Here is a 268,438-nt window from a genome sequence, read left to right as displayed (position 1 = left end):
AGTTAAGATCATCTCTACTTTGGTGGGCGAACAAGGACAACTTGCGCAAGGGCCTACCCTTCCAGCAACCAGTCCCACAGATACATCCATCTTTGTTTATGTGAGCTCACCAACCTATCTCCAAACCCAGGGTACTTGGACAAAACTTGAAGCAACATTTCAAATCAATTTCCTGGAACTTCGAGCTATACGTTATGTGCTGCATGCATTCAAGGACTGCCTTTCACACAAGATTGTTCTGATCCAAACGGACAACACAGTAGCCATGTGGTACCTCAACAAACGGGGAGGTACAGGCTTGCATCTCCTTTGTCGAGAAGCAGCACAGATTTGGGACTGGGCCCTGACACACTCAATGTTTCTCCGGGCCACTTATCTGACAGGCATTCACAACATAGTGGCAGATCGACTCAGTCGTCAGTTCCAACCTCACGAATGGTCCCTGGATCCCTTAGTAGCAACCAGAATATTTCAACGTTGGGGGCAACCAACAATTGACCTCTTTGCGTCACGCCTGAATCACAAAGTGGACAAATTCTGCGCTCTGCACAGACAGAATCACCAGCCAGCCAAGGATGCCTTTGCTCGCCCTTGGAACTCAGGCCTTCTACACTTGTATCCTCCAATACCGCTCATAACCAAAACTCTAGTGAAGCTACAACAGGACAAGGGGCCTCGACAAGTATGGTTTCCCATACTTCTAGACCTCTCGATCAGACAACCAATTCGCCTGGGTGTAGCTCCCACTCTCATAACTCAGGATCAGGGTCAGTTGCGCCATCCCAACCTTCAATCCCTATCCCTGACAGCATGGATGTTGAAAGCTTGATTTTACAACCACCCAATCTTTTAACCAATGTATCTCAAGTGCTTATAGCTTCACGTAAACCTTCAACACGAAAGAATTATTCTTCGAAATGGAAAAGGTTTACTTTGTGGTGCATGCAAAAGAGTATTGACCCTTTCTCCTGCCCCACAACTTCTCTACTAGTCTACTTATGCCATCTTTCGGATTCTGGTCTCCAGACATCATCTATAAGAGTACATTTAAGTGCAATCTCAGCTTACCATAACAAGATGGGAGATGCCCCAATATCCATACATCCTCTTGGCAGTAGATTTATGAGAGGTTTAATTCACCTTAAACCACCAATTTGGCCACCTGTCACAGAATGGGACCTGAGTCTGGGCTTAATAAGACTCATGCGTTCTCGTTTTGAACCCATGACCTCCTGTGATCTTAAATTTCTCACATGGAAGACTATCTTCCTCAAAGCCATTATATCGGCTAGAAGTTAGTGAGTTACAAGCACTTGTCATGTACTCCCCTATACAAAATTCCTACATGAGTGGTTCTCCATACACATCCAAAATTCCTCCCCAAGGTAGTTATGGAATTCCACTTGAACCAATCCATATTTTTACCCACATTTTTTCCAAGACCTCATTCTCACCAAGGAGAAAGGGCCTTACATACCTTGGACTGTAAGCGTGCGCTAGCATATTACTTAGACCGCACTGCAGTCCACAGGAAATCCACTCAACTCTGTTTCTTATGAGCCAAACAAACTGGGAAAAGCAGTGGGTAAACATACTCTCTCCAATTGGCTAGCAGATTGCATACAGTTTTGCTATGAAAAAGCAGGCCTTCCTCTCCAAGGACGAGTAAAGGTGCATTCAGTAAGAGCAGTGTCAACCTCAGTAGCACACTATTGTTCAGTGCCAATTCTTGACATATGTAAAGCAGCAACATGGAGTTATCTTCACACCTTTGCAGCTCATTACTTTTTGGACAAAGAAGGATGACAAGATTCAGCTTACGGACAATCTGTCTTAAAGAACTTGTTTCCAGTATAATCCCAACTCCTTCTACATCCAACCTGCTGTGATCTTTGGCTGCCTCATTTTCACTAACAATACTTCAGTGTTGCTTCACTACAAAATGACTCAGCCTCTAGCTTGCTAATCACCCATATGTGAGGACTAGCATCCTACTTGTCCTGGGATAAAGCAAAATTGCTTACCTTGTAATAGGGTTATCCCAGGACAGCAGGATGTAGTCCTTACGAAACCCACCCGCCACCCCACGGAGTTGGGTCCGATACGTTTTATTTTATTTTTTGCTAAAGCTTATTGCTATATATGAGACTGAAGGGAGACCCCTGTGGCTGAGAATATCATGTCATGCTCAATGGGCTCAGAGTGCCAGTCAAACGTTCCTAGAAACTTTGACAGAAAGTTTTCCACAATAGGGCTCCATCAATGATGTCACCCATATGTGAGGACTACATCCTGCTGTCCTGGGATAACACCTATTACAAGGTAAGCAATTTTGCTTTATGAGATTGGAGGACCCTGTGTGGTCATGTGGATAGTGGCATGCTGGGCATGCTCAGTGTGCCAGTCAAAGTTCTAGAAACTGACAAATGTTTTCCATGCTGGGCTCCATCTGATGATGATACCAATGGGTGAGGACTAACATCCTGCTGTCCTAGGAGAACACCTGTTACAGGTACACAACTCTGCTTTATCAACCGGCTCACCTTTATCTACTTGTTTGTTTGCATCTTCAAAAAAAAATAATCTAAAAGATCGGTAAGGGAAGACCTCCTTTTGCTAAAACCATGTTGACTCTTCCCCATTAAGCCATGTCTGTCTCTATGGCCAGTGATTTTGTCTTTAAGGATAGATTCTACCATTTTGCCTGGCTCCAATGTCAGGCTCACCGGCCACAGATCAACATTGAAGCCCTTTTTAAAAAATCGGCATCAAATTGGCACCTTCCAGTCTTCAGGCATCATGGATGTTTTAAATGATAGGGTACAGATTACTAATAACAGGTTAGCAATATCCTGTTTTAGTCCTTTTAGAACTCTGGGATGGATGCCATCTGGTCCTGATGATTTGTCAAGTTGATTAATTGCATCCTCCATTGTCATAGATGTTTTAGTTGTCAGGTTTTCCACCATTAAAAAAATGTTTCAGATATGGATATGTTCCCAAAATCCTCCTCCTTAAACACCAAGGCAAACAATTCAATTTTTCTGCTATTTCCTCGTCTTCCGTGAGCACCCCTTTCCCCCCTTTTTCTAGTGACTCAACTGACTCCCTTGCAAGCTTTTTGCTTCAAATGTACTTGACAAAGTTTTTATTATTAGTTTTTGCCTTCGCTGGCAAGCTTTTTCTCAAAACCTCTTGTGGCCTATCTCCTGTTTTACATCTAATTTGCCACTGCTTATGCTCTTGCTTATTTTCATCATTTGGGTTTGCTTTCTGCCAAAGTTGTTGTTTTATTTCTTTTGGAACAAATTAAGAACCAACTGCATCTTTTTTGGAAATATAGCAAAACATTTAGGTAGTTTCCTGAGTTTTCAAGGTTTAATGCACTTTAGATGGAAAACATTGCTGGGTATTTTTGGAACATGCTCAAGCTCTCTGCTTTGCTGAAGATGCCACAACTTCTATTGTCAGCTTCATTGTCCTTTACTGAAACTAGCGCTGTAACAGAATAGTCATGGTTATGGGTGCTGTTGTACTTTTTAATGAATTTCTCAAATCATGCAAAACACAGAATCCTTACACAGAAATGCTCATAATGTAACGATAAGCAAGTCTCAACTACCTGAAACAGAAAAAATTTCAAATACAAAAATACAGCAAAGGAGAAAAGTGTAATTATAAAGAAAAGTAAAATGGAAAAAATGATCAAATTGTCCTCCAGTTAAACTCACTTAATGAACAGTGAAACACTCCTATAATGGATGCAAAACAACCTCGGCACGATTCTGAAACAACAGTAGGAGAGTTATGTGATGATGGAACCAATTTATTCTGCAACAACTTCTCCATATGAGATGGATTCCAAAATAAGTATGGGTTTTTCCAATCAGCTTCAACAAATATTTACATGGAAAGTAACCAAGAATTGAGCTCCCAAGGAAATAACATGCTAAGTTAAAGAAAAAAAAGGGATAAAGGGCAAGCCTGTCAGCTGCCCCGCCACAAATCAAATGGTTCTGATTGTGCAGGGTGACTGGGCTGGAACCCTGGAATAACAAATATACCACTTGTAGGAAGTATCTCTCAAATCCCAAAGCTTCTAGAGTGCTAAAACTAAACATTCAAGCCATTCATTTTAATTAGTATATTATGTACTAGCTGAAACCTGTTGAAATTTCCCATAGGTACCTAGTCCCTGTCCTCCCCATTCCATTTCATGCTTGTTAGCCAACACACTTCTTTCTCTTCTTAGCCCAGCTACCGCACACTCTGCCCCCCCCCCCCCCCGCCCAGACCCAACACACACTGAACCCCTGACTAACCTGATTCCAGTTCTCCTATCCCCCTTCCACAGCCTGACCTGAGCATATTCTGACCCCCTCTCCTATCAACTCTGCCAACAGTATGGTGCCCCTCCCCCCCCAATTCAATTCCAGCACCCTCTGTCCTCTCTCTCCCAGCCCACCTCGCCCAAGCACTCTTCCCCCACCCCCCCACACCTACTCATCTGACTCCATGCTGCTGCCACATTGCTCACTATTGCAGGCTAGCCTTGCAGTCCGGTGCATCCTGTTAGTGACAGGAGTGATGGGTCTGTGGTGGGGGAGTGCCTGAGAGCACATGCACCCCAATGCCCACCGAGCATACCTCTGCATCTATGCTGGCCAATGGCTGGTGGAGTGTACATAGGCACTCCACCCGTTCCCAACAGACAGATACCATCTGGTCTGCCTAAATGCGGTATATAACATGATTTATTTTATTTATTTAAGACTTTTATATACCGACATTCATATGCATATCACATCAGTTAACAATGAACAGGTGCTGATGTATTGCTTTACAGACTTCTCCACATCTCCTATGCACATCGTCCTATAGAAGGCACATGCTGCCATATCCAATGGAAAGTCCATTCCAACTTGCATAATTGGTCCATGGCCTTTCTGGGTGGTGTTTGTGGAAGCAACAGGGTGGAGGCTGTGTGTGGCATGGAGGCTAAGTGTGTATAGATGGTTAGTGGGGAGGGAAGCAAAGATGTATGCATAGCTGTTGGGGTAGTTAAGGGAGTGTGTGTGTGTGTGTGTGACTGGGGTTTATATGGGTGGCTGGGTGTCCATCAGTGGCTTCAGGGATATGGGGTGTACATGGCTGAGGTGAAGAAAGGGGGATAGATAGATCAGGTATGGATTAATTGGTATGGAAGTTGGGTGAGTGGCGGGGGAGGTGTTGGATTGTGTATGGGTAGCTGGGGTGGGTGCATGTATGTAGGAATGGCTGGCGGATGTGTAAGAGGATATGTCTAGCTATTGGGACAGGTTTCCATGGCTTGGGAACCTATGAGGGGGTGTGGGGCCAATGTGAGTCGCTGGGGAGGTGGTGGTGGTGGGTGTGAGTATAGCTAGCGCAGGTGGGAGTGATTGAGGTAGTATAAATGATTATGCTTGGGTAGTTAGTGTGGGTTGGGATGGCTAAGGAGTATTATAGAAGGATGAGTGTGTGCAGGGCTGGAGCATGTGGGTTGCTGTGATGGGATAGAGGGGTGGGGTATGGAGGCTGTGTGAGTGGATTGGATGGTGTTGGTGAGGGGGTGTGTGTAGATTACTGGAGTGGCTGTGTATGGGCAACTACTACTATTAAGCATTTTTATAGCACTACTTGACAGAGGCAACATTATATAAAAACACATATGAGACTGTCCTTGTTCATTAGAGCTTACAATCAAAACAATATAGAGCAAAACAGACTGAGAGCTTCATTTATTAAGAAAATGATTAACAATAATGCTATGAGCTGGATAATATTTAAAGTAGCCTAAACAAACATGGGTTGTTAGACTTGATTTGATTGAGACCAGAGAGGGAGCATGACAAACCAACTCAGCATATTCCAGGCGTGTAGTGCTGCAAGCTATGGAGGATGGGTGGTGATAGTGTGTGTGTGTGTGTGTATGAAGGACTGGGAGACTGTGGGTTGGTGTGAGGGCACAGATGTGTCGGGAGTGGATTAATTGGCAGTATGGAGATTGTGTGAGTGGCTGGGGTGGTGTTTGTGAGTGTATAGCTGGAATAGATGCTGGTATGGAGGGTGTGTGCAGGTAAGTGGGTATGCATGGGTAGCTGGGTTGGGTTTGGATTTTTGGGAGGTGTGGAGATAGTTACTAGGACAGGTCTGGATGACTGGAGAGTGTATGCATGTATAGAGAGCTGGAGGAACATATTCTGTCCCCATTATATATATATACTGCATTATGGCATTTTGTTTGCTCCACACTCTGATGGGCCCTCCATTTCCTCTTTCCTAGATCTGAATGTAATATGTATACTGTGGCCTTCCCATTTGCCTCCGTCCTTGTATAGCAGCACTCACCTCTATCCTGGGTTGTGAGGATGTCCGCAGCGCTTATGTCTTTCAGCTGTTCTAGGTTGGAACTGCAGCAGCTTGCCTGCTATGCCGCATTGGAGCTCCAGGTATAGCAAAGCATATACTTAGCAGCGTATGGAGTTTGCAAGATGGCTGGAGACACCAGTAAGTTGCTGGTGTGCATATGTGACCCCCACCAGCCATTTTTCTGCCGATTGAGGATCCTATGGAGGGATGGAAATTACAGTAGTTAGGTACCGCAGTGAGTGACTGGTGCTATGTGTATATGCACCCTACCAGTCTCCAGAAGACAGCTCTGAGGAAGGTTTCTGGTCATTATAATGAGCTTAGCTTGCTGGCTGGATGCTACGTCCCTGAATCAATGTCACACCATTCCCAGTGTAAAAAGCAAACAAACTGTAAACTATTGCAAACTTCATAGTGAGAAACATATCAGTATCTAACTTACTAAATTCAATTTACCTCATTAACATTATGGATTTCAATATGTAATATGGTAATCTGTCCTGTACTCCTTGTCTGGGTAGGATGAAATTTAAATACTTTGAAATAAAAATATGTACTGCAAGGTATTTTCTAGATTAAACCTGCAGACTTCCCAGTTCTATTCCTCTTTATCTTTTAAGACCCCGTGGATACATTTTTACAACCTCTGTAATTCAAATCATATCCCAATTTATGATGCCTATTACATCCTGCATTTTTAAACCCCTGCCTCCAAATTCTCCAGTGAGGCCATGATCATTAAGAAAGCATAACGTTTGAAGGCCAGAGATGTGTTGACTAATGGTTGCACATAAAGTTGCTACTGCATGTGTTTGCATTTCCCAGAAATTATCTGGAAGGCATTAAACTTTGCAAGTAAACCAATTGGGCCTTCTTTTTTTTTTAAAGTTAAATTTACATATATGGTAGTTCTTAATCCCCCAACAGTCATGAACTCATGAATTTCATTATCACATGCACAAGGTATATAGCATTTCTTCTGAGGATGTCCACATTATTTAGGATGCACTGTATCTCTTTGGAATTCTTTAATGGTCTTCATTTCCTGTGTAGGTAAAAGGCCGAGCCTGTATAAGGGCTGAGCCCCCATTAAGATAGTCACTTTTAGGTTAGTGCACATGTTCTTACACCTCTTATATGCAAAAACATGCTACCATAGACTATCTCTGTTATGTCATACTCCTCATATCTTCATCTTTATATTTCTATTAAAACCATATTCACATTTAATTAAGGTCAGTCCAATGGTTCAGTGACAGTGCCATGTATTGCTATATAGAAGGTTTCCAGTTTGATTCCTGGATCCAGCCTTCTGCACACTTTGGTCAACTGAGCATGGAGATGCTGAGAAGCAGCATTTGCAGTCTCTGGGGAGGGAGGGAACAAACAGATTGTGTCAGCTTCTGTTCAATTAGAAATTTATTGAAATGTACAATTTGAGCAGGGTTGCCTAAACATTTATAGAGTGAGAGAGAGACCTTTGGATTATGCAGCATAGAAATGCTTTTAAATACTGTGCAATAAACACATCACCTAAGTACTAACTCTTAACTGCAGTTGCCTATGTAAGTATGGTAATGGCTATGCAAATAAAGTATAATGAGTTGAATATGCACTCTGCTAGTATGCATTAAAAATAGGAGTTGTGATATATTTATCATGTGAAATTTGTCATAAGAATTATTTGAAACCTAAATCTTGACATTGATAGAAAATGGGATAGAAAACGTCCCACCCCTGACAGGATAACTTGTTTCATTAATTTAGAGATTCTGGTTCTGCTCTGTCTGTAGCAGCAGAAGAGACTGAGAACGAGGGGAAAGAGCCCAGAAGGTCAAGCAAGAGGGGAAAAGAGGCCTCAGCATTCTCCCTTGGAAAAGGGAGCATGCAGGCAGCACAGAGCTTGGATTTGTATGCCCTAACCTTCTCTACTAAGCCTATTGGTTAATAAAAATAAAGGATAATAAACCTTTACTCAAAAATAGAAAAGCCAAAGAAATAAGTTTAATACAGGAGAATTTACAAATAATGAAGGGGGCGGAGGGAGTCATGGCTTGGTGATAAGTCATGTTAACCTAGTTTACATATAACCTTCCCCAAAATGTTCTTTTTTTTGTGAAATTTAGCTGCTAGACAGGGATAAAAGTCATACAAATCTAATATATAGTACAGGGGTGGCCAACTCCAGTCCTGAAGAGCCATAAACAGGTCTGGTTTTCAGGATATCCACAAGGAGATTTGCTTGCACGTCCTCCATCGTATGCAAATATATCTTGTGCATATTCATTGTGGATATCCTGAAAACCAGGCCTGTTTATAGCTCTTGTAACCTGGAATTGTAAATCCGGTCCTAGAGTGCCACAAATGGGTAACGTTTTCAGGATATCAACACTAAGTCTGAGCTATAGTTGCATGCACTGTCTCCATTGTATGCAAAATACCTGATGCAAATTGTGGATATCCTGCAAACTAGACCTATTTGTGGTACTGCATGATCAGAGTTGCCTATGCCTGGTTTAGAAAACTATGTACAGACATTGGGTATATTGTCAGGAACTGCTGTTACAGAAAATGAAATACACAAGTTTCAAAGGAAGGAAATAGCGATCATTCATCATTGCTGTCTGTCTTAGGGTCCCCAATAGCGTGCATGGTAGACCCTCCTGCAGAGACATTATGGTCAGGAAGAAACTCCAACAATTAACTAAATCTAGGGAGGTAGCTTATAGTTTTTGTGAAAGATCCATTCTTTCTTCTATAATGAAATCATAACATTGTTGATTCACATGAGTCATTTCTAGTTTATGAATTCTGATGTCTTGCTGCAAATTTGTGGAGTGTGTGGGATGTAAACTTTTACATAAATAAGATAACGTTTGGGACTTCCATGGGCATGGGTCATTTTATTTATTTATTTGCATTTGATGATCTGTTTTTTTTTTTTTTTAAGGTAGGCCTATATCTTCCATTGATACCAATGTTTCCCCCGAAGGTTCTGCAGATAACCAGAAATCTGAATCAGGATTGTTTGCACCTATGTGACATTTTGGTTTAAATACTTCATGTATTGTCATGGATGTATTTCTCCATTCTTCAGAGTCCACTTTTCACTGTATTCCTCATCTGAATCCGTCCATGGAGGATCTCAAGTTTCAAGAGGGGGTCCAAAGACTGTTGACTGGGGTTTCAGAGATGGTACTGAAAGGATATCAAATGAAGGGAATGATCACAAGGTGCTGGATAGAGCCTTGAGCCAGAGGAATTCTTCATCCGCAGACCTTCCTAGACCTCCATCCTCCATCTTCAGCTTGAACTCAATGTAGGTGTAGGACAAAGACCTTTACTTCATAGCCCTCAGCTTCTTCATATTTTTCCTCCAACTCAATAGGAGAGGAAGGCATGATATATCCAGCATGTTCTAGATGCATCCAGATAAAAAGGATGGTTTGATAGTTTCGCTGGCCTGAGCACTTGGATCTGTGAAAAGGACAGGAATAACACATAAGTTTGGATGTCCCACCACATAGAGGCAATTAGCTGTTTGTCTTGATGGTAAATATTGTCATATGAAGGAGTAGAGTAGTTTGAGGTCAATATTCAATAAGCCAGCCAGCAGTGATTTAGGCTGTTAGAACAGGTACAAAAAATGAGTGAAATTTTTAAATAAATTTGAACTTACCCTACTAAATCTAAATATCCAGTAATATGTGGACAGAAAAGTTATCTTGTTAAACTGTTAGCATACATGAATATCTGTCCGACTGGATAACTGAATATGCTGTTTAGCCGGTTGTTGCAGAATAGGCAGTTAGATATGAATTTAGCATCTGTGTAGATACATTACATTTAACCAGCTATATTTGAATGCAATCACATTTAGTTAGGTTAAATAGGATTTAATCAGTTATGTTACTAAATGTAAGTTATGCCTCACAGGATAATGTGCCCTTTATGGGCAAACAAAACTGTAAGAAAAAATTGCACCATGGAACTGAGACCCAAACGTTTCCCAGGCTGAGAAGGATTGCTTCATCAAGATGGTTCTAGCTCAGGAGGATCTCTTGTATCCCTCTGGAAAGAGCAGAAGGAATATAAAGAGGTGGATGATTACTGGTCCCCCATCCTCTGGGCATTAAACTGGTAATCATCAAACCATTGTTTGGGTACCTAATGTCTATCATGGGGGAGGCTGGTTGCCAGTTGTAGGCAGGTAGAAGTCCAGATTCTAAATTGGATTTTGGGGAGGACAATTTTCAGTGATTTTACCCTGGTAACGAAGCAGTTATGCCAGTGAAATGGGGGCCTAAAAATAGCCCTTTCCCTCTATGGTAAACCTACAGCATAATTCTTTTGATCTGCTTTGAAAAGTGCCAGGGCTGGGGGCATGGCATGGTTTAAGCCATGAGGAGTTTCCCCCAAATATGCTTGTCAGCCCATGAGGACAATGTCCCAACGGACGTTCAGATCCTGAGCAGGGTTTTAAAAATAGTCCCCTAAACCTTCAGCTGGAGTTCAGAGTGACTAAGATGGTAATGGCAATAGCATTACCTGAAAGGCAGTGTGGGGCTCCTAAGCCACTGCACGCTCACAGATCTACAGCTACTCAGTGCCTTACATGCATGCCAGAGCTGCAGGCATGGACTGGGAGTATGCATTTGGTCATATTGGTCCCCAGACCAAACATGGGATAAAAGGGCGGAAGGTGAGGTCTGGGGGAGGGGGAAGAGATGGAGGAAGTAGGATTGGCTGGCAGGGCAGCTTCAGAGTAGGGAGCAACTGCAAGGGAGGTGAGGTTCATAGGAAAATAAGTTTGGAGTGGGGATGAGGATTCTGTGCAATGTTCAATTGTGTTAGTAAAGAAGGATTGTGAACCATAACACTGTATTTCTTAAAGGAACTTTGAGACATGCCAAGACTTAGAGGACCTAAGAGCAAATTTAGGCCTAATGGGCAATGTGGAGCAGACTTATTTCAGCAGTTCAGAGTAGAAGTCCAAGCTCCATGGGGTAAGTGTTAATATGTTACAGTGCTCCTGTTTATATTTTGGGTCCAATTTTGAAAACCTGTAGGTATATTGCAGCAGGGACAAAGTACGCAGGTTAAAATAATTTCAAAATCAATGTGATGACCATGGTTGGCTGGATCCACCCTCTCCAACCCCTATTCCATCCCTTTTTGGCTTTAGGTAACTGTAGTGTACCATCCTGTCCTACTGCATGCATACATTTGACAGTAGCAAGAGAGGGTATTTTCAGCAAGCTTTTTTTCCAGGGGTAAACAGCTATTTACCCATGGGAATAGTTTGGAAACAATACTTATAGCTTATAATTATCATGTAAAGGTTGTCAATTGGCTGTGAAAACTTCCTTTAATGCTAGGCCTTTAAACCCATATACATTAGGGTCTGTTTTGGCAGGGAAATCATGGCTCCGCATCCTAAAAGCTATCATGTATTTTAGCATCTGCTCTTTGTATGGGGATGCTGGGGGTTCTAGATGTGTAACTACTAAGTCTATAAGCCAATGCAAAAAGCTGAGCATTAAAACTGTGTAGTGAAATTCAAGGCACAGTTTCTTAATGCCCAAGCTATTTTTTGAAACTCCTGATGCAGTAAGCTAATAGTATGCTAATGCATTGGGAGCTAAAAAAAATTGTGCTCAAACCGGAAATTTGTGTGCAAAGAAAAGGCTTTGCATAAAGCAACGCACAAAATGAATGTGGAGTACAGAGCACACATATGCAGCACAAAGTTGAGAAAAGAAAATATGCAGAAATACTGTTTTTAGTTTTGCTCACTTGTCCGTTTATATGAGCGGCAGCGCAGGCTTGTCCTACCGCTGCCAAGGAAAATGGGCCAGGTCCGGGACCCGGGCATTGGGGGTGAGTGAAGCCGGCCGAGAAGTGCAACAAAAGCTTGAATAGTGGTCGAATATATGGCAGCTGGGATTCAATGCCAAGAAGTGCAGAGTCATTCATTTGGGGTGTGGTAATCCAAAGGAGTTGAATGTGATTGGGGGGGGGGGGGGGGGGGGGGGGGGGAAGGGGTGAAGGGATGTTGTGCACAGAGCAAAATAGGGACCTTGGGGTGATAGTGTCTAGGGATCTAAAGATGGTGGATTTTGTACAAAATATTGACCATAATTCACTCTATTAAATAGCCCTAATTCATCCTGGCTATGTTCTGTTTTGAGAATATACAAACCTTCTAGAGAGCTTCAATCCTCAAATATGAACCTTTTGGACGTGCCTTCAGTCAGATTAGCAAGATTAAATGTTACCTGTCGTAGAGCTTTTTCTGTAGCTGGGCCTATACATTGGAATGCTCTACCAAATGCCCTATGCCAAATTTCAAATACTAAGGAATTTAAAAAATCATTAAAAACATACTTTAGAGAAGCATTTAGAATTACTGAATAAAAGATTAAGTAGATCCATTTTCTTTTATTATGTTATGATATTTTTAATTTTCCATCTTTATGTTTTGTTATATTTAAAGTTAATTTTATTTTATTTTAATATCTTTTAGGATAAAGATATTTAGTAATATTGATAGTGATAAGTTACTATGTAATTTTTATTCATACTTTTTATTTTATTTTTATTTTTTCTTTTACTTTATGAAAGAATAGTATTTATTATTTTGCTCATTATTGTAAACCATTTTTGTTAAAATCTAATTTGCTAAAGACGGTATATAAAAAGTCTTAAATAAATAAATGTGAAGAATGCCAGAAGAATGCTGGGCTGTATAAGGCGAGAGGTATAACCAGTAAGAAAAAAGGAGGTGATAATCTCCTTGTACAGGTCCTTGGTGAGGCCTCATCTGGAGTATTGTGCTTTGGAGATTGTATCTCAAAAGCAACAGAGACAGGATGGAGTTGGTCCAGAACAGGGTGACAAAAATGGTGGGGGAGAATTCATCAAATGACTTATGAGGAGAGGTTGAAAAACCTAAATATGTATACCCTGGAGGAGAGGAGGTGCAGGGGAGAGATATGATACAGACCTTCAGGTACCTGAAAGATTTTAATGATGCACAATTGATAAACCACCTCCATTGAACAGAAATCAGTAGAACTAAGGGTCAAGAAATGAAACTCCAGGGAGGATGACTCAGAACCAACCTTAGGAAATATTTCTTCATGGAGAATGTGGTGGATGCCTGGAATGCCCTTCCAGAGAAGGTGGTGAAAGCCCAAATGGTGAAAACCTTAAAGGGGCATGGGATAAACACTGTGGATCCCTAAGGCTAGAGGATGGAAATGAGGAAAAGAGTGCATGGGGTAACATGCTGGTGCGGTAGTTACTATTCTTTTTTTTTTTAATATTTTTTATTGGGCTTTAGACAAGAAATACATGTTGCATCAACAGTTGGGAACACATAACATGACCATCAAGATACAGTTAATGCATGGATATCATTTGAACCATCTAGTGATGACGTGCTGAGTCTGCATGTTCATTTGCCATTGTGGGTTCCATTTATTTATTTTATTTATTTATTTATTTAGAATTTTTCTATACCGACATTCTTGATAAAAATATCAAATCATATTGGTTTCCATTGAAACAGACCAGTCGCAGCTATGGCGTTACATTGAAACAAGTCGTCAAATCATTAAATAGCAGGTGAATATAGAAAAAAAATAATAATTATAAATAAGCAATTATTTGTAAATATGCGCACACAGGCGTGCACATGTTTTAAAATCGGGGGTTGGCGCACGCAAGGGGGTGCACAATTGTGCAGCTTGCGTGGGCTGAGCCCACGCCGAGCCGAACTGCCTTCCCCCGTTCCCTACCCCCCTGACCCACCTTCCCTTCCCCTATCTCCCCTGCCCTTTCCCCCCTACCTTTTTCTTCGTTTTTTTGTTTTAAAACTTACTTCAGCCCTCAGCTGAAGTAAGTTGCGCATGCTGGACGACTGCCAATGTGCGATCCCTGGCACAGTGGTAAATGGGCGCTGTGCCGGGAGCCTCTGACCCTGCCCCTCCCCCACGGACTTCCCTGCCCCTTTTTGCAAGCCCCAGGACTTAAAGTGTCCCGGGGCTTTACGCGCGTCGCCGGGCCTTTTGAAAATAGGCCCAGCGCGCGTAACCTTTTGAAAATCCGCCCCTAAGTATGGTGGTGACTTATAAGGTGCGGCGATGCTACCATTAAGGGGGAGACCTGTATGGTACAGCTGATACTACAATAAGCTTGCTGGGCAGACTGGATGGACTGTTTGGTCCTTTCTGCCGTCATTTCTATGTTTCAGTATAGTAACTTTTTCAGAAGGAATGTGCTGAGTTAGAAGATTTTTCAGTTTATTCCTATGGTGAACCTTGATTTAGTTATAGTATATTTTTTTTCACCTTTTTAGGTTATTTTATTTTTGGATAATGTTGTAATTTATATACTAACAATCCATTTCCCAAAGTGATAATAATTCTGGTACAGCATCACAGTTTTTAGTCTCTCTAAGTCTAAATATAACATTTAATTTCAGCTTGTCTTCTATCCTAGACTATTTAAATGACCCATGACCTCTGCTTTATCTTGTGTTATGACAGCAAATATTAAATCTTAACTGTGCTTTCTCTAAATGATCCTTTTATATTAAAAGCAAAGACATCAGAAATGATGATTGCATATGTAATGCATTAACAAAGCCAGAATTGACTTTAATTATTAGAAATTTTCTGAATATGTTTATGCCTTTTTATTTCTATAATAGTCTCTTCTTCTTGAATATTGTTTTTCAACTAACCATAAGTGTCTGATAAAAATCAATCAGGGTCTTATCTAAATCATACTATTGTACCAGCCCTTATTGAAAGTTTAATCATCCCCTTGTAGGACACTAGCTGATTAATTAGTAAATTCACCTGTAAATTTAAAGTACTCTAATTCCAACACCATTAGTATCCTAAACTTAAATAGCAGATGAATTAGTAAATACTCCTGTAAATTTAAAGATTCTGATTCCAACTCCTTAGTATCCTAAACTTAACTAGAAACTCAATAAAACCAAGATGAAGGCAGCAGCTCAGCAGCGAGAGGGGGGATTTCCAGTCTTTTGCATTGAGTGTCACATGTATGATTTTTTACCCACCGGTGAGAGATTGTATGTGTGCACTCGGTGCAAAGAGCTCCTGGCTCTCAGGGAACGAGTCCGATCTCTGGAGGCTAGAGTAGCAGACTTGGAGGAGCTGAGGCAGACAGAGAGATACATTGATGAGACCTTCAGGGACATAGTAGCCAAGTCCCAAATCCAGTCTGGCAGCCCCAGTGCTGCCTTGGATCAGAAAGGTCTCCCAGTAGGAGAACATTGCCCTGGTGTAGCAGGAAGTGATCCTGTAGCAAGGACCTGCTCTCCAGGTGATGTATTGTCCTCTCGCACTGAGGACAAGTCTCCCAGGGCTACTGCCCAAGAGGGAAGGGTTAGGCTGGCCATCATAGTTGGTGATTCAATTATTAGAAATGAAGATAGCAGGGTGGCTGGTGAACATGAGGACTGCCTGGTAACTTGCCTGCCTGGTGTGAAGGCAGCAGACCTCACGCGTCACCTAGATAGGATTATGGACAGTTCTGGGGAGGAACCGGTTGTCATGGTACATTTGGGCACCAATGACATAGGAAAATGTGGGAGAGAGGTTCTGGAAGCCAAATTTAGGATTTTAGGTAGAAAGCTGAAATACAGAACCTCCAGGGTAGCATTCTCTGAAATGCTTCCTGTTCCACATGCAGGTCCCCAGAGGCAGGCAGAGCTCCAGAGTTTCAATGCGTGGATGAGACAATAGTGCAGGGAAGAGGGATTCAATTTTGTAAGGAATTGGCGAAAGATTTGGGGAAGGGGAGACTTTTCCGAAAGGGTGGGCTCCACCTTAACCAGAGTGGAACCAAGCTGCTGGCACTAACTTTCAAAAAGGAGATAGTACAGCGTTTAAACTAGAACAAGGGGGAAAGCAGACAGTCACTCAGCAGTGCATTGTTCGGAGCAATGTATCCTTGAAGGATACTAATGAAACAGGAGAGTTAGGGCATCCCAACAGAGAGGTTCCAGTAAAAGCAAACATAGTCCATTTGCCTATATGTAAAAAATCACCGAAGCTAATGATTTCCAAATTATCCCTAACAATTGAAAAGCAGGTTGTTAATACAACCTGCTTTTCAACAAACAACACACTTTGAAATGTCTGTATGCCAATGCCAGAAGTCTAAGAAGTAAGATGGGAGAGTTAGAGTGTATAGTAGCAAATGATGAGATTGACATAATTGGCATCACAGAGACTTGGTGGAAGGAGGGTAACCAATGAGACAGTGCTATATCAGGGTACAAATTATATTGCAATGATAGGGAGGATCAACTTGGTGGGGGTGTGACACTTTGTCCGGGAGGTTATAGAGTCCAACAGGATAAAGATCATACAAGAGACTAAATGCTCAGTAGAATCTATATGGATAGAAATCCCATGTATGTTGGGTAAGAGTATAGTGATAGGAGTATTCAACCATCCACCTGGACAAAATGATCAGACAGATGATGAAATGCTAAGAGAAATCAGGGAAGCTAATCAATTTGGCAGTGCAATAATAATTTCAATTACCCCAATTTTGACTGGGTAAATGTAACATCAGGACTTGCTAGAGACATAAAGTTCCTGGTTGTAATAAATGACTGCTTCATGGAGCAATTGGTTCAGGAACCAACAAGAGAGGGAGCTATTTTAGATTTAATTCTTAGTGGAACACAGGATTTGGTGAGAGAGGAAACGGTGGTGGGGCCACTTGGCAAATTTAAACTTGATCAAATTTAAACTAATAACTGGAAGGGGGACAATAAGTAAATCTGCAGCTCTAACACTAAACTTTCAAAAGGGAAACTTTGTTAAAATGAGGAAAATAGTTAGAAAAAAACTGAAAGGTGCAGTTGCAAAGGTTAAAAGTGTTCAACAGGCATGGACATTGTTTAAAAATACAATCCTAGAGGTGCAGTCCAGATGTATTCCACACATTAAGAAAGGTGGAAGGAATGCAAAATGATTACCGTCATTTTTAAAAGGTGGGGTGAAAGAGGCTATTTTAGCCAAAAAAAAATACTTCAAAAATTGGAAGAAGGATCCATCTGAAGAAAATAGGATAAAACATAAGCATTGTCAAGTTAAGTGTAAAACATTGATAAGGCAGGTGAAGAGAGAATTTGAAATGAAGTTGGCCATGGAGGCAAAAACTCATAATAAAAACTTTTAAAAATATATCCAAAGCAAGAAACCTGTGAGGGAGGTGATTGGACCATTAGATGACCGAGGGGGTAAAGGGGCTCTTAGGGAAGATAAGGCCATTGCAGAAAGACTAAATGAATTATTTGCTTCCGTGTTTTCTAATGAGGATGTTGGGGAGATACCAGTTCCGGAGATGGTTTTCAGGGGTGATGAGTCAGACGAACTGAACCAAATCACTGTGAACCGGGAAAATGTGGTAAGCCTGGTTGATAAACTAAAGAGTAGCAAATCACCTGGACTGGATGATATGCATCCTAGGGTACTAAAGGAACTAAAAAATGAAATTTCTGATCTATTAATTAAAGTTCATTAAAATCATCCATTGTACCTGAAGACTAGAGGGTGGCCAATGTAACCCCAATATTTAAAAAGGGCTCCAGGGGTGATCCGGGTAACTATAGACCAGTGAGCCAGCCTTCAGTGCCGGGAAAAATAGTGGAAACTATTATAAAGATCAAAATCGTAGAGCCTATATTAGAAAGACTTGGTTTAATGGAACAAAGTCAACATGGAGTTACCCAAGGGAAGTCTTGCCTAACAAATCTGCTTCATTTTTTTTGAAGGGGTTAATAAAATGTGGATAAAGGTGAACCAGTAGATCTAGTATATTTGGATTTTCAGAAGGTGTTTGACAAAGTTGCTCATGAGAGACTTCTAAGAAAACTAAAAAATCATGGGATAGGAGACTATGACCTTTCGTGGATTACAAACTGGTTAAAAGACAGGAAACAGAGAGTAGGATTAAATGGTCAACTTTCTCAATGGAAAAGGGTAAACAGTGGAGTGCCTCAGGGATCTGTACTTTGACTGGTGCTTTTCTGGAATACGACGAGGTTATCAAATTTGCGGACAATACAAAATTATTCAGAGTGGTTAAATCACAAGCGGATTGTAATACATTACAGGAGGACCTTGCAAGACTGGAAGTTTGGGCATCCAAATGGCAGATGAAATTTAATGTGGACAAGTGCAAAGTGTTGCAATAGGGGAAAATAACCCTTGCTGTAGTTACATGATGTTAGGTTCCATATTAAGAACTACCAGCCAGGAAAAAGATCTAGGCATCATAGTGGATAATACTTTAAAATAGTCAGCTCAGTATGCTGCAGCAGTCAAAAAAGAAAACAGAATGTTAGGAATTATTAGGAAGGGAATGGTTAATAAATCGGAAAATGTCAATGCCTCTGTATTGCTCCATGGTGAGGCCGCACCTTGAATACTTTGTACAATTCTGGTTGCCGCATCTCAAAAAAGATATAGTTGTAATGGAGAAGGTACAGAGAAGGGCAACCAAAATGATAAAGGGGATGGAACAGCTCCCCTATGAGGAAAAGGCTTTAGAGGGGTAGGGCTGTTCAGCTTGGAGAAGAGATGGCTGAGGGGGAATATGATAGAGGTCTTTAAGATCATGAGAAGTCTTGAACGAGTAGATGTGAATTGGTTATTTATACTTTCGGATAATAGAAGGACTAGGGGGCATTCCATGAAGTTAGCAAGTAGCACATTTAAGACTAATCGGAGAAAATTCTTTTTCACTCAACGCACAATTAAGCTCTGAAATATTTGCCAGAGGATGTGGTTAGTGCAGTTAGTGTAGCTGGGTTCAAAAAAGGTTTGGATAAGTTCTTGAAGGAGAAGTCCATTAACTGCTATTAATCAGATTTACTTAGGGAATAGCCACTGCTATTAATTGCATCAGTGGCATGGTATCTTCTTGATGTTTGGGTAATTGCCAGGTTCTTGTGGTCTGGTTTGGCCTCTGTTGGAAACAGGATACTGGGTTTGATGGACCCTTGGTCTGACCCAGCATGGTAATTTCTTAAGTTCTTAATTAAGGAACATACTTTTCCTGCTATGGAAAACTCATAAAGTTAAACAAAGAGTCTGGAAAAAAAAAACAAAACCTTGCATGCACAAGGATGAATCCAGCTCTTCAGTGCCCCTAGACACAGGAGCTGGTGATGGGAAAGAGCCCCACGTCGAAAGATTCAGGAGTAGCAGTGTACCCCACAGTGAAAGGGGGGTGCATCTTCCTCTTCCTTCCTGATGGCACTTTCTCACAAGTACTGCCCAACCTGAGCTGCAGCATAAGACCAGCATTCTTGACATTTTTGTCTTGACTGACTCCTCTCTAGTGAGTGTAGGGTGCGAGAGTTGGTTGGGTGCTAGGATATATATTTTAAATATTTTTATTTATTTTGAATTCTTATATACCGACATTCCTGCATAATATACAGATCACACCGGTTTACAGTACAACAAAAACAGTCGCGGGTGGGCGTTACATTGAAACAATGAGTCTAAGAGAATAGGAACATAAAACTTCGAGGAAAACATTTTGGGAGAACCATTAAACATTAGAGCATTAAACATTAAATATTAAATATTAATAATGAACCTTAGCTTAAGAGCATAACAGTGTTAATGCGTTTTTATTTTTATTGCTTATGACTTGAACTGAATTGATTTTTGAACTGCATATATATGTTTAAATTGTATCTTTTATATGTTTTACTTTATTTGTATTTATGAGATTGTAAATCACTCTGGGTTGACCTATAGGACTAGGAGGGTGGAATATATAAATTCAAAGATTAGATTAAAGGCAGAGGAGTGAGCCATGAGTGAGTCTATTTTATAATGCTGTGAATGTTGTCAGCCAGCAAGCCCCTGCACCTTTAAAAGGGTGGGTCTGATGAGATGCTGCTGCTCAGGCTGAACGGTACTAGTGAGAAAGTACTGCTAGGATGGAGAAGAAGAAGGAACTGCTCCTTTAACTGTAGCATCCTTACGCAGATGTCTAATCTGCCTATTTGGAAAACTGGACCTGTGCATCCATCTTCAGTTTTTTTGTTTTGATTTTTTTCAAAAATGGAAAAACATCCACTATTGCTTTTTTTTTTTTTTTTTTGCTGTTCGCTGTTGTCTTTCTTTTGTTCTCTTTGAATTGCTTTTGCTGTGTTAAGTCAAGCCATAATACTCTTACATCTATCAGAAAGACTTATAGATAATCCCACAAGATGAGAAATGTCTAAAACAATTTAATACATCTGCATCCCCAGGATCTTCCGTAGCATAACTCTACAGTCTGTCAGAGAAACTTTTAACAGGTTTCCCTCTCCCCAGAAACAATTCACAAAAGCAATATAGCCACTGTCACTTCAAACAAATATCTTTAGCTGGCTGGTATTTTTTTTCTGTTTCATGGGATCCACTCTCACTCTTTTTTACATTTTTAAGAATAACATAGTTCCCTTATTAATGTGCATACATCAATAGAAATTATTTTCAACATTTTTTTTGTTTCATTTTTTTCTAGGATTTATATTTCATACTTCACTCCTGTCCTATGAAACATTTGTTAATTACTCACATTTCAAGAGATTTGCAGTCACAACTCATTTCTTACCTATATATATATTTTTACTGTCACTTATGTCTTGCATAATTTCTTCAGCCGCCTACATACTATTACTATTATTTATTTATTTATTTATACTTTTTATATACTGACATTCTTACATTAAAATGCAAATCATACCGGTTTACATAAAACAGAAAAAGCAGGAAAAAATATTTCCATAGTCAAATACAGAGAACATTTATAATAAAATTGTTAACAAATGCATAAGATTTATTAGATGTACTTTGCCTACAAAACCATATTTGTTACACTTTATAAGATGAAAGTGTAAGAGATACAATAGCAGAAGATCATTCTCAACCAGACAGTAAGAGGTTAACTCATCTCCTGATTTAAAGAAATCCTAAATGGGGAAGAGGGTGAGGGAGTGAGAGTGGAATTGGGAAAAAGAAAAATGGCTGTCATCCTTTTGCTTCTCCTTTTTTTTTTTTAAAAATTTTACAGCATGTATGTACCAAACCTGTTTTTTAACATTCATCTTGTAGATTTAATCAACTTTCCTTTGGTAATGCTTTTTTTTTTTTTTTACATAGGGAAATTAATTTTAAAAAATGGCATGGGCCTTCCGTTGCTCCTACCATGTGACAGAGGCCGACCAATGGCACCGGTATGCCCTGTCACATGGTAAGGGCAAAGAGTCATGGCAGCATTTTGATTACTGGCAGCCAATGGCCCAAGAGGAGATTGCTCCCAGGACCCCACTGGACCACCAGGGACTTTCGGCAAGCTTTTTTTGGGGGGGTCAGGCAAGTCTTGGGGGGTCAGGAGGGTGGGGGTTTGCAATTAATTAAATTTGAAGGGTTGGGGTGGGTTTGGGTTTTTTTTATATGCCCTTTCTCCCACCCCCCCACCCCCCCAAAAAAACCGATAGGTAAACCACACAAAATTTCATGGCTTTTCCTTTCATTTTGTCAGCCCCCCCGAAATGCAACGAAATAGGAAATATCGTCTTTAATTCCTATTTCATTGCAAACGAATGCACATCCCTAGTAAATATTCTTCAGACATAGAATCAACTATCTGTAAAGAAGTTGGAAACCACATTGCTTCTCAAGGTGCTTTTTGGATACAAAAGACTGTGACTATTATTATTGCTGTTTACAGAGAAGGAAAAAGGGCTTGTACGTGGATTAATGCAAAAGGGCCTTAAGGTTATCCCTCCTCCCACAGGGAGCCCTGGAACTCAGAAGGGAAATTTCCACCCCAACTGCTAACAAAGTTAAATGTAACCAAACTACCTATAGCAAATCGTAATATCACCATGCTACTTATAGTAAAGTTAAATCTCAATTTATATACCTGTTAACTAATATGACCCCCATTCTAAGAAGTTATAATTTATATTTATATCTGTTGTTATATATGTTATGACATTCACTGTTTTATGTTATGAAATTCGCTGTAACAAGTTGTTTTATCTGTAAACCGGAGTGAAGGCCTGTACCAAACTTCGGTGTATAAAAACACACAAATAAAATAAAAATAAATAAATGATAGGCATGGTGAAAATGAGAGAAAGTGAGAGCAGTTAGGGTACATTTCTTCTATGTGTCCCAGGGTACAGTCTGAGGAATCCGTTCTACCCAGGGGTTACACATAGTTAAATTTATACCAAGTCTTTCTTTGAGTATACCTGCCCTTTATTATAGGAAATTGTGAGGAAAAAATAAATTTGTTTCTTGGTTTTTCTTATAGATATTTCATATAGTTTTAAAGTTTTTTGTTTTTTTTCAGATCTGTGCAATTAAACTTTATCTGTGTCCCAGCGCTGCAGATCAGAATCGTTTCTGCTTAAGGTCTGAATGTTGCTAGTACGGTCCTGGCATAGGTTCATCTAATCCAATTGGAGAGTATTGTAGTTTTACAAATATTAAAAGGTGAATTTTAAAAGCAATAAGTGTGCCAAAACCGGGAGATGGACGCACATGTATTGCTTATTCATGGCCACCCGATTTTATAAACTGGCCACATACGTGCACAAGTACCGATGCGTGAATATCTCGCATCAAGGAAAAAAGGGGCGGAATGTTGTCAGGGCATGGGCATTCCCGGGCAGTGCCAAGAGATATGCACATATGTAGCTATGTGCCTGGGTACACGTCCAGGTCCCTTTCAGTGCAAAGTTACTTCTATTTCTAGCCATCTATGAAGTGCTTGAGGGGTCTGGGTTAACTGGAGGCAGTGAAGACGAAAGAACTAGGGGGATCTTCAGAACCTAGCTATAGACTGGGCAAACTGGTGGATGAACTGCTATGGAAGTGCTCACTTCCTGCTATGGAAGTGCACACTTAAAATAAGGAGCACACATACACACGCCTGGCCTGTTTTATAACGTGTGCGTACCCAAGTGCAGGACATAAAATTGCAGTGCATCTGGCTGCACACGTTTTAAAGTTACCATGTAAGAGTTTAATGCTCTGGTAGCATAAATATTTGAAACTATGTTGATGATACCTGTTTTACAGGCTGACAATAATAAATGATTATTTGTTTTATTAAAAGAATTATTTTTTTTTCATGCATGTCTAGTTCTATTTCAATCTCTTCTTATTTTTTTTTTAGGAATTCTTCCTGACTGACTCTGAGGACTCCTAGGAACTTTGCTCTGTGCATTTCATTCTTTCCAGTTTGTTTAACTTGCATTACATAAGCCTCATGCTGTGTGTTGGTGAATTCTTTTCTGTTCTTAAAACCTTTTCAGGGGACTATAACTCTTACCTTATGCTTTCCTTGGTGGCAGTCATAATCCCGAAGGTTTTTCAAATATGAATTACAGTTGTAATCATCTTGCCATCTCCTTCCTCAGATCGCCATTCACTTACCTCTGTTAGTGTGACGCCCATCCCTGCATTCGCTGTCCCGCTGTGTGGCTTCCAGGCAGCAGTCAGTCGTGGCATTCAGCGGCTCCTGTTCTTTGTACTATTAGAGATCAAATGCTAGCTTCACTACTCCTGAGATCTTGCTGGAGATTACGGTCCATCTTTCCAAGTGTTCTGCTAAGTTTTCACAATAGTTTTGTATACCTTTATGTAGGCCCGTTCATTCTCTCTCTTTTTATAGGCTCTGCGCCCTAGACCGCTATTATGATCTACACCCAGATGGTGACAGTAATACATGTATTTCAGTGGTAACGTCATCCTGGATTTTCTTCTCACTAGCCAGCACTACTGGCTGACTGTATACAAGCTTGTGCTATTTTAGTGCTTCTCAGTCCTTTCTAGTGCTTTGCCCTTTTCTAGGCAAATAACCTTTGAGTCAACTTTGTCTCTGTGTTTTTACATCTCTCTTGTGGTTTTTCTTTTGTAAGCAGGGCTCTTTCTTATGGCAGTATGAGCATATTTGTTTCCCTTCACGTTTGGCACAACATTGTGACTACCATCAAGTGCTCCTTTTTAGGGAACCCTTCCTTGTCTTACTTACACCTCTGCTTTCTCATCCATTTTGCCTCCTCTTTGTGGAAGGTTCCTGTCTCTCAGATTCCTCGGAACCCCTTGTGGCATCCTATGCTATTTATTCCCCACATGGTGTGGCTGGGGTGTCTCGCTTCCTTCCTGGTCTTACAGCGCTGGTTGCTGCGCCCTTTACCCTCACTTGACCTTGCAGCCTGTTCTGCCTTCAGCTGGCTCCCTGACTGAGAATGTAGTTTTGTTTTATGCTTCTTTACAAGCCCTCTTTCTCTCCTTATAAGTGGCGATTATTAAGTATGCTGCTCACACTTCTCTGGATATGTTTGATACCCAAGGACAGGCCCTCTTTGATACTCTGGCTGCCAATGCTGCTCCAGGCATGAACTTCCCTTGGTTTTCGTCACAGATTCTAGAGCATGCCTCTCTTTTCCCTTCTCTCCATACAGAAAGAAGCTAAGGAACATCTGGCCTCCTGGTAACCCCATGGATGCAGTATCTCACCATGAGGCCTATGGACTGGTCCCTACTCACCTCCTTGTTGCTCATTCCTCTCTGCACTTTTTTCTTGCTCGATTGGCTCACCAAGTGTTCACAAAATGGGGGTGGAAGACGGGGTGACTTATGACATTCAAAAATAATTTTGGCCAAATAGAGACCCTGTTACAGAGTAAGGTTGCTAAAAGATATAGTACATAATTTGGGTAAAAGATTACAGATTGTGCACTTTCACTTTTTTATCACTTCCTAGGGCCATATATGAAATTGCAAATGTACTTTATAGAAATGCCACAAATCATGCAAAATAAATATTTATTGACAATGATGGCGCCGGCCATCCAGTACTCCCTCCATGTGACAGGGGCCGGCCAATGGCACGGATACCCTGTCACATGGTAAGGGCAAAGGCCATCGGTGCCATTTTTATTAGTGTCAGCCGACGGCCCGAGAGCGGGAGATCGCTCCCGGGACCCCCACTGGACCACCAGGTACCTATAAAATGTTTTTTGGGGGGGGGGGTCGGGAGGGTGGGAGAAGCAAAGGGATTTGTTTTAAAGGGTTGGGTGGGTTTTTTGTTTATTGGCTCGGGCGCAGCTGATAAACAAAACCGCGATCGGGCCCGATGGAAAAAAAACCCACATGTGAATCGGAACCGAAATCTGAACCGATTCCGGTTCCGATTTACATCTCTAGATATTAGGTGCCCTAGGAAAAACTTGCAGCCTTCCACCCCCACCTCATCACACCTTCCCACATACAATTAAAAATTATGCATTTATAATAGATTTTGCATGAAAATGGACATTCAATCACAGACTTCTGAGATAAAAATATCACTTACAATATGTATATTATATTTACATGCACTGCTGTGGTGGCAACCAGAAAACACTGCAAAAAAGCAAGGGACGCTTGGAACCCATATGGTATTAGGTATTAGGGATATGCATTTGTTTGCAATGAAATAGGAAATAGAGATGATATTTTTTATTTCGTTGCGTTTCCGGGGGGGCAACGAAACAATAAGAAAACCCACAAAATTTTGTCTGGTTTTCTTATCATATTTTTTGGGGGAAAGAAAGGACACATTAAGACAACCTCCCCCTCAAATCCACCCCAACCTTTCAAATTTAATTAATTATGACCCCCCCCAAGACTTACCGAAAGTCCCTGGTGGTCCAGCGGGGTCCCGGGAGTGATCTCCCCCTCTCGGGCCGTCAGCTGCCAATAATCAAAATAGTGCCAATGGCCCTTTGCCCTTACCATGTGACAGAGGCTATCGGTGCCATTGGTCGGCTCCTGTCTCATGGTAGGAGCAATGGATGGCCATTGCTGCTCTGTCGGAGGATCGCTTGCCAGCTGGCTGCCAGTGCGCACATGTTATAAAATCTGGCGTATATGTGTGCACGCGCGCTTCTTTTAAAATCTACCCCTTACTTTATAAAATGTGTTTAAGGGCACAAGCACGTTCCTTTTAAAATTTACCCGAGAGAGAATAAAATATTAGGAAATACTGGAGGAAGTGGGTGAAAAGCTAAAAAAAAAAATATAAAGTCAATAAAAGGGATTGGCACCAATTGTCATTTCCTGTTCGCAAAAGGAGCCCTTTCCTAGCGTATAGCCAGATGGACTCAGAACAAGTGGGTATAGTGTGCTCGTGCTAGCAGTTGGAGATGGATCTGACGTCAGCACGGGTACATATACCCCCACAGGAAGTGAAGCAACTCAGTAATTTCCGTCTCCAAAGCAGTTTGGAGCTCCTGCATGCTCGCTGAGCGTGTTTTCCAAATCTACTTTCCACTTTTGACTTACTACATTTCTACGAAGATACAGATGACGAGCCCCGCACTCCTGCGGTGATACCCTCGGGTCCCTCCCCCAGTTGAGTTTCCCGAGGTGATTTCCGCGATCCCTCGGAGGTTTAGGCCTCGGTCCGGTGGCCGAATCGCGGCAGGGATCTAGCCTCCAAGTGAGAAGGGCTTGGGCCTGGCTGAGAGGCGCCTCGGTCCCGACGTGGACTTCGACCCGAGCATGATGAGTTCGGCGGCTTAGAGGCAGCGGGTGCATTTCCTCGAGCACGGCGGTGAAGGTATTTCCCCTCTCCCCCCACAGCCGGAGACCGCCCGGGTTACAGCCGGGAAGCACCGAAGATCAGGTAAGGCGTACATCTCTTACTTTTGGTCTCCGAGGTACGAGGATCGGCGGCGTTGCCGGTAGACGACACGCCGTGGAGGTCGCCATTTTGTCAGCCTTGTTAAGGTATTGAGCGCCCAGGATAGGCGCCTGTGGAGGGGCGCACAACGTAGCAAATACATTACTAAGCGTATGTTTTTGTGCGCATATTGTATATTATCGAGCGTATAGTGCTGTACGCATAATTTGAGCGCATACTGTATATTTGAGCGCATATCGTATGTTATTGAGCGCTTATAGCTGAACGCATATTTTAAGCGCATGCTGTATATTATTGGGCGCATAGTGCTGAACGCATATTCTTGAGTGCATATGTTATATTTGAGCGCATATTGGATATTATTGAACGCATACTGCTGCACGCATATTCTTGAGCGCATATTGTATATTGAGCGCATATTGTATATTGAGCGCATATTGTATGTTATTTGAACGCATAGTGCTGAACGCATATTCTTGAGCGCATGTTGTATATTTGAACGCATATTGTATATTATTAAGCGCATATTATTGGTATAAGCCGGCGCCCTGCATTCGCAAGATGCGATGGAACACTCGAACGCCCCGGCGTTTCCAGGGGCGGCGCCTCCTGATTCCGGCGTGAAAGCTCTTGGCCTATGCTCAGCGTGCCAGCTTAGAGCCACGCAGAGCCCTTCTGGAAAGCCTGGGATGGGTAGTCAACCTAAGCAAGAGTTGCCTACAGCCTTCCCAATCACTGGAATACCTGGGAGTCCAGTTCGACACCCAGGCAGACAAAGTCAGCCTCACTACCAAGAGGAGGTTAAAACTCCAGACGGGTCTACGGTCCTTGATGGGAGCCAGCCGGCCCATAGCTTGGGACTATCTGCAGGTTCTCGGTCTCATGGCATCCACCCTGGAAGTGGTACCCTGGGTAAGGGCCCATATGAGACCACTACAACGCTCCCTCCTCTCTCGATGGAGCCCTCACTTCCGAAATTACTCCATGCATCTACCTCTACCAGCCAGACTGCGGACCCAGCTACGGTGGTGGTTGCAGTCCGACCACACGAGCAGGGGGTCGAAGATGTCCTCCCCCACGTGGACTCTGCTCATCACAGATGCCAGCCTGAGCGGATGGGGAGCACTGCGAAGAGCTTACCGCCCAAGGACGGTGGAACAGAGAAGAGTCGGGGTGGAACATCAACCGCCTAGAGGCACGGGCAGTCCAATTAGCCTGCCTGCGATTTGCTCACAGATTGAAGAACAGAGCAGTCAGAGTGATGTCCGACAACGCCACCACGGTGGCATACATCAACCGACAAGGCAGAACCAGAAGCCAACAGGTGTCACTAGAGATATCCCCGCTGATGGCTTGGGCAGAGGCGAATCTCCAGGACATCTCCGCCGTCCACATTGCCGGAAGAGACAACACTGCGGCCGACTTCCTCAGCAGGGAAAGCCTAAATCCGGGAGAGTGGCAGCTGTCCCCCACAGCCTTCCAGATGATCGTGGATCAGTGGGGGATTCCGGACATGGACCTATTAGCAGACAGGTCCAATGCTCAAGTACCCAGATACTTCAGCCGCAAGCGAGATCCGTTCTCTCACGGGATCGACGCCCTGGTTCAGCCATGGCCTCCAGGGACTCTGCTATATGCCTTTCCTCCGTGGCCCCTGCTGGGCGCCCTGCTTCACAAGAATCAGAGACACAGAGGCCTAGTTCTTCTAGTGGCACCAGACTGGCCCAGAAGACCTTGGTACGCGGACATGAGAAGACTACTGGCAGGGGAGCCCCTTCCCCTGCCTCCTCTCAGGGACCTGCTTCGTCAAGGTCCCATCCACCACGAGGATCCGGCTCAATTCTCTCTTACGGTCTGGCCATTGAGAGGGCTAGACTGAGGAAAAGAGGTTACTCGGAGCCGGTGATAGATACACTCCTCCGAGCTCGCAAGTTTTCCACATCCCTCACCTACATAAGGATCTGGAGAGTATTTGAAGCCTGGTGCGACACTCATGGCACCAATCCACATGCGACCACAATCCCTATTGTTCTGGATTTCCTACAGGATGGGCTTCAGAAGGGTCTCTCCCTAAGCTCCATCAAGGTTCAGGTGGCTGCGCTGTCTTGCTACGGTCCCAGGAGGGATGGCAAGACCATTGCCACGCACCCAGATGTTTCACGCTTCGTGAAAGGAGTCAAGCACATTCGTCCGCCACTGAAGTGGCCAGTGCCCCTGTGGAACCTCAACATAATTTTGGATTTCCTCGCAGGATCCACCTTCAGACCCCTTCGGGGCCTGTCTCTCCGTTCGTTAACTTTGAAGATGGTGTTCTTGCTTGCAGTGTGTTCCGCACGCCGCATCTCAGAGCTACAAGCGCTGTCCTGCCGTGATCCCTTTCTCAGAAACACTCCAGAGGCTATCCATCTTCGCACGGTTCCCTCTTTCTTACCTAAAGTAGGCTCACAATTTCACCTCAATCAAACCATATCTTTGCCAACCACGGCGGGTTTGAAGAAATCAGAAGAAGGGTGTTTGCTACGCCATCTCGACATCGGCAGATTGCTGCCCCGATACCTGGAAAAGACAGAAGCAGTACGGAAGACAGACCATCTGTTCGTCCTTCACAGCGGGAAGAAGAAAGGAGAAGCGGCCTCTCGGCCCACCATAGCCCGCTGGATCAAAGAAGTTATCAGAGCGGCCTACGTAGAGGCCGGAAAGTCACCACCTTTACAGGTCAAGACTCATTCTACCAGAGCGCAAGCAGCATCTTGGGCAGAATCTAGGATGCTGTCGCCCGCAGAAATATGTAAGGCGGCGATGTGGTCCTCCCTCCATACCTTTTCCAGATTTTACCGTCTGGATGTCCAGGCCAGGGAGGACACAGCATTTGCGAGGGCAGTCCTACGCGGTCCTCAGGCAGCCTCCCGCCCAGTCCGGGAGTAAAGCTTTTGTACATCCCACTTGTTCTGAGTCCATCTGGCTACACGCTAGGAAATGTTGAGATTACTTACCTGATAATCTCCTTTTCCTTAGTGTAGACAGATGGACTCAGCATCCCGCCTGGCTGCCGGTGTACATGGGTTTCACCAATTCAAGGTAAGCCATGTCATTTTCTTACATAAGAGCGTGCACTCTGCCAGGTGTCGATGCCTTCCGGTTGGAAATGCTGGCGGTCTCCAGCTACTATCAATCGGTCAGGGGAATCCTGTTTCACTAATTCATTGATCGGTCAGTACACATATATCCATAACAGCTTTTGCAAGGAAGATTACTGAGTTGCTTCAATTCCTGTGGGGGGTATATGTACCCGTGCTGACGTCAGATCCGTCTCCAACTGCTAGCACGAGCACACTATACCCACTTGTTCTGAGTCCATCTGTCTACACTAAGGAAAAGGAGATTACTTACCTGATAATCTCAACATTTTTAAGGTCAGTGGTCCTCTGTACCGATTCCTCCAGGAGAACATTTAATGGTTATGGACTATGTCCAAATTAAAGTAATTTAAAAGAAAAATTTCAATTCAAACCACAACTTTTCTTTTTCTTATTTTATTGTGAAAGATATCAAAAGAGAACCGGTGGCAAACCTTAAAGCTGTTCTGAATCTCCAAGAATTTTACAAATAGTTATAAAAATCATATATTTCTTTGAATACAGATCAAAACCAATTAAGATGATGCAATGCCCTTATGTATTTCCTTAGTTGTACAAATTCACCATATTACACAGTAGACAATGTTATGTTGGAGACGCCGTCGAGAAACACAAGCACGGTGCTTTTTAACTTAAGCATTGGATGTATGAGTAAACTATTAATGAAACACTGGAACAGTGCTGGCAGTGTTGGCGGCATTTTAAAATAGATTGCGAGATTAATAGAAAAGAGAGATCGAAACACCACGACTCCTTTTATTAAGTTTTTATTTGCATACAAATAACTTTTGAAAAATAAGCTTAATATGTCCTATGACCCTATGTTTATAACGTAGACAGGGTCTTGAACAGACCGATCTATACTCCATCATTGAGTGGACTATATGTCTTTATATGATGGTCATACAAATTGCTTTTATAACATAACATTGTCTACTGTGTAATATGATGAATTTGTATAACTGAGTTTCTCACTGATTATTCACCTAAAAGTTTTTCTATCCACTTAGGTATTTCCTTGCATCATATTACAATGTTCAGTTGCTATGCCCCTAACCAGTCATGGGTCCGCTGTACCATTCCCAGCCCAATCATCTATTTATTTCCTAATTTACATCACAATGCCATAGCATGCCTCACTACCAATCACCTTATTTCTTAAGGCCATATATCCCTTATCAGCTGTCTTAGGCCTTAAGGTCATGTATCCTTTATACCTCCATTTTTTAGAAGGCATCATGTGATTCTTTTCTTCATCTGAACTTAAAACATGTTTTTCATCCATCCAAAACAGGAAGCTTTGCAGTTTTGTTCTAGCTAGTCTCCTGGTGCAAATCTAAAATTGCCCTAGATTCCAGACAGCATGATTGCAATATTATATCATAAGACAGTAGCATTTAGAGACAGCATTCTTAGCCTAATTTATAAACTTTTTCCACCGTGGCACTCATCTAGCTAGCCTAATTAGAGATCCAAGAATCTCAGAGCTCCCAAATTAAGGACCATCATGAGTGTGCAATTATCTGGTTTGTAAAATCTGCGGTTGTGCTGGGACATTAACATGTTGACTGTAATCCACTGAGACTGGTGGATCAGCGGATTAGAAATTGTGGAAGTAAAAAATAAATAAATAAAAAATAACTTAGAACACTGAAAATCTGAGAGGATCATTCCATTTTATAAATGAGATGCATTGCACAGAAAATAAGATAATTTCAGACATAAGAGAACATTGTTTCATTTGAATTTATTTCAAGAAGAGATGTTATTTCTATTAATATGAAATTATTTTATTGACAATATATGATACAACATAGAGGTTATTTCATCTAGGACTATTATTTATTTTCATCATTTTTTCAGAATCGTTCCATCTAATCTACTATTAACATTATTTGGTTTGAATCGTTCCCTTGAAGAAGCCACGATGTTGTGGTGTAACAAGAGGCACTGGTCAGGTTAATACTAACAGGTTAGAACTAATATGGGATGGATTCAGTTTAGTGTTAATATTTGTGTCGGTTTGACAGTCACTGTTACTGTTACAGGTTTATACTTTCTAAATGTATGTAAAATCATGGCAGTATTCTATTGACGATATGATGAATATTTAGTGGATCTATGTTAGTAAGCATATATTTTTAAATATGTGAGAGTGTGATTATGAATGCACAATTTTATTGGTATGATTGATTACCTCCCTCATGTATGAGGTAATGTTTTGGATTCTGAGTCTTTTTGAAACTGTTGTTGTTCGATACAATGATTTAATAAAAATATTTAGTGATCAACATTGTTGAGTACATTGGTTTTGTATGTTAGACATATGATAATAATACTTGTATTAATATGATTGAGGGGGTGTGGGGCCTTACAACAATACGTATGCAAAAGACTAACCCATTCGGAGACATTGCCCAATGAAGAACCATTATAAGGACAATAAATCTACACAGTAAACAAAAGTTTCTACGTTTCTATACATCTAGTTCAAATGAATATTTTACAGTGCAGCGTGCGTAAACTTTCACTGTTTTTTAGGATCCTGTACCACCTACGTAGAGGGACTTTACACCCAAGAAAACCCAGTATGACAAATCTTTTCTGACATGTAGAACTCCTTTATGCTGATAATTTATATCCTTGATAGAAATCTGAATTTGTCCCTGTGCACAATCTAAGAGGTCAGTATGAATCTGGTCCTATGCAGTGTTAGTTTTCAGATTTGGAACATATTTTTCTTGCATATGCAAGAGGTCCTATGAAGTGAATGTGTCAGACTATCAGGTGAGGATGCTGAGAGTAAAACTGTGACTTACCCTTTGCTTTATGAATTTTAAAGTTTTAACAGTAATGGATAATTGCCAGGTTCGGCCTCTGTTGGAAACAGGATGCTGGGCTTGATGGACCCTTGGTCTGTCCCAGCAAGGCAATTTCTTATGTTCTTATGATTTTTTATTTATTTATTAAAGTACTAGCGGTACCCGGCCACGCGTTGCAGTGGCAGAGTCAGGTTCTTTACCCTCCCTCCCCCTTCCCCTTGTTCATTTACCTCAGTCACTCATCCTCCTCCCCCTTGGTCACTCACCCCCCCTTCCCTCCCCTGTCCCCACTCCAACTCTCTCCCCTCACACTCACCTCTCCCCTCATTCTCCCTCCCCTGACACTCACCTCCCCCCTCATTCTCCCTCCCCTCACTGTCACCTCCCCCCGCCTACTGCCTACCCTTCAGATCAGAAAACCTTTGTCTTTCTATTTCTGTGGGAAACCCCCAACCCTTTAAATCAAATAATAACCCTCCACCCTCCTGCCCCCTCCCAAGACCTAGGAAATTAAAATTGTTGGTGCTACATGTGGTCTGTCCCTGGGCGTCTGTGCGCGTTATGTAGCCAAATAGGGGCGTGCCTAACCAAATTTGCACTTCCAAATTTGTTTTGTGGTCTGGGGAGGGCTATTTTGGTGCATTCCTGAGATCGTGCAAGTTTAGTGTATGTATTTGTGTGTGAACCTCCCCCTTCCCCCAAAAAACAACCCTATGAGAAAAGTTCTCTTAAACTAACCACTCCACACTCTCCTGCCCCCCCTCCCCCAGCCCTGCGAAAAACAGTAACCCACCCCCCTGCCCCCCCCAGAGTTGCTGAATGAATGAAACCTGCCCCCCCTGTGACCCCTCCCCAAGATGTTTGCAATAAATTCATTACCACCCCCCACCCTCCAGACCCCCCGAGACCTGATAAAAATGTCAGTCGGTGGAGCAGGCGTTCAGGAGCGGTCCGGGAGCGATGTATTGGCGTTGGTCCGTCGGCTGCGAGCACTGAAACGGGTTCCGATGGCCCTTTGCCCTTACTATGTCAGTGGGGTGGAGCAATGGCAGCGGTAGGTCCTCTGACATAGTAAGGGCAAAGGTCCTCCGGCTGCCAGTCCTGAAAATGACGCCGGGGGGCCCTCGCCCTTACTATGTCACATGGGCTACTGCCGCCATTGGTGTCCCCCGAGTGGCATAGTAAGGGAAAGGGCCATCGGCGCCATGTTGATTGCTGGCAGCCGACGGCCGTAGTGCAGGAGATGTGTCCCGGACCGGTCCTGGCCCCCCGCTGGAGCCTCCCGGACATCTGTTAGGTTTTGTGTGTGTTGTGAGGGCCTGAGACGTAAATAAATTTGGCAAGTGTGTGTGGGGGGTGTGAGGAGGGTGGTTTTGTGTGTGTTGGGAGGCTGTGGGAAGTAAATCAATTTGGCATGTGTGTGGGGGGTGTGAGGAGGGTGGTGGGTGTATTTTATCTGTAAAGGAAATAGTTATCTTCCGGCGAAAAAAGTGCGCAAATGTGTTAAAATAGAAGTGAAACGTGGACCTGGACTGGCGAAATGATTAGTGTAGCGTGTGTTAGTGTAAGGTGTAACAGATGGCGCTTACGTCCAGCAGATGTCGCTGTTTTCTGGAAAAAATTTTAAACCTATTTTACCTGTCACAGGTGTGACATATCTGTAATGTAAGTACAGAAGAACCTTCCTGTATGCGAAATGAAGGTTGTGTCCAAATTTGAAAGCAATTGGTTCAGTGGTTTCTGAGATTGGCGATTTTGTCCAAACTATTTAACATTTTCATTTATATAGATTTTATATACCGTTGTTCCATGTGATCACAATGGTTTACAAAGTAGCATTCAAAGTTATAACTCTACAAACAAACCAACTAAGAAAGAAAGATTGGTTACAGGGGTGGTAATCATAGCAGGCATTACTATCTATCAAGTTAAATTTTCTAGCACATATTAAGATTGATCTAGTTTATATAGCAAAGTGTAGTGGTTATTAAGACGAAATGATAGTTTTCACATCATAGTCAGTGGGTTGTTTTGAGAATCTCACATTCTCACATTTGATTTATTCTTCATTATTCACTGTTTATCTTTTGTCCTTCTTGTTTTTGTGGTTCCATGTATTTTAATGTTTTTAAGTTAAGTTATATGCATTTTTGAATGGTCAAGTTTTTATTTCACATTTAAATCTCTGCCTGGTAAAATACTTATGTCTCAGGCAGAGAATTCCAGAGCTTTGGGCCCACTGTGGGAAAACACTCAGGGCCAGATTTTAAAACTTATGCACGGGCATAGATTTGTGCGCGCAACCCGGTGCTCACAAATCTACGCTCGATTTTATAACATGTGCGCGCTGCCTCTGTGCTGGAGGACTTGAAACTGCCCCTGGCCCACCCCCGGCCTGCTGTCACGCCCCTGGCACCGTCCCGATCCGCTGTCACACCCTCGACCCTGGCCCTGATCCGCCCATTTTCGAAAGCCCCAGGACATACGCGCATCCCGGGGCTTGCGCACGCCAGCGAGCCTATGCAAAATAGGCTCAGCACGCGCAGGGGCAGATTTTCTCGGGTTACGTGCATAACCTTTGAAAATCTGCCCCTCAATCTCTTATTTGTGTCAGATTTGTGCTCCATATTGTGGGAATAGTCAGTAGTCCTTTATTTTGAGATCTTTGTGTTTGCTGAGGATTGTAAGGTTGTAGTGTCACTCTTAACAAGCTGGTGTTATTGGCACGAATAATGTTGAATATTAACGTTAATACTTTATGCCCTTTCAAATGGGCAAGATTCCATCGGTCACACTGGCATGTCGGTCAGAGCCGCTCTCTTCTCCACAACGTCTTACCCTTCCCACTTACTCACTCATATCCTCTTCCCTCTTCCTTCCGTCCCTCTCATCTTCCCTTTCCTTCCCCTCTCACTTCATTCCACAACCCCTTCCCTCTCCCTCAGCCCTCCTCCACTCCCTCTTTTTCTCTTCTCCAGAACGTCTTACCCTTCCCACTTCTCACTCATATCCTCTTCCCTTTTCCTTCCATCTCCTCTCATCTTCCCTTTCCTTCCCCTCTCCACCTCATCCACAACCCCTTCCCTCTCCCTCAGCCCTCTTCCACGCCCTCTTTTTCTCTTCTCCAGAACGTCTTACCCTTCCCACTTCTCACTCATATCCTCTTCCCTTTTCCTTCCATCCCCTCTCATTTTCCCTTTCCTTCTCATCTCCTCTCATCTTCCCTTCCCTTCCCCTCCCACCTCCTCCACTCTCTTTTTCTCTTCTTCAGGGCCGGCTGTACCCTGCTGAAACTGTGGGATGCAGAGGGTGAGGGGCGCAGCTATGGGGACCTGCCTCTCTCCGTACCTCCCTCCCTGTTTACTGTGGCTTCTCACTGCTGTCTCTCTAGCCGTTATGCCCATTAAAACGGGTAAGATTTGCTGTGCTCTGGCCATCCCAACTCCCTCCCCCCTTCCCTGGCGGCGGAGAGATGGACTCAGGTTGTTGTTGGTCCGACCTCCTCCTCCCCCCCTCTCCTAGCACCTCGAAAGGGTGGCGGCGGTGGTGGCAGGAGCTGCAGCGACAGCTGAGGAGGGTCTGGCAAGGTGGCATCAACGCAACACGTTGGTGAGAGATGTCTTCCGCACATGCGTGGCCCCTCGGTGAGAGCTACAGAGCAGCTCTCTACTGTGCATTTGTGGCACGTCTGTCCCAGCTCCCTTATAGGTATGATTCTGGATTGTAATGGTAATCAATGCAATGACATCAGCGAGGGTATAATGTGATCATATTTCATGGTTCCTAATAATATTTGTGCTGTAGCATTTAGTAATAGTTGTAGTGGTTTTAAATAGCTTGCTGGAAGACCTAGGTTTGAGAAGATTAGAGTTTGCAATACAGTGCTGAGGTCCGCTAAAGTTAATAGTGGTTTCAACCATTGTAGTGTACGCAACATGGCGTAACCTGTCTTAATAAATTTACTGATGTGCATTTTCATTGTGAGGTTCTCATCTAGATGTACATCTAAATCCCATACTTGATTTGAGGGATTAATTTGAAAATTACCCAGGGCAGGTGGTTTAACTATTGATGAGTTTCAACTCAGTCAAATGATTTCAGACTTTTTAGGGTTTAAAGTTAATTTAAGTTGTGAAAATTATTATTGTATTGCTTTCATATAGGCAGAGAGTAACAAAGCTGTATTTTCAAATGATCTGGAGAGTGGGATGTAAAACTGTATGTCGTCAGCATACATGGAGAAAGATATTCCTAGATTCATCAGTAATTTACACAGTGGGAGCATGTAAACATTGAACAGTGTTGCTGAGAGGGCTGAGTCTTGAGGGACACATGCTTCACACTGGAAAGTATCAGATATATTGTTGTCTAGTTTGACTTGGAATGTTCTGTTAGATAGAAATGAAGAGAAACATCTGAGAACCTTGCCGTTGATCCCAATGTTTTTCATCTGATGTCATAACAGGCTATGGTCCACAGTGTCAAAAGTGGCCATTATGTCAGTTAGCACAAGCTAATAAGATTTATCTGTATCAAGTCCTAGTAAGACCGAGTCCATTAATGAGAAGAGTAATATCTCGGTTGAGTGATGTTTCCTAAATCCAAATTCATTTGCAGAAAGAATATTTTGATCTTCCAGGTGATTTACAAGCTGGGATAACACTGCTTTCTCAAGAACTTTTGTGAGAAAAGACAAATTGGATATTGGACTATAGTTGTCCCATTTGTCCCATTTGGGTGAATAGCCAAATCATTACTAAAATTAAACTTGCTAATTTCCAGGTTCCATACTCTGTCAAACATGGACCATTTAACTCTGCCATTAGAATCTTCAGGTGCTTTTGTTGGAGAACAGATAGGAAATTGTGTTTGTAACTTATTGATTTTGTCTAGGAATGCGATGGCATATTCATTGCAAGCAGCCTTTGTGAAGTTGTAGTTTCTTGAGATGGAAGATGTCAGGTCTTTAATTAAATTTTTAACAACCTCAAAGAGCAGTTTAGAATTAAATATAGCATAGTAATCTTTTTTTTTTGCTTTATTGGTTAGTGTACAGTAATTTGTAGGGAAAGATTTATATTTTCTTAGGGATTCAGCAGATGGGCATTTCTGCCATTGTTTCTCTAATTTTCTAAGGTTCTGTTTAGTGTTTCTTAATTCATCATTGTACCCAGGGCTTATTTTGTTTGGAGTTTGAATATGGAAATGTGAGGGAAATATTTGGAACCTGAATATGGAAATGTGAGGGAAATTTATGATTTTATTAGTATCTTTTTATATTAATTTTTTTCAGATAGGAACTAATAGAAACACACAAACTTCATAATTATTGAGCTTACTTTATTTTTATAAAATGTACACATTTAATTACAGAAACACAATACAGCAAATTTCAGGTGTACATGTATTGTACTACTCTTATTCCTACACTGGTGATAGCAGAGCAACCTTCAGCATGCCTCTCACATCCCATCTCTACACCAGAATAGATACCTGATTTAGTTTTGCAAAATAAAGTTTGCAGCATACTTGCTACACCAGTAGCCTCTATTCATTCTTTTATTGTGCATAAATCTTACAAGAAGATTGGCAACCCTCCAGTACCCTTCCTGTCATCATAGTGTTTGCTTATAGTCATTGGAAGTAATGTGGTAGAGTAATTTTAACAGTGTTTTTATATTACGGGAAGCACACACCACCTTAGTGTGTCAGTATACCCTCAGTAGCTTCAGCTTGTTCAGCAGTTAGAGCAAAGAAGCTTCTTAAACTGGCCTTTTAATCTTTTTGGTTGTTTCATTCAAGAGAAAATAATTTCTTGAACTTTGTGAAAATCCTTCCTACTTAGACAGTTTTACCATTATATATTTGAAAATTTGGCGTGAGGAATATGGGCATTAGATTTGAATCTAGCATTAGTTGGGAGTCTCATTCCGCTTTTTGGAAACTTAAATTGGTTAGAAAGCTCCAGCTGCTCCTTAATTTGAATGCTATTAAGTCAGTGACTCATACCCTGGTTACACCACATCTAGAATCCTGCAATGGCCTATGTGTGGGCCTCCCAGTGCGGCTCACTCAGAGGATTCAGGTAGTTGGAATACTGCTGCTATGGTGACATCTGGCTGTTTGAGAGGGTTTCTACTACCTTGGTTCCATGTGATCTGCATTGGCTTCCGGTGGAGGCAAGGCATGATTTAAACTTTTAATGTTGACATTTTGAGATTTCAGAGGATATAGCCCAGCCTATTTGAAGGACAAGTTGGAACAGTATCACCCAAAATGACCATCAAGGTGTGTTCATCATTCCCTTTTTTAAGGAGATGGGGAGGCTCCATTTATGAACTGAGTCATCTTAGTAGTGGCTCCTTCACTGTGGGACTTGCTACTTGTGAAAATTAGATTGGAAATCTCTACATTGATTATGCCATAGAAAATGAGGAAGCAGGCAAGGCTGTCTAGCGTTGATGGTTTTACTACATACAGACAGTACTGATATGAGACTTGGACAGTGAATTTAAATGAAAGTTCGAAAGGACGTTTACCTCTCTATGCTTTTTTTTTTACTTTTTATGGAAAAAGAGGATTTAGTATTCATGAAATGTATCATCCTGGAATCTTAAATTCTCTGTTTATTCATAGAACAGTTATTGTACTGGTGGCAGCAGCAGGTCAAGTGCATCACACTACCCTGCTAATGTGCCTAAGCCCTGCTCTGGAGGAAGGAGGTTGTCTAAGGGTGAGAGAGTAACTCAATCTCCATGTCTGTGCAATCTTTAGCCTTTCTGCTGAGACTGCCAACCATGGAGCCAAATTATAATAGTGACATTTGAGCTATATTTGCTTTTCCACTAAAACTCTTTTTTTATGCCCTCTTTGGTGAAGTAATGGATACAGGCTTTTAAAACACAAATATGGTGTAAACTATACAATTCTATTTGCCTATATACAACTCCATTGACTTTCACAGAGTGGACTGCAGGTTGCTCACAAGCTTCCACAGAAATTAGCCAATTTTTGGCTGACTGACCTACATATTCTTTTATTTTTCTTCACAGAAAATTCCTTACTTCCTTTAAATTGTTGTATAGAAAGTTTTGCTAGCAGTTCAAGTATCTAATATGGATAGCTGCTTCTTACTTATATACAATGTGGGGCGGATTTTCAAAGGGTTATGCGCGTAACCCCAAGAATCCGCTCCTACGCGCGCCGAGCCTATGTTGCATAGTCCCAGCGATGCGCTCAAGCCCCGGGATGCGCAATGTGGGGTGTGGGCGGGGCAGGGGCGGGGCCGGAGCCTCCAGGCACAACGGCCACTTGCCGCTGTGCCCGGGATCGCAGGCCAGCCGGCGGTGCGCAACCTATGCCTGCCCAGAGGCAGGCGCAACTTATAAGACAAAGATTAGGTGGGGGGTTTAGGTAGGGCTGGGGGGTGGGTTAGGTGGGGGAAGGGAGGGGAAGGTGGGGGGGGGGGGGGGCGGAAGGAAAGTTCCTTCCGAGGCCGCTCTGATTTTGGAGCGGCCTCATAATGTTATAAAATCGGGCCTCGGAATGTTATACAATCTGGTATAGATTTGTGCGTGCTCGGTTGCGCGCACAAATCTACGCCTGCGCGTAAATTTTAAAATCTGGCCCTGTATGAATAATAATAATAATGGGAGATTTCAATTGCCCTAATATTGACTGAATAAATGTCTCACAAGGACATGCAGGGAGGTAACGTTTCTAGATGCCATGAATGATTGCTTCATGGAGCATCTGATCCTGGAGTTAATGAAAGTGAGGAGGGGGAGGGAAGCTACTTCTAGTTCTCAGTGGAATGCAAGGGATAAATGGTGGTGGAACTATTTGGTTATAATAATCATAATTCAATCATTTTGAGATAATCACTGGAAGGAGATTAAGAAATACAACTATTGCAATAACACATAACTTTAAAAAAGGGAAACTATGATAAAATCTGGAAATTAGAAGGAAACTAAAAAAGAAGCAGTTACAAAAGTTAAAGCCAAAAAGGCATCCTTTGAAAAACATGGAAAACAGAACCTAATTAGGAAAATAAGGCACATAAGCACTGGCAAATTATATGTCCAATATTAATAAAGCAGGTCGAGAGAGGATTTGAAGAGAGACTTGCCAAAGAGGTATAAGCCACTAATAATAATTTTCAAGTACATTAAAAACAAGAAACATGCACGGTAGTCAGCTGGGCTGTTGGATGACAGGGGGTAACAGGAATACTCAGGGAGGAGATGGCCATAGCAGAAAAGCTAAATGAATTCTTTGCTTTGGTCTTTACTATGGAAGATGTTGGGGAGAAACCTGTGTAGGTATAACATCTCAACCATTACCCGTATAGATAATGATTGAGAATAATTGAATTGGTGTGAATCTGGAAGGGTCTGAGTGTCGCGCTTTGAACCATGTGGTTCTAAGTGCACCAATCAGACCCTGGCAAGAGAGGATGTAGGATGTGCCTGAGCAACTGCCACTCCTGTCATCATCCTGCTGGTGGCTATGAGTTAAGGGATTGGGAGGGGGTGTGAGGGAGAATCTGTCCTACTTCCACCAGCCTCTTTCTAACTGCTTCGGTTGTGTCTTCAGCACATGGTTGAATGGACTGGGGGTAGCCGGGGTGGGGGGGGGGAGGAAGGAGTGAATGGACCATTAACCAATGGATAAGGTGGCCCTGTTTTTCAAGACGAAGTTTGAGATTAAATGTATCGACTTATAAACAAGTATTTTCGGTATATCAATGAAGTCTGCCACTGTACCTGAAAATTGGAGGGTACCCAATATGGCATCAGTTTTTGGAAGGAGCTCCAAGGGTATTACAGGAAACTACAGACCAGTGGGCCTGACCTTGCTGCCAATGAAAATCGTAAAGGTTATGGTTCAAAGCAAAATTACTGGGCATATGGACAGACATGACTTAATGCGAAAGAGCCAACATAGTTTTGGCAAAGACAAGTCATGCCTTGCTAATCTATTAGAATTTTTTGGGGTTATAAACAATGTTCCCTCTAATTTTTCTTGGGATGTGTTCAAATGTACATTACTATTGTGCATATAATTTTGGTATGTGAATGGTTGTGGGGTGGAGATTTGGAGTCCCCATCCCACTTCCTTTCCAGTTATATAAATACCAATATAGGTAAACAAAACTATTTTGTGTAAAATGTATTGGAGCAGAGTCCACCTGGAGAAATCTCGGACAGGCAAAAAGTAAATAGTCTTGAAAAACGCATTAACCTAACACAGTAACTCAATACAATGATTATATACCACATTGTGCTTTTTTAAATATACAAAATAATAGCAGCCTATCATTTTCTCACCCTTTCCTCAGTGCTCACTCTAATTCTGTATTTTAAATCTGCTACCAGTTAGCTTCAAATTTAATAAAGTTTTTTTTTTCAGTCAACAGATGAGTTCAGGAATTTGTTGCCAGAACATATATGATCCAATACAAAACATGTGACGAGGGATGAAACAAGCCAATAATTAAGGACAAGAATGAATTTTCACAGATATAAAATTACACATTACAAAAAAGATCAGAAAATAGCTAAGTAGGTGACCATTTCCCAAAGGAAAATCCCCAGGCAAGCATCCCAAATTCTTAAAAAAAAAAGAAAAAAAAAAAAAAGAAAGTGTTTTTCTCCAAGTTCCCTTCCTCTCCCTGACTATCCCCCTACTTTCCCCACTCCCTGGACATTCATAGTCACCTACAAACCTGTTCCCCTATTGATCTTTAAGTTACCAAAGGAAACTGCTTAGGAGTTTGCAGCCTACATGCAGCTCAGCCATTGCTGATCCAAGCATGAGATAAATAAATGTGAGATGCACTCTCCATTTTAGATTTTTTTTTTCTTAAAGACGATTGAGTTGTGCACATGAAATGAAGAGCAACTAGGGTTGAAGCTCTGATGATTGGCATCAGATGATTCACAAATTTCAAAATTGTCCTAATTTAACCTTTTTGTGTCTGTTACCATTTCTCAAAGAAAATATATTATTATGTTATTATTATATGGTCCAACCAGTCTACCCAGCAAGTTTATCAGGGTAGTAGTAAACCACTCCTTTAACAGCCTCACAATCAGGAGACTTAAGGGAGCTCTAGGAGTACACAAGAACATTTCAAATTAAGAAGATCACATTGCTGTGACACAAACACACTAAAGCACATTGGCTTGCTCCATCTACAAAAAGGTTATTAACAGGTTGTAAAGAAATATTATCAAATGTGGCCCTGATCAAAGAAACTTTTTCAGAGGAGTATGTTGCAAATTTGTCAGATAAATTTAATCCAGGATGCGGAATAGGCATACTGTTGGAGGTTGCATTTGGGGTAATAACTTGTTTAATAGAATTAAATAATTCTCTAGGATTATTGAGTTGGATGGATAATTTAGAATAAAGGTAAGACTTTTTTTTAGCCATAATGGAGGATTGATAATGTGATAGTAAAGAGCAATAATTATAAGTAAGTTAACATCAGTCCTTCTCACTGATCTCTCTTGAAATTACGGTCATAAGTGAACAAAGGGGCATTTTTGGTTCTCTTTTAAAGAAAGTTTTCTTGGGTGCAAGTTTATCTAGAATATCATTCAGAGAAGAGTCCCAAAGGGTTAATAACCCATTGGGAGATTCAACAGATGGATTGTCCAATAATAGAATAAACTGCATAATTAAATCATCGGGGTTGATGAAACCTTTTTCAGATATTGTAGAAGGAGGATTGTGGTTAATGGTATTATCCTGAGACATATAGGGGTAGATTTTAAGACCTGCGCGCGTGCAGGTACGCCCGTGTGTACTAGTGCACCTTGTGCGCGCCGACACCCGTAGGTTTCCCCTGTTCCCTCCCAGGCTGCTCCGAAATCAGAGCGGCCTGGAAGGGAACTTCCCTTCCCCCTAACCTAACCTTCCCTCCCCTTCCCCTAACCTGACCATATCTAATGAATGAACTGCTCTATGGGTGGGAACAGAAATGATCTGTTTCAACCCTCATGCAGTCATTGCGGTGAGAGAGACTTCAGTAGCATGGGTTGGATATGGTATATTAATATGGAGGTTAAAGTCACCCAAAATTACAGTTTTAGCAAGGTCTTTATTTGTGTTGAAAAGCAACTCAATAAGGGGAGAAGAGTTATCAGAGAGTAAACCAGGAAGACAGTAAACTAGACATACAGTATGCACAAGATGGTCAATTTTAATAGTAAGACTTCATAGTGGGGTAGGGCAACAAGATCAATTTTAGAAAGATTGAGGTGATTTTTACCTGTTCCACTCCACTCATTATTTTATAGACTTCTATCATAGCTCCCCCGGTTTTTTCTCCAAACTGAAGAGCCCTAATTACTTTAGCTATTCTTCATAGGGAATCATTCCATCCCCTTTATTATTTTGGTCACCCTTCTTTGTACCTTCTCAAATTCCGCTATATCTTTTTTGAAATGCAGTGGCCAGAATTGCACACAGTACTGGAGGTGTGGTCACACCATGAAGTAATAGAGAGGCATTATGATATTTTCTGTTTATTCTCCATTTCTTTCCTAATAATTCCTAGCATTCTATTTGTTTTTTTGGCCTTTACTGCACACTGAGCAGAGGATTTCACCACCCAGGAAACCCAGTCACCACCCAGGAAATGGATCTAGCATCAAGTGATGCTAGATCCATTTCCTGGGTGGTGACTCCAAATGTCGAACCTTGCATTATATAGCTATAATTTGGGTTGCTCTTCCCTACATGCATCACTTTGACTTGTCCACATTAAATGTCATTTGCCATTTGATGCCCAGTCTCCCAGTGTACTCTTACAATTTCTCACAATCCTTATCTGATTTTGAATAATTTTGTATCATCAGCAAATCTGATCACTTCACTCGTTGTTCCCATCTCTAGGTAATTTATAAATATGTTTAAAAAACAGTGCTCCCAGTACAGATCCCTGAGGCACTCCATTATTCACTTTTCTTCAGTGAGAAAATTGACTGTTTAGCACAATTCTCTGTTTTCTACCTATTAATTAGGTCTCAAAGCACAATAGGACATTGCCTGCTATGCCAGGTCTTTATAATTTCCTCAAGTCTCTCATCAGGTACTTTGTCAAATGCTTTCTGAAAATCCAGAAACACTATATCAAGGCAAGTAACCAAAGCTAAAATCCAAATCCAATGACAGTGGTGACTAGCATGGTCTTATGAAATCCTGTTTCCACCACTCTCTCTCTCTCTCCCTCTCACATATCCCACACCAAGTTCGCTCTCTCTCTCTCTCTCTCTCAAACCCCCCCACCCTGTTCCACCTGCCTCTTCCACGAAAAACTGTAAAAATGTGTTTAGCAGTCCTAAAGTGCTGCTTTCCTGGATATATTTGCAATCCAATCAAATTCCTATTTAATTTAATACAAAATACTTTATAAAAAGGTTACTATATTTAACTTTTAGGCATGCTTGTCAATTAAACTCATTACAGACCTGCTGCTTTTCTGCTGCCTTCTTTAACTCATGTGCAGGAGCAGGGGCCAACTGTGCGCGCAGTTTCCTTTTTTTTTTTTTTAATTTTAATGACTTGCTTTTCAAAATTCAAACTCAAGGAGAGTTACAAATCCAGGTACAGTCGGTAGGGTCGGTCGGCTCAAGTTTCATACGGGGGAAGCAGGAAGAAGAAAGATGCGTGCGTAGTAAATGAGTAGGACCCATCTGAGAAAAAGAATGAGCTGCCTGGAAGTAGACTAACTCTGGTGAAAGCCACCAGTTTATTTATTGAGAAATACTAGAGAGTAGCATAAAAATCTTGTAAGTCAGCTGAAGAAAAAGAAAAAAAAAATCTTGCTAAGAATTTTTGGAGCTAAATTATAGGAAAGCTGATAATTTCTAACCCTTTTTAAGGCAGGGATTCTCATTGGTCAGTCATTCATTTCTGTACACTGCAGCCTGGTATTAAATGAACATATTTAATGCTTAAGCAGTCTCACAACTAATCCTGTGATATGAGGTACAGGATGGCTATGCATTTTCTTCTATATGTCTTGTGCATTTGACCCCCTCCATTGTAAGTGCTGATGTATTGCATCATGTAAATCTGGCAGGACAAAAGCTAAACTCTAGACCGGTTACAAAACGGGGAATTTCTTCAACAATTATACATTTTCACCACTGAAGAGGTTTGCCTGGAAGTGATTAGAACAGATTTATCTTGCAATAATGATACCATTGTATAATGTTAACCCTTCAGAATCTGCAGATTTTCAGCATCCTATGCACTTCAAACTGTTTTGCCACTTGAAAAATCCTGTGTACAGGTGCCAAAGGATTAAGCAAGACTCATACAAGTAAGTAAAGATTTTTATATTAAGAAAAATTCTATTTTGCAATACAAATTAGTAGGATTTCTACTGAACAGATACTAATCAAACTGGGAGTCTTTTTGGAGGGCATGTTTTGCATGTAATTGCAACATTTTTTAGCTGATACATATTAGAAATAGAAATCAGATAATATAAATATGATAAAGGAAGTACAATTTCTTTGTAACCATGAAATCCAGGTGTCTAGGTACTAGAGAAACATTTATAGTGTTGGGATTATATTTATTTAGAAATCAGTAACAAAAAAGGAGATGTAGAGCTCTTTGTTGGATTCAACCTTCTGCATTATGCCATGCCAGGTTCTATTTTTAAGGGATATGTTTGGGTGACCTTTATTTTGTGAAATCTAGAATTATGCAAAAGATGATGCAGAGGTGAACATCTTGTGGGACAGAACTGAATGTCCCCCTCCCCCCCCCTCAAGATACCCAGAATTTTTTTTTTTTATAGCGTGGAAACAAATAGGATGGGTAGATAGAAAATCAACACTTTTCTGGAACTTTGTATTTTGATATTTTAGGAAACCCCAAAAGGAAAGGGCACTGTTAAAAGGATGCAGGTTATTTTATTCTATAACTACACAATACAAAATTTTGTTTGCTTCCTTAGCACTAGTGGAGGGGTCCTTTCTGAGTGGGAAATGAATGAAAGTTAGTTTCTTGGCCCTGGTCTCTAGTTTATATCCAGGATCAGTTGCTCATCTGGATTCAATACTCATTTGTTAATTCATTCAAACAATTAAGAAGTGAAAAGCTGCTTAATGTTCAATGTGTTTACAACAGATTTTTGTGATGCATTTTCTTAGCACATCCCATGTGGTCTGACTGTATCAAATTAACTTCTAAATCCTGTAGAGTCAACAATTCTTTTCCCAGAGTATTCACCCTAGTGCTTTCATGCAAGCTATCGGTTCCACTTTTTACCTCATACACAAATAAAAACTATGTTAAATCCCCTTATGCTTTTCAGTTATTCTATATAGCAACACAGGGACTGATTAAAACTTTCTGTGCAGTCAACACATCTCATTTTCAGCTCATTCTTTATGGCATATAAAACTGAGGTACCAAGTCATTTTATCAGCCAAGCAAATAGCTTAAATCAGACCCATAGTGATCCGAATGAGAAAAGACATTTTCTCATCATTTTTTTTACTTGTGCATGTAATCAATGCTTGGAAATTCTGCTGCTTATATAAGTTCAATAATTTATCAGCCCCCCAGAAAAGTCCATTTTATTCTTAAAATCCTGAACCTAAGCTGCCAAAGCTTCAATTACATATCTATCTCTACCTGCAGAATGATTGTCAGGGCAATACTGATCTTCCTAGCCAAGGTCTCCCTATAGGCAGCACAGTTCACCCCTGTAGAGGCAGCCATTTTCCCTCCTAAAAGCCTCATAACATAGCTCCTTGGGTTTGTTACCACAATGGAAATGGCACATTATTGGCCTCTGTAATTGTGAACTTTTTTTTTTTTCCAAACATTCATAAAATTGCATTTGGTTTCTAGTTTTTCATTAGCACAATTTCTCTGATAGCTTCAAATCTAATCCAACGTCTTGATTGAAGCGTCAGATTCCTATGACTCTGTGAATTGTGCTGCACACAACCTCACTGATTTGTGACAGGTATGCAAGGAAGAAGGTGATTTAAGTATTTTATGCATCTACCCAAAAGTGCTAAAGACAGAGTGAGGAGAAGGTCAGATGGACACTATTTACTATAATGGAGTCCCTGTTTTCCCTTCTGGAGGTTACTACCTGCAGTAAGTGCAACTCTACTTATATGGTGAGCTAGAATTTCTAAGTAACTATCTTTCTGAATATATTGAGGTTTCAATAAAAAATGTTGGCAGGGCCTTTGAAGAAAATGTCACAGACTCAATTGGCAGGGTCAGCAAAAGAGGCTTTAGATTTCCAAAGACCTATGCAGCAGTACTAAGGGAACTATACTATGGGAGCAGGAAGAGGGACTCTTCCATGTGAATAACCATGCTTTTGGGCTGGCTTTCTAATTAAACAAAGCTTAATTGCATATTATAGGAGTCAGTGTAAAGTCGATCCATCTCCTTATGACAAAGGTGGTAAATCCAGCTTTCAGTAGTTTTGTAGAATAACTGAAATTGTTCATTAAATTGTAAAGCTAACTCAATGTGTTAAATCACATTTTCAAACAGTTGCATGGAGCGCATGATGTTTTCATCCTGTGAAAAAAACAAAGCAAAACAAATACAAAAGTTTAGTTAGAAATTCTGCAATAAAAAAAGTTACATATTTACAACAAAGTCTGAATTTAACACCCAGAATTTAGTTTTAAAGGCATTCCATCTGAACATTATACACAGTTTCTGAAGTAAGTTTCAAATTCAGATGGAGTCCATTTCAAATAGAGTCCTTTAGAACCTTAGCTCTCCGATTCAGAGAAACACCAAAACCTCAGTTAGTCATCTGTTAGGGTAAGAAACCATTCAAATTTCTAACCAAAAATGACAAAAAAAACCCCCCCAACCCCTTTGGACAGCATCTCAGTTTCTTAGACATAGTTGATGAGCCGAAAATAAAATTGAATTAACAAAGGAAAGTTTCCTTTTATTTGAAATCTCCCCTGTTTAAAGATACACATAGCTAGAATAACATCAGATAGAAACAATAGAAAAAGAGAAAGGAAAATAATGTTCTTGAACCATTTTTTAAAAAAATATTTTCTGTGCCCAATATTCAGAGTTATCATCATGGCTATGCTGGTGAATATCTCTGTATTAGCGCTACATAGCCGGATAAGTTAATTGGATAACTTATCCAGATATAACTTAACTGGATAAATCCAAATATTGACATTTATCCAGATAAGTTATCTGGCTAAGAAGTGCCGGCCCATTGCCTGCTCACTGCATATCCGGCTATTACTTAAGCCAGATAAGAGGCAGCTGTTGAACACTGCTGGATGTTCAATGACTATCATATTGGCCTCTCTACTGTTTCCATTATTTTTTTTCAAACATAAGGCACAATGGAATTTTTTAAAATAAAGTCCTTGAATCACATAAGAAATTTTGTGATCTTCATGCCTTTTTCCACACAGGTAGGCTATCTTAACTGAATCAACAAAGTCCATATTTCAACTGGAAATGGAAATAAAGTCCAGATGGATAGCTTTAGGATGCAGCTCTCTTTACACCTGTTACATTCGCAGGTCCGCAGGCTATTCCCACAGACTGCTGCTCTCACCTCCCGGCTGGCCGACACAATGACCCCGAACATGGCAGCACACCACCAACATACGAGGCAGGACACTGCTGACAAACCCCTGCATGGTGCACCCCCTTACATTTAAAGGGACTGAGGCGGGAAATCACCTGTAGCCCTTCTTGATGATGTTAGCGGCAGAGCAGGGCCTCAGCAACAGGCCTCCCTGCTCCAGCAGTAGTGCATGTTGCTCCAGTGTCCTGCCTCTTGTTCCAGCATTCCTGTCTTCAGCCCACTGTCCTTGTCTTCAGTTCTTCAGCCCAGTGTCCTTGTCTTCAGTTCTTCAGCTCAGAGTCTTTGCCTTCTCATCTTCAGTTCTTCAGCATCTCCCTAATTGCCCGTCTGTTCTTCTCATCTTCCTTCCCTCCCTATCCGTCCCACCATTCCCTTTGGACGGATAACTGGTATTGACCTCAGCTTGCTTCTGGAAATGCTTGACCTTTGCCTGCCACTGACCACTGCCTGACCTTGGTTATGCTAGTCCTCTGACTGTCCCTGACTCCTGCCTGCCACCGGATATGCTGATCTTCACCTAACCCAACCCAGTCAACTCAACGGATCTTTCCACCAACAGCAGATGCCCCCATCTAAGACCTGCCGGCCCTGGCACCCAAAACCTCAGCTCGAGGGGAGCATGGGCTGGTAAAAACAAAGCTCCAGCTGGACCTCTGCTTTGTCCGTGACTGCCTGCCAATGGTGGAGACCTGCAGGACTCTTCCCTGTAGACTGCATCAACTCTTTTGCCCTAAGGGTCCATGAATGCAACAACACTATCCATCCAGCAACAGACTCCTCTTTGATCTTCAGTAGTCATACAGATTTCAGGGCTCTGGATCACAGAACAAGACACTCCTTGGACGGTGATTCTTGACCAGCACTACTCTGAATAAAATTTCAGAGGATAACAGCACTTGCAAAAAATCTTAAAACTTAAACAAAATAAAGGACAAAAAATAGAGACATAGAGAAATCCTTGGGTATAGTCCCTTTGTATGGAAGTCCTTTGCAAAAGAATCAAGATCTAACTATTTAATCCTCCAATAGCCATGATGCTCTCCTACATCATATAATATCCTCTCCTTGATGATTTATATAACATATTACCCATGTTACTGTTATAGATGCTCCCTATATCAAACATTATCTATTGTTGTTATTATTATTTTTGTTTTTATCCATGTTACTGTTATTATCTATGTTACTGTTCCAGATGTTCCCTGTATCAAACAAAAGGAAAGGCTTGACTTCCTGCACCATTAAGTTGTATGTAAACCGATGTGATATGCAAATCGAACACTGGTATATAAAAACAAATAGAACACACTGGAAATTGAAATAATTTAATCAGAACACAGTTCAGCTCACAGATCATTGTACTTGTGCAATTCTTCAGAGGTTACACCATTTTGGGCTATGCTGTTCAGAGTCAGAAACAGAAAATCAGCTGGAAAATGTGGAGCAGCATTACTACAGAAAACTCCATTCTCGGTACCTATGCACATTCTTTGTTTATTGTTTTAGTACAGCAGCTTAGCACAAACCTGTATCATGGAGGTCTCCCCAAATCCAGAAAGGCCATATAGCAGCAGATAGAACAGCTTATCTTTTCTAAAGAACAACTGCATTGGATTCAGAATTAGGGGTGTGCATTCGTTTGCAACGTATTGGTAATCCGCAACATATATGCCATATTTGTTGTATTCGTGGGGGTCGCGAAACGTATGGCGAACCCCCACGAATACAATGTATCACTAACGAATAAACCCCCACCCTCCTGACCCTCCCAAGACTTGCCAAAAGTCCCTGGTGGTCCAGTGAGGATCCTGGAGCGATTTCCTGCACTCGGGCTGTCGGCTGCTGGTATTCAAAATGGCGCCGATAGCCTTTGCCCTTACTATGAAACAGGGGCTACTGGTGCCATTGGTCAGCCCCTGTCACATGGTAGGAGCACAAGATGGCGCTGGCCATCCATTGCTCCTACCATGTGACAGGGGCCGACTAATGGCACTGGTAGCCCCTGACACATAGTAAGGGCAAAGACTATCGGCGCCTTTTGAATATCAGCAGCCGACGACCCAAGTGCAGGAGATCGCTCCAGGAACCCCGCTGGACCACCAGGGACTTTTGGCAAGTCTTGGGGGGGTCAGGAGGGTGGGGGGGGGGGTTGTAGTTAATTAAATTTAAAGGGTTGGGATGGGTTTTTTTGGGGAAAGGAATACATATGTAAGTAATGAACAGATCGGGGTCCCCTGAGAACGAATGCAACGGATTTGTGTCCCGACGAATACGAATACTGAATGGGACGAATCCGTCCCTGCTGCACATCCCTATTCAGAATGTCCTGATGGGAAATCAGGCCATTCAGTGTCTGAGGTTGATATTTATCAATTCAAGACAGATTTTTCCTCTGTAGGGGCTATTTGCATGTGAAGATCCTACTGATCGCACAGGTGGAGCCCTTCCTGAGGCACAGCTGGTTGGGAAAATTTTCTTATAGCTTCCCCTGCTCCACAGACATGGAGGAATTGCTCAAGGTTGGATTGTATTCATTCTGCTCTTGGCAGAGCTCACTCCCCAATATGAAACCTGCTATGGATGGAGCGAATGTTTTCTCATGGCTTTTCTTTATTTCCTCATGTCTTGGCATCCAATTTACCACCAACTGCTAAGGCATTTAGTAGTCCATGGGGTAAGGCCATGGACTGCCATGCTTACTTCCAGTCTCAAAGATAATGGGTGAACACTGATGCCGGGGAAGGCCTTTTGGAGGATGCATAGCCATCCGCTGCATTCATCCTGCCTCTGCTTCCAGCGATGCTGCTTCGGCACACTGTGCTGTCCCTAGGCATGAGTGCACAACATTGTGGCAGATTTAAAGGGACCACAGCGGGAAAAGCTCCATGGCCCTTGCTGATGATGTCACTGATGCTGCCTTATAAACGGGCAACTCTTCCACAGCAAGACCTCTCGGAAATAGGTCAACTACCTTTGGTTGAGTAACTTTCTTCAACATGTTTCTGGTCTTCGTTCCTACATTCCTGGTCTTTTATCTTGGCACTCTCTGGTCTTCATTCCTGAGTTCTTCGTCTTTGACCTGTGGTCAGTCTTCTCTTCTTCAGCTTCTTCTCCTGCCTGCCTGTGCTGTTCCTCACCTCCCTGCCCACCTATCCATCCCATCTTCCCTCGGATGGATCACTGGTTCTGACATCGGCTTGCTTGATTTTTGACTATGACTGAACTGTACCAACCACTGATCACTGCTGATTCTCAACTATGATTGAATCATGTCTGCCACTGACCACTGCCTGATTCTCGTCTATTACTGAACTCCACCTGTCAGTGACCACTGCCTGATCTTAGACCAAGCCTGAATGCTGCCTGCTCTGACTGCTGTCTGTCTTTGACTATGCCACTGCTTCGCCTGCCCCAGCCCTTGGCCTGTGACTCAACCATCTCAATAGATCTCCACCCCGTCAACAGAAGCCCGTGCCTGTCCTGCTGGCCCCAGCACCCAAGGACTCAACCTAAGGGGAACAAGAGCTGGTATAGGTGAAGCTCAAGTTAGGCCTCTGCCACAATCAGTTCCACCAGCTGACAGTGGAGACCTGCAGGGCTCCTCCCTGCAGGTTGTGCCAACTCTACCTTGGTCCAACAGTTCATGCCCGCAACAACTGCCTCTCAGCTGACATTATCTGTCTGCTCCAGCCTGAATCACCACATTCTCTTCTCCTTACAGGCATACTCAATGCACCAACTCTAGAACTTGAAACCAGCCCCATTTACCTTTAGCCATGGTTTTAATGGATCCTGCTGCCTTGCCCCCACACAGTAGTGCTTGCCGCAGGTCCTATCAGAAATCTACCTTCTTGGCAGGCATGTACCTGCAACATACTGGCCTTCACTCTTGTCTGATGTGCTCCTCACTCGTGGGCCTCAACAGGGAAATACTTCTGGAGGCAGTGGTAGCTCAGGCTGCAATTCATGCCCAGTGGTGGCAGACTGCTCCAGTACTGTTCCAGCTTCAGCTGACTTGGGGTGGGGGAAGGCTTCAAACCCAGTCCTACTCACATGGACTCCTCAAGGTGTATGATGATGACTGCAGCAGAAGACTCCTGCACAGCCATATCATCTACCTCCGGACTAGGATAAACTTCCAAGTCTTGTAGCTTGTCTTCTTTTTTGCCACAGAGCACATCTTGTTGCACATCTCAGGGATTCCGACCTGCAGTCCTTCGCAGATCCTCTTCCAACCCATATTCCAGTGAATCACTCAGCTCCTCCTGTGCGAAGATGCTGACCCCTTCTGATAAGTGTTCATGGGCTTATCCTCTTCAGCCCTGCCCCCTAGGGCACACACAGTGGCTATTTCGACCCATTCAAGTCAATGGGAGGAAAACATGCAAATTTTCACAAAATTTCTTTGATCCCCTTTGGGTCCCTGTTGTTTGGATGCCTTAATGTGACCTGAATCTGGTAAGTGGGTTACAAACCTCTCCCTGGTTAGACTTCTTACTGGAATGTGGTTGAGCAGGTGGTATAATAGACCTGGACCAGATTGAAAACCCATACAACAGGGTTGACAAAACCCCATCTATGACTGAAATTCCTCTTCAGGAGTAACAAGCTAGAAAAACCTTTGTTAGAATTCTCTCCTCCTTTACCTCTCTTGGGCCGTACCCTTGGTGGAAACCATTCAGTCGATACAAAGGATGGTGATTCCAATGAGTCAGTTATTCACATAAGTAAACAGAAGTTAACAAAGTCCACAGTCCACAGGCTTTTCAGTGTAGAAAACATTAGCAGCAATTCATAGCAGCAGCCAGACTTCTCCACCATCTCATTAAGAACATAAGAATTGTCATGCAGGGTCAGACTAAGTTCCATAGAGCTCAACATCCTGTCTCTGACAGTAGCCAAGCCAGATCACAAGTACCTGGAAGATCCCATAAAGTAGATCTGTTATTCATGCCCAGGAATATCAATAGCTTTCTTTACTAGTCACCTTGATCATGCCCTCTGGCAACAGATTCCACAGCTGAGTGAAAAAGTTCTTTCTACAGTTTGTTTTGACTCTGCTGGTTGTTAATTTCATGGAATGTCATCTTGTTTAAATATTATTTATTTATTGGTTCCACCACACTCATGATTTAATAAACTTCTTTCATATCCCATCTCAGCCATCTCTTTTCCAAGCTGAAGAGCCCTAACCTAATAGCCTTTCTTCATAGCCTAATAGCCTCTATCATTGCTGTCGCCCTTCTCTGCACCTTTTCTAGTTCTGCTGTATCTTTCCTGAGATGGAACAACCAGAACGGTACACAATACTCTAGGTAGTCACACCATGGCGCGATACAAGACAATATGGTATTTTCCATTTTAATCTCCATTTCTTTATGGATCATTCCTAAGATTATATTTGCTTTTTGAACTGTGGCCAAAAAGTCACAACGTAAATTCAATGTAATATTCACAAAGACTCCAAGGACCTTTTCCTGAGTAGTGACTCCCAGTTCAGAATTCAGCATCGTGTACCTGTGGATGGGATTATTTTTCTGTATGTGCAGCACTTTACATTTTTCCACATTAAATGTCATCTGCCATTCAGTTGCCCAGTCTCCTAGTCTCACAAGGTCCTTCTGCAGTTCCTCGCAATCTGCTTCTGTTTTAACAACTTTGAATAATTTTGTATCATCTTCAAATTTGATCACCTCACTCGTTGTTGTCTTTTCCAGATCATTTATGAATATGTTAAACAGCACAGGTCCCGATACCAAACCCTGTGGTCCTCCATTTGGAAAACTGACCATTTAGTCCTACTCTGTTTCTGGCCTTTTAATCAGCTTCCAATCCACAAAAGAACACTGCCTCCTATTCTATGACTTTATAGTTTCCTAAGGAGTCTATCATGGGGTACTTTGTCAAATGCCTTCTGAAAATCCAAATACACTGTATCAACCAGTTCATTTTTATCTATCTGCATGTTTATTATTAGCCAAGCAAAATCTTCTGAAGACCAATATTCAGAGAACAGATGAGTCTTGGTATTTGGTTAGGCTGCAGTCCTCACGCTAACAAGCTTAAGCCCTTTCTTTTCCTGCATTTCCAGTAACATTTCAGAAAAATCAGTTAGTCCTTTCTTGGTAATGTCTGGTGAAAATTCCTTAAGAGATTTCTCAGAAAGTAGTCTGCATAGTTCTCCTAGGACCTTGTGGCTGGAATAGCCTAGGTGATGAATTAGAATTTTCCAAACTAAAAGCACACAGGTGCTGACTCTTCAGTGTCCTCCTTCCATCTCTCTAAAACAGTGTTTGTCCTCTATATGTTTTTCCATGCAAACCAGTCTAATACTAAAAGGCACAGATATGTTTTTGCAAGGCAGGGAATCCAAATTGTTTAGGAACATTTGATATTACTGCACGAGTGCTACAACAGTCAAATACCATAATTATATTTGATGGAAATGGTTTCATTTTGAATGATTTATGTTAAAGTTTCTACAGTATAATTGCTTAAATTTCCAATATTGTTAATTTATGTTTCTAATTTGTAAAAGAAAAACTGAATAAATAAATAAAAATTTAAAACAAACAAACAAAAAAAAACCAACTAAAATCCGTTACTCATTCCATAGTCTCTTCACCATTAAGCTAGGTAGTTGTCAACCCCATCACATTTTAATAGGAACTCACTTTTTGGCAGCTTTCAATGAATTCATCTATAGTAACTACCCCATCATTATTTTTGTCCATTTTCTGCATAGAAAAAGAAAAAGAGGTTAAATTTTATCTTCAGTTCTTTTTTTAAAGATATGTATACATTTTAGTAACTATTTATTTACATTTCATATATTCTGTAATTTCCAAATTAATTGTTCAACTTGGATTATATAAAGACATGTACAACTCACGTAAACAAATACATCATCATAAACACAATTGCATACATAAGTGGTTATACCATACTATATTGACAAGCTTCTAAATTAGGTATATGCCTGGGCAAAACCAAAGACTTTTCATCATTTTCTAAACATCAAGTAACATCCTCTCTAATTGCATTTGATAGGGCTTTCTAAGACATAGATCCTATGAAAGAAAGGGCTCTGGAACAAGTTTCCTGTAATTTGTTTTGCTGTTTTATAATCAAATATCTGTAATACAAGAGCTTACCTGGAAAAATGTTTCCACGTGTTGTCTAGGCGTGTCCTCTCTGAGAACAGGATAAGTACATTTTCCCATCATATCATATATAGCCTTCATTATATCAAGCATTTCCTAGAAAGAGAGAAAAAGGCTTTTTAAGATTCCATCAAGTAGTTCTGTAAAGTCTTATGCAAGGACCTAAAAAACAACAACATCTTTCGTAAAGCCTTAGACAAGGACCTCAGCCAATGAGAACAAATTATCTCAGTGACTGAGAATAATTTATATTTGAGTACTAAGAGATTTGGCAGGAAAGCAAACTATGTCATCATCAGCTATGCACAGTTTATTTTATAATAGGAATTTATTTAAAACTTTTTATATACCGTTATAACAAATAAATTTGAACAAAACGGTTTACAATTATTTCAAAATAAAAATAAAATAAAACTAATAAAAATATGAAATTAAAATAACTAAAACTTCAGATAGTGATAAAAAGTAAAAATAAAATAGTAAAGTCAGAATAAAAATACATTGGTATCAATCAATATAATATAAAAACTTTGCATATTTTAATTAATCTTTACTTTACTTTACTAAAAAGGAATATGATAGTCCTTTGTTAAAAATAACTCAAATAGATGACATAAGACCAAAGTTGATCTCATTGATTAGTAAATACAGTATTTCATTTATTAAACAAACAAACAAAAAAAACAGGTACAGGGCTGGCATTTTGTGGTTTATTGTATTTGAGGCACAATTAACAATGTTTAGTTCCTTGTTTTTGACCGACAATCATTGATAATGGTTAAACACCTGATTTTGTTTTATTTATTGATTTCATATTTACGCATAATAAGGTCTACATAATTTTATCAGTTACATGAGCAATTGGTCAGAACACAACAAAGGTTGCTTCAGGAACTCCTGAGGCAATTGAAGGAGGCACAGAAACTTGATAGCAGGGAAGGGAAAGAAATGAGTAATGCATTTGGGGACAGCAGCATCTGACAAAGTTATGCACAAACAGGCCGATACAGAAAAGCAGACAATACTGCTTTTCTGTACATCCTCCGACTTAATATCGTGGCAATATTAAGTTGGAGGAACCAAAAGATTAATAAAAAAATTTTTTAAAAAGTGTCCGCGGTCAGGTTAGGAAAAGGGATGTTCAATTAACAAGCATCCATTTTTCTAACCCACTGACAGCCAACTCTCCTGGGCTCCTGCTGCCAAGGAAGTGCTAGGGGCATGCAATTGTCCTTAACGCCTCCTTTTAGTGCGATTCCTCATTTAAATATTGTATTGAGTACCCAGGAGAAGTGGCTGGGCACGTGTTAGGAAAGCGGGCGCTCAACATTGAGCGCCTGTTTTCCGCGCAACTTTAGTATATCAGCCTGAAAGTTTGGTTTAGGAAAATCCAAGACCTGTGGAATCCTAATGGCAGAGGTTAGCTTGGACATTGCTGATATTACATTGTTAAATAAGAGCCTTGTCGGAGGTATAACCATACCAAGCTATACACTGTTCAGGAAAAGCAAGGTAGGCGAGAAAGGAGGAGGCTCTCAAATACCAGGACAATTTCCTGGTTTGCTATCTTTATTTCATATCCATTGTGCCTGTATTCTGACTAGAATGAAAATACCTGAGAGAAACAAAACATAGGGTGAGGATTTTATTTATATACTTTGCAGTTGTTGGTGTCTTTTTTTTTTTTGGATGGGGGCGGCAGATTTCCTTTTTAGAGGACAAGTCGCAAAAGCCACATAAAATAATGCATTGGGCATTAAAAGTGGTTTTAATGATTAGATCAGTACATGGCAGCATAAATATGCACATGTGCAGATGAGTTATGCACAGCTGGTGTGTTACAAATGTGCAGTGTCGTCAGCGTGCGTGTCATATTGTTGTAGGTGCTTTCAATGTGCATATATTTGCACACATGCACACTACTACAAGTCCTGTTTTTTGGATGATGCCCCCATCAGGAACTCATAATAACATCACATGCAAAGTCCATTCATCGTCTGTCCTGAGAGGAGGCAGCTGGACAAGGAGTGAAGGTTGCTCAAAGGTTGAGAGAGTTAAAGTAGATTTCTTTTTGTGACATTTGAGTGTGTGTTGTGTTTGACCTTTCTTGTTTCCTTGTATTTTACCCTTCCTCTTGCCTTTCATTTCTTCTTGTGTGTGAGTGCATGCATGGAAGAGCTTGGGCTTTGTTGTTCTTTGAGGGCCCTTGACTGGTCGGTCTTTCTTATAGATTCAACCCCAACCTTTCACTTTGTGTCCTAGATAAAGGGGCACCGAGTGTAGCTCATTCCCAAGCAGGGGGAATACTTTACCTCAAGGGCCTTCAAGTGCAATTTCTGTAACCCACAAAACAGTCTTGACACAGAAAAACTGAGTTCCAAATAGTCTTTACTTCAAATAAATGTCGTCAATGGTAACAGTTTAGCATACAGTACATTTATGAGGTGAAGAATCTGTACACGCCATTTACACAACCATAGAACTCAGTCAATAAGGATTTCTTAATCCCACTATAGCAGTGGCATTTACTGATTCTGATTAAGGGAATTCCTTTTACCCCCTTCAGAAGCCATTGCACCTGAACACCGTTTCTCCAGTGCTCTCATGCTGCAGCATTGCAGGCAAGTCTCCTCTCCTTTCATTTAATGCCTTTTTAGCACAGTTCTTCTCCGCTCATGGTGTAAGACCTTTCTGGCAGCTGGTCACACTGACTTGACAAGTCAGTTTACACTTCTTCACTTTCAACATCACAGCAGACTGCTGCAGGGGTTCCAGATCCCTTCTGGACACCCTAACTGAAACTCTTACTTCATCCAAAGTCAGCATCCTTTACTCTTCTCGGTAGGCAAAAGCTTTCTCCCAACCTACTTGGAAATCTGTTACTCTAAAATACTCTATGGAGGTAAACTTCTACTCTTCTCCCCCCTGAATCCTCCCCAAGACCACTTGAGACAGACTCCTCTATCCTCCATGGGAGAGATCCTGCTCCTTCCTCTGCCCTAGAGGAAAACTGCTAGAAACGTCTAGTGTCCTTAATGAATTCCTTTACATTCAATCGGGCCTCTCTCTATTCCTTACAGGAACAATCCATTTTGGCATACTCAGAAAATGTTGTTTTTAGAAATGAAATATACCATCTAACTCCGAAGTTGGCCCTTGTACTAAGGAAATCTTTATTAATGGAGAATCTAGAGAGTCCCTAAATAGAATCTTAAAGAGAGGGGAGAGAGTGTGCATGAGTCAGAAGAGACTGGAGTGTATGAGTTTCTGGGTGAAGGTGGGCATAACTGGTTATGCTAAGAGGTTGAGTGGAGAGAGAACAGTAAGGTGGATGAGTGGAAGAGGAGTGAGCAGAGGAGTCAGAAGGAAAATGAATGGAGGAAGGGAAGGAATAGTGATGGTAGTGGGAACAGTAAGGAGAATGAATGTGAGAGAACTGGTAGGAGGAGAAGGAGAGGCTTGGGAGAAGAAGGAAGGAGAGACTGAGGTGTCGAGAAGAGGTCACAAGAGGATCTGGGAGAACATGAGTGAAAATTAAGAAGAGGGAGGGGACAAGAGAGGGAACACAAGACAGGGAAAGAGGGAATCCTCCTAGCTTACCCCATGGCACTAATAGCACAACAGGAACTAGGCCTACCTACCACCCCCTCCCCCCCCAAGCCTCCATGCGACTAAAGTGCAGTCAGTGCTTCATGGAGGAAGAAATTGTCCTGATACTGGAGATGGTGTTAGAAAAATATGACATTGTATATGTTAAGGAGTCTACCAAAAAGTCAAATGCTGGCAAACAGAAGATTTGGAAATCAGTAGCAGCAGAGAATCAGTGCCCTATTTTATCTACTGGACCCAAGTAACACCTGATCATCATTAGTGCCTGAGGGCCTATAACAGGGATAGGCGACTTTAGTCCTCAAGTGCTGCAAGCCGTTTGGGTTTTCAGGCTGCGTACACTGCATATTTGTGAGATGTATTCCCATACAATGCCTCCACTGAATGCAAATGCATCTCATGCATATTCATGGTAGATATCCTGAAAACTCGACCAGATTGCAGCACTTGAGGACTGGATTTGCCTATGCATGGCCTAGAAGGATTGTTCTGGCATTTGACACCACCTCAGACATGCCTGAGGAGATAGCAGGTACAATTTATTCAAATGTACGACACATGGCAACTCTTTCTGGAAGAGGTTTACCACCCACTGAGAGCAGATCCTTGCTTTACCATATTTGGCCTCGGGGAAATGTGTGCAAAATAAAGCAAGGGTTGAAAAATGAGGGTGGGTGTGTTGGGTGGTCTGGGAAGTGTTTTGTGGTGGGGTAATGTCAGAATTGGGTTGGCTACAGTCTCTAGTCTATCTTTTGCTATTAGGACCCACAGTGTATATTGATAAATATAGCAGGGATCCGAGTATATGTTCCAATGATGCACCTGTTCCTTTTCTTGCTTGTGTAGGTTTGAGTAATGGTTTGGAAACCTCTGGCCCAGGTTCGCTGGCCACCATGGCAACAAGTGTCTGCAGCTGCCATTTTCACCCCTCTGAAATGTCTGTGGGATACAGGAAGAGGCACAGGCTATATATATCCATACTGCTGCAAGAACAGATATTCAGTGACCCTGACGTGGAGGAGATGATACCGGCAGGGCAGCCAGCAGTAGAATAGTAGCAGGCTGAACCCACAAGCACTATACCACAGGTCTTCTCCAATCCAGATCTTCATCTGCCATCTCTTTTCAGAGAATGCCAGCCTAATTTCATCAGATCTGCTCAGCTACTCAGAATTCTTGAAAGGCTAGAAAGAGAAAACTTCAATTTTGGTTAATTCTGCCTTTGACTACATTTTTCAGTTTATAGTGATTTTGCATTTTTATAAATTATAAGCAATTATTTACAAATTGTAATGTATCTGAAAAATATAAACCCCTCTGTTTTTCTTTGGGTGTGGATTTTCATTTAATTATTCAGCTTTAAATATGCAGACAATTCACCCTCCAATCCTGGGATCGTAAAGAATAGTCGGGGTGGTTTAGGCAGGCTTATGAGATGTCAGCAAGGAGCTTCGACTCCATTACAATGATATTTATTTATCACTTTGATAAGAGTGCATAGAACCTCTAAAGGGTCCCCGTCTCCCCCCCTGCAATTCAGAGACCTCATCAGTGCTTCCATGGACAGAGGGAGTGACACTCATCAGGCTCCTTAGGCTGTAAATACCTTTGTTCGGCAACGTGCCTTGCTGGAACCAGTGCCAACTTGGCTGACAGAATCAAGGTAGAACAAGGGGTAGGGGAAGAATGTTGTTGGGAATAAACCTCCTATGGTCCCTCCAAAACAAAACTAACAAATTCTATAGGCTGCAGACTGGTATAAATTACCTGAACTGTTAGGGCATTTGATCCTCTCTGTGGCACCTGACAACCATGAGGTGGGACTCTTTGGCAGAGTTGCTGCCTGCCAAGGAGTTTGGCCTGGTCATCAGGCTGCTACATCCATGACTGTCTTAGCATTTCTGTCCACTGTTGTCCAGTATGTCTTTTCTATACAGCTTTCCCCTGAAAAAAAACCCAAAAACAGTCCCCAACCCAGTGAGAGGCTGTGGATTGTGTTTTGTACATTATTTTTGTTATCGGTGTCTTCCTGCACATCCTGATGCTAATTTGTCTTCACTGTGTGATATGTGCCTGCTTTACTGGCTTCCAATAAAAAGTCCTATTTTACTTAAGATATCCGGTGTTAAATTAGGTCATCCTTACCGAGTGCCTGCATGGCCTCCTCTTCCCAGCTGCATGGCCACCCTGTCCTGCTTCTGTACTTTTCCTCCTCTTCTCCTTGGCAGCGGTGCCTTCTCTCTCTCTCCACATCTTTTGGGTCATCCTTCTGGCATCTGATTGCTCCTCCTCCAAGTCCCAGAAGACTTTCTTGTGTGTAAAAAAAAAAAAAAAATGCTGGCAGAAACCTTCCCCCTTTCGCAGCAGCCCCAAACCTTCTTTACTCTGGGCAGCTGAGTGGGAAAAGGTGATATTCCTCTGCCAACATGAGCTCAAAGATGGAAAAACCACCGTGAGAACCACAAACATGAGCTCAAAGATGTTAAAACCACCGTGTTTGAGTAGGAGTCATGCATTATTATGCTCTTTATTGATTACCAAGTAATGTTTTAATTGTGCATGCTGCCTCATATGCATAATTTCTAGCTAAAATCTTTTTTTTTTTGCATACTTGTAAAACACAGATTTTACACACTGGAAGCACAGTGTACAGTGCATATTTACTGCATTGTGTAACACTAAACATCAACATCATTTAGTGAATAGAACCATTAATGTAATTGATTACAATTACTACTTTTTCCTATTCATTTATAAATTGCTCAGAATAACTAAACAGAAAAGAATAAAATTATCCACAATTATGATGCCATTCCATCTTGTTAACACTGCTTTGTGAGTGAATGAAGCCTCTACCAGGAAGAAAATATCATGGATGCTGCAAAAGCAAAGAGGATTTAAAGAAGTATTGCACAGTTTGGGTAATGGGGCTTAAAAGATCAATATGAGCTGCACAAATTTAAGAATAATTTGCCATGTGCTTTTCAAATATCCTTACCTCTTTAGTTATGTACCCATCTTTATTGATATCATACAAATTAAAGGCCCAATTGAGTTTTTCCTGTATTGTCCCGCGAAGTAAAATTGAGAGACCCATAACAAAATCCTGAAAAGAAAAATAAGTCTTAGTGAAGGCTATGGTCAGGTTTAAGATCAAGGCAATTGAAATGATAGAAGGCAATGCAGTAAATTCACAGATTTCATGTTAGACTGCGTACTGATGGCTAATAATGGATGGGCATTTTTAAGTTTTCAGCTTCATGGAGCTGCAGGAGTCTTCGATGTATCCAAAGCTATTCACCATTTCTTGGTAGCTGGCATGCTATAGATTTCTTTTACTTTACCATATTGGGATATAGGAATGATGGCCAATGTGGGAGTGATTTTGCAACAGCCTGCATATATTTCAAATCAAATACATGCATAAGTTATACCAATTGTCAAAGGGAATGTACACACATACTTTCCCTTTCAAAATTATTTCATCAAAGCTACCTACATATAATTGCACCTGGAAATATCAAAGCAGTTTACACAACGAAAAAATACATAGTAACGCAGCATAATACAATATCAGCAACTAGAAATTATATAACAATTCATAAAAGTCAAAAACATAAAAATAATAATGTACTAAAAATACTATACCTAACTTAAAAAAGACAAAAAGAATCAAAACTAAGCCCTAATTATCTAAGGATGAAAAGATTACCTAAGTGGCCAAGTCTTTACCCCTTTTTGAAGTCTTAGATAATTCTACTCCTAAGTTCTAAGTGCAATGAATTGCAAAGTCTCAAGTCTTATTATTTAGGAACAGCAAGTAAATCCAATTGGAAGGAACAAAGTGTTTACAATGGTTTATAAGGAACAAGCATGTCAGACAGGTACAGTATTTGGGACAGCTCCTGTGTAGACACCTAAACACATTAGTTAGAATTTTGAATTTTACTCCAAATGGGGAGCCAGTGAAGCCCCAGAAGTGGGGTCACATGATCATACTTTTTTGTTCTAGAGTTTGTGATTCATTGTCAGTGCTTGTACTTGACTCTTGTTTGTGAGCGTTAGCCTGCTTTGTCTTCGCAGTGTATCCAGGGCTGCTGTACTGAGGTATCTCTATTGGGAGCTACAGGGAATGCTTGCACAATTTTGAAATAGAGATCCAACAGGGCAGGAGTAACTGGGAATCACTCATTATCCTTAGATGTGCGGATGAGGTAAATGGTTGGCAGGGACCATGGGAGTCTGGAGTGGGTGCTCTGTGAGGATGCTTTGGTGCTGGAGGCCATTTCAAAATGAAAAGAAAAATTAAATTTCATTTGTATGTGTTTCCTTTCATTTTCAAAATGAAATAAAATGGGACTTACCCAGGGCCACAAAGGGGAAAAAGTCTCCCTGTCCAGTGAAAATATGATTTTGGATCCTGGCTTACTACTTTGCCTGCTTGGCAACTTTCTTAAGAATCCCAGTAATCCGAGACCACACTACCAGGTAGGGATGTGAATCGTTTTACGACGATTAAAATTATCGTCCGATAATTTTAATATCGTCTTAAACCGTTATGAAACACAATACAATAGAGATTCTAACGATTTATCGTTATAAATCGTTAGAATCGTGAGCCGGCACACTAAAACCCGCTAAAACCCACCCCTGACCCTTTAAATTAAATCCCCCACCCTCCCGAACCCCCCCCAAATAACTTAAATTACCTGGTGGTCCAGCGGCGGTCCGGAACGGGCTCCTGCTATTGAATCTTGTTGTCTTCAGCCGGCGCCATTTTCCAAAATGGCGCCGAAAAATGGCGGCGGCCATAGACCAACAGGATTCGACGGCAGGAGGTCCTTCCGGACCCCCGCTGGACTTTTGGCAAGTCTTGTGGGGGTCAGGAGGCCCCCCCCAAGCTGGCCAAAAGTTCCTGGAGGTCCAGCGGGGGTCAGGGAGCGATTTCCCGCCGCAAATCGTTTTCCGTACGGAAAATGGCGCCGGCAGGAGATCGACTGCAGGAGGTCGTTCAGCGAGGGTTCCGGCGCCTCGCTGAACGACCTCCTGCAGTCGATCTCCTGCCGCGCCATTTTCCGTACGGAAAACGATTCGCGGCGGGAAATCGCTCCCTGACCCCCCCGCTGGACCTCCAGGAACTTTTGGCCAGCTTGGGGGGGGCCTCCTGACCCCCACAAGACTTGCCAAAAGTCCAGCGGGGGTCCGGAAGGACCTCCTGCCGTCGAATCCTGTTGGTCTATGGCCGCCGCCATTTTTCGGCGCCATTTTGGAAAATGGCGCCGGCTGAAGACAACAAGATTCAATAGCAGGAGCCCGTTCCGGACCGCTGCCGTTCCGGACCGCCGCTGGACCACCAGGTAATTTAAGTTATTTGGGGGGGGGTTCGGGAGGGTGGGGGATTTAATTTAAAGGGTCGGGGGTGGGTTTAGCGGGTTGGTTAACGATTTTAGCGGGTTTTAACGATTTTAACGATTTATCACGATATTTTACCCCCCCCAAACGGCAACAATACGATTCCCTCCCCCTCCCAGCCGAAATCGATCATTAAGACGATCGAGGACACGATTCACATCTCTACTACCAGGCAAGGCTACTAACATTATTTTCATTGTCAATGGTTTCAGGGTTTTCAGTTGTGAGATTATAATTTGGGACTTACAACTGTCTTGGGTGGTGAGTTGAGCTCTCCATGCTGTCTTAGACACTTTGCATGGGCAAAGTTACGATCATCAGGGGGAGGCCCCAACCTTTTCGCTTGAGTGAGCCCTTCAGTTTAGGAATTCTCCCTCCCTTCTCTCTGTCAAGAGACTTTCTAGTGTTCAAAACGTTTTATTAAAGCATTTTGAGAGCAATACAAAATATTGCAATATAACAAAAGGAACAAATGAACATTTACAATAAAGTGATTCCATGAATACAAGCTAGGGTCAAGAAACAAAAATTATTTAGAGGAATAATCTTTCAATGAATCCCAAATCTTATACGTTTTAATGAAGGTTTATTTGCATTGTACAGCCATAAATTTGTATTTGGAATGTCAAGTTCATTTCTATATATTAATGTCTGCAAAAAATGCCTTATCACAGGGTTAGACAAGGGATAACATGGTTGCAGGTACCAAAATAATAACTAGGGTTACAAATGGGCATGATAAAATGACCCTAGGGAGCTGAGGAGGTCCTGGTAGGCTTAAGGAGCAGGGCAATAAGGAGCCAGCAGCAGGTGGCCTACCTCTGCCATCAGCCCCTTGAGGGCAGTCTGAATGTTGGTCTTATTCTGGTACAGGCCACTCCAAAGTTGCATCCACAGGCCCAGGGAAGCTGAACTCTGCTAAAGGAACAAGCACTCCTCCTACTGACGCAAACTCGTAGGCAACAGGTAGCTCCAGTGTATGCCTGGTCAGAGGTGGAAAAACATATTAGCCTTCTTCCTCCAAAAGGTCCTCATGTCCTGGAGCAAAATGGAAGGTGGCCCTCGAAGGGGGTGGGGGGGAAACCAAAGAGGGGAAAAGTGGTGGAGGCTGGTCACCAGTGAGCAGTGGCCCGGGCTCCAGCCCTGCTATTGCCTGTAATGGGTATGGTGGAGCAAGCTTCAGCCCTGCTACTGGCCTTGGTGAAGGCAGTGGGGGTGGGCTCCTGCCCTGCTGCTGTTGATGGTAGTTCAGGGTCCAACCCTTCTTCTGGTAGTGATGAGGATGGTAGGCGGGGATGGGCTCTTGCTTGGCTGTTGCTGCTGGAAATGGGCCTGAAGCAGGTACTGAAGGAACTTGCTCCTTTTCCTCCTCCTCTCCTCCTCCGAGCTGGTGATATCTGTGAAAGATAAATATGTAGGGGTTAATTAAGCAGGTAGCATGAAAGGCAGTTTCCGCAAAGTGCGAGGTGGATCTAGGGCAAAACCTGTGGCAAGGGGATGTCAAGAAGGCAGTAGTGTAACTGTTTATTTTGCAAGCCTGTACATGAGTGGTACAAGAACATAACATAAGAAGTTGCCAACTGGATCACACTGAGGGTCCATCAAGCCCAGCATCCTGTTTCCAACAGTGGCCAATCCAGGGCACAAGTACCTGGCAAGTTCCCAAACATTAAATAGATCCCATGCTACTCATGCCAGTAAAAAGCAGTGGCTATTCCCTAACTCAACTTGACTAATAGTTTGACTAATGAGCTTCTCTTCCAGGAACTTATCCAAACCTTTTTTAAGCCCAGCTACACTAACTGCCTTAACTGCATCCTCTGGCAATGAATTCCAAAGCTTAATTTTGCGTTGAGTGAAAAAGAATTTTCTCAGATTTGTTTTAAATATACTACTTACTAACTTCATGGAGTGCCCCCTAGTCCTTGTATTATCTGAAAGAGTAAATAACCGATTCTCATTTACCCATTCTAGTCCTCTCAAGATTTTGTAGACCTTCATCATATCCCCCCTGCAAAACAAACAGCCCCAACCTCGTTAGCCTTTTCTCATAGGGGAATCATATTATCCCCTTTATCATTTTGGTTGCCCTTCTCTATATCTTCTCCAGTGCAGTCCCACTATGGAGCGAAACAGTGGATTATGACATTCTCTGTTTTATTCACCATTCTCTTCCTAATAATTCCTAACATTCTGTTTGCTTTTTTAACCACTGCAGCACACTGAGCTGACAATTTCAATGTGTTATCCACTATGGTGCCTAGATCTTTTTCCTGGGTGGTAATGCCTAACATGAAGCCTAACATCGTGTGACTACAGCATCACCTTGCACTTTTCCACATTAAATTCATCTGCCATTTGGACACCTATCCTCCAGACTCACAAGGTCGTCCTCCAATTTATCACTATCTGTTTATGATTTAACTACTCTGAATAATTTTGTGTCATCTGCAAATTTGATGAGCTCACTCATCGTTTCCCTTTCCAGATCAATTATATTAAAAAGCACCGGTGCAAGTACAGATCCCTGAAGCACTCTACTGTTTACCTCTCTCCACTAAGAAAATTGACCATTTAATCCTTCTGTCTGCTTCCTGTCTTTTAAGCAGTTTGCAATCCCCAAAAGTACATTGCTTCCTATCCTATGACTTTGGTGCCACTATCTAGTGTCCACAGTCTTTCTAAGTACCTTGCCATTCTTTTACCTTCTGTTTATTTCTTCCCACAATGGCAAATGAAAAATGAATCATCTTAAAAAACACTTTTTTTTTTTTTTTTTTTTTTAGTTTTGAAACTAAAGAAATTAATTGGGTCCTCAGGAACTGAATTGTGAAATGAAACAAATGTTTTTCTGCTATATATGCCAACTAACTGGATCTTGATTTTCAGGACAGGTGGATTCAGTCTTGGTTTTACCCCAGTGCATGCATAGACTTATGCGTTCTGGTGTGTTTCTTAAGAAAAGCCGTGCAGTAACCCAAGACTGAACCAACTTGTCCCAAAAATCTGAATTTTAACTATGATATCAGATAAAATAAAGGCAAGAAATCAAAGTTTCTTGCACCTGCCCTCTAGAAACATATTCAGATCTATTTAAAACTCAACTTTATTACTAGCCTTGGCAGCAAATTCCATAAGAACAAAAGAACTGCCATACTGGGTCATATTATCTGTCCATCCAGCCCAGTATCCTGTTTTTTTTTTTTTGTTTTGTTTTTTTAAATTCTTTATTTATCAATTTTTAAGATATACAAGCATACAACTTGATACAGAAATTTAGGTGGAAACAATAGACAATTATACAATTATAGTATTCAAATATTAACATTTTTCATTCAATCTAAATATGTCTATGTTTACACCTCTATACTAGTCCTCTATAATGGGGGGAAAAAGAGTAAAGAAATTTTAACAAGGCATATTCTTAATTCACAACTAAGACAAGGAAATACCAGACAATAAAGGTAGGGGGGTGTAGAGATAGGGCTGGGGGGTGGGTTAGGTAGGGGAAGGGATTGGAAGGTGGGGGAAGGCAGAAGGAAAGTTCCCGCCGTGGATGTTCTGATTTCGGAGCAGCCTCGGAGGGAACGGGCAGCGCGTGCAGGGTTCGGCATGCGCAAGGTGCACATTTGTACATCCCCTTGCATGCGCCAACCCTGGATTTTATAAGATACGTGCAGTTATACGCGTGTATCTTATAAAAATCCGGCGTACTTTTGTTTGTGCTGGTGCGCGAACAAAGTACGCACTCGCGCTTTTCTATAAAATGTACCCCTATATCTTTTTTGAGATGTAGTGACCTGAGCTACACATAGTATTCTAGGTGTGGTTACACCATGGAGCATAATTATATACTTCATTTTATTCTCCAATCCCTTTCTAATAATTCCTAACATTCTGTATGCCTTTTTGACTGCTGCTACAAACTACGCCGAGGATTTCAATGCATTGTTCACAATAATGCCTAGCTCAGTGTTTCTCAACCCAGTCCTCAGGGCACAACTAACCAGTCAGGTTGCCAGGATATAAACAATGAATATGCATGAGATATGCATACAATGGAAGGTGCATGCAAATCTATCTCATGCATATTCATTGTGGATATCCTGAAAACGTGACTGGGTGTGTCCTGAGGACTGGGTTGAGAATTACTCGCCTAGATCTTTTTCCTGGGTGATAATTCCTATTATGGAATCTAAAATCATGTAATTACAGTTTGGATTATTTTTCCCTGTGTGCATCATATTACACTTCTCTATGTTAAATTTCATCTGCCATTTGGAAGCTCAGTCTCCCAGTCACAAAGTCCTTCTGAAATTTCTCACAATTCACTTGTGATTTTAACAATTTGGAATAATTTAGTGTCATCTGCAAATGTGATCCCCTAACTTGTTGTTCCCTTTTCCAGATCACTTAAAATATGTTAAAAGCACTGGTTCCAGTACAGATCTCTGGGGTACTTCACTGTATACCTTTTTCCATTGAGAAAACTGATCATTCAGTCCTACCTTCTGTTTCCTATCTTTTAACCAGTTCGTGATTTCCAATGGGATATTGCCTCCTATCCCATAACTTTATAATTTTCTTAGAATTCAAATGCCTTCTGAAAATCTAGATTACACTACATCCACCGGTTCACTATTATCCACATGTTTAGTAATCCTTTCAAAAAATGCGGCATAATGGTGAAGCAAGACTTCCCTTGGGTAAATCCATATTGGATCTGCCCCATTAAACAATGTCTATCTATGTGTTCAATAATTTTGTTCTTTAGAATAGTTTCTATGATTTTCCCCAGCAATGACATCAGGCTCACTGGTCTATAGTTTCCCTGATCACCCCTGGGGGCCTTTTTAAAGATTGGCATTACATTGTCCATAATTTAATTATGCATTGACTGAAAAAAATGCATTCTAAAATTTGCTTTAAATCTTCTAATAGTTTTGTAGAGTGTCCCCTAGCCATAGTACTATTGGAATAAGTAAATAACCATTTGCTATCGAGCTATTCAACACCACTATGGTTTTGTAAACTTCTATCATAACCTCTTTCATTGTCAAGGCTTTCTTCAAAAGAGAGCTATTCCATCCTCTTAAGCATTTATATTGTGCTTCTTTGCATCTTTTCTAGTTTTGCTTGAGATATGTACTCAAGTTGTGGTCACACCATAGATCAGGGGTCAGGAACCTTTTTGGCTGAGAGAGCCATAAACGCCACATATTTTAAAATGTAATTCCATGAGAGCCATACAATATGTTTAAAACTAAATACAAGTAAATGTGTGCATTTTATGTAAGATCACACTTTTAAAGTACAATAAGTCTCTGAAAATATTACACCAGGCCTTAAGACACCAATACATCTCCTATTAGGAAACGGACCAAGTCAGGCTGCTATAGAGTCCTACACAGAAACTACACGCCAGCAGAAAACCTCACCTGAATCACGTGCTGTCCCTCACCTAACATAGAATAAAGAGACCAAAACGCATAACAAGAAGCATGCAGACAAAAACTGAATTGGAAACTGCAACAAGCCAGAGTCTCTGTATGCAGTGTAACAAAGGAAAAAAGAAACATCACACATCCTTATAAAACAAATCAAGAAATATAAAATCATCAGCAGTAAAACTGTAACTAACAAAAAGAACATATTTCAAAACAGCTGATGAGTGGAATATCCAATAAATAAAAACTCATATAAAACATTTCCAGATACCAACAAAATATTTCAAATAGCAGACACAAAGATCCAGTAATGAAAAATAATAAGGATACAAAAATTTTTTTGCTCTGCATACCTGGGAACGTTTGATATCCAGGTGTCCTGAGATTGTTCTGAATTAGCAGGAGGTGGGGGTGGTTTGCTTGGAACTTTCTCCTCTCTCAGTCACATACCAGCGCTCTCTCTCACACTGGCTCTCAATGACACACCTATACACACATGCTCTCAGTCACTCACATATACAAATGTTTTTTCTCTCTCACTTATATAGGCTCTTAATTACACATTTACACACATGCTGTCTATCTTTTCACGCTTACACACACACAGGCTTTCAATCACATAAATACATGCTGTCTTTTTCTCTCACACACAGACTCTCATTCACATGCTTACAAACATGTCCTCTCTTTCTCTCATTTACACACAGGCTCTCAATCACATACTCACATGCTCCCTCACCTAAATCAGCTCTCAATCACACACATACACACATGGTCTCTCTCTCTCATTTAAACACAGGCTCTCAATCACATACTCACATGCTCCCTCACCTAAATCAGCTCTCAATCACACATACACACATGGTCTCTCTCTCTCATTTAAACACAGGCTCTCAATCACATACTCACATGCTCCCTCACCTAAATCAGCTCTCAATCACACAGACACACATGGTCTCTCTCTCTCATTTAAACACAGGCTCTCAATCACATATTCACATGCTCCATCACCTAAACCAGCTGTCAGACACAGACACACATGATCTCTCTCTTACTTATACACACAGGCTCTTAATCATACATACACATAATCTCTCTCACACACAAAGGATCTCAATCATACACACATACTCTTTCAAACAAACAGGTTTTCAATACAAACTTACACATACAGGTTCCCAATGGTACACTTACATTCATGCTCTCTCTCTCACAGGCAGGATCTCAATCACAGACATACTCTCTTTCACATATACAGGCTCTCAATCATTCACATACATGCAATCTCTCACTCACACACACAGGATCTCAAAACACACATGCTTGCTCGCTCATTCATTCACTCTCTCTCTCCCCCTTCCCCCCCCCCCCCCCGGGAACTCGCGGCAGCAGCAGCCACCTCCCAACGCTAACCTCCTTCATTTTCAGCCCTCGCGGAGGCGAAGGCGGAGTCCCATCGGCCGCGGTTGAAGATTTTCATTTTCCTCCGAGCCGCGCTGCAGTCTTCTTCCCGTCGGAAGAAGACTGCAGCGCGGTGCCTGCATCGGGTGCCTGCGCGAGAAGACCCGCGCAGGCACCCGATGCTCTCCACTTCCTCTTCCGGGCCACGGGAAGAAGAGAGCACGCCGGTGCTCTCTTCTTCCCGCGGCCCGGAAGAGGAAGTGGAGAGCATCGGGTGCCTGCGCGGGAAGACCCGCGCAGGCACCCAATGACTCCAGCGCTGGCACCCGGCTGATACCCGATGACTCCCGCGCAGGCACCCGGATGCCTCCAGTCGGCGTGCTCTCTTCTCCTCCCCCCCGCGGCCCGGAAGAGGAAGTGGTGAGCATCGGGTGCCTGCGCGGAAGAAGAGACCACGCTAGTGTGGTCTCTTCTTCCCGCGCAGGCACCCGATGCTCTCCACTTCCTCCTCCGGGCCGCGGGGGGGGGGGGGGGGGGGGGGAGAAGAGAGCACGCCGGTGCCGCTGACTCCAGCTGTCCTGCCGCGTTTCCGCCCGGGCTGACAGCATTTTAAGCCCGGGTGGCGGAGGACCGGGGAGCAGCTGGGTCAGCGGGGAACCGCGAAGTATGGCGACACTTGTCTGCGAGCCAGATGCAGCCCTCAAAAGAGCCATATCTGGCTCGCGAGCCATGGGTTCCCGACCCCTGCCATAGATCAATACAGAGGCCTTATAATATTCCCTGTTTTGTTCTCTATTCCATTCAGAATAATTCCTAGCAAGTTATTCACCTTTTTTTGGCTGGTTCCACACACTGAGACAAGGATTTCAAAGTATTGTCCATATTGTCTCCAAGATCTGTTTTTTGAGTGATAAACCCTGGTATGGAACTCACCTCGAATTACTAGGTGGGCCTCCTATAGTAGCATAAATAGCTGCCTACTATGGTGCCATCCCCAAAGGCACTGTCTCTCTCTCTCTCTCTCCTCCCCACATCACAGGCCCCTTCCCCACTCTCCTCCCACATCACAGGCCCTTCCCCAGCCTAAAAATGCCCAAAATGGGCAATGTGAAAAAATTGCAAATTGCATTATGGGCATAACGCATGATATCGCACAGCTTAACGCTATTGAAAAAGGTGTAGTTATTTTCGGTGTTAAAACTGTGCGATATCATGCGTTATGACTTTGCACTTTGCGAAGCCAGCCCACTTTTGTGGAAATCCCACCCCCAACTCTTCCCCAATCCCTCCCCTTTAAAACATTTGCATTGCGCCATGCGTTATGTTGCTTATCGCATGTGTTAAAGTGTTTTATGCATGCAAAAATACCTTAATGTGTGCATTAAGGCCATAACACATTTGGAAGAATGATGCAGTAAATAAGATAGGCACAGCATTTCTATTCTACATAATTGCACACCTACCTTCCAGGATTCAGTTGAAGCACTAACTAGTGATAAACTCTTTCTAAGATGCTCCTGCAATACTTGAAAGTACTTTGTCTTTTGCCTTGTGGATTCCACATCTCAGCTGTCATGGCTCTTCCTGTGGCCAAGGCAGAGAATGAGGGGCACATGTTGTTAGACATGCAGCACAGCTGCATACCACAAACTCTTTGTATGCTTGAGTCAGAGGAAGAAAATCTTCATTGTGGGCCACTCAGAAAAGCATGTTATAAGGAGTAGGGATGTGAATCGTGTCCTCGATCGTCTTAACGATCGATTTCGGCTGGGAGGGGGAGGGAATCGTATTGTTGCCGTTTGGGGGGGTAAAATATCGTGAAAAATCGTTAAAAATCGAAAAATCGAAAAACCGGCACATTAAAACCCCCTAAAACCCACCCCGACCCTTTAAATTAAATCCCCACCCTCCCGAACCCCCCCCCAAATAACTTAAATAACCTGCGGGTCCAGCGGCGGTCCGGAACGGCAGCGGTCCGGAACGGGCTCCTGCTCCTGAATCTTGTCGTCTTCAGCCGGCGCCATTTTCCAAAATGGCGCCGAAAAATGGCGGCGGCCATAGACGAAAAAGATTGGACGGCAGGAGGTCCTTCCGGACCCCCGCTGGACTTTTGGCAAGTCTCGTGGGGGTCAGGAGGCCCCCCACAAGCTGGCCAAAAGTTCCTGGAGGTCCAGCGGGGGTCAGGGAGCGATTTCCCGCCGCGAATCGTTTTCGTACAGAAAATGGCGCCGGCAGGAGATCGACTGCAGGAGGTCGTTCAGCAAGGCGCCGGAACCCTCGCTGAACGACCTCCTGCAGTCGATCTCCTGCCGGCGCCATTTTCCGTACGAAAACGATTCGCGGCGGGAAATCGCTCCCTGACCCCCGCTGGACCTCCAGGAACTTTTGGCCAGCTTGTGGGGGGCCTCCTGACCCCCACGAGACTTGCCAAAAGTCCAGCGGGGGTCCGGAAGGACCTCCTGCCGTCCAATCTTTTTCGTCTATGGCCGCCGCCATTTTTCGGCGCCATTTTGGAAAATGGCGCCGGCTGAAGACGACAAGATTCAGGAGCAGGAGCCCGTTCCGGACCGCTGCCGTTCCGGACCGCCGCTGGACCCGCAGGTTATTAAGTTATTGGGGGGGGGTTCGGGAGGGTGGGGGATTTAATTTAAAGGGTCGGGGGTGGGTTTTTAGGGGGTTTTAGTGTGCCGGCTCACGATTCTAACCGATTTATAACGATAAATCGTTAGAATCTGTATTGTATTGTGTTCCATAACGGTTTAAGACGATATTAAAATTATCGGACGATAATTTTAATCGTCCTAAAACGATTCACATCCCTAATAAGGAGGCTGAATATGCATCAGATGACTGCCTTATTGAACCGATAAGCACTCCTGTAGCATTTCTGTGCTACTGGCTGGGCATGGGAATGGAGGTAACAGTCAAGGCAAGTGAGGAATCCCTTTTTCAAATGCAAAATCAAGAAGGACACATCACTTACAAGATTGCCTTCACACTTCCCTCTCTATACACACAAGAACTCATTCATGCCCACACCTATCCAGCAACACTCTATCCCAAGGATCCCGATCATACATGCGTTCATGCAGTGGAATCTACTTTAAGAATGGTGGGAAGCTTGGCTATAACATCTGTCACAAGAAAACAATGGTTGCAGTTTACCTATATGTTCAAGCTGTGATGACTGCTGTTCCAGCAGATGGCTTCCTAGACCCTGGCATGAACCAAGCCCATATGAGTGCAATTAATAGTCCTGATCACATTGCTCTTTCCCTCTCTCCTGTAGAGCTAATGGTCTATGAGTAGTCAGACATGCAAGCAACCATGGCATCCATAAAACAGTTAGTACTTCTGGAGACAAAACTAAGACAAGTCATATCTCTTGTCACCCTATGAAAATATTGAGCAAACAAATTGGGCAAACATATGAATCATCTCACAAACTATAGGCACATTATTTCTCTCTCTCTCTCTCTATATATATGTGTGTGTGTATATATATATATATTTCTATATCTATATATAGATATATATTTTACAGACGAGTCCATGGAGAAAAAACTCAATTATTCAGAAATCTTAGCTGATGATAAACGAGCAAAAAAAAATAAATGGATAAAAACGGTGTAGCAATCTCAGCATGTTGAGACAGGTTCTTTTCATTCTGTTCCCAATCTCAGATGAAATATTTCAGTGCTAAAAGAGGAAAGAAAAAGGCATTCTCTAGGAATTTAAGTTAAATGAATCTTGAATTTTTCCCTTGACACCAACTTCTACAGGTCAAAACTTGAACAAACTGGACTTGTTAATTTGAACTGAAAATTTTGTTTCCGATTGCTGAATGGGGAATTAAACCATTTGTTTTTAAGATTAAATGAGCTTTATTTACAATGCATCCTATGAATTTTAATCTGCCATATTTTTCAGTTACAACCAAGTGTTGAACACTTTCTTATGGACATATAATTATTTATGAACAGGTCTTGCCTTTATAAAGCTGATCCCTGACTCCCCCCATTTTTATTTCTTTACATTACTTCATTGATTGTGTATCTAATGGTCTGTGCTATTTACCTAGTGAAAGGAGCCAGTAGTTAATGGCAGAGGTTTCTACGGGAGTTCAAATCCAAATATCCACACAGCGGTTCCCATATTTGGGTCTGGCCAGAAGGAACTAATCAGTCAATTTCTCTCAATCAGCAATTCTAGATCCAGTCTGGGACAAAAGATGTTTGACATTTCTGACAATGTGTTAAAACAGGAAGGATACTCAAATTGGCACACATTATATGTTAGTTAAATCCATCTGAGCTACATCAAGTTGGAAAGAAGTACATCCCACCTCTTGGCCATTTTATATTTTGATTGCAATCCATTATCCATTATAGTTACATAACATAGTGAGTGACCATATAAAAAAAAAAGACCAACTGTACCGTTCAGTTTGCCCAGTTATTTCTGTCCATTCTGCCAGCCACAGATTGTGACTACTTGTAAGATATTACTCCTTATCCTTATCTTTGATTCATGCTGTATAACGCCTAGGAAGATTTGATCAGTTAGGCAATTAGTAAACAATTTAAAATAAATAAAATCCAGCATAGGCTTTTTTTTGTCTTCCTCGTTTGTACTCTAGTTTCTTGGGTAGAAGAGCAAACAAGATTCTGAGTTTTCCCCTAGCAAAAGCCCCTTTCATGTCCAAACACAAAGCTCTGTAATCATGTAAATAGCTAGCAATATGATCATGACCTTGCATGAACATTTGGTATCTTAGGTCCTTGTGTAGCTTGCCAGACAACCCAGGCTACACAAATTCCAGTGTTTTGCTATGTCTTCTAGTTATGTATGATCTACAAGAAATCTTCTGAAATGGATAAGACACTTTAAATTCCTCTGCTGTACCATCTTTGGGCCTCATTTTCTAAAGTATCGCAGGCCTGCAATACGTTAGATAATGAGGGGCGGGGGGCCGAAACGGGGGGTGGTCCTGCGCTAGCCGGCAGCGATCGCACCACCGCAGTGCGATCGCTGCCGGTTTCACACCCAATAGCGCCACCATAGATGGTGTAGCTATTAGGGATGTGAATCGTTTTAGGACGATTAAAATTATCGTCCGATAATTTTAATATCGTCTTAAACCGTTATGGAACACAGTACAATACAGATTCTAACGATTTATCGTTATAAATCGTTAGAATCGTGAGCCGGCACACTAAAACCCCCTAAAACCCACCCCCGACCCTTTAAATTAAATCCCCCACCCTCCCGAACCCCCCCCCCAAATAACTTAAATAACCTGCGGGTCCAGCGGCGGTCCGGAACGGCAGCGGTCCGGAACGGGCTCCTGCTCTGAATCTTGTCGTCTTCAGCCGGCGCCATTTTCCAAAATGGCGCTGAAAAATGGCGGCGGCCATAGACGAAAAAGATTGGACGGCAGGAGGTCCTTCTGGACCCCCGCTGGACTTTTGGCAAGTCTCGTGGGGGTCAGGAGGCCCCCCACAAGCTGGCCAAAAGTTCCTGGAGGTCCAGCGGGGGTCAGGGAGCGATTTCCCGCCGCGAATCGTTTTCGTACGGAAAATGGCGCCGGCCATACGCGTATGGCCGGCGCCATTTTCCGTACGGAAAATGGCGCCGGCAGGAGATCGACTGCAGGAGGTCATTCAGCGAGGGTTCCGGCGCCTCGCTGAACGACCTCCTGCAGTCGATCTCCTGCCGGCGCCATTTTCCGTACGAAAACGATTCGCGGCGGGAAATCGCTCCCTGACCCCCGCTGGACCTCCAGGAACTTTTGGCCAGCTTGTGGGGGGCCTCCTGACCCCCACGAGACTTGCCAAAAGTCCAGCGGGGGTCCGGAAGGACCTCCTGCCGTCCAATCTTTTTCGTCTATGGCCGCCGCCATTTTTCGGCGCCATTTTGGAAAATGGCGCCGGCTGAAGACGACAAGATTCAGAGCAGGAGCCCGTTCCGGACCGCTGCCGTTCCGGACCGCCGCTGGACCCGCAGGTTATTTAAGTTATTTGGGGGGGGTTCGGGAGGGTGGGGGATTTAATTTAAAGGGTCGGGGGTGGGTTTTTAGGGGGTTTTAATGTGCCGGTTTTTCGATTTTTCGTTTTTTCGATTTTTCACGATTTTTCACGATATTTTACCCCCCCAAACGGCAACAATACGATTCCCTCCCCCTCCCAGCCGAAATCGATCGTTAAGACGATCGAGGACACGATTCACATCCCTAGTAGCTATTGGGTGCGAAATAGGACGCGAAAAGGCCCTTACCTTTTCGTCGTCCACGGCGTCTTCGCGGAGTCGGCCCCGGTGATGCCCCGACTCCTCCTCTTCTGGGGCCAACTCCGCCCCCATCTTGGTATCGCACGCGATGAGGGACTTTTTTGCGTGCAAAATGTCCCTTATCGCGTGCGATCTGTTTGGTAAATGACCCCCTTTGTGGTCATGTATGAGACTCTTACAAGATGCTCATGTAACATAATTTTTTAAATCACTGCTTGAATAAGTTTATTTTTACTTATTTATTTAACAAATTTATAGACTGCTTAGGCCCACTTCAAAGTGGTTCCATAATCTTGGCAGCTGGACAGGAACAGCTTTCTGTCTAATGTGAATGCCTTTTCCATTTCTCTAGCTGGCGCCCCTTCCTGCCTTCTAAGTCTGTTTTTATTTTACCAGAATTGGGACTTAGAAACTGCTATTTGTGTGGATGTTTTGCATATAGTTGAGGAGTCCCATATGTGAAATATTGCATGGATTGTGTGCTGCATGTTTGTTTTCCATCACTAATTGTTGTTCTTTGTGCTGCTTGACTGTTCTCAATCATAAAAATCATTTACTTTTTCCTCTTTGCTAGCCAGCCAGATGTGAGTTGAGTGGTTATAATCTTGTTCCTTTGTCATGTTTTGAGGTCTTCATATTCTTCTTTTCTTTGTTGCTATTTCCACCCATAGTCACTTTCCTTGTCTGTATGCTTTCTCTCCTCCTAGGTATTGCATTTGAGATGTCCTCTGTCATTTGTCAGGTAAGGTATAAGTGCTTCTTTTCTTATATTTCTCTTCTTTTGCAGTCCATCACAATTTGCTGTTTCTTTGATTAGAAGAGCACAAGGAAGAACAGGGATCCACTCTGCCAAGGATCATCAGCAATGGAAGGAAGCCAGGCAAACACCACCCTATAAACCACCCAATGCCACAAAGGCCAAGATTTTAAATATTTCTTGTAAATATTCCAGAACAGTCAGCGCCTGCTTTCTTAACGTGCCCAAGGCGCCCCCAAGGGGTGCACCATGCAATATTTAAATTAGGGGGTCGCATCCCTAGAGCCTCCTTGCTAACGAGAACCCGATCGGCGTCGGCAGTCCGACGGTTTGGAAAACTAACGCCGAGTTTATCGACGTTGGTTTCCCTAAACGCTACACAGCCGCACAGCCAGGGGGTTCAGGAAACAGACGCTTGTCATTCGAGCGTCTGTTTCCTGAACCCGACTGCCAGTGCTTTTTTTTTTTTTCTATTTTTTAACTTTATTTAATTTTGTTTTTCCTCCTACTTAATATTGCAATGATATTAAGTAGGAGGCAGTATAGAAAAGCAGTTTTATCTGCTTTTCTGTACTGGTTTAAAGAGCACTCAGCAATTAACGCCTGCTCCAGGCAGGCTTATAACTGAGTGCTAGATGTGCGCCCTAGATGCATTTTTTTTTTTTTGCATTTGGAGTGAATGCTAATAGCCTCAATCACATGCATTTGCATGTGATTAGCGCTATTAGACTCACTCCGTGTCGGACGCGTGTTGAATAGGCGCTAATCCCCTTATTGCATTAGGGGATTCATTAGCGCCTATTCAACCCGCATCCTACTGCGGGTTATACAGTGCATTCAGCTGAGCATACTGTATTGTATCGGCCTCTGTGAGTGTTGAAATCTCAGTTGAGATGAGAAATACAGGTGTGAAGGAAAGATGTTCAATTCTAACTCATGTGATACAGAAATGAATATCTATAGTAATGCTATGAGTATTCAGTGTTGGTTAATCATGTAGCTATGTGGCTTGTGATATCTATTCAATCCTGTTATTCATAACATTTCTATGCTGTATTATGTCATCATTCTAATGGTTTACATAGAGCATACAGAAAACAAACACACAAAGATCAGGTACAGTGAAACATTCATAAAACTAAAATATTAATTAGGCAAATGCAAGATCTCAGCTTGCTGGCTAGCTTCAAATTATTTTCCACTGCACTAAATAAAACACTTTTTTAAAGTCTTAAAGCAAGGTTCATTTTGAAAGAACTTGGATAACTTATTCCAGAGCATAGGGTTGGCTACTGCGAATAACCTCCCTCGATTCTGACACTTTTACTGTGCTGACTATAGACACATCAAGTAAGCACCAACTGGTAGATCTTAGATTTCTAACGAGCCTATAAAATCACAACAATAAACTAATATATTCTGGTGCTTCATTTTTTAGTGCCTTGTGAATTACAGATAAAATGAGAAGCCAATGTAAAGTAGACAAAATCAGAGAAATATGCTCATAGTAACCAGTTCCTGTCAGAATGTGCACTGTTGAATTTTGGATAACTTGCAATGCTCTTATGGAAGAGGCAGGAAGACAGAAAATACCAGTGTCAAATACAATTCCAAGATTCTAAACTTCAGTAGGTATTGAGATGTTACAACCCTCAAATGAAAAACTATATGAAAAAGTAGAAACATGGCGTCTGCTGATCCTAATAATTCATAATGACATTGATACGTTTGAATAGATGAAAGGGAGAGGATTTGTAAAGGGTTACATGCATCAAGGAAGTGCAAGTGCTTAGAATGCAAATGTGAGTGTGTAAGATTCAACTGAATGAGTATAAAAAAGTGGGTATAAAGTTGTGAATGAAATAAACATTTTATATTAGGATAAAAGAGATGGTATCAATGTTGTATAGGCCATCATCACAAAGAAGACTGAACAGCAACATCGGGAATACCTTTATTATTCAGATGAATGTTAAATTAATTAAGTCAAGGATTAAGTCAAATTTGTGATACTAATTTATTTATTTGTTTTTTTAATGTAAATGCCGTGCAATGGCAAACAACAAAATATACATAGTATTTCACAATTTTAAAACAAAAACAAACTGTATACACATAACTTTCCACAATCAGTAATTAAAAGGCTTGCCTGAACAAAACTATTTTAATGTACTCTTAAATGTCTTTGTGCTTTCTACAGATCTTAACTCTTGAAGCAGAGAATTCCAAAATGTGGGTGCAGCTATCGAAAAGATGTGCTCTCTTGTATCTGCAAGCCTAATCTGTCAGGCCATAGGAATATCTAATAGCGTTCTCTATGAAGAGCGAATAGTCCTAATTGGATTATAAATCCGCAACATGACATTTATCCAGGGAAGTGAGTTAATGGCAAGATGCTTATGTACTAACATGGATATTTTATATTTGACCTTCTACTGGACTGGAACCCAGTGGAGGTCCAACAGATCAGGAGTAATATGATCTTTTTTATTGAGACCCTTAATTACCCAAGCTGTGGCATTCTTCAGGAGTTGCGGTGGTTTTATTGTCGATGCTGGCAAACCCAAATAAATGGAATAGCAGTATTCCAGTGTTGCATTAAAAACACCCTGACCACAGAGCAGAAATCACTAGATTGTAATGGGAGGCTATAAAGAAAATGATATATTCTAGATTATGAAAGTATGATTAAAACATTTAAATAGCTAATTGCAGTTTGATTTTCATAGTCAATTTTCCCTTCTTGACTGTTTACTTTTTTTCTATGAGAGTTACTTGAAAATTGTAGGAGTGTAGTAAAAGAACAAAACATTTTTATAAAGTAGGCACCAATCCTTCCATTATTTTATTGTACTTTATGAAGTTAAGCATGTTAGAATATTAACATATTTAATGCCTTTGCCTGTGCCATGGTTCTAGAGTTTATACCTAGTAGAAGGAAACAATTAATTTTGTTTACATTGACTTTTGCTGTATGAAACCATGTGGCCACAAATCTATTATAGAATCAATGGCTACATGATTTTTATTTTTCTCTAAATATATTTTAATGATCCCTTTCCCAGAAAATGTGAGAGATAATCTTTCAAAAGGCAGTGGAGAGATTCAATGCAATTGTACATTGTGCACTTGCTTCACATCACCTTCTATGCTTTTCCATTTAAAAAACGGGTCATGAATCAGCTGCTCATTGGACAGTTATAAAAGCCTGTTATGTGAAAACCTGAGAACATACCCAAAGCCTCAATAACGAAAATAGTCAGCTCATCACTGCAGAAATGAAAAGAAAGCATCAGCATGCATCTTGCATGACTCCATTGTTCCTTTAGGATAAGCAGATTTCACATGACTGTTGAACAAATCCATGGAGAACTTGCAAAAGGAATAGAACAGAGGAGCAAAAGAATAAAAAGATGAAAGATGAACTCTTCTTGCTGTTTATGAAAACAGACAATACATACTTTCTACACAAGAGAGATACAATGAGGAAAAACAAGTATAGTATAATGATAACACGGGAGGCATATTTTTTTTTACTATTTATATGATAAGGTAAAGGTATTATATGATTGCATGAGCCCAAGATATGATTATATTCACTCCTTGATGTTCTAATGTTGACACATAATACAAGAGCCTGCATTCATTTAAGATAGAAAACCCCCATCAAATGGGCATTTGTACCCTTAATAGAGCATGCTTTGTGTTTACTGGAAGAAATCCAGACCTAATAGAACAATTACATTTGCAGATCAGACTGGTGACTCAGTGACAGTGCTATCTTCAACATACAGTAGACCTGGGTTCAGTTCCCAGGCTAGGTCTCTGTTCCTCTGGACTCCTGGGACTGGGGATGCTGGCAGTGCTCATTGACATTGTCAGGAAGAAAGTCCTTGCTGTTGCACAGCAATGGCACCTAGTGGTCAGAATCAGAGGACATGAGCACTGGGTTCCCAAAGGTGCCAGGTCTGTGGCCTCTGGACAAGAACTGTCACTCTAATGGCAGGGCTGAGTGGAAAGGGAGGGAAAGCATGAAATTGAAGGGGAAAAAAAGAGCAATTACATTTGCTAATTGGAATTCCGCTCCCCACAGTATTCTGTTTTAATTGGTACAAAATGAACCAAACCATTTTAGCACAACTAAAAATTGTTTCACTCTCTGGGAACTGCTATTTATAAGCAATGAAGCAAAACACAGTGCAAGACTATTTGAGAAACAAATTGATTTGGAGAACATTGATTCTTTGACGTCAATTCTAAAATTAAACTTATGGACAGAAATGTCAAATGCAAATATCTAAAATATATTCATTAGCACTTCTGAGAACAGAGGTTATCAGGTCAGTGGAAGGAAAAGATGTTCACAAAAAAGAGTTTTAAGCAATAAAACTGCAATTGAAGTAACTTTTGCAGACAAATTGTTAGTTAAAATATGTTCCTTTTAATCCTTGGAATCTAGGCCCTTTTGAAAATTCTATAGAATTTGGGATATTTTAGATACTTTGGACCACATGGATTATACTAAGAGGCTGATATTCAAAAAAGAGTTCAACCAGCTCATGTAGGAGAGGCCATCTCCACAGACACTGTGAGGAAAATTCTGACAGCAACCTACACATGTAGATAATAGGGATGTGCATTAGTTTAAAACAAAATAGAAACATGAAATGAATAGGGGTCAATTTGTTTCTTTTGTGGGGCCCCAAAATGAATTGAAGGGGCCCCATGAACTAAATGAATCCTATTCATTTCATTCATTATTAATAGAATTTCTATAAGCCATTATAGTCAATGGACTCATAGAAATCATAGGTGCATGTACACAGTTAGAAATTGATACAGTGTAGAGCAGGTAGTCAGAGAAGAGTGAGGATGGGGATGTTGTCAAGGAGATGAGAGGAATGATGTGTCACAGCGAAGCATTTTGCCAGTCTGACCTATCGCTGCGGACTAGGTACAGTGATGCTGATCTTGAAGACTGAGCATATCTGAGATTTGCTCTGTAGTGCTTCTCAAGAAATTGTCTCTGTGAAAACAAAGCTCTGAGCTCTTTCTGAGTTGTTGTTAAAGTTTTTTGCTGTGGTACATTTTATAGTCTCAGTGCCAGTCCATCAATAGCCCATCACACAAGAGAGGAAAGCTGAGCAGTGAGGCAGTGCTGCTTCACAATATCTGTGTCTCATTGCAGATTTGTGGTGTTTCACTTGCAGTTGCTGTTCTATTTTTCCTTTCTGGTAACTGAAGCTATAGGTACACTTGAGATTAGTCATTTATGCTCTGTTTGCCTGGCAATAGGCACAATGTAGGCAGTGAACAATTAGTAGTGGACATAAGTGAGCAGTGAGGGAGGGCAGAGAGTGCAGCAGGCCATATTGTGAAGCCTGTCTGTGCCAGAGAAATAGTGTAGAGCAGTTTGCCTGGCAGCAGGCACAGTGTGGGCAGAGGACAATAGGCAGTGGTCATAAGTGAGCGGTGAGGGCAGGGCAGAGAGTGCAGCATAACAGGCCATATTGTGAAGCCTGTCTGTGTCAGAGAAGTAGTGCAGAGCAGACAGTGTGACACTCACTGCATTAGTTTCTCAGTGTTCTTCACATAGCACAGTCAGTGGGAATTACAATACCAATGCAAAATATTAAATCATTGTTGTAATCTTCACATCTCCAGTGACATAAAAACAATCTTGTTAGGGATAGGGGAAGGCAGAGCAGATTAAGTAAATGTAAATGTGTCCAAAATTGGCCACGTTGGCACTGGCAGTGCCAGCAAGAACCCAAATAGTCACAGTATAGCAAACCAAGAAGTGAGCACGTATGGGAGGAACACCCTAAGGCTCTAAAAGAGGTTATCACCAGCAACAGTGCCTCAAACCTTTGATGGCATCGCATGTGGCAAACTGGCATTGAAAGTGGCATTACTAGCCTCAGTGAACATGAAGGGAGAACAAAGCAGAAAAGATGGCAGTAAAGCTGCCAAGGTAGGCACTGATAAAGGGGCCAAGCAGCACAATGAGTACCTTCAAGGTGTAAGATCTGGTTATTATCACACTTAGCACATCACAAAAGATGCTCAAGAGAAAACATTTTGATATATGCATGTGATAAAATTTAAAGTAGTGCCAGATATTTCATGCAAAACCAGAAAATCAGGAAAAGGGACAGGCTAAGGGAAGCTCAGTGATGTGAGACATGGTCTCTAAATAAAGCAGCTCTCACTAGTTTCCTGGAAAACCACCCCACAATCATTAGAGAAACCATTGTGATGTACTAATTGTGATAAGAACCTTTACATATGGCAAGCCCATTCTACAAGGAAATCTAAATTCTACCCTGTACCTTGGGGGTCTTTGTGCCATTTAGCCTTGCTTCCATGCCCAGACTTTATACCTTGGTTTCCTTTGCCACTGTGCCTTGCTGTCATATCCCAGGGCTAAGACATTGCTCTTCTGGGGGAGCTGCTTTGCACCTCTCCTGGTGCTCTGGAACCTTGAAGCCACTCTTTGTGCTGCTTGGCCCCTTTATCAATGCCTGTTTTGGAAGTTTTACTGCCACCTTTTCTGCTTTGTTCCTCCTTCATGCTGCCTTAGGATGTTAATGCCACTTTGGGTGCCTTTTTGCCAGTGCCACTTGAGATGCCATCAAGGGCTCATGTCACTCTTGCTGATGCCCTCTTTTGGAGCTTGGGGGTATTCTTCCCATGTTTTCTGCCTCTCTCACAGTGACTTGGTGAAATCCTGCCAGTGCTGGTGCTCCTTTGCCCCTTTCCGGAGTCCTAGGCTATTCATCCCACTTTTGGTGCCACTTTCCAATCTCCTCAATCTTTCTAGTTACCTTGGAGTTCTTTCCCCCCTTCTGTTGATTTATTCCAAGTTTTAAGACAATTGATAAAAAAAAAACCCTCTTCTGGAGCCAGATATAAGCTAAAAATTACATGCAATGCTTCCCCCATTCATTTTAACAGCAAATGAAAAAACAAATGTTTTTTTTTTTTTTGTTTGAAACTAAAGAAACAAATGAGGGACCCCACAAAACAAATTTTAAAACAAGACAATTTTTATCCTGCTGCACATGCCTAGTAAATAATAATCTAAGCACATAAACTGGCTGTCTGACAATGACTTTGATGTTGTTTAAAAGGATTGTTTATGGTTCCACAGCTTGTGTGCCTTTAGCCATATTTACGGAAGAAGTTCATGGTGACTTGTTTAGGTTGGGAGAAAGAAATAACTCTCATAGGGTGCATTTTCATTTCTACTTGCTTTAATTCCTGTGAAAAAAATACCTGCACAAAAAGCAGGGGCACAAATCCATGTGTGCTTTTTACTTGCAGAAATTGATGCAAAGTCTGGCTAAAAAGACCTTTGGACTTTGTCACAATCCTGAAAACTGCCCTTCCCGATAGTCTGAAAACTGTGCTCCCTCCATGTATGGCCTCAGTTTCCCACTGGCATTTTGGAGTGATTCTTTCAAATTCCCAGGAACCTTCTGATTGCTATACAAGTGCCTACAATTTGAATATATTTATTCCTGCCTGTAGCATTCTGATATATTGGAGCTGCTTTTTAATATTCCAGTTCCATTTCCTTCCCTTCTCCCAATACTTTTAACTTCCAGTATATGTTGTCCTCTTCCCTTTTGTCTTTGAATTTTCTCTTACATCACTTGATGATGGCATCAGCTATAGGCTTTCCCTATTTGTAATGCTTTTTATTTGTCTCACCCTCTTTCACATGCTTTCTTGTTTATCTCAATCTCATTTTACTCCATGATATCACCTACTGCAGTTGGAGGTAATTTTCAAAAGGATTTGCATGCATAGAAGTATATATCATAGCAATTTTATATATGTGCTTAAAAAGTGAAGCGAAAGAGGCTATTTTAGCTAAAAGAACGTCTTTCAAAAATTGGAGAAAGGATCCATCTGAAGAAAATAGGAAAAAGCATAAATATTGGCAAGTAAAATGTAAAACATTGATAAGGTGGGCTATAAGAGAATTTGAAAAGAAACTGGCCATATAGGTAAAATAATAAAAACTTTAAAAAATATATCTGTGAGGGAGTTGATTGGATTGTTAGATGATCAGGGGTAAAAGAAACACTTACGGATGATAAGGCCATCATAGAAAGACTAATTTAATTCTTTTATGGTGCATTCTCAATAGGTTGCACTTGTAAAAATTAGCATAATCATGTGTAAATAGCTATGTACCCATGTATATACTATTTTACAAGGTTCAAATATACACACGTAAGAGTTCATGAGTAAATTTATGAGTGTAGAAAAGGTGTGGTCCAGGGGCATTCCAGGGGAGGACCAACATTCACGTTTGTAAGTTGTAGATTTGACAGCTTACTTGCATATATTTGCATCTGTTCTTTATCTGGCATAAGTGATAGTAAATGTCTTTAATGTGAAATACTTAGTGGGCAGTCTGGGTGAGCTGGGGGGAGTTCAGATTGAAGAGCCAGGGGGGGGGGGGGGGGGTCTCAATGTCTTACAGATGGACTGGGCAAACTGGTAGATGAATTGGTAAAGCTGGTAATTTCATTGACATGTGCATGTTGGAAAATCTGCTGACTTACACATGTAAAAGCCGATTTACAGAAGCTAAATGCATGTAAATTATGCTTGTGAAATCTCCATGCATATATTAAAAATATATGCACAGAGCAATTGCGTGCCACTTAGCTGGAAAGATTCCAACTTATTTGGATAAGTAGTGGCTAAGAGCTATTTATCTTGCTAGACAAGATAACTGTATAACTCTTAAAAGTGCTACTTTTAAGTCTAAGACTATCTGGCTATCTTATTAGCCACTTAGCTGGATTACTTGGAACATATCTGGCTAACTTGAATGTCTAATCCTTTGTATCTTTTACATGTGGGCAAATGTTGCAGGGTAGATTTATGCATATTTTACAACCTGCATGTTTATGATATCATAGGTTATAAATTATTAGGATAGATTTGTATGCTTCTTATACATGCATTTCTGGGTATGCGCGCAGGTCTTTTAAACTTATCCTCCCTGTTTTTGTGTTTACTAAAGAGGATGTTGGGGAGATACCCATGCTGGAAACTGTATTCAATGGTGATGATTCAGAAGAATTGAAACAAATTATGGTGAAGTTGAAAGATGTAATAAGGCAGATTGACAAACTAACGAGTATCAAATTGCCTGGCCCAAATGGTATAGACCCCAGAGATTTGAAAGAACTAAAAAATGAAATAGCAGATCTATTACTAGTAATTTGTACCCAAAGATTGGACGGTGGCCAATATAACCCTGATCTCTGAAAAGGACACCAGGGGTGATTCTGGAAACTATAGATTGGTAAGTCTAACTTCAGAGCTGGGAAAAGTCATGGAAACTATTCTACAGAACAAAATCACAGTACATATAGAAAGACATGGTTTAATGGGACACAGCCAGCATGGATTTACACAAGGAAAGTCTTGCCTCACCAATCTGCTACATGTAATGTGGATAATGGTGAGCTGATGGATGGTAATGCATTTGGATTTTCACAAGGTGTTTGATAAAGTGTCCCTTGAGAGACTCCTGAGAAAATTAAAAGGTCATGAGATAGGAAGCAGGGTCCTACTGTGGATGGCAAACTGGTTAAAAGATGGGAAACAGAGAGTACAACTAAATGTTAAGTTTTCTCAGTGAAGAAACTAAACAGTGGAGTGCCTCAGAGATCTGTACTGGAACCAATGGTTTTTAATATATTTAATATGGTAAATAACACAAAGGCAATACAATAGTCCTTAACTTAATCAATAACAATATAACATCATAAGGACACCAATTCACAATATACCATATTATGCTGCATCAAATTTAACAGACATATATTCAACTATCATCACAATGTTAAAGATTTTTATATATATATATATATATATATATATACTTTTATTGTACATATAATTATCAAAGATTAGCATATCACAAAATCTAATGATTTACACATTGTTTTTAAAGCAATCTTTTTAAACACATCTTTTAAACAACGTGTGGACACCCAACTTAACCCTCAATTTCCCACATAAATACCAACAATAAATATCCCATTAATTAAAATACAACCAAACCATTCATTCGTCCAATCAATTAATTAAAAACCCTCCCAACATAGCATCATTTCTCAAAGTATTGGTGTTATAACATATATTATGTATTAATTCAGAACACGGGTCTTCTAAACCTATTTTTTCAACTCAAATCCACGATCTTCACATGTTCAGTTTATTGAATATTAATATTCAAATATTAATATTAATATTCGATAAACTGAACAATATATGTACAATAAAATTATATATATCTATATAAATCTTTAAAATTGTGATGATAGTTGAATTTATGTCTGTTAAATTTGATGCAGCATAATATGGTATATTGTGAATTGGTGTCCTTATGATGTTATATTGTTTTTAATATATTTATAAATGATCTGGAAGGGGAGCAAGGTGATCAAATTTGTTAATGATAAAAAAAATAATTTTGAGTTAAATCATAAGTGGATTGTGAAAAATTGCAGGAGGACCTTGTGAGACTGGAAGATTGGGCATTCAAATGGCAGATGAAATTTAATGTGGCAAGTGCAAAGTGAAGTATATAGGGAAAAGAAATGTACACTGTAGTTAAATGAGGTTAAGTTCCATATTAGGAGTTAACACCCAGGAAAAGGATCTCAGTGTGTGGCAGCGATCAAAAAAGCAAACAGATGTTAGGAAATAATATAAATATAGGAAAGGAATGGAGAATAGAATGGAGAATATCAGAATGGCTCTGTATTGCTCCATAGTGAGGCCACACCTGGAGTACTGTGTACAGTTCTGGTTGCTGCACCTGAAAAAATATATAGTAGCATTTGAAAAGGTACAGAGAAGGGCAATCAAAATAATAAAGGAGTTGGAATGGCTTCCCTCTGAGAAAAGGCTAAAGAGGATAGCTTAGAGATATGATAGAGGTTTATAAAAAACATGAGTGGAATAGAACTGGTAAATGTAAATCAGTTATTTATTGTTTCAATAATTATAAATTAGGGGACACTCCATGAACATTCCAAAAACATTCCATGAACATTCCAAAAAATCAAAGAAAATTCTTTTTCACTCACTGCATAATTAAGCTCTGGAATTCATTGCCAGAGGATGTAGTAAAGGCAGTTAGTGCAGCTGGGTTTAAAAAAGATTTGGACAAGATCCTGGAGGAGAAATCAATAAACTATTATTAACCAAGCAGAGTTAGAGAATAGCCACTACTTATCACTGTGCGATAGCATCATGGGATTTATTTACTGTTTGGATACTTGCCAGGTACTTGTGACCTGGATTGGCCACTGTTGGAAATGCGATACTGGGCATGATGGACTCTTAGTCTGTCTCAGTATGGAAATTCCTATGTTCTTACACATGTAAAATCCATTTATGCATGTAAAACCTTTTGAAAATTCAGCCCTATGGAGTGAATTTTCAAAGAAGTTATGCACATAAAAAGTAATTTTCTTTAGCCCACTTACACATGTAAATTCCATTAAACATGTAATGTCCATTTATGCATGTAAAACCCAGTTTTGTGCCCATAAATCCTTTTGAAAATTACCTCCATAGTGTTTCCATTTCCTCCCTTCCCAAGTGTCCTCGTGTTCTTATTCATCCACATGTCCCCTTCCTCTGCTTCCTTTCTTTCCCCATATAACTTTGCTTTTCCTCTCTTCCCTTGATTCATACTACCCTATCGCACATCCTATCCCACTGTTAGCTCCACATCTCCTCCCTGCTCAGTTTCTCCCCAGTCCCACCCACTTGCACTCTTTAATTGCCCCATTTAGTCTTCCATACAGTCTTGGCATCTTTACCCAGGGATTGAGTTTAGGAACCACTCAGACCCCCTGTTCCATACTTTATCTGAGATATATAAAACGTTTTCAGCCCTCCTTAAACTTGGAACATAATATTTCTGCATTTACTGAGATCCTAGAATATTGTTACGGTCCCGGGCCGTGCCCTGGTCCCTTCACCTACCTCGGGGCCGGCCCGGGCTGCTGAGATGCCGCACCGGCCAGCAAGGCCCATCCCGGCCTCTGCCATGGCGCTCCCTCCTCGAGGGAGTCGCCGTCGATCCGATGCACCTGGCCCTGCCCTCTAGGAGCTTGCGCATGCAGGGGCTCAAGATTTAAAGTGGCCAGCGCGGAAAGATTGAGAACAGCCCACAGATGACGTCAGACGCTGCAGGGGTATTTAAACCCTTCAGCTAGGCCTATGCCTTGCCTTGCAACGAAATTCACTCTGGTTTAGAGTTGCTAGTTGCTGTTCCTGACTTCGGCTTTCGACTACTGGCTTCTGTCTTCGGCTTTCGGACTTCGGCTTTCGGACACCATCCTCTCAAACCTGGAAAAAAGACAACCCTATCTGCTAGCTCTCCTAGAGCTATCTGCGGCTTTCGACACGGTGAACCATGCAATTCTATTAGATCATCTCGCAGACAAAGGCATCAAGGGAATGGCGCTCAGCTGGTTTAAATCCTTCCTTGGTAACAGGTTCTTCAAGGTTAGGATTAACAACAAAGAATTGCACCCGGTCAGTTCTAACCTGGGAGTCCCCCAAGGATCATCCCTTTCACCTACTCTTTTTAACATCTACCTTCTCCCGCTCTGCCAATTACTTACTAATCTAAAGCTAACTCATTACCTCTACGCGGACGACTTTCAACTACTCATCCCAATCACAGATTCTCTACACAAAACCTGGTCCTACTGGAACAGCTGCCTTCAATCAATTAACCTACTTCTCAACAGCCTCAACCTAGTCCTCAACACCGACAAGACCGAAATTCTCATTATATCTTAGGATAACAACAACGTTCTCCTCAACTCTTCAAGTTCTTCCCAATTTGCCAAATGTTAAGCACTCACCTTATGTGAAAGAACTAGGCATTCTTCCTGATAATCAGCTAAACCTAAAAACATTCTTTCACAATACTACAAAAGAATGCTTTTTCAAACTGCAAGTACTAAGAAAACTGAAACCACTCCTTCACTTCCGAGACTTTTGAATGGTGCTTCAATCCATCATCCTGTCTAAAATCGATTATTGCAATTCCCTTCTCCTCGGTCTCCCTGGTAACACCACCAAACCCCTGCAGATGGTTCAGAACGCCGCCGCCAGGATTCTTACCAACGCCAACAAAAGAGAACACATCACTCCCATCCTTCAGAAACCTCCACTGGTTATCCATTAAATACAGGATTATCTTCAAAGTTCTCATGATGATTCACAAAGCCATTCACAACCTCACCCCCCTCAATCTAAGCATCCAACTGCGTCCTCATACATCGGACAGACCCATCAGAAGAGCATATAAAGGCACACTGTATGCCCCCCCCCCAGCAAAAACTTCCTTAAGGAAGCGCGCCTTATCCACAGCTGGTCCGCCGTAATGGAATGCGCTTCCCCCGGACCTCCGCCAAGAACCTTGCCCATTGGTATTCAAAACAAACTTAAAACTTGGCTCTTCAGCCAAGCTTTCCCAGAAATATAACACTCCATTGTGCTGAGATTGGCAAGGTCATTCCAACATTACGTTCCAGTCTTCCCAGACCATACCTTGGACCCTCCCCAGAGTGCTTCCACTCAATGGTACCAATCCCTCTATGACTGACTGCCCACTAGTATGTTCAGATCACCACTTTCGGATCCTACTCAATATCGTATTTAAGTCCTCTTAAGTTAACATGTAGGGGTGTGCATTCGGTCCCTACGTATTGGCAATCCGCAAGGGATGTGCCAATATTCGTTGTATTCTTGGGGAAGCGAAACGTATCACGATTCCCCACGAATACAATGAATTTTCGCCGAATTATTCGGCCGCCAATTTAAACAACCCCCCCACCCTCCTGACCACCCCAAGACTTACCAAAACTCCCTGGTGGTCCAGCGGGGGGTCCGGCACCCATCCCCTGCAGTCTCACACCCTCGATACCACTTCAAAATGGTGCCGGATAGCCTTTGACCTACTATGTCACAGGGGCTACCGGTGCCATTGGTCAGCCCCTGTCACATGGCCATCGGTGCCATCTTGTGCTCCTACCATGTGACAGGGGCTGACCAATGGCACCGGTAGCCCCTGTGACATAGTAAGGGCAAGGCTATCGGCGCCATTTTGATTCCTGGCACCCGACGGCACGAGTGCAGGAGATCACTCCCGGACCCCCGCTGGACCCCCAGGGACTTTTGGCCAGCTTGGGGGGGCTTCCTGACCCCCACAAGACTTGCCAAAAGTCCAGCGGGGGTCCGGGAACGACCTCCTGCAATCGGGCCGTTTTGCCAGTATTCAAAATGGCGCCGGCGCTACCTTTGCCCTCACTATGTCTCAGGGGGCCGACGGTCGGCCACTGTGACATAGTGCGGGCAAAGGCTAGCGCCGGCACCATTTTGAGTACTGGCAGCCGCTAGCCTTTGCCCTCACTATGTCACAGACTGTCGGCCCCAAACTACTCAGATGACCGGATGCGTATTAAAGGATTTTGATATATATCCTTGGTACGTAAAGAGGTAGAAAGCTAAAGACAGTGAGGCTGATGCAATATAGTGTGCTCAGCCTAAAGCACAGGTTGACGTGCAGCTGGACGCATGTTTTGGAGGTGCTAGAATAACTCCCAATGCAATAATAGAATTAGCATGTCCATAACATGCGTCCAAACCAGTGCAATGCTAATAGTGCTCATCATATGTAAATGCCATGTATATGAGGCTATTAGCTAGTACCCCAGATGCAAAAAATCACTGTGCACCCGACGCACAGGTTTTAACCCGCAAAAATTAATGCCAGCCCAGGAACTGGTGTTAAGTCTTGAGGTGCCCCAAGACTCAAAAAAAGAGCCAAAAATACTGCTTTTCTGTTGCTCCTCCAATGTAATATCATCGTGATACTAAGTAGAAGGAACCACAGAAAACATCATAAAAAAATAAGTCTTTAAGGCAGTCGGATTAGGACAATGGACGTTCAATTTAACAGCGTCCAATTTCCTAACCCGTGACTGATGCCAGTTAGAAAAACAGATGCTCATAAATTGAGTGTCCTTTTTCCTAGCCCACAAAGCCACATCTCCTGGGCACCCGATGACAGGGACATGCTAGCGACACACAATTTATCCCTAGTGTATCCTTTTTACAGCTGATGGGTGCGTGTTAGAAAAATGGGTTCCCATTTTCTACAAGATTTTATTGCATTGGCCCCAGTGTCTTCAGCAGTCAGGAAGCCTCTGCTATTTCTGGCATCAGTAGATTGGGATCTTCTTAGTGTTTGGGTAATTGCCAGGATCTTGTGGCCTGGTTTGGCCTCTGTTGGAAACAGGATGCTGGGCTTGATGGACCCTTGGTCTGACCCAGCATGGCAGTTTCTTATGTTCTTATATTCTTAAGAACAAAATACCTTTTTAGTGCAAAACATTAAGGGGTAGATTTTCAAAGGGGTACACGCGTACCCCCCGAAAATCTACCCCAAACCCCCCCTGCGCACGCCGAGCCTATTTTGCATACGCTCGGCGGCGTGCGCAAGCGCCGGGATGCGCATGGAGGGGCGTGTTGGGGGCATGTCGGGGGGCGTGCTGCGAGTGACGCGGCGTTTTGGGGGCGGGCCGCGAGTGACGCGGCGTTTCAGGGCCGGGCCCGGGGCGTGGCACCGGCCCGGGGGCGTGGTCGAGGCCTCCGGACCAGCCCCCGGATTGGGTGATGGCGCGCCAGCAGTCTGCTGGCGCACGCAGATTTACGCCTGCTTTCCGCAGGCGTAAATCTGCCAACAAAGGTAGGGGGGGGGTTTAGATAGGGCCGGGGGGGGGGGGGTTAGGTAGGGGAAGGGAGGGGATGGTGAGAGGAGGCGGAAGGAACAGGCAGCACGCGCTGGGCTCGGCGCGCGCAGGTTGCACAAATGTGCACCCCCTTGGGCGCGCCGACCCCGGATTTTATAAGATACACGCGGCTATGCGCGTATCTTATAAAATCAAGCGTACTTTTGTTCGCGCCTGGTGCACGAACAAAAGTACGCCCGCGTGTACATTTATAAAATCTACTCCAGCATATGTTATTATATATTAGGCTAGAACAGTGATATTCAATCCCAGCCCTCGAGGGCAGCAAATAGGTCAGGTTTTAAGGATATCCCTAATGAATATGCATGAGGAAGATTTGCATGCACATTGCCTCAATTGTATGTGGCCACATTGTACAGAAATGTGGCCACATACAATAGAAGCAGTTCGAAGGCATGCTATGGATTTGTGAGAACATAAGAACATAAGAAATTACCATGTTGGGTCAGACCAAGGGTCCATCAAGCCCAGCATCCTGTTTCCAACAGAGGCCAAACCAGGCCACAAGAACCTGGCAATTACCCAAACACTAAGAAGATCCCATGCTACTGATGCAATTATTAGCAGTGGCTATTCTCTAACTAAACTTAATTAATAGCTGTTAATGGACTCCTCCTCCAAGAACTTATCCAAACCTTTTTTGAACCCAGCTACACTAACTGCACTAACCACATCCTCTGGCAACAAATTCCAGAGCTTTATTGTGCGTTGGGTGAAAAATAATTTTCTCCGATTAGTCTTAAATGTGCTACTTGCTAACTTCATGGAATGCCCCCTAGTACTTCTATTATTCGAAAGTGTAAATAACCGATTCACATCTTCTCGTTCAAGACCTCTCATGATCTTAAAGACCTCTATCATATCCCCCCTCAGCCGTCTCTTCTCCAAGCTGAACAGCCCTAACCTCTTCAGCCTTTCCTCATAGGGGATCTGTTCCATCCCCTTTATCATTTTGGTTGCCCTTCTCTGTACCTTCTCCATTGCAACTATATCTTTTTTGAGATGCGGCAACCAGAATTGTACACAGTATTCAAGGTGCGGTCTCACCATGGAGCGATATAGAGGCATTATGACATTTTCCGTTTTATTAACCATTCCCTTCATAATAATTCCCAACATTCTGTTTGCTTTTTTGACTGCTGCAGCACACTTAGCCGATGATTTTAAAGTATTATCCACTATGATCCTGTGTGGTAATTCCTAATATGAAACCTAACATCATGTAACTATAGCATGGGTTATTTTTCCCTGTGTGCAACACCTTGCACTTGTCCCCATTAAATTTCATCTGCCATTTGGATGCCCAATAATTTAAATTTTCATATTTTATGCATATAAATGACATGCTATTTTGCGTGTCCAACTTTATGCCTTGTTTTTCCAACAGGTAAAGTTACATGTGTATATTTAGCCATACAACAATCTGATATTCAGACTCAATTTATGTGGGTATTTTGTGTTTGAAAATTGGTTGTTTTATATGTGTCTGAAATTATGAGGGTAACTTTGCAGGTAGGTCCACTTCTGACAAGTTACTCCAGTGTTTGTGAAAATCAGTACAATATTGCCTGCTGATTATAAGTATAAGAAAGTTGAAATTGTACTCTGGATGCAATTTACTGCAGTTACTGCCTTTAGTACAGCTCCTCTGTGTATTCCAAATATTATGCAGTTTTGAATATAGCTTCAGTGTCACAGACACAGATGAAAATATCATCATTATAGAAATCTAATATCATAGTTGTGTAGATTAATACCTATCCAGTTATAAGGAGAGAGAGTTATCTATTCAAAGTTTTTAAAATGGGGAGGCACACGCACTGCATTGCAGATACTTTTTTGCACATATGTGCAGGCCTGGCACCACCAGGTGTGCAAACCGTGCAATTGCACAGGGCGGCACACCCAGTGGGGTGGCATTGGGAGCAGGGAGAAGCCCATGCTGCTGCTGGTGGACCCGATCCCACTAACGGTGGAAGAAGAAGAGGCCCGTGTTGCCACCGGTGGACCCAATCCCACAGGCAGCAGAAGAAGGAGGACCATCATGTTGCCAGTGGACTCAATCTTATCAGCAGCAGAATTAAAGGAGGCCTGTGCTGCTGCCAGTGGACCCGATCCCACCGGCCGTGGAGGAAGGAGGTCCATGTTGCTGCCAGTGGACTTGATCCCATTGGCGGCAGAAGCAGGAGGCCACAGCAGAGGAAGCCCGTCTGGCAGCTCCTCCTCCTGAGCTGGCCACGCAGTATTGAACACTCGCAGTGCTAGAACTTCCTATATTCTTGTGAGATGAGAATACAGGAAGTGCTAGCACCATGAGTGTTGAATTACTGCAGTGACAGCACAGGAAGAGGAGCTGCAGAAGGGCTGCTCTCCACAAAGAAGAAGGTGCAGGCTGGCAGCAGCAGTGAGGAAGAATGAACAATGGACCCTGACTGCCTGGTCTTTATATGTGTGTGTATGTGTCTGTGTGTGTGTGTGTGTGTGTGTGTGTGTGTGTGTGTGTGAATGGGAGGCTGCCTGGAATGAATGGCTGTGTGAATGGGAGGCTGCCTAGGATGGGTGTGTGTGAATGGGAACCTGCCTGGGCTGTGTGTGTGTGTGCACATGCATGCATGGAAGCCTTTCTGGGATGAGCAGCTGTGGGTGTTGTGTGTGTGAGAATAGGAGCCTGCCTGGGAATTGGGCTGATTTATTTATTTATATTATTTTGTATAACGATATTCTGCATAACAATCATAACTGTTGACAGCATCAATAGAAATAACATCAAATAAAACATTGAATTTAAATTAAAACAAGAAATATCTTCCATAAAAGTTCATATAAGATAGCAATTAATATAAAACCTTGCTTTCTGCTAGCATGAGTGCTCTAATAAAAAAAATATAACATTGTTTAAAATACTTTATGATGATTCCTCTCCAAATACTCTTCTAAATAACCAGGTTTTTATTGTTTTTTTAAAAGTTTGGTAATTTGACTGTAGTCTTAACTCAGTCGGAATGGAATTCCAAAGTTTTGGTCCCGCCAAGGATCCTGACTTTACTCAAATGTGCTGACCTGACTGAAGGAATACTTAAAAAAAACCTTTGTTTGCTGATCATAGATTATGCTGCAGAGTATGAATCTGAAGGGCTACATTTAGCCAGTCTATTTTTTCATTATTTACTATTTAGTGCTTTATGTATTAGACAGAGAACATTCTATTCAATTCTAAATTTTATCGACAACCAATGCAATTCTATCAAGGTGGGTGTAATATGATCACATTTTGTAACATTGGTTAGGACTTTAGCCTCAGCATTCTGTAACAGTTGAAGCGGTCTCAAAGAATTATTCGGAAGACCCATTACAATAGTCCAGTTTGGAGAATATCAATGTCTGTAGTACTGTCCTAAAATTGTTAGGATATAGAAATGGTTTCAATTTTTTTATAATATGTAATGGATTTGAATGGGAGCTTGCCTGAGGTGTGAGTATGTAAATGGGAGTGTGACTGGGGTTTGTGTGTGTGTCTGGGGGTCATTTTCCAAGGAGTTACCGCAGGAGATAATTCCGCAAATTGCGCTAACAGCCATTAATGCGATTTGCGAATGCAAATTTTAAATTTTGTATTCAGGGGTGGAGTTGGGGCAGAGCATATGTAAAGTAGGAAAGAGTTATCGTGTGCCGCGAAACAGCCGCAGTGTTAATGCTGCAGGCTAGGGGGGGGGGGAGGGGAGAGCGAGAGAGCCTTGCTATAGTGCCTCCTCCCTAGACAGGTATTTGTATCCCTATGGCAGGCCCACCTAGCTTGATGGACACTCTACCTGGGCAACAACAAGCTAGGTGGAGAGAACATTGTCCAAATCTCATCTTGGAGTGAGTTTCCTCACTCCGAAGGTCATCAAATCTTCACAAGAGACCACTGTTCTGTTCGTACGTCTCATGTTGAATGTGAAACTGGCCCCAACCCCCTACACTAATACCTAATCCCCACCTCAAGTTACTAGGTGGGCCTGCCATAGGGATACAAATACCTGTCTAGGGAGGAGCAATTTGCACTAAGAGCGTGTTGCATAGCTGTTATCGCGATACACATGCTTATTAGCATAAGGTAACACCCCTTTTTGGTATTGCATGCAATATTGGAAAATGAGGCCCTCTGTGTGAGAGAAAGAGAAAATAGGGGGTGAAGGTAGATTCCAACCTGCCAGCAGCTGAAATGAAAATGAGGGCCTGGGGCTGCTGGTAAATCCCAACCAAAGATGATCTGGAGATGCCTACAGGTTTGTCTGAGAGAAAACCTATGTGTGTATGAGCATGTGTGTATAAAAAAGAGAGGAGAAACATGCATCCCACTGCCACTACTCCATGACAATCCCAGGGTGACTGGAAATCAAAAGATTCCAGGTATGAAGAGCATGATTTTTTAAAATCCTTTCTAGTTTATTTTTTAGGTGTTATTTGCTGTGTCTGCTGTTTTGAAGCATTTTATTGGTGTTTGGGACATTTAAAATACTTGTATATGAGTTTTTACTTATTTGATATTTTATTCATCAGCTTTTTTTGAAATATTATTAGTATGTTTTTAGTATTCTGATTATGTATTTATTTTATTTCTTGATTTTATTGTTTGATGTTTGAGGAATGGTGATGGTTCTGTTTTTTTCATTGTTGCACTGCATAGTATGTGGCTTCTTGCAGTTTCCAGTTCAGTTTTTGTCTGCACTTTGTATTTCTACTTTATGGTTGCTCTTCTGTATTTGATGAGGGTCTGTTTATGTTCTGCATGTGTGACTGAGGTGAGGCATTTTCCTAATAGGAAGTGTAATAGTGAATTCAGGCTTTCAGAGGGTCAAGCCCAAACCCAATACACATCACAATAGGCCTAATACTGTATGGGTTCCAAGTGTCCTTTTTGCAGGGCTTTCTGGTTGGCATCAAAGAAGTGCATGAAATATAATGTAAGTGATATTTTTTACCTCAGAATACTATTCTTTGATATTTTTCATGTACATTTTGTAAAATATAAATGCATAATTCTTAACTGTGTGTGTGGAATGAGGAAGGGGTGGAGCGCATTGTGTAAAGCTATAAGGTTGACCTGGGGTACCCCTGCACCAGCCATTGGTACGGGTGGGGTGTCCATTTTTAAAGTTTGAATCTCTGAAGGGAGCTGGGCTTTTTTTTGGTGGGACTGGGACAGAGAATGAATGAACGGGAAGGGTTGGGGGGGGGGGGGAGCAACACAATAATTGTTCGCACAGGGCAGCAAAAAATCTAGCACCGGCCTTGCATTTGTAACCTGCGTTATAGGAATTGGAGTCTGGATGGAGGTTAGGACACATGCACATACACTTTGATTTTAAAAAGTATGTGCATAAATTCTCTCTGCAAATAGTGCACCAAATAGCAGGCATAATAATGGGTGCATAGTTTTACCAGGATGCATTTCATGTATTTGCCTACTAACTTATATGCAATGCTACATAATTAACGCTGAAGAGTTTATATAGTCTATCTTGCATTTATAAACTATAATAAAATAGCAAAAAATGTAATTGACTAATCTTTCTTATTTTCATTTTAGTTCTTAAGAGATATTAGTGCTTGCAGTTTTTGACTGTTCTTCTTTCTTGACCATTCTGCACCTAAGTAAATGAGGGAGCTATTATAATGGCATTGATTAAAATTCCTTCTAGGCATCACACTAGAGGCAGGCAATGTATGAATGCAGCAGGAGCAACTGAAAAGTGGCCACAGAGAAAGCAGCAATACAAATGGCACACTTTTTACATCAAGCAACGTGTAATCTCATGCAAAATGTCGATTAGTATGAAAAAGGAGGTCCACAATGGAAGCAAAGGAAGAAACAACGGCATTAAGAAACAGGCAGATGGATATTCTTTAGACTCTCCTAGTACACTTGTCTTGCTCCTACTACTTGTATTACTTACCTCAAAACTCACAGATCCATTATGATCGGTGTCAAATGCATTAAACAGAAAGTGTGCATATGTTGTTGCATCTGAAATATTATAAGAAAAACATTTAAGTGATTTCATAGCATTTGTTAACAGGGGACCCAAGTTTATAACATAGTGCTTAGGGCTGGAGTCCGCATGTACAAAAGTAGACGTGGGCTTCAGTGATAATTTTCAAAGCAAACTTACATGCACAAGCTCACTTTGCAAATTTGCGGTATACGTGAAACCTTGTGTGGCATATACAATATGCGCACAGTTCTGCCTGCATGGGAGCGGGTATAAATGTTCACACATACATTTAGGTACATTTTTAGAAGGTATGCATGTAAATGGTTTTCCCCACCTTATTTCCATCCCTAGGAATGTATTTTTCAAGTATATATGAAATCGCTTTCATGCATATTGTAAATGTTCAACCCCTGGGGTAATTTTGGAAAGGTCTATAAACACAGTAAAATGATGTATTATGCAAGTATCTGTTTTTGAAATTTCACTCCAAAATTACAGCATGCAGCTGTGGCACTATAATTTGCCCAGAGGCTTATGTACTATGCTATGTTAACATGGGCCATTATCAGGTGTTAATTAATGCGTGATAATACCTCCTGTTAATCACTTGCAAGTAATTTAGGTGGGGAATAACACACATTAAATTTCGAGTGTTAACCAGACATTATTGCAAAAAAATCTTAACTACTGTATACCTCCCTGAGATGTAAACATTTCTTGTGATAATGGATCTGTGCTGATATTTGCATATTTTAATGCATGTTATTTTGTCATTTGAATGTGGGTAATGGACTGTTTTACATTACATTATGCAGTGCATTATCTAGTTTTGCATAGATCTCGTGCTGAAGTTTGTGAGAGCTTAATAATGTGCAGTCAATTTTTCAAATGGACTTGCACGCTTTATTTGCCATTTTAGCCCATGCTAATATATTTGTAGATTTTGGTGCTGGTTAGAAGATCAATCTTCTCCTAATAATGTATCCCTTAAGAAATTCTGAAACTGATAATGCTATAATACTTTGTAGATTAACGTTCAGTCAGTTTTTAATCTATTCCTATAATGAGTGTTTATGTATTTGCATTGATAGAATGCATTCAGTATACCAAACACTTGCCACCCTCTCTTGTATGCTATTTAGATAGATTTCCTTCACCTATGAAGCATCCTTAGGAGTTTGTGATCCTTTTACACTGGCCATTAAAAAGTATGTTTAATACATTAACCGGGCAGCCTGGACACCCATGGTTCTATCTCGCCCATCCGGGCCGGACGCTCAACATTACACAGACACAACGAAAATGTAAGTCATAACTGGGATGCAATGGCCACAGCCGTTTATTAGAGTACCCGAACAGGGGAGTCTAGTTTAGGCACCGAGTTCTGCTGCCACTGCCTAATCTGAACCACAGGGCAGGTGCCGATATCTCTATTTCTTTCCACCCAAGCGGAAACAGGAGGGGGTGGTCACGCTCTCACGAGCGCCCCGAACAGTGGTGGAGCGCCGTTACTGCCGAAGCCCCTTGCAAACATGCCAGGCCGTCAATTCGTCAAGGTCCAATCCCCAGCTTTGACATTCGGCATCAATGGCCAATTACCGAGTGGTGGTCCCCAAGACCTCTCTCTTCCTTACCAGCACCACCCTGCATCATTTACAGCCCCCAGAATTACAATAGTCTTTCCAGGACTCAGTCACCGCTGCTGTGACAGAATAACAATGAACAATCATAATTTGCTAACTAGCAATTCGTACTGGCTAATAACGGGGTGGGTTGGATGGGAAATCGCACTGCACCGGAGTCAATAACTGGGAAGGCAAGAATCACTTTCCTTTTACACCCCCCCCCCCCCCCCAAACACATTTCCCCTTTTCCTTGCTTCACTGAAAAACGACAAACATCTTTATTTGGTCAAATAAAGGCCGCAGTTTATTTACACCAGACCTGAGCCCCATAACTTTATAACAAAGCAAAAACATGACCCCCCCCCCTTTGTAACATCCTTCTTAACCTGCCCCCCACCTCATCCAAGTGGTAGAGCTCCACCTGTATCCTCCAGACCTCTTACCCCACCTCGTCCGAGCGTGGGTAAGTGATATCGCCTCTGAGCATTGGCCCCCCTCTTGCTCATTGGCCATCTCGTGCAGCAGCCCCCCCGCGCTGCACAAGATTCTCCCCCCCCCCCTTTTGCATACCTTTTAACAATACAATAAATCAAAAACATTTGGGCTCGGGTTTACCGCCACCACTGCGACAAATACATATAACCATACACTTTAACAATACCACAACGACCCCCTCTGGGCGGGAGGGAGGGAAAGCTTCTTGCCTGCTGCCTCGGCCGTTTCCCTGCCAACTGAGGCTCAGTAATGGCTGCTCCCACTGACTCACTTTCCTCGTCCAATCCCTGGTCAGCCTTTAAAATTCCTATACCCTATTGGCTCCCTACCTAGCCCCCTCCCCCCCCCCATCCTTTCTAATTCTTCCCCTTTGTTTTTCTTCCTCACTAGGGCCTCGCTCTCTTGCTGCCCGTTATTTTCGCAGTGTGAGACAAGCTCACCCTGCTTTAACGAAGGAAGAGGCTGAACAAAGGGGAGCCAGAGGATTTTAAGTCTCCCACCGGCCCTTCTCCCCTGGCCGATGTCATCGTGTCGCTTCTCTGACCAACTGAGTGATCTGGCGTCAGGGCACGTTCTGAAGATGTCACCGCGCCCGATGCCAGATCAACCAGGGGGATGTCGCCATGAGCAGCGCCCCAGCACAAACAAGAGGAGCCCCTACTCATGGCGCCATTACAGCCTGCCACTGCTGGATGGAGGGGGGAGAAGGGATCCCCCTTCCGCGCATGTCTGATAAGCCCTGCGTGGCTGTGGCGGTACCCACATGGATGCAGCGGGCACCTGGTTATTCCAGGCATCTGCACATCCATGTGGGGGCGTCTTCTATGTGCACCAACTGCTCCTAATTTTAAGAAGATACTCGAGCACAGCTAGTGCGTTTGTGTCTTCCATAGGATTTTGTGGAATTTAAGCCTGTATGTCAGCAAATTTTAAAACATACTCGCACAAGACATATTCCTAGTTTTCCAATTAGTCCACCAGTTTGTCCAGTTAAACTGAGGGCTTTCAGACCGCTCTGGTTCTTCATCCTGCACACTGCTCAGTTGACCCAGACCCCTCATTCTTTTCTATAAGCCCAAAAACTCGAGATCTACAGACTTGATCCTCATCAGAAGCAGCAGTAAAGTTATGTGGATATTTAGCCTACATGCACTTGCGGTTTTCTTGCAGGTTAGGAAAATGGACGCTCATTAATTGTGTTATCCAGGATCTGACCAAAGATAAAAAGATGGTTAACAATGTTTGATTAGCAGGCCAAGAAGACAACACCAACAAGAAAAATTGAATGTTATCACATATAGCCTATAGTTGACACCCACACTTGCCAGTAATTTATACAACAGAGACATATAGATGTTGAATAAGGCTACTGAGAGAGCATAGTCTTGAGCAACACCAGTGGCTATGCTATGCACTTCAACGGAGGATGTTACAATGGACATGTGTTATGTTTGATCTGATATAGGACTTGAACCAGAAATCCCAATCTGAGAGAGACTAGTTAAGTGTATCGCATGCTACAATAATGTTCAGAAATACCATTATGAAACTAGCTCCAAGGTCAAATCCACATCTGATGGTAATTAAACTAGTCAATAACAAGGTCTCTGTATTCAAGTATGTGGAGAAGTGTGTGGGACCAGGAGCAGGGCGCAGTGCACATTGAGGGAGAAAGAAGCCTGAATTGTGTTGCTGTGTGTTGACTGAAAAACAACTTTTTCTACAAAATTGGATTTTGTTTTTGACATCACAAACCCTGTTTGGCACCCCTGATTGAAAAAAAAAAAAAAAAAAGCTTGCAGCCAAGCTGATCTGGCACCAGGAGTAAACTTTCCAGCACTAAGAAAACATGAGTTAAGCCAGTGCATCTCTCTGTTTTGAGGTACTAGCTAATGGCTCCATTTGCATAGAATTTCATTGCCAGGGCACTAAGCAGCATGCACTATTTTATGTGCACATTTCTGTGTGCCCAACTCCTTGCTGCATTGGGAGTACAGTCTGTGCACAAAACGAGTGCCCAACTGTGGATAAAACTTTATGTACCTTATTACATCAGGCCCTTAGTCTGACTACTATGCTCCACCCCAGAATGCCTGGTTAAGTTTTAGTTTGGGATTTAGCCAGACAAATCATTTTGAATACAAACCTCTGTTACTTTGTTACTATATTACTGCCCCAGTCACCTGACACCCCTCCCAATACCCATACCCCACCCCTACATACGTCCACCCATCTGCCCCTACTCACACCTCCCGCATTCCTACATACCAACCACACACTCACAAACCTACACACTTCTACCCCACTATACTCTTGCACACTTCTACTTCACTATACCCATGCTCTTGCACACAAATCCACATCACACATACTCCTGCATCCACATAGCCATCTCCCACACACTTCTCCACATAATTCTAAACCCACACATACACTACCCCCTCACAAATTCACAGCTCACATTTCTACACCTCACACATACTCTTAAACAGCCACACCCACATATACACCCATCCACTCCACATCCCTATATTCCCACTTACCTGCCACAACCTCACTCACTCCTTTATATCTACTACACAAAATTATACCACTTTCCACACACCATACACATCTCACACAAATCCACAACTCACATACTCCTACATCCACAAATCCACCACAGATTTGTCTTTATATACTCTTACACATCCACACACCCCAAACTCCTCATATATTTCCACTGCCACCCACATTTCCAATACACACAAACCACATACCTTTTACGCCACACACCCCTCATCACATACACACTCCCCCACATGCTTTCCTATTTCCTTACACCTACACAAATTCACAACCCGCACACTCCTGTAACCACATAGCCATCACAAATATTTATTTATTTATTTATTTATTTATTTATTTATTGTTTTTGTTATACCGAGTTTCATGACTGGCATCACATCAACCCGGTTTACAATTAACAATGTGTGAAAAGCATAAGGTAACGTGATAACAATATTCCCAATAGAACTGTGAACTTTAAATACAGAGAATCAATTGAAGGGTGAGAAGTTACAATAAAACAATAAAACAGGGAAAATTAACTTGGAGCTGGAAGAGGGGAGAGATTGAACAATGCAATATTTACATTTCAGCCAATTAGTGTAGTAGTATAGCGGAGTGAATAAATAAGCCTATGTGAATAAATGGGACAGTACATAAATATGAAACGGTAAAATAAGTAACCAAGAGAATAAATATGACACAGTAGTGAATGATAATAATATGATAAAACTCCGCAGGTAATGATGTGCGTAAGTTTAGGGTAGTTGGATTCTTATTTAGATCCAGTTATTGCATGCGAGTTTGTGTTGAAGAGTGGAGGTTTTATTCAAGGCTTGGAAATGCTTTTTTGAAAAGCCAAGTTTTTAGTCTTTTTCTAAATGTTAGAGAGCATGGTTCCTGTCTCAAATCCGGTGGGATAGAGTTCCAAAGAGATGGACCTGCTGAAGAGAAGGCTCTGAGACTCAAGGATTTATGTTGGAAGGTTTTGGCATTTGGAATTTGGAGTGACTCTTTGTAGTATTCCCTGATGGGTCTGGCGGAAGTGTATTTTTTAAGTGGTATTTGTAGATCGAGTTGTGTGTGTTGGTTAATGGTCTTGTATATGATGTTGATGGATTTGTACATGATTCTATAGTGGATAGGTAACCAATGGAGGTTTTTGAGGATGGGGGAGATGTGGTCAATTTTCCTGGAATTTGTAAGCACTCTGGCTGCAGAGTTCTGAACCATTTGAAGGGGTTTGGTATAGGGATGTGAATTGTTTTAGGACGATTAAAATTATCGTCCGATAATTTTAATATCGTCTTAAACCGTTATGGAACACAATACAATAGAGATTCTAACGATTTATCATTATAAATCGTTAGAATCGTGAGCCGGCACACTAAAACCCCCTAAAACCCACCCCCGACCCTTTAAATTAAATCCCCCCACCCTCCCGAACCCCCCCCAAATGAGTTAAATAACCTGCGGGTCCAGCGGCGGTCCGGAACGGCAGCGGTCCGGAACGGGCTCCTGCTCCTGAATCTTGTTGTCTTCAGCCGGCACCATTTTCCAAAATGGCGCCGAAAAATGGCGGCGGCCATAGACGAACACGATTGGACGGCAGGAGGTCCTTCCGGACCCCCGCTGGACTTTTGGCAAGTCTCGTGGGGGTCAGGAGGCCCCCCACAAGCTGGCCAAAAGTTCCTGGAGGTCCAGTGGGGGTCAGGGAGCGATTTCCCGCCGCGAATCGTTTTCGTACGGAAAATGGCGCCGGCAGGAGATCGACTGCAGGAGGTCGTTCAGCGAGGCGCCGGAACCCTCGCTGAACGACCTCCTGCAGTCGATCTCCTGCCGGCGCCATTTTCCGTACGAAAACGATTCGCGGCGGGAAATCGCTCCCTGACCCCCGCTGGACCTCCAGGAACTTTTGGCCAGCTTGTGGGGGGCCTCCTGACCCCCACGAGACTTGCCAAAAGTCCAGCGGGGGTCCGGAAGGACCTCCTGCCGTCCAATCGTGTTTGTCTATGGCCGCCGCCATTTTTCGGCGCCATTTTGGAAAATGGCGCCGGCTGAAGACAACAAGATTCAGGAGCAGGAGCCCATTCCGGACCGCTGCCGTTCCGGACCGCCGCTGTACCCGCAGGTTATTTAACTCATTTGGGGGGGGTTCGGGAGGGTGGGGGATTTAATTTAAAGGGTCGGGGGTGGGTTTTAGGGGGTTTTAATGTGCCGGTTTTGCGATTTTTAGATTTTTAGATTTTTCACGATTTTTCACGATATTTTACCCCCCCCAAACGGCAACAATACGATTCCCTCCCCCTCCCAGCCGAAATCGATCGTTAAGACGATCGAGGACACGATTCACATCCCTAGTTTGGTATAAGAAGCTGGGAGGCCTAGTAGTAATGAGTTGCAATAATCTAGTTTAGAAAAGATTATTGCTTGCAAGATTGTTCTAAAGTCTTGAGCGTGGAAAAGTGGTTTAATTCTTTTCAGAATATGTAATTTGTAGAAGCAATCTTTGGTGGTTTGGTTAATGAATGTTTTGAGGTTGAGACGATTGTCTAAGATAGCTCCTAGATCTCTTACGTGGGTTGTTTGAAGGAGTGTGGGTGGTTTTGGAAGTGAGTTATTGTTTTCCGGTGATATGAGCAGGAATTCCGTTTTCGAAGCATTGAGTACGAGGTTTAGGCTGGTGAGGAGAATACTCATGCACACAAATACTCATGCACACAAAGCCTCTATATATTCCCACATCCACCACACACTCTCACAGTCATACAACTTTTATACACCCACACCTCATCCTAATTCCCCATAAATCATACACTCACAATCACCTACCACCCATACACATACACTATATATCTCCATCAACCTGTCCCCCTAATCCCTACACCCACAATGTTCTACACACATATACACCCTCCACCCAAATTCCACACATTCCTACAAACACCCCCACAAACCCATAACCACAGACTCCTACATACACACACACACCTACTATACTCATCCATACACACAGACTCCTACATTCCCACAAAAGCCTACAAACTAGACACTCCTACATCCACACTCACCATGCACACAATTACGCTCCCCAATGTATCCATGCACATACACAGCCCCCACACACCCCACTTACAGCCCTAAAAACCATACCCAATTCCCCTAAACACACCTCCACCACAACCCCCCAATACCTACTCCATATCCTCACACACATACCCTTTCTACAAATATATGTCGGAAAGCATTTCTGAAGCTATGCCTCTACATATTGTCCATACTTGTTTTAAATAAAAAATGAAGTCCTTGATGACTGATTTTTTTTCACTTTTAGGGGTGTATATATGTCTGAATTCTGGGTATGAGTGTAGGTATATGAATGCCAGTGTGTAGGGTATGTCTCGACATGGTATATTGTGTGAGTACTAGTGAGAAAGACAGTGAGAACTAGTGAGAAATGTGGGATTGGAGGTGTGTATGTGTGTGTTTTTGTGTGTGGAGGGGGATATGTGGCAAGTCTGTGTTGAGGTACTTTTACTGTCGGTACTGCATTTTAACAGGCTAGTGCTACAGTGATCACAGCACTGTCTCATTAAAAGCATCAAAAATGGCACCAAAACAAAACTTTTCCCAACCTTGTACTAAGACATTTTTTGGATTCCATTCCAAAAATATAAAATAGAGTACAAAGAGATTGTATGGCAGGGCTGGATCTCTTGAATTTCCATGAGAGGAATATAAAATAATATTTTCTGTCCTACGGGAATTCCTTCATGAGTGACCAGGAAGATCGGATGATTGGGGTTTGATAATCTTTAGAGATGGTGGTTGTATTTGTAGATAGTGTACAGTTGTGAGTGGATTGCTTATTTGTTGCTATTGTTATATGAAATATTTGAGCAGTTGGATTAGCAGCCCTTCCTTCCTAATGAGAGTGGGATGGGCTCAAGCTATGTTTCTTGACTAGTAATGTACTTTTGTTTTTATTATTATATATGTTGATGCTTTATTTTATTATGATATGTTTTTATACTTTGTTGTACACTTCTTTAATTCAAGAAAAGCAGTTATGGTGACCTTGAGCAAGAGTAAAGATATTGAGCACGATTTTCAAAGGGATTTCTGTGGTAAAACAGTGCTTTACCCATAGAAATGGCCAGACTGATATGCGGGCAATATTATGAGCATATATCCTCTAGGGTAGATTTTAAAAGGGTGCATGCACTACCCGGCGTGCACACATATACACCCAATTTTATAACTTGCGCGCGCAGGCACGTACAAGTTATAAAATCAGGGTTCGGCGCGCAAGTGGGTGCACAATTGTGCGCCTTGCGTGCACCAAGCTGCGCTGCCTTCCCCCATTCCCTTCCCCCTAGCCTGACCTTCTCTCGCCTTCCCCTAACCTTCCCGCCCCCAGCCCTACTCTAACCCCACCTGACTTTTGTCTTACCTTTCGCGCCTGCCTCTGGGCAGGCGCAAGTTGCATGCGCCGGCAGCCTGTTGGCACGCGATCCTCCGACACAGCAGCAATGGCCACTATGTCGGAGGCCTCTGGCCCCGCCCCAGCTCTGCCTCGGACCACCCCTTTAGTAAAGCCCCGAGACTTACACGTGTCCTGGTGGTTTATGCGTGTTGCCGGGCCTTTTTAAAATAGGCCTGGCGTGCGTAACCCCCTCTATGCGCGTAGAGCTTTGAAAATCCGGCCCTCTGTGCATGCAATTTTAAACACACCAGGGAGAGGCATTTCAGAGGGCGAAGTTTGCATTTACGCTCACACCTTTTGATTTTGAAAGGGATCCATGTAAATTTCTCTAAGAACGTTCCCTGCACAAAGTAGCAGAAGTAACTCTGTGTTGGTAGTTTTCATGGGACGATTTTCAAAGCATGCGCCTGCATGTAAGTTCAGTTTGAAAATGGGAGTAAGTTAGGCAAATTTATAGGGGCTGTTATATAAAATTACTGTGATTAAGGGTAGAGGCTTCTAGGAGGAAAATAAAAAACCTACATATCTAAGGGAGGAAATTGCGGGAATGGAGCCAGTGAGAGAGAGTATAGGAGGGCTCTGGATATCTTTTTTTCATGCCCTTGTGAATATCTTTATGAACGTTTCAAAACAGCCCAAACCATGGCTGAATGTCCCTATTATGCTTTCTGAAGGCCAAAATTGCCTTCGGTGTATCCACCCCAAATCTTTGACTGATGGGATATCATTTTCTCCCTCTATTCAAGTGCAACCACATTTCCAGCAATATATAACAAAGGCATGCTTAATCTAAAATTGTGCTAAATTGTGTGAAACATCTACCTCTGTAATTAGAGGGATTTAACATGGCTCCTTTCCTTCAAAATACTGCTCAGAAATCATAATTATTAAAACATTAATATTATGACATCTTAATTCAGGTGTGGAAAGAAAAGCAATGCCTCAACAAGTTGCTCATTTAATCTCATATATCAAATTATGATTTGAGCAAGATATTAAAGTTAAATGGGGTATGATTCTTCAAGCAAACGGCATACTGTAAATTATTCTAAAAATCTCATCTATCATTGAATCTGCTTTCTCAAGGTCCCATTTGTGATCCCTCTTAGATGGAATGGAATAGGTGACCTCTTGTGGTCCTTTCAAGTGCCATCTTTTTGTAATTGTTTAGTTAACAGAATAATTTCAGACTAGGCTCATGGTATCCCTAGCCATGTGGACAGTTAGAGGCCTTAATGTACTATAAGATCCCAGTTCCCAGTGTTATGAAAGAAAGTAGGCGCTGTAGAGCATGAGTGAGAATCGTCTGCAGATCTTCCTGCATTTAATTGCTTAACTGTGCCTGGGAGACTTTTTTTTTTAACAGCACAGCCTTGCTTCTGATGCCAGACCCAGGTGTAGTTTGGGCAAAGCCCTGCCCTCTCCCCAACATTGTAACTAATGCAAGGATAGGCAAACCTGGAGTGCTTCCAGCTAGTCTGGTTTTCAGGATATCCACACTAAATATGCATGAGATATATTTGTATGAAATGGAGGCAGTGAATGGATATATAGCTCATACATATTCAGTGTGGATATCCTGAAAACCTATTACGGGTTGGATGGGCATTAATTGATTTAAATAGAATCCCACAAAAATAGACGTGTTATGGGTAAATAAATCCAAACTTCCAGATCTTATCACCCATGGATGTGCTTGATAGAATCTCAGGTCCATAATTTAGAGGTTACCTTGGATACTAATCTGACTATGGAGCTTTCAAATCATGGTGGTAGTGAATACGTTTTTGTTACTGAGGCAGCTATATCAACTGTCTAATTCTAGACCAAGAAAACATGGTGTTGGTAAGCCATTCTATAATTATGGCCCACATTGACTTCTGTAATGCATTATAAGTGGGCCTCCTTGGAAATATTATCCAGAAGCTAAATTAATACAAACGCAGCAACTTGCCTTTTTTGCTGACACTAATTTGAGAGGGAATATTAAGTCACTTTTGAAATATTTACATTGGCTTCAAGTTTAAAATGCTATCACTTGCCTTTAAGACTTTATTAATAAATCAATCAATCAATTAATTAATTACAAGGTTTTATTACTTGCTTTCCTACCTGAGTACTTGAAGGTACAGGGTTACAACATGGTATATATTATATTATATCACAATACATTATAATGTCACAAGTAGGTGCCTAAGTGCTGCAGGACAGTTTTCTGAAACTCATTGCTCAGATTCAACCACTTGCAGTAAAAGATATCAGTGTTTCCCTGTTCACATTAGAACATACAATGTGCCATGCTGGGTCAGACCAAGGTCTATCGAACCCAACATCTTTCTTCAACTGTGGCCAGTCCAGATTGCAAGTACCTGGCAGATCCCATAGAGTAGATCTAATTCCTATTACTCACTCACTGGTCTACCTGACTAATAACGTATGGACTTTTCCTCCAGGAACACGTCCAAACCTCTTTTAAACCCCACTATGCTAATCACATTGATCATGTCCTCTGAAACCAGATTCCACAGCTTGATACTGCATCGAGTGAAAAAGTACATTTTATGAATTGTTTTGAATCTGCTGGTTGTTAGTTTCTTGGAGTGTCCCCTTGTTTTAATATTATTTGAAAGGGTAAACAACTGTCTTTTATTGACCAGTTCCACCTCACTCATGACTTTATAAACTTCTATCTTGTCCCCTCTCAGGCTTTTTTTTCTCCAAGCTGAAGAGCTCTAACCTGTGTAACATCTCATCAAGGCAGAGATGTTCCATTCCTTTTGTAATTTTTTTCACACTCCTTTGCAACTTTTCTAGATCTGCCATGGATTTTTCAGATGAGGTGACCAGAACTGCATGCAATACTCAAGATAGGGTCACACCATTGCTCAGTACAGAAGCAATATGATATTTTCTGTTTTATTCTCCATCCCTGTTTGGATCATTCCTAAAATTCTATTTGCTTTCTTGACTGCCACAAAACACTGAACTGAGGATTTAAACATATTGTCCACAAGTTGTCCTGGGTAGTGACTCCCAGTATAGAACCCAGCATTGTGTACTTGTAGTTGGGATTATTTTTCCCTACGTGCATCACTTTTCCCTTTTCCACATCAAATTTCATCTGCCATTCAGTTGCCCAGTCTCTTAGTCTTGCAGGGTTCTTCTGTAGTTCCTTGTAATCCATTGCTTTGTAACAAATTTGAATACTTTTTTGTTATATGCAGATTTGATCACCTCGATCATCATTCCCTTTTCCAGATAATTTATGAAAATGTTAAACAGCACAGGTTTCAGTAGCGATCCCTGTGGTACTCCACTTACAACCTTCCTCCATTTGGAAAACTGTTGCATTTCATGGCTTGGGGAAGACCCCCGTGAGCTGCACTACTCACCCCAATGCGACTGGGCCTTCTCTTCAGATGTGGCAGTGCACCACCATCTACATTGATGGTGGTGCTGCCGGACCCCACTGATGCTCCCGAATTTAAAGGGCCCTCGGCAGGAAACCCCCCTGTGGCACTTTTAGATGACATCGCACACTTACTTCTACTTAAGGGCAGTCCAGTCACCCTTCAAACACCTTAGCAATATGTCCTCCTATGTTTTTTTTGTGAGAGTTACTTCCACCCTTTGTCTAAATGGCTTTTGAATACTGATCTCTAAATCTGGGCCTTCCCCTGACTCTCCACCTAGCTCTCCTCCTTTCATTTTCTCTCTGTCTCTTTTTCACAAGAGACATGCTGATTTACTATTTGTTCTCCATAAGGGGGCGGGGCTACCAAAGATAGCTCCACCCTCTTAAAGAATTAAAGAACCAATACATATTCTGGAATTTAGGAAAAGTGCTGCAGATAAAGGGCACAAATAAAAGGCTAAAAGTGACTGGCCTCTGAACAAGGTAAGAGGGATAAGGGAAGTAAACCAGAGACACTTTGCCCCTACATATGCAGATAAACCCTGATTTTCTGCACAGCTGTAATTAACCTCAGTTGTGCATCTCAATTACTAGCACACCTTCTGTGGCTGCTACCCTCATTCCAACTGGCTGTCTACCAAATGTCTCTAAACAACATTTCCTAGGAGCCCTGTGCTTCCTGTTCCTTCTGATCCTATAGTTCTCTAGCCAACTCTTGTTTACTTTTTTCTGCCTTGAAGCAATGTTCTCTGGGAATGATCTTTAGATCTCCCTCTGCCTTCTGGAGTTTCTAATTGTTCTATCTCTTCAGGCTGCTTCTGCCTGTGTGAACCCACTGGTTCATCACAATAAGCATGGCATAAATGCCAAACATATCATACTTAGGGGCAGATTTTCAAAGGGGTACGCGCATAAGATACGCGCGTACCCCCCGAAAACCTGCCCCAAGCTCCCCCTGCACATGCTGAACCTATGTTGCATAGGCTGCCGGTACGCACAAAGCCCCGGGACACACGTAAGTCCCAGGGCTTTCCTGGGGGGGGGGCATGTTTGGGGGGTGTGTCGCGGCTGGTGCGTCATCGGGGGCGTTCCGGGGGCGGGGCCGCGGCTGTGGTTCCGGCCCAGGGGCATTCCGGGGGCGTGGCCACGGCCTCCGGACCAGCCCCCAGACCAGAACATGGCGCACTGGCAGCCAGCCCGGTGCGCGCAAGTTACGCTTGCCTTGGGCAGGCGTAACTTTTGCAATAAAGGTAGGGGGGGGAATTAGTTAGGGCTGGGGGGGCGGGTTAGTTAGGGGAAGGAAAGGGAAGGTGGGGGGGCACCGGAAAGAAAGTTCCCTCCGAGGCCGCTCTGATTTTGGAGCGGCCTCAGAGGGAATGGAGGCAGGCTGCGTGGCTCGGCGCACACAGGCTACTGATTTTGCGCAGCCTTGCATGCGCCACCCCCAGATTTTAAAAGATACACGCGGCTATGCGCATAGCTATTAAAATCTGGTGTACTCTTGTTTGCGCTGGGTGCGCAAACAAAAGTACGCGCTTGCGTACTTTTTTAAAATCTGCCCCTTAATATATAGATAAGATTAATATATAAAACACCAAAGCACAAATAACACATCATACTTAATAAAATAGATAAGAGAGTACCAAAACAAGTGGTTATTTAATATTTATTTAATTAAAAATGTATATCCAACCTATCTACAATTCTAGGTGGGTTACAATTTACTTACACAAAAGTTGGTCACAGTCATAAATACAATTAATCAAATAAAACAACAAATGATTAAATACAATGGAGGGAGATCAGAGATGTAATATAGTGTTTTAGCCTGCAAGAATGACCATGGAGATGCTTGTGGGAGTGTCAAGTCTTTACTGTATGGCAGTATGTCAGGGGCTAATCTGGTTCTTGTTGGAAAGGAGTTCCACAATCTGGGGATAAAAGAAGAGAAGGCATGCTTCCAAGTTTAGGATAATCCAGAATCTTTAGGGCAGTGTTGGAGTGTTTCCTTTTTAGATCTTACATGGGTTAGGTTTATTATACTTAAAAAAATGTCTTTTCCTATATAATACCTCGAGATCTTTACAGTCAGCTCCTGCTGGTATTCTTTGTACTTATCTCCAGAAGAGATAACATGAGTGGGGACTAATAAAAAAGCTTTTTTGTGTACTATGCCCAATTATGGAATAAGCTACCTAAAGAAGTGTGCTTATGTCCAGATTTCTTTATGTTTAGATATGTATTGAAAACCTGGCTATTTCAGTAGGCATTTGGAGCATTGTTTTAGTTATTTTTACCTGTAGATAATTTTATAATAATAATTTATTATATTTTGGGGGATTCATTAAAGTTTTATATTTTGTGAATTTAGTCATGTTTGGATTTCATTTATTTGTGTTGGGCGCCCCGGCCGTGCTAAGGCCACTGCCGGGTCTGCTCACCTCTCTCTTCCCTCTGGGGTCTCTGTCCTTCTTCGCCAGCTGCCGCAGTGAGTCACCTGCACCCCAGATGCCTGGCGCCCATGTCTCTGGCTCATTCCAGCTCCCAGGCCTCACAGCATGGCTCGCATCGGGGCTCCGCAGCCTCGGCCTAATTGGTCCCGCCCCTAGGCCGACCTTTAAAGACGCCACGGCGGGAAACTGCTCTGTGGCACCCGGCAATGAAGTCACCTGAGCCCTGCATATAAGGCAGGGCTCAGCCGCTCACTCTTCGCCTTCGCAAATGGGCGTCACATCAAGCGAAGCTATTTGCCGTCCTTGTTCCTGTGCTTGTTCCAGTGTTCCTGCGTTCCTGTGCTTGTTCCAGTGTTCCTGTGCTTGTTCCAGTATTCATGTGTTCCAGGGTTCCTGTGCCTGTTCCAGTGTTCTAGCATCCGTTCCTCAGTTCCTTCGTTTCTGAGTCTTGTTCCACATTCCGCTACCCAGGTAGTACCTCCTCGAACTGATACCCGGTACTGACCAAGGCCTGCTTTTGACCTCGCTTGGACTGATTACCTGGAACTGACCTCTGCTTGCCTTTGACCACATTTGGACCGAGACATGGAACTGACCTCTGCTTGCCTCTGACCACATTTGGACCGATACCTGGAACTGACCTCTGCTTGCCTTTCACCACGTTTGGACCGATACCTGGTACTGACCTCTGCTTGCCTCTGACCACGCTTGGACTGAATCCTGGAACTGACCCTTGCTTTGGCTGACCATCCTTGGATGGATACCCTGGCTTTGACCCTTGTGCTCCATTCAGACACTTTCTTTGCTTCTCCTGTGACCACCAGGTCCACCTGCCTTGAAGCTGCTGTGGCCTTCCTTGAGCTAGACCACTAGGCGCTGCCAACCCTGCCCAGAGGACCTTCAGTTCCTGCCTCGTACCTGTGGTCTCTGGTACTCTCTGTTCCGGTCTAGCTCGCCTGTTCTCTGACAGCCGCACACCTCTTCTCTTGGTGGGCACACCTCTCCATCATCTCTCCGGGAGACCCCCAGAGGCCCATCTAAGCTCAGGCGGTTTGGGAATCCAAGGGCTCAACCCGCGGAGCCCCCGGACCGTTATTGGTGAAGTTCCTGTTAGCCTCTGTCTTCTTGTGTGCTCCGCCTTCTGGCGGCAGGTGCCCTTTGAAATCCCTCAGAGGGCCGTACCAATCCTGTGCCAGGCCAAGGGTCCACCTCCAGTGCAACAATTTGCTGTTTTAGTATGGTATGTTTGAATAATGTGTACTGTTGTACATTGTTTATGCTGACTTTTCTATACTTTATGATATTTTTATGTTATTCCCCTTCTTTAGCTACTTTTGAAAGGCAACTTTCACATCAAATAAATGCAAATAAATATTCTGTGGATGCAGAATTTGCTACAACTACAGAATATTATGGGTTTTTTTAATAGAATCAATGTTTATCAGGATTTTCTCATAAGAATACAATATTAGCATTAATAATGAATATATAGAAAGGCAATGATTAAGCATGGCTCAAAATCAAAAGATTTCTTTTACAGAATCACTTAGCAGTCTTAGAAACTTCCAGAGTTTAGCTTAGCATAAAGGCACTTATCAGGCAGACCCATTATCTTAAATGGGTAAAAATATTATTGGAGAAGAGATGGCTGAGGGGGGATATTATAGAGGTCTACAAAATCATGAAAGGACTTGAACAGGTGGAGTTGAACAGATAGATGTAAATCTGTTATTTACTCTTTCAGACAATAAAAGGATTAGGGGGCACTTCATGAAGTTAGCAAGTAGCTCATTTAAAACAAATTGGAGAAAATTCTTTTTCACTCGACGTATAATTAATCTCTGGAATTCATTGCCAGAGGATGTGGTTATGGCAGTTAGTGTAACTGGATTTACTATGTTCCTAGAGGAGAAGTCCATAAATTGCTATTAATCAATAAGGAATAGTAGCTTGGAATCTAGTTAATGTTTGGTTTCTTGCCAGGTACGCAAACATTAAAGACACAAGACTTGGATTGGCCACAGTTGGAAACAGGATGCTGGGCTTGACTGACCCTTGGTCTGACCTAGTATAGCATATCTTATAACTGCTGACAAAGAAGTAGAGTGCACATAGAGTCTTATTCTAAAATTGCACCTTTATATTTTTACCTGCACTAATTTACATTTATCCTATGTATCATATAAGAACATAAGAAATTGCCATGCTGGGTCAGACCAAGGGTCCATCAAGCCCAGCATCCTGTTTCCAACAGAGGCCAAAACCAGGCCACAAGAACCTGGCAATTACCCAAACACTAAGAAGAACCCATGCTACTGATGCAATTAATAGCAGTGGCTATTCCCTAAGTATAATTGATTAATAGCCATTAATGGACTTCTCCTCCAAGAACTTATCCAAACCTTTTTTGAACCCAGCTACACTAACTGCACTAACCACATCCTCTGGCAACAAATTCCAGAGCTTAATTGTGCGTTGAGTGAAAAAGAATTTTCTCCGATTAGTCTTAAATGTGTTACTTGCTAACTTCATGGAATGCCCCCTAGTCCTTCTATTATTCGAAAGTGTAAATAACCGAGTCACATCTACTAGTTCAAGACCTCTCATGATCTTAAAGACCTCTATCATATCCCCCCCTCAGCCATCTCTTCTCCAAGCTGAACAGTCCTAACCTCTTCAGCCTTTCCTCATAGCGGAGCTGTTCTATCCCCTTTATCATTTTGGTTGCCCTTCTCTGAACCTTCTCCATCGCAAATGCATCTTTATTTGTGTATAACCTATTGTTGTTGCCCCCCATGCCTCCTGTTGTTGCCCCTCATGCCTCCTGTACTACTTGAATTCGCTGCTGTAAACCTGAATTTTGAAATAACATGCCTTGTTCTCTTTCTGTTGGAAAATCATGAAAGAAATAAATGATGATGATGAGGAATAAGGCCATTAATTTCCTAAAATGAATTAGATGAGGGGAAAATAAAAATTTTAAGTGTATCACTGGTATTAGTAGCAGAAGCATAAAACAGTATTAGAAAATATCTTTATTTATGTAATTATTAAAAAAGTTATAACCCACACGTAAAATTCATTCACTGTGGGTTACAAATTACAAGATACATAAATAGGCAGTTAGGACCAGTTTTCATGAGTCTGGAGGCTAGCCAAGTTGTTTGTAATATTATCAAGGGGTGCCCCAAATGCAGGATACTTAACTTCTCAAATTAACCTTATGGCACAGAGTTTCTACAAGAGTCTTTGTAGAAAAAAATAATTGTACATGAGCTTATATAACTTAAATTATTTCCTTTCCTTCTCTCTTCTCACTCCAGGACATGCTTTCCTGTGGGACCAGTAATGAAAAAGCACAGTAAACAAGCAGTGTATGGGCAGCAAATATTTGAGCAATCTGGTCTTAAAATATGGGATTGACTGATGCCTAAGAAGCATATTCTTTAAGCTTTCCTATTATTTATTTGTTTAGCTACCACTTATCAAATCAGAAGACCCACTCCAAGCAGGGTGCAATACAAAATGAAATACAAAAGCCCAACAGCATAAAACAAAATAGGTATCAAACATAATAATTTAACACAATCATAAAATGCTGTATTACAAAATAAATACAGGCAGTAAAGTATAACAAAGCTTAACACACACTAGAACAAACATTCCAATAATAATAACATAGACCAACCTTAAAATTCATTTATAACAAGCAAGAAAAATTCACAACTAACAATTGTAAAAAATCCAGTCCAAAGAATCAATACTTAATGGACCAAAGCTTACACAGTACCCTCCTATCATAGCATATGACTAGCCTATAACCAATATACAAATTAACTTTAGAAAATGAATTAAAAACTTCTTGAAATAACTGGTTTTAATATATTTGTAAAAGTCAGGTAAGAAAACTAGTTCCATATGTGACCTGGCATTGCCTGTCACTAAGTTTTGTATATAATTATATCCTCTCCACCTTAAGCTAGTCAAATATATTGCCTTCAAAAATGGTTTTATCAGTTAGGCTCCCAGTGAGAACCTTAGGGGTAGATTTTCAAAACAGCGCACAGCTGTTTATGTACACAGGGTTCCTGGTATGTGCACATGGATGTGCTGATTTTATAACATGCGCACGCCGTCATGCACATGTTATAAAATTCGATGGCCACACACATGTGTAGTCAGCATGCGCTGGGAGGCCGAATTTTGCGCAGTGACACAATCGGGCCTCCCCCAGTTCCCTAGTCTGCTCCAATTAAGGAGCGGACTGGAAGAGAACTTCCCTACACCCCCTACCTAACATTCCTTCCCTTTCCCCTCTCCACCCCGACCCCTAATGCCTACCTAGCTACCCTGAAATTTTAATTTTTTTTTACTTACTGCTCCTCGGGAGCCGAAGCAAGTTATGCGTGCCGGCCGGCTGCTGGCACGCGTTTCCCCGGGACAGTGGCTTATGGCTGCTGTCACGGCCGGCCTCCGTCCTGCCCTGTCCCGCCCCCAGCCTGCCCCTTTTTTAGGCACTTGTGCATGTATTTTCACTTACGCGCGTGGCCAGGCCCTTTTCAAAATGCGGCCCGGCCACACACGTAAGTGCCAGTATTTGCGTGCATGGCCATTTTGAAATTTGGCTGTTAATGTGCTACTTGAACAATACTAGCTCAGTTGCTGCTGAAAAAAAAAAACATTTCCAAGTTTCTGTAAAGACTTAAAAGTCAGTCTTTGCTAACCCCACTTTTTCATTCTATCTTAGCTCTTCCTCCTCCAGTTTTTTATCTCTCCTTTTTATATCTAAAGAATGTTTTAATCTCCTCCTTGTACTGCCTGGACAATTTCCTCATCTGTTTGGGCTTTGCTTGTCTAAGTGACATCTTTGCCGCTCTTGGTTTTCATGATATTCAACTTCTTCCTGTTCTCTCTGTATTTCAGTGTCTACTAATTTTGTCTCTAATATAAAATGTTAGTCTTCCCCCTATATCCCTATTCTGTCTTTTCTGAAGAAACTTGGGTCAGTCATATTCCAATCCTGATTTCCATTACACCGACATTTGGTTATTGAAAACATAATATCCAAGTCTGCCTCTGTGATGGCGGTTAACTAGACTTCAATCATTTGCCAATGGGAATCTCCAAGATGATACTCTGCCACCATCACTCTTGATTTCCTTTCTCTCTTCCCATTTTTTTTCAATAATTATATAATCAGTTATTCCACCTCTATGTCTGATTTTTGTCTCCCTGATATTATTCCATAATTGATTTGGAGCTTTTATCACTTCAGAGCTTATTCCATTTATTTCAAAAATGAGGAAAGTAGTTTGTATGCTAAATTTAAATTCTGGTCCAAATAGGATTTGAAGTGAAGGCTGCAGACTGCAGTACCTTTTGTGATTGAATGCAACGCATCGGTTCTGAATAGATCCTTTTCCTACTAGGTGTATTTCTAGTCACTAATACACTTCAAAGTGTCTTGTGCACAATGCTATGTAGTTTATTCCTCTTTTCCATTTTTCTGACTGACCTCTGGACTCTCTGCCTATCTCTGCAACTTATAGAAAACAGAAAGTGCCATATTTACCTCTCTCCACAATTATTTTACAATTTTACATTCCTTCTATAGAATGCCTTGTCAGAATTGCTTATCTTTCCTCCGGCTATCTCAGCCATCTCTTTCAAAGTCTTTGCTATAGATGTCGCCCTTATCTACTTAAATAGCTAATCTGAGCACTCCAAATGATTGCCTCTGTGGAACAAATGTGTTGCAAAATCTTTCTATACTAGCAGGACATGGGACATCCATGGTCTGAGTTCTCCCTTGGCCTGCTTTTAGACTCTCCTTCTCTTTGGATGGCTCTGTTCAGTGACTCTCTACATATTCTTACTTCAGTTCACTGAACAGTCTTAATTCCAGTAATTTTCTTCCTTCATCCAGAAAACTGAATATTGATGGGGCAGCCTCTGAAACTTCCATAAGATTTATCTGAATATTGCAGCCCAACAGACATTGCACTGCACTAGTTTTTCCACATCTTTCAATAGTCAGTTGCCTTAAGAATACCAGAGGTGACAGTAGGGACTGTTCTCCTTAAAAGGAGAATTTGAAAAGAGATATTAGCACAAAAAGAGTCACATATGCATGTATGCAGCCCGTGCGTGAATACCATGTATTTTATAAAGGGTTCACATACGTCCATATGTGCATGCATAAGCTCCTTTCTCTTCAGGAGCTAAACCAAAAGCCACACCTATATCTCTTTCAACCCCTAGTTATTAACAAGGTCTAATAGAGGAGGAGCCTAGAGGAGGAGCTGAAAGTGGTATTCTTTATAGATGATTTGTGGGTGACTGGGAACATCCTGTGGCCAATCCGTAGGAGTGCCAAACATATATTTAAACCTGCTAATTATCTGGCATGAGAATATGTGTTTATTGCCAAATACTAACTGGGTGAGGGGTGTGGGTAACCTGGTGAGAGTTCAGGCTGAAGAATCAGGCGGGTATCAATGACCTAGAGATGGACTGGACAAACTGGTACCCGAATTGGTAAAACTGGTAATATCCTTCACATGCACATGTTTTAAAATTTGCTGACTTGCTTATGTAAAAAGCCAACTACTGCTAAAGAAAACGCACATGTGAAATCTCCATGTGTAAATGTTTAAAATATGGAGCACAAATAGACACGTATAGGAGCTATTTGGATAAGTATCAACTGCTCTGGATAAATAGTGGCTTTGCTGCCACTTAAGCCAGATAAGTCTTAAAAAGTGCAATTTATCTGGCTAATAGCTAGATTTATCAAAATGCAATAATTTTTGCATGAATACTGCCTGCACCCCACAATATTTGTACTTTGCATGATGCAATATGTTGTTATGCATGAGTTGAAGCGTTGATCTCCGTATAATTTAATTTATTGATTTATTCTATTTCTATTTCCTAGTTGGTGTTCTTAACAAATTTAATTTTTTCTAGACACATGTGCCAATATAACTGCTATAGATAAAGACTGATTTACCCCCTGATGCAGAAACACAGTTTTGAAACGCGGACTGTGTCGGAGCTTGGGACTTTCAAATATTAAGATAAGGTTTAACTGCATAAAAAATATAAAAATACAAAAAAATTGGTTGGATAATAAGGTGTGCCATATGATTAATAATAAGGCAATGAAGGTTTATTAACAGTAACACCTATTATGATGGCAATTATTTAATACAGTATATAAGGAAAGTTTCATGATCTATTAGTGTTATGGAATTTTCCACCAGGATCTTGTCTAAACCCTTTTTAAACCCAGTTATTTTAACTGCTTTTATGACATTCTCCAGTAACTAATTCTACAGTTTTATTGTGTGCTGAGTGAAAATGTATTTCCTCCAACTTGTTTTGAATGTGCTATTAACTTCATGGAATGTCCCCTGGTCTTAGTACTATTTGAAAGGATAAAATAACTGTTCCCGGTTTACACGTTCCACCCCATTCAAGATTTTACAGATCTCTCTCAAATCTCCGCTCAGCTGTCTCTTCTTCAGGCTGGCCAAGCCTAATCTGTTTAACCTTTCCTCATAGGAGAACCTTTACATCCCCTTTATTATTTTGGTTTGCCTCCTCTGTACCTTTTCTAGCTCTGCTATCTCCTTTTTGAGATGGATCAACCAGAGCTGAACTCAGTATTCAAGTTGCAGTCACTAAAAAATTAACTTAGAAACAGTTAATTTTTAAAATAAGAAAAACAAGTCTCAGCTCAATTACGGAAAGCAGAATGAGCACAGATATTATTCCAGTTATAAGTAAGTAAACCTCATGTTTCCCTACGGACAGCAGCAAACAGCTTGTATGGTCTTATTCAAGCCTTTTGCCCACTGAATGTGCCTGCAAAGAAAAGCACTGGATAAAATAGGGATATACTTTACTTTGAAATGACAAAGACAATGACAACATTGTCTTTATTGTTTCATATTGTTTTTTTTAAACAAAATGCCAATAAAACCCACAAAAGGTGGGTGTTTTCTATTTTTGTTTTTAGTGTGTACTAATTCAAAACAATGTGCACTAACTCAAATAGTACACACTAATCAAATAGTGCACACTAATTCAAATAAGGCCTGATTTTCAAAAGCATTTACATGCGAAAATCTAGGTTTTACACATGTAAATCCACTTTACTCATGTAAGTGATCTTTTGAAAATTGCTACAATATGTGCCATTGAATTGTCCATAGGATTTACCTGTGTACGTGCACTTTACTCGAGTTAAATGGCTGTTGAAAATTGCTACGATAGTATGTTACATTCACTTGCGTAACTTCTTTGAATATTCACCTGATACTGTGTAGCGACTCCTTGGTCTCCACTATCCATTTTTGACCCTAGCTCAGATTAGGCTAGTATTTCAGAAAGAGAGGGTAGTTTGCAGATAATCTCTGCAGGCACCTCCACAGAAGCTTGTCTGGATTGGTCTGCAGTTTCCCATAAAAGCGGGAAGTATATGTTGAGAAGTGTGGCATTTGGCATTTGGAGTTTTGAGTTGGAGTTGTAAGAGAAGGAGTTTTGTGTGGCTAGTCATCCCTATATTAGGCCCCGTTGGCCTGAGAGAAGGCAGGAGACACTGCTCTAGCCAGTATCCCTCAGGTCTGGAAGGGATTGTCTTTGTGAAAGTGGAAGAGGATTTTTTATGGAATTGCTGTTTGTTTTGTCTAAGAGTCTTGCTTTTTGGGATCCTGCACCTGCCTTGGAAAGGTCAGGAGAAGGTGCTATAATTCCCTGCCACCCATCTAAAGAGGAACAGCAGTAGCTTAACATAGAAGAAGAGAGAAAGTACTTTTGCTGAAAGTTTGTTCTTGCCTCTTTTGCAACCAGTTCTTGCCCACTGAGTAGGAGGAGGGATTTTGGACCTTGTACACTTTTTGGGACTTTCTACCACCAGAAGTCCAGCTTATACCATCAGAGAGAGAGCGAAAGATAAGGACATCCCAGTCCCCTCTAGGAGCCCACTCTATACCACTCAGGAATGCTGGGTCTTTTCCTAGTGCCAGGGCTGGCAGAACCACTAGGTAAACTAGGCCTGGGCCTAGGGTGCTGACCATTAGGGAGTGCGGGCAGGGGTGGTTTTATAATGAGGCAAGGTGAAGCAGTCGCTTCAGGCGGCAGAATTTTGAAGGGGCAAAAAGTGCCCCTTCAAAATTCTGCCCAGCCCCCACATCACCCTGCCTCCTCCCATCACGGCACCCTCCTGACCCCCATAAGACTCATGAAATCCCTGGTGGTCCAGCAGGGGGCTTGGGAGCGATTTTCCGTCGGCTGCCACTAAGCAAAATGGCACCAGTGGCCTTTAGCCCCTACCATGTGATAGGGGCTACTGGTGCCATTGGCTGGCCCCCATCACAAGGTAGGGGCAATGGATGACTGGCACCATTTTGGTTAGTGGCAGCCAATGGCCTGGGAGCGGCAGATCGCTCCCGGGTCCCCCGCTGGACCACCAGGGCTTTTCGTGAGTCTTGGGGGGGGAGTTGGGAGGGTGGAGGGGTTATTTTATTTAAATTTTGGTGAGTGGTGGCATGTAGTCCCTGCCTCAGATGGCACATTGCCTTGAGCTGCCCCTGGGCTTGAGCCATGTGGGACCACTAGCGGCGGTACCAGAGGAGTGGAGATTAGGCAATCTCCACTCTTCTTTGCCGCCACGGCCCCACATAGCTCATGTCCCCTAATGGAGGTGGTGACGTGACTGGGGGAGGGGGAGGGCGCAAGGCTGAAGGTGCCTAGGGTGCCTAATCCCCTTGCACAGGCCCCGCTAGTGCCTGCCACCTAAGTGACTTTGACCCAGCTATTAGATCTGAGAAATGAGGTACCCTTGGACTGTTTATTTTTGTGAGAAGATTGATTGGAAAATTTTCATATGATTTGGACTTAAAGTATATTTGGTTGCAGTAAATTTTTGTTGAAGAAGCCACCAGAGCACCCAGCATTCTCATTAAGAGTCAGAAATGTCCTAAAGTGTGAGTACTGTGAAGAAAGAAAACATAAAGCTATTGAGAGACAGTTTGTGAGTCCCTAGCCTGTAAGCCTAGGACCCTGGAGGTTAAATCCTCCTTCCTATCAGATAGAGCCTTGGCATCCCATGGCCTACAGTGGACTGAGCAGTGCAAGAAAGGAGAAAGATAGAGAGTTGGAAAGAGAAGTTGCCCCAGGGATAACAGTGTACTCCTGCATTCTGGGAGGTCCCCGAAGAGGGGGTTACAAATGTATGCTATTTAAGTTAGAGCATACTATTTCTACATAGTGAGCACTATGTGAGTTAGTGCGCACTAAACTGAATTAGTGCACACTAACAATAACACAAATTTTAAAATAAAAATTATTGTAAACTAAACTAAAAAAATGAAATGAAACAAAATATGAAATGAGAATAAAATTAAACAAAATATTTCGCTATGCACACCCCTAGAATAAAATTTAAAGACCAATTTGATTGGTTGAATCGATCCTCTTCAATGCATAAATATTCTCCAGAAGATCAATTTTATAACAGCCAATGCAGTGCCGAAGTCCACATGTTCTTTGAACACGAAGTTTCAGCACTAATTTTCCAAGCAGACTTTCATGCGTAAATTGGGTTTAAAAATTTGCAAGATTATGCTTACATTAGCACAGCACCGGTGCATACATTTATGCCTACTAGAAAGCAGGTGCAAATATCCACATGAACATTCATGCACATACATTAAAAAATCAAATCCCCCGTCTGCACTTTGCCCTTGGCAGCACCTCCTTGGAGTACGAGTAAAAGTATGTGCACAATTACTTCTGCGCATGTTTTTATGTGTACAACCCCTGGAGTAATTTTCAAAAGCACATTTATGCATGCAAAACATAGTATTACGCACACAAATGCTTATGAAAGTTACCCCTTATATGTACTATGTCAAAATGTAAACATCAGGTCCCTTTTTTTTCCGAATTCTGTGACATATTAAGAATACTTTGGATAACTTATACTAAATATAGTATTGTGCTATACAATTATACAATCATAACAATAAATAATAAGATAAAGTGCTGATGAGCTACAGATTTGCATGGTCTGATTATGCAAACCATACTTATTAAATCTACAGAGAGCTGTACTCACCTCCGTGTGGAAAGAACTGAGAGTAAATCTCTTTGAAGTTCTCTTCATTAACAACCCCATTGGGACATTCCTAAAGAAAGTTGCAGACAAGCAACATGAGTATCTTGTTCATTTATCTGAATTCATGTACATGAGGTAAATATATAGATAAGGATTTTATTAAGGCAAATGTAGATCCTGAAAATTAAGGCCTGGTTCAGACTATGAGCCTCATTTTCTAAAGTATCGCAGGCCTGCGATACTTTAGAAAATCTCGCTAACGGGGGGGGGGGGGGCTGAAGCGGGGGGGGGGGGGCGCGGTCCGGCAGCGATCGCACCTCCGCGATGCGATTGCTGCCGGCATCGCACCCAATAACTACACCATAGAAGGTGTAGTTATTGGGCGCGAAATAGCCAGCGAAAAGGGCCTTACCTTTCCGCTCTGCGCACCGTCCTCGCGGAGTCGGCCCCGGTGACGCCCCCGACTCCTCCTCTTCCGGGGCCGACTCCGCCCCGATTTCAGTAGCGCAGACCTGCGCTACTTTCGCTAGCTATCGCAGGCTTGCGCTAACAGCACAAGCCTGCGATAGCTTTGGAAAATGAGGCCCTATTTTTCTAATACCCATATGAATGAGAGAGTTTCTATAATAATTTTATTTCCATTTATTCTTTCTTCTTTTTCTTCCCTGTATCATTTATGAAATTCCAGAGTTATAACACAACACCTGTTTGATAAAACTCATTCATATGATACAGAACTAATTCAATTATCATCTGTCAATTTCTGTACATAGTCTCAGTGATCAAAACACGTTCATGTTTCTCACAATAAAAAGCAGTTACATTGCCATTTAACAGGTCAATAATAAATGTGCATTTATATCTTTTTCAGTAAGCCGTCTAGGTGACTTTATAAACATAAAATGATAGTTTAGTGACTCGACTCTCAAATTTCACTATTATACAAATCATTGCTGACAAATAAGTAAGGTGTGGGTGGATATAAGCATGTTTCAGAATAGCACTGTATATGTTGAACATGGTTTTCCTAGAGCACAAATTCAAATTTATTGACAATATCCACATCAATCTGATGTTTCTGTTAGACTTCTGTTACTTTTTACATGAAGTGTATTTATAAACTGCAATAAATATAAATTAATATAGATTAATAAGGTATTTTTAATGTTGGTAAGTACTTGAAATAATATAATTAAAATATTTTAAAGCATTAGTCATGATGAAACTACTTAGAAATCTATTGTCAGATGCACTCTAATGCATTATTTATTGATGAGAGTACAAACAGTATGGCCTAGACTTGTATGTCAACTGCCCACATGTGTTAACCTTTGCCCCCCCCCAAAAAAAAAATAAATATTTCTGGCTAAGCCACTGGAGCCACAAGAAGTTATATTTCAGGGATACAGCAGGATGATTCAGATACCAGGTCCATTTTCTATTCTAGTACATGAAAAATAAATTTATTTATTTATCTATTTATTTATTTATTTATTTATAGAATGGTTTATACCGATATTAGTGGGGACATCCTATCAGTTTACATCATAACTAAAGAGTGGAAAATACAATGAACAGGTAGTGGGGAGAGGGCTCACATAGGAACAAGTAAAAGTAAGGATTAGGGAGGAACAACATGATGGGCTGCTCAGAGACGATAGAAAGCTGTGTGTTACTTCTTCTACTATATTAGCCGTGTGTTACTTCTTCTACTATACTTCTTCTACTATTAGCTGTATATTAGCCTTGTGTTCTACTTATTCTACTATTAGGTGTATATTAGCCGTGTGTTACTTCTTCTACTATATTAGCATCATACCCATCTAATACTGTGCTAGCAATTAAACAAGTTGCTGACGTGGAGATTAAACAAGAATATGTTTCTGAAAATGGTGCGGTGTATAGCATAAGTTATATTTGCAAGACTGCAGGATGCAATTATAAATCTATAGACAAATACTGTATACTAACATAGTACGTATGGTGTATTTCTTTGAGAATCCAGTTGCCCAATGATTAATGGTTGGCAGAACATAAACAAACATTATAAGCATTGCCATAATTATTCTCTTTCTGATGTTGTACACTCTTCAAGAACAACTAGGATCAGAGATCCCATTCAGTAGATAGCACATCATTCCAAGCCAATTTTGCCAAAGCAGAAGTGGATCTTGCAGCAGAGGGGGAGACCGTTCTCGATGGATATCAGGGAGACCTGACTTTTCCTGGTACAACAAGCGACAGGTTGGCAATCTACTTGACGAAATAATCACAGAGCTTGGCTTCAATTCTTCCCAAAGTCTCATAGATGGGTTCTATTTTAATTAGTTTTACAAAAGGGAGAATTTAAATACTGTTGTTCTCTAATCATTGTTTTGTTCTGTGCTGTGATATCTTTGTCGAGGTAATTAATATTGCTTCTGAATTCCAGCTCAGAAAAGGAGACTCAAACAATTCAGGAAAAGCCCATGTATATAAGAAGCACACAGATTTAAGAAAGAAAGTGATGGCTACACAGGCATTAAATGGACCAGAGGTTAATGTTTTCATGGAGGGGGTGACACAGTGTCTAGGCCTCCTGTACCTCGAAGAAAAAGAAGTATGAAAACCAATAACCTCTGAATCCCAAACATGACTTGTGCTGCATTTTTTTTCTTTTCTTTATGGACCATGGCACAGCTGTTAGAATGGGAAGATAGCCAATGTATTTAATAGATAGTGTAAGACCTTCAGTATTCGTGTAGTCTAGCTTGGCGAAGCTCCCATTGGCACCAGACTCTAGGTAAAAAATATGAGGTTTTTACTTTTAAAATCTGTTAGATAAATGATACTGCAAACAGTATTTACACATCTAATCAGAAGTTTAAATGTGAAATGCTTATGACATTTATATACTTATGCATTGAAGCTAGAAATATGTAATCAGGAGCTTTTCTGCTAATAAACTAAATGCTTCTAATTCTAATAATATATTTAATTAGAAGAATAATAGTAAAGCAAAACAAAGCACCCAGTTAGCTTGACTAAGCATATATGATGCAAACTATTATATTCATATATCTTAGGTCAATGACTTTTTATAGCTAAATTCTCCTGGCCATGTAACCTTAATTCACATTTGTTAAGAGAATACCTTTTGAATCTTGTAAACCGTTGTGATGGCTTCACCAAATGATGGTATGTAAAACGCAACAAATAAATAAATAAATAAGTAACCTGACTTACATACACTGAATATTGGAAATGATGTGATTTTTAGTAAAAACAAATACATGAGGCCATGTGTCTCTGAGATAATATGACTTGACCTATATTGAAATAAAATCTGTACTTACATTTTTGGACAATGAGTCCATAATCCATGAATTGTCAACAAGTAAAAGAGTATATATGCAATGAAGTGTTAGAGATCAAGGCTGCTATACTATACAGAGTATGATAAGCTCGAGATCCTGGCAACATTAACTTATATATGGTAAGAAACTATCTTTTATGTTTTAATATTTCTGTATCTATGACATAACTTGATCAATTACTTTCCTCATGTAAAATAAAAATCATATTCTTTTTTAAGATTATATCTCTGAATGAATTATTGACATGGCTCTGATCTCATAAAATAATTAACTGAGCCCAATAAAGGGTAGATTTTTTAAAAATATGCATGTGCCTCCATGTACACGTGCCACCCAGTGCGCGCACATGGACGTGCGATTTTATAACATGTGTGCACCGGTGCATGCATGTTATAAACTCTGGGCCGGCGCGTGCAGGTGAGGGGGATTTGCCCTGTTCATACACAGCAACAAGATTGGGCCTTCCCCAGTTCCCTCCCAGTCCACTCCAATTAAGCAGCGGACTGGGAGGGAACTTTCCTACTCCCCTACCTACCCTCCCTCCCTCTTCCCCTTTCTTCTCAGACCCCTTTGAAGTCCCTACCTTTTCTTCTTTTCATTAATTTGGAACTTATGCCAGCTCCTGAGCTAGCCTAAGTTGCGCGCGCTGGCATGCTACTGGCACATGGTCCCCCAGCACAGCAGCCTCCAGCTCCGCCCCGCCTCACCCCCAGACCGCCCCTCCCCACCCCTGGGACTGCCCCTAGTTAGAGGACTGGCTTTTGTGCTCATAACAGGGGTTACGTATGTGGCTGGGCCTCTTCTAAAATTCGTGCAGTGTGCGCAAGGCCCGACCACATGCGTAACCCCCATTTTTCCCGCGCGCAGGGAATTTAAAATTCAGCTATAAATATATCATCTCTGAGCTGTACTGATGTGTTAAACTTATGTGATATGGAGATCTAAGGAAAGAGAAGAACCCTTAAAAGAAATCATTATTAACATTTCTCTTATTTAGTTCTACCTATCAGAGCAGAACTGAGACAATATAAGCCTGTGTATATGCAGGGAGGAATCTATGTATGTTTATGGCAGTCTGTGTGTGAATGCATGTTTGTGTGTGTGTGTGTGTGTGGGGGGGGGAGCCTGTATGTATGTGTGTGAGAGTTAGTGTGTGTGTGTGTGTGTGTGTGTGTGCGTGAGGGAGACTGTATTTGTATATGTGTCTATTTGTGTGTGTGTGTGTGTGTGTGTGTGTGTATGAGTTCTTCTGTGGGAGCAGCTTGTGTGTGTGCACGTTTGTGTGTATGTGGGAGCCTGTATGTATATATGGGGAGCTTATGTGTGCCTATGTGTGTGTATGTGAGTCTATGTGTTTAGCTTGTGTATGGGAGCAACCTCTGTGTGTGTGTGTGTGTGTGTGAGAGAGCCTGTGGGGCGGATTTTAAAACCCCCGCGTGCGTAAATCCAGGAGGATTTACGTGCACAGGGCCCTCGCGCGCCGGCGCGCCTATTTTGCATAGGATGCTGGCGTGCGCAGAGCCCCGGGACGCGCGGAAGTCCCGGGGCTTCCTGAAAGGGGCGTGTTGGGGGTGTCGCCGAATAACGCCGCGTTTAGGGGCGTGGTGCGGCGTTTGGGGGCATGGCGCCGGCCCGGGGGCATTCCAGGGGCATGGCTGTGCCCTCCGGAACAGCCCCCGGGTCGGGTCTTGGCTGCTGGCGCGCGCGGATTTATGTCTGCCTACGGCAGGCGTAAATCCATGGATAAAGGTGGGGGGGGGGGGGGGCGGTTAGGTAGGGGAAGGGAGGGGAAGGTGAGGGGAGGACGAAAGAAAGTTCCCTCCGAGGCCGCTCTGATTTCGGAGTGGTCTCGGAGGAAACAGAGGCAGGCTGCGCGGCTCGGCGCACGCAGGCTGCCCAAAATCGGCAGCCTTGCGCTCGCCGATCCTGGATTTTATAAGATACGCGCGGCTACGCGCGTATCATAAAATCCAGCGTACTTTTGTTGGCGCCTGGTGCGCCAACAAAAGTACGCGATCGCGTTATGTTTTAAAATCTACCCTTGTGTCTATGTGTGAGTTTGTGTGTGTGTGTCTATGTATGGAGGAACCTCTTTGTGTGTATCTGTTTGTCTGCCCAATGTGCCTGTGTGTAGAAGTCAGAAACAGGTTTTTGCAGAAAAAGCATATTGTCTTTGCATAGTGCAACTTCCAATATTCCAAGCACCACCTGGCAGCCACAGGCACAACACTGTTACCAACACAAGCCTTTTATATATCTTCTATAGAAGATACATTATACAAAATGAGCTCCTTCAATCAAATGCAACATATCAAAAAATGAATAAAGACCCATCTAGAGAATTGCCTCATCTAATATTCACAAAAATTTAGCAGTGTGTGCTTATTCTTCATGTAGCAATTCTTGTTCACAGGTTTCATGAAAACTTTCTTATTGAATAGTTGTCAAAACATGAAATACAGAAAAAGAAATATGACTGGATGAACCATATGCATAAGAAAAACCACAAATTGAAAACATTACTGCAGCATACAAAGCCCCATCTTTCTAGGTTGCTTGGTTATTACTGTGGAAGGAGTGGCATTTTTTAAGCAAAACCCCCAACTCCAAATATAGTATAGTCAGTGCTATCACACTACCTATAATAATTCTGCTTCCCCAACTCTCTACAGTCAGCATGGCTCTCTCTGGAGGACTCCAGCTTATAGTCCCCTTATAGTTCAAAACCCATTGGTGGGGATCTTAACTTTTATATAATATTTATTTATTTTTTAACAAAATGAAAAATACCTCACAAACCTGTCAAACAAAACATATCAAAAAATGGGAAAAGGATCACCCTAGAAAAATGTCTTATCTAATATCCACTAGAATTTTATCATTGTATGCGATTCTTCTTGTAGGAATCCTTGTTGACAAGTTTCATGACAACCATCTCATTGAATACTTATAAAAATATGAAATATAGAGAAAAGAAATATATGTCATAGAAGCATAAACAAAAATGCCCAAATTGTAAGCCTTAGTACTACAGTTTGCAAAACCCTCCATCTTTGTACACTGCCTGGTTATTGCTGGGGTGGGAGGAGTGTGGTAGCAATTTTAGCCCAAAGCCTCAACCCCAAATATATTATAAGCAGTGCTACTGGCACTGCCTATCATATATATAAAAGGCTTATGCTGGTCACTCTGTCATGTCTGTCTGTGGCACCAGGTGGCGCCCTGAACAGTGGAAGGTAAACTGTACAAAGACAATATACTCTATCTTGCAAAGCCCTATCTTTCAAGCATCCACTCAAAGCCCTATCTCACTCAAAGCCCTATCCACTCAAAGCCCTATCTTTCAAGCATCCACTCAAACACACTGACACATAGACATATATACACAGATACATACCCAGACACAGGCTCTCACACATAGACACAGATAAACACAGACAAAGGCTTTATCACATACATAGGCACCCTCTCTCATACACATTCAGGCATACACACACACATACACACACACACACACACACACACACACACATACACACACACACACATACACACACACACACAGACATAGGACATTGTCATCAGGCACTGCCAGAACCCTTCTTCAGCTGCCATGGGATGTGGGTTGAGGTCCCACAGTGGCCCTCTCCTTCTTTTGGATGGGAATTGTAGCGGCCATCTTGCAGGCCTCTTTTTATGATTGCATGAGCCTGAGCCCTAAGTAGTTGGGCCCTGGCCCACCCAGGCCCTCCCATGGCTACACCACTGTTGTGGATTGTGAACTGGTTTAAAGACAGGAAACAGAGAGTAGGATTAACTGGTCAGTTCTCTCAATGGTAGGGTGACCATATAGCTCCAAGGGGGACAAACTAATCCAGTCCTGGTTTTACCTCATTGCAGCCATAGAACTGTAGTTCTGATATCTCTATTGATTTCCTTAAGAAAAGCAGAACTATGTCTCATTGCATGCATTGGGGTAAACTAAGAGCTGATTCATTTCTTTTATCCCTTGACAAGTAGCTATTTGATCACTCTACACGCAAAGGTAAATTTGTCAGTGTAGTTTATAGAGAGAGCCCCTATTTGTTTTCTGTTAATTACTTAATAAAACAGTATTTATTGTTTTCACTTTTGTTCGATTTTAAGATTTATAGCTGTTATGGACCAGACAAGCCGAGCAATGCCTCATATATCTTGTTTTTATTTGATAACCTTTTATTTCTGTGCATTCAAGTGGACTAACACAGCAGCCAATTTGCTTCATCCATAGTTCTTATTGTAATCCTGGGGGAAGGGAGAGGACAATGCATCACCTAGAGAGCAGGTCCTTGCTAGAAGATCATTTCCTGCTGCTCCAGGTTGATGCTCTCTGACCAGGAGACCTTCCTCCTCCAAGGCAGCACCAGGGCTGCCATACTGGAATTGGGACCTGGCTACTGTATCCCTGAAGGTGTCATCTATATACCTCTCTGACTGCCTCAGCTCCTCCAGCTCTGCCACTCTAGCATCCAGAGATTGGACTTGTTCTCTGAGATACAGGTGCTCTTTGTACCGGGTGCACACATACAACCTTTCACTGGCAGATTAAAAGAACCATACATGTGACACTCGATTCAAAAGACTGAAAAGACTGGAAGGCCCCCCCTCTTGCTGCTGGTCTGCTGCCTTAATCTTAATTTTGTTCAGTTTCTAGTTTTTATTTATTTATTTAAAAAGTTTTTTATGTACCACTATTTGGATATAACCATCATAATGGTTTACAATATTTGTCAATATCTTATAAATCATAACAACAGTACAAAATTCATAAACATCATGCTTACATTCTTAAGGGTAGATTTTCAAAAAGCGCGCCTTCGCGTACTTTTGTTGGCGCATCAGGCGCCAACAAAAGAAGTAAATCCCCGCGCGCCAGCAGGCCTCTAGCGCGCCGAGATGGGACCTGGGGGCGGTTCTGGAGGGCGCAGCCACGCCCCCAGACCGCCCCGGGCTGAAACCATGCCCCCGGGCCCGCCCCCGAAACGCCGCATCCCGCCCCCAAAACGCTGCGCCGATCTGACACGCCCCCCGACATGCCCCTGACACGCCCCCCTCGAAAAACCCCGGGACTTACGCGAGTCCCGGAGCTTTGCGCGCGCCAGTAGGCCTATGGAACATAGGCGCACCGGCGTGCAAGGCCCTGCTCGCGTAAATCCGGGCGGATTTACGCGAGCAGGGCTCTTAAAATCCGCCCCTTAATGTTTAAGCAAAATTACAATTTAAAAACAAATATAACTCCATCAAATCATTCATATCATGGCCGTCTCAACAAAACTAATGCTGTGATGGTGAATTTCTTGTTGATACTTATGCTGTCATGGTTTCTTCTGTACCAAAAGCTTGCTTATATAACCAGGTTTTAATTTTTTTCTTAAATTAGGTTATTATGGGAGTTGGAATGTGTACAATTAGAGACCTTTTATATGTACTAGTGTGTTCACTATTTATTTGGTAGTGACCTAAAATTGGATGATTAAACTCTTGAAAAGGCCTGGGGCAATCCTGAGTTTAAGTTAAAAGGCTGATCATTATTATTACTTTTTAAATTGAAAGTGTCTCCTACCTATAAATTAAAGGATCAGCTAGGGGTGGGTGGGCAAGAGGTGGGACAGAGAGAAAAACAAACCCACAAACTCATGGCTTTTGCCTGCCTCTGACTAGCTATTTAATGCAAACACATAAACTCCTAGCTTTTGCCTGCTTCTGATTAGCTATTTAATGAAACACACAAACTGCTGGCTTTTACCTGCTTCTGACTAGCTATTTAATACAAACACAAAACCTTCTGGCTTTTGCCTGTTTCTGACTGTACGTCTTTACTGAGGAAAAAGTAAGGCAGAAACCCATACCAGAAATAATATTTAAAGGTGATGATTCAGAGGAATTGAAACATATCACAGTGAATCTAGAAGACATACTAGAGCAAATTGACAAACTAAAGTGTAACATATCACCTAGACCAATTGGTATACATCCCAGAGTACAGAAAGAAATGAAAAATGAAATTGAAGACTTACTATTAGTAATCTGTAAACTAGTATTAAATCTGCTACACACCTGAAGATTGGAAAGTGGCCAATGTAACACCGGTTATTAAAAAGGGTTCCAGGGGTGATCCAGGAAACTATAGACCGGTGAGCCTGCCATCAGTGTCAGGGGAAATGGTTGAAATAATTATAAAGTTAAAATTACTGAACATGTAGATAAACACAGTTTAATGGGACATAGCCAATGTGGATTTAGCCACAGAAAGTCTTGTCTCTCCAATCTGACACATTCTTTTGAAGGTGTGAATAAACATGCGGATAAAGGTGAGCCAGTTGATATAGTGTATCTGGATTTTCAGAAAGCATTTACAATGTACCTCATGAAAGACTCTTGAGGAAATTTAAAATTTATGAGATAAGAGGCAATGTTCTATTGTGAATTGAGAAATGGTTAAAAGTTAGAAAATAGAGGGATAGATTTTATAAATTTGCGCAAGGGCGTACTTTTGTTTGCGCACCAGGCACGAACAAAAGTACGCTGGATTTTATAAGATATGCGCACCTTCCCCTCCCTTCCCCTACCAAACCCACCTCCCCCGCCCTATCTAACCCCCCCCCCTACCTTTGTGGCCAGATTTACGCCTGCTGGTGCCACGCCCCCAGTCCCGCCCCCTGACCCCCGGTCCCGCTCCCCACCCCTTTTACGAAGCCCCGGGGCTGTGCGCGCGCCGGCGGCCTATGCAAAATACGTGCGAGGGCATTTAAAATCCGGCCCAGAGAGTAGAGCTAAATGGCCTATTTTCTCAATGGAGAAAAGTGAATAGTAGAGTGCCCAGGGATCTCTACTGGATCCAATGCTTTTTAATATATTTAATAATGATCTAGAGATGGGAAAAATGAATGAAATGCTCAGATTTGCTGTTGATATAAAATTATTCAAAGTTGTTAAAACACTAAAGGACTGTGAGCAGTTGCAAGAGGATCCTGGGAGATTGGACATTCAAATGGGAGATGACATTTAATGCAGATAAGTGCAAAGTGATGCATGTAGGAAACAGCAAGCATCATTGTGGATAATATGTTGAAATTCTATGCTCAGTGTGTGGCGGTGGCAAAGAAAGCAAATAGAATCCTAGGAATTATTATGAAAGGAATGGAGAATATAACAGATAATATCATAATGCCTCTGTTTTGCTCCATAGTGTGACCACACTCTGAGTATTGTGTATAGTTTTGGTCATCGCATTTCAAAAAAGCTATTGTGGTATTAGAAATGGTACAAAGAAGGACAAGAAAAATGGTAAAGGGGATGGAATGAGTCTTCTATGAGGAAAGGCTAAAGAGGTTAGGGATCTTTGTCTTGGAGAAGAGACAACTGAAGAGAGATATGATAGAAGTCTATAAAATCATGAATGGAGTGGAACAGGTAAAATGCAAATCAGTAGAAGACTAGGGGACATTCAATGAAGTTACTAGGAGATACTTTTATTATATTTTTTTTTTTACTGAATGCATAATTAAACTCTGTAATTCATTGCTGGAGGATGTGGTGAAAGATGTTAGTGTAGCTGGGTTTAAAAAAAGGTTTGGAGAAGCACATATCATGCCAAAGTTGATTCTTTTGGGAAGTTGGGATAGCTCCCTGGTTTCAAGGCAGTATAGGCTGCTGGTGGGATAGCTCCTCTTAGTGGCACGGTTTACTATTACAACTTTCTGGCAATGTAATCCAGGGATAGATTATTGGCATGCCCAGGTCTGAGAGATAATGAACATTGAGAAACTGAGGTATGATCTTAAAGGTGAGTTTTTTAAGTATGATAACTTATGGAATCCCTATTATAAGTATAATGATAATGTATAAATCCTGTATAGGAAGATGAGTATTTTGGCCTCTCTGTTGGGTCTGTGCTTGCTTCCTTAAGTGCACAGTATTGTGCACTGTTAGTTTTTGTTTTTTTGTGCTGATGTATAATATTGTATGCCAGAAAATCTTGTTAAATAAAGAGTTATGAAAATAAAGGTTTGGAAAAGTTCCTGGAAGAAAAGTCCATAAACTATTATTAAGCTGGACTTGGGGGAAATCCACTACTTATTGACCTTTTGGGATCCTGCCAGGTATTTGTGACCTTGATTGCCCTCTGTTGGAAACAGGATACTGGGCTTGATGGACATTGGGTCTGACCCAGAATGGCAAATCTTATGATATTATGTTCTTGTGTAGTTTGCACTAAGATAGGTGTTTTAAAACAGTTATATTGTTTTTCTGTAAGACCTTAGTGTATTGACAGTGCTGGTGAGAAAAAGGGAAATATTTCTGCTCATGGATGAACTTTGGTTTTTGTAGAACCATACCTGTTTTTAAGAGTAGGTACTATGTTCAATTTAAAAGTGGATACTAATACATTAGGAGACTCTATAGCACTACCAGAGGACCAAACAGTGTCAAGCAGGGTGGCATTATGAGTGTAGGGTCTGGTAAAGTTTCACACAAATCACCGTCATGTCATATTTTCTTGCATATAATTAAACTTTGATATGACTCCCTATCAACCATGTGGCCACTAGGCAAATCCTTGCCATTTTGTTTTCAGCTTATCTACCATTGCAACAGCTGTAAAGTTGATTGAAGTCTGTAGTTTAATTGAGGCAGCCAGATGCCCAAACAGGTATTAACTAAAGTGTTAATAGACAAAAACAATGTAAATAAGGTTAGGCAAGGGCTGCCAAAATAATCCTGTTTTAAAATGAATTTAATTGTGATTTGTTTACTAAGCAAAGAAATGAATGTTTCTACCAAAAGTTCATTGGTTTCAACAAGAATTAAATCCCTGCTAGTTTTTGAGCAGCCAAGGGAATACTTATCCTCCTCTCTGCTCATATAGTTCAAAATTTCCTTAACAATCTTTTGACAAATACAAACATTCTCCTACAGTACATAAATGTAGTCTGCTTTGAAGTGCCTGAAAATGCAGAATATAAATCAAATCAAAATAAATAAATATTAAAAATTTGGAATATTGACCAACTGTAAATGTTTGGAAAGGCCTGATTTTGAATAGACTTTTTTTTTTTTTAGCTTTAAAAAAATAAAACAAAACCCTTAAAATAATGGTTCTCTAGACCTTTTCAAATTCCTTCCTGCGATACTGGTTTCAGTCAGTAATGTTTTCATGTCATTCATTTCAAGAAGAGCCAAGAGGGCACAATGTTCTGCGATTATAATGAACTCCCAAATGTCCATAAGAAAAACTGGACCTTGTTCAACCTTGTAAGTGCATACTGAGATATGCTTGGAATCTTTGAACTGGCCAACCAATTTTGCCAAATTGTGTTTTTCCAGATAAAAAATGTTTTGATATTTGACTATTATGCGGTAATGTAAACAACTTGGCTAAAATGCTTTGCAATTGAGGTCAAAATGCTTTCCACATACATTCATATTGAATCAATGAGTGAATGTAAAATTCACAAAACATTTGGCTGTAATATTTGGGATATTCTAAAGAAGGAGTCCACAGAAGATATTTTTTCCTATGCACAGCGGTTACAGCTGCAGAAAGACTGGTGGAGTTTCCCAGATTCTATCACTGGAAGAAGAAATGCATGGTGGTGACAGGTTTCAGGGTTTTCTAGATCCTGCCAATGGAAGAAAAGCTGTGCGATGGTGACATAAAGATTTCAGGGTTTCCCAGGTCCTACTAGTGGTAGAGTTACTGGATGGACCCACAGCAATGGAAAGAATCTCTGGCAGAGACGACAGGCCCTGCCAGTGGTAAAAGAGCCAGCCACATCTATTCTAGATTTAGATCTCTTCTAAACAATGTTGGAAAGATCAGAGGTACAGGAAGGGGTTGATCCTGATGTTACTCCTTTACATGGGAGACTTGCTTGGGAATACAAATGTAATGATTCATTAAAATTGTACACAAGCAATTGGGTATGAGAAAAAACTGCAAACACTTTTGGAACTCTTTTTAATGCAGCAGTATAACCTGAGAGTGCAACTTTGTATGCATATTTGCAAACAACTCACCCTGCTTCCTGGCCTCCTTCCTTGACAGAAATAGATAAAAGACATAAGTACCCACTGGGTCAGTACTGGGAAGAGGGTGGAAGAAAACTGTAGCTAGAATAAGAAATGGAAGGATTGATTTATGGAACCCCAGGACCAAGATCCTCTTTAAGAGTCTATGAGCAAACTGTTATTCTGGGGCCTAAGCTATTTTCACTTCCCATACAATTAAACAGCCCCAAATGTTCAAGGTTTCCCCATTCATAGAGGGGGGAGGTGGGGGAAGAAGAAGGATACTCTCCTACACCTTAGGTAGTCTTTCACAGTCTCTGTAGCAAGTAGTAAAAATCATGCTCGATTCAAGAATAAGGTTGCAACATAATTTTACTGACAAGTTGTTGAGAAATGGAAAATAGTACTGTTTACAAGTCCTTTTCTTCACCCAGTCCATAACACAATCATTACTGATGATAAATCTGTGACTCTGCAATCTTTTACTCAATCCCAACCAGATGTCCTCTCAGCTTAGGGGTAGTTTTTCTTCCTCGGGGATCTCTATCCTGCTGGAATGCTGGATCAAATACAATTCCAAATTTATAATATCTTAGATCAGATATCTTGGTATTCAAGTCTCACATTCCTCTGGTTCCTTTCATTCTTTGTTGTACCTCTGGAGTACTCTTCTAGCTCTTTCACCTAAATTTCAGATAGACAGTTGTAGTGGAAATATACTGGTGGGTTGCCTCTCAACTTTACTCCTGACTTCTGTTTTCCTACTGGAAACTGGATAGATGACCAATTCACCTTTAAAACCTTGGGTAGATGATTGAATTTCACAGATGGAGAGGCTCAGAATAATCCAATAGTACAAGACTGATCAACCAAATCCAAAACAGAAGGAAGAATGGGTTGAGAACTTCCTTCACTAAATCCAAAAATGGAAAATAAGTTCATCCTCAAAATAAACTCAAAAGGAAAAGAAACCGAAACTAAAAAGAAATGCTTTTTCTAAAACCAAATTAAGGGGGTCATTTACCAGATGGATCGCACGCGATAAGGGATGTTTCGCACGTGAAAAGTCCCTTATCGCGTGCAATACCAAGATGGGGGTGGATTCGGCCCCGGAAGAGGAGGATTCGGGGCGTCACTGGGTCCAACTCCGCGAAGATGCCGTGGACGACGAAAAGGTAAGGGCCTTTTCGTGCGCTATTTCACGCCCAATAGCTACACCTTCTATGGTGGCGCTATTGGGTGCGAAACCGGCAGCGATCGCATCGTGGAGGTATGATCGCTGCTGGCTAGCGCAGGACCGCTCCCACCCCCCGTTTCGGCCCCCCGCCCTTCATTACCTAAAGTATCGCAGGCCTGCGATACTTTAGAAAATGAGGCCCTAAGACTCTACACTCTTGCTAGGTGTCTCCACCTTTTATGGAGATAGACAACAACCACTACAGCACCTGAAATGAGGGAGCTGAAGGATAGATGGTGTGCATTCCTCTTGAACAGTCTTCTGAGTAGAGACTCAATTGGGTTCTACACTTTAAAAAAAGGTTTAAAAAATGCAGGCAGGCATTTGTTGTCTTGTTTTTTAAATTGTTTAATATTTACTTTTAATTCAGATTTTATACTCCCTTCCGAATTTTAGTCCAAGGTGGTTTGCAAATTAAAATAAACTAAAATCAGTATAAAATAGTAACAAACTATACACATTTCCAGTAGACAAAATAAAAATAATGAACAACAATAGTATACATAATTGAAATAAGCAATAAAACCCATTATTCTAAATAAACAACAAATATCAAACAGTAAATAGACAAGACATAAATACAAACAGAATAAACATGAATCATCTTCTAAAATAACAAGCAAGCTAATGATCAGTAAATCAATAACAAATCACAGTCAAAATAAATTCAAAACAAGTGATTATAAACTAGAGATGTGCATTCATTTGAAACAAATGGAAAAAACATAATGAATGAGCTCCTAAAACAAATGACGGGCTCCCAAGAATGAAACAAAATTTCTTTGTCTCGTTGTTTATTTCATATTGAAGCCTATGGTATTGTTGTTCTCTAAGGGGCCAATACAATGTCATGTGCTCAGGCTAGCGCACAGCTTAATCAATGATTGGACGCACGTTTTAGACATGCTAGGCTAACACGATGCAAAAAGTGGATTAGTGCAAACAAAACGCACGTCCAAACCTGCACATAGCTAATAGTGATCATCACATGTAAATGCCATGTAGATGAGGCTTTTAGCTATTACCCCCCTTGCAAAAAATTGTCTGTGTGCCTGACACAAACCTTTTGTATAGCAATTTTAACACCATTCCCAGAGCTGGTGCTAAGTCTTATCATGTGTCAAGGGCTCACTATAAAACAAAAAATCCTGCTTTCTGTGGTTCCTCCTACTTTTAGTATCTTTGCGATACTAAGTAGGAGGAACCACAGAAAGCAGCAACATGAAAAAAAAAACAAAACAGTCTTGACGGTGACCAACACAGCCATATCTCCTGGGTGTCCAATGCCAAGGATGCGCTATGGATGCACAATTGATCCCTAGCATGTCCTTTTTAGCATGGCACCTCATCATTACCATACTGCATCAGGTGCTCAGGAGACGTCATTGTGCACACATTAAAAAGATTGGGTGCCCAATTTGGACACAAATTTTTACTTGAGGCTTATTGCATCGGACCCTAAGTAAATAAAGAGCTGCAGGTAATTTAGCAACCAACTCTTGCCTGTGTTACCTCACAGCCTTGTCAGAGCCAAGGCAGGACAAGTTGACAAGGAAACCACACAGAACACAAATCACAGTGAAGCATCTTTCTAACTAACCTATAGCTGTTATCTTAATCAAGTGACATTGACATCCTCCCATTGTAAAGTCTGAGCATGTGCAAATAACTTTATATTTCCTATCTAGCGGTTGGTAGAAAAGGACATGTACTTAGAAAATCTCTCTGATTTAAAAAAAATCTAGAAACTTTTGGATTTGGTACTAGTAAAGGGGTACTTCTGCTGTTCTCTGTGCTGCAATAGTCTGACACACTCACTGTGGCAGAAAGAAAGACAGTTCACGGCTGTTGATTTTGCTTTTTCTCTTCACTGGGCATGGTCATGTTGGGCAACAGTTTGGAGATTGCAGATGCAACACATACCACCTTAGGGATGTTGCTACTACTGGTCTGCCTACCTGCTAAACCCCAAATGTACTAAATTAGGGGTCTTGCTGCTACTGCTCTACCTACCTGCCATGCCCCAGATGTATCTCCTTGAGGATCTTGCTCCACCCTGCAGCATACAGCCATCTAGTTGACCGAAAACTGGCCTTTCCCAGCAACCATTTTTAGGCATCCAGAAGACAAATTTGGATCCTTTCAAGAAGGGCCCTATTCCAGGCTAACAATTAGTATGAGGCTGCCTCATTTTAAACCATTCTGTGGCCTCAGCCCTGGAGAGATCTGATACTGAAGACAGATGATATATATATACAGACTATAGCAAAGCCCTCAGTCAGAAAGAAGAAATGCAGGCACTAGAAAATATATGAACAGGAAAATACATTAAGGAGCAGACTGGGAGGAAACTTCCCTACCCCTCTACCTATTAGGGATGTGCATTCATTTAATTTGTTTCATACGTTTCCCATTACATGTCAATTAGATGTGCATTTGTTTCATATGTTTCATATGTTTCATATTACATGCTTGTATAGGAAACGTATGAAACGTATGAAACGAATGCACATCCCTACTACCTATACTCCTTACCTCTTCCCCTCTGCTCCCCAACCCCTAAACTCTACCTTATCTTTCCTTTTTTTTTTGTTGTGCAACTTACTTTAGGGCCTGACCTGAAGTAAGATGCACGCGCCGGCTTGCTGCCGGCGCACGAGTCTTCGAGACAATATTCAATGGCGCTGTCCCGGCCCACTCTGCCCAGAACATGCCCCCGGCCTGCCCCTTCGAGGAGGCCCGGCAGTTGTATGCATACCGGGCTTTTTGCACATGGCTGGGCCCCTTCAAAAATTGCTCGGCACGCGCAAGGCCCGGCCATGCGCATAAAGCCAGGATTTTACACGCACAGGGCTTTTAAACTCCAGGCAATATCTTGTATTTTCTATTTATCACTGAAAGATGGTTGAAACCAGGTGACCTTTGTTGCTTGGCACAGTCCTGTCCTCCCAATTATAGTTTATTTCAGAAAGATAGACCCAAGCACAAGGGTAGGGGAGTAATTATCTTCTTAAGTTCTTTATCTATTAAAGAGCTAACTATCAATTGCAGTTTGAATACTGAATTTCTTTTTCTTCAACTGAATAAAGCTATCAGTCTTAATTTACTCTTGATTTATCAAACCCCTCCAGTTAAGAGTCAGCAATTGCAGGATTTAATTATGCTAATCAATGAATGCTCATTAAAAAGTTCCCATTTTGTCTTATCAGGAGATTTTAATTTACATGCTGATGAGCCTGGAAACACTCGGAATCATGCTTTGTTAATGCCATGTTTGATCTTTCATTTACCCAGTGGGTAAAGTATCCAGCTCATTCACATGGACATATTTTAGATCTTATCCTTACATCTGGAACTTTTCTTCTTCAGCCTACAGCTTTTAAGCTTATTCCTTTCTCTTGGACTGATCACAAGCTAGATCTGTTTTTAATTATGTCATCAGGTTCAACACATTCTGCCTCAGAGAAGTTTGATTCCTATTCACCGCACCAAAGAACATGATCTGGACTTTTTCTATTGATTTTATTGAATTATCACTTAAAGGCAAGGTTTTAATCTAGAATCATAATTTGAGTCCTGCTTTTGATAGTGTAGCTCCTGTTCATTATTGTTCACAAAAAAATGGTACTGGTTTCTTGTGGAATCATTCAGGTTTAAAAACTTTAAAGAGACATATTCATCTGCATGAAAGAAAATGGCACAGGAATACATTACCAGCAGATGAGCTTAAGCTGAAACATAGTATCAAATTTTATCTTCACGCAGTTAAACAAGCCAATAAAGATTATTATAAAAATCTACTTTCCAGTGCTGACAATCGACCCAAGCAATTCTTTAAAATTATGACTTAGATTTCTGGCCTTCATTCTTCAGGACCTACCGCTTGCAACAAACTTCTTGCTTTTCAGTTTGTGCATGCTTTTGATACTAAAGTACTAAATATTACAGCTGAATTCTCATTTGGCTCCTTTTCTTGCCATCTATCGCCTGCTTTGATATTACCTACTTCCCCTCACAAGGATATTGTCCCAGTTAGCAGACCATCTGCTTTTAACAGTCACTACTGCAGGATTGTAAATTCTGCTGAAACTAATGAAACCCTCTTCTTCTAAAGCTGATCCTCTTCCTTTTGAGTTCATCAGGAATCATGATCTGGGACTGCTTCCATTTTTAGCAGATATTGTAAATTTTAGTCTTGAGCTTGGAGTCTTATCTCAAGAATTGAAAACTGCAATTGTTTTGCCTATTCTCAAGAAGCAACACCTTGTTCCAGATCTCCTGGAGAATTAACCTATTTCCAATTTGCCAACACTCTCTAAGATCATTAAGAAGATTGTACAATCTCAGTTATCTAATTTTTTTAGATGCTACCTTTGTTTTCTACCCAAAACAATCAGGTTATAGGAAAGGCTACAGCAATGAAACTGCTCTCACAGTTGTAACTAACTAATGAAATTAGCTTACAGTTGGATAGGGGAGAAATAGCTCTGCTGGTATGTATTGATATAAGCTCCAACTTTGATATTGTTGATCACCAGTTATTGCTCAACCGTCTATATGACATTAGTATTTGAGCTCAATCTTTTAACTGGTTTAAATTTTTTTAAACCAGTGGAGTGTTCCTGTGCAGATACAGGAGAAGATTCTGCATGATAGAATATAGTGGGGCTCAGTGGAGTGCTTTTGTGCAACTATATCAGAAGACATAATAGGGTATTTGGATAAAGTTTTAAAGAAAAGGGGTGGTGGTATGTAATCAGCGTGGGATTAAGTAGGATCATGCTGAGATGAATTAAAAAGACACATTTAATATTAATATGATGGGGTATAGCCTTTAAGATCTGTTCAGAAGGTTGATATGTTTAGATTTTATATTCATGAACGATGGACTATGGCACCTCTAGGTTAAAGCACGTTTAAGCTTTAACCCGTATCCGCTATTGTATTTCTTAATTATTACCACCTTTACTTCCTTCCAGCTACATAAGCTTCCAAGTTCCTTATCCTTGTTGAATGTAACTTTGTCTTATTCATTTCTTTTGTTTAATTTTCTTTAGTTACGCTACAGTTATACCCTTGTTAAATGTAAACCAATCCGATATGGTTATTACTATGAAGGTCGGTATAAAAAAGTGTTAAATAATAAAATAAATAAATATTGGGTGGGGAGTGTGTGAGGTATGAATGAGTATGTCTGGAGAAGGGATATTTTAGTATTTTGATTCTGAATAGATAATTTTTTGTGCTATTTTGGGATATCATTGATGATAAAATATTTCTGCTTGGGTTATGCTATTTTGCACATGTTTGTATTGATGTTGTATCATTGTCTAATAAATGTATTTGTGATACTGTATTTGTGAATAAAACAATATATTATTTATCATGTAAGTTTGTTATTGAAGAAAATATTGTCTATGCTGGAATGAATATATATATATTAAAGCATTTATAACTAATATATAGATTCCCTATATACTTGTGTGTCTCTTAAATTTTTTTTTGATATCTAGATCATACTCTATCCTGAAACTCATTATTTTCTAGTTCTACTGCCAGTTTTCCCAGTTGTGATGTACCAGAGAGTTCTGTTCCTTCATCTGTCTTGTATACTATTTTTCTTGCATTTTTAGCCGCTTTGATTTAAAGTCTTGGTTTTTCTGGTTATTTCTATGCCAACAACATTCAGATTCTTGCTAGTTGTGACTTTGAATCTAATATTTCCCTTATGTTGCGTCCGTCGGTCTCAGACGGCTTCGCCCGACATGCCTCACCTCTATTTCAGCCTTCTCCACCAGCCTCAGGAGAATGGCATCTGTAGCATCTCCTGCCGCACCCTCTAGCTTCCCCCGAGCGGCTCTGGCATGGCATCCCACCATGTTGACCTGAGGCCTCCTAGGGCGCACACGCGCACGCACGCCTCACGTCTTGTAGCAGTGTTGGCGTGAACCTTGGGGGCGTCCCCCTCGACTGACGTCACTGCTTCCGTATTCAAAAGGTTGCCCATTTGCTGACTCTCACCGAATTAGCAACAGATTTGATTCGCTCTGGTCTGAAGCTGCCCTGCCGCTTCTACTCTGCTGGAAGCCACCTTCACCCTTCGGGGTTCTACTAACTTGGGTACCCGCTCCTTGGGGGCCCTTTGCTTATTTCCAGGTGCCTATCCAAAATACAGGTACTCGCTCCTTGAGGGCCTGTGTGTCTATCCTGGTGCCTGCTACCAATTCTTCAACCTGCTGGAACACTACTTATCAGCTACAGAGAGTGAGTACAACTTCTCCCAGTCTGCCATCTACAGCTCCTCGCTGCTCATCTGCATCGGGCCCTACACCACCATTGTGGAACAGGTCTCCTCTGCCGAGGATTACAGACTGTTAATACCCATCCTCTCTCTACTGCTCATTGGGAACTCTATCTACTCAGCTACCAGGGAGTGTGTTCTAACATCTGCCAGTCTGTCTCCCCTACAGTGCCTTACTGGACATCTGCATCGGGGCGTTACACCACCATTGTGTTACACCACCATTGTGGGACGAGTCTCCTACACCAAGGATCACAGACTGTTGCTATCTAATCTACACTCTTCTGCCACCTCTGGTGGACCACACTAGCTGTATAATACAATATATATTCTCTGTGTTTGTGCATCTGAGTCTAGCCCGGTGCTTCAGTTCCCTTCAGGGCTCTTCCCCGTAGGAGATACCATCACTGTTGCCCCTGAGAATCTACCAAACTCCTTGATATCATATCAAATTGCTTGCGTGAAGTGGCTAATTGGCTAATTTTTTAAAATTAAAAGCCAATCCAGATAAATCAGAGGCTATGTGGTTCTCTAGAAGACAAGTTTCAACACAGGTTTCTTCTCTTCTTATGTCTGGTAATTCTATTGAAGTCAGAAATGTCATTACTACTTTGAATGTTCATATAGACCCAGCTCCTTCTTTTTCTAATCATATTTCACATTCATTAGAGTTCATAATTCTTTTTGCATTTTATTTGACCTCTTAAACCTTTCCTTGATTCTTTGGATCTTAAGACTTTAACTCATCATCTTATCATGTCTTGACTACTGTAAAATCATTTTCATGGCTTAACATATGCTCAAATGAAGAGATTGCAAACAATACAGAATACTGCAGCTAAACTAATTTTTTGGAAAAAAGAAATATGATCATGTTACCCCATTATTGCTTGAACTTCATTGGATTCCAATCTCTCTTTGAATCAGTTTAAAATAGGATGCTTGATCTTTAAGGCTCTGCATTGGGGAACTCATTGTACCTTTTCTAGCTAGGCCATTCCTTATAAATCAGGTCAGAATTGCTTGTTTTATCTTCTCCTAGAGGTATTAGATTAGAGAGTACTAGAGAAATCAGTTTTTCTTATCTTGCTCCTTTGCATTTAGAGAAAAAATATTTAAAATTCAGAAAAACCCTGAAGACCTCTCTTTTTCTGCAAGCTTTTCCATCTAGTTAATTTTTATGTTTTAGTCAGCTTATTTGCATGATATTGTTGTCATTTTGTTTTAATTTACTTATTTTTTTACTATTTTATTTTTATTAATAATTTATAAGGATTATGATTTATTTATGATTTACTATTTCCAGTTATTGTGTTAGTGTATAATTTTATTGTATAAGGTTTATTTCTATAATTTAGTTTGATGCTTGCTTCATTATTTTTTATTCTTTTATTAATGTGTTTGAAATTTGTATTTGGATTATGCTTTATTGCACATCACTTAGGTTACTATTGTAAGATAGGCAATCAATTAAGTTTGTAGAAATAAATAAATACATTTCTTCCACTAATCTTTGCTGCCATACCCAGAATTTGCACATTGGCAGTCTTGCTGTTACACAATGTAGGGTGTACTTACTAAAATGGGAGGCTACTTTGCTCCTCTGCCTTCATGTGCTGATGACACTCTTTGTGCTGCATAGTCCCTTTATCAGTGCCTTGTAATTTCTCCTGCCACATTTTTCTGTTTTGTTCTCTTTTCTTGGTGCCTTAATATGTTGTGAACACTCTTAGTGCCATTTTGTCTCTTATGCTGCCTTTGAGGATTCATGAAACTGTTGTAGTGCCCTCTTTTGAAGTCTTGGGGTATTCTTACTTCACTTGCTGCTTCTTTGCTCCTCTGATGGTACCTTGGAACAGTGGCATACTAAGGGGGTTGCAGGGGTGCGGTCCACCCTGGGTTTATAGCTGGGAGGGTGGGGTGTGTGATAATAAAATGTATTAGGGGCATCTGCTTAATGGAAATTTACCAGAAGGGTTCCAGGAGGTACTGCTAGGTCTTGAGTTCCTCTCTGAAACTGTCTCAACCTTAGATAACAGGAAAAATAAATGTATCTCTTTGTAATTTAAGATGCCACAATGAAGAATTATAAAAGATGCATGTCTTCAAGGTTAGCTAGTATTCCCAGGGCACTTAGGAAAGTTAATGTAAGCAAATGTTTCTTTTCACCTTGTGATCCTAAATCAAAGGAGTGTTGTACTAATCACTAGGGCAAAATTGTATTTAAGTCCAGTCAATTGGATATCTGATGAAGTCAGTCTCTCAAACTTAGGAGCTGACTTCCTTATGCACATAAGAAATAAAGGCTTTTGATCATGTTTCTGTTGTCTTTGTGTCCTTGGTAAACATTTACATTGCAAATGGTGCATTGGCTGGGAATCGAAGAAGGGATGCTGGCCTGAGGCAGGGCAGCCAGACAGCACAGCCCGAGAACCCTTCTCTCGATTCGAATGGAATACAGGACATGGGTAATTCATGGTAATCCATGACTTGGAAACAGGATGCTGGGCTTGATGGACCCTTGGTCTAACCCAGTATAGCATTTTCTTATGTTCTTATATGTTCTTATAGCATTTATAGTTTCTTGCATTCTACCTCACCTGACAGTTATCCCAAAGAGTTAAGGTACTTTAGTATGTTAAAGATCTTCTTGGATTGTCTCACCTAGTTTTGCCTAGGCAATACTGAAGTAGAGCTGTGTTTCCTGCATTCATTAGGTCTTAAGGTATTAAAAGGTAAACTTCAAATGTGTCAATTATAAATGAAATATTTAGATCTCTCTCTATCTAAAAGTAAAAAAATGAAATGAATGACTACTGAGAGGATTGAGGCTGTTTTGATGGAACAGGTCCCTGGGACATTGAAAAAGTTACGAGCATTCCTTGGCATGGTAAATTTTTGTAGAATGTGGATTCCTGATTTTACTTCTCTGAATAAACCATTGTACCAAATAAGGGCAATGACAGGTTACAAGGACAGATACATGCTTCAGAATGAACTAGCGAGGCAAAGAAATAATTCCAGTCTCTCAAAGCTGTCTTATCTAATGCCCCAGCATTAGGGCTTCCAGACTATGGAAAGGATTTTTATTTAACATATACTGTAGCAGCTGGAGTGGTAATTCAGGATCTCTGTTTACCACACATTTTGTTCACAGTTTTAAAACCATGCAAAGACCCAGGTAATTATCTTGGAATGCATAATGAGGTATGAACTCCTTTTACAATCAGGGAATATTATCATTTCATCACTGTTCTGCTCTCACCCCTGCTACTTCACTACCAGAAATAATTGACTTAGAAACCCCGCACCATGATTGTGCAATGCTAATGGAGTGTGAACTGCAGCCCCGGGAAGGCTTAAAAGATATCCCTCTTTCTAATGCTGACGCAGTTTATTTTGTAGATGGCTCTGCTCTCCATGATGATACAGGTTCACTGAAGGTTGGATATGCTGTATGTACCCAGTGGGAAATGATAGAAGCTGGACCGCTCACACATGCACATTCAGCACAGACTGCAGAATTGTTAGCTCTTTCTCAGGTTTGTTTTAGAGGAAAGGGATTGCATCTCACTATTCACACTGATTCTCATTATGCCTTTGGGATGGTCCATGATTACGGGGCATTGTGGAAAATGAGAGGGTTTTTAACAGCTAATGGGGAAATAATTAAGAATGGGTCCTTTGTTAAAGAATTACTAAAAGTTATCCTGTTGCCTCTTGAGCTGGCAGTAGTTAAATGTGCTGGACATAGCAAAGAAGATTCAATTGTAGCCAAAGGGAATAACTTGGCAGATCAGGCAGCTAAACATGCCGCTCTGACCAACAATACTGTGGGGTAGATTTTAAGAAAGTGCGCCTTTGCGTACTTTTGTTGGCACACCAGGCGCAAACAAAAGTACGCTTGATTTTAGTAGATACGCGCGTAGCCGTGCGTATCAGCTAAAATCCAGGATCGGCGCGCGCAAGGCTGCCGATGTCGTGTAGCCGGCGCGCGCCGAGCCACGCAGCCTGCCACCGTTCCCTCCGAGGCCGCTCCGAAATCGGAGCGGCCTCGGAGGGAACTCGCTTTCGCCCTCCCTCACCTTCCCCTCCCTTCCTCTATCTAACCCACCCCCCCGGCCCTATCTAGACTCCCCCTACCTTTGTCGGGGGATTTTACGCCTCCCGGAGGGAGAAGTAAATCCCCAGCGCGCCAGCGGCCGCTAGCGCGCCGAGACGCGACCTGGGGCGGTTCCGGAGGGCGCGGCCACGCCCCCGGACCACCCCGGGCCGAAACCACGCCCACGGGCCCGCCCCCGAAAAGCCACATCCCGCCCCCAAAATGCCGCGCTGATCCGACACACCCCCCGACACGCTCCCGACACGCCCCCCTCGAAAAACCCAGGGACTTACGCGAGTCCTGGGGCTCTGCGCGCGCCGGTAGGCCTATGGAACATAGGCGCACCGGCGCGCAAGGCCCTGCTCGCGTAAATCCAGGCGGATTTACGCGAGCAGGGCTTTTAAAATCCGCCCCTGTGGAAATTGTGGGATGCCACTTGTTAACACACACACACCACATAGAGAAAACAAAGACTTTAATATTAAAAATTTGATTCAGTGGAAGACGCAGAATAAGGATTATTGGAAGCTGTGGGCAAAAGGAGGGGTCACTATCCAAAATCAGAGACAAAATCAAATATTGTTTGGCCCAAATGGTGAGGTCATGGCCCCCCCAACATATACTACCCCATATCTTACTTTCTATACACCAGGCATCACATGCAGCCCCTGCAGCATTAGTGGTCATGTTCTTTCATCACTGGTGGGGGTTGGTCTCAGTAGTCAGGGCTCTGGCTATTACCACATGCTCTCAGTGTATGCAATGTAATTTGTATAAAGCTTCCAAAGGCTTGGTCATCAACCTGCACACCTAAAGTGCCCCCTAGGCCCTTTCTTGCAAATCCAAATTGATTTTATTGAATTGCCTTTATGTCAAAATTACAAATATGCACTAACAATGATTTTCTGTTTCTCAGGGTGGGGGGAGGCTTTTCCTAACAGACCCCACGCCTCTGCCCTTATAGGAAACTTCAATAGCAGGCTAAAACCTAAGCTGGGTATTATCATGACTGCAACAAATTTAACTTGGCTGCGGGCTCTCCCTTTAGCACCAATGGCCCTGCGGGCATCACCTCATTCCAAGACAGGGCTTACCCCATTTGAGATAGTTACTGGATGACCAATGGCTATTGGTCTAATACCAAAACCCTCCACTGCACTCATATTTTCCCAGGAAAAATATTTAAACCATTATTTGTTTATGTTACAGAAAGTTTTGACTTCACACTGGCAGAATGTACAAGCATCTTTTCCTCCAGTGGACCCTGCATCTACTGAGAGTGTGAAACAAAGTGATTTTGTTTTTCTGAGGATTTTCTGACGAAAGAACTTCCTGGCTCCCAGGTGAAGGGGCCCCTATCATGTACTTTTAACCTCACATTCTGCAGTAAAATTGAAAGGACACCTTACAAGGATTTATCTTTCCCACTGTAAAAAGGCTTACAGTACTACAAGAAGCTCCTGAATAGAGAACTCTCTCTTAAGAGGCTGCAGAACAGACATGATCCTGCTTTTGCTTCTGATTCATTTGCATTCCGCAGAGGCCCCTTGTACAGACTTATCTGGCCTATACTAGAACACTGCAGAAATCCTTGAATCTTTCAGATTGTTGGCTATGTTATCATCTACAGCCGTATGGCTCTGGGTTTGTTCCTGTACCTTTTAATGAATCCTCCATCCTCATTTGGGATACTTAAATTGCACCTACTGCTGTCTCTCTTACCCACGCTATCCCTTATGCCCTACCCCTATGCACCAAACAGGCAGGGTGGTGTTTTCAGCCAGAGGGTGCCACACCTTGAGCAAACTGTACTGATACTATGACCGTCAACTATAAGAAGGGTTACTATTGTGTAGTAGAATATTGTTTGTCTGCACAATGGAGCTTTGTGCATGAATGCTTGAACCATGAACTAAACATGACTGTTCATCTATACAAGGTTAATAACAAGGTGATGGTTCTCCCCAGGGCACATCCTTCATACTGCGGAGACTATAAACATAAGTGTCACCTCGTTGTGACTACAGCAAAAGCAGCCAGTCAGTCTATGCGGTTTGCCAGCTGTGCCCTATGGAGGCTGGGAAAAAGATCCATGGGACCTGCTCGGATACATAAGAACATAAGAACATGCCATACTGGGTCAGACCAAGGGTCCATTAAGCCCAGTATCCTGTTTTCAACAGTGGCCAATCCAGGCAATAAGAACCTGGCAAGTACCCAAAAACTAAGTCTATTCCATGTTACCGTTGCTAGTAATAGCAGTGGTTATTATCTAAGTCAACTTAATTAATAGCAGGTAATGGACTTCTCCTCCAAGAACTTATCCAATCCTTTTTTAAACACAGCTATACTAAGTGCACTAAACACATCTTCTGGCAACAAATTCCAGAGTTTAATTGTGCGTTGAGTGAAAAAGAACTTTCTCATTGTTGTTTTTTCTAAAGAAGCATCATCAGAATTGGTTTATCCCTAAGAGAAGGCACAGGTCACTATTTGATTTCCAGATGGACAGTGATCCCTTTCATCGTGTTTTGAGGACTTTTTTTTTCCTGGTTTAGGAGTTTTTGAACTTGAAAGTGCTTTAAAAAATCTTTCTGCCACTGTGGAAGTCACAATGAATGAGTCAGTGAAGATTATGGGACTAATCCTAGGTTATTAATAATACTTATAACAATAATAGTATTTCTTCTTATTCTGTGTGCATCCATTCAATGCATTTTTATGTTATTAAAAAAAAAAAAAAGTATTTCTAAAATAATGGTCTCATCCACACTTGGAGTGCCCCAGAATGTATCCTCAGATGAAGAATTTAATAGGTTGTGCACTATGAGTGAAAATGTAATAGACATCTAAGACAAGCACTGCCCCCTGGACCAAAAGGAGGGACTGTGATAATACAATTTATTAGGGGCATCTGTTTAGTGGAAATTTACCAGAAGGGTTCCAGGAGGCACTGCTAGGTCTTGAGGTCCTCTCTGAAACTGTCTCACCCTTAGATAAAAGAAAAAAATAAATGTATCTCTTTGTAATTTTAGATGCCACAATGAAGAGTTATAAAAGATGCATGTCTTCAAGGTTAGCTAGTGTTCCCAGGGCACTTAGGAATGTTAATGTAAGCAAATGTTTCTTTTCACCTTGTGATCCTAAATCAAAGGAGTGTTGTACTAATCACTAGGGCAAAATTGTATTTAAGCCCAGTCAATTGGATATCTGATTAAGTCAGTCTCTCAAACTTAGGAGCTGACTTCCTTATGCGCATAAGAAATAAAGGCTTTTGATCATGAAAAATACACTGTTTCTTTTGTCTTCGTGTCCTTGGTAAACATTTTCATTGCAGGTGCCAATGAGGAAGGTCAGTGTCCGCAAGCAGAGCCTATCCTACTTGCGGCAGATGAAGAGGAATGCTGCTGGGCCACTAGCGGAGTCCATTCTACTCATGGCAGAAGAAGAGGGAGACTGCCAGGCCATGAGCGCTAGGTGGCTATCTAGATCGCCATGGGTCTGGAGACTGCAACTGCATAGCCTTTTCTTTTCCCACCTTTGCGGCCCAGAAGAGGAAGTGGTGGGTCCACATGGGCGGGAAGAAGGAAAGTCCATGCAGTCACAGCCCAAAGCAGGAAACATAGAAATGATGGCAGAAAAGGACCAAATGGTCCATCCCAATCTGGCCCAGCAAGTTTATAGTAGTATCTGCTGCACTGTGGTGGTTAGTTTGATGCCTATCAGTATCCCAGACCATAAAAGTCAGGGCCCTCATTGTTTGCTGTTTGACATCCAATTCCCCATGCTTATCAGTTTTCCCACACACTGTAAAAGTCAGAGCCTTCATTGGTTGCTGTTTGAATTCAGTTACCCGTTATGCCTTGCTGTTGAAGCAGAGAGCACTATTGTTATGATACCGTTCGTGGAGCCCATCCCACGAGCAGCCTCTCACCTGGCCTGACACTGCTGCAGCCCTCTCCAACCTCCCTAAGCAGCTTGGAGCTGCCACCGTTGCCGCTGACTGTGGAAGGGAGGCCGCCGCTGATTTCTTCTTCTTTGTGGCCTATGCTGCCCTGGACTGCAGCTGCTGCTCCCATGTGGGCTGACACCACTGTACACGGCAGGAGAGGCCGCCGCCATTCTTTGTGGCATGGATGCTGCTGCCGGGACGTCTCTTCCTATGTCAAGGAGCCACCATCGTCGCCACTGCCTGAGTGGCAGAGAAGACACTCTTCACAAATGGAGAGAGCCTGTGTGAGGCAGGGGGGTACCGGAGATCACTGGAGGGGACACACATAGAAGTGAATGTTGGAGAGGGGGGTGCCAAAGGAAGTATCCACAGGTGCTAAATACTTTAGGTAAGCCATTGCCTTGGAGGTCTATTACTACCACTGCTGGTGCCCTTTTGCCCCCTTACAGTCCCTTAGGCTATTCATACCACTTTTGGTGCCACTTTACCACAGTCTAGGTACCTTGGAGTTCTTTCCTTTTTCTGATGTCAGAAGTACTGTTGGCTGTGTGTGCTACTTCCTGCATTGGGTGAGAGCCAGCCTGAGATTTGACAATGAGTCACAGCTTTCCTTTCTTCCTTCCTCCTACAGCCCCAGTGATGTCATCAACCAGTGACACCTTCCTATTTAAATGAGGGCCCTTTAGTGTGCAGCCATCCTAGGCCCCAATGGGAAGTGATGGGGAGCCAATGTAAATTCAGAATCCTCCATAAAGTCCTCAATATGATACACAAAACCATTCACAATCAGACCTCATGAGCTAAATATCCCTCTTCGACTCCACATGTCCACAAGACCAATAAGAACAGCATACAAAGGTACTCTGTATGCTCCTCCCGCCAAGTCTTCACTAAGGAAATGCGCCTTCTCTACAGCTGGTCCCCCCCCAGTGGAATTCTCTCCCCCCAGATCTCCGCCAGGAACCCTGCCCATTGACCCTCAAGAAAAAGCTTAAGACGTGGCTTTTCAGACAAGCTTTTCCCTAAAGAACGGACACTCTCATATCCACCCTTGATGGGACCTGACTCTCATATTGACCCTTGACAGGGCCTGACTCCTGTTGGCAGCTGATTTGCCAGCTCACAGATTATAGACATCGTATTACCGACATGTTTATATCTCACACTTTACCTTTCCTTTCTCGTGGTCCCGCCTTTTTATCCCTTGCTATAGCCAATCAATTTGTTAGGGATTAAGCCGCGTCTTAGGCTCTATTGTAACCTTCTTGTTAAATTCTCATATGTAATCCGTACTTCCCAGGTACTAGATCTTTATCATTCCACTGTTATATAAGTATCTCAGATAAAGTGGTGGTTTTCTTTTCTGTTCACCCTTTTGCTATATTATTTAAGCAGTATTTTAGCAGTATTATTTAAGTATCCCTGGTCCCAGTTCGATGTAACCCCTGTTTGATGTAATGTTTTCCAATTTTGTTCGATGTAAACCGATGTGATATGTCTTTTCATGAACGTCGGTATAGAAAAGTTTCGAATAAACAAATAAATAAATAAATGCAACACCCAATGAATTTGCATGTTCAAAATCAAGTTTCAGTGTCTATTAAAGATCCAAGCTTGGAGAACCCTTCTTCCGGAATTTCTATAAGTCCAGGTGATAACTCATCACCCCCACAACTGCAAGGTCAGACTACTTATGCTTCTGATTCTTCTAATTTGGCCATATTGGTGCATACTCTTATATCCAGGTGACTGAGATGCTTGTAGTTCGGGCTATTGAAGGGGTTAATTACTCCTCTGAGGCTTCCTATAAAGGTTTGTTAGCTCTTCCTTCATCTTGACTCAACTAGAGACTCTTCTTTTAGTCCTATTCTTAGTAATGAGAGATCGAGTAAGGAAGAGAAAAGCAAGAAGACTTGAAGGATGAGTGGGTCGGAGAGGAGTTATAGAGGTGGAGGAGCATGAAAATGCCTAAAGAAGAGTTACAGAAGAAGGAAAGCATTGAACGGGTGGGAAAAAAATTAAGGGTCTCTGTCATTGCACCAGGAATGAAACTGTGTAAACTAGATGCCATCATATTCTATGTTTCTATGGCAGGAAGGACATCAAGGTAAAAAATGAAGGGGATTAGGAAGAGAGGAGGAAGGAAAGGAGAGGAAAAAGTATACAGTAAGGGAGATACTGCAGCTGACCCAAAGGCTACAAATGCCATTTTAGGCTACAGGTCACCCAGCTTCTCCTGCTTTACCACTACCAAAGTGCAGAAAATGCTTTACAAATGAGGGAAATAACATGCTGCTGGAGAGGGTGGTCCAAAACCACAATGTGCTATAGACTAGCCATCTACTCCAGTGCAGCCAAGCACAAAATTTAGTGAATTATTACTAATGAGATCATCAGCTTGAGTGTCCACTAAAGATCAATGGAGCATATGAAACAACATGTCAGGGATGCATGTCTCAAGCTTTGGCTCAAAGTACTGTGTATAAGAACAATTCAAAGGGAGAAGGAGAGTTTGCACCAAATGGTCCATGGAGACTTCTTTGGTCTCTGCAATAAACCTCATCAGTATTGTCTTTGAGACATCAGGCTTTTAGACAAAAATGTGCAAAACCAGCAAATGGCCATCTTGGAATGAACTGCATATATCACTGCTTTGCTAAGTAGAGTCATGTCACCCCAATATAGCCTACACTCTGTGGCAAGGCACTGATGTCCTCAGACTGCAAATGCTTCTGTCTTCTAAAATGGAGTCTACACTAGCACCAGCATGCCACACCAGAGCCTGTGGCAGTGTAGATAACAGGTTCAAGGAGGAATGAGGTCTTGGGTAGAAATCCAAGAAAGTCCTCCTATAAGCTCACTTTAAAAATAATACAGAGGAGTCTGCAGGTTGGTATAGCCAATCAGAACTTCAGTGACTGAGGATTCTGTCTATGGCTCATGTAACCATGGAGGTGTGTTTTGGATCAGAGCTGCAGTCTGAGAAGGAATCTTCCTGGCCCTTGGCCTACAAATTGTGGTCTGTTTGTCCACCTTTTTCTGTTTTGCCTTGGGACAGTGTTTTTTCTAGGCAGCTTTCTCCAGAAGAGCAGCAGAAATGGCTGCTGTGGGCTGCATCTAGTTTCATTTATTTATTGGTTTCTCTTTGTTTTCCTACATAAAATGACATGGCATAGTTGTCCATTGTGAGAGTGATGCCTTTTTCAAAATGTTTTATTGGATTCTGCTTTCTAGTACGGTTGTTTTTGGCAATGTGTGCATGACTGAGACATTAGGTGCCAATAAACCTTCCCTCCTGAGTATGTGCTTGACATTATCTGCCCAGCTGGCTAGCTATTCTCTGTCCCACTGCCATTCTTCTCTTTTGCATTAGACCATGCTCTTCTTATCAAGTCTTGACTATGTCCCTCTCACCACTTCCTATGCCAACCTGTGGCATCTGCTAGGATGACCTCCAGCACTCTGACTATTTCTCTTTGTTGAAAACCATGTGAGTACAGCCTCCCCCATCTATAGCAATGTCAGTCACTGTTTCCCACTGCCAGCCTTACTTGAGAAACTAATCTTCTCTCTATAGCATGAGGAGGTATGAAGTTCTGTGAGGACAGCATCTGCAGAAAGGGTGGCATAGATTTGTATGCTTTAGTGAATCTTGTGCTAATCTGTACACCAAGCAGAATTTATTTGCATAAATAATTTCTCATTAACATATGCATGTGTACATCATTTTAACATAAGGGTGTTAAATTTTGGTTACTTGTCAAAAGTGCTGCATGACAGCCTTAGATATTGATGTACTAATCTGCAAAATTCCCTGCAGGTTAATAGCCTGATAGCATGAAAGTTTCCTATGGATTCAGATGAGTTCCATAGCAAACTTTGACATTAGGCTGTGATCATTGCCATCTCAATCTCTGTTGGGTCACTGGGACTTTAGCTTTGGAAAGTTCCCTTTTTATTGTCACCTCTACCAACTTGCACATTATCAGAACAGCATGAAAGTTTAGTATCACCAGGGTGAATCTGTAATATGCGTACAGCATATGCAACACCTTAGGAAAAGAGATTAACATAAGAGACTATGTGACTAACATTTGTTCATCTTTTATTCCAAAGCAAATTAAAAAATGCAAGAAAAGAAATATCTTAAGAGAAAATGGGAAGACTGGAATTAAACCAACCAATTATTATTATCATGATTTTTATAGAACATACCAAATGCATGTGTAACCCTTAAAGTTCAATTTTCTTTATGACTCCTTGTGTCTGAAACCTGCACTTTGATTCCCAACCCAGTATCAGAAATGAATCCACACGCTCTTTAGTGAGTAACAGTTTTATCTTTACTGGAATGAATGACTGAAATAAATCTGTTCACTTCCTAAGCATCTGCATTTATCATATAAACACATGTATATAGTACAAGAGAAAACTCAACTTTGTCATAAACTCATGTTAAGTATTTCAACCAGAATCAGCATGTGATATAGCACCCGACCTTAAGCAGTCTCTGAACAAGCAAAGTCCCAGATTGTATCCTACTGTGTGTCCATTTGAATTTAGAGCTGAAGAGGGCGTCAGTACTGCTGCTTCAACTGCCAAATCCACAATACAGCAGCCTCTATCCAAAGAAGAGCTTCAAATCCTGACAGGGCACAGTTCAACTACTCCCAAGTTGTCCACAGCAGGGTTCCAGAAAAGAGAACCTTAATCAGCACAGATAATATTTATTAGTTCAGAGCAGGGCAGGAACTCTGTTCAAGCTGAGCAGTGATCTGTTCGCACACGCTCAATACAATCAAATTTTTATACATCTCTTTAGGTAAAGTAAAAAACAACTTCAATACATCTCAAAACAATGTTAACTAACATAAATACATTACACATGAATACAATTATAGAGGGCTGCTCACCTTAATCAGCACAGATAATATTTATTAGTTCAGAGCAGGGCAGGAACTCTGTTCAAGCTGAGCAGTGATCTGTTCGCACACGCTCAATACAATCAAATTTTGAATCTCCTTTCCCCCCCCTCAGCTCTTAAAGAGACAGCACTCTATTGTCAGTCTTTTCATGTCACAATGATGATTCAACATTTCTCTGCCCTAGTTCCTAGAGGTATGTTACACATGTACTACGCAGTGCTCTGGCAAAACACAGGGAGCATAATTATATAACCTCCTACATAGCGGTAAAGTCAGCAGGTACATGTACATGTAGACTTACCAAAGATCTTCAAAGGAAACATGTGCAAAAGTTCAGTTTGAAAATCCTGCCTTAATTGGCTGAATGCATGTGGACTGTATGCACACAAATATACACTTGCTCCATGCACGGTGTAACTTGTATGTGTAAACTCAAGTGCCTACGTTGGAAAATATAAAAGTATGCATGTAAGTCCTATGCTCACCTCAACTGCATCCCTGAGAAGGCCTAGCATGAGTTCACATAAACGTATGAGTGCACTAGGGTTCTGTGTATCCATTTTGCTTACACTGGCCCTTGGGCAATTTTCAAAGAGCCGTTTATGTGGATAGAACTAGGTTTTATGCATGTAAATGCTTTTGAAATTCAGGCCCATAATGAACAATCCCTACTCCTTGGAGCTTACAGTCCAATCAAGACAGACACAGGACATACAACAAAAAACAAATCGGAGCTTTGAGTTAAGACAGTAAAGGCCAGGACTAAGAAGATTTAAGGTAGGTGGGAATAGAAAGGGGGGGGTACCTTTAATTGAGTATCATCAAATATAATGTATGGAGGCTGGAAATGTTTCCAGGAGAACTGTGGTTGTGAAAATTGTTGCTAATCAGCCCTTTTCTTGCAGGGCATGAGTTAGTATGGAATGTCAGCCCCAGTTCTGCCTAAGTAAAAGAGAATGCACTCTGCCTCCTGCCTAGAGCTCAGTATGAGGCCATGATAGGAAAGAATTGCATTAGATTGTTTGTCATTAGAATGAATGAATTAATTATGGAAGAGGGGAAGTTATAACTGAAGAAAGTTGAAAGTAGTCATCAGTGTACCTAACTGATGAACGAGCTTGAAATGAAACTTTTGTTCCAGGAGTGATCTATAATGGAGGAACAGAATTCAGAAACTTGCATGTGGAATTCCGGGAAGGTAATTTTTGGTAATGTGCATAACTCAGGACATACACCCATAAGCAGGTGCACCTAAAGATACACCTGTATTTTGTAAACTGTGCAGTGTGAGCCACATAGTTTATAATATACTGAGTATCACTGCTCCAAAACTACGTGTGTATGTATACACTGAACCACATACAGTATTTTATAAAAGTACATGCATATATTTTGTGTGTTACTTAATAGTAACATATGTGCCTAATAACCCCTAGGTAGATATTTCATAAGGTTGGCTGATGTATCCCCATATCTCACTTACGGAGGCCCAGGATGGGCAGGAGCAGGATACAATGGCCAAGCCCCTGCCCATCTCATCAGGCTCCTCAACAGACTGTTAATACCTTTCCTGTCAGATGAGTGAGCTTGTGCCAGCAGGGGAGAGGAGCATTGTGAAGTAGAAGGACCTACTTAACCAATCATTGGCCTTGAGTTGGTGGGCTTTGTAGGTATCAGTTGCCTGCGGGGGTCTGTTCAACATTGGATGCTTTGTGGCATCTTTCTGGCTTTCTGTGGGCCATGGTGTGAGGCTCACAGTTCCAGGCAGTTGTGCAAAGTTCTGTGCAATGGGGTTTGGCAGTAGTAGGGTTTGCCAACTTTGAGGTGCACTGGGATATTAAGTGATTGGGTTGTTGGGTCACTCTCCAAAGGGGAGGGGCAGTGGGCAGGTGACAAAGTTACTGCAGCTATCTGGGTTCGTGGCAGGGTGAGGGGGGTTTGCTGTATCTGAGAAGAAAGGGGAAGATACTGAATCTTCCATCCTTGTGTTAACAATAAAAGTTATTAAAAATGGGAGCAGTTTTGTTAATAACATAAGAACATGCCATACTGGGTGAGACCAAAGATCCATCAAGCCCAGTATCCTGTCTCCAACAAAGACCAATCCAGGGCACAAGTACCCAGCAGGCTCCTAAATCATAGATCTGATCCTGCTTGCTGAAAACCAGGAATAAGCAGTAGCTTTTCTAAGTGTATATAGCTAACAATGATTTATGGACTCTTCCACCATGAACTTGTCTAAACCCTTTTACCACATTCTCTGGCAACAAATTCCACAGTTTAATTGTTTGCTGAGTGGAAAAGCTTTCTCCAGTTTGTTTTAAAGTGCTATCTATTAGCTTCATGGAGTGTTCCCCTAGACCTAGTATTATTTAAAAGGATAATTGTTCCCACTTTACCTATTACATCCCACTCATGATTTTGTAAACCTTTGTCATATTTCCTCTTAGCCATCACTTCTCCAGGCTGAAAAGTCCTAACCAATTTGGCATTTCCTCATAGGGGAGCCATCCCACCCCCTTTATCACTTTGGTTGCCTTTCATTGTACCTTTTCCAGTTCCACTATATCTTTACTGAGATGGGATGACCAGAACTGTTCTCAATACTCATGGTGTTGTAGCTCATGGATCAATACAAAGGCATTATGATAACCTCTGTCTTATTTTCCATTCCTTTCCTAATAATACCTAATGATCTACTTGCTTTTTTGACCAAAAATGTGCACTAGGGAGACAACAACTCCAAGATCTTTTTCTAGGGTGGTGACATCTAATATGGATTCCAGTATCATGTACTTATAGTTTGGATTATTCTTCCCTATGTGCATCACTTTGCACTTACATTAAATTTAATCTGCTATTTAGATGCCCCTTTCCTTAGTCTCTTAAGGTGCTTTTGCAATTTTGTACAATCAGCCTGTGATCTAGCAACCCTGAATAATTTTGTGTCATCTGCAAATTTGATCACCTTGCTCTTTGCTGCTTTTTTCAGATCATTAATGAATATGTTAAAACAGTACAGATCCTTGCCACTCCACTATTTACATTTCTCCTTTGAAAAAAAAATTGATAATTTAGTCCTGCTGTTTGTTTTCTATCTTTAGCCAATTACCAATCACAGCAGGACATTGTGGAGGGGTCTGTCATGTGGGACTTCGTCACATGCCTTCTGAAAATCCAGATATATTAAATCAACACTTACCATTATCTATATGCATATTAACCCCTTCAAAAAAACTAACAGATTTGTAAGGCAAGATTTTCCTTTGCAAAATCCATATTGGCTCTGGCCCATTAGTTTGTATCTGTTCAGATGGCAAGTAATTTTGTTCTTCAAAATAACCTTTACCATTTTTCCTGGCACCAACATCAGATTTACTAGTCTGTAATTACCTGGATTACCCTGAAGCCATTAAAAAAAATGGGCATTACATTGGCCATCCTGCAATTCTCTGGTACTGTAGCTGATTTGAATGATAAGACAGAAATTACTAGTAATAACTCTGCAATTTCTATTTTGAGTTCTTGCAGAACTCTGGGGTGTATACCATCCATTCCTGGTGATTTGTTACTCTAGCTTATCAGTTTGATTTGTTACTCTTTAATTTGTCATTTTACCAGTTCACAGTGATTTGATTTAGTTCCTCAGAATCATCATCCTCAAAGAGTGTTTCTGAAATAAGTATAATAACTATGTCAATAAACTAAACTAAGCAATACACTAGTTATTGCTTTGATTGTATATTTGATGCTATTTGAATATGCTATTACATTTGTAATGTATTGCTTCATTATGGTGTTGTTGCTATCTTGTAAGTTGCTCTGCGTTCATTGTGGAGGTGGGTGGCATGGCAGATTTTTTGCATTACATGCATAACTTGGATGGAGATTGCCTTAGTGTCAGTATACACAAACTTTAAAGAAGCAGTATCAGGCAGGTCATTTATATACTGTATGGATTAAACAATATCAGAGGTATAACACTTTCCTGCGAGAGGTCATTTTTATTGATACAAGGTCTACAGATTTCATATCCAAGGTATATGTGATATCTGTTTTTGCTGAGTAATGTCCAGAATAGATTGAAGGTCTGTTTAAATGGAAAAATTGGAGGAAATTTGTATAAGAGCTCATGATTACATATAGTTTCATAAGCTGATATTAGGTCAATAAAGGCAGCTTCTATCTTTTTTCTCACTCAGTGCTTGTTTCAGTGTTAGAAGTAAGACCCGCTCATATCAATTTCTTCATTTCCAGAAACATTCTTGCTCTTTTGGCAAGATATTCTCAATGAATGGGTTACATTTTACTGAGAAGTATGCATGCAAGGACCTTGAATGCCATACACGGGACAATTTTCAAATCCATTTACCCAGGTAAATAATGATTTACCTGAGTAAACTGGCTGTCTGAAAATTGTTCATATTCAGTCTGGCTAAACGTGCATGCAGGGTACCATAGCATGCATACTTTTACAGTAAGTGGATTGAAGCGAGGCATTGCTAGAACAGGTTTTGGTCAAGATCAGAAAATAGAGCATGTACTGAATTTTCAGATCTTTTCAGGTTATTTTCCATAGAAAGTTTACTCATACAACAAGCATGTGCAAAAGGTATTTTGTACCCGTAATAATTTTCAAAGGGAAAGTACATGCATACTTTCCCTTTGAACATTAGTACAAGTTTGTGATTGCAAAATATCTGTAGACTTTGCACCTAAGAGGACAGTTTGAAAATTGCCCCCACGAAGAAGAAATATAAGTCTATAACTTGCTGGTTTATGTGATGGTTTTATCATATTTTCTTATAGCAATGTTCATTACCTATCTCCAGGTATCTGATTGTGTTTCAAATATAGGTATAAACTTCTTTCTTGACTTCTCATCACTGATTTGATTATTTTCATTATGGGTTACCATTCATCATGGATGTTTACTTTGCAGGAAAAACCTATCCTTTCTTTCTGAAAGAAGGATAGGATCTATACACATTGTTGAGGGACCCAATGTTTGAAGTCAGTGACTGTGAGTCTTTTTTCCAGACTAATGCTTTGCTTTGAACTTGTTGGACTCAGCCTAGTAATAATTTTTTTGGGTTTTTTTGGTATGTTTTTTAGACTGACCCAGACCCTATAAGAATGCTGTTTTGGGGACTAGTCAGGCATGTTGGTTGCCACCTACTGTGCTCTCTGTTGCACTGGAGGTGGACCCTTGGCATGGTGCAGGATTGGTAGGGCCCTCTGCTCGGACCCAGAGAGCGCCTGCCACTAGGAGGCAGAGCACACAAGGAGACAGAGGTTAACTGGAGCTTCACCAATAACAGTCCGGGGTTTCCGCAGGTTGAGCCCTTTGGTACCTGGACCGCCTGGACTTAGGTGGGCCTCAGGTGGTCTCCCAGAGATGTAGCAGAGAGGTGTGCCCACCACAAGCAAAGGTGTGTGGCTGATGCAGAGTGTATGGACTAGACCCGAACTGGAGGCTCTGGAGACCTCAGTAAGGCAACAGTTCAAGAAGGTCCTCCGGGTGTGACAGGCAGTGCCTGTGGGTCTAGTCAAATGGTAGCCATGGCTAGGTTCCAAGCAGGTTAGTCCGATAGTCACAATAGGCCAGAAGAGAGTATCTGAGGGAAGCACAAGGGTCAGAGCCAGAGTATCAGTCCAGGAGAAGTCAGCCAAAGCAGGGATCAATACCAGGGTCAGTCCGAGCGTAGTCAAGGCAAGGGAGGGTCGGTTCCAGGTGGCAGACAAAGGAATGGTCAGGCAGGCAGTGGTCGGTTCCAGGTGGCAGGTAAGAGAATGGTCAGACTGGCAGAGGTCAGTACCAGAGGTCAGTCCGAAGAGGTACTACCTGGGAAGGATGCAGGCATACAAGGAGCCACTGGGAACAGAGAGACGCTGGAACAGGAGACACTGGAACAGGAGAAGGCAAACTAGCACACCAAAGGTGTCAACTCAATTGCCAAGGCAGAGATCAAGAGACTGAGCCCTCCCTTATATACAGGGCTCAGGTGATGTCATCCAAACGCGCCTCCCTTGGTTTTCCTGTGCCGAAGATGCGGAGCCCTGTCGGGAGCTCCGCTGCGAGGCCTGCAGTGATGAGCACACTGAGGAAGGCCGTGATGAGCGACGGAGTTGCTGGGGGTTAGCGGCAGCAGCCAGGCCAGTGCTTGTGGAGGGCAGCACGAGGTGAGCAGGCCCAGCCACAGCACCCACACGGCCAGGACTCACAACAGTACCCCTCCCTCTAGGCCTCCCCCTTACCGGTCTAGGCTTCTTTGGATGGTCCCGATGGAAGTCTTGGAGCATGTTATTATCAAAGATGTTATGAGAGGGTTCCCATGAGTTTTCTTCTGGGCCGAAACCCTCCCATGACAGGAGGTACTCCCAATGACCATGGCGGCAGCAGACATCTAGGACCTCCTTGATGCTCTCCGGTTCCGCCGTATGCTGTGTAGGAGGAGGAGGCCTTCGGGAAGGCCAGGACATGACTAGAGGCTTAATCTATCTTTTACTTGGTTCCAGAGTCTGCTTATAGTTTGTACTGTAGACTAGGCTGCGGGTGAGAGTACACTGAGTAGAACCAGTAGGGGTTGGCGTGGTTGGCGGACAAAGACTACCGCAAAGGGTGAGATATTGGTGGCAGAGGCAATATGGGTATTATGGGATAGTTCTGCCCATGGCAGGAGGTCAGCCCAGTTATCTTGTTGGTTGTTGACATATGCTCGCAGGAATTTTTTCAATTTGGCCATTTGCTTGCCGATGATAAGTTGATTGTTAGGTTTAATATAATATTGAACTTTTTACAAAGAGACCTCCAATATTTAGCAGCAAATTGTGGCCCACAATCAGAGACTATTTCTTGTGGTAGTCCATGCAGACAAAATACATTGGTTAAGAAGAGTCTAGCTAGTTCTGGAGCCGAGGGGAGACCAGGTAATGGGACAAAGTGGGCCATTTTTGAGAAGTGGTCAATGATGACCCAGATTACAGTATTTCCTTTTGAAGGAGGCAGGTCCACGATAAAATCAGTGGAAAGACTTGGCCAGGGTTTGGTGGGTGCAGGAAGAGGTTGGAGGAGCCCCCATGGGCGGCCAGTTGGGGGTTTTTGCTGCACGCAAACTGGACAGGAGTCCACGTAAGTCCAGGCTTGACTGGGATGACCGGCCAGCTTAGAGTCGTGAGCCCAACGGAGCACACACTCATGTAGACGGCAGAGAACCACCTTTTTCGCGGCTGGTACCATGGTGGTGACTGCAATTGATATGCAAGCTGGATCAATGATATGTCTAGGAATCCTGGGCATATCTTCTGGCTTGACAGAGCGAGAGAGTGCATCTGCACGGAGGTTCTTTGCTGCCGGGCGGTAGCAGAGCTCGATGTTGAAATGTTCAAAGAACGAAGCCCAGCGGGCTTGTCTAGGGCTAAGTAACTGGGCCTCCTTTAGGTGATTTAGATTCTTGTGGTCAGTAAATATTGTGAATTTGTGTTGTGCCCCTTCCAGCCATGGACACCATTCCTGAAGGGCTAGTTTCACTGCTAGGAGTTCACAGTCCTCTATAGTGTAGTTTTGTTCTGCGGAGGAGAATTTATGTGAGTAGAAGGAGTATGGTACTAAAGTTACTTTAGTGGAGCATTGACTCAAGATCTCTCCTGCTCTGATGGCGGATGCATCGACTTCAACAATGAAGGGATGATTAGGATCCGGGTGACGTAGATAAGGGCCGGTATAGAAGGCTTCTTTCAAGGCGTGGAATGCTGACTGGGCCTTGGGACTCCACACTCGGAGGTCACATCCCTTCCTAGTCATGGCGGTGAGTGGAGCAGCCAGCGAGGAGTAATTAGCGATAAATTTTTGATAGTAGTTTGTAAATCCAAGGAATTTTTGTAGGGCGCGAAGGCCCACCGGTTGAGGCCAATCTTGAATACCCTGGAGTTTGTCGGGGTCCATGGTGAAGCCACGGTTGGAAATGATGTAGCCTAAGAATGGAAGGCTGGGCTGTTCAAAAAAGCACTTTTCTAACTTTGCATAGAGTACATCAATTAATAAAATAAAGCAGATAACTGGCCGAGGGAAAAGAGCCTGATAAAGTTTCACCTAATGCCTGCCTGAATAACCAGGTTTTTAGATTCTATTTAAATCTCTGGAAGATACTGTTGAGCATTCAATCAGATGGTAAAGCATTCTATAATCTGGGTCCGGTCAAATACAGGGCTCCCTCTCTGAGACAATTTAAGTGAGCCAGCCTGGGAGATGGTATTGTTATTAAACCTTTACTACTAGAGCGCAGGTTTTGTTGAGGTGTTTGAAAACGTTGCATGACTTTTATTTTATTTTTTACTTTTAGTTCCTTGGAGATGCCTCTAGAGATAGCAGGAGGTTGGGATGGGGGGGGGGGGGGGGGGGGTCTAACAAAACCCTCAGGGAGATTTGCACTTGTTGGGGGAGGGGGAGGGCTTCAATTGAACCACTCTGGCCCTTTAAGTTATAGTCCCAGGAGCATTGGAACTCACATTAGGGTCCCGATGCTCCTGGAGAATATTAGCTACAACTCCTGATTTATAGCTAACTTTTCTAAAAATAATATGGCTTGTGATTTTTCAGGTATGCTGCATTATTTTATTACCATAACATTGCCTAGTAATGAGCTGCTTTGCGTGCATTTGCAAAACATTTGAATGCAAAGCAGCTCATTCCATTTTGGTGATATTTGGGACAAAATAACATACAGTATTGAAACTACCGCACATTATCGCTGCATTAAGGCATTTCCCTCATGATAAATACTGTGTTTACCCTGTGATAAATATCTAACGCAACTTAGTAAATATACCCTTGGGGTAGATTTTAAAAGGTATGCACGGGCGTCCATGTGCACGCGCTACCCGGCGCTCACATGGACACCCGATTTTATAACATGCGAGCGCCGGTGCGCGCATGTTATAAAATCAGGGGTCGGCGCACACAAAGGGGTGCACATTAGTGCAATTTGCATGCGCCGATGTCTGTGACCTTCCCCCATTCCCTCCCAGGCCACTCCGATTTCGAACGGCCTGGGAGGGAACTTCCAAACCCTACTCTAACCTTTCTACCCCTTCCCCTAACCTCCCCGCCCCCTAGCCCTATCCTAACCCCCCCCCCCCCCCCGACCTTTATCTTAACTTTTGCGCCTGCCTCCGGGCAATTGGCCATTGTGCTGGGAGCCTCTTACCCCACCCAGCCCCACCCCATCCCGCCTCACCTCACCCCCTCCCCGCCCCTTTTCCAAAGCCCCGGGATTAATTGCATCCCAGGGCAGTAATGGTAATTCTTTCAGCCATTGGCATCATTGGACAAGCATCAACATATTGGATTTGGACTTTGTACTACATGATGATGTCAGCGCATGAGAGAATCATTATGAACTTTGTATTCTGCTGTAAACAGACTGATAAACCCAGAAAAAAACTTGGAATAAAAGACAGTACGATTGTCATACAAAACATACTAAAACATCATTAGAAAACCATCTTATTTTCCTGTCTTTTACTTCATATTTTAATTTATTCTTGATTTTGCCAACATCGACATCAGCTACATGAGTAAATGAAAACCTATGTTAACTTCGAATACCAAGTTGTTTTGTGTTTGCTCGTCTAGAACCAAAGCAAATTGGGGTGCTGCTGTGGACTCTCATTAGAATCCATTGTAGGCATCACATCATTACCTGTCATACATATTCAGAGGCATTGAACTATTGTGTATATGCAGAATAAACAGGTAATCAGTGGACTTCAAAGAAAGGGGATTTTTCATTTTTAACAAGGAGAGTGGGGGATTTAATAACAATTATTACAGGGGCACACAGAAAGAACAAGACCAAGGAAGAGAATGAAGCGTTCTTACCCTGCTCTCTTCTGTCCTCTTTGCTTATCAACACTACACCAGCTCATCTCTTTACAAATACCTGCCCCTCTACTCACAGTTAATAAACCAGCCCCCTGCCCCTCTTCCACCTACAAATGGTGTGATCACTTATGTTCTCCGTCCAAGTGGTGCCCTCCAACAAAGTGAGATATTGGCCCAGGAATTGCTGGGCTCTAATATTATATTAATCAAAATGGTTGTGAAATGATATTTTTTTTCAGGCCATTAGTAGACCTTCATGCTCAGTTTTATGACAAGAACAGCCCATTTCATTCATTTGGCATCATTCCATCATGCTTTTGAATAGACAAGTGCAGACCCATTCTTTGCCTTGGTCTCTTGTGCATGTGTTGGAAGATTAGAAAAAAGGTGACAGGGAGATAGCATTTAGAGAACAGAAGCATACCAAGTAAGCCCAGCTGCTGAGAACTGATAACATTGTTTAAGTAGAAAAGGCAAGACACAAAAATTTACCTATAAATGTGTGAAATATGTTTTTGGAGACATAACAGAGACTCTTTTAGATTAAGCATACAGCAACAGAGCTGTTGTTCAGGTGCAGTAGAAGCGTTTTTAGAGTTAAAGTATATGTACACCACAGCCAAAATGTAGATGGGTTTTCTGGAGATGACTGAACACACACTGGCTTGTGTAAACTACTTCAACTACTCCTAGTCAGGCCCAATTTATTTAATTATAATAAATCATCATGACTCTTAGCAGAAGGAGTTTGCATTGAGGATTTCCTACTCCTGAATTGCACTTTGTTTTAGTTAAGGACTGTATGAAGTGTGTGAGACCACTGAGATCATCAGCGTGGCTTATAAAGGAATTCCTATGATATTGCAACCACTTTCATCATGTTCTAGTCATCCCTCACCTGCTACATGACACTAACCAGCCTTTATCTTCATTCACTTTCCAAGCAAGTGATAAAGGGGTTATAGATGTGGATCCAAGGGAGCACATCTACCTCATACTGGTACTGCAGGAGGATGAGAAAGTGGAGCCTCCACAGCTGTTGGTAAGTGAAGGGCTCCTCTTGTCCCAGATCACAGTCCTCTCTTGCTACACCTCCTGGGTATATTGGCAGAGAAAAAGAAAGGCCAAGAGAAGGTGCAGTATGAAAGTCAGCCCTTCTGTGTAAAGGTCTGCAGTAACTGGAGATTGGGAAGAAATATGAGAAACATTTCCTCATGAGGCTCCTCTGGGATCCCGCACATCTCTTTCTTGGCCACCATGCTGTCTAAATGCTGAGAACACCAGTGAAATGTCCCAACACTCCTTTTGATTCCCCTGAGGATCAATCCCGATCCTCAGGGGTGGGACCACATTTCAAGCTATCCTTACTGTGACACTGATTTTGTCTGAGCCATTCTGTGGCTCAGTGTGCAAAACCCTGACCCTAAACCAGGCAAGACTCCAATTCAAAACCAGCGATTAGACATTTTCCCCTGCAAGAATTCCCCACCACCTTCAGGGGGCCTCCTGTGACCCCAACGTCTTTGGTACTGCTATGGGATACTGGAGCAATATCTCCAAATGTGACTGCATGTGAAACAGCCTGGAGCAAGGTGTCTGATGCTGCTGCAAGTGAATAGCCCCATCAGGCATCAGGTGCAAGGGCTTTGAAGCACTGAGTGAAGCATCCAATTCAGGCATGAGGTGCAAGGGCTCTGGAGCACTAGGTGAAGCACCATCCTTAAGGCACAGGGTCCAATGCACTTGGAGCACTGGGTGACATGCTCTCTTTAGGCACAGGGGCCGTCTCACCAGCTGGAGCGCCCTCTTCGGTGACAAGGTCCAACACGGCAGGTAAAGAGTCCATTACAGTAGCTGCAGATTCTGGAAGACTGATATGGGTACCGATCCTGCTGAATAGCCTTTGGACCTCCTGCATGCTACTTTTCACTTGTTCAATGATCCCTGTAGGTCAGGGGTATTCTCCCTGGGTATACTGTAGCTTTGGTGCTTGCTGACAAGTCATGCAACACAGGCACAGGCTTTAGTAAGCGGCTTGTAGCTGGGTCCAGTCTGAAGTCAGGATCAAGTTAGCAGGTTGGTATAATATTTGACCCCAAAGCTGGGGTTCCAGCAGGCTGCCAAAAATAAGATTCAAAGGTAAGTATAATTATCTCCTTCAGGTCCCCAAACCTTCAAATCAAGTGTGACCTGGCCTTGCCTGTCACTAAGATTCTCCTGGATTTTCCTAATGGGAGGTGTTTTTTACATTTATTTAATCATCCCCTTCCTATATCCTCAGGGTTATAAAGTGATCTGGAGAATGCTAAGGTTCAGAGGGAAGGTAACAGAGAGAGTGAGGAGCTTGAGATCATCCCTGGGTCTCAAGAAAGGAGATTTGTTTGTGGAAAGAATTGGAGTTTTGAAGATTCTGGAGTTGAAGCAGTTACCAGTAGGGATGTGAATCGTTTTCCATATCGTCTTAACGATAGAAATCGTGTGGAAGGGCAAGAAAATCGTCTTAGGCACGATTTTTTAGTTAAAAAATCGTTAAAAATCGTTTTTTCCGATTAGTGCGCACTAACGGGAGTTAGTGCGCACTAACTGGGAGTTAGTGCGCACTAACTGAAAATGATACAATTTGACACTTTTCAGGTCAGTTAAGGTCAGTTTAGGAATGAATATGTATTCCTATTGGCTGCCCTCTTATTTATTCATGTTACCAAGTTTCCTACTGACAGTATATGGGGGATGGGAAATGGAAACAGTTGGTAGCTTGACAAAACAAGTAATGTGATCAGTCAATGTGACTAGAACTTGTGCCCTAACCCTGATACCAGGGGTATTGTGATCTTCCTGCACACAGTGCCCTATCCCTATTAATACCAGGAGTGTTGTGATCTTCCTGCACACAGTGCCCTATCCCTAATACCAGGGGTGTTGTGATCTTCCTGCACACAGTGCCCTATTCCTGATACTGGGGGTGTTGTGATCTTCCTGCACACAGTGCCCTATTCCTGATACCGGGGGTGTTGTGATCTTCTTGCACACATCCCGGTATCAGGGATAGGGCACTGCATGCAGGAAGATCACAACACTCCTGGTATTAATAGGGATAGGGCACTGCATGCAGGAAGATCACAACACTCCTGGTATTAATAGGGATAGGGCACTGCATGCAGGAAGATCACAACACCCCTGGTATCAGGGATAGGGCACTGTGTGCAGGAAGATCACAATACCCCGGAGGAGTGAGGGTCAGGCAGCTCCCCCCTGTCTGTGAAGCCAGCCTCTCACTAGTAATGCAGGGAGGGAGCTGTCTCAGACTTCACCATCCTCCCCCCCCCCCCTCACCCACACACCATTCACTAGCTGGGACATGGGGGAAGTCAGGAGTGAGGGTCAGGCAGCTCCCCCCTGTCTGTGAAGCCAGCCTCTCACTAGTAATGCAGGGAGGGAGCTGTCTCAGACTTCACCATCCTCCCCCCCCCCCCCTCACCCACACACCATTCACTAGCTGGGACATGGGGGAAGTCAGGAGTGAGGGTCAGGCAGCTCCCCCCTGTCTGTGAAGCCAGCCTCTCACTAGTAATGCAGGGAGGGAGCTGTCTCAGACTTCACCATCCTCCCCCCCCCCCCCCTCACCCACACACCATTCACTAGCTGGGACATGGGGGAAGTCAGGAGTGAGGGTCAGGCAGCTCCCCCCTGTCTGTGAAGCCAGCCTCTCACTAGTAATGCAGGGAGGGAGCTGTCTCAGACTTCACCATCCTCCCCCCCCCCTCACCCACACACCATTCACTAGCTGGGATATGGGGGAAGTCAGGAGTGAGGGTCAGGCAGCTCCCCCCTGTCTGTGAAGCCAGCCTCTCACTAGTAATGCAGGGAGGGAGCTGTCTCAGACTTCACCATCCTCCCCCCCCCCCCTCACCCACACACCATTCACTAGCTGGGACATGGGGGAAGTCAGGAGTGAGGGTCAGGCAGCTCCCCCCTGTCTGTGAAGCCAGCCTCTCACTAGTAATGCAGGGAGGGAGCTGTCTCAGACTTCACCATCCTCCCCCCCCCCCTCACCCACACACCATTCACTAGCTGGGACATGGGGGAAGTCAGGAGTGAGGGTCAGGCAGCTCCCCCCTGTCTGTGAAGCCAGCCTCTCACTAGTAATGCAGGGAGGGAGCTGTCTCAGACTTCACCATCCACCCCCCCCCCTCACCCACACACCATTCACTAGCTGGGACATGGGGGAAGTCAGGAGTGAGGGTCAGGCAGCTCCCCCCTGTCTGTGAAGCCAGCCTCTCACTAGTAATGCAGGGAGGGAGCTGTCTCAGACTTCACCATCCTCCCCCCCCCCCCCCTCACCCACACACCATTCACTAGCTGGGACATGGGGGAAGTCAGGAGTGAGGGTCAGGCAGCTCCCCCCTGTCTGTGAAGCCAGCCTCTCACTAGTAATGCAGGGAGGGAGCTGTCTCAGACTTCACCATCCTCCCCCCCCCCCTCACCCACACACCATTCACTAGCTTGGACATGGGGGAAGTCAGGAGTGAGGGTCAGGCAGCTCCCCCCTGTCTGTGAAGCCAGCCTCTCACTAGTAATGCAGGGAGGGAGCTGTCTCAGACTTCACCATCCTCCCCCCCCCCCTCACCCACACACCATTCACTAGCTGGGACATGGGGGAAGTCAGGAGTGAGGGTCAGGCAGCTCCCCCCCTGTTTGTGAAGCCAGCCTCTCACTAGTAATGCAGGGAGGGAGCTGTCTCAGACTTCACCATCCTCCCCCCCCCCCCTCACCCACACACCATTCACTAGCTGGGACATGGGGGAAGTCAGGAGTGAGGGTCAGGCAGCTCCCCCCTGTCTGTGAAGCCAGCCTCTCACTAGTAATGCAGGGAGGGAGCTGTCTCAGACTTCACCATCCTCCCCCCCCCTCACCCACACACCATTCACTAGCTGGGACATGGGGGAAGTCAGGAGTGAGGGTCAGGCAGCTCCCCCCTGTCTGTGAAGCCAGCCTCTCACTAGTAATGCAGGGAGGGAGCTGTCTCAGACTTCACCATCCTCCCCCCCCCTCACCCACACACCATTCACTAGCTGGGACATGGGGGCAGTCAGGAGTGAGGGTCAGGCAGCTCCCCCCCTGTCTGTGAAGCCAGCCTCTCACTAGTAATGCAGGGAGGGAGCTGTCTCAGACTTCACCATCCTCCCCCCCCCCTCACCCACACACCATTCACTAGCTGGGACATGGGGGAAGTCAGGAGTGAGGGTCAGGCAGCTCCCCCCTGTCTGTGAAGCCAGCCTCTCACTAGTAATGCAGGGAGGGAGCTGTCTCAGACTTCACCATCCACCCCCCCCCCCTCACCCACACACCATTCACTAGCTGGGACATGGGGGAAGTCAGGAGTGAGGGTCAGGCAGCTCCCCCCTGTCTGTGAAGCCAGCCTCTCACTAGTAATGCAGGGAGGGAGCTGTCTCAGACTTCACCATCCTCCCCCCCCCCCCTCACCCACACACCATTCACTAGCTGGGACATGGGGGAAGTCAGGAGTGAGGGTCAGGCAGCTCCCCCCTGTCTGTGAAGCCAGCCTCTCACTAGTAATGCAGGGAGGGAGCTGTCTCAGACTTCACCATCCTCCCCCCCCCCTCACCCACACACCATTCACTAGCTGGGACATGGGGGAAGTCAGGAGTGAGGGTCAGGCAGCTCCCCCCTGTCTGTGAAGCCAGCCTCTCACTAGTAATGCAGGGAGGGAGCTGTCTCAGACTTCACCATCCTCCCCCCCCCCTCACCCACACACCATTCACTAGCTGGGACATGGGGGAAGTCAGGAGTGAGGGTCAGGCAGCTCCCCCCCTGTTTGTGAAGCCAGCCTCTCACTAGTAATGCAGGGAGGGAGCTGTCTCAGACTTCACCATCCTCCCCCCCCCCCCCCTCACCCACACACCATTCACTAGCTGGGACATGGGGGAAGTCAGGAGTGAGGGTCAGGCAGCTCCCCCCTGTCTGTGAAGCCAGCCTCTCACTAGTAATGCAGGGAGGGAGCTGTCTCAGACTTCACCATCCTCCCCCCCCCCCTAACCCACACACCATTCACTAGCTGGGACATGGGGGAAGTCAGGAGTGAGGGTCAGGCAGCTCCCCCCTGTCTGTGAAGCCAGCCTCTCACTAGTAATGCAGGGAGGGAGCTGTCTCAGACTTCACCATCCTCCCCCCCCCTCACCCACACACCATTCACTAGCTGGGACATGGGGGAAGTCAGGAGTGAGGGTCAGGCAGCTCCCCCCCTGTCTGTGAAGCCAGCCTCTCACTAGTAATGCAGGGAGGGAGCTGTCTCAGACTGATATCAGGGTTAGGGCACTGTGTGCAGGAAGATCACAACACTCCTGGTATTAATAGGGATAGGGCACTGTAAGAGATGACTGTAGTAGATTGAATAAAGATCTGATGTTTCTGCTCTCCTCACACCAAACAAAAACAACACACAAGCAGAGAAGCCCTTCTTACAAAGCTGAGCTAGTGAGTTAAGTAGGAGGAAAAGTAAACATACTGGTGCCAGTGTGGCTACTTAAAAAATACACTTACCAACAATCAATTACATATATTTGAACTGTGTACAGTTCCAGCCAGGACCACCTTTCTAAAATGCACAGTGATTGGCAAATTCAACATGCACTAGCATTTCAGGTGCCTGCTAACAAAAATAATAAACAAACAAGTTCTAGTCAGGTGAGTGCTGATCATTACATTACTTTTTTTGTCAAGCTTCCAACTGTTTCCATTTCACATCCCCCCAACCATATTGGTAACATCAATAGATAAGAGCACAGCCAGCCAATAGGAATACATACATACATATTCATTCCTAAGTGACCTTTACTGACCTGGGAAGTGTGAACACTTTGTTTCATTTTCTGTTGGTGTTCGTTAGTTTCCAGTTCCATTTCCCATCCCCCCAACCATCACCTCAGTGGTAACCTTGGTAACATCAATAGATAAGAGGGCAGCCAGCCAATAGGAACACATATTCATTCCTAACTGACCTTCAGTGACCTGGAAAGTGTTTATTTGTATCATTTTCAGTTAGTGCGCACTAAATCGAGTTAGTGCGCACTAACGGGGAGTTAGTGCGCACTAACTCGAGTTAGTGCGCACTAACACGATTTAACGATTTTTAACGATAAATCGTTAGAATTTCTATTGTATTGTGTTCTATAACGATTTAAGACGATATAAACATTATCGGACGATAATTTTAATCGTTGAAAAACGATTCACATCCCTAGTTACCAGAGAGAAAGGCAAATCCCCAGTATCTCGAATAACTAGGTTCTTCATCTTTTACCTTTGTGACCAGTTAATAACAGAAGTTGGAGTTTTCTAGTTTTGGGACTTTGGGATTTTTGCAAAGCCTGGTGGAGTTATCTGTTTTGAGATCTATTTTTGGACAAGAGGATTTTCACCTCGCCAGCCCTTGCTTTATGCTGGAACTTGAAGAGTTACCCTACCCTTCACAGGGCAGGACTTCTTGCATGGACACTAGTTCAGTTAGGGAAAGAACAACTACAGGTATTTACCATGGACAAAGAGACTTTTGTATTTGTATTCTGATTTTTCCTGAAGTTAATTTTGATAATCATCATTTTGGACTGGATCCTATTTTTCCATCTTTAAGTAACCTTTTATCTTGAACATTCTCCTCGGGAGTCTGTGGTACTTTTTGCTACTTGACATCTCCTGGTGAACCTAATTACCAACTGAGAATACCCCTGACCAAAGCTATCAATGCCGAGAGTGCGTGAGAAGCAGGAAGATATCCCCACAATAGCATCCCTCCTCGCTGCTGGATGAACCCTGGATTTATGAAGCTCCCCTGTTCCAGCCCAACAGCCAACTGGGGAACACTCTACATCCAAGGTTGTGAAATATCCTTGAAAGGTATAAAGGGTCGAACAATCTTCTTGGCCACCACAATCCCAGGGCTTCCCCTGTGAGCAAGAAGCCCATTGTCTTCACCTTGGTTGTCGCGTCCATAAAGCGAGGTGGGGTGTGCTGTATCTAGGCATGGCACTGCTTTAGATATCGCTGCAGTTGCAATTTGGGTGGCATCGAAAGGCTTGGGATATGTGTGTACAGTCAGCGTAAAGGCAACAATCTGGATGTCCCTTTTAATGGGTGCTAGTTTCTTCATAGCAGTTGCAGCAAGGCCTGCTTTGGGTGAGGACTCTGCTTCCCAAAATCTTTATTCCAATGCACCAGGAAAATCGTGGGATCCCCTTCGAGTTTTGTCTGGAACCAGTCCAGAGCAAATGTTGCTGTTTCTCCCTGGAGCTTCTTGTGAATTCTTTTTTTTTTCCTCACTATAACATTTCTGCAAACCAGGTTTCAAAAACCAGAGTGGCACCCCGCAATAAAATTCAGTAATTCTTTGGGGTTGCCTCCAACTCTGCAGGGTATGAAGGCCAGTAACAACCTGCAAATCCCATGGTTTCACTGTGGGGTGTAGTGGCACAATATGAAGAGTCTTGAAGAAAAATTGTGTGTTACAGTCTATTTCGGTCTGAAAGTCAGGTTTTATTTGCTATTATTATTCACAGCACAAAATCAGGGCTGGCATGGAGTTAGGATTTGCAAGCACAGCTTGTGGCAGGGTGCATAGGCAGCATTTGTAAACACGCTGGCTGCAGTCTAATTAGCTCACACCGGTTTCTCATCAGCACTGCAAACAGAGAACAAGACCTGTACAATAAGCTTAACATCAATACATTCTCAGAGGCAGGGGCCACACAGCAAGCTTTCTTTACTGTGACATTGGCTTTGTCTGTGCCTCAGTGAGCAAAACCCTAGATCCTGGCTCAAAACCAGAGAATATAATTGTTCTCCTGTTAAAAGGTATAGTTTACAGATTTGAGACTAAGAAGCCCGTCATCTGTAGATTTAGTACTTCTCCTTAAATTTCCCCCATATCTATATCAATGATTTTATTCTATGTTTCTATGGATTCTAGGCATATGCTATGTTAAATTTAAGGCCCGCTTTCCTTAATTAAAGTTCAACTCAATAAAAAGTACAATAAATAAGAATATAAGACTTGCTATACTGGGTTAGATCAAAGGTCCATCAAGTCCAGTATCCTGTATCCAAATCAATCCAGGTCACAAGTACCTAGTGGGATCCTAAGGGGTAGATAGATTCCAAGCTGCTTATCCCAGGGATAATCAATGGATTCCTGCAACTCCACCTTAATAATGGTTTATGGACTTTTTCTCCAGGAACTTGTCCAAACTTTTTAAAAATGCAGCTACATTAATAGCTTTTACCAGATCCTCTAGCAACAAATTTCAGAGCTTACCTATGTGCTGAGTAAAAACAAAAATTATCTTATTTGTCTTAAATATATCACCTAGTAACTGCATTGCATGTTCCCTAGTCTTTACTTTTTGATAGAGAAAACAATCAATTTACGTTTAATCGCTCCATTCCACTTATTATTTTATAGACCTCTTTCATATCTCCCCTCATTCCTCTCTTTTCCAAGCTGAAGAATCCTAACTTTTTAAGCTTTTCCTCATAGGGGAATTGTTCCATTCTCTTTATCAGTTTGGTTGCCCTTCTCTGTACCTTTTCTAATTCTGCAATATCTTTTTTGAGATGTGGTGACCAGATCTGCCCATAATACTCTCTGGGGTAGATTTTCAAAAAACGCGAATAGGCGTACTTTTGCTGGCGCATCAGGCGCAAGCAAAAGTACGCTGGATTTTAGTAGATACGCGCGGAGCCGCGCGTATCCACTAAAATCCTGGATCGGCGCGCGCAAGGCTATGAATTCTATATAGCCGGCGCGCGCCGAGCCGCGCAGCCTACCCCCGTTCCCTCCGAGGCCGCTCCGAAATCGGAGCGGCCTCGGAAGGAACTTCCTTTTGCCCTCCCCTCACCTTCCCCTACCTAACCCACCCACCCGGCCCTGTCTAAGCCCCCCCCTTACCTTTGTCGGGGGATTTACGCCTCCTGGAGGGATGCGACCTGGGGGCGGGTCCGGAGGGCGCGGCCACGCCCCCGGGCCGCCCCGGGCCGTAACCACGCCCCCGGGCCCGCCCCCGAAATGCTCCCGGCACGCCCCCTAAATGCCGCGACGACCGGGCCCGCCCACGACACGCCCCCGACACGCCCCCCTCGGAGAACCCCGGGACTTACGCGAGTCCCGGGGTCTGCGCACGCCGGTGAGCCTATGTAAAATAGGCTCACTGGCGCGCAGGGCCCTGCTCGCCTAAATCCGCCCGGTTTTGGGCGGATTTAGGCGAGCAGGGCTCTTAAAATCCACCCCAAAATTAGGTCACACCATGAAGCAATACAGAGGCATTATGATATTCTCTTTTTTATTTTCCATTCCTTTCCTGATAACTTCTAGCATTCTATTTGCTTTCTTGGCTGCTGCTGCTGCACACCAAGAAGATGATTTCAATGTATTAGACTCCTAGATCTTTTTCTGAATAGTGACGCCTAATGTGGAAACTTGAATTGCATAGCTATAATTTGGGTTAATCTTTCCTAAGTGCATCACTTTGCATTTGTCCACACTGAATTGCATTTTCAATTTGCATGCCCAGTCTCCCAGTTTTACACCGTCCTCATGCAATTTCTCACAATCCTCTTGTGATTTAACAACTTTGAATAATTTTATGTCATCAGCAAATTTGATCAACTTAATTGTTCTTCTCATTTACAGGTCATTTATAAATATATTAAAAAGCAGTTGTCCCAGAACAGATTCCTGAGGCACTCCACTATTTACCTTAAAGTCTCTGAAGGAGAATGTTATGATCAACTGTATCGAACGCTGCCGAAAGATCCAACAATACATAGCTTTGACCTCTGTCAAAGCCTCTAAGAACCAGTTCTGTCAGAGATAATAACAATGTTTCAGTACTAAACAATTTACGAAAACCATGCTGAGTATTATATAGAATCTCATTATTTTCAAGATGTTCACAATTGCTTATTTACTACCTTCTCGATCAGTTTCGCTAAAGGATAAATTGGACAATGGTCTATAATTGTTTAAAACAGAGGGGTCTAAATCTAATTTTTTTAAAATAGGTTTAACTACAGCATTTTTTAAAGGAGTTAGTATAATTTCTTCCAAAAGAGACTGGTTAATTATAGCCAGTAAAGTTGAGCTAATAGAATCAGTGCATTGTTTAAGTGTGGATGTATTTATTATGTCCAACGGATGATTAGCAGGGTTCATATTTTTTATCAGATTTTCAATTTCAATTATTGATACAGGTTCAAAGTGCGTCCATGGAGTGATCTCTCTTTTTGGCATATTGATATTTTGGGTAGGGAACTGATCTAATGTCTTAATCAAATTGTCAACCTTGGATTTGAAAAATAAGGCTACTTCATTACAACGTGATTCTGATAATGTTTCCCCTTTAAAAGGATCATTTGTAAGTCTAGATACAATGTCAAATAAAGTCTTAGGATTATTAGCAAATCTCTGAATTTTAGAATTATAATATTGTTTTTTCGAATTATTTATCATTTTTTTATAGTAGGCTAGATAGACTCGATAATTAGTCAGATCTATTATGGATTGGGTTTTTTGCCATTTTCGTTCCTTTTTTCTTAATGCAATTTTAATTTGTCTCAAGTCATTGTTATACCATGGGTTCTGTCTTTTTGTATCTTTTATCACTTTTGTTTTTTGAGGATTTATTTTATTAGCTATCTCATGCGTAATACTATACCAAGTGTTTGTCGCAGTTTCAATATTACTTAAATCAGCATTACCAAAGGCTTCTGATAGTTCATTAGACAAAAGATTTATGTCATATGGTTTTCTATATTGAAACGTGATTTTATTGTTCATGTCTATTTTATCATGGCCTGAAATAACTATATCTGCCTGTATTAAAAAATGGTCAGACCAAGGGACTGGATTGATGTCCAATCTTTGTGTTTCTGTTATTTTGGAATTAGTAAAGATTAAATCTAAAGCATGACCACTTTTATGAGTAATTCTGGAAGAAAGTAGATTAAAGCCCAACACTTGTAATGCTTCATTTAAGGTGTTACAAGCAAAAGATCGAGGGGTATGCAGGGGTAAAACATTTGTTTCACTATTGGTTTCATTTTCAAGGAGGGGTCCCACAAATTTAATTTCATTTAATGTTTATTTCATTTCTTTAGTTTAAAAAAATGAAATAAACATTAAAAAAAAAAAAAAAAGAAAACTGGAAAAAAAGAAATGGGGCCTCCCAAGGCCTCCTGTCCCTTCCACCCATCTTTCCCAACCTGAAAAATGCTGGATGCCAGGATCCACTCCAGCCCCTACTTACCTGGTCCAGGGGGGATCCGCTGGCGAAGCCTAGGACCATGCCAAAGCTTAGGCCTAGGCCACGGTAGGTCTCTGCAACCTCTGCTTAGGCCCTATACAAAGCGCAGGCTTGGAGGCCTGTCCCAAAGCCTCAGCTTAGGAACGACACCGGGGCTCAGGCCAAATGCTGGGGCCATGGCTTTGGCAGGGGCCAATGCCAAGGCCCGCCTGAAGGCTGGGTTCTGATGCCTTGGACTCAGTCTACCCAGAGCCCAGGCCTAGGCCCAATGCTTGAGCCTCAGCATCGGCCAGAGCCTGGGCCCAGGCATGACAGCATTCAGTTAACTGCCACAGAGCAAAATGGCTCCCTCTGCTGAGGAGGATGCACCAGAATTAATTTATTCTGGTGCATCCCCAGGGAACAGCATCATTTGAAGAAGAAAGAAAACAAAAGAAGGAAGACATCTACACAGCCTGTGCTCTAGCCTCTGGGACTGAGCCTGACCCTGAGCCAAAGCTCTGGTATCAGGCATGGGCCAAGGCCCAGGTTTTAGCTCTCAGCCTCAGGACCCAGTCTTTGGACCAGGTGTTGGCCCTGGGTCAGGACCTTGGTCTAGGCCAAGGACAAGTTCCCAGTGTCAGGCCTGGGCCTGGCCCAAGGCCCAGGTGTCAGGACCCAGCCTCCAGACCAGGCCCCAGCTTTGGCCCAGATATCAGGTCCCAACTTCCAGATCAGGCACTGGCATTGGTCTTGGGCCTGGCTATGACATCAGGTCTCCAACAGATCAGGTAAGGGGGGGTCAAGAAATTTCCTGACTGTATCAAAACATTTTGGGGCCTGGGCCTTTGCTTGGATCTCGGCCGAGGTCTGGCATTGGACTTGAATGTAGGCCAAGACCCCGGTGTCGCACTCAGTTATAGGCTGTATCCCTTGCATCAGACCACAGTCTATGCATAGGCGAGTTCCTGGCTGAGGTGCTGGTATCATGCTCAGGTGTAGACTGCGGGACCCCTCTTTGGTTCTTGGCCTATTACCTAGATGAGGTCCTAGCCTTGGGCCTAGCCGTATGACAGACAGGTATTTTTTTTTAATAAATCGGATTTGTTTAATTTAGGGGTCCCATGAAAGAAATGTATTGGCTGTTTTTGTTTCATTTTGCAAATTCGGCTTATCCAAATGCACATCCCTATCTCTCATGATGGACTTTGTCAAATGCTTTCAGGAAATCCACATAAAATATATCAACTGGTTCACCTTTATCCAAATGTCTATTTACACCTTTAAGAAAATTTAGCAGATTGGTGAGGCAAGATTTCCATTGAATAAATCTATGTTGGCTTTGTAAATGTACTGACACTACCTCCACAGTTCTTAACTGTTGCTGTTGTCTTGGTCCTCTCGAAGGGCTCCCGCTCCCACTCAACTTGAGGCTGAACCTGAAGACGTGCTTCAGGTCAAGGAAGTCCTGGACATCCGCCGATACAGAGGCCATTGGGAGTACCTCCTGTTGTGGGAGTGCTTCGGACCGGAGGAGAATTCCTGGGAGCCCTCCCATCACATCTACGACAAGAATCTCCTCACTGAGTTCTACCGCCTCCATCCTGAAAAACCAAGGCTGGTAAGGGGGAGGCCTAGAATGGGGGGTACTGTTGGACTTCCCTGCTGCGTTGGCTCCGCGGCTGGGCCTGATAACCTGGCGCGACCCTCTACCAGCACGAGTCCCTGTTCTGTCCACCTCCACAGGTGTCTCCGGCTCCCTCATGGCCTTCGGCATCGCAGCTCTCCTCGCGCCAGGGCTCAGCATCCTCCTCGGCATCGGCCCTGCCCCCTAGCATGCGCGCACGGAGCTCAGTCTAATTTAAAGACCTAAGCACGGGAAGACCTCGGGCAGCACCCGAATCTGACATCACTCATGCAAGGTATATATACCTCAGCCCGGCCCCTAGCTCAGGGCCTTGGCAATCGGGTCGTACATTCCGGTGTCTCTAGTTTGCCTTCCTGCGTTCCAGTGTCTTGCTCCTGTGTCTCCTGTTCCAGTCTCTCGTTCCAGGGTCTCCAGTTCCAGCATCTCCCCTTCCAGCATCTCCTGTGTCTCCTGTTCCAGCGTCTCCTGTGTCTCCTGTTCCAGCATCTCCTGCTCCTTCGTCTCTCCATCCCTGGTAGTACTCTTTGGACTGATCTCACAGTACTGACCTTTGCCTGTTCTCTGACTACTCTCTGATTGCTGCCTAACCTGACCTCTGCCTGGAACTCTGACTACTCTCTGATTGCTGCCTGACCTGACCTCTGCCTGGAACTCTGACTACTCTCTGATTGCTGCCTGCCCTGACCTCTGCCTGAAACTCCGACTACTCTCTGATTGCTGCCTGGCCTGACCTCTGCCTGGAACTCCATTTACTCTTGACTGCCACCTGGAACTTGACCTTCTGCTTGACCTGACTATGCCTGGATTGACCTCTGTTGCCGACCTTGCCTGGCTGACCATTCTGAACTATACTCTGGCCTTGATTCTCGCCATACACTCAAACACTCTCTTCTGGCCTCCTGTGACCTCTGGACTTCCCTGTCTGAACACTGACCGTGCACCCTTGTTCGTGGTGGGCACTCCTTTGAACTTTCTCTCTTGGAGACCCTGTGATGCCCACCTAAGACCAGATGGCTCGGGTAACCAAGGGCTCAACCTGAGGGAACCGCGGGTTGCTATTGGCGAAGCTCCAGCTAGCCTCTGTCTCCTCCTGTGCTCCACCTCCTGGTGGCAGGTGCTCTCCAGGTCCAACCGGAGGGCCGTACCAATCCTGCACCAGGCCAAGGGTCCACTCCCAGCACAACATTAACAATGTTTTTGACACTGAAATTGCTAGCTGAAAGCATTTAGAGATTTTTCATAGTCTTCCTCTGCTGTGTAAGAGTGAATTATTTTATCATCATTTTCAAATATTCAGATAGCTCCTTAGAGAAACCCATTGTTGTTGAAAGTAGAGTCAATAACGATCACACGCTGAGAAGGCTCAGAGTAATTTGTTCAACCATGGGATTGTCTTCACCTGACTAATTGAAGGCCTAATGAGCCAATCAACTTTTTGGGCCTTATTAACACCTTTTTAAAATAAGTGTTAATGGCTAAGGGAACATTGAGAGCCGAAGATTTTTCTAGTGGCTGAAGAAGATCACTGAGTATCGCTTTACTGCATAATTTTGAGACTTAAAGTCTGCAGGAGAGTATGATTAGGGTAGAAACTAATCTTTAGTTTGTTTCATTAAAAAGGTATGGTATTTGCCTGATAAAAAGAAAAGAAAGATAGGTAATTTTAAGTGTGTCTTTGATTCCCTCCCACCCACTCCTAAGAATATTCTTTGATTTATAGATTCTTATCCCATTTAAGATAACTAGAATCATTTTTACAACAAAAACCTGTGATTTTTCTTAATAGATTAAATGTTTTCCCCTTGTAGGCCTTAGACACATTAACGTTAAATATACCACATAAATTTAAAGAACTTTAGATTACACATCCCTATTCTCTTAGCAACCTAAATTAACTAAGAGCACAACAATATTAAGATGCAGACAGCAGTTCAACAGCAAATGGGAGTCTTCCAGTCTTTTATACCGAGTGCCACATGTATGATTATCTACCAGTTGGTGAGAGTTTGTATGCTTATGCCCAGTGCATAAAGCTTCTGGTTTTCAGGGTACGAGTCTGATCTCTGGAGGCCAGCATGGCTAACCTGAAGAAGCTGAGTCAGGTAGAGAGATACATGAAGGAGACTTTCAGAGAGATAGTAACCAAGTCCCACCTCCAGTCTGGCAGCCTCTATGAAGCCTTGGAGGAGCAAGGTCACCTGGTTGGACAGCAACATCTCGATGTAGCAGGAAGTGATCCTGTAGCAAGGACCTGTTCTATGGAGATGAATTATCCTCTCATTTGGGCCAAGGAGGGAAGGGTTAGATTGGTCATCATAGTTGGTGAGTCGATCATTAGGGATGTAGGTAGCTGGATGGCTGGTGGACCTGAAGATTGCTTGATATATTGCTACCTGGTGCGAAGGTGGAGGACCTATTGCATCACATAGGATTTTAAAAAGTGCTGGGGAGGAGCTGCTTTCAAGGTATATTTTTACATCAACAACATAGGAAGGTGTGGAAGGGAGGTTCTAGAAGCCAAATTTAGGATTTTAGATAAAATGTTGAAATCTACAACATCCAAGGTAACATAATCTGAAATGCTCCCTGTTCAACGTACCCCAGAGTTAGGCAGAGCTCTGGAGTCTCAATGTGTGGATGGTGTGATGGTGCAGGCAAGAGTTCAGTTTTGATAGGAACTGGGCAACATTTTGAGAAAGGGAGAGCCTATTCTGAAAGGATGGGCGAGTGGAACCAGGCCGATGACACTAACATAAGAACATAAGAACATAAGAAAATGCCATACTGGGTCAGACCAAGGGTCCATCAAGCCCAGCATCCTGTTTCCAACAGTGGCCAATCCAGGCCATAAGAACCTGGCAAGTACCCAAAAACTAAGTCTATTCCATGTAACCATTGCTAATGGCAGTGGCTATTCTCTAAGGGGCGGATTTTCAGAGCCCTGCTCGTGTAAATCCGCCCAAAACCGGGCGGATTTACGCGAGCAGGGCCCTGCGCGCCGGGAAGCCTATTTTACATAGGCCTCCCGGCGCGCGCAGAGCCCCGGGACTCGCGTAAGTCCCGGGGTTCTCGGAGGGGGGCGTGTCGGGGCGTGTCGGGGGGCGGGCCCGGTCGTCGCGGCGTTCCGGGGGGCGTGTCGGCAGCGTTTTGGGGGCGGGTACGGGGGCGTGGCTACGGCCCGGGGGCGTGGCCGTGCCCTCCGTACCCGCCCCCAGGTCGCGGCCCGGCGCGCAGCAGGCCCGCTGGCGCGCGGGGATTTACGTCTCCCTCCGGGAGGCGTAAATCCCCCGACAAAGGTAAGGCGGGGGTGTAGACAGGGCCGGGTGGGTGGGTTAGGTAGGGGAAGGGAGGGTAAGGTGAGGGGAGGGCAAAGGAAAGTTCCCTCCGAGGCCGCTCCGATTTCGGAGCGGCCTTGGAGGGAACGGGGGGAGGCAGCGCGGCTCGGCGCGCGCAGGCTATACAAAATCGATAGCCTTGCGCGCGCCGATCCAGGATTTTAGTGGATACGCGCGGCTCCGCGCGTATCTACTAAAATCCAGCGTACTTTTGCTTGAGTCTGATGAGCAAGCAAAAGTAGGCTGATCGTGCTTCTTTTAAAATCTACCCCTAAGTGAACTTAATAGCAGGTAATGGACTTCTCCTCCAAGAACTTATCCAATCCTTTTTTAAACACAGCTATACTAACTGCACGAACCACATTCTCTGGCAACAAATTCCAGAGTTTAATTGTGCGTTGAGTAAAAAAGAACTTTCTCCGATTAGTTTTAAATGTGCCCCATGCTAACTTCATGGAGTGTCCCCTAGTCTTTCTACTATCCGAAAGAGTAAATAACCGATTCACATCTACCCGTTCTAGACCTCTCATGATTTTAAACACCTCTATCATATCCCCCCTCAGTCGTCTCTTCTCCAAGCTGAAAAGTCCTAACCTCTTTAGTCTTTCCTCATAGGGGAGTTGTTCCATTCCCCTTATCATTTTGGTAGCCCTTCTCTGTACCTTCTCCATCGCAATTATATCTTTTTTGAGATGCGGCGACCAGAATTGTACACAGTATTCAAGGTGCGATCTCACCATGGAGCGATACAGAGGCATTATGACATTTTCCGTTTTATTCGTCATTCCTTTTCTAATAATTCCCAACATTCTGTTTGCTTTTTTGACTGCCGCAGCACACTGAACCGACGATTTCAATGTGTTATCCACTATGACACCTAGATCTCTTTCTTGGGTTGTAGCACCTAATATAGAACCCAACATCATGTAATTATAGCATGGGTTATTTTTCCCTATATGCATCACCTTGCACTTATCCACATTAAATTTCATCTGCCATTTGGATGCCCAATTTTCCAGTCTCACAAGGTCTTCCTGCAATTTATCACAATCTGCTTGTGATTTAACTACTCTGAACAATTTTGTGTCATCTGCAAATTTGATTATCTCACTCGTCGTATTTCTTTCCAGATCATTTATAAATATATTGAACAGTAAGGGTCCCAATACAGATCCCTGAGGCACTCCACTGTCCACTCCCTTCCACTGAGAAAATTGCCCATTTAATCCTACTCTCTGTTTCCTGTCTTTTAGCCAGTTTGCAATCCACGAAAGGACATCGCCACCTATCCCATGACTTTTTACTTTTCCTAGAAGCCTCTCATGAGGAACTTTGTCAAAACGCCTTCTGAAAATCCAAGTATACTATATCTACCGGTTCGCCTTTATCCACATGTTTATTAACTCCTTCAAAAAAGTGAAGCAGATTTGTGAGGCAAGACTTGCCCTGGGTAAAGCCATGCTGACTTTGTTCCATTAAACCATGTCTTTCTATATGTTCTGTGATTTTGATGTTTAGAACACTTTCCACTATTTTTCCTGGCACTGAAGTCAGGCTAACCGGTCTGTAGTTTCCCGGATCGCCCCTGGAGCCCTTTTTAAATATTGGGGTTACATTTGCTATCCTCCAGTCTTCAGGTACAATGGATGATTTTAATGATAAGTTACAAATTTTTACTAATAGGTCTGAAATTTCATTTTTTAGTTCCTTCAGAACTCTGGGGTGTATACCATCCGGTCCAGGTGATTTACTACTCTTCAGTTTGTCAATCAGGCCTACCACATCTTCTAGGTTCACCGTGATTTGATTCAGTCCATCTGAATCATTACCCATGAAAACCTTCTCCATTACGGGTACCTCCCCAACATCCTCTTCAGTAAACACCGAAGCAAAGAAATCATTTAATCTTTCCACGATGGCCTTATCTTCTCTAAGTGCCCCTTTAACCCCTCGATCATCTAACGGTCCAACTGACTCCCTCACAGGCTTTCTGCTTCGGATATATTTAAAAATGTTTTTACTGTGAGATTTTTGCCTCCACAGCCAACTTCTTTTCAAATTCTCTCTTAGCCTGTCTTATCAATGTCTTACATTTAACTTGCCTATGTTTATGCTTTATCCTATTTTCTTCTGTTGGATCCTTCTTCCAATTTTTGAATGAAGATCTTTTGGCTAAAATAGCTTCTTTCACCTCCCCTTTTAACCATGCCGGTAATCGTTTTGCCTTCTTTCCACCTTTCTTAATGTGTGGAATACATCTGGACTGTGCTTCTAGAATGGTATTTTTTAACAATGACCACGCCTCTTGGACATTTTTTACTTTTGTAGCTGCTCCTTTCAGTTTTTTTCTAACAATTTTTCTCATTTTATCAAAGTTTCCCTTTTGAAAGTTTAGCACGAGAGCCTTGGATTTGCACACTGTTCCTTTTCCAGTCATTAAATCAAATTTGATCATATTATGATCACTATTGCCAAGCGGCCCCACCACCGTTACCTCTCTCACCAAGTCCTGTGCTCCACTGAGAATTAGATCTAAAATTGCTCCCTCTCTCGTCAGTTTCTGAACCAATTGCTCCATAAAGCTATCATTTATTCCATCCAGGAACGTTATCTCTCTAGCGTGACCCGATGATACATTTACCCAGTCTATATTGGGGTAATTGAAGTCTCCCATTATTACTGCACTACCAATTTGGTTAGCTTCCCTAATTTCTCTTAGCATTTCACTGCCCATCTCACCATCTTGACCAGGTGGACGGTAGTATACCCCTATCACTGTAGTCTTCCCTGATACACAAGGGATTTCTATCCATAAAGATTCAATTTTGTATTTAGTCTCATGCAGGATGTTTATCCTGTTGGACTCTATGCCATCCCGGACATAAAGCGCCACACCTCCTCCCGACTGCTCCTCTCTGTCATTGCGATATAATTTGTACCCCGGTATAGCACTGTCCCATTGGTTATCCTCTTTCCACCATGTCTCTGAGATGCCAATTAAGTCTATGTCATCATTTACTGCTATACATTCTAATTCTCCCATCTTACTTCTTAGACTTCTGGCATTAGCATACAAACAGTTCAAAGTTTGTTTTTTGTTTGTATTTTTATTCTGCTTTTTAATTGATAGGGATAAGTTAGAATTTTTTAGCTCAGGTGAGTTTTTAGTTACAGGCACTTGGACTATTTTTCTAATTATTGGAACCTCACTGTCGGGATGCCCTAATTCTAATGCATCATTAGTATCCTTTAAAGATACATTTCTCCGAACCATGCGCTGCTGAGCGACTGTCGGCTTTCCCCTTTGTTCTAGTTTAAAAAGGAGATAGAGCAGCTTTTAAACTAATACATGGGGGAAAGCTAACAGTGGCTCAGGAGCACATGGTTCAGAAGGAGGTATATTCAAAGGATATTAAAATAACAGGAGAGTTAGGGCATCCCAATAGAGAGGTTCCAATAAGTAGCCCATGTACAAATAAGTAATGAATAGATTGAGTTAAATGATTCCACATTATCTCTGTTAACTGTATGAAAGTTGCATATACAAATAAAATCATACCTTGAAATGTATGTATGCTAATGCCAGAAGTCTAAAAAGATGGAGAAATGTGAAGGATAGCAAATGTGTGAGCTCTTAGTGCTGTGGCATAGTTGACACAGCTCAAGGGTGAATCCCCGAGGCTTATGCCGGCAGCTAACGAATGCACCCTATATCAGGACAGTCTGGAACTTTACCTTTACCAACTACCTCCTCTGCAGGTAGAACACTTGAGTTCTGGAAGCCAGCAGGACTTAGACAGGTCCCTAGGATGGTAAAGGTAACTAAAATCCAAAGGCACTATGGGTTCAGGGCAGGCAGCAGACTAATAGAATCAGAAACAAGCCAATGTCAAAGCAGGCAGCTAGAAAGGTCAAGTACAGGCAAGGGATCAGGTCCGGACTGTAGGCAATCATGGTCAACAAGAAGTGAAAATCTGGAAATTCAAGCCAAGGGTGGACGAAGACACACTGAAGACACTGCACAACACAATTAGGACTATAGATTTACTATAGATTTATTTTAAATGTATAAGTATTATTTTTTTTAAAATGTTTTTATTGTTTTATTGTTTTATTTTCATATAATTTTTAAATCAATGTTATTGAAAGAATGTAAAATTTAGATAAGTTGTTTACTTTATTTTATTTTGAATTTGCTACTGCATATTCCATGTTTGTTACCGCCTTGATATGTATTTGAAAGCCGGTATATAAAGTTGAATGAATAAATAAATAAATAAATAAATAAATAAATAAATAGGACAAGGCAAGGGTGGAAAAGGCAAGGCTGGCAGACAAGGCTGGATGAGGCAAGGCTAGAAAGCAAGAATGGAGAAAGGTTGGACAAGAATCAAGAACACAGGAACCAGGAATGCTAGGCAACACACCTGCAAATCAGGAGACCAGTTGCTGAGGTGAGGTAATGCTGTGAGGCCCTTGCTTAAACAGACTGATTAGCCTGATATCATCAAAGGGCACCGTTCAGCGTTTCCCATCCCTGGGCCCTTATAATGTGCTCATTTGCATGCCTAAAGAGATCACAGGACAGGAGCAGCATGATGGTGTGTGGGGCTACACATGCTGGCGTTGAGGTAATGGTGGCATCCCAGCTACAGGAGTGCATTGATGGCATCCTGGGACACTCTCGGCAGCTTCAGGATGAGTACAGCGGCTTGCAGAGTTGTCCCACAAGCCGTGTTCCTAACAAAGAGCTAGAATACATGTCACTGAATAAGGTGGTAGACTTAATTGGCATCTAAAAAATCTGGTGAAAGAAGGATAACCAATAGAGATGTGATTCGGCCGAACCTTTTGGTTTGGCCTTTGTTATCGGCCCGCTGCGGGAAATTTCATTTTCCTGTGGTTCGGGCCGATTTTTCTTCGGCTGCCCAAACCCACCCCACCCCAAACCCGCCCCAACCCTCCAAATTTAATTAATTATAACCCCCCCAAAATTTGCCAAAAGTCCCTGGTGGCCCAGCAGGGGTCCCGGGAGCACGGGCCATCCATTGCTCCTACCATGTGACAGGGGCCAACCAATGGCACCTGTAGCCCCTGTCACATGGTAAGGGCAAAGAGCCACCGGTGCCATTTTGATTAGTGGCAGCTGACGGCCCGAGAGTGGGAGATCGCTCCCGGGACCCCGCTGGACCACCAGGGACTTTTGGCAAGTCTTAGGGGGTCAGGAGGGTAGGGGGTTGCAATTAATTAAATTTGAAGGGTTGGGATGGGTTTGGGTTTTTTTTTAATGTGCCCTTTCTCCCCCCCAAAAAAATAATAAGAAAACCACACAAAGTTTCGTGGGTTTTCCTATCGTTTCATCGCCCCCCCCCCCCCAAAATGCAACGAAATAGGAAATATCGTCTTTATTTCTTATTTCATTGCAAACAAATGCGCATGCCTAATAACCAATGAGAAAGTGTTATATGAGGGTATAAATTAAATTGCAATAATAGGGTGGACAATTTGGTTGGGGTTGGCATTTTATGTTAGGGATGGCATAGAGTCCAACATGGTAAAAATCCTGCAGGAGTAGAATATGGGTGGAAATTCCATGTGTGATGGGAAGAGTATTGCAGTGGGGGTACTCTACCATCCATCTAGCAAAATAACAGATGGACAATGAAATCTAACAAATTTGGAATCATAGTACTAATAGGATATTTGAATTACCTCAGTATTGACTGGGTAAATGTCACATCATAACATGCTAGAGAGGTAAAGTTTCTAGATGAAATACATGACTCCTTCATGGAGCAGCTGGTCTGGGAACCCATGAGAGACAGAGTCATTTTTAGGGATGTGAATCATGCTTCGGACGATTGAAATATCGTTGATATTTTCAAAATCATCAGAAATCGGGGGCTCCCCCAAAATGATAGGAAAACCCCACAATATTGTTCGTGGGGGTTCTCATCATTTTGGGGGAGGGCGGGAAAAACGACACACAAAAATAACCCCTAAACCCACCCCGAGCCTTTAAAACTAAACCTTTAGCTTCCCCCACCCTCCCGACCCCCCCCCCAAAAACGTTTTACAGGTACCTGGTGGTCCAGTGGGGGACCCAGGAGCGATCTCCCGCTCCTGGGCCGTCGGCTGCCACTAATCAAAATGGCGCTGATGGCCCTTTGCCCTTACCATGTGACAGGGTATCCGTGCCATTGGCCATCCCCTGTCACATGGTAGGAGCACTGGATGGCCCACGTCATTTTTAAAGATGGTGCCGGCCATCCAGTGCTCCCTCCACTGATCTTTAAAAAGGATTCTAGGGGTAATAGACCAGTGAGCCTGACATTATTGCTGCGAAAAATCATAGAAACTATTCTAAAGAATAAAATCACAGAACATGCACAAAGACATGGTTTAATGTGACACAGCCAGCATAGATGTACTCAAGAGAAGTTGTGCCTCACCAATCTGTTCCTCTTTTTTTGAAGGAATTTATTTATTTATTTATAAAAAAATTCTTATATACCGTCTATACAATCACGTTGTAGATCTAAGTGGTTTATAATAGCAGTTTACATAGATAAACATTCAAATATAAATATAAAACAATAAAAACAAATAAAATAATACAAGAGATAAACAAGGAAAATAAGATGCATCAATAAGGATTATTGATGAAATAAATGAGATTATTATGTAATATTGTAAACGAGGGTGCAAAAATGTGTTTTGAGAGCTTTTTTGAATTCTTTGGTATTTGATATATGATGGATGTGTTCTGAAAGTGAATTCCACAAAGTCAGACCAGCGTCTGGAATGCACGTTTGCGAGTTAACTCTAGTCTTGCCAGCCTTAAAGTAGGAATTTCAAGAATACATTTGACCATAGATCTTAGTTGATGGGATGGTTGGTATAGCCTTAACATTGAACAAAGCTAGACTGCAGATGGGTTATGTATTAGACTGTGTAAAATGACAAGTACTTTATATTGTATACAGTAGGATAAGGGAAGCCAGTGTAAGAATTGTAGAGCCAGAGTGATGTGTTCTTTACGATGAATGTTACATATTATGTGAGCAGCTGAATTTTGAATAAGCTGAAGAGGACGTATTGTTAAGGCAGGGAGTCCTAAGTACAATTAATTACAGTAATCAAGTCCCAATAGTATTAGTGCTTGGACTATAGCATGAAAATCAGAAGAAAATAGTAGAGATTTTAGTTTTTTAAGTAATTGTAATTTGAAAAAAGATTTTTTTACAATTGCAGAAATGTTATCAGTCATTGAGAGCTTTGAATCAATTAGTACACCTAGATAGGATTTTAGACAGTGCTGGGGAGGAGCCGGCTGTCGTGGTACATGTGGGCACCAACGACATAGGAAAATGTGGGAGGGAGGTTCTGGAAGCCAAATTTAGGCTCTTAGGTCGAAAGCTTAAATCCAGAATCTCCAGGGTAGCATTCTCTGAAATGTTCCCTGTTCCACGCGCAGGTCACCAGAGGCAGGCAGAGCTCCGGAGTCTCAATGCGTGGATGAGACAATGGTGCAAAGAAGAGGGATTCAGTTTTGTTAGGAACTGGGGAACCTTTTGGGGAAGGGGGATTCAATTTTGTTAGGAACTGGGGAACCTTTTGGGGAAGGGAGAGTCTCTTCTGAAGGGATGGGCTCCACCTTAACCAGGGTGGAACCAGACTGCTGGCGCTAACCTTTAAAAAGGAGATAGAGCAGCTTTTAAACTAGAACAAAGGGGAAAGCCGACAGTTGCTCAGCAGCACATGGTTTGGAGAGAGGTATCTACAAAGGATACTAATGATGCATTAGAATAAGGGCATCCCGACAGTGAGGTTTCAATAATAAGAAAAGTACAAGTGCCTGTAACTAAAAACTCACCTGAGATAAAAATTCTAACTTATCCCTATCAATTAAAAAGCAGAATAAAAATACAAACAAAAAACAAACTTTGAAATGTTTGTATGCTAATGCCAGAAGTTAAAGAAGTAAGATGGGAGAATTAGAATGTATAGCAGTGAATGATGACATAGACTTAATTGGCATCTCAGAGACATGGTGGAAGGAGGACAACCAATGGGACAGTGCTATACCGGGGTACAAATTATATCTCAATGACAGAGAGGAGCACTCGGGAGGCAGTGTGGCGCTTTATGTCTGGGATGGCATAGAGTCCAACAGGATAAACATCCTGCATGAGACTAAATGCAAAATTGAATCTTTATGGGTAGAAATCCCTTGTGTGTCAGGGAAGACTATAGTGATAGGAGTATACTACCATCCACCTGGTCAAGATGGTGAAACAGTGAAATGCTAAGAGAAATTGGGGAAGCTAACCAAATTGGTAGTGCGGTAATAATGGGAGACTCCAATTACCCCGATATTGACTGGGTAAAGGTATCATCGGGACACGCTAGAGAGATAACGGTCCTGGATGGAATAAATGATAGCTTTATGGAGCAATTGGTTCAAGAACCGACGAGAGAGAGAGCAATTTTAGATCTAATTGTCAGTGAAGCACAGGATTTGGTGAGAGGTTACGGTGGTGGGGCCGCTTGGCAATAGTGATCATAATATGATCAAATTTGAATTAATGACTGGAAGAGGAACAGTATGCAAATCCACGGCTCTCATGCTAAACTTTCAAAGGGGAAACTTTGATAAAATGAGAAAAATTGTTAGAAAAAAACTGAAAGGAGCAGCTACAAAAGTAAAAAGTGTGCAAGAGGCGTAGTCATTGTTAAAAAATACCATTCTAGAAGCACAGTCCAGATGTATTCCACACATTAAGAAAGGTGAAAAGAAGGCAAAACGATTACCGGCATGGTTAAAAGGGGAGGTGAAAGAAGCTATTTTAGCCAAAAGATCTTCATTCAAAAATTGAAAGAAGGACCCAACAGAAGAAAATAGGATAATGCATAAACATTGGCAATTTAAATGTAAGACATTGATAAGACAGGCTAAGAAAGAATTTGAAAAGAAGTTGGCCGTAGAGGCAAAAACTCACAGTAAAAACTCTTTAAAATATATCCAAAGCAGAAAGCCTGTGAGGGAGTCAGTTGAACCGTTAGATGATCGAGGGGTTAAAGGGGCACTTAGAGAAGATAAGGCCATCGCGGAAAGATTAAATGATTTCTTTGCTTCACTGTTTACTGAAGAGGAAGTTGGGGAGGTACCTGTACTGGAGAAGGTTTTCATGGGTAATGATTCAGATGGACTGAATCAAATCACGGTGAACCTAGAAGATGTGGTAGACCTGATTGACAAACTGAAGAGTAGTAAATCACCTGGACCAGATGGTATACACCCCAGAGTTCTGAAGGAACTAAAAAAATGAAATTTCAGACCTATTAGTAAAAATTTGTAACTTATCATTAAAATCATCCATTGTACCTAAAGACTGGAGGATAGCAAATGTAACCCCAATATTTAAAAAGGGCTCCGGGGTGATCCAGGAAACTACAGACCATTTAGCCTGACTTCAGTGCCAGGAAAAATAGTGGAAAGTGTTCTAAAGATCAAAATCACAGAACATATAGAAACACATTGTTTAATGGAACAAAGTCAGCATGGCTTTACCTAAGGCAAGTCGTGCCTCACAAATCTGCTTCACTTTTTTGAAGGAGTTAATAAACATGGATAAAGGTGAACTGGTAGATGTAGTATACTTGGATTTTCAGAAGGCGTTTGACAAAGTTCCTCATGAGAAGCTTCCAGGAAAAGTAAAAAGTCATGGGATAGGTGGCGATGTCCTTTCGTGGATTGCAAACTGGCTAAAAGACAGGACAATTTTCTCAGTGGAAGGGAGTGGGCAGTGGAGTGCCTCAGGGATCTGTATTGGGACCCAAACTTTTCAATACATTTATAAATGATCTGGAAAGAAATATGACGAGTGAGATAATCAAATTTGCAGATGATACAAAATTGTTAGGAATAGTTAAATCACAAGCAGATTGTGATAAATTGCAGGAAGACCTTGTGAGACTGGAAAATTGGGCATCAAAATGGCAGATGACATTTAATGTGGATAAGTGCAAGGTGATGCATATAGGGAAAAATAACCCATGCTATAGTTACACAATGTTAGGTTCCATATTAGGTGCTACAACCCAAGAAAGAGATCTAGGCGTCATAATGGATAACACATTGAAATCGTCGGTTCAGTGTGCTGCGGCAGTCAAAAAAGCAAACAGAATGTTGGGAATTATTAGAAAAGGAATGGTGAATAAAACGGAAAATGTCATAATGCCTCTGTATCGCTCCATGGTGAGACCGCTTCTTGAATACTGTGTACAATTCTGGTCGCCGCATCTCGAAAAAGATATAATTGCGATGGAGAAGGTACAGAGAAGGGCTACCAAAATGATAAGGGGAATGGAACAGCTACTCTATGAGGAAAGACTTAATAGGTTAGGACTTTTCAGCTTGGAGAAGAGACGGCTGAGGGGGGGATATGATAGAGGTGTTTAAAATCATGAGAAGTCTAGAAGGGGTAGATGTGAATCGGTTATTTACTCTTTCGGATAATAGAAAGACTAGGGGGCACTCCATGAAGTTAGCATGTGGCACATTTAAAACTAATCAGAGAAAGTTCTTTTTTACTCAATGCACAATTAAACTCTGGAATTTGTTGCCAGAGGATGTGGTTAGTGCAGTTAGTATAGCTGTGTTTAAAAAAGGATTGGATAAGTTCTTAGAGGAGAAGTCCATTACCTGCTATTAATTAAGTTGACTTAGAAAATAGCCACTGCTATTACTAGCAATGGTAACATGGAATAGACTTAATTTTGGGGTATTTGCCAGGTTCTTATGGCCTGGATTGGCCACTGTTGGAAACAGGATGCTGGGCTTGATGGACCCTTGGTCTGACCCAGTATGGCATGTTCTTATGTTCTTATGTTCTTAATTCCTGGCGCAGTTTGTTATTGGAATGGTATGGTTTTCAAATGTAAAGTTATCTGGGGGCTGCCGAGAGGAATCTGGCACAGTGGAGAGAAAGATCAATTCTGTTTTAGATGTATTCAGTTTTAAATGATTATGTAATAACCCACTGTTTATTGTTTTTGGATAAAGATGCAGGAATGATAGGGTTTTGGACCAAAAGGTTGAAAAAGAAATAATGAACTGAATGTCGTCAGCGTAGATTTTAAAGTTCAGATCGAGACCAGAAAGGAGGTTACAAAGTGGGAGGAGGTAAGTATTGAAAAGAGTGTCAGATAATGCTGAACCTTGTGGGATGCCCGAATTAGTAAACTACCAGTTTGATTTTAAATCATCGAGGGTAACTCGTTGTGGTTGATTTGCAAGGAATGATTTGAACCATTGATAAACAGGACCTGAAATGCCTATGTATTTGAGATTTGATAGTAGAATTTCATGGTTTCAAATGTTGAATGCTGCAGAAATATCCAAAAGTACTAGTATGAAATCAGTATTTGAGTCTTATCCTCTGATTATAGTGTCAAATGATGATATGAGAAGGGATTCAGTACTATATCCCTTTCTAAATCCATGTTCGTTTGGATGTAACAGATTGTTATCATATATGTAGTCTGAGAATTGTTTAAGTACAACAGATTCAATAATCTGGCTAGAGACAGAAGAGAGGCAATAGGATCTGTATTTTTCTTTTTGGGAATTGGAAGAATTGATGTTTGTTTCAGGATAGATGGAAATGACTATAATGGTTATTGATGGTTCTTTAATGTCTTTTATTAACTGACCTGGGCAGGAGTTGAAAGGACTATTTGAGACTTTAGATTTAGTTAATATGTGGATTATTATATCAGAATTAATAGGATCAAATTCAGAAAAAGAGCAAATGGCTTGTGAAAGATTGGAGACTGGAGTAGGTAGTGATGTGAAGTTTGAGGAGATTTTCTCTATTTTTTCTCTAAAATATTGATCAATATTATTGCAAAAATCATCGGTATAGTGATTATATAAATTTGGGGGTATAGTTATGAGGTTTTTTACAATACTGAACAGAGTAAGTGGATTGCTGTTTGCTGCTTGTATTTTTGAGGCATAAAATCTTTTTTTGGAATGATCAATTTCTATTTTGTATGCGAGTAAATAGGTATAATAGGCCTGTTTGCGCATCGGTACAGGGTTCTTTTGCCAATGGCGTTCTAATTTCCTTATTTTATGTTTCATCTTATGTAAGGTTTCGATGTACCAGGATGAATTTAGCTTTGAGCTAAATTGTTTAAACTATTTTTAATTGTGGAATTCCAGTAGTGGGCCATAGAGTCAGGATCTGTTAATAAACATGTGGAAGTTGATATTCAGCCACGGAGTGGCTAGTTAGGGTAGCCAGATATAGCTATCCGGCTAACTTTATGGATATTCAGCGGCACTGACATGCCGCTGAATATCCCTGGCTATCTTAAAGTTAGCTGGTGATTTCAAACTGCCTAACCTTAGGACAGCCAATATGGGACAACCAGGAATTAGCCGCATTGCTTAAGTGGCTAACTCTGAATATTGGAGTTAGTCACATAACTTATGTGGCTAACTCTGGCCTGCCCTGAAACACCTCCCGCTCGTCCTTGGAAGGTCTGTGACTTATGTTCCTAAATTCTAGGTGCACATCGAGTTGTATGAACATCTCCAGCTATCCATTTAGATGGATAACTTTTCAGTTATCTGTCTAACTGGCTTTTGAATATCGACCTCATGGATAATAGTGAGCCAGTAGATATAGTGTATTTGGATTTTCAGAAGGCATTTCACAAAGTCCCCCATGAGAGACTCCTGAGAAAGATATACAGTTATGAGATAGGAGGCAATGTCCTGTTGTGGATGGAAAACTGGTTAAAAGAAAGGATTCAGAGAGTAGAAATAAATGGTCATTTTTCTCAGTGGAGAAAGATAAAAGGTGGAGGGTCTCAGGGATCTGTACTAAGATATGTGTTCTTTAATATGTTTATAAATGATCTGGAAAAGGGAACTACAAGTGAGGTGATCAAATTTGCAGATGACACAAAATTATTCAGAGTTGTTAAATCACTAGCGGAGGATTGTGAGAAATAGCAGAAGTCTGTCGCGTTTGGGAGATGGCAGATGAAATTTAATGGGGACAAGTGCAAAGACATGCACATTGGGGAAAAGTAACCCACACTGTAGTTAGATGATGTTAGGATCCATATTAGGAGTTACCACCAAAGAAATAGATCTGGGTGTCATCATGGGCAATACTTTAAAATCCTTGGTCAATGTACAGTGGCAGTTAAAAAAGCAACAGAATGTTAGGAAATATTAGGAAAGGAATGGAGAATAAAGCATCGGATGTCATAATACCTCTGTACCACTCCATGGTGAGACTACATCTAGAGTACTGTGTGCTATTCTGGCTGACGCATCTAAAAAAAACTGGGAAAGGTACAAAGAAGGGTAACCAAAATGATAAAGGAAATGGAATGGTTCCCCTATGAGGAAAGACTAAAGATATTAGGGCTGTTCAGTTTGGAGAAGAGATGGCTGAGGGGAGATAAGATAAGATAGAGGTCTATAAAATCATGAGTGGAATAAAACAAATGTGAATCAGTTATTTACTCTTTCAAAAAATATAAAAAGAAGGGTTCACTTTATGAAGTTAGCAAGCAACACATTTAAAACAAATTGGAGAAAATTATTTTTTACTCAATACGTAATTAAGCTCTTTAATTCATTGCCAGAGGATATGAAGGCAGTGAACAAAACTGGGTTTTAAAAAGGTTTGGACAAGTTCCTGGAGAAGAAATCCATAAACTGTTATTAACCAGCTAGACTTAGAGAAAGCCACTACTTATAACTAGCCATTAGCAACATGGGATCTATCTCCTGTTTGGCCACTGTTGGAAACAGGGTACTGGGCTTGCTTGCAGTAGCAGAACTCTCTGTCCTTTAGATGACCTCTCAGAGAGCAGGAGCTCTCTATTTCTTCTTAGTGCCTAGGCAGGGTTACATTATAATGCACTGTATTTTTGCAAGATCAAGAGAGATTAAACTTTATGGATCACATTTTCCAATCTTGTTCCTGCCATTCTTTTGCCAATTAAAAGCAAAGATGAATTTGCAACATATCCAGTATGGTAACATAAAAATTACAATAGCTGCCAACTTTGTGCTAAGGTATCTAATCAAGGAAAGGCAAATAATTTGTCAGCTTACCAGACCTGGATCTGCCACCCGGTAAGCTGGCAAAAACCTTGGTGGGCAGCAGGCCAGCTAAAACTCTGCTGCCTCCCAATTGTGCTGAGTCTCACTCAACAGTGGACAAGAGGGAAGGGGTGAGGCTGGAAGTCAGCAAAGAAACTGCTCTACTCTGTATTCCAGCCTCCCCTCTCTCCATCCTCTTCCTATGCAGGGAACACGAGAAGAGGGGTGAGGCCAGAGCACATAGCAAGGAGTAAAGAAAAGCCACTTTTCTCCTTAATCCAACCCCTCTCTCCCTGTAATTCAGAGACATGAAGGGAGGAGGTGAGCATGGAGCAGATAGAGCAGAGCAGAGAAGACCGTGCCTTAGACCTTCTGCTCTGTTGTCCCTTGTCTGGGAGAGGGAAGGGGCAATGGCATCACTACTGCCGAGGGGCAGCAAATCCCTCACCGCAGCTTACTATATGTAACAGCATGCTAGATTTCTATATATAGTTGCAAAGAAGAATTATTGCTTATGCTTCACTGTACAGTTTAGCAAGACAGTGCTCACAGACTTTGGTATGTGAGGGGGAAGCGAATTAGCTGACTGAGGAATAATAAAACCAAAGAGTGTGTTTCCTCTCCTGGCCTAACCCCACGCTGGGAATGCTTCCACGGCAATGCAGGTACAAGTATGTCGAACTATGGATGCACTTTCACCGGCAAACGGGGTGGCCAGTTTTCAGACAAGTGATTTACACAGTTAAGCATTTTTTTTAACCCTTGCAAAATCGGAAATCTCTTTGCAAATTGTCCCCTAAATGTACCTGCATAAGAATTTTCCAAAGATAATATTACTGCACTTAGTTGTTGAGAACACAAAGGTCTTTTACTCAGGTAACATATAAGTTAAAGGTGAAAAAAAAGGAAATGTATTGTATATATGTATATATATAGACAAGGACTAACTCTTTATTTATGATCATACATGCCTAGCTTTATGATATACTTCAGTTTTCAGCAGACTTTCCACTCATGAATCCTGTTAGCAAGTGACAGGACTTAATACAAAGAATTAATTACTTTCAGCTTTCTCGCCATGAAAAATATGGAGTCTTTTATCACTGACCAAAATCTCATAATTTCTGTGGCGCAAAAGACATAAAGAATGCACAACATTAATACAATACAATATTCAAATAATATGCCTCTTTGTGTATTATTTATTGGGCAGATTGTAAATGACAAACACTTAATTTGAGCTATGGCTCGTACTATTTGATGGTGAGCAGAAATGAGACATAAAAAACAAAACAGTAGAAAATTCTATCAGGAAAACTATCAGCATGAAATATTGTAATAATATAGGAAATATTTTAGAAATAATATCCGTTTTAAAGAATTAAATTTCCCATACAGACATATCAGTCAGCCATTACAAAGTACTGGGCTATGCTGCAGTGTTGATATGTAAAAACAAATTTATGAGAGCAAACCTATACTACTTATTTTATGCCAATCAAATAGTTTTAACTACAGCTTTTGTACTGCATACTATGGTAATCGAGTTCAGTCAAATGTTACGTTTACAGCACATCATTCTTTTCTTAGTAATTCTGACCCCATTTTTTAATAACAACAAGATCCATGGTTACAGATCTTTACCAGGAATGGAAGATTAATTTATGTTCCAAACAACTACTACTATTTATCATTTGTAAAATGCTACTAGACATATGCAGTGCTGTAAAGTTGCACATGAGAGACAGAAGGAGTTTACAATCTAGTCAAGACAAAGATACAGGACAAACTTGTCTTATGGGAACTGTATTTTTTGTATAGAAATGCTTAGGATTTAAAATCAGCTAAAAAGGTGAATGTTTAAACTAGATTTAAGTACGGCTAGAGAGAGAGAGCATGACACACCTGGCCTATGGTACAGCAAGGTGAAAAGTAGGGATGTGCAGACAAAAAGTTTTCGTTGATAAGTTGATAAGTTGAAGTTGAGGGTCGTTTTCGTTCAATATGGACATATGGAGAATTCCATAAGTTGAGGGTCTGTCCATACGTTCACCGGTTCCCTAAATAAAAATTTAAACCCCTCACCCTCCTTAATCCCCCCCCCCAAGACTTACCAAAACTCCCTGGTGGTCCAGTGGGGAGTTAGGAAGCCATCCCTGCACTCGTCTGCGATTTCCTCATGGCGCCGATAGCCTGTGTCACAGGGGCTGCCGTGCCATTGGTCAGCCCCTGTCACATGGTCACCGGCGCCATCTTGTACTCCTACCACATGACAGGTAGGTCATGTGGCAGGACGTCGCTCCGGGACCCCCGTTGGACCCAACCGGAACTTTTGGCCAGCTTGGGGGGGCCTCCTGACCCCCCCAAGCTGGCCAAAAGTTCCGGTTGGGTCCAATGGGGGTCCGGGAGTGGAGGCGCGGAGGAGCACGTGACGCCGACGTCACGTGCTCCTCGCAAAGGAATACAGGGATGGCTTCCTGACTCCCCGCTGGACCACCAGGGAGTTTTGGTAAGTCTTGGGGGGGGGGGGGGTCAGGAGGGGGGGGGGTTTAAGTGTTTATTTAGGTTCAACGTATTCAACATAGCTATGTTGAATACGTTGGAACTCGCGATGCGTTTCTCCTCAAACCTTTTTTTTCTCTTTTAAAAATATAAGTTGCGTTTTACATATGCGTTCAAAACGAATGCACACCCCTAGTGAAAAGTATGGAGTAGGGAGCTGGCAGTGGAAGAGAGAGGCACAGACAAGAGAAACTTGCTTGATGAATGGAGAGCACAAAGAAAGCTGTAGGACAGGGCTTCTCAAACCTGTCCTGGGGATCCCCACAGCCAGTCAGGTTTTCAGGATATCCACAATGAATATGCATGAGATACATTTGCATACCGTGGAGACTCTATATATGTAAATTGATCTCATGCATATTCATTGTGGGGTCCACAGGACAGGTTTGGGAAGTCCTGGTGTAGGGGGAGAGAGAATATAGGTAATGAGGAGCTGCAGAGTGAATGCATTTATTGGCGAGTAAGAGAAACTTAAACTGTATATGGTAGCAGATGAATAGCCAATGTATCGATTTGAGAAGAGGAAGTACATATACATAGTCAAAATGACACTGTAGAAAGATAAATCATGCAGATGAATTTTGAATTGATTAGAGTAGAGGAAGACCATTCAGTGGGTCTGCAAAGAGCAATTTGCAGTAATCTAAACAGAAGGTGATAAGGGAGTGGATGAGCATTTTGGTAGCATGCTCAGAAGACAGATTTTAGTTATGTTCTAGAAGAAGAAATTACATTTTTAGTTGTGTTTTGGATATGAATGCAGAAAGAAAAATATACATCAAAAATGTCCTCAAGGTTGCAGGTCAGGGAACAAGAAGAAGTGAGTACCATTCACAGGGAGAAAAAAGAGAAGAGTGTGTAAGGAGGAGGAGGAGGAATCAGGAATTTCTATGTTGGCCATGTTAAATTTAAAGTGGTTGCAGGTCATCTGGGTGGCAATGTGAGACAAGCAGGCTGAAATTTTGGACTGGATTTGTGGTGAAATTTCTGGTGTAGAGATGTAGATCTGGGAGTTATCAGCATAAAAGTGGATTACAGAAAATTATGAATTCATTTCATGATCAAATTCAAATCTCCCTTCCTTACTATAATAGCAATCTGTGAAATTTAGTCTAGATGTTTGATCATAGAGAGAGAGAAGCAGAGGAAAAGTTTCTTTATGACAATATTCCCACACTTTTGAAATTTTTTACATACCTCAAACATACAAACTTTATGAAACTTAATGAACAACTACGAATAAAATGTAATGAAGCAAATTCCATTCCCAAAAGCAGATGCATTCAAATTTACAGAAGGTTTGGATAGTTGACAAGAAAATCAGAATTTAGATAACATTTGAATTTTAAATTGAAGTTGATAACCTTTTTAAGATTTCATACAAATTATTACTTTCCATTTTAGTGTAGGAAAACATTGGTTTCCCTAAACAAAAGGAGTGCACCAATTGATTAGAGAGATTCTGTACAGAAATTAGTGAGAGATATTTAGTTTTCGCTCCCCCAAGTGGGAACAGTGGATGGTGTGACCTAGCTGTTTATCATCCCAGAGCACTATCTATCCTTATGAATTTTTAGTTACAGTTTCAAGCTGGCAGGAGCTCTCTGCCTCTTTCTTGCTAATTTTTTCCTTATTTATGGGAAAGGAGTGAGGAAGTTTTCCCATTACAGGGGTCAGCCTCCCCTTGACTCATCTATCCAGCTTTTAAGCTTGCGTTTTACTTTTTTAAGCAATATTTGAGAATCCTGTGAGCCCATCCCCCTTTTTGGGTTAGAAGACTATGTTTGTTCCACTTGGAGCTGATGGCCTTTGGTACCCAGGACTCAGTAACCAAACCATTGAGAGAGTGGAGTCTTTTATTCTGAAAGATATAGAGGTGTGGATGAATTCATCTGGAGGAGGGGATCCCAACAAAGTACTCTAAAATAAGAAATCTAAAGCATACAAAGTAAAGGTAACAAGAACTTGGTTGCTGCTATTAACTGAAGGTAGAGTACGCTGCCCACCAGGTGCTGCACAAGGAGTTAAGTAGTTCAAAAGGATTTAGGATGAGGAAAAATCTGGGACTAAGTTCTGATGGAGCATTGAAACTAAAGTCAGACCACCTTCAGTGGGAAGAGCTGGGAAAATAAGTTGGGAGTTAAAGAAGGATTGAACTAACTTCAATCTGATAAATCTGAAGTATTTGGAGTAATTGGGAAGAAGAAGGAATTCTGTGTAAATAAAATGCTAACAAAGTGGAGTCACAAGTTTATTAAATCTTTCTGCTTTTTAAGATGGTGCTGGCCCACCATTGCTCCTACCATGTGACAGGGGCCGGCCAATGGCACCGATAGCCCCTGTCACATGGTAAGGGCAAAGGGCCACCGGCACCATTTTGATTACTGGTAGCTGATGGCCCGAGAGCGAGAGATCGCTTCCGGGACCCCCGCTGGACCACCAGGGACTTTCGGCAAGTCTTGGGGGGGTCGGAAGGGTAGGGTGGGGGGGGGGTTGTATCTAATTAAACTTGAAGGGTTGGGGTGGGTTTGGGGTTTTTGTTAGTAGATGTGCCCTTCCTCCCCCTCCAAAAAAAAAAAAAAATAAAATAGCAAAACCATACGAAATTTCGTGGGTTTTTCTTTCATTGTTTTGCTTCCTGAAACGCAACAAAATAGGACATAGCGTCTTTGTTTTCTATTTCGTTGCAAACAAATGCAAACCACTAATTTTTAATGTGTTTCAAATTAAACTATTATGTATCACAGAGTAGTAGGGATGTGCAGAGCAAAATTTTATGTTCATATTTTTTATGTCCGAAAGGGGGTCCCACTTGCGGCCAATATGGACATAAAAAAAATCCAATGAGTTGGGTATATGTACATATGTGCAAAAAAAAAAATTAAACCCCCTCACCCTCCTTAATCCCCCCCCCAGACTTACCACAACTCCCTGGTGATCGAGCGAGGAGTGAGGACGTCATTTCTGCAATCCTTGGCGAGAAGCATGTGACGTCGGTGGCACGTCGAGTGACGCGGCGTCACGTGATTCCCGGCTCGTTCGCGCCGGACGGCTCGTTCGGCCCAAAAAGAACTTTTGGCCAGCTTGGGGGGGCCTCCTGACCCCCTCAAGCTGGCCAAAAGTTCTTTTTGGGCCGAACGAGCCGTCCGGTGCGAACGAGCCGGGAATCACGTGGCGCCGCGTCACTCAGACGCGACGTCACGTGATTCCCGGCAAGTTCGCGCCGGACGGCTCGTTCGGCCCAAAAAGAACTTTTGGCCAGCTTGGGGGGGCCTCCTGACCCCCTCAAGCTGGCCAAAAGTTCTTTTTGGGCCGAACGAGCCGTCCGGCGCGAACTTGCCGGGAATCACGTGACGTTGGCGTCACGTGATTCCCGGCTTGTTCGCGCCGAACGAGCCGTCCGGCGCGAACTTGCCGGGAATCACGTGACGTCGCGTCTGAGTGACGCGGCGCCACGTGATTCCCGGCTCGTTCGCGCCGGACGGCTCGTTCGGCCCAAAAAGAACTTTTGGCCAGCTTGGGGGGGCCTCCTGACCCCCCCAAGCTGGCCAAAAGTTCTTTTTGGGCCGAACGAGCCGTCCGGCGCGAACGAGCCGGGAATCACGTGACGCCGGCGTCACTCGACGTGCCGCCGACGTCACATGCTTCTCGCCAAGGATTGCAGAAATGGCGTCCTCACTCCTCGCTCCATCACCAGGGAGTTGTGGTAAGTCGGGGGGGGGGGGGGATTAAGGAGGGTGAGGGGGTTTATATTTTTATTTTGGCTCAACAATCGCGATTTCCCACATATCGAACATATCTATGTTCGATATGTGGGAAATCCGATCGTTTATGTCGAATCAATTTTTTAAGTAAAAAAAAAATATGAGTTGCGTTTTACTAATGCGGTCAATCCGAATGCACACCCCTACAGAGTAGCACAAACATTAAACAAATCATAGCAATAAAGGAAATAATAAAATGGTCCTGTTCAAAAGTTTGCATACCCTTAGTTCTTAATATTGTGTATTGCCCTCTTTTTCATCAATGATGGCTTTCAGTCTTTTGTGATAGTTATGAATGAAGCCCTTTATTGTCTCCTGTGGTAAAGCTGCCCATTCCTCTTGGCAAAAAGCCTCCAGGTCCTGTAAATTCTCTGGTTGTCTAGCATGAACTACATGTTTGAGTTCTCCTAAAAGTGGCTTAATGATGCTGAGGTCAGAAGACTGTGATGGCCATTTCAGAACCTTCACTTTCTTCTGCTGCAGCCACTGAAGGGTTGACTTGACCTTATGTTTCAGATCATTGTCATACTGGAAAGTTCAATGTGCCCCATGCACAGCTGCCTAGCTGATGAATGCAAATTATCCTCCAATAATTTCTGATAAGATGCTGCATTCATCCTGCCATCAATTTTGACTAAATTCCCTATGCCACTGTAGCTCACTCCCCCCGCTCCAAAACAGCAGAGATCCACCTCCACAGTAGGGATGGTGTACTTTTCTTCATAGGCCTGGTTGACTCTTCACCAAACATAGAGTTTATGCTAGTGACCATAAAGTTCAATTTTGATTTCATTACTTCAAATTATTTTGTTCCAGAAGTTTGAGGCTTCTCTAGATGCTGTTTGGCATATTGTAAGCAGGTTGTTTTGTGGCATTCGTGCATCAATGGCCTTTTCCTGGCAACTCTAACATGCAGCCCACTTTTATTTAAGTATCTCCTTATTGTGCATGCTGAAAAACCCACACCACTTTGCTTCAGAAAAGCCTGAATGTCAGTAGAAGTTACTTGTGGGTTTTTCTTTGCATCCTGACAAATTTTCCTGGACTTTGTGTCTGAAATCTTTTCGGTCTACCTGACTGTGGCTTGGTATTAAAAGAACCCATAATTTTCCACTTCTTGATCAGAGTTTGAGTAGTGCTGATTGGCATTTTCAAATCTTTGAATATATTTTTTTATCCTTTTCCCGATGTATAAAGTTGAACTACTTTTGCTTTAGCAGTCTTTTAACAGTTCTTTTGCTTTCCCCAAGCTTTAGTAATTAGGGATGTGCATTTGTTTAGATAAAATAGACAATGGCAACAAAATTGTCTATTTTATCTTGTTTCGGGAGTACCCCCAAAAAAAAAAAAAAAAGACAAAATTTTGTAGGCCCTCTCATGGCGTTCAGAGCAGCTCCCTATTTAAGGCTTCCTCCGCTGCCTCTCAGATGCCTCAGCAATAGGTCATCGCTATTGGAGTAGCTGTTTGCTTCTGTGTTCCTGGTTCCTGATCTTTGCCTCCATGTTCTTGGTTCCACTGTGTGTCATCTTGAGTTCCTGAGTGCTCTTTCTGTTCTTCGCAAATCTGGTCTTCTCCTGAGTCTTGTCTTTATGGTCTGCCTTCCCTCATCTGTCTTCAGTGTCCTGCTTGTCCTGCTGTTCTTCTCATCCTCACCCTTTGGATTGGACTCCTGGCTTTGACTTCAGTTTGTACTTTGACACTGCTTGACTTTCTCTGCCTTTCAATCACTGCCTGCTCATCAACTAACTTGAACTCTGCCTGCCCAGACTTCTGCCTAGACCATGGCACTGCACAAAATCCACCGGTCTCTGACCACAGCCTACACCAGACTCTGCTGCTTGCCACCTGCCCCAATCTCTGCTCATACTAAATCTGTTTCTTTCCTGTTGGCCTGTAACTTCCTATGTGATGGATCTCCATCACCACAGAGACCTGCGCCTAAGTCCAGCAGGCCACGGAACCTGAGGGCTCAACCTAAGGGGAACGAGGACTGGTATTGATGAAGCTCCTGTTGGGACTCTGCTCCAGTCACCTCTGCCTGCCACCAGTGGAGACCAACATTGCTCCTCCCTGTGGATTGTGCCAACTCTACCTCGGCCTAAGGGTCCACGTCCACAACAGATTGCTGAAGCCATGGATCTGGCAGACCTCTCAGGCCTCCAAACCATTCCTGGCCTGGTGCAGAAGATCCAGCAGCATCAGCAATTTCTTGGGCTCCTGACAGGCTCCATGGAGCAACTCAGCACCCGCTTGGATGCAACAGCAGCCTCTGTTGCTTCTTCATCTCCTGCAGTTGCAACAGCGCCTCTGGCCATACTGGTTATGTTAATGATACATCTACAGTTTCCTCCTTGGTATGCTGGAGATCTGAAGTAGTGCTGCGGATTCTTGAACCAATGCTTCATGCAATTTTCCCTCCAGCTGGCACTGTTTCTCAGTGATTCAGTCAAGACTACCTTTATACTCTCACTTCTGGATGGGAAAGACTTGTCCTAGGCCTCTCCCATGTGGGAGCTTGGGGATTCCCTTCTGCAGGATCTGCAACAATTTGTCAAGGCCTTCAAACTCGTGTTTGACAAACCCGGCCATCTGGCCACGGTGGGTTTGGACCTTCTACACCAACATCAGGGTATTTGGCCCTTAATGGACTTTGTGACTGAGTTTTGGACCATGGCTACAGAGTTGAACTAGAGAGAAGACAGCATCCATCCCATCTTTTTGGAGGGACTGTCATCCTGGGTGAAGGATGAACTAGCTGCCCATGAACTTCCTGAAACTCTGGACGCTTTCATTGATCTGGCCGGGAGAATTGACTGCTGCCTCCAGCAGCAGACCCGGGAGCTTTGTCCTCTATGCAGACAAGTTATGTTGTCTCCTTCATTTTCATGCCCTCTCTTTCCTCTGGTGGTGACAGCTCCAACCCAATTGCGATCGGAGAAACCGATGCAACTTGGAAAGGGATGCCTCACTGTCTCCCACCACCAGGTGGGTTTTTCGCTTTTATTGTGCTAGGACCGGGCACCAGCTTGCACTTTGTCCTCTGAAGCTTAGGACCTAGTAGGTAGGTGATCCTAGGCTGCACAACTACAGCTCCTCAATTGACCCTTCCAGTGGTTATATCTGTGGACAACCATGAGTTTCCTTCCCTGGCAGTAGTTGACTTGGGCGCTGGGGGTAACTTTATAATGAAAGCCCTCATTGACCACTTGCAGATTCCCATAGTTGCCAGGAAGATGCCCCTTGTCATCTCTTTACACGATGTTAAGCTCCATATTAGGAACTACCACCCAGGAAAAAGATCTAGGCATCATAGTGGATAATACTTTAAAATCGTCAGCTCAGTGTGCTGCAGCAGTCAAAAAAGCAAACAGAATGTTAGGAATTATTAGGAAGGGAATGGTTAATAAAATGGAAAATGTCATAAAGCCTCTATATCGCTCCATGGCGAGACCGCACCTTGAATACTGTGTACAATTCTGGTCGCCACATCTCAAAAAAGATATAGTTGCGATGGAGAAGGGCAACCAAAATGATAAAGGGGATGGAACAACTCCCCTCTGAGGAAAGACTGAAAAGGTTAGGGCTGTTCAGCTTGGAGAAGAGACAGCTGATGGGGGGATATGATAGAGGTCTTTAAGATCATGAGAGGTCTTGAACGAGTAGATGTGAATCGGTTATTTATACTTTCGAATAATAGAAGGACAAGGGGGCATTCCATGAAGCTAGCAAGTAACACATTTAAGACTAATCGGAGAAAATTATTTTTCACTCAACGCACAATAAAGCTCTGGAATTTGTTGCCAGTGGCTATGGTTAGTGCAGTTAGTGTAGCTGGGTTCAAAAAAAGGTTTGGCTAAGATCTTGGAAGAGAAGTCCATTAACGGCTATTAATCAAGTTTACTTAGGGAAAAGCGTGGGATCTTCTTAGTGTTTGGGTAATTGCCAGGTTCTTGTGGCCTGGTTTGGCCTCTGTTGGAAACAGGATGCTGGGCTTGATGGACCTTTGGTCTGACCCAGCATGGCAATTTCTTATGTTCTTATGTTCTTTCATTCACTGCAAGCCGCTCCCTGGCTGAATCACCTTGGCTCTGGCATCTTTGCACCTCTACACCAGTGTACTACATGTGGAGAGCATAGTCTTCCATATCATTGACAAGGTGGTATACCTCATTGTGTTGAGACTACCCTGGCTACAACCTCACTCTCATCACTTTGACTGGGGTTTGTTACAGCTGATGAGCTGGGGGCCCCATTGCCACAATTTGTGCCTGCCACATATTGACCCTCTACTGTGCTTTCCTCTGTTGAAAACCTTGGTAGGGCTGCCTCCCTAGTACACTGAGTATGCCAATGTCTTTTCCAAGAAGGAGGCTGAGACCTTGCCTTCCCACAGAGTGTACGATTGCACCATCAATCTATTACCTAACACCACACTGCTCAAAGGAGAGTATATACCTTATCAGCCTCAGAGACTAAAGTGATATCAGAGTACATCAAGGAAAACCTTGGTTGGGGTTTCATCAGAACCTCCACGTCTTCTGCCAGAGCAGGGTTCTTCTTCATGTCCAAGAAAGATGGCTCCTTTCGTCCATGTATTGATTACTGAGGGCTTAATGCTATAATGAAGAAAGACCGATACCTTTTACTGCTCATTTCCGAGCTTTTTAACAATCTCCAGGGTTCTAGAGTATTTACAAAGCTGGATCTCCATGGGGGCCTACAACCTAATTTGGATCAAACTTGATGATGAATGGAAGATGGCATTCAATACTACGAGTATCTGGTGATGCCTTTCAGGTTATGTAATACCCCTGTGGTATTTCAGAAAATGATGAACAAAATCTTTAGAGACCACCTGTACGTCTGTGTCATTGTGTACCTCAATGATATTCTCAACTTCTCTAAGGACTTCATTTCCCACAATCAGGATGTTTGCCTAGTCCTCCAAAGGCTACAAGATAATAAATTATACGCAAAGCTAGAGAAATGCCTTTTTGAGGAGAGTCTTCCTTTCCTAGGATACATCATCTCCAACAAGGGCTTCCATATGGATCCAGATGAGGTCAAGTGCATCCAAGACTGGCTGCAACCCTCTGGGTTTTCCTGCCATGCAAAGATTCTTAGGCTTTGCTAACTACTGCTGACATTTCATTCTCAACTATTCTTGGATTGCGTCTCCACTCACAACGCTCACCCGAAAAGGAACCAAAACCAAGGCTTGGTGTTTACTGCCTTCCAAGAGCTGAAGAATGCCTTTCTACAAGAACCTTGCCTCCAGCACCCTGACCCCGCATGCCCCTTTATACTTGAAGTTGACACCTTCTTGTTGGGGATAGAAGCAGTTCTAAGTCAACACTCTGATACAGGGGTCCTTCGCCCCTGCTCCTTCTTGTGGAAATTCTCCCCCGCAGAGTGCAATTATGGAATTGGGGACAGAGAACAGTTGGCCATCCAGTTTGCACTTGAGGAATGTTGCCAATGGCTCAAAGGCACTCAACACCGCATTACTATAAACACAGATCACAAAAACGTAGAACAACTTCATCATGATCAATGACTGAACGCTCACCAAGCCCGGTGGTCGCTGTTTTTCGCCAACAAGAAAATCTAAGTGGACACCCTCTCCCTGTCCTTCCTGGCAGAAGAACCCTGGATCTACCCAGGCAAATTATTGATATGTCTAAGATGTTGTCATAGGTACGGAGATCGTGAGTTATTGCAGATAGGAACCGGTACTCGCTCTACGAGGGCCCATGTTCCTAAAACCCTTCACAAACTCTCTTCTTTCTCAGAAGATATTGCATACCTATATCTTATGGATTGCTATTACAGATTGCAGATAGGAACCAGTACTCGCTCCACGAGGGCCTATGTTCCTCAATTCTCCTAAACTCTCTTCTATTCCAGAAGCCATCTCATACACAGTTATTGTGAGTTACTATTTCAGACTGCTTACAGGAACCAGTACTCGCTTGTGGCTCCTGTTCCTGAATACTGAAGACTCTCTGTTGCATAAGAGGACCTTACAGACATCTACTATTGTGAGTGTATCATCCACTACTGGTTATGTATCCAGCATACCCTGTCTACTCACTACCTATAGTCTCTCTCTACAGCTCAGCAACTCAGAGATCGCTATTCCAGTATCTGAAGGACTGCAGCCCTGCCGAGCACATCAGCTCATTACTGCCACCTCTGGTGGTTCTACTTCCAGTCTAATAAAGAACTATCTGTGTTTGTCTTAATACTCCAGCCTAGCCAGTGGTTCCTCTCAGGATCTCCTCTTGGGGGCACTGTCATCTTCCATTGGCCCAGGGATTCACCATTTCTACTAAGTATTCATTCCTTACACTAATAGAGCGGTATTATATCATCTACCACTCTGTGGGAGCTAACCACATTAGTTCACTATTCTGCTTACAGAGTATCATCACTGTTACTCCTTCTTCATGGGAACAGATCCATAACAGATTGCTACTTCAGTACAGAGATTATATTAAGTGCTAACTCCCTAGCGGATCTGTCTCAGATTGCTCAATTCCAAAGCAGAATTATAACAGAGTGCTAGCTCTTTCATTCTACAGGAACCAGCATATACCAGGTTGCCAACTCTGCCCTCCTGGCAGGGTTAGCCATATCAAACTGCCAACTCCTCCCCTCGGAGGAGCTGGTCGATACAGACTGCTAACTCCACCCTCCTGGCAGGTTGAGCCACAACAGTTTGCTAACTCCTCCTCCCAGAGGAGCTGGAACCTAATAGATTGCTAACTCCTAATAGATTGCTAACTCCTAATAGATTGCTCACCCCTCCTGGCGGGGTGAGCAATAGCACTCACGTGGCCCTCTAGGAGACTTCACAAACTCCAAAAGGTATCCGCTGAAGAAGATACTACCTACCAGGTGAAGGAAATCCTGGATGTCAGACATTGAGCCAAGAGATGGGATACCCAATATCCTAGGAAAGATACGACCTAGGGGAGAATACTTGGGAGCCCACCTCCAATACATTGGATAAAAACCTCCTGAAAGAATTTCATGCCTCGCACCCCAAGAAACCCAAGCCATCTGAAGGGAGTTTAGAGGAGGGGGCACTGTTGCATTTGGCTGGTTACAGGATAGACCCGTGACCAGCTGCTCTTACCTCCAGCCTCGAGCCGTGGGTGAGATCCTCTGGCATTGAGGCAGGCCCCTGGATGAAAGTGAGGCAGGTCATCACACCAGAACAGGTCCAATGCGCCAGCCTGAGGAATGCTGCCACCAGCTGCTCTGGGCATCCCTAGGTGCGCACGGGTGCACCAAACTTGCTGCCATTTAAAGGGCCCATGGTGGGAAATTCCTTGCTGCACACTTTGATGATGTCTGCAGCAGCTCCCTATTAAGCCTTCTTCTGCTGCCCCTCAGATGCCTTGGCAATAGGTTGTCTCCATTGGGGTAGTGGTTTGCCTTTTGTGTTCCTGATCCTGATCCTTGCCTCCGTTTTCCTGGTTCCACTGTGTGTTGTCTTGAGTTCCTGTGTCCTGTTTCTGGTCCCCGCATGTCTGGTGTTCTCCTGAGTTCTTGTCTTCGTGGTCTGCTTTCCTTCATCTGTCTTCAGCATCCTGCCTGTTCTCTTATTCCTCTTCTCCTTGCCCTTCAAAATGGACACCTGACTTTTAGTTAATATTGGACTCCTGGCTTTGACTTCGGTTTATACTTTGATGCTGCTTGACCTTCACCTGCCTTTTGACCACTGCTTGCTCATTGACTTGTTTGAACTCTGCCTGCACAGATCGCTGCCTAGACCATGACACTGCACGAAATCTGCCTGTGTCTGACCACAACTTGCAAAAGTCTCTCACATTTGAGAAATTCCATTCCTGAGCAGTTATATGGCACACCCAGTCTCAAAACTTTAACTATGCTCTTAAGACTAACTTATTTACTCTGGTCCAAGTTGTGCCATAGAATCCAGTGCCATAAATTGTCCCATGGTCCTGGTTTGCCAATTGATGTTAGTGGCTAGATTTATTATTGCCACTTTCTGTGAAAATGTTATAATTAACACCTAGACATAACAGTACCTTGCATAATGGTGCTAAATATATAGGGATAGATTTTAAAATATTGCTTGTGGGTATACATGTGCGTGCGCCGGGTAGCGTGCGCATATGTACACCTGATTTTATAACTTGCGCGCGCAGGTGCGCACAAGCTATAAAATCCAGGGTAGGCATGCGCAAGGAGGGTGTACAATTGTGCACCTTGCGCGTGCCGAGCCGCGCAGCCTTCCCCTGTTCCCTACCCCCACCCTACCTTCCCTTCCCTTACCCTACCTCCCCTGCCATTTCCCCCTACCTTTTTCATCTTCTTTTTTTTATCTCCAAACTTACTTCAGCCCTGGGGTTGAAGTAAGTTGTGCATGCCGGCCAACTGCCAGCGCACGATCCACGACCCAGCAGCTGTGTGGAGGCCTCTGGCCATGCCCCCTCCCCGCCCCCTGACTGCCCCTTTTGTAAAGCCTCAGGACTTACATGCATCCTGGGGCTTTATGTGTACCACCGGGCCTTTTTAAAATAGTCCCGGTGCTCGTAAGCCTTTGAAAATCTGGCTCATATTGAAGAGTATGGTCGACAAAGTGGAACCAGGCACAGCATTCCAGTTAGAACAAGTGGAGCCTATTCTAAGTTGATGATTTCTGCCAGTATAATATGCCAAAAACAACTTTAGGACTGTGCCACATATTCCAAATGACTGTAACCTTGAAAGAAGTATCTTATGGTCTAAGATGTCAAATGCTGCAGATATGTCTAGTAAATCTAAGACATAGTCAATGTTGGCATCAAAACTCCAGATTATGGTGTCAAAGGATGACAACAATAAACAACTTTAGGACTGTGCCACATATTCCAAATGACTGTAACCTTGAAAGAAGTATCTTATGGTCTAAGATGTCAAATGCTGCAGATATGTCTAGTAAATCTAAGACATAGTCAATGTTGGCATCAAAACTCCAGATTATGGTGTCAAAGGATGACAACAATAAAGTTTAAATGCTGAAACCCTTTCTGAAGCTTTGCTGATGATGTTCAATCAGAGCACTCTCTTCTACAAAATATGAACACTGATGTAGAACAATTTCTAAGATTTTGGATGGTATTGGAAGAGATGAAATTGGACAATGGTTTAAAAATACAAGGGCATCAGCAGAGCCTTCTTTTGAGAGTTGGTCTGAGGCAAATTTCAGTTGGGCTGGTAACACACCAGAGATTAATGATAAATTAACTAGGAAAACAATATCGGATGGATTTTAAATCAGCCACGTACATAGAAATTGCCACTTATGCGGATGGCTGGGCCCAGCCGCACAGGGCCCAGCAATGCGCGTAAGTGGCGATTTCTACGGGTGTGGCTGGGCCCTGTGCATGCTGTGCGCATTTTAAAAAGGGCCCGGCGAGAAGTGTAAGTGGCGATATGCACATAAGTGCCGGGCCCTGACAAATGGGTGGGCCGGGAGCGGGGATGGGCGGCCCAGGGGGTGGCAGGGTGGGGGGAGGCAGGCCGGGAAAGCGCCATTCATCGCTGTCCCAGAGCCTCGCATGCCGGTCAGCTGCCGGCTGACTTCAGGTTGAGCCCTGAAGTAACTTGAAGAATAAAAGGTAAAATAAAAGGGGGGATTTAGAGGGTGGGGAGGAGAGGGAAGGGAGATTAGGGTAGGGGGTAGGAAAGTTTTCTCCCAGGCCACTCCTAAATTGGAGCAGACTGGGAGGGAACTGGGGGAGTCCCGAACTTTTCGCCACATGAAGTTTGCAAAATTTGACACCTCCCTTGCACACGCCGCCCGCACATAAGCATGCGGATTATAACATTGGCACATCCATATGTGCGCGCCGAGTAGCGCATGTTTTAAAATCCACCCTTATATTGGCAGATCTAATGCTTGGCCAGTTTCAGCTTGCTAGTAGGATAAGGATTCAGGGGACAGGATGTTGCACTCATTATCAGCAGACACTATATCAAACATGTCCCATTTGCATATTGACTCAACAGCTAACTCATTTGTTGACCAGGTGGACTGTGGTATACTCCTATCAATATAGTCTTCTCCAACCCCAAGGGATTTCTACCCATAAAGATTTGTTTGTGCATTTAGTCTCATGCAGGATGTTTATCCTGTTGGACTCTATGCCATCCCGACATAAAGCGACACACCACTTCCCGGGTGCTCCTCTCTGTCATTGCGATATAATTTGTACCCTGGTATAGCACTGTCCCATTGGTTATCCTCCTTCCACCATGTCTCTGAGATGCCAATTAATTCTATGTCATCATTCACTGCTTTACATTCTAATTCTCCAATCTTACTTCTAAGACTTCTGGCAGTAGCATACAAACATTTCAACGTTTATTTTTTGTTTGTATTTACATTATTTCTTTTATTCAATAGGGTTAAGTTAGAATTTTTTAGCTCAGGTCAGTTTTTGGTTACAGGCACTTGGACTACTTTTCTTTTTATTGGAACCTCACTGTCGGGATGCCCTAATTCTAATGCATCATTAGTATCCTTTGAAGATTCCTCCCCCCGAACCATGCACTGCTGAGCGACTGTCGGCTTTCCCCTTTGTTCTAGTTTAAAAGATGCTCTATCTCCTGTTTAAAGGTTAGCACCAGCAGTCTGGTTCAACCCTGGTTAAGGTGGAGCCCAACCCTTCAGAAGATACTCCCCCTTCCCGAAAAGGTTCCCCAGTTCCTTACAAAACTGAATCCATCTTCCTTGCACCACTGTCTCATCCACGCATTGAGACTCTGGAGCTCTGCCTGCCTCTGGTGACCTGCGCGTGGAACAGGGAGCATTTCAGAGAATGCTACCCTGGAGATTCTGGATTTAATCTTTCTACCTAAGAGCCTAAATTTGGCTTCCAGAACCTCCCTTCCACATTTTTCTTTGTCATTGGTGCCCACATGTACCACGACAGCCGGCTCCTCCCCAGCACTGTTTAAAATCCTATCTAGGTGACACGTGAGGTCCGCCACCTTCGCACCAGGTAGGCATGTTACCAGGCGATCTTCACGCCCACCAGCTACCTAATAGCAAATCACCTACTATGATGGCCGACCTAACCCTTCCCTCCAAGCAGTAGGCCTTGGAGAAACATCCTTGGTGCGAAAGGACAATGCACCGCCTAGAGAGCAGGTTCTTGCTATAGGATCCTTTCCTGCTGCACCAGGTTGATGTTCTCCGATCATAAGACCTTCTTCCTCCAAGGCAGCACCAGGGCTGCCAGGTTGAAGTTGGGACTTGGCTACTATGTCCCTGAAGGTCTCATCTATATACCTCTTTGTCTGCCTCAGCTCCTCCAGGTCTGCCACTCTAGCCTACCAGCAGTTAAAAAAATCATACATCTGACACTCGATGCAAAAGACTGGGAAGCCCCCCTCTTGCTGATGGACTGCTGCCTTCATCTCAAATTTGTTCAGTTCCTAGTTAAGTTTTAGGTTGCTATGGGAGTAGGAATGTGTCTAATTAATGCCCTTTAAATGTATTAGTGAATTCACTATATGTCTGGTAGTGGCCTACAGGGGAATGATCAAACTCTCAATAAGGTGTTTTTTTTTGTGAAAGTGGCACCTGCCTATAAATTAAAGGATGAGCTAGGGGTGGGTGGGTGAGAGGTGGGAGGGTTGGGAAAAACAAACAGTCTAACTTCAGTTAGTCAGCCATAGTGACTCACTGCTCTCTTGATTAACAAATGTTGGCACCTAATCAAACCAAATCATACTACCTTAACACCTTTCCAAGGTGAGTGCTGAACTTTTCAACCATTTTACTTAGGTATACACTGCTCCTAGCTTATTTTTAACTTCTGGCTACTTTTTTTTTTTTTTAAATATAGAAACACTCTAACTTCTGCTTATTAGCTGTCTTACAGACTATTTAAAAATACAAACAGTCTAACTTCAGTTTATTCCCTGCCTTACTAACTTTTAAAAGCATAAACACACACAAACACACTAAATATTCCCAAATAGTTAACTTCATCCCAATACTTTTAAAAAAGAAAATTTCCCAAGCAAAACTTTACTGATTCCTTTCAACCACCAGCAAGATGATCCTCTCTTCTCAGTGCTCCCACTAGATTGTGGGTTACTGAGCTCTTCCCTTGCAATATATATTGTGCTTCCAAGGTAAATTAGTGCAAAACAATCCCTTTGGAGATTTACACTACAGTTAGTTGTCCTGAGTGACTCACTGCTGTTCTGATTAACCAAGAATGGTACCTAATCAAATCAATCACACAACCTTAACACTTCAGTTAGCCTGAGTGATGGTACATAATCAAATCAATCACATAACCTTAACACTTCAGTTAGTCAGCCAGAGTGACTCACTGCTCTCTTGATTAACAAATGTTGGTACCTAATCAAACCAAATCACACTACCTTAACACCTTTCCAACCCTATTGATTTTACAAGTTTTGGTCCCATTTTGCCTCTTCCCTTTCTATCTAAAGTTATAGAGAATTCTGTGCTGAAACAATTATCCATTTTTTGTGAAGTCTTCTCTGTCTTAGACTAGTATCACTTCAGCTGTAGACAGCACCATAGCACCAAAACCATTTCATTATCTTCTTTTGATACCATCTACCACGGCTTCAATTTAATATGCGCTACATTTTAGCTCTACTTGATATTTCCACAGTGTTTGAGACCTTAAATCACAACATCTTACTTGCATGATTGGCTGAAAATGGAATTCGAGGAGCAGTTTTCATCCTACCTGAGCAATCATTCCCGATAGATCAGAATACATTTGGAGACCTCCTCATGGCTCCCTATTCCAATTGGGCTTCCCTGAGGCTCTACCTTGTCAGCAATTTTGTTTAAGCTCTATTTAGTATTTAACACCTTTGTGCAAACTGCTGGCAGAGCTGGGTATATTGTATAAACCTTATGCAGACAACATCCTGTTCTTAAATCATTAAATCTCTTAAATCATTGTAGTCCACCATTTCACAGTTTGCAATGATTTACCTTTCTATGATTAAAAGTTGGCTGTTTTACAATAAATTGACCCTCAACAATGTTAAGACTGAAATAGTTATCTTGAGAAGATTTACTTCCTCTCCTTCTCTTTTCAACTTTTATGGCCATAGAGCGCAGAACATTCGGAACCTTGGAATAATATTAGATCCATCAATATATGCAAGTCCTCACATATAGTCCATTGTACAGACATCATTTGCCAAACTATGTTTTCTACAGCACCTGAAACCATTATTAGATCTTAGCGATTTTTGTACAGTCCTTGTTTTAACAGGTTTGAACTATTATAATTCCCTATACACCAGTTTACCATCCAATATACCCCACTCCTTACATATGGTCCAAAATGCAGGAGCCCAGTTTCTAACCGGTGTGAGTACCTGTGAGTACCACCCCAGTACTTCATTCTTTACAATGACTGTGTGTCCACTGTTGGATCTAATATAAAAAGGCAGTCCTAGTTTATAATCTGCTTAACATTTCCTCATGTAAATAAATGTGCTGATAGATGCTATCAGGAACAAGATAGTAGAAGCAGTAAGCATATACAATAATACTTTTGTTATTATATTATACTATACTATTCTTTCCTTAAAAGCATATAAGCAGATGTTTGAATGTGAGGCATTGTTTCATCCCAGTGCTTATTTCTTTCATAACAGTTGTTCAATATTCCTATTGTAAAGACATAATTATCATAACAAATAGGCAGATTCAATGCTTGCAATGCCTGGCCAAATGCTTCTTTGAATGTACAAGATAAAATAGGTAACAAAGAAGCAAACACAAAAGTTGGAAGAAAACTTAAAACTTATTTCCAATCAGTCCAATATATAGGTCAATCTGAGCCAGGCCTGTATCGCAACATCCATCCAACATACTGGGGAGCAGGTGAAAACTACTGCTTTGCCCTTATAAATCATGTTCCCATCTCCCTAATTGTTCTTATGAATTTCTTAAAAACCAAAAATATCTTTAATGCTTTCTTGAAACCAAATATGGACCACTTTATTTAGTGACCATACCCATCCAATATGTTGGAAGGGGACTGTAAAATTAAGATTATTTGATTTAAAGATTGGCCAATGGCCACCTTTTGGGCAAAAACATACTGCAAAAGGACTTTTTTCCCCCACAGTTGCCCAAGAATTGCTATTTCCTGTAATTTCTAAAAGTAGAAAATATCCCAAAGAAAAATCCAAGTGAGTAAAATCTTGGCAACAGGACTTATTTATTTATTTATTTATTTATTTATTTATTTAAAAAGCATTTATATACTGTTTTTTAAAAGTAGTTTTTGTCAAAAACGGTTCACAAAAGTAAAACAAAAGTAAAATAATCAAAATAAAGTAGAATTTTTACATAAAATAGTCAATGGCTAGACAGAGATCTAGTGTTAAGACTTTAATAAAATAAAAGTTTGGTGCCGTGGGCTTATTGTTTTGGGGGAAAAGGAAAAAAGGTGGGGTAGGGAAGAGTGCAGTGTAGAAGTTGTATGGTAATATAAGGGAAAAAAGGGGGATATGTTAATTGGAGACGTATGAGATGTAAAATGACTTATACCCGATCCTTAAATTGCTGTAGAGGACCTTAGAAGCCAAGATCCTTTGCATCAATTTTTTTGCCCAAGTTTTGCTTCCTGGAATTGTTTCTATCCAGATGTTGCCATTTCATTAGGTGAGTCGTATCAGGGCTAACTTTCTCTCCTTTACCTAATGAGCCTGCTTGCATTCTCTGATGTACCCACCATTCATGCAAACTCTTATATACCCACCATGCACACTTGGACATACTGAGGATGATTTTCAACATTCACATCTGCTCAGATAAATTGGCTGTCTGAAAATTGCACAGCCCTGGCCTGGCTAAAAGAATAGCCACTGCCATTAGCAATGGTTACATGGAATAGACTTAGTTTTTGGGTACTTGCCAGGTTCTTATGGCCTGGATTGGCCACTGTTGGAAACAGGATGCTGGGCTTGATGGACCCTTGGTCTGACCCAGTATGGCATTTTCTTATGTTCTTATGTTCTTACATGCAGGGATCAATACTCTTTATCCTCTTAGGAGGGTAAAAACTAGGCAGTCCTGTGTGTGTGTGTGTGTGTGTGAGGGGGGGGGGGGGCAGCTTTAGGTCAAGTAATCTGGGCTCATTATTTTCAAGGGAACAAGTACAGAGAGAAAAAGCAGGGGCAGATCAATTCAGGTTCTTTTCCTGGGGCAATTTTCAAAAATAAAGTATGCTGGTACTTTCCCTTTGAAAATTGCTGCAATACCTGCAGGTAAAAGCTCCTACTGTAGCAGGTTTTGAAAATGTCCCCTACTGTGTTCATTCTCCTTTAGGCACACTAGGAGGATTCCCAATGTATCCTCCATATACTCTCTAATAGGGATGTGAATCGTGTCCTCGATCGTCTTAACGATCGATTTCGGCTGGGAGGGGGAGGGAATCGTATTGTTGCCGTTTGGGGGGGTAAAATATCGTGAAAAATCGTGAAAAATCGTGAAAAATCTAAAAATCTAAAAATCGCAAAACCGGCACATTAAAACCCCCTAAAACCCACCCCTGACCCTTTAAATTAAATCCCCCACCCTCCCGAACCCCCCCCAAATGAGTTAAATAACCTGCGGGTCCAGCGGCGGTCCGGAACGGCAGCGGTCCGGAATGGGCTCCTGCTCCTGAATCTTGTTGTCTTCAGCCGGCGCCATTTTCCAAAATGGCGCCGAAAAATGGCGGCGGCCATAGACGAACACGATTGGACGGCAGGAGGTCCTTCCAGACCCCCGATGGACTTTTGGCAAGTCTCGTGGGGGTCAGGAGGCCCCCCACAAGCTGGCCAAAAGTTCCTGGAGGTCCAGCGGGGGTCAGGGAGCGATTTCCCGCCGCGAATCGTTTTCGTACGGAAAATGGCACCGGCAGGAGATCGACTGCAGGAGGTCGTTCAGCGAGGGTTCCGGCGCCTCGCTGAACAACCTCCTGCAGTCGATCTCCTGCCGGCGCCATTTTCTGTATGGAAAATGGCGCCGGCCATACGCGTATGGCCGGCGCCATTTTCCGTACGAAAACGATTCGCGGCGGGAAATCGCTCCCTGACCCCCGCTGGACCTCCAGGAACTTTTGGCCAGCTTGTGGGGGGCCTCCTGACCCCCACGAGACTTGCCAAAAGTCCAGCGGGGGTCCGGAAGGACCTCCTGCCGTCCAATCGTGTTCGTCTATGGCCGCCGCCATTTTTCGGCGCCATTTTGGAAAATGGCGCCGGCTGAAGACAACAAGATTCAGGAGCAGGAGCCCATTCCGGACCGCTGCTGTTCCGGACCGCCGCTGGACCCGCAGGTTATTTAACTCATTTGGGGGGGGGTTCGGGAGGGTGGGGGATTTAATTTAAAGGGTCGGGGGTGGGTTTTAGGGGGTTTTAGTGTGCCGGCTCACGATTCTAACGATTTATAACGATAAATCGTTAGAATCTCTATTGTATTGTGTTCCATAACGGTTTAAGACGATATTAAAATTATCGGACGATAATTTTAATCGTCCTAAAACGATTCACATCCCTACTCTCTAATACCCATTCTGGACTGTCACTGACAACTACCATTTGCCTTTCCTTTTCCCCCTTTTCTGCAGGTTTCTATCCTCAGATCAGATAGCATTCCTCTTTTACAAACTACAGGAATACAACTGTAACCCTCCCCAGAAGGACACACAAAACTTAAGAACATAAGAAATTGCCATGCTGGGTCAGACCAAGGGTCCATCAAGCCCAGCATCCTGTTTCCAACAGTGGCCAATCCAGGTCACAAGAACATGGCAAGTACCCAAACACTAAGAAGATCCCATGCTACTGATGCAATTAATAGCAGTAGCTATTCCCTAAGTAAACTTGATTAATAGACGTTAATGGACTTCTCCTCCAAGAACTTATCCAAACCTTTTTTGAACCCATCTACACTAACTGCACTAACCACATCCTCTGGCAACAAATTCCAGAGCTTTATTGTGCGTTGAGTGAAAAATAATTTTCTCTGATTAGTCTTAAATGTGCTACTTGCTAACTTCATGGATTGCCCCCTAGTCCTTCTATTATTGGTAAATGTAAATAACAGAGTCACATCTACTCGTTCAAGACCTCTCATGATCTTAAAGACCTCTACCATATCCCCCCTCAGTCGGCTCTTCTCCAAGCTGAACAGCCCTAACCTCTTCAGCCTTTCCTCATAGGGGAGCTGTTCCATCCCCTTTATCATTTTGGTTGCCCTTCTCTGTACCTTCTCCATCGTAACTATATCTTTTTTGAAATGCAGCGACCAGAATTGTACACAGTATTCAAGGTGTGGTCTCACCATGGAGCGTCCGGCACTGAGTGAGCTGATTACCAGTCTCTCAGTTGGGTAAGAAAAGGTTTTGGTAAAAAGAAAAATACAGAAAAAGGGAATAACCAAAATGTGTCACAAAATTCTTTATTTACTCTTAACTACTGTATTGTACAATATTATAAAATATTAAGCAGCAAAAACTACGTAAGGCATGCCTCATATCCTCAAATACTTAACTTACTCATAAAATCACCCAAATATCAAAAGTGTAAGACTTAAAATATTGTGCCAAATGACTTTCCATAAAAAACAACCCACAGCAATCACACATGTGCACCACATATTGCTCGCATACATACTTTCTCAAATCTCAGAAAATGAAATAGTATACAGAAATAATATACAGACGTTTTACACATATGGCTACAATGTAATATATAGATCCAGCTCTGTATATGGAAGTTCTTTTAAATCTTTCTAATAACCAACTGGTCAGAGAGGTGATGTAGTGACCTGGACCCAGAAGGAAAAAGGGAGTAATGTATTGAACTATAGATAGGGATCTAACCCTATGTGAATCCCCTCCATGACCCCTTCTGATTGTTATCTTCTCACAGTACCAAAGGTCACTGTAAACTAGGAAATAGGGACTCACTCTGAAGATGTATTCCAACAAACAAATAATTACTCTCTGGTGCTACTAGCAGTCAGAATGAATAACAATGAATTGAAAAACAATATTCGATCAGGGTACATAGGCTTCCTCAATAAGACTGCAGCAGTTGCAAGAAAACATTAACTCTTTAACAAATTAAATGATATGCTCTTTCTCTATGCATAGGAGAACTACTTACAATTACTTTTTACACTCTCCCCTCCAATAGTTTAAAGCATACACAGTAAACACAATTTCCTCTCACTTTAGACACAGTTCCTTCCAGAGGCGGATTGGCCTATCGGGGGATCGGGCATTCCCTGGTGGGCCGGTTGCACTGGTCACATGGTCTTCATCTCAGCTCTTGCTGAGGGATTGCCATGGAACAAGGTCTTGTGCGGGGCCGCGGACCAGGGAGGTGTCGGCGGGTTCACACCAGAGCCCAACCCATCACGGCCTGAGGGAGGTATTAACGGGGCTGTGATGGAGCCAAAACCACTGTGGCTCAAGTGAAGTCTATGCATGGCTGCAATGGAGCCCAACCTGATGCAGCCCGAAGAAATGCCTACAGGCTCAGCAGAAGAACTCATCTGGTGGTTGCAGGGCCACTTCCTCCCACTTCCTCTCCAGCAGTAAATGAGCAGTGCAGGTGTGTCCAAGGCCCAGAAGAAAGGAGGATGTCTGAGAGGTGTGTGTGTGTGTGTGAGAGAGAGCCTGAATATGTGCATGAGTGAGCCTTCTGTGTATGAAAGAGAGAGTGAGCCAGAATACGTGCATGAGTGAGCCTGCAAGTATGTATGAGAAAGAGTGCCTGCATGTGTATATGAAAGAGAGAGAGCACACGTGTGTGTGTGAGTGCCTGCATGTGTATGAGAATGTGCCTACATATCTGTATGAGAGTACCTGCATGTGTGCATGAAAAAGTGAGAGCCTGCATGTCTTTACGAGAACATTTGCATGTGTGCATGAGAGAGAGAGTGCTTATGTGTGTGAAGGAGAGAGAGAGAGAGGATAAAGACTGTGTGGCTTTCTTCACCCAAATTCCCAACAATCTCTGGAAAATCAAAAGATGCCAGATATTTATTTATTTATTTATTTAATGGTATGGAGACCTGGAGATTTTAAATTATTTAATTTTAAATTATTTTAAATTTTGGGGTGTTATTTCATGTATCTGCTGTTTTGAAATATTTTATTGGTGTTTGGGAAATATTAGAACAAAATTTATGTGACTTTCTAAATTCATTAGGGCCCGATATTAAAAGATGGCTATTTAAGTGACTTAGGCCTAGATTCATCAAAAAGCTATTAAATATAGAGAAAATAACGCCTGTGATAAAAAGGGGGCATGGTTAGGCTAATTTCCATGCTCCCATTTTGCACAGGTAATTTCCACATGCTGCAGTAATTTTTGCGACGCATGCTGATTAATCCACCGTAGGCACGTTACTGACCGGAAAGGTTTTTATTACAAAGGGGGAGGGAGAGAGAGAGAGAAATCAATATGTTACTTTGCTATTTATACCACTGTAAGAGGGGGAACTTTTAACTCGGCGTAGGGTTTAGTGGGGTGGGGTAGGTTTGGAGGGGGGGCAGTTTTACATACAAAGTCAGAGGTACGAATGGCAAAGTTGATATCACTGAAGATTTTCAGTCATTTGGAGTGATGAAAGGTAAAACAGAAGTTGATTTTTATAATGTACTCTCTACCTAGTTTGATTAAAGCTAGGTAGAGAGTGCATCAAGCTACCCCACCTTGAGTTAAAAGTACCCTCTCCTACAGTGGTATAAATAGCAAAGTTGCATATTGGCCTCTACAGAATCTCTCTCTCTCTCTCTTTCTCTCTCTCTCTCTTAGGCAGCTAAGTTGCTCCACCTACAACTTATATAAATAACTTTTTAGCCATATAAGGGACTTATGTGGCTAAGCAGTAGCCACTAAATGCAAGCACATATTATGTGGCCGCTACTTAACCACATAAGTCAAAGTCCTACTTATCCAGCCTCTGTCACATGGTAGGAGCAATGGACGGCCAGCGCCATCTTAAAAAATGGCTCGGGCCATCCATCATGTGACAGTGGCCGACCAATGGCACCGATAGCCCCGTCACATGGTAAGAGCAAAGGGCCATCGGCGCCATTTTGATTAGTAGCAGCCGACAGCCCGAGAGGGGGATATTGCTCCCGGGACCCAGACGGACCATCAGGGACCTTCGGTAAATCTTGGGGGGGGGGGTCGGGCAAGTCTTGGGGGGGGGTCACAATTAATTAAATTTGAAGGGTTGGGGTGGGTTTGGGTTTGTTTTTTTCAATGTGCCCTTTCTCCCCCCCGAAAATGATAAGAAAACCACACAAAATTTTGTGGGTTTTCTTGTCATTTCATTGCCCCCCCCTGAAATGCGACGAAATAGGAAAAACAATCTCTCTTTCCTTTTTCGTCGCAAATGAATGCACATCCCTAACTATGATTGATGCTTTATATTTCTTGATGTTATTGCTTGATGTTTAGTGAGGAATGATATTTGTTTTTACATTCCATACAGAGTCTGACTTATTGCGGTTTCAAGTTCAGCTTTTGTCTGCATGTTTCTATTTATACTTTAGTACCTCTTCATTTTATATTTGGTGAGGGTCTGTCTGTGTACTACATGTGTGACTAAGGTGAAGTCTTCTGCTAAGCAGACTTGTGGGGTGGTCCCAACTGATTTGCATGGATAGAATGGGGGTCTACAATGTTGTTTATTCACTGTTGGTCTAGAGTATGCTCTTTTATTTACTTAGGAAAATGTGAAATTTATTTTGGAGATATTTGTGCTTAATTCTGCCAGGTTTCAGAGTCGACTTAGCATGTTGATGCATGTGCCGGTTTTGAAAAAATCCCCCATGCTGATATTTTCCTGCAATTGTCCCTTGGTTCCTCCATTCTCTCAGTAGACCATGGTTCTCATATTCTTAGCATAAAGTGTTCCACTTAAGATGCATCAGTACTCGCTCACTGGTCACAGACAGGCTAGCGCATAGGTTAACCCATGATTGGACGTGTGTTTTGGACACGCATCCATAATCCCTGATGCAATAAGGGGATCAGTGTGTCCAAAACACCATCCATAGCAGCTCATAGCTAATAGCTCTCATCATGTGTAAATGGCATGTTGATGAGGCTATTAGCTAGTACCCCTATTATAAAAAATAACTGTGCACCCGACGTGAACATTTTAACCCTCAAGACTTAACACCAGCCCCGGAGCTGGCATTAAGTCTTGAGGAGCCCCAAAAATTTAACAGAAAAGCAGAAAATACTGCTTTTCTGTGGTTCCTCTGACTTAATATCGTCACAATATTAAGTCAGAGGAACCACAGAAAACAGCAAAATGGCAAAAAAAAAAAAAAAAAGTCTTGATGGCAGTCAGGTTCGGAAAATTAAGTGTCCATTTTCCTAACCTGCACACAGCCACTTCTCCTGGGTGCCTGATGCCGAAGAGGTGCTAGAGATGCACAATATCCCCTAGTGCCTTCTTTTTAATGCAGCAGCTCATTAGCATACTGCATCACATGCTTGGGATAGGTGGATAGGCGAGCATTAGGACAGAGGTTTCCACTCAATGCCCATCTAAGCAATAGCAAGGAACTTTCTCTAGTATCCTTTGCTCTTACCCTTCTGTGGCTTTTTCGGTGTGAAATGGTGCTGAATGGTTGCAGAGATTCTGTTAGTATTAAAGAAAATTACTATCAGGCCGATGCAATATGGGCACTCTTGATTGAGTGCCCGCTGTCCTAATGCTCGCCTATCCACCTATCCCAAGCGCGTGATGCAGTATGCTAATGAGCTGCTGCATTAAAAAGAAGGCACTAGGGGATATTGTGCATCTCTAGCACCTCTTCGGCATCAGGCACCCAGGAGAAGTGGCTGTGTGCAGGTTAGGAAAATGGACACTTAATTTTCCGAACCTGACTGCCATCAAGACTTTTTTTTTTTTTTTGCCATTTTGCTGTTTTCTGTGGTTCCTCTGACTTAATATTGTGACGATATTAAGTCAGAGGAACCACAGAAAAGCAGTATTTTCTGCTTTTCTGTTAAATTTTTGGGGCTCCTCAAGACTTAACGCCAGCTCCGGGGCTGGTGTTAAGTCTTGAGGGTTAACATGTTCACGTCGGGTGCACAGTTATTTTTTATAATAGGGGTACTAGCTAATAGCCTCATCAACATGCCATTTACACATGATGAGAGCTATTAGCTATGAGCTGCTATGGATGGTGTTTTGGACACACTGATCCCCTTATTGCATCAGGGATTATGGATGCATGTCCAAAACACACGTCCAACCAAACATATGCTCCTCCACCTTTGGGGCTCAGATCACGTGCCATGGTCATTTCCCAGGGGGCACTTCTCCAACTCAGGCCTTTTCCCCTTGAGGAGGAAATTTCCGGCAGGGCCTTCTCAAAAGAGAGGCCATCCTGAGGAAACCTGCTCCCCAGCCAGCAAACCTCGAGCCCAGCAATCTATAATGGAAGAAGACTCCCTCTACAGGACTTCTCTCCCCAATCCTTCTTATAGGAAACATTTCACATGATTTCCCAGATTTATACAATACACATGCATCATGTAATTTGACCATACCTGTTGACATCTAGAGGCTCTTCAGGATACCATACCTTCTCTCAAGAAACAAGCAGTAACCAACAGCTTCTGCTATCCTACAATATAACTGCACTCCCCAGCGATTTCCACAAATTCAACTACTGCATACAAATAGAGGTTAAGTAGTCTCCCTCACCCAGAATTCTGACCAGGGTTCCTCAAAGTGATGGTAGAGGGCTCCTTGAGTGACCTGTCACATAATCTATTTGCTGCTTGTAACATAGCACCCATTTAACATTAATCATATGTATTCCCAGATTTTGGAGCTTAGAAATCTATTGAAATACTATTAGGTCAAATTATGATATAGCTGCACAAAAATAATAGGTTGCAAATGATAATTATTTAGCTGCTATATCTCAAGGGAATGAATCTTTGAAATATTGTGATACTGGTGTTATACGCAATAAGTCCTGCAAGAAGTCTCAGCATGACTTGTCCAACTGTAAGATTTATCTGTGCAGACTTGGGTGGCTTTCCTTTTTCATAAATTTGAAGCAGTGGAACAAGCATGACAACTTAATTGCTTATGTCCATGTCAGATAAAATCATCACTGTGCTTTGGCAGCAAGGGCAAAATCTGGTTTTGTCACTGAGTTATCACAAATTTCCTTTTTATCACCGTGAAGCCAGATGCATGAGTAAGACGTTACTACAATTCAAACGTGGCACACAGTCACCTCCTTGAAGTGAGACTTAAAAAAACAAACAAAAAAAAAACCTATCATGGGGTTCTGATGCTACCCAGCCTGGCACTAGCACTATCCACACTGATTTCCACTAAGCTGTAAATTTTAGCTCAAGACCCAGAGCTATGCAACTGCAACAACAAAAAGAGAACAATGGCACTTTTAATGCATCAGGGCACACATTTAGTGCCGGCACTGTAATGACTGTAAGATTTGACTTTTTAAGTGCTGCTCTGCTGAACCTTTGCTCCTTCTCAGAGTACATACTTAGCTATTTTTCAAACCCAGTTTTCACAGATGTATAGATTTTTGAATATGTACTCAAATTTGTTCCAGATTTTGCAGTGGCTCTAAAGTTTTAGCATTATTTTAGCTAATCCACAGAACAATGTGCTCGCTAAAATGCAGTCAGCAATTATTTGAATTTAAACTGCTATGTCTCAAATACATATATGAAGTGGTAAAATGGCCTCATAAATAGGCAGCTCTGATTATTTCTGACACCCCTAGACCCCTTCCATTCACAGATCTACTATCACCATAAATAAAATGTCATGTCATTCTTACAGATATAAATAAAGCTGCTGCTTTATTTGATAACATCAAATCTAAACTGTCCCAAGTCATGCAGACTTTACAACTTTAATTACCCTCTTCCTGTTCTCCTGCTGCTGATTGCTTCCTGAGAGACCAGCTGGGCCCATAGGTTCAGCAAGACAGATGTTATCTCCACTGCTGTCAGAGGCCCTCCCACTTAAACTAGCCTGCCTCCATCTACTGCTACTGTACCCAGTAAACTTGCTTGCGGTCACCTGGGGTGACAGAGCACCCTACCTGCTGCCAGCAGAGCATCAGACAATGATGCATCCAACCGCTTTGCAGCTGCTTCTGGCTGCCTGCACCATGTGTGGAGTAAAGAGGGGGAGAAATCCTTCATCCTTGACATCTGTCCTAATCACTTCATTTGGTTCTGTTATCCCTGTCACAGGCATGAAGTAGTCACAAATTTGGCCCATGCTTCCCTCATTAAAAGCTGTGCCCACCTTTCATAATTAGCAAAAATATTATACCAGGGCTTCCTGGGTCATTATTAGGAAATCCTGAAAATAGATTGATCTCATCATCCCAACAGAAACCTGCACAATCCTGGGTTTGCCCCCTTGTGATGGATCTTTCTGGCACCTACCCAAATACCCTTACTGTCCAGCTTCAGGATATAATTTCATCCCGCCTAGTGTCTGTACTAGTGATCTGGTATGTCCCACCACAGGATGTGCGTTCCATTGAGCATGGGTTGGTAACTAGTAAGAGATATCTTTTTATCAATGCTAGCCACTACAAACATGACAAAACTCCTACATATTATATGCCACATGGATGTATGACTACAGCATCAGGGCATTGCATGACATATGAGTAGAGGTATAAGGAGGGATCAGCTGATCCCTACATATCTCTTCCTTTCCAAGTCAATGCAACTGAATGTCTCTTGTTGCCATATGAAAGAGCCTGCCCTTTTCTATTCACATGACTGCCCAGGTCACAGTGAAGTGTCTCAAACTGGAAAAGGGCCAGCCCATAGGTTCTGTGAGATAGGTATGGCATGTTAAACAGGTAGGCCCTGCTCCCCTCTTTCTGCATCCTGCACATAGGAATGAAAAACTGCCAATTTCTGTCACCCTATTTTCTGGATGGCAAATGTTGGCAGGCCAGATGCCTGTCTTAATGTCAGCACTGGTTCAAAAGAATAGGGTGCTGAAATAAACCCATTTCTCATCTATGACAAGCAAGAATCTATCAAGAATCTCTAGAATGCATTTGCAAGGACAAGTCCCATTGTACCAAAATTTCGAACGTTGACCTCATCATACCTACAAAATCACCCTGTTATGCTACACAGGAGGTCCAACAAGAGGCACCCTGTCCTCAGACATTACAGCTCTCCCTTCCACCTAAGATTTGCTTTAGATCCGCATATGTATTTAATCTCATCTCCTGGAGCTCCATGCTCCTAACTAAATCTTAATGTTGAAAATCCCATTTGATATTATATTTCACCACTCTCAAGGTGTCAAAGAAAGAGAGGCCAAAAATTAATTAAAAAGGACCTATTTCATGTGGAGAAGAATCATCCTGCAAGATGTATCATAATTGTGGGAGAATATTTTGTGTGACAGGATCCACTCCCTGCCATTATCTTCCTAATTACACGGCTTAGAATAGAATAGCCCCAGATCTTCACCTTGATATGGTAAAATATGGTACCTCCTTCATAAACCCTTTATCCAGCCTACCAGTTTCTTTGATACTGGATTATAACCATTTTCATAGCCATGCTTACATCTCTTCCTTGCTGCCATAGCATCAGATTGAATGGTTTAGGTACATTCTGGAGTGGATTTCAGTAGTTTGCGCACACCGTCACAGTTTTGTAAGTGGTGTACATGTATACCTTGCCTTTTGTCTGACGTTTTTGAGTAGGAGGTTGGATTAAGTGGTGTGGGTTCTGGGTCAAGTGGTGGACTGTCTAGGTGAACTGGTGGAAATGTGGGTACGCTGGTGGAGGTGTCAGCAAATTGATGGTTAAAAGTACAATCATGTCCCAGTTATAATACCAGAAACCATTCTCCCGTTGCAGAGCCAGATATTACCAAGTTTTGGTCTTATATCTTGAGGGTGTTATTTCTAACAGCACCTGCTTATGTTATTTGGTAGACAGGACACATTACACCAAGCCACCCTGGGAGCAGTGATGAATATAGGATTTTGCCACTCTTAGACATTCTTAGTGCTGTCTTCCCTGCACATTGCGGAGAAGAAAGGCTGGATTATGGAGCAGAGCAACTTTGCTCTCCTCTGCTGCCTGCTCCAAATCTTCTCCCCCTCTACTGTTCTCTATGCTGTTTGGGAGGGGAGGGGCTAAAGCAGGAAGCAGAAGGCTATTCTCTGCTGAGTGAGATTCAGAGCAGCTGGGAGCCAATACGTTTTCAGCCAGCCTGGTGCTCCCAGATTTTGGCTGCCCTAGACACAGGCCTAGTATACTTATTGGTAAATCCAGGCCTGTCTGGGAGTACATCCACCTAATGTCCCATTCATATATTTAGGTATAATTCCAAATTCTAATTGGGCTGGAGGAGAGGGATAGCCCTACGAGAGGATGCACTCACCCAAATGCCGCCAGTCATGCTCCAACACTCCATGCCACCGCTTCTGCCCTGATCCTAGGCATGTGCGAGTGGTGTGTGCTGAGCTATGAAGGCCCCATGGCAGGAACTCATGCACTCTATGCCTCCTGATGTTACAAGACTGGATATTTAAACCCTGGTGGTGCAAACAGAACTGCCTCAGCCACAGGTCGCTTGCCTTTGCCTAAGCTTGCCTTCATTCAAGCCATGTTTCCAGCCTGCCTTGTCCTCAGCCACAGCCTACCTGTCTTCATCCTCAGCCTGCTTTGCCTGCCTTCATCTTCAGTTCCAGTCTGAAGAAGTCTTCAGCCTGGATGAAGTCTTCAGCCTTCAGCCTCAGCCTTCAGCCTCAGCCTCAGCTGCTTTGTCTTTGTCTAAACCTTTGTCCAAGCCATCTTCAGCTTTGCTTCATCTTCAGCCACAGTCTTCAGCCTCAGCTTTGTTTTGTCTTCAGCCACAGTCTTCAGCCTCAGTTTTGCTTTGTCTTCAGCCACAGCTTCAGCCCTGCCTGCTCTTCAGATCTGCCCATAGTTAGACTCCTTGCCCTTGCCCTAGCCTGGCCATGCAGAGACTTGTTCATCTGCTGGTGGCACAAACCTTGGGGCTCAACCGTTGCGTCAATTGTGCCATGGCAAGAGGGGCTCATGCCTCTTGCAACAGAAGGTTCTACTAAATGGTTTTGCCATTATACCTTCCCCCAGAATGATATCAAACTCCTGTTATAGGGCCCTCATGACTGTTAGGCAATAATTGGCATTTCAGATCTAACAAGTAGGGGCAGACAGTTGATGTAAGCAGAGCTGCTACATTATTAGTTGACACACAATTCTGAAGTTTGTAATACTGGACTGCATCTGGGAAGGATGTATATCCACTGACTTCTCTGCAACCAGACTTGACACCATTTTTTCTGAGTACTATATAGGTATGAACAATTAACTCCTGGGATGGGTATGCAAAAATTCTTCCACTGCTGTCCAGAAACCCCCATGAATCTGCAGACACTGTATGATGTTTTGAAAGATGCTTCAGGCATAATCATTTTTCTCTTTCTGGTACTTTAAAAGGTGAATTTTAAAAGCCCTACAGGTGCCAAAGCTGGGAGATATGCACGTATCTCAGGCCAGCACGTGCCATGTGGATTTTAAGGAGCGTCCGAGTATGCACGTATGTCCCTGTATGCAGGGCTGGAGGAACCACTAGGCGAGCTAGGCCTGTGCCTAGGGCGCCGAGACATAGGGGGCGCCATGGCAGGCAGCAGAATTTTGAAAGGGCAAAAAGTGCACTTTCAAAATTCTGCCAGCCCCCGACTCAGCCTGCCTCCCCCCAGTGCCACCCTCCCGACGCCCCCCTGGTGGTCCAGCGGAGGACTCGGGAGCGATCTGCCGCTCCCGGGGCTTCGGTTGCCACTAAGCAAAATGGCGCCGGTGGCCTTCAGCCCCTACCATGTGAGAGGGGCTACCAGTGCCATTGGTTGGCCCCTGTCACATGTTAGGGGCTAAAGGTCACCGGTGCCATTTTGCTTAGTGGAAGCCGAGGCCCCGGGAGCGGCAGATCGCTCCCAGGTCCTCCGCTGGACCAACAGGGGGGCGTTGGGAGGGTGGCACTGGGGGGAAGGCAGGGCGAGTCTGGGGCTGGCTGCCTGCCACGGCGCCCGGTCTCCGGCTGCACCGATCTTCCTTTCTTCGGCCATGTGATCAGCTAGACCGGCTGCGCCGATCTTCTTTCTGTGTGTATGTGAGATGTGGTGTGTATGTGGTGAGTATGTGAGAAAGGAATGGTGCTTCTGTGTGTGTGTGTGTGTGTGTGTATATGTAGTATGTATGTGAGAAAGGAATGGTGCTTCTGTGTGTGTGTGTGTGTGTGTGTATATGTAGTATGTATGTGAGAAAGGAATGGAGCTTCTGTGCGTGTGTATGTGGTATGTATGTGAGAAAGGAATTTCCCAGTTTAAAAAAATGAAATGTGATAATACATATACCTCAACTTTTGTGGTGGTAGCGCAACTTTTGAAAAGTTGGATGAAAGATGAAATTACTGAATTTTAAGCATCCCTCTTCTGGAAAATATAATTTAACAAAGTGGGTAGAGACAAATCCTAAAGCAAAAAATAATTAAAGTATTTAAAATGTTCATCTCAGCAAAATCGCAAATTTAAGATAGTGATGCCAAGTGGGGTTAGCGGTTTTTTTTTGAAGCATAATTTAAGCATGAGGACTAGAATAGTTCCAATCTGAAACGGTTTTGCTTTTTATTTTTTTAAGCCTTTAGAAAATGTATATTTTTAAATGACTAAGACTGGAATCTTCCCATTTAGTTTGAAGAAAGACACTTGCTTTATTGCCTGAAAGCGTAAAACAAGAGAAGCTGTACGGTGTGGGTGGCTGTCCCTTGGGAGGACAGAACCTGAAGGAAAGGTGTCATTTCGCCTTCTGATAGGAATGTGGTTTTCTTATTTAATGGTTGGGAGCATCACTTTCACTTTTAGTAAAAGTGAAAAATGCTGCAAGTCTGAAATCAAGGTGCTTCTGTGAGAGTGTAATGTGTATGTGAGAAAGGGAGGGTGCTTCTGTATGTGTGTGGTGTATATGTGAGACAGGGAGGGTGCTTGTATGTGTCAATGTGTGTGTGCGAGAGAGATGGAGCATGTTTTTGGCTGACTTGAGGCTGTGAGAGAGGGCATGTGTGTGATTGAGCCTGTTTGTAAGTGAGATAGAACATGTGTGTGACTGAGAGCTTGGTGTTAGTGAAATAGAGAGAGCATGTGTGTGATTGAAAGCCTTTGTGTAAATAAGAGAGAGTGAGAGCTTCAGAGAACTGGCCAGAGAGGTGACGTGTGTGTGTGTGAGAGAGACTGATCAGGGAGATGACTGGTATGTGTGTGCTTGTGTGTGTGAGAGAGAGAGACTGGTTGGGGAGAAGGTTGGTGTGTGAGAAACAGAAACTGGTCCTGAGGGTGTGACTGGTATGTGTGTGTGTGTGAGAGAGAGAAGAGACTGGTTGTGGTCCCTAATAGAGATGTGAATCGGAACTGGAAGCGGTTCTGATTCCGGTTCCGATTCACATCGTGGGGTTTTTTTTGTCTGGCCCGATCGGGCTTTTTTTTATCGGCTGCACCCGAGCCGATAAACAAAAAACCCACCCCAACCCTTTAAAACTAATCCCTTAGCTTCCCCCACCCTCCCAACCCCCCAAATAACTTTTTACAGGTACCTGGTGGTCCAGTGCGGGTCCCGGGAGCGATATCCCGCTCTCGGGCCGTCGGCTGCCACTAATAAAAATGACGCCGATGGCCTTTGCCCTTACCATGTGACAGGGTATCCATGCCTTTGGCCGGCCCCTGTCACATGGTAGGAGTACTGGATGGCCTGCACCATTTTTAAAGATGCCATCCAGTGCTCCCTCCATGTGACAGGGGCTGGCCAATGGCACGGATACCCTGTCACATGGTAAGGGCATAGGGCCATTGGCGCCATTTTGATTAGTGGCAGCCTATGGCCCGGGAGTGGGAGATCACTCCCGGGACCCCCACTGGACCACCAGGTACCTGTAAAAGGTTTTTTGGGGGTTGGGAGGGTGGGGGAAGCTAAGGGATTAGTTTTAAAGGGTTGGGGTGGGTTTAGGGGTTATTTTTGTGTGCCGTTTTTCCTGCCCTCCCCAAAACGATAAGAGAACCCCCACGAACAATTTCGTGGGGTTTTCCTATCGGTTTCGGGGAGCCCCCAATTTCTGACGATTTTGAAAATATCGTACAATATTTTCAATCATCAGAAGCCCAATTCACATCCCTAGTCCCTAAGGAAGAGGACTGTGAGGACAGCTTCAGCAGCTACTGCTGCTTCTGGTGTGGCCTGCAAGGGAAAGGAGTAGGAGAACTGTTGGAGAGGGTAAGTAAAGGTGGCTTTTTAAGTTCATTTTTCTTGATTGACTACCATTTTAATTATTGGGTAGTAATTGATGTGTCTGCTGTTTGAAATATTTTATTGGTGTTTGGTTAAGCTTTCAAACTTTGCTTGAGTCTTTATTGGATATTCTATTCATCAGCTATTTTGAAGTTATTTTATTTGTATGATTTTATAATTATGATTCATGATTTATATATCTTGATTTTATTGATTTATCTCATGAGGAATGGTAAAATTTTGTTTTTCCATTGTTACACTGTATAGAGTCTGGCGTGATGCGTTTTACAGTTCAGTTTTTGTCTGCACAGTAGGTGGGGTATTGGTATTCTAGGACCCAGTGTAATATTTACCCTTGCTTTTTCACAAGTAGGGTTATTGTTGTTTGAGTCCTTGGTGTTATTACTGTTATGTTACAATGGGATTTCAGAATAGATTTTGAGTGTCTTTTTTGCGGGGTTTTGTGTTAGTTCACAATGTGCCTGGCAGTGGAAGCTATTTGTGCTGCTGTTACTGTGAGGTGACACCAGCATTTGAAAATATCTTTTAGTATAATGAGCTGTAAGGGAAACATCCAAGCTCCATTGTTTGGGGGAATTTCAGTGGACGCACAGAGTTACAGAACTGGAGGTGCAGGATTTGTATTGACATTCTGTCCCTTCCTATATATTCCAGGTATCATTCTCATAGCCATATAGAATTAGTTGAATGAGGCTATCAAATAATTTTATAGTATGAAACTGGCAAGCTTCTTAAAATTACGCAGAAGACCCTTTGGACTTTTTTATTAACACTTTTTTTTTTTTTATAACCAATTTTATAGCAGGGTCCATGCTATAGAGGTGGGTGTGATGAAGAAATGTCATTTTGACTCCCCCCCAACAATTCTTCTGTCTAGCGACACCACTGATTTTCTGTGACCTTAAGCATTAGTACAAGAAGGATTAAGGGGGGATGCTGGAGAGACACACAAATGCATTGGCCCCTGGGCGCCGGAGACCCTTGGTGCGCCACTGGGTGCGAGGCATATGGGGCTGCAAGCGGTGGCAAAAAGGAGTGGAGATTTGGCGGGCCTCGAACAGTGCCCAACCTGCTCGTGACCCAGAAAACCACACAGTCGGAGGGCGTGATTGAGAATGAGGTAGGAGTCGGGGCCAAGACCGGGGGGTGGTGGCGCGACCCAGGGGGGGGGGGGTGCAAGGGAGAAGGCTCGCCTAGGGCGCCAAATCCCCTTGCACCGGCCCTGCCTGTATGAGCACAAATCCAAAAGTTAACAAAGGGGCAAGATGTGGGCATGGTCTGGGCAGAGCATGGGCGGGTCATGGGCATTCTGGGAAGGTCACTCGAAATGTGCACATAAGTATTTACATGCACAAGCGCACGCCAGGTCCCCTACTGCATAACTTTACTTCTGCTATGGATGGCATATAAAAAATCACAGCTAGTCAGTGGGGTTTAAAGGGTCGGGGCTAATAGGGTAAAAAGGAAGAAGTTTAATTATGGAGAATAGGAAGTGCAGCACCACACGGCCACTGGGCACCCAGCCTATAGCATGTTGGGCCCTCTACTGTGGCCATTGCAAAGGCAATGCCACTTCCATGATGGCCGCAGACACTGGTGAGAGAGCTCCTATCTACATCTTATCCCCCACTGGTGCTTTCAGACAGTGCTCCTCAGTCTCCCCATCCTTTTAAACTATTGCATGGGCTCCAACTTTAGCTCTCCTGACTTACCACCACAATCTTGCAAGCTATGACCAATTTAGTTTTTCATGACTTGGCTCAGAACAGACCATGAAGAGAGAAATGGGAAGAGGGTACCATGTGCATGGTGCCATCTTATTGGCAACATTGGATACCTCAGCCCATGCAAGCATTTTAAATTACAGCACTACTTAGCACTGGATTCAGCATGAAAACTGTGTTTATCCCCATTCATAAAACTGTGCCAGCTCTAAAAATGGTGACAAAGTGGTGTAGACCTCTTAAAGTTTGCTCTAATCTTTCATCCACAAAACCCCACTATCTTGTAGATAGTTGTTGAAAACAATAGTGAATCAGTATTTATGATTTAAGGATTAATGCAAATCCTTAAGAGACTGCACAATGTTGTGCCCATTCTAAAAATAAGACAAGATTTATGAATGGAGACAAATGCGGTTTTCACCCACATCTAGTGTACAACAAAATGGTGCCAACCTAAGGCCTGCCAGGGTCCTTTTGACAAAGGGACCTGGCAGGCAGGAACTGGGAATTGCTTTTGCCTTATTTCAATTTATTTCAACCTCATGCATGGGGGTAAGATGGGACAAGAAAGGTTGGGGGGGGGGGGGGGTTAGGAAAGGGCTGTTGAGGGGGTAATATGTTTGATCACTGTGGCGCTGGGAGGGTTTTGTGGCAGTGGTACATTCTGAAAGTAAAAGAAAAGTTCAATGGACTTGGTTAGGGTTTTCTTTTCATTTTGAAATGACACAAAATGAAAATGGAGTATTTTATTATATTTTCATGTCATTTCAAAACAAATGCATGCCCCATAATAGGTTTTACACATTTTGGGTTTCCGAAGGTGAGAGTGCTCTTCCTTTCCCTCATATCCCCTTCCTGGTGCTGATACTCCAGCTCTTCTTCCTTCTTTGGCTCCTTCCCCTTCCACACTGTACTTCCCTCACATTATTGATGCTCATCTGCTACCCAATGAAGTTCATCTTCAGACCCCTTGAGATTCTTCTGTGGTGACTGACATGTATATAAAGAATTTCTTAAATTTGTATGCTTTGCTGTTATCTAGTGGTTGTACTGAAAATTGATATTTGCAGGTTTACTTTGTGTATATCTTAACACAGATTGTAACCTTTGCTTTGACGGGTCACATCCAGGGCAGAAAGTTGTGCACGCTGAGAGATTTGACTTCACTCTACGAGAACCCTCCGTTTTAGACAGTTCTCAGATAAGCCTGGCCCTGCAACTCCATGTAACCCAGATCTGTAAGACCCCACAGAAAGCATTGCTTTTTTCCCTTGTTGAGCTGAGAATTGTTAAAAGCTCTCGATCCATCTGTGATACAATGCAGAGATTTGTTCCAGTCTATTCCTACCCTCTATTTCATCCTCTAATAAGATCCATGTTTTCCAGTTTGCAGTGTTCTTGAATACATTTTAATGAAGTTTAAGAATGGGCCTGTCTTTGTGTATAGAGTTGAATGAGAGTTTGTAGCTATCTGTATAGTTGTGCAGCATGACAGAATAGTGACACTCCTTCTACTCTACTCCTGCCAGGAGATGATTGTTATGGTCCCCATGCCTCCAAAAATACCAGTTTTCCTGCTTCTTCTCCTCTTTCCATGTCCATCCTTCCCCTTGATAATCTTCCTCACCCTTTGGCACCCTGGTGATATTTGTCCTAGCCCTCCTGTTCCTCAACTGATGGTGCTTCTCTTTTCAGGAATGATGGGTTTACCAGGGGGGGGAGAACAGGAAGAAGGAAACATGACTGGTTGCCACTGAAGTACAAGGCTCATTGGTGTTTTTTAGAGGCAGGAGAGGGTAGGCCTCAGTGGCATCATGAAGTGGTAGGGGGCAGGAAGAGGAGAGAAGGGGGCATAGGACTCTAATCCCAAATTCCTTCCCTGGCTGGAAAATCATGTCTTAAATAAACATGCTGTTGCTGCTGGCTACTGAAGATACATCAGCAGCTCTGCCAATATGAAAACAAGTGTGACTGTGCTGTACTTCCACTTGCTTAGTGCTTGATTTGGTGATGGACAAATATAGACAGCTCATTGTAAGGGTTCAGGGCTTTGCCTTTAGAAACCTAAAAAAATATCAAATATTGTGCACAAAGCTCATTTCCTTTTATTTTCAGAACTGTTTGATAGGTAGAACTGGTTTAAATAAGGCTCATGGAAAGTGGAAAACATTCAAAAGCATAAGCCTGGCACAGATTCAAATAGGCCTTCATTCAAAACTACCTGGGGGTTATTTCCTATGTTATAACCCCTCTACTTACCCCAGCAATTTGGTGACAGCCCTTGGCCAGTGCTAGAAATTGCGGCTCTTTCTAGAACCTGGTATGTGCACATTGAGTTTGGCCACTAGATATCACCATTGAACAATGACTAAGACTTTCTACTCTCAGGACCTGTGTGCATGCTGTTTCTTCAATGCAGGGATCAGAAACCAGGCCTGGGAATTGAACACATGATAGCGTGCAGCACCAAACATATTTATTTTAGCTTCTGAAAGTGCATTTATTTGAGAGGATCAGTTGTTGTAGGAAATATTTTTACTTAACTGGCTGATTCTGCGGTATCATTTTCTTTTCATGGCTACGTGCCATGAGTTCTTCGTATGCAACATTTAAGGCTGAATCACATTAAATAATTTCATTGAATTTCATCTGCTGTAGAAGTATTACACGCAGTTGATGCTCTTTCTCCTATGGTGTGAAGAAGGCCTCAAGCTTTCTGTGGCAGCCTGATGATGGATTTTACAGCAAGGTAAATTAAATTCTACAGCATATATTGTCATTTTATTAGTGAGAAATCATTGCAAATGAAAGAACATTGTTTTTTTTATAAATCCTCCAGGCACAGGACCTTTCCAGGACTGATTATCATAATCTGTTATATGTGGGCTTACCCCTGAATATTATCAAAGTGATTCAAACTGTTCAGAATACTGATGCCTAGGTTTTAACTGGGTGCAAGCCTTAAAGTTCATATTAAATCAGTTTTATGCTTGTTGCACTGGCTTCCAGTGCAGTGGCACATTAAATTTAAGCCTCTAAATACCATTTTCACGGCTTTAAGTGCATTGCAATGGTGTTGAAATAGTATAGACTGTCTCGCATTCTCACATCCTTGGGTTGTAACCTTAGATGTGTCCTCTATGTGTATGGTGAGATTGGGGGAGACCTGAGAGCTTCGATGGATCTGTTGATGTTTTGGAAGCAATTGGAAGCATTACTTATTATCTCAGAGTTTGGTATAATGATTTGATTCCGATATGATGGGCTTTATGTGTTACAGCCCTCTGGCATTTGGAAGTTTCTATATGTATTATGGTCAGACCTTGCTGTGAACTGTAACACCGTATGTACCTATTTTTGTCTGTTTTCTGATTGTGGATGTTTTATGTACCTCACCTATAACGTAAAAGAGCATGGGATAGAAATCAGTTCAGCAGATTAGCTATTTATATAGTATGATAGAATGGTCTAGTGGTTAGAGTAATGGGCTAGCAACTAGGAGGCCAAAGTTTTAATCCCTTCTTCTCCCACTATTACTTGCTGTGATTTTGGTTAAGTCATTTCATTTCCTGTTAGCTCAGGCACCCATACCTTTGGATTTGTGTGTCATTAATTGCAAACTCCCTGGTTAAAGCTAAATAAAGGTGAAATCTCATTGAATCTTCTTAAATATTATTCTGGATGAAAGGGAAGGTTGCTTAGGATACAATTTAAATGAAAATACCCAAGAACAGCAGACTGTTATGACCTATGTACATTGATTCAATATTAAAGGTTAAAGTACTTTTATTGAATGCACATAGCAATGTTTAATTTTAAATCCTCTTGGTCCTAATTTTCAGATATTTAAGTGGACCAGTGTTCTCATGCCTGAATTATTTCATAGAAGACAAATGGATTTTTGCATGTCCTTATACAATTATTCTTGGTCTGCTTATTCAGTACTTTTAGAGTACTATCAAACCTGTTCATGGAAGTCTAAGAGTTTTGAATTTTTGCAGGAGAAACATTTTGATTTAAAAAAAAAAGATTGCCACCCATGGCCTATGAGAGAGTGGTATCATTGTCCAGGCCATGGGTGGAAAGCCACTGACAGCCTCAAACCTCAAACGAAAACACACCACCAAACACCAAATTGTTCAACAATGACACCAACTCAGGAACCAGACCCTGCCAGAAATGCTGATGCCAACCCTGTTCACATATTAACCCAGGCAACTCCATCACAGGACTCAACAACATCAACTACAACATCCGGGGCTCATTCACCTCCTCTTCTTCCAATGTAATATATGCCATCACTTGCCAGCAGTGTCCCTCTGCTGTCTACTGTTATGCCTGTTGGTCGCAGATGGCTGCGACTGCGTGTACTTACTTCTGGCACCGCTCTTCTGCCCTCCCTGGGTCTGCTCGCGGCACGGGCCAGTCTACACCGCCGCATTCCCCGGGACTCCTCATGGTTGCATGGATGCCGTCGCCACCCATGATGACTTTGGGCCTTCCTAGGCGCACACGTGCGTCACCGGCCCTGCCTTTAAAGCCTCTTCGGCGAGAACCTCGGGGGGCGTCCCTGGTTGATGATGTCATCGGAAATGTGTATTTAACCTCCACCTTCACCCCCAGCTAGCGACTTGGCAACAAGTTCCATACGTGTCTACAAAACCTGCCATCGTGTTCCTGTTGAACACTTTTAACCTTTGCAGCTGCACCTTTCAGTTTTTTTCTAACTATTTTTTAACTATTTTCCTCATTTTATCAAAGTTTCCCTTTTATCAATTTTATTTGCTTCCCAAAAATTACTGACAGCAGCAATGGCTGCTTTCTCGTCAATGGAATTTGTTTCAAATATTCTGGTTTTAGGTGCTATGAACTTGAGTAAGAATGAAGAGACAACCACACTGCGTTCCCTAAATTTAGGTCAGCTCGGGCAATAAAAAATTCTGCCCGCTAGTATTCCCTACATAGTCAATGTATAAATTAAAATCCCTAGCTACAATCAAACTGGGTCAATCAAACGATATCATATAATTCTCTCTATAAATTCTTTCAAGGAAGACTATCCCAAATGTGTGTGTTTGTGTGTGTGTGGGTAGGGGGGGGGGGGATATTCTACCTATTACCTTATTACCAGATGTCCATTTAAACACAATAAAAGTACTTCAAAATCCCCCACAGTATTACATGAAACTTGGGCCACCACCCATTTATCTTTAAATATCGCAACCACCCAGCTTCCTGCCCTAGAACAAAATATGATCTCATAATCCTCAGATCAGACCTGAGGAAGAGAAACTCTTCCCTCTTCTGGCAGCCAAGTTTCTGTAATAAATATGAAATCTGATTTTTCCGCCATAATAAGATAAATAATTAGAGCTTTAGTTTGCATTCACTTGCAAACAATGGGCTCTATATTCAGAGTTGGCTGGTTAAGTAACTTAGCAGGATAGAACTTACCTGATTAAGTTGCGATGTATATTCAGTGACACAGCTAAGCCACTGAATATATGTATAGAACTAAGCGCTTAGCCAGCTAAGTTCTAACCAGTTAAGTTTAGATCTGCGATCGGGTGCATTTAAGTTAGCAGTATAACTTATGCAGCTAACTCCAAATATTGCTAGTTAGCCAGGTAAGGTATATAGCTAAATTGCTCTGCCCCGATCTGCCCACTACACACCCATACCTTATGTGGCTTTTTAGCTGGATAAGTGACTTATATGGCTAAGCATCGGCCCTGCACGTAGGCATATATTCAGCAACCACTAACTACGTAAGTCCTATTTATCCAGGCAAATAACGCTGAATGCACTTTGAATATCGACCTCAATATAACTCACTATCTACAGATTCCCAAACCTCTTCAACAGGGGCAACTTGAGTTAAACACCACTCACGTTTATTCTATTGCCTTTGAAACTTTTTTCCCCTTGTGCATATTTACCATGGCCAGACACACAAGAAATTACTTTTCCCTACCTGTGGCTTAGTTCCACATTAAAGCACATACTTAATTCATACCTAAACCTAGAAAAATCTCTCCAAACAACATTCACACTCTCCTTGGGGCTTTCAAGGGGAACCTAAGGGGCATGAGCTGCCCAGTGCCTAATTGCAGCACAGGAGGTTTAAAAGAGGCTCCTGGCTGATTTTCAAAGGGATGGGACCTTTGGCATTATGTTGGGTGTGGGGCTATTAAGCTAGCTAACAGTGATGACTGCAGGCAGAAGAAAAGAGCTTGGAAATGCTGCAAAAAGCAGCTTTCAGGGCAGGGAAGCACCCCCTCTACCACTTTTCTCTGATCAGGCGCATCTGGCAGGCAAACAGTGGCACAGGAAGCTTAAAAAAAGGCCTGCGGGTGATGTCAAAGAGGCTGGTCCCCTATTGTAACATGATTTGAACTCACTAGCTGGTAAACTGTAATATAAATAATAACGATGATGATGATGAGCAGAACACTAGCTCTGAAAGTGAAATTAGAAGAGGATTTAAATGGCAGCCAAAGAAAAGAAAACTTGAACATGGCACAAAAATTCCATTTGCAAGGTCACCCATTCGGGACTGAATTACCTCAATAACCTTCAGGGGCTGCCATCCATGGCCTTATATTTAGAAGAATCCCATGGAAAATATATTAATTGTGCCTGTTAATCCAATCTCTGATTTTCTCCACCTCTCTGTCAATCTCTGGTCCACTCCAGCACCTCTCCCCCCCCCCCCCCCATCCCAGGCCAGTAAGTTGCAGCAAGCAGCATTTAATATCATATCAGCCTCCTCTGCAACCTGGCTCCCGTCACAGTTTGAGTCGCACATGGCTCCATATATCTCACCAGACATGCTAGCACCATGTGTCAAATTATGAGGTTGGAGCTGGGTGACAGAGAAGATAAGATGCAAGTATGAATAGGTGATGTGTGCTCTCTTCTTCTGGCCAGTAGTAGGAGGATCAAAAGTTAGTGGGGTATGCAAGTCCAAGATATGTTGGTTAAATCAGATTTTTTCCATTCCAGGAAACTGGAAAATATTGAAAATTCTGTTATTTCAAACTGCGGTTTTTGAATTTTCCTCAATCTAACTTAGTTTCTCCGATTGATATGGTTAAATATATAATGCCTACATTTGCCAAAGTTTACATGACAAAATCTTTGGACCTCAATTTGACCGAGCCAACTCCTGAGCGGGATTTGGACTTGTCCCAATTCGTGGAATCTCCCATGGTTATTGAGATTTTGAGACATGGGCCTCTTTTTCTTTCTTTTGTTTTTTTCACAAGACAGAGATTTGATCCTAAGTTTTTGTTTTTTTCGACATCGACAGTCCCTTTTCCTTGGTCAATGAGTTTGGATTTTTCCTGATATTACTCGATCCACTCAGGAAAGTCGGAAAACAATTTCTTCTTATGCAATCTGAAGTTTTGGCTTTAGGTGCTAAATTCATTCTTTGATTTCCTTGTCAATGTGTTATTATTCACTTTGGAGTCAAACATATATTTTTTGATCCCGTACATTTATGTTCCTACTTAGACGCCCGTCCCTCGGGTAACTTGGCTTGACATCTGATCGTTGGCATTTGTATTGTCCGTTATCAAGCGCTGCCTCTCATTTCCTTCAATCACTTTTTTTCGTATGACTCACTCTTTTCTTTTTCATCTAGGTATCTCCCCCATATTCCCTTAATATTACATGAGAGGTGAATTTGGCTTAATTATTTCAGATTTTTCCCCTTTTTCTTATTTTTATATATATACTACTAATGTTTATTGCTTCTCATGTATGTTACAACAAGTTTGTAGACTTGTTGATTATTTTGAAATTTCAATAAATATAAAGTTAAAAAAAAAATTAGTGGGGTTGACCCAGATTAAAGGACTGGGGATCAATTAGGGGTGGGGATGGAGAAGGCCATTAAACTTAGCCAAAAGGAAAGAAAAAAAAACCCAAAGTAAAGGAAGGACACTCCCCACCCCCCACCCCAACAAATTCTCCCCAGAGCTGCCAACATTTAAAAATGTAAATCCCACCCCAAGTCTTCCTCTATCCCCCTATTCTCCCTGGGTGCTCCTTACCCCTTCCATGAGGTCTCCAAAGTCAAAATGGAGCAGGACAATCCGCAGTCCCCTGAGGCCGATGCCATGTTGTTGTTTGGCCACGCAGCTTACAGCCGTACAATAAAATGGGAACTGGTGGGGTAGGAGCAACTGGGGATCACTCCTGCATCATTTAAACTTTGAGGACCCCTCAGAAAGGGGAAATAGGTTTCCATGGAAAGTGGGAGGGGAGAGGAAAGCCTGGGGGAAGGTTTAATTTTTAAATGTTGTCAATGCCGAGGTTTTATTTAGGTGGGTGTGGGAACCCCTATTCTCCTTTTGTTTTCTATTTTCCTTTTTTCTTTTCACTTCTAATAAATGAAACAAACTGAAATAAACATCAAACAAAATGAAAAAAAAAAACAACCATAAATGTAGCTCCTCCCATCTTGAACAGCTCTTGGGCATAGGGGCTCACTGGGAGGCTCAGGGACTAGACAACCCCATGACCTCACAGGGGGGAAAGGTTTACACTCTTCAAGCACCTTCCAGTTTTGTCTCACAGGAGCTCATTTACTCATCAGCCCAGCCACTTCAGAAATCACATATTACTTCTCAAATTTGGATAAGCCTTTGATCAGTTAGCATTTCTATAGGACATTCCCCTGGCAGACAGTTTCTCTTTGAGCTCCCCAAGCCTCTGTTCCTCCACACTTCTTCAACACTCTCTGCCTGAAGAAATCCCTCTTCCTTGGACTTCCAAAAGCGTTCTCAGCGATACTTCTCAAGAATTTAGGCTCTTGAACCCCAAGGCCTTTTCCTTCCCAGAAGACCTGGGCAATCCCAAACTTGAGCCCCAGCCACTTATCTTGGACAGGAGCATCCCCCTGTTTCAGAGATGACCCACTCCTTTAGGTCCTTTCCCTTGGGAGGGGAAGACCCCTCCCTCCCCCCCCACACCAGGACCTCCCAAATGGGAGAGGCCTTGACCACCTCCAGCACCCTCATGGTGAAAGGGCCCTCTCAACCCCTCCTGCTCTCACCCGAGCACAGGAAGCTTATTTAACCTAGGGCACCTCCCAATAGGGAGTTTCAAGGATTCACAGACACACTTTCCTGCACTTAAATCACTACTGGCAAACAGGACTGTGGAGGCACAGCTACCATACTAGTAAGGAGCAAATTTGGCGTGCCCCTTACACAAATAAAAAACACCATTTTTTTTTGTGTGCACACCCCTACAAACTAGTCCAATGCGTTATTCTAAGCAAGGTGTCATTGTGCTAGTAGAGCTTACTATTACGATGTTGTGTAATGCAGTAATGAATCCTCACTCTTTAATCCAAAATTCTGTCCAATTATATGACTGGGATGCTGAAGGGGAGGAAGGTCTTTTAAATATGGGCTGGTTTAATCCACAGTGTGAAGCATATTAAAAATAAGATTAGTAAGATTTAGTATGGGGACAGTAGTTTGAATAGCTGCAGCTGCATGGCAGGAGGGATCGGGCACTGCTCCTTCATCATGAAGACATTTTCAAGAAGAGGGGAAAAGGATATGGGGAAAAGGAAGGGGAAGGGTGGAATGTGGAGGAACAGGGTTTTTTTTGGCCTCCATGACAGTCTTGTTTTTAAAAAATGAAATTGTATTCATGTTTTTGTTTTAAAATGAAACGACACAGGAAATTTCATTAACATCTCCCACTTTGTTTCCAAAGAATATACATACCTATTTTTTTAGTTTTATTCCATTTTCAAATCTTTTCAGGTATCTCAAGTTTGTTGATGCCAAGCCCCAAACTAGATAGTTCACCATTGTAAGAAAACATCAATTAAAAATAATATAGCACACGTTTCAAAATAGAAAGGATTGCTGAGAGTAAAGAAGCTGCAAATCTCCATGGAAGGGCTGCCTTAAAGGAATTCTTGCCAGGTTTATACAATAACATGAGGCGTGATTTTAACTCAGGGAGATATGTGCTTACATTCTTGAATCCCCTATAAAGGATCTGAAGCTCCTTCTTTGTGAATTTGGTCTGTGCTTCCAGCAGTTCAAGTGCCTCAGGGCGATGTCGCACAATGGCCATTTCCATTTCATCTTCAACATTGTCTGCAGAACAAAAGAAAAAAAAGGCAAAACAGAAGAATGAAATGCAATTATTAAATTCAAGTGCAAGCCACAAATTAAACAAGTCCCCCTGGAAATAATGTACAACGTAATTTATAAGCTAAACAGGCCTGACAGATCCAAATGATTTAACTGTGTAGTTGTCCTTCCAAGAAGAAACGTTAACCTTTTTCCTTCAAAATTCAAAAGATAAAACCTATAATGCTTTTAGTTATGAAGGCAAAATATAACTACAAGATCAACTGAAAACAAATTTTCTTTAAAAGAATGCAGTCTGCTGAGGCACTATGTAAAGTTTTCAACACTAACCCAAAGTAAGCACTGTTTTTTTATTAGGACACTGATTGATTTGCAGAATATTCATAATTCAATCCCACTGCATAAAAATAAAGCAGCATTTTTGTCCAGAAGTTTCTATGTACACAAAATATGTATTTGGGTAGTAAATTATTTGGCGTCTCTGTTTCAAAATAACTGGGAACAGATGTCTCCCTTGAATTGAGTGGTAAAGGGATTATGCTGAAAGAGAAAGAGTGGTCTAGATGTTAGAGCAGTGGGCTGAGAACTAGAGATACCAGGCTCAAATCCCATTTCTCATTGCCTCAGGTACCTGCTTAGATTGGAGTAGAGTGTCACTGACAAGGGAGATATAGTAATATGGTAGATGACAGCAGAAGAAGTGAATCCACTCTGCCCAGTTATTGGAAGGTTGTTCCATTTCCATTTTTAGCTAAGTTTATAATAGGGCCCAATATTCAAAGATATTCTGTTATCCAAGATATCTAGCTATGTATTACTGAATTATGATCCAAAAAAACAAAGCGGAAGCCGATCCAAGATGGCTAGCAGCAATAAACTCGAAGATAGGATCGGTGAGCAAGATTCAATAAAAGTCCTTTTTCACTGATCCTTCGTGTGTATTGTTACTGAAATATGGTGTATTGCTAAAATATATTGTACATAGCTTAGAAAAATTTTATCAGTTAGGCAAATAAATAATTTTAAATAAATAAATAAATAAATATAACTGGGAAAATTCTAGTTAGCCAGATAAGTTATATCCGGATAACTTTACACCTGCTATTCAGCAGGTCTAACTTACTTGATTAACTTATCTGGATAAGGCTGAATATACCTACTTATCTGGTTAAGATAACCAGGTAAGTTGCCCCACCTCGATCTGCCCATTGGCCACCCCCAAGCTATCTGGTTATCTACTTAGCTGGATAAATACTTATACAGCTAAGTGATGTCTGCAGAACATAGTCATATATTCAGCGGCTGCCATTTAGCTGGATAAGTCCCTATTTATTCAACTAAGACACACCTAAATATTGGCCATGTAGTCTTTTTTCACTCAGATTATATTTATCAGCAAATCACTCATTTTATTCACAAAATCTAATTAAAAGAAAAGAAACCCAATGCAAAAGATTCTTTTGAAAAACTTTTATTAAACAAAAGTGCTCTAAGAGACTGGAGTCTTAATTACACCAAATGCATCTAGGAGTTGACACATAGAACTGCAGAAGTCTTCCTTCTGGAACAAGCATTTCCATGGTCAAGCATGGATCCCTTGTCAGAGTAATGTCCTCCCTGGCATGCCCTGAAAATCCATTTGGATAGGACACCAAAGTTATTAGGACACACACACAGTGATCTCATAAACCTTTTTTCCCTCTTAGAAAAGTGGGATAATAAAAGTAACAACAAAATCTCAACCTATCATTAACAGAGAATAAATGGTGACAGATTTGGAAAAGATAATCAATCAGCAATGTCTATAGTGATGGTCAAAAGTATCAGTTCTAAGAATGTATATGACATCAAGAAGGCTGAGTAAGACTAACACCGCTCATGCAACTCAGTGCTGGCATAAACTGTAGTTAAGTAGGTTCTTATATACACGTGGCAGGCATGTCCTGTGGTATCTGTGTTCTAGAGCTTTAAAAAGAAAAATACTGAGAACTTTTTCCCATCTATAGGAATTATGGTGATTTCATGTATGGGGCTCGTGATGTTTGATTAAAAAGATTGATGAACTTTTTTTGAAGCTTGTAGCACTAGGGACACTTGAATTATGGAGGACATCAGATGCAAGATTTGTATTATTGCCATTATGAAATGTTTTCCTCCTTTGTGTGTTTTTGTGAAAAAGTTTGGGTTAATGGTTTACAATTGATATAGTTGCTGCTTAAGTACAATTTAGTTTGAGGTGTTTAAAATAGAAAACTTTAAAAGTAAGAGTTAATAGTATGCATGCAGGATGAATGGGTGAGTGTGTTGATTTGAGATGACTAGGACTTTATAGGTTATTTGAATCATAAGCGTATTGAATTAGCATTGATATTTAATAAATTAATTATTGAATAAGTGAAGGGGCCCATTTGTTTATAACATTTCCCTCTCTCTCTCTCTCTCTCTTTATATATATATATATATAATATATACACTAGGAGCTGTGCCCCTGATTGCTTCGCTCCCCAGCCATTCCAGTGGGTTTGACTCCATAGATGCACTTAGGTGGAAAATACAAGGAATGGCTGGGTAAGACAAGTGACTTTAATGAAAGGAAGGGTGAGGAGAAAGCAATAGAATTTTTGACCCCAACCCTCCTTTTTTCCCTTTGACTGAGTACATTTGGGTGTTAAGGGAACCCCCGATAAAGAGAAAATGATAATTGCATGGCAATATCAAAAAGCAGAATTTATGACTCCCAGCTGAATGCATTTATTGATGTCTTGCACTTGCCCTGTTGGGGGTGGAGGAATGGGAGCAGGTATGTGCATGTGGGCGAGTGCAGGAATGGTTTTCAGTGAGGAAGGTGTGGGTAAGCATTTAAGTCAAAAGACTTGCAGAAGGTATGGGAAAGTAGGGTGTATGTAGTGCTGGGTGGGGTGTACATGGTATGTGTTGGCTTGGGTTGATGTGTAGGGAGGAGTGGGGGGGGGAGGGGGAGGCTGTGTGCATGCACTTTTCCCTCTTGCGTTCTCCACATTCTCCCCATACCCTTTCCCTCTCCACCTTTGTGGGAATGATGTGTGTGTGTTGTGGATGCTCATAGTGGATGTGTAAGTGCTTATCAGGAGGTTAGTGGAGTGGGTAGGGGAGGAACTACCTCCATTTTCCATCCTCCTCCTCCTGGGTGACTGTGGGGGTGCAGGTGTGTGTGCGCACACTTTCTCCCTCTCCCCCACTGCACTCCTCATTCCCTCCCTCCTCCCCCATTAGTTTGTGCATGTATATGCGGGGGTGGTGGGGGGGATGAATGTGTGTGTTGTGGAGAGGTGAAATCGAGGATGTGTGTTTACATAACATAAGAACATAAGATATGCCATACTGGGTCAGACCAAAGGTCCATCAAGCCCAGTATCCTGTTTCCAACAGTGGCCAATCCAAGTCACAAGTACCTGCCAAGTACATTAAATAAATCTCAAGCTGCTATTGCTTATTAATTAATAGCAGGAACTTATTCAAACCTTTTTTAAACCCAGTTACACTAACTTCCATCACCACATCCTCTGGCAATGAATTCAAGAGCTTAGCTATGTTTGTGGGGGCTGGACTCTTTGCCCTTTCAATCTCTATAGACTCTAACTCGCCTGTGTGTGTTTATGTGAGGGAGGCGAGAGGATATGTGTATGTGTGTGTTTGTTATAGGGCTGGTATGAATGGTATTAAGTTTCCGTTGGGTATGTACACATGTTGAGGGGAATGAATGTGTGTGTGTGTGTGTGTGAATGCACTTTCCACCAACTTGATCTTCCTCCACCTCTTTCCTCCCCCTGTATTTGTGTTGGGGAAGACATGACTGGGGGGCACGTGGCACATATCTGTTGCAGGGTTGATGTGAGTGACCGGTATGTATGTGTGTCGAGGAATGACTGAGTGTCGCTGGGGTGTGATGTGGGTTGAGGGGGTGTCTAGGGTTGTGTGTGGGAGGGTTAGGGAATGACTGGTGGGTTTTGGTGGGTGATTGGGAAAGTGGTATGTGGGGGTATTGGAAGTGACTGAGGGTGATTGCGTATGGGGAGTTGTAGGAGAATGATTTGGGATGTGGGTGGGATCTGGGCACTTCCTCCTTGCAATCTACATTTTCCCTCCTTCTTCTCCTCCTCCTGTGTGGACAGGGGTGTGTATGTGTTATGAGGTTTAAGTAGAGGGTGTGTGTCAGGGAGGGAGTGATGAGTGTGTAAGGATGGGTGTATAGGGGAAGGTTGAGGTTGATTTGGAGGAGGGAAAGCAGAAGAGGTTGGAAGATGTAGGGGAGGGAGAGGTTGGGGTGGATGTGTGGGGAGGGAAATGGGATAGGTGTGTGGGGTAGCTGGGTTGTGCATGGGGAATGGGGTGTATGTGTGTTAAGGGAGGAGGAGTGTGTGTGTGTTGTGGGGGAGAATGTATGGCGGGATGTGTGTTGTAGGAAGAAGCTATGGATGTGTGTGTGTATGTGTGTGTATGTGTGTGTGTGTGTATGTGTGTGTGTGTGTGTGTGTGTATGTGTGTGTATGTGTGTGTGTGTGTATGTGTGCTGCAGGGAGGAGACATGGGGTAGGTGGGTGTGTATGTGTTGCAAGGAGAAGGTGTGGGTGTGTGCTGCGGAGAGAAGGTATGGGGTGTGTATGTGTGTTATGTGGGAGGAGGTAATTGGGGTATGGGGGACAAGTGTGTGTTGGGACAGGATTTGCATACTTTCTCCTCCTTCTGCAGCCTCCCTTTCTCTCCTCCTACCCCTCCCTCTTCCCCAGCCTCCTTCCACTACTCCCACTTTTCCTCTACCCGTCCTCCAGGCCCTTTCCCACTTTCGTCACCATCTGCCCTTTCCCTCCTCCTTCATTCTCCCAGTGCACTTCTCCTTCCATCTCAGCTCCCCTCCACCACTGCCCCTTGCCCCTCTTTCATCTACTCTGGCCCTCCCTTCTCCTCTTAGTCCCTGTCCTGTAGCTGGTGGTGCCTGAGAACCATCATCAGCCTTTTCCTTGCCGAATCTCCTCTGTATCTTGTGCTGGTGGGACCCGGGAAACCCCACCAGCCCTTCTGCTGCCATGCCTCCTTTGTTTTTTTTAATCTGTTTCCTTCCCAGCCTTTTCTGTGCTGACATAGTGCCACTGCTGCACTTGCTGGCCCCCTGATGCAGATGCTGGTGCTCCTCCCCCCTCGTCCCCCCCACAGCTCCTGCTGAGGTCATTATGTCACGCATGAGCAAACGCAACCGAATGATTACCCAGAGCACCTATTTTTATAATATAGAGAGATATTTATTTTTATTGCATACTGATAGTTTTATTATATAGCTAAGTGAAGTTAAAAAGACAAGTCCACCTGTATAGTGTTTGTTCAGAAACTGCAAATGGAGTTAAATGGTAAACCTAGTGATGTGCAGTGAGGTGATACAAAGTCATTATGACATTATTTCAAGGCTGAAAAATGTTAAATGCTGCAAATTAAGCATGCTCAACCTTTAGATTAAGTAGACAAATTCATTATTTGTTTCTTTCTTTTTTTTATAACTCACAATCTTGGTTTCTGAAAAGTCCTATCTACTTATTCTCTAACAGTGACAGTACAGGTCTCAGACATTCAGTGTGTTTGGTATGGCTGATAGTACTGTATCAATTCATATGGATATAGAAAGCATGCTCTACAAACTGAAGTACTGTACAATGTATATTTTTATAATTCTAAATCTATAGTCCATATCTATGGGGGCACAGTAGGGTGGCAAACTGCCTGCTTTTGGACCAGGCAGACCAGTTTTTAAACTAGTTGTATAGTGTCTGGTTATAATGGTAACCGAACACAGTAATGTCCGGTCTGCTACATGGACCCGTGCCTTAGTATTCAGAGGTAGTGGGGATGATCGGCAGACTCCAACCCTCCCCATCAAAGTGGCCAAAGGAGGAAGACACCCGTCACTCAGCATTCCTGCCAATCATTTCACTTCCCTTGGGTGAGAGGCAGATGCATCAGTCAGTCAGCCATGGTGCTATGCAGCCAATGGAAGGAAGTGGAGATTAGGACTAGGGGTTCATGTGACTGACTGTCGGTGAAATTAATAGAGCTGGGATGCCATGGAGGAACACCTGCAGGCAGGCTGTGAAGGCACAGGGCAATGGTGCATCTTGTACTCCGTTTCTGCTTTGGCACTGGGCGCAAGTGAATTTCATATGGGGAGGTCTAAATGAAAGGGAGCGAGAGCATGTGCTTGTCTGTATGTATGAGAGAGAGACAGAGAGAGAGAGTATGTGTGTAAGAGAGCATGAATAGTAGGAACTGGGGGGTACTTAATATGAATGCAGCTTGAAGGGCATTGGGAGCAAATTTTGCAAATGAGAGGGCCCCTCCCCCTCCCCTTCCAGTGTCCAGTCCAAGTCTGTGGAAAAGTTGGCCACCCTAGGGTACAGGAATAGAACCAGGAAACAGTGAAGACATGATGACTCAGAATGTGAATTCCTGAGCTGTTGCCTAGACTTTCTCATTCCTTGGCTGCCCACAAGTTATCAAAAATGTAAAAAGTGAGGGGACTGATGGTCCACCTCCGATGCTACTGTTGCATCGGAAGTGGACCCTTGGGCCGAGGTGGGGTTGACACAACTCGTAGGTAGGGACCCCACCATCGGCAGGTGGAGTGGGCTGAAGATAGAGGCCACTGGAGCTTCACCTATATCAGCCCTCATTCCCCCGTGGGTTGAGCCTTTGAGTGCCGGGGCAGGCAAGACTTAGGTAGGCCTCGAGGTTAGTTTGTAAGCTAAGGTGGTTCAGCCCAGAGACAGCAGTTGATAGGTGGTGTAGTCCTACCCTGGACTGAGTTCGGTACAGGAACTCAGGCACCAATGGAACAGAAGGCAGCTGGTGGCGCCTGAGCAAAGAAAGGCTGAAGCCTTGTAAGCCCACGTCCAGGAGATAGGCAAGAGGAGGCATCACTGACAGGCTGGAATCAGGGCTAGTGGCAAGCTGAGGTCGTGGCAAGCAATGTAGAACTCTGGACATGGAGTAATGTGTAGCGTAGTCGATCAAGGCAATGGTCAGAGCACGGAGAAAGCAGGTGTAGTCAATCAAGGCAATGGTCAGGGCACGGAGAAGGCAGGCATGGTCAAGCATAGCAAAGGTCCGGGGTTGGAGACAGGCTGGAGAGTGGTCAAACGTATCAAAGGTCTGAGGATGGAGATGAGCCGAAGAGTAATCAAAGCCGAGTCGAAATCCAAAGAATCAGTCCAACACATAGACAGGGCAGGAACGAGGAAGACAGGAACCAGAAACAACAGGAAACAGGAACACGATGAAGAGATGATTCGCAATCAGCAATGAGTACGAGGAGTACGAGGAGACTTGTTGCAAAGGCAGCGCTATGGTGTGAGGCCTCAGTCTTTATTCACTGAAGAGTCTGACATCCGCATTCCCGCCGCAGGCCCTTCAAAAGAATCAATGATGCGCGCGCGTGTGCCTAGGGAGGGGCGTGGCGCCAATGGCAGCGTCTCTCCGTGGGCCACGCCGAGAGGCCCGACGAGCAGGGACATCTTGGCTGGCAACACTGGGGACCATGGCAGAGCCAGGGGCACTGGAGGCGACCCGACGTCGGAGTTGGTGGCCCACCGCTGCCAGTGAAGAGGAACGAGGAGCTGGAGTCTGTACAAGAAGATGAGAGGGCCGTGCCGTGGGTCTGCCGCGGGCGACATGCGTACCATCTACACTGTCATGTAAGTATAACAATGTTTGCTTCAAAATGGGCTCTTATATTTTTTTTTAATGAGACATGTAAGGGAAACATTAATGAATTAAGTCCTTCACACACTGAAAGTGCATTCAAATATATTTTAAATGAGATACAAGACTCAGGTGGCAAGTGAGGCCCAATCTAAAGCAATATAAAGTTTCCAAGTAGGCATGATCACACATTCATTTAATCTTGTTACATTTAAATAGTACTTTCATATCAAAGCAAAATGATACACACAGTCAAGATCTAAGCAGGAGCACATCTGAAGCATCGCTAGAGGGAAGAAGCAAAGCCCTGAGAATGTGCTGAAAACCACATAGTGCAGGCAATGTGAACATTTTGTTTATTGCATAAAGATTCGCTGCATCCAGTTTCTTTTTCTTCTTGTTTTGAACACCATGTATTCTATTGAGCTTGTCTTCTCTTTTGCCCCGCCCCCTTTTCTCTGCTCTTTTTGTGGTAATGTACAGACTGCTCATGGCTAGGAGGGACTCTGTTTTTTGTATAAGAGGCTTTTTTTCCCCCCTGCAAGAGTTTGGATCTTTCATTGCCATCAAGTGCCATCTTTGTTATGAATATTGGCAACTATGTTGTGCCAGTTCTCACTGAGCTGTTTTCTTCTCTGTTTTGTCTGTTCCCAGATCCTGACCATTGTTAGCATCATTGATCCAAACTAATCTTTGCTTCCCTCTTGCTTTGTTGTCTTTTGTCATGCACTTCACTACTGTGAGCAATGGGAAAAAAGGCCTTAGTAAATCAGACCCTAAATTAGCTAATTTCCCACCAGATCCTCTGAGTACATGATATTTGCCTGAAGTAATTAAGACAACAAGCTCATGGGGAAAAGAAACTCCAGTCAATCTGTTATTAATATAGCATTTCAGATTCCCTGGGAGGAAAAAGGCTTTAAATAAAGATCCTTGCTGCGTTGAACTTATTGCCCATTGGTTAATTGCTTCGGAAATGAGAAGGATCTAGATGGAGAAAATTCAGTAACATTTTTCTCTTCTATTTAACTATTTTATCCTGAATCATTGACTTGCAATAGATGAAAGTTATGTGTTTGCTGAAGGGAAACTGATGATTTTTCTACCATTTTCTTTCTGTGGTTAATATGGGAAAGTTAAGACAATTCTTCATGCATGTATATAGTCTGTACATTTTCCAGTCTAAGAGAAATTGCATAAATAAAATTCTTTCTCATTACAGATGAGCTGCTTCATGAAAAAAATCCAAGGAGAAATCTTAACCAATATTGAACATTAGAGGGCAAATTAAAATACAGCTTCATCTTATTTGTGTTCAAATCTGCTTTGTATTTTTGATAAAGTAGATGCCTATGTTGTATATTCCAAGGGGTGTAATTTCTTCCTAGTGTCCAAGGCTTACTGAATATTCATTTTTAGGAAAATCTCTCTATAGTACATCTGTGCCTTAAATATTAAGGGGTTAATTTTCAAGCCATTTTCACATGCAAAACATGGATTTATCTGCATAAATAGCTCCTTATAAAATTGTGGGGCTTTGTGTGCATAGTAGTATACACCTAACCCAATGTTGTCCATACTTTTATGTGCACATAAAACTGACATTCTGGAAGGTGGAGTTGAGGCAGAGTTATAATTTGTATACATATTTTACATTTAAAAATATGCATGTAAATTAATCCACTCAACTTATGTGCAGGAAAAAGAAGGTGTAACTTTGCATATGTTACTTTGTGCATGTTAATTCTGAAAATTGAAATAGCTTATGGGTTTTGACAAAGCATAGGTTAGACAGGTTTTTATATAATTACCCTCCCTATGACTAAACTACTCAATTTTTTTTATTATTTTAGATTTATTATTTATTATGATAAAACAGTTTTTATTCCACATATAATGGATCCCGGGTTAGGTGGATTTGATGCATTTTTTGCTAAATTAATCAATAATTAAAATATATTGACATCGAAACAGATGGTACTCAATAGTATATGTCTACTGTATTTATTTTTGCTTTATTAAGTTATCATATTAATTGTATTTGTTTTCTGCTAAGAAATTCTGTAGATATTTCTGTTGGCAGCCAAATCATTAATATATGGCTGATTTCAGTTAATAGCTTCTAGAGGAATTGGTACAGAACCTGGCTATTTAAATACAGAGAGTGCTTACTATCAGAACATACTTTGAATTTTACCCCTTTAATTAAAACAACTTCTTAAGTTAAATTATCTTTGAAGTTAAATAGCCTAAAGTCAGCAAGTAATCATCAGAATATACTTAGATATACTATAGTAAATGAAAACTAATTAAATTATGAAGTAGAGGGAAACAGTTGTGTGGTACAATAGTGTTTCAATGTGGCATTGCCAGTCACAGCAAGCAAGATAACACAACCCAAATGAGAGAGGGAGAGAGAGAGAGAAAGAGAGAGAGAGATAAAGACTGTAGACAGTAATATGTAAGTTTAGTATTTATACCACTGTAAGAGGGGGCACTTTTAACTCGGGGCGAGGTACAATATACTCTCTACCTAGCTGCCTTCCCCCGATCCCTCCCAGGCCGCTCCAAAATCGGCCGCTGTGCCGAGATCCTCTGACCCCACCCCCTCGCCACCCCATTTTGCAAGCCCTGGGACTTACACATGTCCCGGGGCTTTATGCGTGTCGCCGGGCCTTTTGAAAATAGGCCTGGCGCACGTAACCTTTTGAAAATCTGCCCCTTTCCATTTTATTCACCACTCCCTTTCTAATAATTCCCAACATTCTGTTTGCTTTTTTTGACTGCTGCAGCACACTGAACCGACGATTTAAATGTGTTATCCACTACGACGCCTAGATCTCTTTCTTGGGTGGTAGTTCCTATATGGAACCTAACTCTGGGGTGTATACTATCCGGTCCAGGTGATTTACTACTCTTCAGTTTGTCATTCAGGCCTACCACATCTTCTAGGTTCACCGTGATTTGGTTCAGTCCATCTGAATCATTACCCATGAAAACCTTCTCCAGTTCATGTATCTCCCCAACATCCTCTTCAGTAAACACTGAAGCAAAGAAATTGTTTAATCTTTCCGCAATGGCCTTATTTTCTCTAAGTGCCCCTTTAACCCCTTGATCATCTAACAGTCCAACTGACTCCCTTGCGGGCTTCCTGCTTCGGATATATTTTTAAAAGGCCATAAGAACCTGGAAAGGACCCAAAAACTAAGTCTATTCCATGTTACTGTTGCTAGTAATAGCAGTGGCTATTTTTTAAGTCAACTTAATTAATACTAGATAATGGACTTCTCCTCCAAGAACTTATCCAATCCTTTTTTAAACTCAGCTACACTAACTGCACTAACCACATCCTCTGGCAACAAATTCCAAAGTTTAATTGTTCGTTGAGTGAAAAAGAACTTTCTCCAATTAGTTTTAAATGTGCCACATGCTAACTTCATGGAGAAATGAAATCATTATGACCATTAGACATTTGTACGGTTCCTGGCATGCTGCACACCACTGCAAGAAGAGTTAGGGATACTGCAAATGACTGCTATTAGAGAAGGAAGCAAGGCAAAAGGCCTGGATAGGCCACAAGGCAAGGCAGAAAGGCTGGGTAGGCCACAAGGCAATGTAGAATAGTTAGAAGAAGGTGGCTAAATCAAGGAGCCAAGGTGGCAATGAAGAGGCACTGAGGAACTGGACAGACTGGGTTAAGTAGGGCTGGAGTGGAGACATCAGGTGATCAGGAAAGTGATTGCTTGCACAGCTGGGAGTGGAGCTCACTGAGGACCCCAGTTTAGGGGAGACCATGCAGCAGGCGAAACCGTAACAATAATGTGTTCCATAAATTGTTAGGAGCCTGTGAAAATTGATATTTTTGACCAAATCATAAATGTTCTCATTCCCAAATCTGCTAAGAAGTTAAAACAGAATAAAGTTCTTGTGGGGCTACTTTTGTCAGAAGCATAACTTAAGGAAGATAAAATAAGCTAGGCTAAACATTCTCATTTTTACTTCAATACCAAATGATGTTGGAGTGAGTTTGATGCATAACTAACAATGGGAAAGCAGCAATGCAATGACCACTTCATACTATTTTTCTTGGTTGTATATAATAAAGACTAGTTTTACTTAAGGTTATGCACATCAATGTCTTTTCCAAAATGATAGGTCCTATTCAAGGATCTGGCACAATTTATACAAAAAAAAAATATGTAAAACCCTGCCATAAAAATGAATTTATATGCTCAACTGTGAAATAACTTCTTTTATCAAAGGCTTCCTTTACTTGCAACTTCTGGAAGGGGAATAATATAGAAAACACCACACTGGGGCAGATCAATGGCCCATCAAGTCCACCGTTTTGTCTCCAACAGTAGTTAATCTAAATTACTTAAAAGAACAATCCAACAGATCCTCATGGGGAGATCCATTCCCTGTTGTTTACTTCCAGCTCCTGGCAGTAAGAGGCAACATTCTTAAGCCTAGCTAATAGAAACTTGTCCAAACCTTTTTTTAAAACTAGCTACACTATGAGCAATGAATTTCAGTGTGCATTGAGTGAATTTAATTTATTTGATTTATATTCTGCCTTTAGCACTTTAAAGTGGTTTTAAAGTGTAGGTTATAAGCAGTCATACTCTATGGTTGTCAGTTGGGATGCACCCTTATAGTGTAGACATGAATAACTGGGCAGACTGGATGGGCCAGCTGGTCTTTTACTGCCAGCATCTATATGTATATGTGTGTGTGTGTGTGTGTGTGATTATTTATAACTTATGAATAGCATTCCTATTTGCTCTAAACTTACAAAAATTAACAAATGCCATCCTTAAAATATTATGGATGATTAATTTTTTACTTGACATTTTTGGGGCTTCCATGGACTGGGATTGCTTAACTTTTCAGAAAACAAACTGGTACTATTATAGTCTTGGAACATTAATATTTTTCCCTCAAATATACTGCACTAAGTTCTTTGAACATAAAACTAATTACAAAAATAGCAAGTCAGGCAAAGAATGGGTTAATTCAGGTATTATATATAGTAAATGGTTCCCTATAAACCTGTGACTGTCTGGATCAGTGATTCTCAACCAGGGTGTTGCAATACACTAGCGTGCTGCCAAGCACTGGCAGATGTATCATGGCGCTTGATGTCCCACCACCTCAGTTGTGTTTCCCTCCTCCATTTTCCTGCCCCATGGCCAAATGGGAAGCCTTCTCCCTTCTTCCTGCCCCCGCTTGCTAATGGTAAGCCTCCTCCCTTGTACCCTATGGGCCAATTGGAAGCCTCCTCCCTTTTTCCTGCCCCTATGGGCCAACAGGAAGCCTTCTCCCTTCTTTCTGTCCCCGCTGGCCAATGAGAAGCCTCTTCCCTTCCTTCTGACCCTGCGGGCCATTCAGGTGTGGTCATTGTTAAAAAATACCATCCTAGAAGCACAGTCCAGATGTATTCCACACATTAAGAAAGGTGGAAAGAAGGCAAAACGATTACCAGCATGGTTAAAAGGTGAGGTGAAAGAAGCTATTTTAGCCAAAAGATCTTCTTTCAAAAATTGGAAGAAGGATCCAACAGAAGAAAATAGGATAATGCATAAGCATTGGCAAAGTTAAATGTAAGACATTGATAAGAGAGGCTAAGAGAGAATTTGGAAAGAAGTTGGCCGTAAAGACAAAAACTCACAATAAAAACTTTAAAAAATATATTCGAAGGAGTCAGTTGGACCGTTAGATGATCGAGTGGTTAAAGGGGCACTTAGAGAAGATAAGGCCATCGCGGAAAGATTAAATGATTTCTTTGCTTCGGTGTTTACTGAAGAGAATGTTGGGGAGGTACCCATACCAGAGAAGGATTTCATGAGTAATGATTCAGATGGACTGAACCAAATCACGGTGAACCTAGAAGATGCGGTAGGCCTGACTGACAAACTGAAGAGTAGTAAATCACCTGGACCAGATAGGTATACACCCCAGAGTTCTGAAGGAATTAAAAAATGAAATTTCAGACCTATTATTTATTTATTTGTTTTTATATACCGATGTTCAATCTGGCATATCACAACATACATTAGTAAAAATTTGTAACATATCATTAAAATTATCCATTGTACCTGAAGACTGGAGGGTGGCTATTGTAACCCCAATATTTAAAAAGTGCTCCAGGGGCGTTCCAGGAAACTACAGACCAGTTAGCCTGACTTCAGTGCCAGGAAAAATAGTGGACAGTGTTCTAAATATTAAAATTACAGAACATATAGAAAAACATGGTTTAATGGAACAAAGTCAGCATGGCTTTACCCAAAGCAAGTCTTGCCTCACAAATATGCTTCAATTTTTTGAAGGAGTTAATAAGCATGTAGATAAAGGTGAACCAGTAGATGTAGTGTATTTGGATTTTCAGAAGGTGTTTGATAAAGTTCCTCATGAGAGGCTTCTAGGAAAAGTAAAAAGTCATGGGATAGGTGGTGATGTCCTTTCATGGATTACAAACTGGCTAAAAGACAGGAAACAGAGAGTAGGATTAAATGGACAATTTTCTCAGTGGAAGGGAGTGGGCAGTAGAGTGCCTCAGGGATCTTTATTGGGACCCATACTTTTCAATATATTTATAAATGATCTGGAAAGAAATTTGACGAGTGAGGTAATCAAATTTGCAGATGATACAAAATTGTTCAGAGTAGTTAAATCACAAGCAGATAAATTGCAGGAAGACCTTGTGAGACTCGAAAATTGGGCATCGTAATGGCAGATGAAACTTAATGTGGATAAGTGAAACGTGCTGCATAGAGGGAAAATAACTTATGCTATAGTTACAGAATGTTAGGTTCCATATTAGGAGCTACCACCCAAGAAAGAGATTTAGGCGTCATAGTGGATAACACATTGAAACCATCGTTCAGTGTGCTGCGGCAGTCAAAAAAGCGAACAGAATGTTGGGAATTATTAGAAAGGGACTGGTGAATAAAACGGAAAATGTCATAATGCCTCTGTATCGCTCCATGGTGAGACCACACCTTGAATACTGTGTACAATTCTGGTCGCCGCATCTCAAAAAAGATATAGTTGCGATGGAGAAGGTACAGAGAAGGGCGAATAAAATGATAAAGGGAATGGAACAGCTCCCCTATGAGGAAAGACTAAAGAGGTTAGGACTTTTCAGCTTGGAGAAGAGACAGCTGAGGGGGGATATGATAGAGGTGTTTAAAATCATGAGAGGATTAGAAAAAGTAAATTTGAATCGGTTATTTAATCTTTTGGATAATAGAAAGACTAGGGGGCACTCCATGAAGTTAGCATGTGGCACATTTAAAACTAATCAGAGAAAGTTCTTTTTCACTCAACGCACAAGTAAACTCTGGAATTTGTTGCCAGAGGATGTGGTTAGTGCAGTTAATGTAGCTCTGTTTAAAAAAGGATTGGATAAGTTCTTTGAGGAGAAGTCCATTACCTGCTATTAACTAAGTTGACTTAAAAAATATCCACTCTATTACTAGCAACAGTAGCATGGAACAGACTTAGTTTTTGGGTACTTGCCAGGTTCTTATGGCCTGGATTGGCCTCTGTTGGAAACAGGATGCTGGGCTTGATGGACCCTTGGTCTGACCCAGTATGGCATGTTCTTATGTTCTCCCTTCTTCCTGCCAGTGGGAGTAGGAAGAATAGAGGAAGCCTATGATTGGCTGGTGGGGCAGGAAGAAGGGGGCATCCCATAGCCCACAGCAGAAGATGAAAAGGGCATGGCCTGAAGAAAATTCTGGAGGAGATTCATGACTGCCAGGGTGTCCAAAGGAGGAGATTGCTGCTGCTGGTAAAGAGAGGGAGTGCATGTTTGGGAGAATGCGAGGAATGTGAACAAGCAAGTCTGTGAAAATGAGCATGGAAGTGAACATGTGAATGTGTTAAGAGTAAGTGTACATGAGAGGAGAAAACTTGTGCACATATCTCGGAGCTTGTCCCTATCCCAACTAATGGTTGAAATCTCAGGGTGACTGTAAATCAAAAGTTCCCAAGTATATGCATAAAGTACTTGGCAGCAGTACAGGCCCGGACCAAAATGAAGCACATCCAGCAATCAGCAATGGGAGAAAGATCATCATTAGCCCCCATAGCTGATGGGATTCTTCATTCTCATGCCACAGGGACTGGAGATGGAGGCTATTGCAGCTGCCATTTGTGCTATGTATACTATTTGAATTAACATCCATGTGAAATAGCATACAGACAGAATTGGTGATAGCATTTGTAAGCCCTGTGAGGGTTGGATGCAGTTAGTAGTTCCAGAAGCCATGTCTCAAATCACATTTTCAGGTGAAACACATTCAAAGATACTTTTTAAAAGCCTGGTGTGCGCCAAAACCTCAGAGATATGTACAGAAGTTGGGCTGGTGTACGCTGAGAGGATTTTAAAAGCTGCCTGGATAGGCACGTATTTGCTGCTATGCACACTAATGAAAAGTTTAAAAAAAAGGGTGGGGTGTGGGCATGGCCTGGATGGGGCATAGGTGTTCCTGCATTTTAACTTGAAATTAGCGCATATATACTTATGTGCACTGGTGCTCAATGTGGTCCCTTCTGCGTAAGTTTTCTTCTGCTAAGTTGTAAAATGAAGATAAATAGATCAGAAAATTTTTAAGAGTTGGGGCAACAGGGGAGAAGGGAAGCTATTAAACCAAGGGGGTTTGGAAGTTTTATTCCTTACCTAGGTAAATGGGGAATGAACTGGGAAAACTGGCAATGGTGAGGCACGTGTCTTTTAAAATCCCCCCACTTACGTGGTAGAAGTGGCATTTGCACACATAGGCACACGTTCACTTATAATTGCATGCACATTTGTTTATTTATTTGTTTATTTAGACCCCATCGTTCCATGTATAGACCACCATGGGTTACAAATTGACATTCATAATTATAACTCAATAGACAAACAAGAGGCTGCTTTTTAACCCCCAAGATTGCTGGTTTTTATGGCAAGGACCTGTGATACCTGCAGGTAACCCTACTAATATTCATCAGACTACCCTAAGGAGAAGAAGGGCACCGGCCACATTTCAATGGTGCTGTATTCACATTGCT

At 42.5% G+C, this 268,438-nt stretch overlaps 1 protein-coding gene across 1 annotated transcript; it reads right to left on the bottom strand.

Annotated features, from left to right (window-relative positions):
* Positions 1-48,646: 48,646 nt before the first annotated feature.
* KCNIP4 (potassium voltage-gated channel interacting protein 4) lies at positions 48,647-251,660 on the bottom strand. Its single transcript, XM_029590312.1, has 7 exons — positions 251,535-251,660; positions 127,831-127,900; positions 101,646-101,716; positions 63,522-63,629; positions 56,906-57,010; positions 56,426-56,488; positions 48,647-48,694 (listed from the first exon to the last, which is right to left on the bottom strand). The coding sequence occupies exons 1-7, from the start codon at positions 251,640-251,642 to the stop codon at positions 48,647-48,649; spliced, it is 573 nt and encodes a 190-aa protein (XP_029446172.1). The 5' UTR covers positions 251,643-251,660.
* Positions 251,661-268,438: the final 16,778 nt, after the last annotated feature.

The sequence above is a fragment of the Rhinatrema bivittatum genome, chromosome 1 (assembly GCF_901001135.1).
Source record: "Rhinatrema bivittatum chromosome 1, aRhiBiv1.1, whole genome shotgun sequence".
Taxonomy (NCBI): domain Eukaryota; kingdom Metazoa; phylum Chordata; class Amphibia; order Gymnophiona; family Rhinatrematidae; genus Rhinatrema; species Rhinatrema bivittatum.
This window is presented reverse-complemented; position numbering and strand designations above follow the sequence as displayed.

What these genes read in the sequence shown, in the direction of transcription:
- KCNIP4 (XM_029590312.1), bottom strand. Translation starts at nt 251,642, where the DNA reads ATGGAAATGGCCATTGTGCGACATCGCCCTGAGGCACTTGAACTGCTG. An exon ending in ATGGATCTGTGAGTTTTGAG is followed by an intron (nt 63,630 to 101,645) that starts GTAAGTAATACA and finishes TTTTCTTTTCAG; the next exon opens with GATTTTGTTATGGGTCTCTC. An exon ending in ATGGGTACATAACTAAAGAG is followed by an intron (nt 57,011 to 63,521) that starts GTAAGGATATTT and finishes CTCTCTTTCTAG; the next exon opens with GAAATGCTTGATATAATGAA.